The sequence below is a fragment of the Puma concolor genome, chromosome C1 (assembly GCF_028749965.1).
Source record: "Puma concolor isolate L17-30 chromosome C1, mPumCon1.1.hap2, whole genome shotgun sequence".
NCBI classification, from domain to species: Eukaryota; Metazoa; Chordata; class Mammalia; order Carnivora; family Felidae; genus Puma; species Puma concolor.
The window spans coordinates 29,134,863-29,413,872 of record NC_141674.1 but is presented as its reverse complement, the minus strand read 5'-3'; the positions used below and the strand labels follow the sequence as shown (position 1 = coordinate 29,413,872).

General features: G+C 48.4%; 11 protein-coding genes, 1 long non-coding RNA gene and 1 other non-coding gene across 22 annotated transcripts; 7 read left to right on the top strand and 6 right to left on the bottom strand.

Moving 5' to 3' along the window:
* Nucleotides 1–9,260: 9,260 nt before the first annotated feature.
* Nucleotides 9,261–20,850, bottom strand: UTP11 (UTP11 small subunit processome component). The gene is made up of 8 exons (XM_025934985.2): nucleotides 20,692–20,850; nucleotides 16,028–16,089; nucleotides 14,475–14,577; nucleotides 13,742–13,855; nucleotides 13,164–13,257; nucleotides 12,946–13,076; nucleotides 10,730–10,840; nucleotides 9,261–9,993 (listed from the first exon to the last, which is right to left on the bottom strand). The coding sequence occupies exons 1-8, from the start codon at nucleotides 20,752–20,754 to the stop codon at nucleotides 9,910–9,912; spliced, it is 762 nt and encodes a 253-aa protein (XP_025790770.2). The 5' UTR covers nucleotides 20,755–20,850; the 3' UTR covers nucleotides 9,261–9,909.
* A 4,869-nt stretch (nucleotides 20,851–25,719) lies between these two features.
* On the top strand, nucleotides 25,720–33,866 carry FHL3 (four and a half LIM domains 3). The gene is made up of 6 exons (XM_086716520.1): nucleotides 25,720–25,878; nucleotides 31,032–31,205; nucleotides 31,294–31,468; nucleotides 32,490–32,659; nucleotides 32,753–32,939; nucleotides 33,066–33,866. The coding sequence occupies exons 2-6, from the start codon at nucleotides 31,050–31,052 to the stop codon at nucleotides 33,218–33,220; spliced, it is 843 nt and encodes a 280-aa protein (XP_086572646.1). The 5' UTR covers nucleotides 25,720–25,878; nucleotides 31,032–31,049; the 3' UTR covers nucleotides 33,221–33,866.
* A 4,472-nt stretch (nucleotides 33,867–38,338) lies between these two features.
* On the top strand, nucleotides 38,339–63,893 carry SF3A3 (splicing factor 3a subunit 3). Its single transcript, XM_025934568.2, has 17 exons — nucleotides 38,339–38,562; nucleotides 38,849–38,896; nucleotides 41,354–41,406; nucleotides 41,512–41,617; nucleotides 44,383–44,455; nucleotides 44,818–44,909; nucleotides 46,338–46,420; nucleotides 47,100–47,238; nucleotides 47,739–47,807; nucleotides 48,460–48,527; nucleotides 48,688–48,795; nucleotides 50,000–50,069; nucleotides 52,246–52,410; nucleotides 52,503–52,613; nucleotides 53,799–53,889; nucleotides 62,553–62,608; nucleotides 63,598–63,893. Exons 1-17 carry the CDS (start codon nucleotides 38,467–38,469, stop codon nucleotides 63,673–63,675), a joined length of 1,506 nt encoding a protein of 501 aa, XP_025790353.1. The 5' UTR covers nucleotides 38,339–38,466; the 3' UTR covers nucleotides 63,676–63,893.
* Nucleotides 63,894–65,698: 1,805 nt separating this feature from the next.
* Nucleotides 65,699–68,023, bottom strand: LOC147577927 (uncharacterized). The gene is made up of 2 exons (XR_015254614.1): nucleotides 67,938–68,023; nucleotides 65,699–66,113 (listed from the first exon to the last, which is right to left on the bottom strand). It is a non-coding gene; the product is annotated as an uncharacterized LOC147577927 (long non-coding RNA).
* A 3,700-nt stretch (nucleotides 68,024–71,723) lies between these two features.
* Nucleotides 71,724–120,228, top strand: INPP5B (inositol polyphosphate-5-phosphatase B). Of its 7 annotated transcripts, XM_086716506.1 has the most exons (25): nucleotides 71,728–71,870; nucleotides 72,664–72,746; nucleotides 73,133–73,227; nucleotides 74,055–74,152; nucleotides 74,269–74,298; nucleotides 76,242–76,352; nucleotides 80,188–80,328; nucleotides 98,763–98,859; nucleotides 100,561–100,728; nucleotides 101,862–101,963; nucleotides 102,755–102,869; nucleotides 103,230–103,346; nucleotides 104,225–104,412; nucleotides 104,986–105,141; nucleotides 105,909–106,020; nucleotides 108,006–108,115; nucleotides 109,063–109,198; nucleotides 110,710–110,820; nucleotides 111,772–111,934; nucleotides 112,769–113,004; nucleotides 113,775–113,888; nucleotides 117,132–117,216; nucleotides 117,597–117,724; nucleotides 119,029–119,140; nucleotides 119,388–120,228. In XM_086716506.1, exons 2-25 carry the CDS (start codon nucleotides 72,690–72,692, stop codon nucleotides 119,501–119,503), a joined length of 2,898 nt encoding a protein of 965 aa, XP_086572632.1. In that variant the 5' UTR covers nucleotides 71,728–71,870; nucleotides 72,664–72,689; the 3' UTR covers nucleotides 119,504–120,228. The 7 variants fall into 7 exon arrangements, with proteins under 7 accessions (XP_086572635.1, XP_086572632.1, XP_086572633.1 ...); XM_086716507.1 differs by lacking the exon at nucleotides 104,986–105,141 and having other exon boundaries at nucleotides 71,729–71,870; XM_086716509.1 differs by lacking the exons at nucleotides 112,769–113,004; nucleotides 113,775–113,888; nucleotides 117,132–117,216; ... (1 more) ...; nucleotides 119,029–119,140; nucleotides 119,388–120,228 and adding an exon at nucleotides 112,165–112,751 and having other exon boundaries at nucleotides 71,724–71,870.
* Nucleotides 114,647–114,750, bottom strand: LOC112849106 (U6 spliceosomal RNA). Its single transcript, XR_003222544.1, has one exon. It is a non-coding gene; the product is annotated as a U6 spliceosomal RNA (small nuclear RNA).
* Nucleotides 120,229–121,277: 1,049 nt separating the features above from the next.
* Nucleotides 121,278–169,297, top strand: MTF1 (metal regulatory transcription factor 1). Of its 3 annotated transcripts, none has more exons than XM_086716515.1 (11): nucleotides 121,278–121,389; nucleotides 123,045–123,503; nucleotides 141,521–141,759; nucleotides 142,521–142,652; nucleotides 145,349–145,422; nucleotides 145,903–146,039; nucleotides 149,668–149,740; nucleotides 158,018–158,116; nucleotides 158,840–159,423; nucleotides 162,200–162,260; nucleotides 163,532–169,297. In XM_086716515.1, exons 2-11 carry the CDS (start codon nucleotides 123,096–123,098, stop codon nucleotides 163,957–163,959), a joined length of 2,235 nt encoding a protein of 744 aa, XP_086572641.1. In that variant the 5' UTR covers nucleotides 121,278–121,389; nucleotides 123,045–123,095; the 3' UTR covers nucleotides 163,960–169,297. The 3 variants fall into 3 exon arrangements, with proteins under 3 accessions (XP_086572641.1, XP_086572639.1, XP_086572640.1); XM_086716513.1 differs by having other exon boundaries at nucleotides 162,197–162,260; XM_086716514.1 differs by lacking the exon at nucleotides 121,278–121,389 and adding an exon at nucleotides 121,424–122,196 and having other exon boundaries at nucleotides 162,197–162,260.
* A 107-nt stretch (nucleotides 169,298–169,404) lies between these two features.
* Nucleotides 169,405–170,682, bottom strand: CC1H1orf122 (chromosome C1 C1orf122 homolog). Of its 2 annotated transcripts, none has more exons than XM_086716519.1 (3): nucleotides 170,550–170,682; nucleotides 170,123–170,324; nucleotides 169,405–169,879 (listed from the first exon to the last, which is right to left on the bottom strand). In XM_086716519.1, exons 2-3 carry the CDS (start codon nucleotides 170,168–170,170, stop codon nucleotides 169,784–169,786), a joined length of 144 nt encoding a protein of 47 aa, XP_086572645.1. In that variant the 5' UTR covers nucleotides 170,171–170,324; nucleotides 170,550–170,682; the 3' UTR covers nucleotides 169,405–169,783. The 2 variants fall into 2 exon arrangements, with proteins under 2 accessions (XP_086572645.1, XP_025768270.1); XM_025912485.2 differs by having other exon boundaries at nucleotides 170,417–170,552.
* On the top strand, nucleotides 170,643–174,796 carry YRDC (yrdC N6-threonylcarbamoyltransferase domain containing). Its single transcript, XM_086716518.1, has 5 exons — nucleotides 170,643–171,067; nucleotides 171,662–171,776; nucleotides 171,901–172,020; nucleotides 173,437–173,579; nucleotides 173,873–174,796. The coding sequence occupies exons 1-5, from the start codon at nucleotides 170,676–170,678 to the stop codon at nucleotides 173,943–173,945; spliced, it is 843 nt and encodes a 280-aa protein (XP_086572644.1). The 5' UTR covers nucleotides 170,643–170,675; the 3' UTR covers nucleotides 173,946–174,796.
* MANEAL (mannosidase endo-alpha like) lies at nucleotides 174,595–181,149 on the bottom strand. The gene is made up of 4 exons (XM_086716517.1): nucleotides 180,489–181,149; nucleotides 179,125–179,234; nucleotides 178,176–178,252; nucleotides 174,595–177,048 (listed from the first exon to the last, which is right to left on the bottom strand). Exons 1-4 carry the CDS (start codon nucleotides 181,036–181,038, stop codon nucleotides 176,412–176,414), a joined length of 1,374 nt encoding a protein of 457 aa, XP_086572643.1. The 5' UTR covers nucleotides 181,039–181,149; the 3' UTR covers nucleotides 174,595–176,411.
* Nucleotides 181,150–202,147: 20,998 nt separating this feature from the next.
* Nucleotides 202,148–239,706, top strand: EPHA10 (EPH receptor A10). The gene is made up of 17 exons (XM_086716504.1): nucleotides 202,148–202,336; nucleotides 204,235–204,299; nucleotides 205,016–205,694; nucleotides 211,678–211,833; nucleotides 212,347–212,697; nucleotides 224,775–224,908; nucleotides 227,708–227,879; nucleotides 231,431–231,539; nucleotides 234,985–235,046; nucleotides 235,172–235,297; nucleotides 236,361–236,546; nucleotides 236,986–237,047; nucleotides 237,274–237,477; nucleotides 237,778–237,927; nucleotides 238,120–238,313; nucleotides 239,005–239,160; nucleotides 239,318–239,706. Exons 1-17 carry the CDS (start codon nucleotides 202,231–202,233, stop codon nucleotides 239,430–239,432), a joined length of 3,027 nt encoding a protein of 1,008 aa, XP_086572630.1. The 5' UTR covers nucleotides 202,148–202,230; the 3' UTR covers nucleotides 239,433–239,706.
* Nucleotides 239,707–246,680: 6,974 nt separating this feature from the next.
* CDCA8 (cell division cycle associated 8) lies at nucleotides 246,681–261,688 on the bottom strand. The gene is made up of 11 exons (XM_025935393.2): nucleotides 261,545–261,688; nucleotides 261,263–261,385; nucleotides 261,002–261,130; nucleotides 258,708–258,748; nucleotides 255,692–255,764; nucleotides 253,595–253,677; nucleotides 251,951–252,015; nucleotides 251,281–251,376; nucleotides 250,032–250,158; nucleotides 249,176–249,262; nucleotides 246,681–248,041 (listed from the first exon to the last, which is right to left on the bottom strand). Exons 2-11 carry the CDS (start codon nucleotides 261,357–261,359, stop codon nucleotides 247,997–247,999), a joined length of 843 nt encoding a protein of 280 aa, XP_025791178.1. The 5' UTR covers nucleotides 261,360–261,385; nucleotides 261,545–261,688; the 3' UTR covers nucleotides 246,681–247,996.
* A 106-nt stretch (nucleotides 261,689–261,794) lies between these two features.
* Nucleotides 261,795–269,808, top strand: AIRIM (AFG2 interacting ribosome maturation factor). Its single transcript, XM_025935350.2, has 6 exons — nucleotides 261,795–261,968; nucleotides 262,000–262,102; nucleotides 262,297–262,574; nucleotides 264,431–264,610; nucleotides 266,614–266,732; nucleotides 266,892–269,808. The coding sequence occupies exons 3-6, from the start codon at nucleotides 262,300–262,302 to the stop codon at nucleotides 266,927–266,929; spliced, it is 612 nt and encodes a 203-aa protein (XP_025791135.1). The 5' UTR covers nucleotides 261,795–261,968; nucleotides 262,000–262,102; nucleotides 262,297–262,299; the 3' UTR covers nucleotides 266,930–269,808.
* Nucleotides 269,809–279,010: the final 9,202 nt, after the last annotated feature.

Here is a 279,010-nt window from a genome sequence, read left to right as displayed (position 1 = left end):
GGCTTCTCAGAATCCTGTCAAGACTGAAAGAGATGCTCTGCCAACCCAACCTCCAACAACCCCACCTTAGTCCATGCTCTACTTGGCTTCAGCTTCAAATCCCAGCTCGAAACTCAGCCTCAACCCCACTGTGCCCCGCACCAACCTCAGGCCCAGCCCCCAACCCAGCCCTTCCCAGCTCTGTCCTTTCTGCTTCAGTGCTAAAGACCATCCCTGCACTATCTGCCCAGCATCCAATGGGACTAACAGAACTATATTGGGGAGGGGAGGGTGTAGGGGAGCAAAAAAGGGAACAAAGGGGAAGGAGGTAGAAACATCCAGAAATGTTCCTCAGCCAAACCACTCAAAGCTGTTAATGTGAGAGATACCTGGAGAATAAGTCTGAGGGCACACATGCGCTCCCTTTCTCACCCACAGGCCTCCCCATGCCAGTTTCCGGGCACCCACACCCATCTAATGCCAAGTCTGGAAATTTAACTTCCCTCCACATAGTACCAGGGCCAATGAGGGGGTGAAGTGGTAGACTAGCCTTAGAGAAAAAGTTGTATTGGGGCTCCCCATGAAGGAGAGCTCGTTTAAAAATCTTCACGTAATGTTTGCTGTATCAAATCATTTGTACTGGCTTGCCCTCGACCCTTTAGGGACTTCAGGGAAAGATTCTCCTGAGATAGCCCCCTTTGCTACATCCACCTGAGCATCTTGGTGAGGAAAAGAAGCACAGATAACCCGATTTAAGAATCACAGGTGTAGGGGTACCTGGGTGGCTCAGTTGGTTGAGCATCCAACTCTTTAATTTTTTTTTTTAATGTTTTATTTTTGAGAGAGAGGGAGAGACAGAGTGCGAGCGGGGGAGGGGCAGAGAGAGGGAGACAGAATCTGAAGCAGGCTCCAGGCTCTAAGCTGTCAGCACAGAGCCTGACGCGGGACTCAAACCCATGACCCATGAGATCATGACCTGAGCCAAAGTCAGACGCTTAACTGACTGAGCCACCCAAGCGCCCTGAACATCCGACTCTTGATTTCGGCTCAGGCCATGACCTTGTGGTTCATGAGTTCGAGCCCCATATCGGGCTCTACACTGACAGTGCAGAGCCTGCTTGGGATTCTGTATCTCCCTCTCTCTCTGTCCCTCCGCTGCTCTCTCTCAAAAATAAATAAACACTTAAAGAAAAAAATAAAATTAAAATAAAGAATCACAGGTGTTCCTGTAAGTATATCCCTGTCTCTCTGTATCTTGATTTTCCCTCTACATATCCTTGTCTGTGTATAGCTCTCATTGTACGTGTACATGTTGTTGCACACGTGTGTGTGCATGCATGCCGTGCCTCCTCACTGAATGCTAATTTTTAGTTCACTCAAGTGATTATAATAATTGCACAACCCCAAAGAAGTCTTCCTTTTTCCCTTTTGAAAATGACACCCTGGTCCTGTGCCAGATAGGGGATGTGGCTTCCAGCAGGAGGTGGAAGATGCAGACCATAGAAGTCACCCCCCTCCCACCAGAGGACATAGGTCATAGGACAAGCCAGGGTAGGAAGCAGTACCCTCTACATGAGCACACGTGTCCACCCTGCCCGTGAACACACGTGCATAGACATGCATGCACGCACACTTTGGTCCTAGTCTGGCGTTGTCCCCACAACAGAAGAAATTAGGTTCATTCTTGATTAGAAAGGATACACAAAGGATACACAACGTCCTCGCACACAACGTACATACATTCACACACAAGCAAAGAAAAAGGGAAGAGAGAGATTAAGAGAAGGTAGGTGAAGACAGAGTGCGTGTGCCCAGAGGGCAGTGCCTGGGGTGGGGGTGGCAGGGGGCCCAGGGCACTGAGTGGGCAGGAGACCTTCATGGCTTCCTCTCTTCCCTAGCCAGCGACCAAAGGTCAGCCCAGGCGGATCAGCCACGTGCAGTCCATCCACCCCCAGCAGGTCATGTGAGACCAAAACCAAATCCTCATCAACATACCATTGTCCTACAGAGCCCAGCCTTGGGCTGAACTGGACCAGCCCCCTCCAGCCCAAGACTAGTCAGTGCCCCTCTAGAACCTATGGTCTCCATCTGAAAGGAACCTCTGGGGCTGGGTGGGTGGGGGGGAGGGGGAGGGTGTCTCTCAGCCCCACCTTGAGGACAAGCTGGGTGATGCTCCCCTGGATCCTATCCCTCTTTGGCACTTCCCATCCCCTTCTGAGAAATGGGAAGAAGCCAGCTTTCCATTTGCACTGAATGCCTGAGTGGGACCATGAGCAGGGGAAGAAGGACCATCTCTCTCATGTTCCCTCCAAGGGGCACATACACCACACCATGCCATCCCTGCCCCCTGCCCATTGCCCCAAATGCTCTAAAGGGGAAACAGAGTGAAGCAGAGAGGGTTGAAGAGTTGCCCTGAAGGTCATCTTGCACGTCAGCACTAGGAGGGGCCCCAGATCCCCTTGCGCCCTGGCTCCCAGCCTGGACCACAACACAGGCTCCATTGACTCCTGGGCACCCTTTTTCCCAAGATGCACGCAAAGCTGTGGGCTTGCGGTTCCTGCCCACAGGCCCCTGGGCCCACAAGGCTCCACGTAGCCTGGCCCCACAGAACCCACCCAGGGAAAGAGGCCAGAGCTGGCTGCCTGGATGGCTGTGGGTGGACACAGCTCCCAAGGGGCTGGCAGAAGGGAGGAAGAAGGACGGGATAGATACTGCACCTACACAAGAATCTCTTAGATCTGGGCTGCAGGCCTTCATGGCCAACCTCCAGACCCTGTCCTACCCAGCCTGGAATGAAGCCAAAGATAATGGGGACCTGGCTAGGACAGATTCTCCATCAGTACCACCTTTACCCCCACCCCCCCCCCTTTATTCCTTCCAGAAACAGGGACCCCTTGGCCCCACCACTGAGACTAAACCTGGGGCAAAGCTGCCCTGGCCCACCCTCTGCCTCCTAGAAGGGAAGTCCAGGAGAGGAAAGATGGTGTGTCTGGGGGAGGGGGATTGGAGGAAAGCCGGGGCCAGGAAGGGGAGGGCTGTCCCAGCAGGATGACAGAGAGATGATTAAACCCACAGAGAAGATTGATAAGGGAGCTGAGCAGCTGCAGCTCTGCAAGGTGGGCTGGGGACAAATCTCATCTTGTCCTGGCAGCTTTCAGAGCACTGGGGGGCTGGGCCAGCCAGGATGAGCTCATGACCTCCACAAGCTCCCAGGGCAGGGAGGGGGGTGCGGGAGGAGGGCTGCTCCCATCTTCTTCCCCCTAAGGCCTCTGACGGTGGCTTCCAGAACCCAGCCCCCATTCCCGCCACCCGAGAGCTCCTTCACCGCTCGACACCCCAGTGCACCTGGGCAGCATGCCCCTTCTCACCAGTGCCCCCTTCACCCACGGCATCTTTGCCCCGACTCTCACTCTCGTTATTATTAGATGTGATTTACAGTGGAAACGCTGAGTCAGACAAACCAAGAGTCCCCAGACAGAAGCAGTGGCAGAGAAGAGTCCAGGGGAGATGGCCGTCTCTGGACACCATCCTCAGAAGACAGTGAGTTGGGGCACGGAGAGGAGCTGGAAGTCCATTTCTGCTGTTTCTCCGGTCTGCTCCAGACCCCAAAATCCTCACCTGGGTCTCCCGGGCATCCAGACCCCCTTTCCGATGCCCACCCAGCCTCTCAGCCTAATCCTGTCACAGCCTGGATCTGCCTTGGCAAGTCGGAGAGAACAGCCCAGGGATCCCGAAGTCCTAAAATCCAGGTGGTTCTACTGAGCCGTTTCCTCCAACCAGGGCTCATGGTACAGAAGGCAGCCCAATTCCCAGAGATGGAGAGAGGCAGGGAAAGTACACTGCTGGGGTCCCAGCCCCCCACTCCGTAAGCGGCAAACACGGGTACTGTGCGTTCACGTGGGCGTCCAAAGGCACAAGAACGCGTGGGGAGCACATGCTCCCGCTCCTACCTTGCTCAGAGGAGCTCAGTGGGCAGGATGGTCTTCACTCCCTGGGTCTCTGACTCCCTGGCAGGGAGGAACTGGGCATTGTTGCCAAAAATAAACGTTCCCTCTCCCGCTCCCTGGCTCTCAGCTCCCGCTCATTAGGATGCGTGGCGTTTGGCTGCGGTCCCACACCTTGCAGCTCATTATAAATATGCAGTCGCTGCTGGCGCTACCCCAATCATCTCTGCAATCAGAGCTTTTAATTAGGTTAATTAAATTGTATCAAATCTCGCAGGGACGCAGTTCACTGATGCTGATGAGGCAGCCAAAACAGACCCCAGCTCCTCCGCTAATGAAGGCCGCTGCCTGCCTGCGCAGTGAGGGAGCCCGAGCGCATAATAAACGGGCACGTCCTCTGGGAGGAGCTGCTGCCCAGGCCCAGCTCTGGGGACCTAGCAGGGGGTCTGCATCAAGCCCACCAGGCTCCAGCTGCAACAGAGACTCCCACCCCGGGGACCATCCCCTTCACTCGAGAACTGGGGGTTCTGGGAGCCTGGGTAGGTGGGCAGCGTCAGGGCCCTGAGCACCTGCCACCTCTACACAGAAAACCTGGGCATGCCCCCAAGATCCAGACTTCATGTAGGGTTCCCTCTTTACCTCTCCTCCACAATGGCCCAAGAAGGCCAGGACTCTGTCTCCTACTAAACACACGCACACACCACACCCTGTCACTGCCCCTCTCAATTGTCTTATTAGCCAGGGAGGCCAGGCTGGGACCGGAAAGCTCACCCAGCCATTGCTGGCCTGGTCTCCATCTGCCATGGAGGCCATCTGCCCCCACTGGGGGGCAGGCGGGGAGCAGTTTATGCTACCAGCCAGTAACAGGAAGGGGTGGTCTCCCAGTCTCCATGTGCCAGATGGATCCTGCAGCTTCCCACCTACTGCTCCACCTAAAGAGCCCTCTCTGAGAGACCTGCCCCCGATCTCCAGGGATCAAATTAGCGAGAGATGTGAGGTGGTTCCCTTCCCCAGCCCCTGTCTATCCTGAGCTGACCACCCCGGTCCCTTGGCAATCGACCGCTGGCTACTAGAGACCACAGGGCCCTGCAAAGGCTCTCCCCTGCCTTTAAGCAGGAAAGCAGATGCTGCCACCTCCAAAGGGGCTGTCCCCAACGCTCCACTTGCCTCAGCTCCAACCCCCTCCTCTTAACCCCTCCGTCCGTCACTGGTCTCTGTGGCTGAGCAGCAGAGAGAGGACAGGGGAAATTTCCAGCGCTCTCGGGACATGTTGTTTCTGCTGTAAAAGCTGGTTTTTTTTGGTTTGGAAAGGTTTTTTTTCCACCTAGTAATGTAAAAACATGAAACCTGAAACCAACCCCACATTTGTCACCTCAAAAGAGAAGCCTTTGGGGTAACTCGGAGAAAGCTGTAAATGAGTCAGGCTGATTCAGGGCGGGGGGGGGGGGGGGGGGGGGGGGGCTGCCCAGCTGCCTCCGGGGCATCACAATTTCAATTAACACTTATGATGTGAGCAAGGCCATCAGGTGACAGACAACAAGAGGAATGGAAAGGGCTTCCTTCCCACCCTTAACCCCAAACATAGCAGTCCCCACATAAGCTCCTCTTGCCTAGAAATTGCTAGGTCCTGGGGTCTGTTCTGGACCAACGTCTACAACCACCAAAGCCGGGGACTCAGGACTGCACCACAGCCCCAGCACCGAGCAGTTTGCTCCCCAGATGTGAGAGGAAACGGTTACTCTCATGATGAGGGCTATCAAGTGAAGCACGCAAGACCGGACAGAGAGAACTAGGTACAAACTTTGGTTGGACAGATACAGAGGAGACAGAACACTCCAAATGCAACATTGATGGGTCTAGGAATGAGGAACACGCAGATTCCGTACAGGGAGTCTGAAGAAACAAGAGAGATTTTTTTGCTCTCCGACCAGAGCGGTGTAGGAAAGAACAAGCAGAAGCATGACCCAGCCAGCCTCTTAAGCTTCCAAACTCTAAGGGGTGGACTTGGGAAAGCCAGCTCTGCCTCTCGGGGTTTCGTAGCTTCATCTCCACTCCTCCCCTGCACTTTTTGCTGAGACAAACCCACGGAGCTGGGTGGGAGCCCCGCCAGGAGGGAGGCCCGGTGACCTGCTGGGCAAGAGAGCATGTACCCTCTGACCCCAGGAGGCAGCCGCCCGAGCCCAAGAAACCGCCAGCTCAGCCCCAATAGTATTTCGGGTCCACCCCCAATTCCTCCACTCGCCGGGGGCTTTGGGTCAAGAGTCCCACCCAAGCTTCGGCCCGCCCTCTCCCAACACCCTGTGCACAAGGCTGTGAACGGACGCACAGGGAGAGCTTGAGGAGGGAGGCCGGCACCGCATACCCACTTGCCTCACTGGTTCAGGTCCCAACAGGCCCTGGCCTCACCGGCCTCCACAGGCAGGCAGAGCAAGTCTGCGTCTGCTGGCTGCCTTCCCTGCTGGAGGATGTGCAGCTCTAATTGTTCACTGCCCCACAACCAGCAGCGGGGGAGAGACAGCGAGCTAGACATAAACCCTCGCAACTGCTCACGGGAAGAACCCCTACCATTTCCTGGTGGAACCACCCTCTCGATGTGGTACTCAACAGGCTTCCTTGCATGGGCCTTACTAGAAACGTGAGGGGAAAAGCCCTCTCCTGCCCCTTCCTTGTTTTGGGACCACACTTACCTCAAACTGCAGGAGTAGGGGTGGAAAAAACCTTTTTTCCTAAGAGTTCTCCTCTAAGGCACTGAATTCAATAAATAGGAACTAAGCACCTACGTAGTACAGGATGCTTCCAACAGAAGCCAAGAGTGCTAAGAGAGTAGACACCAGCACCCAGAGAAGGGGCAGCAGCTCCATCTACTGGGCCCTTTCCTACCCTGTTGCCAGGAATCAGTTCCCTCTAGAGTTAGAAAAAGATTTAATCCAAGAATAAAGCTAAGGCCTGACACTCTACTGCTGGAGTCAGAAGGGCTCTAAGAGGCAGTGGAGTAGGACTCAGGCAGGATAGTTGGTTCCCTGCCCGAGAAACCTCGATGTTCCACGTCAGCTATTGTAGCTGACACTCTGGGGACCTCATTTGTACGAGACCTGAACCACACAGGTTCTGACTCAGAGCAATGCCTTCCACCTCCCTAAGCTGCCCGCATTCCCCTTGGCACAGCCAGAGCAGGACGCCACCAAGAGCCCAAACCACCTCTGGGGCCTGGACGTGTGGATCCTAAGGAAACAACAGTCTCTCCCCTTCCCAAGCGATGAGCCAGGAGTCCGAGGTCCCACTGAGCGCCAAAGCATAAGGTCCTGGCCTATTTTCGGCACCCAGGAGGCTGGGGCATCTGTCTTGGGTTCATCACAAGGGGCAGGCAAGCTCTCCTTGGGCCTCAGAGACAGCCCTCAGTGTTAACAGCAATTCGGGACACCTGGTTTTATCTCCTTATAGTTCTCTATCTCTAATCTGGAACTTACGGTAGTCCAAAAGGATAGACGTTCCTGCCTACACACATGCCTCTTCAATGAAGCATTGCTGTATACCTACAGAACACGTGAGGACTTACTTAGCACCTAACCAGCGGATGTGAAACCCTGGTGGCACATTCGTGTACCAGAGGGTATATAGGTGTGCGCATATGTGTGTGCATGAGGCCCGAGGGGTAGTACCCTGAAAGTCTATTTAAGTGAGAGCCAGGGCGCCTGGGTGGCTCAGTCAGTTAAGCATCCGACTTCGGCTCAGGTCATGATCTCACAGTCCGTGGGTTCAAACCCCACTTCAGGCTCTGTGCTGACAGCTCAGAGCCTGGAGCCTGCTTCAGATTCTGTCTCTCTGCCCCTCCCCAATTCATGCTATCTCCCAAAAATAAACAAACGTTAAAAATAAATAAATATAAAGTGAGAACTAATGAAGTGTGTGTACCTTTGTGTAAGCGTAAGCTTCAAGAGAAGGCATTAGGTATATCCCTTCCCTGCCTCCCACCTTCCTACCCAGCAGGGACAAGGGATAAGAGTCCGAGTAGCAGCACCAAGCTGGTTTATCCCAGGAACAGACTCTGCCCACTCCTGCCCAACATCCACAGGATAAATCCCTTGCCTGGCTCAGGACTCAGACCTATGTCATAAGACCATTAACATTTACTTAGCTCACCACCTCCCCAAAAGGAAGTTCACACAGAGACTGTGAAGCATTTCCTTCCTTAAGGCAAAAGCTACTAACTTCTATTCCCTGGCCCTTCTTCCTACTTTCCAGGGCTCCCAAATCTAAATCCCACTGGGTACACCCTGAGGAAACATTCTTTCATTTTAGGCTTTATATAGGAGCCTAGCAGTCATAGAAACTTGTTAAGTTTTAACAATGATTTTCGTTTTCTCTTTAAAATCCAGGCACAGCTGTTCCTCCTCCAGGGGTGAGGTGTAAGCACACCTCCCAGAACTCTGCTCCTCCCACATTTGCTCCAAGCATGCTCAGTCCTGTCTTGACCAGCCTCAGCTTACCACCCCGACATAGACAGGAAGAGTGAGACTCTGGGAAGACAAAGGAGCTGCTACACATGCTCTGCAGTCCGCACCTCCAGGGCACAGGCCTGTACCAAGCCATCTACAGCCTTGGAATCAGGAGCTGGCCAGAAGTGCAGAGGGCAGGAACAGAGCCAGATCTGTCCGATATGAGCTTCATCAATAAGGAGGTGCCACCATGGGTTCCTAGTTCCAAGGGTTTCTATCCGTAGCTATAAAGCGTAAGAGAAAGAAAATTCCTCCTTGGCTACTTTATGAAGCCACTGGATATCCATAAACACAGAAGGAAGGAAGGTAAAATCAGTCTGCCCACTAAATCAAACATACAAGCATTAAAAATATTTATTTTAATTTCTACTATGAGCATATACTACTTTTAAAAAATTAATGATGTGTGGCACCTGGATGGCTCAGTTGGTTGAGCATCCGACTTTTAATTTTTTTTTTTTAAAGTTTATTCATTTTTGAGAGACAGAAAGAGACAGAGTATGAGCAGGGGAGGGGCAGAAAGAGGGAGACACAGAATCAGAAGCAGGCTCCAGGCTCCAAGCTGTCAGCACAGAGCCGGATGCAGGGCTCGAACCCATGGATCATGACCTGAGCCGAAGTCAGATGCTTAACCAACTCAGCCACCCAGGTGCCCTGAAGATCCAGCTCTTGATTTCAGCTCAGCTCATGATCCCCCGGCTCAAACTTGGGATTCTCTCTCTCTTCCTCTCTCTCTCCACCCCTCCCCCCTGTTTGCATGTATGCACACGCTCTCTCTCGAAGTAAACTTTAAAAAATAAAAAATTAAGTGATGTAACAAAATGGAAGAATTGAAGTGAAAAAAGATGTAAAATTGTTTACTGTAATTACAACTACAAAACACAAAAACGTAATTAAAAACCAGTACACACCTTTATAGAATGGAGGAAATAGGGGCGCCTAGGTGGCTCAGCCAGTTGAGCATCCAACTCTTGATCTCAGCTCATCTCAGTTTGCTGTCAGCACAGAGCCTGCTTGGGATTCTCTCTCTCCCTCTCTCCTGCCCCTGCTCATGCTCTCTCAAAATAAATAAGTAAACTTAAAAAAAAAAAAAAAAAAGAATGGAGGAAATAAACCAGAATGCTCACAGTTTTGTTCACTTTCATTGCCCTAGCTGCTAGCACTAATAACTATTTATTGTTCCTCAATTAGTACTGGGATTAGGGAAGAATTCATTTATTTTCCAAATTTGCAGTAATAAGATTATATAACTTTCATAAGGAAAAAAATATATAGGAATATAAAACTAAGGCTGATTTCACAACCCTCAAAACAATAAGACATGGGAAGGGGCTTTAATGGTGTCCACAGAAAAATATCACATGTCAGATCTATAATAAAATTACAAACAGGAAAAATCATGTCATTCAGGCTAATGGAATGTGAAGTTACTCAGGGAAAAAAAAAGGAATTCTCTTCTGTATGGAATGACAAAGCTCATCTGTACCACTTCAACGTTTTCGACGACTCTGAAATTTGTAAATAGCTGGGGAGTTCACTGTTTCTTTCTTCACCTTCACCTTCTGAGTTTTGTCCTACAAAAGATTAAAAAGGTTACCAGTAAATGGTAGGATAGCATTTTGTAAAACAGGAAGGTTAATAAACTACCTATTGGAAAGCCCCTAATTCAGTCCTTCTCAAAGTACAGGAAGGACAAAGCCCTACTACCCTCAAGTATCCCCAGATGCAGTGAATCATGTTCTCCCCTGGGAATCTATAATGCTACTACTATGTTGAAGTTTCCAGAAAAACTGAGAAGACAGGGAGTCAAATCATTTTTCTGTAGGGCTTATTCTCACACGGAACCCTAGTTGAGAAAGGCAGATCTGAACGATCTACAAAGCTGAAGAATTTGACATTTAGAGGAATGGTACTAATATGAAAGGAGCATCACATAATCCTTAGCTGTGCTATTTAACAACACAATGTTGTCTATTTTTAAACACCAATGAGTGGCACACACTGCTTTGTTAACCTGCTTAAATGTTACACATAGCTGCTCATAAGCTATAAAGTTCATATGCTACCTGATCCTACCCTTTGCTGTTCCAAAGCACTGACTAATAAGCCCCTTATTACCTTCTTAATCAAGGAACATTTCAACACTGTCAGAGTAACAGACACTGGCTCAAACCACTGCCCCTGAGGAGCAGACATTTTCATTGGGGTTGATTTACACACAGCTGAAATCCAGTCTAAGTTAAAACCTTTACAAGAGAGAAAGGAAAAAAAATAAAATAAAAGGAAGGGCCTAAGGCTCTCTCTCCTTACCAGAAGATCTTTGCGTGTTTGAATTTTCTGTGCAATAACAAACAATTTCTTCTCGCGTTCAATCCGCTGCGTCAGGCAGTTATACTGCTTTTGCCTTTCTTTAGCTATCCGCTGTGGAAGAAATACACACCCGTTTTCAATAAAATTAACAAGATAAAAATGAATTAAAAACTGCTTTTAATCCACTCAAGTCCAAATGCATAAATGGTTTCATCAACTCCCTCCTCCTTACTCAGAATCAACACAAGGGACCATAAAATTGCCCATTTTAGGAACACCAGATTCTAGAGCTAACAGAACGTTGGAGACTTGCCCAGGGACACAAGGTTCACCTGGAACAGAGTCAGGACTGTCCCACGAGTCTCACGGGTCCCAGGAATCTTTCCACTACTACACTAAGCTGTTTGACCTTTGTGTGAGCGTCCCGGTTACCTAAGGCAATGCAGGAATGAGCCAATCCTGGAAACCCTACACAAAGTGAACAGAGAATAGAAAGGCTAATGGACAGTGTGCAGGTGTCTGAGAACCACAGAACTCAGAGAGCAGGACTTTTTCAGCAGAAGCTGACCTGAGAATTCTCACTGCTGAAATATCCCCTCAAAGGCCAGTGGCCCTTCAATTTGGGGGAATCATGAACCCCTGAGAAACTGATGAAAGCTGTGGATTCTTTCCTGAAATAAATGTGTATGTGTGTTGGTGCAAATTTGTGCAAACGCATATGCCTATCTGCACAAAATGTCTGTGTGGAATGAGAATGTTCACAGACTTCCTACAGCTCATCCATGGGCTGCCCACCCCTCCAAGTTAGAGAGATTAAAAATTCCCTTACAATCCACTCACCATCAGTCTCTTAATGAAAATATTTTTGCTTTAAAAATTCCCTTACAATCCACCATCAGTCTCTTAATGAAAATATTTTCGCTTTAAACAAAACAACCAGAAGAAACAACACCACTGGACAAGAACAGCAAGATCCAAATCTTTCCAACTTACAAGGCATGTCTGTGAACTATTCTGTTGGGAGCACTAATCTCTTTAGGGACCACCATAACACTTGAGAAGTGTTAGTGACACAGCTAATTGAAAATACAACTAATTGACAAACAGGGTTATCACGAGAATACTAGTCAGCCGGCTCCTCAGCTGGAAGTGTTATCTACAAGGGGGGACCATCACTGGGCTTCAGATTTAAACAATTCACCAATTCTAGCATAGTCTCGCAGCAGTGGTTTCAGACAGCTTTTGTTTTCACTTTATTACACAGACTGTCAAATTTATGGGATTACCCAATATAGTCAAACTAATTAGGGGTATTTATATTACCAACGCAAGTTTAGCTGCCTCTGAGCTAGAGAAACTGCTGTGAAATTAAACATTGGAAGCAAAGCTGATGCGGTGTAAATGATTCAAATCAAAACAGAACAGCTGTCTGCTTGAAACACATTGACAGCATTTTTTTTTTAATGAATCAGTCAGAAGTGAGAGTTCAACTCCAGAAGGCTCTGAGAAAAAGCATGTCTTCTGCACAAACCCAGTTACAGTGATGGAAAGCACCATAAGGAAAAGTCAATACAAAATTCTGGTTACAAATGTATAATATGTAAATACTTTCTGAGATGTGTATTTGCTGCTGAAGGTTCAATATCAGAATATACCAAATCCCTAAATCTTCAGTGTCCCCTCCTCTCTCTGCATTTTACAAGGTAGGCATCAGTCACAAGTCTTAAAGGCACAAAGCCCAGAGCGAGAGGTGGGATTCAAATGCAAATCTAAAAGCCAGACCAGGGGCACCTAGGTGGCTCAGTTGATTGACATCAGTTTGGGTCATAATCTCAGTTTGTGAGTTTGAGCCCTTCACTGGGCTTGCTGCTATCAGAGCCCGTTTAGGATTTTCTGTTCCCCTCTCTCTCTGTCTCTCCCCTACTCACACTCTCACACTCAAAAATAAATAAAACATTTAAAACAATTTTTTTAATTAAAAAAAATAAAGCCAAACCCTTAAGCTTCCAACCACTAAGCCACACTATGCCACACACCCCCCAATCTTAAAAACCAAGGAACCTTCATCCATTCCCATCCCATCATCAAATCTTCCTTCCACTTTTCTAAGGGAACTTAATGAGCTTTCCTTAATTATAGTAAATGTGGGGGGGGGGGGGGGGATGTGGATCCTAGATTCTCCTAAGCTCAGACCTGAAAACAACGGAGAAAATTACCTTAAGTCGAGTCTGCTGGGTAACCCCCTTCACTTTCTCCTTCTGCAAGGTCTCTATTGTGGGTCTATTAAAGACTCTGTCAACAAGTTCCGGGGCTGTTCGCAGGTGAGCGGCAATATCAAACTGTTCAACTGAAAGTCAAGACAATTCTTAAGGCACTAACACCAAACATACACCAACATGCTAGACTATCCCAGAAACCCTCAAACATTTCATACCTTCCTTTTTGGTGTCAAAAAAAAACACATGCTTATTCTGTTGCTTCCCCTGGAAATCCAGCAGATGGAGCTCTGATTTCAGTCTTTCAATTTTCTAGAATACAGAACAGGATCTCATTTTACACTGGGTTCTTCCAGGGTATCAGAGATGAATGTCAAAAGTGTAAACCATTTCACATCATTATCACGAGCCAGCAAAAAAATGTGCTTCATTCTTTTAAAGAACGGCTAAACATCCATCAAGCACCAACCACAGTTAAGTGACTGGGCTACACATTCCACAAAACTCATTTAATCCTTACAACAATCCCATGAAATAGAAATGAGGAACCAATCTCTCAAGGATGTTAATTTGTCCATAATCATGGGGCTAATAAATGGCAGAGCCAGAATTCAAACCTAAGTCTGTCTCATTTCCAAATCTGAACTCTTTCCACTCTACCATACTGACTACACTTCTAAATCATTATACCACACACAAGTACTTCAAGAAGAAATCAACTTATAATTTGAAGTCACTGAATCTGCATTTCTTTCCTTAACAAAAATACAACAGAACAAAGGGCTTCACTTGTTACCTTAGCTTCTGCAACCCTTTTCATTTCTATGTATTTGACATCCTGGGTTTTCATCAGTTTCAGCTGTTCTGGAGTTACTTCTTCCTTAGTCTCCTTAATAACGTGAACTCCATCCTAAAATCCAGATTTAAAAGATACAGTCCCTCTTAGATTAAAATCACTGATAAGCTGTCAGCATAGCTTATGACTGGAACAAAGACAACTGAATGCCATCTACAACAGCAGTCCAATGTACTAAGCCCCTAGATGCATGTTCAATTTAGCACCTCATCATCCACTCTTAGAACAGCTCCAGGCAGAGGTGGCTGGGTGGCTCAGTCAGTTAAGTCTGACTTCGGCTCAGGTCATGATCTCACGGTTTGTGAGTTCAAGCCCTGCGTCGGGCTCTGTGCTGACAGCTCAGAGACTAGAGCCTGCTTCGGATTCTGTCTCTCTCTCTCTCCCTCTCTGTCCCCCACCCCCACTTGCACTCTCTCTCTCAAAAATTAACATTAAAAAAAAAAATTAAGGAAAAAAAAGAAGAGCTCCAGTCATAAGACAACTCAGATTCAGGAGTAGAAATGCATGCTGTTCATGAAGGGACAGTTTGCCTTGGATACTGACCAAGAGCATTTGGACCAAGTGGAGAAGGGCTAAATAAAGGCCAAGGCTCCTTCCTCTCCATCTCTTCCCCCATCTTATTTTCTTTATTGAGTTGGAGCTCAGAATACCAACTGATCCATTAGGTACCCACCTGGAGTTTAACCCGAGTCATTTTATAGTAGAATTCATCTGGATTTTTTTCAAGAGCCTTCTTCCGGAGAGCTCTGAGGTACTCTTGCTTTTTCCGGTAGTCACTAAAAGGCAGTTTAAGTGAAGTTCATAACAAAAAAAATCCAAAAACAAAAAAGCACAAACAAAAAAACCCACAAGAGCACACTTTACAAGCATCTAAAGTTCATACAAAATGAAACTCAAAAAAGCCAGAGCAATGACTAGATTTGATCCAGGCTCCACTGTCACTAATGTTGAGATCTCGTCACTGTAGGCTACTCTCTTATCCCAAAATTCACCTGAAACTGTCCCCATCTCACATGTTTTAGCGCTTTTTACATCTTTAGAGGGAAACACCAAAGAAAGCACATATTAAAGCTCATTAGAAAGGGTTCTGATCAGGGCGCCCGGGTGGCTCAGTCGGTAAAGCGTCTGACTTCGGCCTAGGTCATGATCTCACAGCTCGTGGGTTTGAACCCCGCATAGGGCTCTGTGCTGATGGCTCAGAGCCTGCAGCCTGCTTCAGATACTGTGTCTCCCTGTCTTTCTGCCCCTCCCCCACTCACGCTCTGTCTCTCTCCCCTTCAAAAATAAACGTTTAAAAAAAAGAAAGGGTTCTGATGCAAGCTTGGGCACCAACTGACCAAATAAGGTTCCAAAACTACACAGCACAGAATAGCATACTGACTAGAATCGTGGACTCTGAAGCCAGACTATCTGGATTAAAACCTTAACTCCACCACTTCTAGCTAAGTAATCCTGGATAATTTAGCTAACCAATCTGCATCTTAATTTAATCTGTAGAATGGGTATGATGAGAACAGTATCCCAGAAGATTGTTGGGAGGAATAAATAAGTGTAAATATTGCAAGTCTCCCAAAACACTACCTAATCCAATAATAGCACTCAGTTATCATTATTAGCCTTAACTCTGGGACCCAGAGCAATCCACTTAATCCATCACCATCTGTACCAGGAGCACAAAAGGACCTCAGCTGACATGCATAGTTAACAAATAATTATAATTTATTCTCCAAATAAAGTGCCAAAGAAGAAAAATAGAGGTAATTGTTTTATGAAATGTTTTCAGAGTTCATTATCACCCACGCTCAGTCTTATGAATCCATCTTTCACATCTCTTCATTCCACACCACACACGGGGTGATGTAAGAGACTCAACAACTGGAATTTTAGATTCTATCTTGCATTTCAAGAGAAGGGAGAGAAAAAAAGAGATTCTGCTTTTGGCTCAAACACCAAGGCAGGGGCAAATCAAAGCCACTATGAGCAAACTATCTGGAACAACAGAATTAGAAAAAATTCGCAGTGCAACCGTAGTTAAATAAATAACGCTCTGCCCAAACAAAGAGAGAAGTTTAGGGTCACAAACAAGTATCTGACGGGTTGCCAGCGTTCTGGCCATTTTATCAATGGCAGGAAATTATCCCCCGTCAGACACTTGGGCAATCCAGCTGCCGTGCAGGGAAGTGGTCAACCTTCTTGGCAGCACCTCTACCGGGAAACCGAACTCACTCTGCGCGAAGTTTGTAATCTTTCTTTTTTTCCAGCAGGCCCAGATGTTTTCGAAAGCCAGGCTAGAAGACAAAAGGGAAAAAAAAGAAAGTGCTTAGTGCCCCCAGCAAACACATGCCCAAATCAACATGACACCTCACAAGAACAAGAGTCTCTGGAGTGCTCAGTAAATCCATGTCCTTGGAGCCAACTTGCTACCCTGTTCCCTTCCCTCCCCCACTGGGCTCTGCCCAAGGATGAGAGGTACTATACGGACGCCAGAGAGGTCATAAGCACTGCCATAGTAGGTTTCCTGGCCTATTAAGGACAGAGAGAGGCAACAATGACTCGGCACTAAGCAAGCAGTTGCCAGCTGTACTAAAATTACTACAGCCTTAATCCAAGGGTTTAAAAAATACTATGAAGGGAAAATATAATAACAGGGAGGCAACTGTGGTAAGGGCTCTAAATTTAGAGTCCAAGAACTGGGTTCAAATCCAAGCGTTACCTCTTAACAACCTGTGACCTTATGCAAGTCACTTCACTTCTCTGAGCTGCTGTTTCCTAACTTTAAAACGAGAATAACAATACCTGCTTCCCCTGGTTATCATTAGGATTAAATGAGCCTCTGTAAGGGGGCAGTGCTGGCACCTGGCCTGGCACAAGGCAAATACCCACCACATGTTTACTGTTATCATTATTCCTTTGGTAAGAAGTAAGAGAGAAAACCGAGTGTGACACAGAATACCCTTCTGACACAGAACTTGGATAGCATGGAAGGCACAAGGATTATATCTTGGTATTATCTTTCTACAAGCTATTTGTTGAGCAATTAATATATGTCAGTATCTGTGCTAGATGTTTCTGCCCACATCATCATAACAGACCACATTTATTAAGCACGTACTCTGTTACAAAGCAATCTGCTGTGCTCGTTACACACAATCTCTTAATCCCCACAACAAACAGGAGAAGTAGATAAAACATAGGATTGTTATCCCAATTTTCCAAAAGGGGAATAAAGTTTAGAGAATGACTTGCCCAAGAACACAGAATAACTGGCAAAGCTAGAACCAGAACCCACTCTATGTCAGGCCAGAGTCTGTGCTCTTTCCCACAAGAGACCGCATCTTCTCCTGCTCTGAATAATCTCAATTTTTGAGAAGATACATACACTTCTTTTTTTTTTTTTTAATTTTTTTTAACGTTTTTTTATTTATTTTTGAGACAGAGAGAGACAGAGCATGAACGGGGAGGGGCAGAGAGAGAGGGAGATACAGAATCGGAAGCAGGCTCCAGGCTCCGAGCCATCAGCCCAGAGCCCGATGCGGGGCTTGAACTCACGGACCGTGAGATCGTGACCTGAGCTGAAGTCGGACGCTTAACCGACTGAGCCACCCAGGCTCCCCAAGAAGGTACATACACTTCTAACACAATACTACACACAAGTTTAAACTTGTATAATACTAGCAGATGACATTTTTAAGTTACCTCTCTCAATTTTTATCCTTGAAATGATGCAACAAATAATTCAATAATTAAAATAACAGCCAAACTGAAATCAAAAACACAACAAACACAAGAAACAGGTGTTGGCGAGGATGTGAAGAAGAAGGAACCCTCATGCACTATTGGTGGGAATGAAAATGGATGCAGCCACTGTGGAAAACAGTATGGAGGTTCCTCAAAAATTAAAACCAGAGGGTGGCCCGGGCACCTAGGTGGCTCAGTCGGTTGAGCGTCCGACTGACCTCAGGTCAACTCAGGTCATGATCTCACAGTTTGTGCGTTCAAGCCCCTCATCTGGCTCTGTGCTGACCACTTGCTTGGAGCCTGCTTCAGATTCTGTGTCTCCTCTCTCTGCCACTCCCCTGCTCATGCTTTGTCTCACTGTTTCTCAAAAATAAATAAATGTAAAAAAAAAAAAAAAGAAATTTTTTTTTTTTTTTTGAAACTAGAGAGTGGCCTGGGTGGCTCAGTCAGTGGAGCATCCGATTCTTGCCTTCAGCTCAGATCATGGGACTGAGCCCCTGTGTCCGGCTTCACACTGAGCATGAAGCCTGCTTAAGATTCTCTCTCTCCCTCTCTTGCTGTCCCTCTCTCCCACGCATGCTCTCACTCGCTCTAAAACTAAAAAAAAAAAAAAAAAAAAAAAAAAATTCAAAACAGAAATATTCTACAATCCAGGAATCATAGATACTGGCTATCTACCCAAAAATTACAAAAACGCTAATTCAAAGGGATCTGAGTTATAGAAGAAGACTGGCCATTGCATCTGAAGTAGCTCACCTAATTATACCTACTCCCTCCATACAAAACATCTTCAGTAGCTGGCCCACCACCTCAGTGAAGAACCTATGGCATAAAGTCCAAACTTTACCCAGACATAGAGTACCCTGGTCAACATGTTTACCCATCTTTCCAGCATGGCCTTCTTCTTACCTCTCCCACAAAGATCCTCTATTCCTACTCAAACATGACCGTGTCATGCTTATGTCCAGCCTTAGAAGCCCTCCATCTTCTGGAGTGCCGGTGGCTCAGTCAATTAAGTGTCCGACTCTTGGTTTTGGCTCAGGTCATGGTCCCACGGTTCCTGAGTTCCAGCTCCACAAGTTTGAGCCCTGCGTCCGGCTTGCTTGGGATTCTCTCCTGCCCCTCCCTTTCTCTGTTAATCCAAACCAACTACTTACAACTGATATTTTGGATACACTATTCAACCTCTTTAAGCATCAGAGTCCTCATATGGAAAATATGGATAACATCCACCTCATAGACACGCTGTAGATTTAAATGAGATCATCCTTGTACAGCATGTTGGGCTGTACCTAACATACAATCAATGCTCAAAAAGTGACAGCTATTATCATTTCCTTCAAAGTTCAGCAAGTTTCACCAGGAAGCTCCCGCATCATCTCTACTTTTCCCATTCAAATTCCTCATTTGGCAGTGTTCCTGTGCTATCTCTTATACAGGTGCCTCTTTATATATATATATATATATATATATATATATATATATATATATATATATATACACACACACACACACATATATATTTATTTTTGAGAGAGAGAGAGAGAGAGAGAGAGAAACATGGAGTGTGAACGGGGGAGGGCAGATAGAGGGAGACACAGAAACTAAAGCAAGCGCCAGGCTCTGAGCTGCCAGCACAGAGCCAGAAGCAGGGCTCGAACTCAAGAACCATGAGATCATGACCTGAGCTGAGGTCGGAGACCCATCTGACTGAGCCACCCAGGCTCCCCTTTTACAGGTGCCTCTTTATTCATCTTTTAGTGGCCTCTGGATTCCTGGTCTGATTTCTGGCTTTGCCAATTGCCAACTACAGCTGTATGTCTTTAGGCAAATTACTTAACCTATCTGAGTCTTCGTTTCCCCATCTGCAAATGTGAGAAAATAACGGTACCTACCTCCACACGGTGTCAACAGTTAAATGAGATAACAAGTAAAGCATTCTGCACTTTTGGCTCTGGCCCACAACAAACACTGCTATCGTTACTTTTTTTTTTTTTTTTTTTTAATTTATTTTGAGCGAGCAAGCAAGCAAGTGGGGTGGGGCAGAGAGAGGGGAAGAGAGAATCCCAAGCAGGCTCCACTCTGTCAGGGCAGAGCCCAGCTCAATCTCATGACCCTGGGATCATGACCTGAGCAGAAGTCAAGAGTCACGCTCAAGGACTGAGCCACCCAGGCACCCCTATCATTACTTTTAGATAGGCCCACAAATAGGTTCAAACAGGTACCACAATTAGGTGGCAAATTGCACTATTGCTCCTAGCACACGACTGAGCACACAGTAAGTGCACAATAAATATCTGATAAATGCTATTAAGGAGGAAGACTGACTCTGGTTAGGAGGCCTTAGTTTCCCCCATCAGTGAATAACACAACTTTGGACACATCTTTCTCCCTCTCTTCCCCACCTGCAAAATGAAGTTGGACCAGATAACTAGGTTGTATATGTGGTTTTTAAGCACAGTGAAATGGATGCGCTGGTTCTGCATATATTAAACTAGTTTCTACTCAACCTCCCCAACACAGACACACCCTCCACAGAAGTCCTACAACTGTCTATCCACCTGAATTTGGGGTTTAGGACTCGGCAAGTCACTTCTGCTCTCTGGGCCTCAGTTTGTTCACCTGTACAATGGGGATGGAAAACATAATGGCCTGAGACATAAAAAGCGTATACGGCGGACCTTCATAAGATTATGCGCTAAGCCCACGCCTGTCTGTGTTACATTATCAGCACCGATCTCTTGGGTTACTGACCCCCGCCCCCCTACGCAGTGGGCAGGGCTCTGCACCCTTAGATGGGGGTTCCAGTTCCAGCCGGTATGCGCTTTGGCCTCACCTTCCTCCCAGGTCAAGCATTTTACACACGGCGTCTCACCCAACTACCTCCGCACTGAAATTCCGCAAGACAGCTTTGACTATACCCAAAGAACCGGTCGGGAGTAAGGCAGGGAACGGGAACGACGACCCCCCTCCCCTCCCCAGGCTTCGAGGCTCCGCCCCAGGCACGCCGGCATCATTAGCATATATTTGCATTTATTTACGTGCCCCAGCGACGCGCCAAAGGGACCTGGTCCCGCAGGTGAGGAGGAGAAAGGGGTGAGGGAGGCACACGGGGCCACGGCCCAGCGCTCGTGGGACCTGTGCGGTCCTACCTGGCTTCGCTCTCGGTGTTCTCGCTGCCGGGACTTAGCCGCCTTCCGAAAAGCCGCTGCCATCGCTACTCACGCCTGGAAAAGCTCAGGAGACAACGCCAGCTCCGCACCGCCTCAGCCGCCTAGTACCCCGATCCTACCGGAAGTAGGCCAGGGCGCCAGACGCTTAGAACCGCCCACTTCCTCCCCGCAGCCTATCCGACCCGTGCCTTCCCGGAACTACGTCATCTAGCAAAGGCGTCCAGCGCGAGCTGCTTCTGGGAAGTGTAGTTTCCTAGGTCTAGTCTCGTGACCCTGCAAGACTAAGTTCTCATTCGCCAGAGCTTGTGCACGTGTACCCAGATCTCTCGTTTTCGCGCTCCGCTCCGCGTGGTCACCTGGGAACACGTGGCTGGCAGTGCCCCGGGGCTGAGCCGTGCTTGGAGTGTGCGCATGTGCAGTCACCAAACAGCTCTGCTCCACTTGCCCTATTTATACGGTGTGTTTAGAGGCAGGAACCGTGTGAATTTTAACGTGTACAGGAAAGAGCGTTCTAGGGACAGGAGACCTTAAAACCAGGTTTGGCTCTGCCACTTACCAGCAGCTGTGACTTTTGACAGGTCTCTTGACTTTAATGAGCATCATTTTTCTTCGTCCATAAAACAAGGATAATAATAGCGTGCACCGCTCGCTTCACAGGGCCGTCAAGAGACTCACAGTTGAATGAAGGAGTTCTATCCCTTACAGTAGTTGTAAAGTTGGAGTCCCTCACACCCTCTGGGGCATGGCAGCTGGCTGACAGGACGGGTATCAGAGGCAGCACAATGTAATGATTAGGACCATAAACCATACAGGTGTGATCTGATGCTAACAGCCACCAGCCAAGACAAAATTAGCTTCATTTAACCTCTGTCTCCCCATCTGTAAAATGGTGGTAATAATACTATTACCTACAGAATTGTTGCAAGGATGAAATGAAATGGTATGTCTAAGGTGTTTGCTGCCGCGTTCACCTCTTAACAGGTTCACAGTCGGGACGCCTGGGTGGCTCAGGCGGTTAGGCGTCCAACTTCGGCTCAGGTCATGATCTCACGGTTCGTGGGTTCGAGCCCCATGTCTGGCTCTGCCCTGACAGCTCAGAGTCTGGAGCCTGCTTCCGATTCTGTCTCTCTCTCTCTCTCTCTCTCTCTCTCTCTGCCCCTCCCCCCTCTCTGAAAAAAATAAACATTAAAAAAAAAAAAAACCTCACAGTCAATCGGAGCAATGGATGTTGTTGTTGTTACTACTATTGTTACTAAACCTACCCATAAGGATAGAGAGAGGGTTGGGCACAGCAGAGCTCTTCAGAGGCATTTGGTTTCTTTTCCACTACACGAAGCTAACCCTCAGCGAGTCCTATAATAGCACCCATTTGTCATGACAGAGCTCACTCCTCCAGCTGAGGCACTCTGAGGAAATCCTCTCCTCAGTCCCAGGAAGTGCGAGTCTAGTAGACGGGTGGGTACGACAAAGCTGAAAGTAGCTGAGATCGGCCACGTGACAAGTTTTTCCCTGCCTGTCCGTCCAAGTCTTGCCCAACGCAGGCACATATGTTAACAAAACCTCCACCTCATTTGTGACTTAACCATTGAAACACAAGGTCCTTCATGATTTAGCCCACCTTCCCAGTCTCAGCTCAATTAAGTGGGCCCAAGAATCAGCCCTGGAATTGAATTGCACACCCACAACCTATCAGCTTGAATTTAGGGCCACATCATCAAATTCTCTGAGCCCCGTGTCCTACTCTATCAAATAGCGATAATAATCTAACCAACTCCTGTGGCTTTTGTGAGAACCCAAGGAGGCAACGACTAGCACTTAGCATGGTGCCCTGCATATAGTCAGTATTTAGCATGTTAGCTCTCCCTCTACCCACTCCCCCCCCCACCCCACACACACATATTCATTTCACCCTCTGCACCCACAGAGCATCACCAGGTTTGGGGGCATGAGAAGACTGTTTCTGGGCAATCTAAAAGACGCTGTCTGCTAAGCCATGAGGTCTGGCAGGGGCTCCAGGCAGCCCAATGGGTAAGAGCAGGCAATACGCCCAGAGAAGGAAGGAAGTTTTCTCACTGGGGGAAGGAGGGCTTGTGATCACAAGCATCAAGGAGTGATTCAGCACCCAGAGGAAACCATGAGAAACCTGTCAGTTGTCAGTTGTCAGGCTGTTGCCTTGTCTTAAAAACACTTCCAAGGTGAAAGATGGCTGGGAGACCCTGAACAACCCCCCTTCCACCACAAGATAAGAAAGGGTGGGTGGGGGCCTCCTTGGTGGGTGAAGAGACAACCAGCTCCCACTCACCCAAGGCTAGTCATACAGCCATCAGGCTCTGCTTCCAGCCTCTGCTCAAATACACCTGTTCCCTACAGGGAGGGTGGGGGGTGGACTGATGGGAAACGGGAACAAGGAGTCCATGTGGCTGATCCCTAGACCTTCCTGGGGCACGTTGTCCTCCTGGACCAACAGAAATGTGAGCCCACTCGGGAGCTAGAAATGGGGAGGGGAAAGGACAAAGCCCCTGCCCTACACCAGCATCCCTCCCCCAGGCTGAGCCAAGTCAGAAATCTAATTTTCTCTGGCTTCCAGATTCCTGGCCCCAGCAGCAGAAACTTAACAACTGACCATGAGAAGGAATATGTTGGGCAGGGCGGGAGTCCCACCTCTTCAATACCTACTGTGTACCTTCCTTGAAGACTCACAAGAATGCTGTGAGACAGGGGAGTCCACTACTCTTCACAGATGAGCAGACTGAGGCTTAATACGGTTGAATGACTTAAGAGGCTGCAGGGCCTGACAGTTAAGCTCTTTTGGCATAAGGAGCTTTGACATTTGACTGGATATGAATCCAGGCTTTGCCGTTAGTAGCTGTGTTGCCCTTGGCAAGTTAACTCACTCTCTCTGTACCTCCATCTTCTCATCCTTAAAATGGGTATAAGAATACATATTTCATGCGGCACCTGGGTGGCTCAGTCAGCTGAACCCCTGACGTAGGCTCAGTCATGATCTTGCAGTTCGTGAGTTCAGGCCCCATGTCGGGCTCTGTGTTGACAGTTCAAAGCCTGGAGCCTGCTTCAGATTCTGCCTCTCTCGATCTCTCTCTCTCTCTCTCTCTGTCTCTCTCTCTCTCTCAAAAATAAATATTTAAAAATATATTTAAAAATATATATTGCATACCGTTGTTGGAAAATCAATTACACTAATATATGCAAAGTGCTTAGGCAGAGATCGGTGCAAAGATCTCAGGAATTACTGGCTCTTATAAAGGCTGTTCAGCAGAGATTCAAGCCACGAGTAAATACCAGAGACCCCCAACTCTACCTTTGATCCAACACCTTCCTTAGTCATAACCCCTCCCTCTCTGAAGGCTACTCATCTTTGCTTCCCCTCACCCCAGAGCAGACCCCTTCTTGTCATCTCTCCAACCTGGCAATCTTCCCTGCCCTCCCCAGGGCCAGGAGTCTTCCACATCTTCAAGACAAAACCCAGAGAAAGGGCGCACCCATGGGCTGGCTGTTCACCCTCTGGACTCCAGATAGCAGGTACCTGTGATCCAAACTGGGGTGGAGGAGATTTGAAACTGAAGCAGCATCTGCCATTCCTTCATTCATCAGGTATTAATTATGTGCCAGACCTTGGAGCAGGTACGGGGAATACAGGAGTGAATAAGAAGAAACCTGTCCCTGCCCTCATGCAACTTACAGTCTAGGCATCAGGCACAATAATACACAAACAATTGGTTTAATTTTGGAAGGAAACCTGGCCTCGGGGGTGACTTGGTACCCAGGAAGGCAGGCATATGATTCAGAGATGGGAGAGGAAGGTACTCAGGAGCCCCAGCCTGGGAGGGAATGAGTCTGTGCTCTGAAAGCTTGGCTGGATCCAGCCTGGGGGATGGGAGAGCCTCTGTGGGCATCTCTTACTCTAGAGGCTGAGGTTATTTCTAGGGTTGGTTTGTTGTCTCTTGTTTTCCAAACAGCACAGCAGAACCTCCTCCTCCCTCCCCCATCCTACCAGATCGAGGCTATTTATGCCTAGTGACAAGCCTGAGGATCCCAGGGGGGGTGGCCTCAAGGACCTGGAGGGGCCTTGTGTCCCTGGCAGCCGCCAGTCCTCGCTCCCAGGCACAGGGAGGAAGCCAGAGGATTGGAAACTGTAGAGGTGGGGAGTCCTCCTCCCCACCTCTACAGTTCCCTCCACTTCCCTCCACTTCCCTCCACACTGCCGCCTGCAGTGCCCCATCCCTGCACACTCCTCACACCCCTCCTTGAGAAACCCAAAACGTGGGGCCAAGGACTAGGGTCTCCCCTGGGCCTCAAAGGTCAAAACTATTCCTGGGCCTTGTGGAACCCAAGGCCGAGCTCCTCTGTCCCAGGGTACAGCTGGAGGTGAGGAGGTGGTGACTTCTGTTTTTGCCCCCCAGAGTTGTGAAATCAAGCCCTTTGAAGGTCCAGGCTCTGACCAGGGTTGGGGGTCCTCTCTTCACTCCTTGTTTCCTGAGAACACCTTGGTTCCCGCTAATAAGAGCCATGACAGCAGTCAAAAGCACCCGCTCTTGCGGGCTGAAGTCCTCTTTTACAAACTCGGGCTACGTGTGACCCCTGGGGGTAAGCTGGGGGGGGGGGAGGGGGGGACATGAAGATGGCATGTGGACTCTTGGTCCCCCAGTGGACCTTGTTCGGCTGGGTCCCGTACCCCTCGCCTGAGACCGAGTATAGCCGTCTCCCGCTGGCTGCTGGTGGGAGGCGTGGGGGAGGCTGGGAGTGAGGACAGAGAAAGCAGGGAGGGGACGGGGGCGGGGTCCTGGCGGCCCGGGGAGGTAGGGAGAGCCAGGTTAGACTGGGCGGGCCGAGGGGCCCTGGGGCGGGATCGGGCCCAAAGAGGAGGTGTGGGCGGGGTCTGGCCCCTAGCCTGCGGGATGCGGGGCCGGGGCGGGGTCCGCACTCTGCGGGCAGGGGCGGCCGGAGGCGGGGTCCGGGCGGGGCGGGCCCCGCGCGCACTTCCTCGGGGAGGGGTTGGGGCCGAGCTCCCACTCGCCCACACAGTCCGTGTGCAGCCGGCACCCTCACCGGCGGCGCGCTCGGCCCCCGCTCGGCCCGGCCCGCAGGTACGAGCCGCCGCCGAGGGACGCGCGGCCCGGCTTCCCCGCTCCCGCCGCCCGCTTCGAGGTGAGCTCACCGCCGTGCCCGGCGCCGAATCCCCGCTCTGGGCCCCGGCCCCCGCCCCCCGCCCCCCGCCCGGGTCCGGCCGTGATAACCTGGGGACGCGCTTGGAGCGGGAGGCGCGGGGGCGCTGAGCCCCGGAGGGCGCCCCCCGGATCGCACGGATCCCGGCCGCCCGGCGGCCGGGCGGGGGCTGCTTCGAGACTTGGCGGGGGGAGGGGGCCAAGTTTGAAACGGAGAAGCCAGAGTCGAGCGAGGGACCGAGAGGGTTCGAGAAACTGAGGCTCCCAGAAAGGCCGGTGGAGCGAGAGCGAGACAGGGATACGAGCGATAGGCTTAGATAGGGGGAGGCTCAGGGATGCCCGAAGCAGGGACAGAGACTTGGGCGTAGAGTCACCGAGAGCCGACCGGAGGCATAGGGAGGGACCCAGGTTTTGTGGAACGGAGCATTTGAAAGAGAAGCATACAGTGATCCCAGTGAACACGCTGTAGCGCCCTTCCCAGGGCCTTGCAGGGTCCTGGACAAGTAAGGGGCCCTTGAAGCCTAAGCTTCTTTAGCCTTGTGGTAGATCAGCCTCTGTGAGGCCTATGGAGAAGTCCAGAAACTGGAGACAGAGTCACTCAGGAACAGAGATGTTAAGAGAGAGAGAAGGGGTGGGGTGGGGACCCCTAGGAGACCCTCAGATACCAAGACTTGGGTGTATGGAGGTAGAAATCCGCAGAGCCGGGTCCTTGCAAGATGACTAGCCCACCCAAAACATAAAGACAGCTGAAGTGTGCAGAGACACAGACATGCTGAGTGGGGCAGAGCTGGCTCTGACGGAGGTGCACTGACAGCTTGGATCAGACCTGGAGAGACTCAGGCCTGAAAAGACTGGGAAGCAAGGATGTGGAGAAACAGAAACTCTGGGCCAGCCAAGCCCCTGTAAGGCAGAGGACCTGAGACAGACTGAGATCAAAAAGGAGCCCCAGGCATACACCAAGACAGCCCCAACTTATTTTTAAACTCAAATCTTGGACGCACTGCTTCAGCCCTGGGGGATCCGGGGTGAATGAACTGTTCCTTTCCCGTCCCCAGAGCAGCTGCTGGATCCTGCTTCCCACCCCCCCCCCTTCCCCTAAACTGCTCTGACTCCCAGGCCCCATAGGGGGGAGGGGAGAAGGGAGAGTTTGGGGTTGGTGCCTGATAGCAGGATGTGGGGGGTGAGGAGAGTTAGGTTTCTCCCCTTAAATCTCCTGTCAGTTCCTGGGACTTGGCGGGGGGAGGGGTCTGAGCTGATCCTGACTCACAGCTGCGGGGCCTCGCCAGGGTCCTCCTGGACAGTATAGGGTAGAGGTGGGGGCGGAGGAGAGTTGAGGGGTTGGCATGGGTAGTTGGAAGGGCTTCTGGTTGTCTTCCAATCGCGGGGTTAGCAGCTGGGAAGAAGAGTCAGGCTCCTGTGCTAGTGATGTCACCAAGTATCTCCTGTGTCCCTGCTCTTAATGTTGACCACCCTCTTTACCACCACTGCAGCATTTTTAGAGAGACAAACAGGAAAGGGCTCCAGGCTGGAAAGCAGGGAACCTGACCTCTCTGAGACCTGAGTGACCTTGGGCCTGGCTTGTCGCCGGTTTCTATACTCAGCTGTAAGATGGGGATGGTACCCTAGCCTGCCTGCCTTTTGTGAGATCCAGTGAAATGGTGGCTGGGGTTGCACTTTGTGAGAGGCCACACTTTGTGTGAACACCTGCGTACCTGTGTGAGGGGTCTCAGAGTTACGCTCACTGGGATCAGGCTGGCCCCACTGACCTCCTCAGCCAGCCCCATAACCTGGGCCTCTTTGCTTCCCCCAGCAGAACTGGAAGTTGGTGGGGGGGGGGGGGGTCCCTCTTTGTTCTCTCCCTGGGTTTACCCTGGGAATGTCCAGATCAAAACCCAGGCCAGCTCCCTGACCCAGGCCTGGCTCAGAAACTTGACTGACCCCAGTGTGAGTGAGGGGGCTAATAATAAAAACACCGATGGCTACCATTTACCGACTATTCACTTTTTGCCAGGTGCTTTCCAAGCACCAACATTTAAGCCTAACGACAACCCCAGGAGTAGGAGGTAGTCTTAGATAAGAAAACAGGCCCAGGAGCTTCAGTGACTTGCCCAAGATCACCCAAATAGTAAGTGAACAACAAGTCAGGATTCAGATCCACGTGCCACATTTGGGCCTCTATCACTACATGCCACAGCCATTCTGAGCTCTGGGAGGTGCCAGACGTGTGTGTCTGGGTCAGGTGTAGGAGTGAAGTGTGTGTGTGTGTGTGTGTGTGTGTGTGTGTGTGCATGTGCATATTGGTGGGAGCAGGGGCTGAGAACCATCTGGCAGACTGAGCAGTCTACCCTGTGCTCGAGTGTGCACATGCGCGCGCGCACACACACACACACACACACACACACACACACACACACTAGCCATGAAGGAAAATAAGATTGGCTCTCTTCCTAAGGGCTAAGCTCCCTTAGCCCTGCCAGGGAAAGTGGGAGGGAGATGGGGAGGAAGGGGGATGGGCAGGGACAGGTGGGCCTTGATAGTGCCCTTCACTGTCCTCATTAAAGCCCAGCTGGACGGACTAGGGACTAGGGAATTCTGGGAAGGAAACAGAAGCCATGCTCATACCCTATTTGGGGTGCCCCTGTCTCAGAGTGGTGACTGCATCCCAGGGGATGGCCCCAGAGCTAGCCTGGGCCCGGGAAGGTGATGGCTGCTGTGGGCCAAGCCAGGAAGGAAGGAAAAGACCCAGGGCACCCCTGGACATACCGTAGCCACACTCCACCTGTGTGGCCCCCTGCTGCCTAGTGGCTGACAGCCCAGACGACACTCAGATGTTGGGCCAGAGGAAACCCAGGCCCGACTGGTAGGGAGCGGACTGAGAAAGAGGGCTACGCTCTACCCTACAGCACAACTCTGCCCCAGGAGTCACCTCTCTGAAGACCCCAGCCCCTGGAGGCCTCATGGCCTGGCCCTGGGTACGAACTTTGTGCCCCCCCCCCCCCATTGTACAGAAGGGCAGTTTTGAGTTCACAAACCATCCCTTCAAGAGCCAGGCCCTCCAGGCTTGGGGCATTTGCTGGCGCCTGGAGTCTGAACTCCAAGCCAGAGCAGTGCTTCTTGGCCAGAATTTCCCACTGGGGGTGGCTGAGAAGAGGAGGTCTTTCCCTCCACTTGAGCCTGGGCAGGCTCTGGGGACTGCCAGTTACTGGGGTGAATGGGGGGAGGGGGTAGTGGGTTTGGTGGGTTCCTTTGTCCTCCCCGGGCTCCTCTGAAGCTGTGGGAACATCCCCTTCCTCTGAGTCCTGGTAGTTCCTCTCCACCCACCCTAGGATCCAAGCCCTTAGAGAGCAGACTTCATGATGGAGGAGGCTGGGGGTGGGGAGCTCCGAATCTGGGGCTCGAGACGAGTCAGGGGCAGCAGAAGGGACTGAGAACCCCACTTCCCTACCCCCCCCCCCACACTCCCCATGCTCCTGTTCCAGAGGCAGCTGTGTGTATGACCTCATCCCACAAACATGCTTTGTTCCTGAGAAAATGGAAAGTGTCTGAGGTTTGGTGGGGGCTGGGTGTCTGCAGCAGCAGCTCTCAGGGCTCCCCCCTGCCTGACTCCCCACCCAAGAGGGGGCCTGATTGGGGAGAAAGTGTCTCCTGTGGCTCCCACTCTCACCCTCCACTCCCCCTGCCCCAAACCCTTAGAAACCAGAAAAGCTGGGGAGAGGCTGTTTCTCCCAGAGGCAGGGGGTGGGAAGTAATGACCCCAGGGGATGGAAAGAACTGCCAGGAGCGGATGCCCCCTCGGAGATGGCAGGGGGCACGCTGCATAACCTCCATCTTCAGTTTACCTCTCCCTCCCCTGGCATCTCCATTCCTTCTTCTCTCCCCTGTTGTTGGTCAAACCTGACATCTGGCCATCTGCGCTGCCACAGCTGCTGCATATGTTGCAGGCCAAGGCTGCCCAGGCTGGTGTGACCAGAGACCCCGCAGGGACCGGAGCGGGGGTGAGGGCAGAGGGTCCAGCTGGGGAAGCTTGGCTGTGTCCAGCTTGCAGGACTTCCTTCCTGCTTAAACCTAGGCTGAGCCTCTCAAGTCCTTGCTTGGGCTGATTCTGCAGGAGGGAGGCCCGAGGTGACTTCCACCTCCGCCATTCGCGACCCAACATCCTTCTACACACCCCATTCATGTCCCTATGCTCCTCACTCCGGAGCTCTGGCTAGAGGTTCCTTTTTCCATGTCGCTAGGGCTCCTTCCTGGGAGTCAAGAGAGGGTGGGGGTGCTGTTTATATGGGATATAGAGTGGGGTGGCTCCCTGCCCCTGCTGTTGTCCCCTCAGGGACAGTAGGAACAGTGGAAGCTACACTCAGGCTGGGGCAGGAAATGAGTCACTGACCCAGGAAAAGCCCCCTCCCCCCAGATCTGCCAGGGCCCAGATAAGAAAACAACTTCTGCTTCCTGATTTTTTTTCCTGACCCCTTCTCTCCCTCCTCTCCCCGCCCCGAACCCCCATTAAATGCAGAAATAAACATGCAGGGGGTGCCTGGGTAGTTGAGTGTCCTATTCTTTATTTTGATCCCTGATCACGGGATCATGGGATCGAGCCCCGCATCTGGCTCCTCGCTGAGTGTGGAACCTGCTTGAGATTATCTATATCCCTCTGCCCTTCTCCCCCCACCCCCGCTCCTGTGTGTGCTCTCTCTCTCCTTCTCTCTCTTTCTCAAATAATTAATTAATTGGTTAAAAAAAAAAAAAAAAAAGAGGGACGCCTGGGTGGCTCAGTTGGTTGAGCATCAGACTTTGACTCAGGTCATGATCTCGCAGTTCATGGGTTCGAGCCCCGTGTCGGGTTCTGTGCTGACAGTTCAGCCTGGAGCCTGCTTTGGATTTTGTGTCTCCCTCTCTGTGCCCCTCCCCTGCTCACATGCACACCTGCACGCTTTCTCTCCCTCAAAAAAATAAACATTAAAAACAAAAAAGAAAGAGAACAAATGTGCCAGACTCCTCGGTTTCCAGAAGCAGCCCTTCCTCATCACCACCTGTTCTGACCTGGCATTTCTTATGCCTGGTCTCTTGCAAAAGGCTTTTACAAGGGGCTGAGTCACAGCCCCTCTGGGTGACCCGCGCCCCACCTTTTGCCCCTGGCAGGGCGCACTCATAGCCACCATGAGCGAGTCCTTTGACTGTGCGAAATGCAGCGAGTCCCTGTATGGCCGCAAATACATCCAGACGGACGACGGCCCCTACTGCGTGCCCTGCTATGACAATACCTTCGCTAACACGTGTGCTGAGTGCCAGCAGCTTATCGGGCATGACTCAAGGGTAAGGACTGGACCTGACAGGGCAAGGAGTGGGTGGAGGCTGGCAGAGGGGGCAAAGGTGCCAGTGTCCCTTGCCACACGCCCCTCAGGAGCTGTTCTACGAAGACCGCCACTTCCACGAGGGCTGCTTCCGCTGCTGCCGCTGCCAGCGCTCACTGGCCGATGAGCCCTTCACTTGCCAGGACGGGGAGCTGCTCTGCAATGACTGCTACTGCAGCGCCTTCTCATCGCAGTGCTCCGCCTGCGGGGAGCCCGTCATGCCTGGTACGTCCCCCGGGGGGGGGGCTCGCCGTGTGTGTGGGACCGGGTGCCTGCATCTGGGTAGGGTTCTTGCACACACAAGGGACTGGCGCATGTATGGTGCGTATGTGGAGGCTGACTATGCTTAACACCTGCACACACAGCATCTTTCTGGAAATTCAGCGTATACAGGATGGGTCGTGCCTGTGTGCTCCCGGGAGATTAGCATGCACGGGGACTGGCACACCCAGCTGTACACACGAAAGCGGAGCATGTACAAGAACGGACAAGCTTGGTACATTCCTGGGGGTTTGGCATGTGCCGCACCAGCAGGCCTGCTACGCGCCTGTGAGTTGACCGTGTATGGGCAGACGGACAGGCTTGGTACACGCCGGGGCGCTTAGCACGTATGAGCGCCTGCACGTGTGGTACATGCAGAAGCGAGAAGTGCAAGGAGACCATCGTGCTCGGTGCATTGGGGCTTGGTGTGTGCAGAAGCAGATAAGCAGAGGGCTTCATGTGTGTGGTGACCCGCATGCCTCATAGTTACGTGAGGCTTGAGGACGTGTGGAGAATGACATTGTTAGGACATGTCAAGGCTTAGCGTGTACTGGATCAATCACGTCCGGGGCATTAGAATTCTGTGTGGGCAAAGACTTGCTTGGCTAGTATATGTAGGATCGTTGTGGTGTGCTCAAACCATCATGTCTGGCATATAAGGGCTTAGCGTGTACCGAGTCATCGTGCCTGTGACACGGAGGCCTGGCGTATGCTGAGACAGTCATATCTGGTACACATGGGGACTTCGCTTATGCCAACTCCTCGTGTCTAGTTTCTGGGAGCCTAGCATGTGCCCAGCGAGCATGTGCCGTGTTCGGGGGAGGGTAGCATGTGCCGTATATGGGGCCAGGGTCCTGCTGCATGTGCATGGATGCCACCCTGCTTAGGCTGTGGGAACAGCGGGGACCCTCCTCGGGAGGGCAGCAGAGGGTGGCACTCAGGAGCTTAGGACACAGCCTCTGAGTGGGACCCCTGTTCCCCACAGGGTCCCGGAAGCTGGAATATGGAGGCCAGACGTGGCACGAGCACTGCTTCCTGTGCAGTGGCTGTGAGCAGCCGCTGGGCTCCCGTTCCTTTGTGCCCGACAAGGGTGCTCACTACTGCGTGCCCTGCTATGAGAACAAGTTTGCGCCTCGCTGCGCCCGCTGCAGCAAGGTGGGGGCTGGGCCAGTGGGGTGGGGGTGAGCCAGGCTCTGTTGTGGGGTGGGAACCGCCACTCCCTCCCACTGACAGATGCTGCCCCCGTAGACGCTGACACAGGGTGGCGTGACATACCGTGACCAGCCCTGGCATCGAGAATGCCTGGTCTGCACAGGGTGCCAGACGCCCCTGGCAGGGCAACAGTTCACCTCCCGGGACGACGATCCATACTGCGTGGCCTGTTTTGGAGAACTCTTTGCACCCAAGTGCAGCAGCTGCAAGCGCCCCATCACAGGTGGGACAGAGGTCAAAGGACAGAGCGGGTAGGGTGCAAGCAAGGGAATGGGATCTGGTGTTGGGTGAGGCTGAGGGACAGGACCGCGCTCCGGATCCGCAGAGCTAACCTCCGGCCTCCCCCCAGGACTCGGTGGAGGCAAGTATGTGTCCTTTGAAGACCGCCACTGGCATCACAGCTGCTTCTCCTGTGCCCGCTGCTCCACCTCCCTGGTGGGTCAAGGCTTCGTGCCGGATGGAGACCAAGTACTGTGCCAGGGCTGCAGCCAGGCAGGGCCCTGAGCCAGGACTCCTGGGCCCAGGGCCTCCCAAACCAGGGCTCCAGGACTAAGGCTCCTTTTCCAAACCACCTTTGGGACCCAGCCCCACCCCCCACCCCCAAATTGGGGCTCCTCCTGGGCTCCAGGATTCAGCCTCCCTGCTCCCACATCCTAAACCGGTACTCCCTGACCCAGGGCTCCCAAACCTGGGCTCTTATGGAGCCTCCATGATTCAAATCCCCTCTGCCAACCTAGACTCCCCCTACAGTCTGGGTTCCCAGATCCCAAGCCCTCTCCCCAAATCAGGGCTCTAGACCCAGCCGTCTAAACCTGGACTCTGGGGCCCAGGCCCCCTTTGATCTAGACTTCTTTCCTGAGAGGTTAGGTCCTCTGTGGGTGCCTGAGAAGTCCTCAAAAGTGGGCTGTATTCAGGTTTGACCCTCCCCACCGTCATCCCAATCTAGCCTCGGGGCTGGGGCTCTCTGGACAGCAAAACAGGCGTTCACACTTTAAAGGGGTCCTAGAGCACAGGGTTTTGCCCATCCGGTATCTGTCGAGTGTTTTCTCCTTTCATTTGAGCTCCATTCTGCCCGGAGATGGGCAGAGGGGGTGGGACTGGCTCACCCCGCCCTTCCAGATTCTGCAATAAAGCAGTGCGAGGAAGCGAAGGCCTCTGTGTGTTTGTCTGGGTTTGGCGGGGGGGGGGGGGGGGGGGGGGGGGGAGAAGGTTCCCTGGCAGACAGGGAGGCTCTGAGGCTTTTCCATACCTCCTCCGTGCAGGGCAGAGGAGGAAGCTGCTGGGATGGGAAACCTCCGGAGAACGGGGATCCCGCCGCTGCTACTGTCCATCTCAGGCTCCGCCAACCTCCCCTCTGCTGGCGAAGGACTTTTTCCTCCGAGTGGGGAAGGGAGGGGGCTTGGGGGAGGTCCCGGACGGGAGCGGAGTTGGCAGTGGGTTCCCCATCCAGTACAAACCGCCCCCCTCCACTGGCAGCCCTTCCCAAATCCCGCTGAGCACCCGGTGCGGATTCCCAGTCTGGGCCCAGACCCTCAGCCCCCTTCCCCCTCTTCCCGAGGATTAGCGGAGGCGGCCCGGGATCCGCTCGGGGCCGCACGTTTTTTGCCAAAAAAGGCAAGGATGCAGCTGCACGCGCCGCGGGAACATCTGGATCCGATTCCCGGCATGAATGGGTCACGGCCCCGCCCCCCCGTGATTCAGGGGCGGAGGCGGGAGTGAGCGAGGGGGGTTGTCCCCCAAAGTGGGGAGATGGGGCGGAGCGCTGCTCCCCACCCCGGGTGTCGGTCGCCCGCGGCCCCTGCCCCGCCCTCGGCCCCCCGACGGTCGGGGGCGCGCTCCCGGCACGCGCGGCTCGGGGCACTCCTTGTCCTGCCCGCCGCCCCTTGGGGTGGGGACCCGAGCTGCAGAGCGAGTGGGCCTTAGGGTCTCGTGGGGGAGGGGCCCTCCGGTCCGGCAGAACCACGCGATCATATGTATCTCATACTAAATCCTCCCAGAAATCCTATGAGGCGGGCATTTTTCCATTTCACAGAGGTGCAGACTCCGCTTGCCAGTTCCCCAAAGTCACCTAGGTAATCACAGGTGGATTCTTTTCAGACTGCCTCCCGGGCCCGATGCAAATCCTAAACTTTCTGAGATTGTGGTTGCCATTTTTCAACAGACCTTTACAAATACCCAACATGTGTCCTTACAACTGATAATTATATGTTTACATTTTTGTCTCTTTCTCCCAACGGCTTCTGTGAAGGCTGGGCTCGCGCCTGCCTTGCTCACCCTTCTATTTTCAACTCCCAGCACTTACTACTTGTTCAATAAATACTTGTGGAGGAAGAGTAGTCCAAGCATAGAAAACAGCTGGTGCAAAGAACGGGAGGCTTGAAAAAGCATATGGCGCTTTGGGGAAGCAGCAAGTAATTTCATTTGGAGGAAGTGCCAAGGGACTAAAATGGCAGGCAGAAGCCAGGTCACAAAAAATCGAATGCCAAGTTAAACAGACCTCACCCTGCGGGTAAGCAGCCAGTGGAAATGTTTCAGCAGGGGCATAAGATGATCACTCTGACTGCAGCATGAATAATGGATTGAAGGGGTAAGATGAGCAGGCTCTGTAGGAAGCTAGTGCACTGGTCCAGGTGAGAGAGAAAGAGGCAGGTGGCATCAGGAGTGGAAAAGACAGGACTCGGTGACTGGTTTGATAGACCGGAGAAGGAGGTTTTAGGGGACGGAAGGTGAATGGTTTTGCTTAAGTGGTCCCCCCACCTCAGAGAAAGAGATGTACAGGTACTGTGTCATTGATCTCAAGATAAATATTTTTCGTCTTTAACATCCCAGAAAGCCAGATGCATTGTATAATGGGTAGATGTGACATAGATGGACAATTTTTTCTTCTTTCTTAGTGGAACATAATGATGGAGTTAACATTTGATGACATCTTATATTTGATGATACATCATAGATCCCAAATCCTCCCCCCCCCCCCCCGCCCCCCAACACAGTCTCTCCAATCTTGAATGGAGATTTCCCACCTCTTTTCTAGAGATGCAAGAAAAGCCTCTGGTGAGGACTTTTGCCTGGAGTGCTCTCCCTGCGGTTTAGATCTTGTTTAAATTTTTAGACGTATAACCCTCACAACACCCCATCAGCAGGCAAGATGAGAGTCATTATGCCTGCGTTATTTTTCAAACTTTGAAAAACATAAAGCAACGCGTTCTCGTTGTAGAAAAACTGGAGAATTCCTAAAAGTAAAGAGAAGAGGCAAATCACTAAAAATTGCTGGAGATATTATAACTTCCTAGTTCCTTTTTTGTTAAGCATGCATGTACATGTGTGTCTTAATTTTTAGGGCTTTTTTATTTCATTCATTCATTCATTCATTCATTTATTCATTTATTTATTTATTTATTTATTTTAACGTTTTATTTATTTTCGAGAGACAGAGCATGAGTAGGGGGGGTGGGCAGAGAAAGAGGGAGACACAGAATTTGAAGCAGGCTCCAGGCTCTGAGCTGTCAGCCCAGAGCCCGACGCGGGTCTGGAACCCACGAACTGTGAGATTATAACGTGAGCCAAAATCAGATGTTTAACCAACTGAGCTACCGGGTATCCCATTTTTAGACTTTTATAAATGTTTATTTTTGAGAGAGAAAGCAAGAGTGGGGGAGGGACAGAGAGAGAGAGAGGGAGACAGAGGATCTGAAGCAGGCTCTAAGTTGAGAGTGGAGAGCCCAATGCAGAGCTCAAACCCACAAATCTTCAGATCGTGACCTGAGCTGAAGTTGGACACCTAATCACCTGAGCCACCTAGGCGTCCCTTAATTTTTAGGTTTTTTTTTTAAGTTTATTTATTTATTTTAAGAGACAGAGAAAATGCAGGTCAGGGAGGAACAGAAAGAGAGGGAGGCAAAAATCCCAGCAGGCTCCACACTGTTAGCTCAGAGCCCGATGCAGGTCTCAAACCCACGAAACTGAGGGATCATGACCTGAGCCAAAACCAAGAGTTGGACACTCAACTGACTGAGCCACCTAGGCACCCCTCTCCATTTTTCGTTTTTAGTTTATTTTTTAATTTGAAAAAATAATACATGTATAGGTTAAGAAAAAAAAAACTTTTCATGCTGGGTATATACAAAGAAAAATTTCCCTCCTGTATCAGATCTTCCAGGCTGTCTCCTGATTAACAATTAGTGTTGAACTTCATTGAGTTCATATAGATTCTTTTAATAGATTTATTTATTTTTTATTTTTTAATGTTTATTTTTGAGAGAGAGAGGGAGAGAGAGAGAGAGAGAGAGCATGAGTAGGGGAGGGGCACAGAGCGAGGGAGACACAGAATCTGAAGCAGGGTCCAGGCTCTGAGCTGTCAGCCCAGAGCCCGATGTGTGTCTGGAACCCATGAACTGCAAGCTCATGACATGAGCCAAATTCAGATGCTTAACCGACTGAGCCACCCAGGCATCCCCTTAACAGCTTGATTGAGGGATAAGTTACATACCATAAAATTCACCCATTTGGAGTGTACAGTTCAATTACCTTGAGCGAATTTAATACAGTTGTGGAACAACCATTGCCATAATCCAATTTGAGAACATTTCTATCGCCACCAAATTTACTGTCACTCCGCTCTCACCTCCAGCGACAACCACTCATCTCCATAGACTTGCCTTTCTGGACATTTCATCTGCATATACCCTATGACATTTTTTGTATATGGCTTCTTTTAGTGAATGTGATATTTTCATGGTTCATTCATATTGTAGCATTCCTTTACTGCTGAATAATGTCCCATATTTTGTTTACCATTCACCAGTTAATGCATGTTGGGGCTGCAACCAGTTTTTGTTGATTATAAATAATGCTGCTATGAACGTCTGACTATATGGGAATATGTCTTAATTTCCATACCTAGAAATTTGCTTCATTCTTTTTTTATGAAGCTGTATAGCATTTCACTGCTCGGATGTACCATATTTTATTTTTTTATAAATTCAATTTTTTTGACAATTACTTTTTAAATGTTTATTTGTTTTTGAGAGAGAGAGAGAGAGAGCATATGTGTTCACGGGGGAGGGGAAGAGAGAGGGAGAGAGAGAATCTCAAGCAGGCTCCCTGCTGTTAGTAGGAAGCCCCACCTGTGGGTCTCCATCCCAGATCAGGACCTGAGCCAAAATCAAGAGTCAAAGGCTTAACCAGTTGAGCCACCCAGGCGCCCCACCATATTTTATTTTACCAGCCCCCTGCTTACAGACAACTAGGTGTCCTCCACATGCGAATTTCTTTAAAAAAAAAAAAAAATTTACTGACAAGGACACTGAGGTCCATTGAAGGGAAAAACGTTGTCAGAGGTCACGATGAAAGCTAAAGACTCAAGTTCCGGTCTCCCAGCTCCCATCCACGTTCTTCAACTACTCAGTCCATCATGTCCCTGCCTGCCCTGCCCGCCTCATAAAAGCCCAGAAAGCCGGCCTCTTAACCTCAGATGCGAGAATTTCTGGACGCCCTCTAGAGGCACCTGCAAACCGCTCGGCCTCGCTCCGCCACACCTCCGGCCAGCAGGGGGCACTGCGGCGATCTCGACAGCACGGACTGTGCTCTCCTTGTGAGGCTCCCTTTTCTTCGAGTCCCAGAGGCACTTCCGGCACCCGCGGAACTTTGGTGCAGCTGGACGCTCAGCGCGGGGCGCGGGCGCGCAAAGCGGCGGGAGTCGTTTCCGGCCGTGTCGGTGGTGTGAATCGAGGTGCAGCGGCGGAGGAAAAATGGAGACAATTCTAGAGCAGCAGCGGCGGTATCATGAGGAAAAGGAACGGCTCATGGACGTCATGGCCAAAGAGATGCTCACTAAGAAGTCCACGGTGAGTGGGGCCTGGGCAAGGGCTACGTCGAGGCTGGGCCCCGTTCCGGTGTTTAACCTCGGGGAGCTTTCTTTGGCCCTCAGACCCTTCCCGCTCCGGGCCTCCTGCTCCCTCCGGGGCTCCCTCTCCAAGCTCCGCCATGGTTACCGCCCCCGGAGGCGCCGCGCTCCCCGAGGCCTCGGCTACAGCCGCTGGGACCTGGGCGGGTAAGCTCCGCCCTCCGGCGGCCTTTCCACCTTCAGAATTCCGACTAACGGCATCTGTGTCACCGTTTGCTTTTCTTCAGCTCCGGGACCAGATCAATTCCGACCACCGCACGCGGGCCATGCAAGATGTGAGTACTGCGTTGTCCGCTTCTCTTTGGGTCGGGATGAGCTGGAAAAGAGAGGGGAGGCGGGGTGCGGGTCCCAACATGAACCTTGGCCGAAGGTAACCACCAGACTGAGCGGTCGTGGGTTGTCTGCCTGGAGATGTCCTCGCGGCTGCCAAACCCGAGGATACTGAACTGCGCTTCCTCACTTCTGTGAATGGGGGACCTTTTATTCATAGCATCCCGTGTCCCATGATGTGCAAAGAATAGTTAAGTCAGTGGCCCAGGCGCAAAAGGTACTATCCCTTCTCCCCCAAAAAGAATGCTCAATGTTAGTGTTTTCCCCTCAAGGTATTGTTTTGAGGTATTTGAAGTGTTGCATTTGCAAATTACCAAATTGCATTTACTTCGTTCAGTTTCTTACTTTTAGAAAGTGTATCAAAATCAAAATGTTGATTAACTTAATGCAACTTAGTTGCTCATTTAATGCTGAGTGATAGGTAAATGAAGGTTCATTATACTGTGCTCTCTTCTCTTGCATGTATTTGAAATCTATTTAGAAATGATTGAAAGACCTGGGGCGCCTGGGTGGCTCAGTAGGTTGAGCATCTGACTTCGGCTCAGGTCATGATTTCACGGTTTGGTTCATGAGTTCACACCCTGCATAGGGCTCAGCACTGACAACGCAGAGCCCGCTTGGGCCGCTTGGGATTCTCTCCTCTCCCCCTGCACCCCAACTTGTACTCTCTTGCTCTCTAAATGAATACATTTTTTTTTATGGGGCGCCTGGGTAGCTCAGTTAAGCGTCCAACTTTGGCTCAGGTCATGATCTCACGGTTTGTGAGTTCAAGCCCTGCATTGGGCTCTGTGCTGGCAGCTCAGAGCCTGGAGCCTGCTTCGGATTCTGTGTCTCCCTCTCTCTCTGCCTCTCCCCTGCTTGTGTTCTGTCTCTCTCTCTCTCTCTCTCTCAAAAGTAAATTTAAAAAAAAATTAAAAAATTTTAAATACTTGAAACATTTTTTTGTGTGTGAACATTTATTTATTTTTGAGAGACAGAGAGAGGCAGAACATGAGCAGGGGAGGGGGGAGAGAGAGAGACAGAGATACAGAACCTGAAGCAGGCTCCAGGCTCTGAGCTGTTTGTTAGCACAGAGCCCGATGCGGGGCTTGAACTGTGAGACCATGACCTGAACTGCAGTCGGATGCTCAACCGACTGAGCCACCCAGGTGCCCCTAAATAAATACTTAAAAAAAAAAAAAAAGATTGAAAGACCTAATCAGAGTTTCTAAGTGCAGGAAATGATTAGTATTATTAGCTCCTAGTTCCTTATCTAAATTCTCAAATCAAAAATACTGTGAAAATGGGGGCGCCTGGGTGGCTCAGTCAGTTAAGTGTCCAAGTCTTTTGGTTCAGGCATTATTTCACAATTCGTGGGGTCGAGCCCCTCATAGGGCTCTGCGCTGATAGCATGGAGCCTGCTTGGTTTTCTCTCTGCCTCTCCCTCTCCCTTTGAAAATAAATAAACTTGGGGCGCCTGGGTGGCTCAGTTGGTTAAGCTGCCGACTTCGGCTCAGGTCATGATCTCGCGGTCAGTGAGTTCAAGCCCCGCGTCAGGCTCTGTGCTGACAGCTCAGAGCCTGGAGCCTGTTTCAGAAAATGTGTCTCCCTCTCTCTGACCCTCCCCCGTTCGTGCTCTGTCTCTGTCTCAAAAATAAATAAAACGTTAAAAAAAAAAGAAACTTTACAAAAAATATTGTGAAAGCAAAAGAGTTTCTATGTTTTTTGGGTGGGGATGGGGACCGTATTTTTTTTTGTTTGTTTTTTAATTACTTGGTGGCAAAATCTGATCTGAACAGATAAAAGGCTTTTTATGGTCTTTATCCCACTTAGTAAATAATGCATCGTTTTCATTGCAGGATTACTAATATGTGTTCCAGATGCCAGTAGGGATGTTGCATAATATGTAATCATTTTCCAACTTAAAATTTCCAAATTCTGAAGTGAAATCTGGTCCCAAAAGTTTTGAAGAGGGAACTGTGCTATCTTGAGTTTGAATCCAAAGTAAGCTGTGAGATTTTTACTTAGCCTGTGCACTCAGTCAAGCTTTGTCAAGTAGTGAAAGTCCTCTTGAGCTACCCTTAAGAGGTAGGGAACTTTTATTTTTGAGGGTGGGAACTGCTGTTTAGAGGGTGACTCTCTTATGTGATTCTCTGACTCTTCCAGGGAAAGTTAAGTATCAGTAGGATGTAAATATAGGAACACTCCACCCTTCAAAACGTGTCACTTAGGTAGTCTTCACCTTGACGTGTTTTAAAAACTAAGCAGGAACAGCACTGTCAGTTAAGGGTACCAGAAAGCACAGGAACTTTTAACACCACATCTCTCAAGGTTTCCCTGACCTTTGACTAGTGGGCCCTGTTGGTTGCTGAGCCCTGTAGTTCCAGATTACTGTTCTGATGGGTTTTGTGTTTGCCTTTCAGAGGTATATGGAAGTCAGTGGGAACCTGCGGGATTTATACGATGATAAGGATGGGTAAGTGCTAGTCCCAGCTAGTCCAGAAGTTCATGCCTCTGAGGAGCCACGGTTAAAGGACTGATTTTGTGTACTATGTTCTTTGGATTTTTCCTGAAATTGTAGGTTACGGAAGGAGGAACTCAATGCCATTTCAGGACCCAATGAATTTGCCGAATTTTATAACAGACTCAAGCAAATAAAAGAATTCCATCGTAAACACCCAAATGAGGTATGGTACTTAGAAAGTGTTTTTTCCAAACCTGCCCGAAAAGCACACTAAAGGAAAGGTGTAAAAAGAATAGAGATGTGCCATTTAGATGTCCCTTCAAAAAAGAACCTGCCGGGGCGCCTGGGTGGCGCAGTCGGTGGAGCGTCCGACTTCAGCCAGGTCACGATCTCGCGGTCTGTGAGTTCAACCAGGTCACGATCTCGCGGTCCGTGAGTTCGAGCCCCGCGTCAGGCTCTGGGCTGATGGCTCAGAGCCTGGAGCCTGTTTCCGATTCTGTGTCTCCCTCTCTCTCTGCCCCTCCCCCGTTCATGCTCTGTCTCTCTCTGTCCCAAAAATAAAATAAACGTTGAAAAAAAAAAATTAAAAAAAAAAAAAAAAGAACCTGCCATTTAGCTGCAAGCAGATACTTAGCTGACATCCTACAACTCCAGTGCTTTCAGTCTCCCCCTCATCTTTAGATCAAAGCCATACTCTTCCTGGATAGCCCCAGCCAGTGACTGAGCACAGTGAGGGTACTGTGGCCTGGCTATTTCCATCCACTGAGAAACTCCTGGAATGAGTAGTCTTTGCTCTACAGGCTCCCCACTGGGAGGTTAAAGACTTTGTCCTGTCTAAATCACAGTGTAGGCTCTCCCTGCCCAATCATGCTTTGTTTTGTTTTGTTTTGTTTAAGAATGGGGGGTGGGGGGGCAGTGCCTGGGTGGCTCAGTCAGTTAAGTTGTTTGTTCCCTTGATGGAAATAAAGAAGAAAGAGGTAACCCATATGCAGTGGAAAACGGGTTTTCGTATATGTAGCTTTTCAGGTGATAGTGTATATAGGTAGGAGTGTTCCGTGAGTGGTAGAAGTTAGGTGACTGGGGCTTAGGCAAGAGATAAAAGCTTGTGATTTAGATCTGAGAATTATCTTAGATATGATGGTTGAAGCCATGAATCATAGAGTTCTGAGAAAGAGACGCAGTGTGAAGGTAGAGGCCAAGCTTTTCCACGTGCCTTGAGGGCATACCGATGACAATAAGGTACCTAAATGAACCGTATCCTGGGAACACTTCTATCACAGAGGTCAAACAACAGCTCTAGGTAGTGTGTCTTACTGAAAAGCTAAGCAAAAGACTTTCAGAAAGGAGGCCACTGGCATCACTTGTTGTTGACCGGTGAGTGCCAGGATTGCTGCTTCATCGAAGTAGTGGGAATGGAAATCTGGTCACAGGGGCCAAAAGTGGATCACGGGGAAGCAGAAGTATGGATTGGGGAACAGGCATTTAAAAGACTGGCAGAAAAAAAGAGAAGAGACAGGAGGGTCATAAGGAAGATGTGCATGTTTTAAAGGAGCAGGTAGAGAAAGGAGAAGACTGAAAGTACCAGAAAGAAGACATTGAAGTTCAGGGGTGGGAGATGAAGGTGCTTTCCCCCACCAACATAAGTCTTCCCACCCTTTTGAAGTGTAGAGTGTAAAGTGTTTTGCCATCCAAGAGACAAGACACGAGTACCATTCTGATGTATTAACTTTATTCCAGCCCTGGTAGAAAGATGATAAGGAATACATAGTTTCAAAAAATGTTGGAAGGGATGCCCAAGATACACTAAGTGGGGGGAGAAAAGGTCCAATTATGTGAAAAACAAACCTTGCACATGCCTGTGTGTGCTTGTACAAATGTGTATATTTAAACATATGGAACAGGGGTTTCCAAATTTTGGTGGATATATTTGAATCCTCTGGGGATCTTGAAAAAGTGTTGCTACCTTCCCCACCCTTCTGATTTAATTGGTGTCAGAGGCATCAGGATTTTTTAAACCACTCCCCAGGTGATCCTAAATGTTCAGCAAAGTTTGGAAACCTATAAAAAGGCCTCTTGGGAGGGACTCCCTGGTGGCTCAGTCAGTTGGGCGGCAGACTTCAGCTCAGGTCGTGATCTCACGGTTTGTGAGCTCGAGCCCCAAGTCAGGCTCTGTGCTGACCGCTCAGAGCCTGGAGCCTGCTTTGGATCCTGTGTCTCCCTTTCTTCTCTTTGCCCCTCCCCCGTTCGTGTTCTATCTCTCTCTTAAAAATGAATACACAGTAAAAAAAAAAAAAAGGTCTCTTGGGGTTCCTGGGGGGCTCAGTGGGTTAAGCATCCAGCTTTTGATATCTGCTAAGGTTATGATCTCACGGTTCATGAGTTCGTGCCCTATGTCAGACTCCACACTAACAGTGTGGAGCCTGCTTGGGATTCTCTGTCTTTCTCTCTGCCCCTCCCTCACTTGCTGTCTTTCAAAATAAATAAACGTTTAAAAAAAAAAAAAGGAAACATCTCTTAATAGTGCTTACCTATTTTCAGCAGAATTAAAGGGGGATTTGGGTTTTTCATTTTTTTTTTTTTTTTAATGTTTATTTTTCAGAGAGAGAGAGACAGAGACCGAGAATAAGCGGGGGAGGGGCACACAGAGAGATACAGAATTTGAAGCAGGCTCCAGGCTCTGAGCTTTCAGCACAGAGCCCAACACGGAGCTCGAACTCAAACTGTGGGATCATGACCTGCATCGAAGTTGGACACTTAACCAACTGAGCCACCCAGGCATCCCTTCATTTTGAGTTTTTGTGAGCAAGTGTTACTTTAGCAGTTTTTAGTCAAAAGAAAAAGCAAGGTAATTGGAGAATAGTAGTAGACTCATAATGAAAACTCAAGTCTAAAGTGTCAGAAGTCCAACTTTCTGTACAGCCCATTTCTGTGACGTTGCAATTTTTTTGTTGAAAAATCCACGTGAATTTTTCTCTTTTCTCCCCTCAGATCTGTGTGCCAATGTCAGTGGAATTTGAAGAGCTTCTGAAGGCTCGAGAGAATCCAAGTGAAGAGGCACAAAGTAAGTAGGATTTACCCTTTCCCTCTAGCACTAACAAAAGTGCAGGTTAATGACAGAGCTCAGATTTTCACCCAAAGCCCCAGAGAAATTTATAGCCAGGTTCTCTTGCCGGTTTTCTCTTTGCTGGTTTCTGAGCTGTACTAACATCCTAAATTGGCCTTGGAGAAAATACTGATTTTTGTGCTACCCTAGCTCAGATTCGCTGACCTGGAAAATTGAAGTTTGTTCACTTCGTGAGTATAGGGAGGACATTTGGGTGAAGGGCTGTGTCATGAAACAAAGAACTAGCAGTCCGTTTGAAAAGCCAAGTCCAAGAAAGTGGTCTTTAATGTCTGAATCACTGGTATCTTTGATACTTTCAGATCTGGTGGAGTTCACAGATGAAGAGGGATATGGTCGTTACCTTGACCTCCATGACTGTTACCTCAAATACATTAACCTGAAGGCCTCAGAGGTAGGACCTGGGGGGTTACGGGGAGAGTGGTTCTGATTCTAGGGGGGAGTCAGGACATCAGGCTGGGGCTCCTGGACAGGAAGCAATTAGATTATCTGCCTTGTGTTTTGTAACCATTATGTAAATCTTTAAGAGGTGATGTGCTTTCTTGGAATGAAATAGTATTCAAAATGAAAAGTTCCTATAGTGAAAACAATGAGCATTTTATTTTATTTTTATTTAAGTACGCCCTACACTCAACTTGGGGCTTGAGCTCATGACCCTGAGATAAGAGACGCGTGCTCTACCAACTGAGCCAGCCAGGCATCCCAAGCATAGTATTTTATTAATGAATTTTATTGCTTAATATAAGCATGTTTTGCTTTTGTAAATATAAAAAAAAACTTTTTGAGGGAGCACGCATGCGTGTGTTTGCGAGTTGGGGAGGGGCAAATGGAGAGAGAGAGACACTTAGGCAGGCTTCACACCCAGCATGAGATCATGATTGTGAAGTCATGACCTGAGCCGAAACCAAGAGTCAGACGCTTAACCGACTGAGCCACCCAGGCACCCTTAAAGTATATTTTTTTTAAAAACTGAAACAGGGGTGCCTGGGTGGCTCAGTCGGTTAAGCGTCTGACTCTTGATTTCCACTCAGGTCACGATCTCAGGGTCATGAGATCAAGCTCCACGTTGGGCGCCGTGCGGAGTGTGGAGCCTGCTTGGGATTCTCTCTCTCCCTCTCTCTCTCTGGCCCTCCCCTGTTTACACAGATTCTCTCTAAAATAAACATAAAAAAAAAACCCTCAAACACATACTGAGCTCCTGTGTTAGATGCACATAGTACTAGGTATATGAAAAATATAAAAACATAATCTGTGCCAGTAAAGGGTTACTTAGTGTCTTTTATCACAAGAGTTGAGACTGAATGTGACAATCTCAGAAAGTTCACAAGGAAGCGTATGATTAAGTTCCTTATGGGGTTGTGAGGAAATGTCCCAAAAGTTCAGGGACTGTACTTTAAGCTCCATGAGGGCAGGTCCTGTACCTATCTTGTTCTCATTTGTATCCACGTATTTGGTCCAAAGATGCTTAATAAGTGACTGTATGAATGCACAAATGTTACCTTTAGGACCTTAGTTTAGGCTGTAGTGGGTGTCAGTTTTCAAGTGCCTCGCATATAGTTAGTGTTTGACAAATGTTTCTTTAGTTTACTGTTTGTTGATTTGATCTTTATTTTGCAGAGTTCATTTCGTGTCTGGTGGTCTACTCAGTGCTGTGGAATTAACAGCCCACTAGTGCAGGAATTAAATCATGGGGAGGAAAAAGACAAAGATGAGCCGGGCCTTGTTACTTTGTTAGCACTCAGTTTTGATCTTCATTTATTGGAGACTATAGCATAACTTGGTGCAGATACCTAACTGAATCTCTTGTCATTTCTCCTTTCAGAAGCTGGATTATATCACATATCTGTCCATCTTTGACCAATTATTTGACATTCCTAAAGAAAGGAAGAATGCCGAATATAAAAGGTGGGCTTTGCCAGCTGCTAGGCTCTACTGGATTTGATTAGGAGGTTATTTCATGTAAAGATTGGATGGCAGAGTTTTGCATTTTTTTTGCCTGGAACAAGGACACAAACGACTTCCAGGTTTATTTGGAGGATACGGATTTTGAATGACATAGTCTTTTAAGCATTTGTCATACTCTGGCTCTAGAAAAAGATGCATTTGTTGGCACATCTGGGATCTTATGCCCATGCTGTTCTTAAATTTGTTTCATTGTGGAAGGAAGTATCATTCAGGAATCTGGGTCTTTGGAGTTTAATAAGAAAAAGATGAGAATTTCTCATTGTGACTGAAGTGAGGTGCCTGGTTCTGATGTATAGATGGAAAATTTTGTTTGTGGTTTTATGCCCCGGGTTAGTGATCTGTACTCCTTCCTCTCTTGTTTATTTCTTTTACTTGAAATCTTTTGTGTGAGTTAAGATTTTAGTGTTTGAAATTATATCATGAGAATGAAATGAGGTCAGAGAAGTCAGAATCAAGATTATAGGAAAAAAGTCAATTGCAAGCCCCTTCTAAAATTTAGTATTACTGCTTTTAAAAACTGGTGTTACTAGAATTATGATTGTATTTTACGGGACATAAAAAATCTGTGCAAAACGTAAAAACTCTCATTGCTTTCTCTGTATTGCTTGTCCCTCTGTAGATACCTGGAGATGCTGCTTGAATACCTTCAAGATTACACAGATCGAGTGAAGCCCCTGCAAGATCAGAATGAACTTTTTGGAAAGATTCAGAACGAGTTTGAGAAGAAGTGGGAGAATGGTACCTTTCCTGGATGGCCGGTGAGCTTCAGTGGGGTTGGGAGAGGACAAGCGCAGGAGTTGAATTAATTATTGTGCTTTAATATTGAGCCTCTATCTTAGGGCATCAGATACCGATCCCTCAGGATCAGTTGTAACTATGAGGTGTCCTTTGCCAGTTATGTCAGGTTTTCTTTCCATGCATACTTTGGGAATGAGATTTGTCAGGGCCTCCTTGCCATTGGCTGAGCTCAGGATTTTCACCAACTGTGTCATTACTGCTGGGTGGCTCCTGTTGCCCAGAAACTGAAAAGATTATATGTTAGAAGTCTGTACCATGTATTTTCACTCCTGATGATAAACTTGAGTTCTCCTGAACTCTCAGGGAGAGAATGACCATCTTTCTTTGGCTCTGCTCTTATGGGAATTTGATTCCTAGCCACACGTGTGTACAAGGAGGGGACCATCCACCACCTGGTAATTTAGATAGGTGTCTCCCTTGCCTTCATTCTAAACGTGGATCTTTCTGTTCTTCTTGCTAGAAAGAGACCAGCAGTGCCCTGACCCATGCTGGAGCCCATCTTGACCTGTCTGCATTCTCCTCCTGGGAAGTATGTTTTCTTTTTACTTTTTTTTAAGTTTGTTTATTTATTTGGAGAAAGAGCATGCACAAATGGAGGGGCAGAGAGAATGAGATAATCCCAAGCAAGCTCTGCACCATCATCACAGAGCCCAGTGTGGGGCTCAAACTCCCCAACTGCAAGATCATGACCTGAGCCAAGATCAAGAGTCGGACACTTAACCAATTGTGCCACCCAGGCGCCCCTGTTTTCTTCAGCAACTGTACTGGTCTCGCCTGTTCACTCCTCAGAAGAGCCACTCAGTCGTCTTCTCTAATGCCGTGAACCTATTATGATAAGACACCAGTTCCTGGAACCAGGCATCTACGAAGAATGTGGAAAGATAACGATAGAAAGAAAAAAATTAAGCCAACGACTTTGAAAAGTGTAAAATAAAATAATTCTAACTATATTAAACTATAGCGGAGGTAATCACTACCAATATGATTACGTATGAACTTGACCACAGAGTCAGTCCTTTGGAGAATTTGAACTTACTGCTAGGTTTTGGCTATGGAATGTGTGGTTTTGCCACAGCTTCAAGAACACCTGCACACGAGCCTGCGAACACCTAAGTTTGAGCCTTTTGTTGTTTCTCAGAATCTATTTATATAAAATTGTAACTTGTCTCTTTTTTATGTAGGAGTTGGCCTCCCTGGGTCTGGACAGATTGAAATCTGCACTCTTAGCTTTAGGCTTGAAGTGCGGTGGGTAAGAAACTGCTTTTTCTATCAGAACTGTCTCATTTTACTGTGTGTTTGCACAATAACTGGCTTTGATTCCATTCTTTCCTGTCACCGCGCACTGCAGAAATATGCAGGCCTATATGATAAAAGAACTCTGAAATCTTCTGCTCCTCCCGTCTCCTTAGGACCCTAGAAGAGCGAGCCCAGAGGCTCTTCAGCACCAAAGGAAAGTCCCTGGAGTCACTCGACACCTCCCTGTTTGCCAAAAACCCCAAGTCAAAAGGCACCAAGCGGTAAGTAGCTGGTGTGGCACCTCGGTGGATAGTTTTAAAATTTTTCCATGCAGAATTTTTGCCACAGCAGCCTGTTTTATCGCCATTATTGATTCAGAGAGGTCTAGTTTGCCCTTTTTTCCCTGCAAATGGCAGTGCTATCGTTGTAAACCAAGGACAGTCCGTACTCCACTGATTGAGAGTAGGTGAAACCGTTCTAGGTACTTTTTGTCACCTCAGGAGGAGATGGAGGCTGAATAGGGTCGGGAAATACTCTTCTAAGTTTCTTTTGGCTCTTGACAATTGCATCTTTTTCTTTGAACTGAAGTATAGTTGACCCTATGTTAGATTAGTCTGAGATGTGCACCCTAGTGATCTGGCAGCCCTCTGCTTTTTTAAAAATTTTTTTTTTAATGTTTCTTTATTTTTGAGAGAGAGAGCATAAGCAGGGGGAGACACACAAGAGAGAGAGGGAGACACAGAATCCGAAGCAGGCTCCAGGCTCTGAGCCATCAGCACAGAGCCCAGCGCGTGGCTCGAACCCACAAACTGTGAGGTCATGACCTGAGCTGAAGTCCGACGCTTAACCAACTGAGCCACTCAGGCGCCCCTGACAGCTCTCTGCTCTATGCCATGCTTCCCACAAGCGTACCTACTGTCTGTCACGTTACAGTGCTGTTGCGATGCCACTGACTATATTCCTTATGCCGTACCTTTCGTTCCTGTAGTTGAATCTATTCTCGAGCCACATGCTTGTAGAGGGTATTTTTTAAATATGAGTTTTTCGTAATGCTTACAACAACTCTGAAAAGTAGTTATCCCGATTTTTTGCAGATAAGGCCTCAGAAAAGTAATGGAATGTGCCCACTATCTCACAGTGACTAAGTAGCAGGGTCAGGATTTGGGCCCAAGTCTGCCAATCCCAGAGCTTGCCTCCTACACCACATTTCTTTTGTAGATTATGATGATGGAAATTTAAATGTCTCCATGTGTTTTTCACCTTCTAGAATGAGGTCAGAGAGGAAGCTTCTGAGCATTCCAAGAAAGAACCTTAATACTTCTGTCAGCAAGTCCTAAGTTGAATAGAACATTTGCTTTCACAGCATGACATTTGTCACATGCTTGTAGTTTTTAATGCACCCTTGGAATAAATGTTCCCAGATACAGGGGATAAGGCATTGGGCAAAAGAACTCTTGAGTGATATGGCTTGTTTCTTGTTTCCAGCGACACTGAGAGGAACAAAGACATTGCCTTCCTAGAAGCCCAGATCTACGAATATGTAGAGATTCTTGGGGTAAGCAATGGACTCTGCTGAGAGCTATAAGATACAAGATATAGGAGTCAGAAATGTGAATTCTTAGTTGTTTTTTTAGGATCGAAAGAGAAAAGGGTAGATGTTAAACTACTTCAGCAGAAAATAGGGTTCTCTCAGGGTACTTGGGCCTTTAGTGAAGTCCCCTCTGTTCTTAAGTGCCTTTTGTTAAGTGATATTTCCGAGGCCAAGGAGAGAGAAGAGACTCCCCTCTCAGTATAGTATCCAGAATGTTGCAGGTTCTTTGCCTGCATTCCAGAATATACCTAGAAGATGACCCAGGAAACAGAAGGCAAGTAGGAGAAAAATCTGTTTATAGCAGTTTAGGTATGATTTTTACTATGGAAAGGCATTACTTACATATTTAGAAGATTATAAGGAATTTGCTAGGGTTAGAATGTTAGTGGTACAAAGCTGGCTGTGAACTGCATCTTGAATATTCTTTCAAGAAAGGGCTGAAGGGTGAGTTGGAGTAGAAAAAGCCCTAATCAAACCCAGAATGCTTTTCTCAGAAAGGAGGAGAAGGGAAATGACTTTCAGAGAAGAGAAGGTAGACGAAAGGGCAGCACTCATCCAGAGAAGGTCAGGCTCTCTGGGAGTCCTGCAGAAGACCAGCCTTTTGGATAGTCTCTGCTTTGTATAATTGTCAGCTGCTCTCAGAGCATTTCCCTATACAGATGCTCAGATCGCCTTTTGAACAGGTGGCTCTGACTCAGTAGCTTGTTTATATGTCTTTGTTGCCATGGATGTTTTCATTATGCTCTTGTTTGAGGACCTTGCATGTAATAGCTGTAAAACTAGAGTCACCTGTTGGTTCTCAGCCGCTTTCAGTAAAAGGGTGGCTAGGTCTTGGAACCTGGAACACTGCTATTCCCCGCAGTGAACTTGGGCTGTGCTAGTATGGTCGGCAGTCTGGGTTGCCAGTCCTCTGAAGATGATTGGGAGGCTAATTTGTACCCATGACATAAGGTGTACACACGACTTTTTACTTTCTCCCTCCTTTGAGAGCACTTTGGTTTCCCTGCCGGCAGATGGCACCACTCTCTAGACTTCCAGTCAGAATGGTTTTCAGAAGTTGCTCTCAGTATGTAGTGGTATGATTTTTACTGTTATCTCAGCATTTATCGATACCTGTTGGTTTCCAGACATTGTACTAAATCCATGGGTACAGTAGTGAATATGACATGGCTTCTTGACCTTGAAAAGCCCACTTTGTGCTTGGGGGAGACGAGTAACTGCAGCGTGATGTGATGTGTGCTGCAACACATTGAGACTGCATTTTCTGATTAGAAAGAGGGAGGAAAAAAATGTTATAGGAAGAGGAAACAGTAAGGATGAAGGTAAAATATCACGAAGAGGAACTAGATGTTAAGAAATAATGAGAAAATCATGTGCGTGGAGTGTGCCTTATAAGGGAGGGAGTGGTCAGGGAATAATTTGGAGAGTTATGTTGGAAATTTGGACTTTGTTCTTTAAACAGTAAGAAGCCAGTAAAAGTTTTTTTTAAGCAGAGTGTACCATTAGGTTCTTTTTTTAACGTTTGTTTATTTTTGAGAGAGGGGAGTGTGAACAGGGGAGGGGCAGGGAGAAAGGGGATCAGAGGATCCGAAGCAGGCTTCATGCTGACAGCAGAGTCTGACAGGGGCTCGAACTCACAAACGGTGAGATCATGACCTGAACCGAAGTCCAACGCTTAACCGACTGAGCCCCCCAGGCACCCCGGGTGTTTTTGGTTTTGGTTTTGGTTTTGTTTTTTAAGCACATAAATCTGGGAACAAATGGAATTTGGACTGGAATGAGGAGAGAGTTAGGGCAAGTTAGAAGGTTGTCATCTTGACGAGGAAGGAGAAGAAAAGACTGGGTAAGGAAATATTTTTAGATACCGAAAAGACTTCTTTTTCTGTTCTGTGATCGTCTGTGGCCGCATTGAGTAGCAGAGGCAAGTGACATAAGACCTTTGACTTTTTCCTTCAGGATCAGGAGAGCCTATTGATAAAGAGTTCTGATCTGAAGGCAGGACTTGCCTGTTATTGTACAAGCAAGAAAACCGTATCCTTGGATGTGAGGGATCAACAAGGTTGTAGGAAATTAGGAAAGTGCCCTTCTTGTTCTGCACTACTTTTTCTCACTTCCCTCTTCATTTCTGGACCTGACTTAGGAACAGCGACATCTTACTCATGAAAATGTGCAGCGCAAGCAGGCAAGGACAGGAGAAGAGCGAGAAGAAGAAGAGGAAGAGCAGATCAGTGAGAGTGAAAGTGAGGATGAAGAGAATGAGATCATTTACAACCCTAAAAACCTGCCCCTGGGCTGGGATGGCAAAGTAAGTTCAGCACTACCCCCTTCCTGTTGCCCATTCGGGATGTGCAGACGCAGACACTAGTCTAATACTGATTCTTATCTGGTCTCTTTCAGCCCATTCCCTACTGGTTGTATAAGCTTCACGGTCTAAACATCAACTATAACTGCGAGATATGTGGAAATTACACCTACCGAGGTCCCAAGGCCTTCCAGCGACACTTTGCTGTAAGGAATTCAGAGCCGTTTCTCCTGGAAATTGAAGTATGAAATATGCAACTTTCAAAGAGGATAGGAACAGCCCGAGAGAAGCGTTAGCGTCCAGAGCGTAAGGGAAGCAAGAAGGAGTGGATCTAAAGTCAAGTGTGTGGCATTTGACCTTTGGCACCACACTAGCCTAGCATTACACCTAAGATGGTTTCTGGAGGCATTCTGCCACTCTGCTGTTTGAACCTCATTTCCGTTTCCCTTGCTGTTTCTTATACTTCTCTCCTCATATCTTTCTGCCAGCACCTTAGGCCATCCTCTGACTCTTTGGTCATTTCTCTACCCACTGCTAGTATACAACACCAGAGAAAGGACTGACCGCCTCCTTTTTTGTGTCTTAAATGGGCTTTTGCGTCTTTGAAAAATAAGAACTAAGAGGATAACATTTATCAAGCAAGTTTTGAGACAAGGCATTATCTGGATGGTACTCCAGTGAGTGGATTCACCCTTGTTTTATTTCTGTCTTTGGTTTCTAGTACTTGGAAGGAAATCTTATAAATGGAAAAGATTTGCTAGGCCAAGGTTAGAGAATTCATATGAACTCCTCTCTCCCTCCTTCAGACATCCATACTAACTGATCCTGGGTCTTTTCTGTTGAGCCTCTGAGTAGTCTCTGAGTCTTTCTCAATATTACCTTCAATGCGTTGGAATTGACACCCAGGAGAAAGCCCATGCCATTTGCCGTCCCCGAGCCCAAATTGTCATCGTCTCTCCCTGTTCTCCTTCACATCCTTGCTTACTCCTGGTAAGCAGCCTTCTTTGCTTACAAAGGTGACGCTGACCCGCCATCAGTAACGCTTACTCATGCTGGTGGTGGGAGTGCGTGGGAGATGACTGGTTAATTAGAGTTGTGCTGTTTTCTGTGGTCTTGATACAGGTTTTACCTGGACCACTATTGGATCTGGATCTAGAATGTCGGTTTTATATATCAACCCCGTGGGGAAAACAATGCAATGCTGCTCTGAAATAGCTTCCTCTTCTCAGTCACAGGCAGCTGTTTACAAACGCAAACTGCAGAAGGAGTGCTGCCATTACATGGAGTCTTTGACATGGGGTCACGTTAGGGCTTCTGAATAGAATGGAGTTTGTATTCTGTGTTCATTTATTCCCATTTCACATTGTCCTTCCACTTCTCTCTTCTCCCAGGAGTGGCGTCACGCTCATGGCATGAGGTGTCTGGGCATCCCAAACACTGCCCACTTTGCTAACGTGACACAGATTGAAGATGCTGTCTCCTGTGAGTATGCTTTATTGACTGTTTCCCTAGGCCACACCAAGTGGCCACCCCTCCACTTCCCTGCCCCAGTACCTGGTGTATCCAGGTCTAAGGTTAACAGCTTGTGGACTTGGAGAAGTTCCTACAGTGACACAATAGCTACATTTTTGACTGTGGCCTTTGAACTCCTCTGTATGTAATATGAGTGAATGGGTATGTATCTTTTTCTGAATTCGTTTTAATGTGTTGAAAACTACAGATATGAAAGACAAATAGAAATGGTCCCAGCTTATTCCTGAGGTGACAGGGCACATACACAGAAAAGTGGTAGCAAAATACCTTTTGCAGAAAGAACGGAGTAAAGTGCATGTCAGGAGATGTGCTGTTAACCTTAGTCATGCTCCCTGCTTTGCCTGGCAGTGGTATCTTTTCCTGCCATTAGCATCACTCACAAAGAAAGGGGTACTCCCCCTCCACTCTGAAAGTTCTGGTAGTCCCCCTCGGGATCATGTCACACCACTCAGCTGCTTGGCCAGCTGACTCCTTTGGCCGCATACCTGGAGTTGTTCACATCCACTGCAGAGACACATTAGAAATGACCTTCTAGAGGTACCTGGGTGACTCAGTCAGTTAAGCATCCATTCGACTTTGGTTTGGGTCATGATCTCACAGTTTGTGAGTTCAGGCCCCACGTTGGGCTCTCTGCTGTTAAAGCAGAGCCCACTTCAGATCGTCTGTTCCCCTCTCTGCCCCCTCCCCGCTCATGCCCGCATGCATGCTTACTCGCTGTCTCTGTCAAAAATAAACGTTTAAAAAAAAAAATAGAAATGACCTTCTAAAGAGCTCCCTGAACAGTGGTGACTGCACTTACCCCCAGTGAGCATTGAAGGACAAATATCATTGTCAAAAACGTATTTTGTACACCTGAAACTAATAGAACGTTGTATGTCAATTATACAATTCTATTTCAGTAGTACAGAAAAAACCCAAAAACCCTCCCTGATCCTGCCTAGCCTGTAGATTCTGGAGACTTTTTCATTTAGTGTTATATGTGCAGTCAGCTTTGGGGACTTCTCACTGTCTCGTTTTTCCTTATTCGTTTACAAGTCAGGATCATACAGTCTCTCCAGAATTATGAAGTGCCTCATTAGCAGATCATCACATTAGCTTCTAATTTACTTTTCATTTTTGCCCTTTACTTTGTTGGGATGAAATTAAAATAGTAACAGAATCTCATAGAATTATAACTGCATTTTGAATGCAGTCTCATTTTTAGATGTGTTTTTTGGCCGTGCACCACTAATAAATACATCACAGTTAATTTTTTGTGTATTTTTTTTAATGTTTATTTATTTTTGAGAGAGAGAGCATAAGTGGGGGAGGATGGGATGGAGGGGGAAGAGGTGGCTCCATGCTGACGGCAGAGAACCTGATGCAGGGCTCAAACTCACGAACCACGAGTTCATGACCTGAGCCGAAGTCGGACGCTTAACTGACTGAGCCCCCCAGGGTGCCCCTGTGTATTTTATGTCCCGTAATTTGCCTGAGTTAATCTATTATTTCTGATACCTTGAGATTGACATTGACATTATTTAAGCTTAGGGTCATACTAACTGCTAAAACAAAAGTGAGACTTTTATTTTGTTCCATGTTTGTTTGTGTCACAGATAGTATGTATCCTAAGCATTCTCTTCAAGTCTTATGTTAAATAGAAGTAGGTGAGGGGTGCCTGGGTGGCTCAGTCAGTTAAGCGTCTCGACTAGGTTCAGGTCATGATCTCATGGGTTCGTGAGTTTGAGCCCCGCATCGGGCTCTGTGTTGACCTCTTGAGGAGCCTGGAACCTGCTTCAGATTCTGTGTCTCCCTCTCTCTCTGCCCCTCCCTCGCTCATGCTCTGTCTCTGAAAAGTAAATAAACATTTTTTTTTTATAAATTTTTTTTTTTTTTCAACGTTTATTTATTTTCGGGACAGAGAGAGACAGAGCATGAACGGGCGAGGGGCAGAGAGAGAGGGAGACACAGAATCAGAAACAGGCTCCAGGCTCTGAGCCATCAGCCCAGAGCCTGACGCGGGGCTCGAACTCACGGACCGCGAGATCATGACCTGGTTGAAGTTGGACGCTTAACCGACTGCGCCACCCAGGCGCCCCAATAAACATTTTTTAAAAATTAATAGATAAATATTTAAAAAACATTAAAAAAATTTTTTTTTAAAAAGATGATAAGCCATTCTTCCCTGCTGGCTGTTGTGTTTTTTTGTAAGTTTTTATTTATTTTGAGAGTAAGAAAGCATGAGAGGGAAGGGGCAGAAAGAGAAGGGAGGGAGAATCCCAAACTGGCTCCACACTGTCAGCGTGGAGCCTGACCCAGGGAGCCCCCCTGAACCGTGAGATCATGATGTGAGCCCAAGTCGGATGCTCACTCAACCGACTGAGCCACCTAGGCGCCCATAACTGGTTGCTGTTTTTAAAGGAAATGATGCTGCACATCCACACTGATTTTTAAGATTGGCTCATGGTTTTATTACCACATTCCGCAAGAGAAAGATGACAACATTTTTCCCACTTTTTCTTTTATGGGCATTGGATTAAACCACATTCCTGGATTATTTCATACTGGTGGTGGATATTGTTTTAATACACTTATTTATCCTGTTAGGATTCTGTTTAGAAGTTTTATATTTACGTTCAGTAAAAGATGTGCTTCTTGTTTTCCTTTGAATCACTTGTCAGATTCAGGGATCAAAACTGTATTCGTAACATAAAGTGGGTGGGATTACACACTACATTCTCTTGTCATTTGAAACTTTACTTAAATAGAGGTTACTTCTTCATACAAAGGGACAGCCAGAGAAGATTCTTCAGTTAATAACCTGTACAACTCCTTGATTTATTATGACAGAGTGGAAACCAAGTGCTTTATTTCTCTTCTGTTTTATTTTCTTTTTCCTGCCAATATTTTTTGGTAATGTTACATATATTTTTTATTGTTTTAAGTCTTTAGACAAGAATTTTCTTCTCTTTGTTTCTTTATTCTTTCTAAAACAGGCATTTAGAACTCGATGTCGTTCTTTTAGGAATCCATTAGGAATATCCATTAATGATACGTTTGCTTTTTATTTTTTAAAGTTGTAATTTCTGATTAGAGTATTTTTAATTGTATTTGGTTGAGTGCCTTTTAACTCCCTTTTATTTATTCCTGTATTTCCTGGCCCATGCAGTAAGATAGAGAATTTCTGCCATTAGAATGTATTGTATTTTTGTGTTCAAGTGTGTAGTCTGATTTGTTAAAGATTTCTATAGACCCAAGAAGTGCTTCTCTCCATCTGTAGGCTGTTTAATCTTGCAATGTTCAGGTCCTTAAATTTCATAATTGTATTTATTTCACATTCTGATAGGGATATATTGACATTCTCAGTTATAATTAAATTTGTCTCCTGCATTTATACTGATTTTGTATGTATTTTATGTTGTTTGAGCCACATAAACTCAAATTGTATTATAACTTTACTGATTACTTCTTTTTTTTTTTTTTTTTGAAATTCCCTTTATCTGATGGCTTCTTTGTTCTTTTGTGATGGACTTAGACCGTTTCCCAATTATCAGAATTTTGGCAGCAAATGTGGGCCATTTTTACCCTAGTCACCAATACTCATCATTGTATAGGCATAGGAATATTAAGTCTTTTATGCTTCATTGTATTAATTGATCTGTTTGTACTTAGGTCCTTTGCTGGAAAGGTTACCTTGTTTTTTAGATTTCTCATTTACATGGATTAAATAGTAGACTTATATCTATTCCTTTTAGATAGATATTCTTCTAATATTTCTAACTTTCAGGTTTCAACTAAGTTTATTTCTATTATTAATTTTTATTAGCTATTATTAGCATATATTATTTGGTTGAATTATAAGAGTGATCATATCTTGATGACCTGAAACACTGAAAATGTTATACTTATTTCTTACTCTGTGATTCAGTCAGTAGAATATATTCTGTGTTCTTAATCGTACCCTGTTTATCAATGTTTTTACCACCTCATTTATAAAAAGTGGCTTTTCTGCTTTCAGATTCATGTCCTCTCTTGTCATGATCTTTTACCCTAGAACTTGCTTGACGGATTCCGTCAGGTTCTTTACATTTTGATACGTTCTGTTTCAAGGGTAAAGTTGGTTCAGAACCACATTCCTAGTGTAGTTTTGTGTGGTGGTTAAGAGTGCAGACTCTGGAAGGCAGCCTATAAGTGTTCAAACCGTGGCTCCGCCACTTGCTAGCTTGTGGGACGCTGGGCAGGTTACCTCTCTCAGTGCCTCAGTTTCCTTATCTATAAAACGTGGCTGGTAGTAGTATGTCTACTTGACAGAGTCGTCTTGAAGGTTGAGCCAGATATGCAGGTACGGTGCTTACAACCATGGCTGATGGCTGTGCCGAGCTACCCAGTGAGGAAGCACAAACTGCCCCCTCCCTCGTCATCTCCACTTGCGGGGGCTCCTCTGCAGGTCCTACGAGAGGGGTCCAGTCACCTCCGTCTTTTCACTCAGGGTTTGATTTTGCTATTGCTAACTACCGTTTATCAAGTGCTTGCTGTATGCTGGGTAAATGGGAGATGTTTTACACTCCCTAATCTGTAGAACAACCGGTGAAGTAGTAGGTCACCCGCATTTTCAGACAAGGAAAGTTAAGTAACTTTTTCAAGGCCCCGTAGTTTATAAGTGGAAAAAAAGCCAGGGATCAAACCCCCTTTCCATACTGCCAAAACTGCCTCCTTCCAGTCACCTTCAAGTAGGGTTTTTTTTTTAAAGAGTTGATCATTGGGGCGCCTGGCCGGCTTAGTCGGAAGAGTATGTGACTCTTGATCTCAGGGTCATGAGTTCGAGCTCCATTTTGGGTGTAAAGATCACTTAAATAAATAAAATTTTTTAGAAATTAAGAATTGATCATTAAGTTGATTCCAGAAAGAAATGCCATGAATTCTCTCCGTGGCCATACTAGATTTTCAGAAAAATTTATTTTTTTCTAGAATATGGTTGGGAGGTTCATGATGCTTCCGTTGCCCGAATTATTTTCAGAATTTATCTCTTTATTCAAATGTCTGCTTACTCAATTTCTCTCATACACGTTTTTATTACTGGCACTTCTTTGATTTGTTGTATCATTTCCATCCATCATGACTTCCCTTGATATTTTTAGCTTCTGTGTATGACATGAATAGTGTTATCTCTGTCCCAATATCACTGTCTTTTCACTTTTTCCCCCACCCTCTGTTGATCATTCATAGATTTATTACAAATTTATCATCACTTCTCCCCTTCTCCTTTTTCCCCCGGGCATTTGTTCCTTCTTTTGAGTATCCCAGGTTAACTCTCTGGCTTCCTTTCAGACTTGCAGGAACAGATCAATGACTGGATACATACTGGCTCCCACAGGATCTTGACAGGCTTTATCTCTGGTGTCTCACTAGTAGTAAGCAATTATTGAATTGAGGTTAATTCTATTGTGTAAGGTTTCTGCAGTTTTTCTTCATTTCCTGCTGGCAGTTTTATTAAACCTGGGTTATCCTTTTTTTTTTTTTTTTTAAGATTCTGAGGTAGACATTTTAGGAATTTTTGGTTATAAGGAAGAGAGCCTATAAAAGTGAACTCCATGCCCCCCACCCTGAATATGCCTTTCTCTGTACATACACCTTCTCCTTTTTCTTGTATTTTTTAACCCGAGTTCATATGAGGGCAACTGTCGCCCTTGCTCCGATGCCCTCCTTCAGCCTGCCATCGCCCAGCTTGGTCGGCGTCTAATTGTCCCCATTTCTAGTACCGGGGAGAGACAATAGATGGATGCAGCCGGGTCTTGTGCCGTCTGTAGTCCAGTCAGCTGGGTCTCCGGTAGTTAGCAAAAGTGGTTACTTGTTAGATACACCAAGAAGAATGTGTTCCCTGATAAGGTGCTGGGCAGGGAAGTAACCGTTGGCATAGCTTTTACACTGGATCCACTTGCTGATCTTTGTTTTAGATCATTCTGTTGACATTTTTCTTCTGGAGTTTTTAGCCAGGAGAGAGGGATTCAGCACCGTCATTTAAACTACAGTTATTTTGGGGCGCCTGGGTGGCGCAGTCGGTTAAGCGTCCGACTTCAGCCAGGTCACGATTTCACGGTCCGTGAGTTCGAGCCCCGCGTCAGGCTCTGGGCTGATGGCTCAGAGCCTGGACCCTGTTTCTCATTTCTCAACGTTTTTTTTTTTTTTTTTTTTTTTTTTTATTTTTGGGACAGAGAGAGACAGAGCATGAACGGGGGAGGGGCAGAGAGAGAGGGAGACACAGCATCGGAAACAGGCTCCAGGCTCCGAGCCATCAGCCCAGAGCCTGACGCGGGGCTCGAACTCACGGACCGCGAGATCGTGACCTGGCTGAAGTCGGACGCTTAACCGACTGCGCCACCCAGGCGCCCCTGGACCCTGTTTCTGATTCTGTGTCTCCCTCTCTCTCTGCCCCTCCCCCATTCATGCTCTGTCTCTCTCTGTCCCAAAAAATAAATAAACGTTGAAAAAAAAATTTTTTTTTTAAAATAAATAAATAAACTACAGTTATTTTTAGGGCGCCTGGGTGGCTCAGTCAGTTAAGCGTCCGACTTTGGCTCAGGTCATGACCTCACAGTTCGTGGGTTTGAGCCCCGTGTCGGGCTCTGTGCTGACAGCTCAGAGCCTGGAGCCTGTTTCAGATTCTGTGTCTCCCTCTCTCCTCTGCCCCTCCCCTGCTCATGCTCTGTCTCTGTCTCAAAAATAAGTAAACATTAAAAAAAATTTTTTTAAATAAATTACAGTTATTTTTGTTTTTTAAGTTGAAGAAAAAAATGGCCAAGAAAGAGCCCTGTGAAATTGCCCCCAGAGATCTCCATTATTTAGGTGGGTGGTCACCACTGACCAGTATTCACTGGATATAACTCTACCTGAGAAACTAACAGCATCAGGTTCAGTTATCATGTTGTTTATGGTAATAGCATAAGAAATTTAAAAGCTGTAATGACCTCTGTGGACATTGCCTATGAGAGCAGTTGCTTTGCTAGATCATGATATTCTGTCTCTGGCTTTTTATTGAGTGGGCTATATCCTCAAAAACAGGAAATTGAATTTGTTCACCTATTAGTGAATCCACACTGGTTCCCAAAGGTAACCCCATTCTTTTCTAATTGTTTTTAGATGCTTCTGAAGAGTAATATCCCCCTTACTGCTCCATAGTTTCCTACATCCATTTTTCTTTTCTTTCTCGGAAAAAAAAAAAAAAAAATCATGACAACCGAGAGAAAAATCACCATAGCGTTTCTAATCTCCAATATTTCACTGTCTTCTGGGTTGGATTCCTGAATGGCCTGGAATAGAACCTGACAAGACCCTGCCCTGGGTCCTTGTAGCACATGATAAATTTTCTGTTCATTTATGATATGCTTATTATCTGAGCCTGGAGACTTCAGTTAATTTAAAGCAACTAGCAAGGAGGGAAAAGATGATGAGGTCGGTATCTGTATACCAGGCACAGAGCTAAGCACTTTCTCCTTTGTTGTCTGTCTCATCCCCCATATAAGGCTTCAATTTGTTCTATGTGGTATTTCTTTTAATCTTGTCAACTTTAGAGTAGCTCTGCTTGGGAGATGTGAAAGCATACAGGTATCAGATAGTTGTGCCTTTTCTGCCCCCCCCCACCCCCCCGGTAATATTTTGTCCTCTCCCTCAGTGGACCTATCCTAGCTGTCCCATGTAGACCTCTGTTCTGAGAAGGCACCTTCTGGCAACAATCTTAACAGAGTTACAGCTCTCTCTTCTGGGTTAGTACCTGTCCTGCCGTGTGTACACGTGTGCTTGCTCCCTTAGAAGCTGTGATAGTTTCTGGAAATGTTTGCTACTGTTCATCTTCTTTAAGATAACTTGTTCTTGAACTGTCAGAATTCTTATTTTCATATCTCCAGTGTTTGTTGAGCCATCTTATCGTTCAGATTCTTTGGCCATGATATTTCACCTTTTTTTCCTCCTCTGAAGCTTCTCAGATCTACAAACCAGCCTTTAAATTAACGTACGTGACCATGCCTGGTGTTCCCTTTCTCTTCTGTAATGAGCTTTAAGACGATAAGGTCACTTTCTCCGATGATTCTCATAGGTTGTACCACATTAACTTCTTCCTTGGAGGGTGTATCAGTTCTCTATTGTAAGAGGGCTGTGGTTTTGTTTGATCCAACTTGTCTTTTACAGCAAAGCAAAGATCGTGGTAAGTTTTGCCACGGAGGAGCTTTTGTCTGTGGGTGGTCCAGAACTGAAATTCTAGTCCGGGGAAGGCAAAAAGTCTCATCCAGGGGAATCTTTTTTTTTTTTTTTTTTTTTTATTTTTTTTTTTTCAACGTTTATTTATTTTTGGGACAGAGAGAGACAGAGCATGAGCGGGGGAGGGGCAGAGAGAGAGGGAGACACAGAATCGGAAACAGGCTCCAGGCTCTGAGCCATCAGCCCAGAGCCCGACGCGGGGCTCGAACTCACGGACCACGAGATCGTGACCTGGCTGAAGTCGGACGCCAACCGACTGCGCCACCCAGGCGCCCCCATCCAGGGGAATCTTAATGGGGACAGGAATTTTGTAGCATCATGATGTTGTCTGCCTGACGGATATTCAGGCCACTCTTGATTGCTGTTCATTTTTCATCCTGCAGTGTGGGCCAAGCTGAAACTGCAGAAGGCATCAGAGAGATGGCAGCCTGACACTGAGGTGGGTGCTAACCTGGCATTGGGGATAGCATCAGGTGACAGCTCCCTCACCCTGTGGGAGGCAGGCAAAAGGTGGTCCCCAGTTCACCGTAGTAGCGAGTATTGGCCAGAAGTGCCAATATCTGTGAATTGGCTCTTCATATGTAAACCTAATTTATTTGTGATATTAAATGTGTGTCCCGAGGCGGGTTGTATTCTGCTTCTGAAATTTTGAAGCGGTAAGCACGAGCACCCAACGTCTTGCCCTGCTGTGAGGATTCATAAGCTAAGAAGTTGTGAACCCGTATCATAGTTTAGGTCTCCTTCGAGGAAAGCATCTAATGAGAGATGACCCTCTCTCGTGCTCGCGGGGTGAGGAGGCACCCTTATTGGTCTCGAGATAGTCCTCCCGCAGAGCACAGTTCAGGGATGAGGAATGATGTGTGTGTGAAGTGAGGTAGCTGTTCCCTTTCTCTGAGGTCACTGGTTTCCAATATTCCTTTTTTTTTTTTTTGGTAGCAGCAAAGCCATCTTCAGACTGTAACGTAGAATTCCAATACATAAGATAAAATAAAGGAGAACTGCACTGGAAATGAGGAAGCTCAGCCTTCTTGGCCTCCCTTTCAACCCCCCCCCCCCCCCGCCAGTGGCCTCTTGGGCAGACACTGAGGGTTCTTGGGGATCCTTTGCGAATTGTTGTCTTAGGTCACCCTTTCTCAACCAGGGTTCATCATCTTAGACACACAGGGTGGTTTGAGTGAACTATTTTCTCAGGTATCCCTGGGAACTGCTACCATTCTAGTCACCTAGGATGTGTTAGTTTATGACACACAATGAAAGCCTTAGGACAGTCGGGTTCAATGGCCTTGCAGATCCCCAGAACCCTAGGTGAGAAAGGCCGTCTCAGCTGAATGCCATGAAATCAAGCCAGGGTGAGGTCAGGTGCCCAGAGGCTAGTTCCAAGCATTTCTCCCAGGAGGTATGGCTAACAGTGTGCCCCTGTCCTTTCAGGAAGAATATGAAGACTCCAGTGGGAATGTTGTGAATAAGAAGACATATGAGGATCTGAAGAGACAAGGACTGCTCTAGTGTTCAGGGACGTATCTCGGCTTTCGGGCTTGTCCAGGCTTACCTGAAATCTGCCTTTTGTATTTCTCCCAACCAAATGCTCCTAAAGACTCTGCTACTTAGTCTTAAGGTCTAGTGTGCATCTTGGGGGGAAAAAAAAGCAAGGCATGCTGGCAGATTGCAAGGTTAAGATGTGTTTTATCTTTGTTTTATATTAAAAGATTCTGTCAGAAAATAAACCCAGCCCTTCTGAATGTGTCTTGTTCTAAAGCCCAGGATTATGGACTAACCTAACTAATCCTTTTGTTCTTAACACTTCCCTACCTCTTTCTCATCAACTTAAGCAGCAACTGAGGTTTGATGAGCACTGGTTAATGTTAAATTTATTATGTTAGGTAGGTCTAACCTAACTTCTTCCCCACCCCCATTTGCTGCCATTTCCCCAAATGCACATTACCGCAGGATAAGCCCTGCCCTTAGTTGAGTCAGCCATTTATGCACGTACTACAGAAAGGTGGTGAAGACGAGCCAGGGCCTCTCCTCAGGACAAGGTTGCAGAACCACGATTTGCCTTTTGTATTTGCCTAAAGGAAGGAGTTGGGCTGTTGTGGAATGGGCCTACAGCCCTGCCCCGTCCCTAAGCCTCAGCAGCCTGGCACACAGTGGGTCTAAGACAAGCTGTGACTTCACCCGCTTGCCAGCTCACAGCAAGTCTTTGGTGATCCTCCTTCTGCAAGATCCCTACTTGACTAAGAGGTGGCTAATATTCTTGTGGACTCCAGCCCCAGGTAGCCAAGATTTGGGTGGCATTTGGCAGCCGCCCTCGGATCCGAACCTGGTTTCCCAAATGGAAAGAACTAGGGGAGCCGAGGAGGCGATGATCTGCCCACAGGCACAGTTGTTTGAAGGCCAGAGCCAGCTGCCGAACAGGATTTCTCCAGAGAGCTCCTTTGGCCCTCAGCACTCAGACCTTCAGTTTGTCTGTCTGTAATGTATCTGCTTATAAAAATCCCAACTCCAGAACTGGCCCTTCCCGTCACACTCCTCTGTTGCCCTCGTCCTCTCCATGGCAATAGGGTTTCACCGCCCCTGCCCCTGAGACCTGACCTGTTGCTCTGGGTTGGTGGTGTCCTTCCTGGTTCAACTGTCTCTTCAGGCAAGTCCTCACACGTTCCTTTGTTCGTTCCTTTGTTGCTTAGAACCCGAGCCAGACAGCCTCTCCAGGGCTCGAGCTGCTGAAGCAGAATGCATGGTAATTAAACCTAATCGAGCAGCTGGAAACCTCGAATACTGAAAACCGGCCCAAAGTGCAAGCAGACATTGCCGTTTGGGAAGGGAGTTAAACAAAACCTTGGCACTGGGAAACAGGTGGGACCGTCCCTCCAGCCTTCCCGCTGGAGCGACAGCAGCACTGGGGCCCCCCAGGGGATATACCTGCTGCATTTCAACTGTCACATCCCTCAGAGCCTCCTCTTTAGGAATGGGTACCTGGATTCCAGGGTCAGTACAACCTGTATTTTACCGTGTGGGGGGGGAGGTGGGGCCAGGTCCTGGGGAGTCCTGCTATCACCTTTGCCTAGGTGACTTCGGTCCTTATGCAAATTGCACCAGAGAGGCCTTGGCGGAAATGTGCCGCTTCCCTGTCACGGCAGCAAAGGATTCTTTTCTTCTTTCAGCCAAACACATATTTTTAGCGCCTTCTGTGTCCCAGCTAGGTTTACAAACCTTGAGAATTAGGTGAAGGTGAGACCATGAACGGGAGCAGAACCAGAGGTACGGAGACCCAATAACAGCCTCCTGGACAGGGAGAAAGCCCTACAGCCGACCTCCAGCCCCAAGGGCACAGAGCTATTAGCACAAACCATCAGAAGTGGTTCTCCCACAGGGGACTCCCTGGAGTCTGGACTTCATCTCAGCTCCCTGACCAGGCTCGGGAAGGAGCATGGTTGCTCCCTCTTGGCTTACACCAGTAGTCCTTAATCTTTCCAGGATCATAGATTCCTTCCGAAATACGAAGATATAAACTGTGGACTCTCTAGGAAAATACATGTGCATAGGTAATTTTACACACCATCTCAAGGGTTCACGAATGCCCGGAATCCCATTCTTGGTTCCCGAGTCTTATGAGAATCTCTCCCTTAGACGTGGAGTCTGAACCTCTACCAGGGCACTTCCTGCTGAGAACAGGTGACTCAACTCCCTCTTTAAGGAGGCAGGCTGCTCATCAGAGAAGGTCAGGCTGGAGACTCGTTCCGGGCTTGCCCCCCAGACGGGTGCTGCCGAACCCAGTGGCTGATCCTGGGATGAAACTCCCAGAAACAGGAGTCTCTTCACTCCCACCTCAGAGGAAAGCCAGTCGGTCTGTGTCCAGCCCCAACGGGCCATCCCTTTCCTCCAGTTGTCTTCTGTTCCTCTCGCTGGGGTCAACTTGTCCTGGCAGGCTTTACAAAGAGAGCACCCTAAAAATGTAACCAGTGTGTTAGAGGAGTGAGGGGCAAGGTTCCTGGGGTTTTTCTCCTCCCTCTGCGTTATTTAATCTGTCCTTGGGATGATGGCTCCCCCTCATTGTTCAGATCCTGCCAGCAGCTTCACCTCCCGAGTTCTCACAGTAAGAATGGACCCGCAGCCTCTTCCCGCACACCACCCTTTCCACCACCAGCCAGCCAGACTTCTCCCATTCCAGGTGGGTTCTGGGAGGACATGGGCCTCCCTGCCCTCCTGTCACTCCTGAGAGCCCTCTCTACCTTCCAGGTTTCTCCTCTACACAAGTAGGCATGTCCCAGTGGGACCTTGGGACGGGGGTCCTTCGCTCTGCCCAAGCTACCAATTGGCTTTAATTTCTCCCTCCAGCTACAGTCTGGACAGCATTTGGCTTGTGCTCCCTTCTGCCTGTGGCCCCCATGTGTCCCGCCCCCATCCCCCGGCAGTAACGTCAGAAGGAATTCCCAGAGCTGACCAATGATTCCAGGGGCTGCATCGTATGCACACGTGTTCACTGCCCTCCGTAGCTTTGGGTGTGCAGGTAGGTCTATGTCTGGGAGAGGCTGGGGCACAGGGAATCATTAGGAATATTCTATCTAGCCATAGAGAGTTGCACAAACCAAAGCCAAAAGTAATGCAGATTAGGAGGTTATCGGCCAGGCTTTCTGATTCTGCTGTGTCTGGCCAGCTCACACTCAGGCTGTCCCTCCAGCCTCATCTACCCAACCCAGGGAGGAGGAAAAGAGGCCTGTGCGGGATGCCTGGGCCCTTCCTTTCACATGGACACAGACATCTGTGTAGAGCCTCTGGGCCCTTCTCTTCACCTTTGGAAGCTGAGATCCCCTTGGAGAGGTGCTGTTGGGAGAACTGCTTCCCACTCGTGGTGTTGGAGGGGAGGGAGAGGCGTGGGGACACCTGCTGGGAAGGGGTGAGGGGAGGGGTGCTTGGCTGGCTCCATCACTAGAACATGCGACTCTTGATCTCAAGGTCTTGAGTTTGAGCCCCACATTGGCAGTAGAGATTACTTGCAAAAAGAAGACAGGGGCACCTGGGTGCCTCAGTTGGTTAAGCGTCTGACTTCGGCTCAGGTCATGATGTCATGGTTCGTGAGTTCAAGCCCAGCATCAGGCTCTGTGCTGATAGCATGGAGCCTGCTTCGGATTCTCTGTCTTCCTCTCTCTCTCTGCCCCTCCCCCGCTTATAGTCTCTCTCAAAAATAAATAGATAAAGTAACAAACATTTTTTTAAAAAATTAGAAGAGGTGAGGGTAGAGAGAGAAGTGACCTCTATTGCCAGGAGATCCTATCCTGCTTCACCTCAGCACCCTGGATCGTGAGCACTGCCCCAGATGTGTATTCAAGACCCCTGCCCAGAAGGCCCCAGCCGAGAGGGGTTCTAGCTCCAGGGTTTCCCTGGAAAGAGACAGATGGAAGTGCTGAAGGAAGAATGAGGTCAGGGAAGCGTGTCCTGTGAGCCTTGGGAACACGGGGCTGGGGGAGAAGATGGAAATAACGCCCCCCACCCCTCACCTGCAGCAGTTTTCTGCCTTGCATGCAAACACCCGAACTGGGCTTAGCACACTCTTCCAGGTCTAATCTTTCAGTACTGGGGGAAGCAGAGCCAGGATCCAGATCTCCAGTGTCTAAGACCTACCTCCTGCCCTTGGCCCAGATCTGGTTTAGAAACAGGGTGGGATCCGAACCCTGAAGAACCCGGACAAGGTGTGCCCTGATTTGGGGCCCTCTCTGTGACCTGGGGTTTCTCTGCCCTGGGTTCTGAGAAAGCCCATCTCCCCCCAGCACCTTCTGATGTTGGACACAAATGAAGCCCGATCAGAGTCACCAGATGTCTCTTCCCTGTCACTGCACCTGCTCCGGTTCTGTCTCCCCTTGGGCCTAGGATGCTGCTGTTGCCATGCTGACAACAACATTCGCTCTCAGAGGGGCTGTTACTAGGCTCCAGGCCCCTTTGTGCTTGCCTTAGTGTCACTCTGACTGTAGGGCTTACGAGAAGCAAAAATTCAGCCCCTTGGTCCCTTTCTCCGTAGAGGTTGACCTCTCCTGCTCCCCAGCCTCAGTTTATTCACCTGCGGAAGGCAATGATGGGGATCTCTCTTTGCAGTCCTCAACTGGATCCTTCACTCTCTCTGGCCCCTGCAGGACCTCAGTAGAAGATATCTGTGGCCAACAGTAGTCATGGAGTTGCTTTGCTCAGAGGTAGCTGTCCCAGCCCAGGGACCCCAGCCCTTCCTGGACTCTGTGACCATCCCTAACTCATGACCGTTGCTGGACCCTGGGACTGTCCCTTCTCTTCCCTGACCTCACGACCTCTTTCACTTGACCTTTCCTTGACCTGTGACCCTTGAGCTGGTTGCTCCCTGCAGTGGTCCCTCTCTCCTTTTCCTCCTACCAGTCCTTCTGCTGGTCTTACTGGTCGCCCAGAATCTGGCGAGCAGTCAGTTGACCCCTGCTCCTGTCCAGGTGAGCAGCACACGAAGGAGGAGAGAGCCCCCTGGTGCCTTCACCCCATGGGAAAGGAGCCACAGTGTTCCAAGCTGTCTGCAGATATGACACAGCTCCTACTGCTTCTGAGAGATGTGCTACCCGGAGGCCTGGGGAACACCACCGTGAGGTGAGGCATGGGATGGGGCTGCTGCGGGAGGAGGGAGGGTTGCTTACACTGCATGCAGTAAGCTGCTGCGAGAGAGATGCCGAGCAGGAGGGAAAGGAGCCGCTGGTTGGGATTGGGGCAGGGGGCTGAGCCTGGCCCAGGACTGGCTGTCCCCGCTCCTCCTGGACTCCCGGCATGCTCTTCTTCCAGCTGATTCAACTCGGTGCTTCCTGCTACATGGCCCAGGGGAGATGAAACCAGTCCCAGCCCAGGCCCCCGCTGTCCTCAGTGCTGCAGTGGCGGCTCACTCTGCTGGGCCCTAAATGAACTGGGCTCTGGTGAGCAGCCCTGCCAGCCTGGGGCCAGAGCCCCTCCTCCATGGCCCCTGCTCTGGCTTCTCCCATTGCCCCGGTGAGCTGTGAGCCCCACCCCGCCACTCCCCAGCCCTGAGCCTTGCCCACCCACTAACACCCAACTCTGAACCCCACTCTTAGTTGTTGAGTTTTTTTTATATGTAATTTATTGTCAAATTGGTTTCCATACAACACCCAGTGCTCACCCCAACAGGTGCCCTCCTCAATGCCCATCACCCACTTTCCCCTCTCCCCCCACCCCCCCCATCAATCCTTAGTTTGTTCTCAGTATTTAGGAATCTTTTATAGTCTGCCTCCCTCCCTCTCTGTAATTTTTTTCCCCCTTCCCCTCCCCCCTGGTCTTCTGTTGAGTTTCTCAGGATACACATATGAGTGAAAACATATGGTACCTGTCTTTCTCTGCCTGACTTATTTCACTTAGCATAATACCCTCCAGTTCCATCCACGTTGCTACAAATGGCCAGATTTCATTCTTTCTCATTGCCAAGTAGTATTCCATTGTATATATAAACCACATCTTCTTTATCCATTCATCCGTTGATGGCCATTTAGGCTCTTTCCATAATTTGGCTATTGTTGAAAGTGCTGCTATAAACATGGGGGTACAAGTGCCCCTATGGATCAGCACTCCTGTATCCCTTGTGAACCCCACTCTTTGGAAGGCCCTCAAATCTGAGCTCAGTTTTTACCAACCCTCAGCCTCTAGCCACACCCTAACCTCTCTACCTTGTCAGGCTGACCCTTATGTTTGAGATCCACCCTCCTCATCACTCCCTGAGTCTGAGCTTTGTACCTTCGGTGCCCCAACCCCACCAGCCTCCCCCTCCCAGTTCTCCCTTCCCCCTTCTCCCTACCACCTCTCCCCTTTCTCCAGTCTCCGTGGAGGCCCAGCAAAGCTCCTCTGCTTGTCCCGGGTGGCAGCACTGTCGCAGTTTCAGGTCGTGACTGTCCCCACACACAAAGCCCTTTCTGGGATGGGGGCTGGGACTCTGCAGAGGGGTTACCTCCCCCCACCCCACCCTGCAGCGGAGTGTCACAGCACTTCCCCAGGCAGCCCTGCTCTGCTCCCAGGCCTAGGCCACCTGACGTAGCAGAGGACTAGCTGCTTCCCACTTAGCTCCTGGTGACCACCAAGGAGCCAGCCCCCAAGGGAAACGTGAGTGTCTGCTTCCCACCTGCCTGCTCCGGAAGGCAGAAGCAGGAACAGGGCTGGGGGCAGTGGGACAGCCACATGGGGCTTCAGCCCTGCCTCCATCCAGCGTTTGCTCTACATCCAGTCTGAGCAGAGCTGCCCGCCCCTCAGCCTTCCCTCCACTTTCTCTTACAGGGGAAAATCTGTGCGACCTTCTCCTGCCAAGGTGGTGACTGCTTCAGAGGGCAGGAAGCTGTGCCCTGAGGGCTGGGACTCCTGTGAGGTGGGCCCTTGGAGTGCTGTCCTTCCTCAGAACTACAGGCCTTTCATCTCCCGCTGGGGCACAGTGGGTCAAGCAGCCAAAACTGGCCAGAGCTAGACCTGGCCGGAGCCCGGCTGCCTGGGGCCCAGCATGCTTGACCCTCTCAGCTCTACATCATACCAGATCCAGGGTGGCAGCTGGGATCTTCCAAGTCTCCATGACATGCTTCCTCGTTTCTGATCACCCCGTATGTTCTCTGGGGACTGACCGGCTGAGCTCGTGGAGAGGGAGCTGGGGGTCCAGGGAGGTTCAGCTCAGCCCATGGCCCACTTTACACTTCCTGCCTCGGTGAGTGGCAGGGGAGGGGCAAGCAGAGTATGAATGGTCCCATTTCTTCTTGCAGCTGAACTGGTCCAGCTCAGGCTTTGTTGCAGGCCTACGTGGCAGGGACCCCTGGCTGTCGCGGGACAGTGGCTCAGCCCTGCTACCAGGAGTCCTGCCAAACCTCAGCTTCTCCAGCTGGATGGGAATCTTCACTCCAACCGGGTTGCCACAAGGGTCACTAGGAGGGCCCCTCCACGGGGCCACGGCTGTGACCATGCTGCTGTTCCTCCACTCTGCCCTGCTCCCTTCCTGCTCCCCTAGCTGGGCCCAGAAGAACTGGGGAGCAGCATCTAGGGAGACTCTGGAGGCCCTGCAAGCCCCCAGTCCCACCCCCAGCTCTGACTCCTACAGCTGTATCTTTAGTGAGAGGGATTTATCAGGTCCATGGCATGGGCTCCAGGATCCTCACTTCTCCTTCCCAGGGCCTCAGCCTGAACTTGGTGCCCTCCAAGGGGGCAGGGCTTCAGCACTAATCCCAAGGAGAGGCTAGCGTTCATCTGGAAAAACAGAACTTCCCTCCTGACCCCCCACTGAATGGGAGGACCCCAAAGTTGTCAGTGTAGTTATCTGGGGAGAAAGAGTTCCAGTAGAGGCCAGAGCGGGCCAGCCTGGATGAAAGGAGTTGAGGCTGGAATAGAGGAGAAAATGAAAATGCATTATTTTTTTCCCCGTAAGGCAGACATAGCCATCTTCCTTCAGGATGCTAGGCGGGGAACTCTGACCCCATGACTTGGAGGGCTGGGGTGACGGTTAGAGCAGTCATCAGGAGGGGGGAGCTCAGAGTACCCCAGGACCTAAGGAGTTAATGGAGGCGGCGAGCCCCCCAGCGCCCCCGTGATTGGTGCGGGCATGCTGGGACTTGCAGGCTGGCTGACCAGCGTGTGGCGCACAGGCTCCTGGGAAACGTAGTCACTAGCCGGCCAGGGCCACGGTGTCCTACGTCCTCAGGTCCTCAGCGGTGACAGCTCAGGAGGTAGGCGGCAGTGGCAGGGGGCTGGGAGCAGGTGCGGAGCAGGGAAGCCAGGGCCAGGCTGGGCAGGCGGGAGTGGTCAGACTGAGGGCTGAGACCCTGGTCCTGCAGCTGTCAAAACCGGACACCCCCTGGCTTGTGGCTGATGCAATCAGGCCTGCTGGGCGGGGATGAGGGCCAAAGAGCAATGTGATGTGTTTTCCTGTCTCTAGGGAAAGAGGAACGGGACTGGGGTCCTTGTCCAGGATGAGGCCCTCCCTTGCCTTCCCTTCCCTTCCCTTCCTTTCCCTTCCCTTCCCTTCCCTTCCCTTCCCTTCCCTTCCCTTCCCTTCCCTTCCCTTCCCTTCCCTTCCCTTCCCAAGAACAGGACATTTCCCCCCAAATCCATGCAGACGCACCACCGACACCCTCCAAAGAGGTGCCAGCAGGGCTAATACTGCTCCCCCAAAAGGGAGGCAGAGCCCTATCCCGGGAGCCGTGGGACCATGCCTCCCTCTCCAGTAGTGGGACAAGGCACCCGCCTTCCAACAAATAGACCAGACCCCGTTCAGAAACAACCGGCCGCCCTTCCAAAGGGTGGTGCAACAAACTGTACATCCCACCAGGGGCAAAGGGATGGCCCCTCTCCCTAGAAACTAAAGGGCCCATCTAAGGAGGAGGAAGGGGAGGGTCAGGCCTCCTCTAACTTCTCTCTGTACAAGGGCTCTCCTCCCTGCCCCTCAGCCCTCTGAGGCAGCTCCATCACCTTCTGAGTAACTTGTTGACCTAAGGGGGCTCCCATCTGCCCTCTCCCCAGGGCGTGTCTGCTCAGCAGGGACCAGCATGGACCAGTCTGTGGCTATCCAGGAGACTCTGGCTGAGGGGGAATATTGCATCATCATATCCTTGCCAGCACTGAGCTCCCAGCCCCGGCGCCTGCCCTCACTCTGGGAGGTGGACCGGACCGTGTCTATGTGCCTGTCTGCTTTCCTCCCTTGCTCTGTGCCTTCGGGAAAGAAGGAAGCTAGTATTTACTACGTGCTTGCTCAGTATCGGACTCCTCCCGGTGCTTTAAATACTCTGTCATCCTCCCAACCCGCTGTGACGTTGGGGGTTATTATCCCCATTTCACAGATAAGGAAGGGTCAGAGAGGTGAAGTGACTTGCCTAAGGTCACACAGTGCATCTGGGTGAGCAAGGGAAGGGCAGGGAAGGTGGGCTGGGCTGGGTTGGCAGAGGCCTGGCCTCCGGTTTCGTTTTGGTTTTTCCTTGACCCCAAGCAGCAGGCAGTTCAAGGTGTGCTGTGTGAGGGAGACAGCAGGCAGAGCCGTCTCCTGGGACTCGTGCGCCACCGCCTGAAACATGGTGGTCAGGAACACGCGTGAGTGAGGGGTTTGGTCCTTGCCTGTTGGGCCATGGGGTTATTCTTCACTGTATCCTCCAGCTGGGCTTCAGCCATCCCTCTGGGGCAGAGCCCAAGTCTTCTAGATTAATTAGAATAATGATCACTCATATGTTTTGAACACTGTATTCTAAGCCCTTCCTGTGTATTGGGCTCACTTAATCCTCAAAATCTGTTGCAGAAACTTGTCAAACAGAGACAGCTGAATGTTCTGGTCCAGATCTTGAGTTGCATGGCCTGTCTGCCTGGGTTCAAATCCAGGCATCATTGCCTCTGACCCACGTGATCGTGAGCGAGTTGTTTTACTCCCCCTGTACCCAATACATGTTGCCAGCGATGCCCACATATTACACAGAAGGAGAGAGACTGACAAATGCTTGTCGAAGGTCTCAGAGCCAAAAAGTGAACCTCAGGATCTCAGAGCTGAGGGGATGGGGGAGGGGCACTCGACATTTTCTAACCTACCACCCTGACTTTACAGATAGCAAAACTGTGGTCAGAGAGGGAAGGGGTGGCTGAGGTTATGGTGTTGCTGTCACACGCTACAGATAGATCACACATGTGTTTCACTGACAAAGCAGAGGCACCCCAAAATGAGCCAAGTTCAGCTTTGATGACCTATCTGTAGAACGGCAGTCTCTGATGGGCACCGTGGACAGAGAAGGCACAAGGATTGTGCAGAGCAGGGCACCACCAGCACGATCCTAGGGACCAAGGAGGGAGTGTGAGCACTTGGCCAAGGCCTCCACGATGAGCCTGAGGGGCGGCCGGTGGGCCCTGTCTTCACCTCTGCTTCCTGCCCTTAGTCTCTTCCTGTACACGCACCGGAGGATGGCCATTACCGGGGACGATGTCTCTTTGGACCAGATAGTGCCGGTCTCACGGGATTTCACGCTGGAAGAAGGTGCCACAGGGGCTGGGTGGTGTGAGTCCCTCTCCTCTGGGCCCCCGGGTCATTTCTGCCCTGGTAGGGGCTGGAGTGCTCAGTTGCTAAAGCCATTTTCATTTCCCTCCCCACAGTGTCCCTGGATGGTGAACTCTACATTCTTGGTGAGTGGTCTTTTCAGCATGAGTGGCAGTTAGGGCCGAGGGCAGTTAAGGCGGGATCCACTGAGAGAATGGTGTGAGGAACACTCTCTGATGTCCTTACCATGGCAAGCAAAACGCTGTAGGATCAGGCCCGCCCATCCCCCGCCCCCCTCCTCGCTTGCTGTGCTTGGAATCTTCTGGATTGCTTCCATCACCTTCCAGCATGACATGATCCCGCCACGGAGCCCCTGCACAAGTTGCTCCCTCTTTCTGAGAGCCCCCCACACCTCTTTTCACTTAGCCAACCCATCCTTCGGGGCTTCAGTTCACACTTTACTTCTTCCAGGAAGCTTTAGTTGAGCCTCCCGAAGTTGTGCCTCGAAGATACACATTCCTTTTTCTCATCCTTGACGGCTCTCTGTCACCCACAGTGATTTTTTTTAAGTCTTTTTAAATTAAAAGAAGATTATTTTTAATTTTTTTTAATGTTTATTTATTTTTGAGACAGAGAGAGGCAGAGCATGAACGGGGGAGGGTCAGAGAGAGAGGGAGACACAGAATCTGAAGCAGGCTCCAGGCTCTGAGCTGTCAGCACAGAGCCTGACGCGGGGCTCGAACTCACGGACCGTGAGATCATGACCTGAGCCGAAGTCGGACGCTCAACCGACTGAGCCACCCAGGCGCCCCTAAAAGAAGATTTTTTAATCTATTTTTGAGAGAGAGAGAGCGCGTGCTCACAAGAGGGGGAGGGACAGAGAGAAAAGAGGGAGACAGAGAATCCAAAGCAGGCTCTAAGCTGTCAGCAGAGAACCCGACACGGGGCTCTAACTCACGAGCCGTGAGATTGGGACCTGAGCCAAAGTCGGATGCTTAACGGACTGAGCCACGCGGGCACCCCTAAAGTTTCTTTTTTAAGATTATTTATTTTGAGAGAGACAGAGACAGAGTGAGCGGGGGAGGGGCAGAGAGCGAGGGAGAGAGAGAATCCCAAGCAGGCTCCACACTTAAGTGCAGAGCCCGACACAGGGCTCAAACTCACAAACTGGGAGGTCATGACCCGAGCGGAAACCAAGAGCTGGATGTACAACTGACAGAGCCACCCAGGTGCCCTTGCCACCTTCAGTGATTTAATTATTTGTAGTGACCTATTTAATGCTTGCCTTCTCTGCTAGACTGTAGTAGAGCCGTAGGGTTACAACAGAAATGAATATTCAGTCAATGAGTATCTTGTGTCAGGCACTATGTTAAGAGCTTTACGTACACCATACGATGCTTCCCCACCACAACTCCATGAAGCCGTCACTGTTTTCCCATCCCCATTTTGTGGACAAGGTAACTGAAGCCTAGAGAAATGAACTAACTTAGTAAGTGGTGGAACCGGGATTCACACTCAGAGTCCAGACTGTAGAGCCCACAGTCTTGATCACTCTGCTAGATTGCTCCTGCTCATTCATTAGTTGAGTGCATTTGTGGGTGCTCACCATGAGCCTACAGGGTGCTGGGAGGTTCTGCGATGAGCAGGACACCCTCCACAGTCTAGCTCCTTGCAGACAGGCTGTGTCCATTCCCCTTGCCATGGTATTCCCAGTACCCAGCACATGCCTGACGTAGTCAGCTAGACCCAGACAGCCCCCCTCGTCTGCTTCTATGTGCAAATTCCCTTCTGCTCAGGGATGGGTAGACAACAGGTCAGAGAACTTGTCCCCGTCCAGCGCTATCTAGCACTCTTGTGGGGAGGCTTACTGACTGTGAGAGCCCTGATCTGTGCCCCCCTGCGGAGTGGGGAGGATGTTAATTTGGAGCTGAGGGTGTAGAGGTTTCTTTACCACCCAGCAGCAGCCTTTAGTGAACTGCTTAAGGGCTAACAGGGCTTTGGGATCTTGGGCTGCTGATTCTCCATTCTGGGGATGCCAGCCTTGGTAGTTCTGGAGGCCAAGGGCTCAATTCCCACCTCCTCTGTGCAGGCTCAGATGTGACTGTCCAGCTGGACACCGCAGAGCTCAGCCTCATATTCCAGCTACCTTTTGGTTCACACACCAGGATGTTCCTCCAAGAAGTTGCCAGCGCCTGTCCAGGTAGGTAAGACTCCAGGCTCTCTGGGGTGGGGAGGGGGGTATGGCTGGGCACTGACCTACCCACCGCCAGTTGACTTTCCATCCTTTGGACTCAGGCTCCACAGTTTCTGTGCCCTCTCAATGCTGCTGGCCTGAGGCCACAGTGCCCTCAGGCCGTGAGCCAACCATGGGTTTGCATTTCTGGCTTCCCATTTCTAAACCTGAGCGGAGCCCACTTTGTCTTCCCGGCTCTAGGCTGGGTGGGCTGTGATTCTGATGCAGAATCTTTTACAAGTTAGCAGGGTCAGCAACTCCTAGAGGCCTATCTTCCGTCTCTCTGGCAACCACAGCTGGGCATATGGGCTCATCTGCTCTTGAACCTTGCTCTGTCTCCCACGGCAGCTGAGGAAATGGTCTAGTTTTGGCTTAGCAATGAGAGGTTAGTGGCCTCTGGGGCAGAACTTGTATAGATCAGGATTTCAGCCAGGCAGGTAAAGGAGAGTTTGTACAGAGCAGAGAATTAGCCACAGAACACGTAAATCTCAGTCACCAGGTACTGGGCTTAGGTGTATACCTAACACCATTATTTGTTTCCTTTCCAGCTAACATCTTGTCTCTGTAGGAATGACGGCGGGGGGTGGGGGCTTCCCTTCTATCGTGGTCTAAATGTCTGGGGGGCTCCAACTTAATTTGCCTGGTATGCCAGAAAGGGGACTGGCTTTGGATGTAAGCTGGGGTATGTGGGATAAGGAAGTAGAAACAAGATTACAGACCCTTGAATGCCTGGTTAAGGGGTTTGAAGTTTATTCTACAAACAGGGGGAAATTTGTCTCCAAAGGTTCAACTAATAAGGATAACTCAATTTATGATTATTATTAGTAGATGTAAGAGGGGTAATAATAGTAATAACAGCAAAGAACATGGACTTTTAAGCTGCACAGCCCCTTGCATTTGAAACCTATCTTTGCTGATGATGTGTCTTGGGACAAACCACCTCACCTCTCTGAACCTTGGTTTTGTAGACTTGTAAAGAATATCTTCCTCATGGAGTAGTGAGAATTCAATGGGAGAATACATGTGAAAGTGCCCAGCACATACTAGAAGCTCAAAACCTGTTTCTTCCTTCTGTACAAGAGGACCCTTAACTTAGCTAACATTCATTGTTGACTCAGTGTGTGTTAGATGCTGTTCTAAGAACTTTTTGCACATTATCTTATTTTCCTTACCATACCTTACAAGGTTGGTATTAGCAATGTCTCCATTTTACAGACAAGGAAACTGAGGCTCGGGGAGGCTAAGTGTCTTGCCTGAGTACACAGCTGGTAAACTATGGAGCCAGGATTAGACAGGACTACATAGTGTCCTCCAGAAGAGCTGAGCTCGTGTGTGTGTGTGTTTAATGCTATGAAAACATTTTTTAAGTTTATTTATTTATTTTTAGAGAAGGGAGGGGGAGAGAGAGAGAGAGAGAGAGAGAGAGAGAAGGAGAGGGAGAAAGAGAATCCCAAGCAGGCTCCACACTACCAGCATGAAGCCTGATATGGGGCTTGAACCCACAAACCGTGAGATCTCAACCTGAACCGAAATCAAGAGTTGGATGCTCAACTGACTGAACCACCCAGGCGCCCCTTGCTCTTGTGTTTTGATGCAGAATCTTTTACAAAAGTGTTTCCTATCCCATAGAAACGGGTCAGTGAAGAAAGGCTTCATGGAGGAGGTGATATGTAAGCCAAGACCTGAAAGATGAACAAGGTTTTTCCCAGGCAGGCAACAAGGGGGAGACGGCTGTCAGAAGGAAGAGCAGGTTGTTGAATGGGATTGAACTTGGAGATAGGAGGGTGTGGAGAGAGCTGAGCCAGCCGAGGCCAGCAGAGACAGCTCAAGAAGGGTTTTAAACAACCAACAAAGACCTTGGACTTTGCCCTACAGCTTGTGGGGAGCTATAAGAGTTTTAAACCTAGGAATGACAAGGTAGGATTTGCATGAAGGAAAAGTTCCTCTGGCAACTGGTTCCAAAGGGGAGAGACTAGAGTAGGGAGCTCACCGGGAGTGCATTGCAGGGGTTCCGGCATAAAAACTGAGGCTTGGGCTAGGGATGGAGAGGAGAGGGTGCACCGGAGATCAAACTGAAGAGAATGCAGGTACCACATGGGCAGTGAGTTTGGGTTGTGTTCATAACTTTACCCCAGTGGTTGGAACAGTGCCTGGCACTCAGGAGGCACTTCATGGATATGTGTTGAAATGAAGAACAGAGCTTGGTGCCTGGCTGTGAGTCTGGAGAGAGAGAGGAGTCAAGGATGACTTTGCTCTTTTAGGCTTACATATCTGTCTATCAGTCCCTTTACCTGCTCTGCCTTCTGGAGACCACACCTGGGATAGCCAGCAGGGACACTGCACTGAATCAAGTTCCCTGAGTAGTCATCATGACGTGGACTCCCTCAGGGAGGGGCCTGGGTAAGAAGGGGACTCTCACTGGTGAAGCCTTGGGTGCCTACCAGCCCAACCCTTGCCTTTTACAGATAAAGGGACTGGAGTCCAGGATGAGGGTTGAGGTGAAAGGTGAGAGGAACTAGGTTTTCTTCACCCGGTCCCTGGTGGATAACGTGCAGCATAAAAGGCCAGGGAGAAGTGCCTTGGTCAAGAGACCACAATTAGAGAAAAGAATTAGAGAACCCTAACTGAGCACCTACTATGTGCCAGACATTTTTCTAGACATCTGGACCATGCACACCAACTATATTCTCCTGTTCTGTCCCTTGAGCAATACTAAAGAGTAGATATGCTGTTTATAGATGAATAAACTGACATAGAGAAGGTAAGTAACTTACCCAAGGTCATTCCTCAATTGAATTGATGGGACGAGGTTTGGAACCCCAGGCTCTAACCCATGCCCCCGGGGTCCAGAGATTTCAGTTCAGATCCCAGCTCTTCCACTTCCTAGTTGTGAATGTGAACAGTGTATTTTATTTCTTTAGGTCTTGGCTTTGTCATTTGTACAATGATATGAACCTGCCTTACCTACTACTCCAAGAGATTTATGAGGATTAGATGAGGCCCAATATGGATTAACACTAAGCAAATACTGAAAAGAACTTAAAAGCTATTTCTGCCGGTGCCATACTGGGGCCTGGAACCCAAGTTTCTTCATTTATGATGTCCCTGCAAATCCAATTAGGTTCGGTCAGGTTCATGCAGTTTTACAAGAAGAGCAGGCAAGATAGCATAGGAGACCAAAAGCATTCGGGGCCCAGACAGAAGTGGGTTTGAGTGAGAGGCAGAAGCACTCAAGAATTTCCAGGAAGAGGTGGCAATCTGTTAAAGGGGAACCAGAGGTCTTGTCTTGAGAGGACCTGTCTTGAAGGCATATCTCATAGCAAACACACTACTTTTACCTAGAGTGTGTTTTTACTAGGAGTAGCTTACAAGTTGCTGACGGAGATTATGGGCAATTAAAGCACCCAACCCACTCCCTAGTACTGACAGCTATTTGAGTTCCCACTGTGCCTCTCACTCTGCGACCTAAGACTTACGGTCTCTGAGCACAGCTGCCATGGGATAATAGTTCCTCACTTCCTACGCTTAGTTGTGAGGATTAAGAAGTAATACACATATGAAGCACACACCTTAGCACATAGTTACCACGGGGAGTAGCGCGGGTCTAGCTTGGAAGGGCACTTTTTTCTTTTTCCACATTTATTATTGCATTTGAATCCCAGATGCACCCAGTGCTCCGGGAAACAGGCTTGGAGACTCTCCGGAAAGGCTGAGCGATTTGCTCACCCGCCTACAGTCGTGCAGAGGTGGAACTGGCTCTTCAAGCCCGTGGCTCAGCATTCCCTCCTTTTCCCTGCCACAGGTTTCGACCCGGCGACCCCGGATCCTGAATTCCTGTGGCTGTCTGTATACAGGTGCACCCGGCTGGAGCCCGATCCGCCCACGCCGCTCGGTTGGACCTCTGCCCCGGGGCCCCGGACGCCATGCGCCGGAATTGGCGGAGGCAGGTATCCGTCTCGAAAGGGGCGGTGGAGATTGGAGGAAGTGCGGCTGCGGGGGCGGTCTCATTACTGTGGGAGGGGGGGTGGGGGGGTGGGGCTATGGAGAGTATCGGCCTTCGATTGGTGGAGGTGGCACGCGGGGGCGGGCCCTTCTGGGGGCGGAGCGGGCAGCGCGGGCGGGGCGTCGCGAGCGGCGTGATGAAGAGCTTGAAGAAACTGGCTGGGAAATGTCCGCCGCCTCCGGCTCTCGGGAGTGCGACTCTGCAGGTCTTTGGCGGGCTGGGGGAACCTGGGTTGGGCCTCTGGGTCGGGGGCGGCGGCGGGCCCGGCCCGCGGGTGGGCAGGGTCTGAGGTTTGGCTGGTGGACGCGCGGGGCAATGACCAAGGTCCTGGCCCTTCGGGGGCGGGAACGCTGGGGCTGAAGTTCCGAGGGGATGTTATTCTTAGCCGGCGTGGTGAGGGCAGGCGGACGGCTGTGTGGTACCCCGGAATCTGGAGGCTGAGGTTGTAGTAGAGCGCCGTTCCCGACTCGCTGTGTGCCCTGGAGCCAGTCGCTGCCTCTCTCTGAGCCTCAGTTTCTCCATCCTGACCTTCCGAGGTTGGCCTGTGTTGGGGGTGCGCTCGCCATGACCGACCGAGCCTTCCTTTGGGCGAGGAATGGTGTGTGTATTGGGCTGCCTGGCTCTCTTGTCAGTCTTTGGCCCGTGTGATGGGGCTGTGCACAGATCCGGGGTCCAAGAGAGCCCTGTTCACCGTGGGACTGGAGGCCAGGATGAGGTTACAGGTGAAAGGGACTAGATTTTTTCCACCCAGCCCTTAGTGTAGGTAGTGTTGTGCAGCACAAAAAGCCAATTGTTGAACAGGAGGTTGTCTTTTGGAAAGCAAGAGGCCCAGGGCTGAAGTTTGCATCAGTCTGGTGCTTTGGGAGGACCTGCAGACCTGTATTTTCTGAACAGCCCCTTGATTTTCTGCACGGGCTCCCTGGTATGTTTTTCCCCTGGGTGCGCCCATGCGGCTCCAGTTACGTGAGAGCTTTGGCATGACCACTGGTACCCATTCGTGCCTCCTTTCTCAACCATCTGCGAGAGATGAAGAGTCTGTCAAGTGGCTGTGTAAGTGTGGGCCAGCACTCCGCTTGCTCTTATAAGGCTTGGAAACTATGAGGGGCTGGGGCGTCGGGGGTGGGGTGCGGATAGCACGTTGCACAAAGTTTGTAAAACGAGAGGAAATTGGGTGAGCGAAAGACTTCCTCAGTGCTTTATGCTTTTCCTTCATTGCAGCTGCCACAAGAGGCGTTTGAAGCGCCTGATGGTGCTGATAGTTTGCATCTTTCTGGGGCTTATCTCAGCTCACTTGAAGGACTTGATCTTGAGACAGCTGTTGCTTCAGTTCCCATGACATCCTGGGCTGTGGTGCTGGGACAGGTGAGAGCTTACCATTAAGAACAGGCCCAGCGGCAGCAGAAAGAGGCGGGTTGTGTTTTCTCAGCCAGCATGCCAGGGCCAGGTTGCTGGAGTGCTTCATTCCCTACGTGGAGAGAAAGGTCTTCTGTGAGAAGGCGGGACAGCTCTGAAGCCAGTTATCTGCCCCTGGGTGATAAACGCGCAGGGATCTCACAATCTTTCTTTTGCTTTCAAAAAACAAAACCTAGTCACATGCTGGTGGGGAATTGTCGTCAGGGTTTTGGTTTTATTTTTAGTCTAAAATGATTTGGCCCCATCGTAATAACCTACGGTAAGTGGGGTTACACTAAAGTGCTAAGTTATAATTTAAGTTTAATTTATAGATTACTCATTTATAAATTAAGTTCATTTAAATTCAATTTAAGCTAATTAAAATTGCCAAATGAATCATGTTAAAACTGGGAAGAGATGGTACCCAGCCCCCAGTTCTGCCTCTCATCTCTGCTTCCAAAGTTGCTCTGGCCTCAGAGGAGAGTCACATCTTCTACAACAGGTAGGAGAAACTTTTGGGGCCTCCTCTGACGTTCTGGATAGTCCAGGCGCCAAGGGAAACAGGTAGTGGATTTGGTTCTTTCTATACGCGTATGATCAAAATACCCACTTCCGGATAGCCTGAGGAACCAACCTGAGGCGAAAGGCTGCTTAAAAATGCTATTTGTGATGTACTTTAGGAGAAACAAGGCTCCCTCAAGGCGCTGGCAGTCCATACATTGAGGTAAGAGAGTGTAGGGTTAGCCCAGCAGGGCAGTGGTCCTTATAGGGTGAGCCAAAGGGATAAGAGTACCTCAAAGGCGTAGGTAATTTGGCGGCCAGGGGAATGTGGTCTTCACATCTCGCCTTTGTTTTGGTAGAGAAAGGAAAGAGCTCACTTTGATGCTTCTCTCCCAAATGTCCGTTCTTTGATTTGTCTCTGCTGAATTTGGGGGTGTCAGGCCAAGTTTGGTAGAGATTGGGCAAAGACCTGGAGCTGTGTTCTGGAAGATTCTGAGACATGTGCTAGAAAGGGAAAGAACTACTCAGAAGTCCCATCGGGTGCTCTTCTGGGCTAATTTAACAAAGTGGTAATAACACTCAAATGTTGGTCTTTTGAAGTGGTTTTCTTATTCCATGGCTGATTCAAAGTGAGGCAGCTTTGTAATAACTCAGATTTAGAATGAGATGCGCCATGAGTATTTTTGCCCCTGGACCCAGAAAACAGCATTAGAATCTGTCTGGCCTGAGAAAGGAAATGAATGCTATTTATATCTCAAGGCAGCATAAAGGGTAACCTAGATTACCAGGGTAGAAGCCAGAGAGAATGTGGGAAAAATAGCCCCTGGGTTGGTCCATCTCTCTCTCTCCCTCTCTCTCTCTCTCTCTCTCTCTCTCTCTCTCTCTCTCTCTTTCTCTCTTTCAAGAAGTAAAATCTGTGTGACCAACCTATCCTTTTAGCAGCGAAGAGGAATTCCCCTAGATATTTATCCTGCAGGTAGGAACGTTGCCCATTCTCTCTGCCTTTGTGGGCCCCTAAGCTCTGAAGGCCCCTAAGCAAATGAGTTTGGATCACTTTGTTTAAACAAAAGAGAACTGTGCTCCTTTTTTCTTCCTTCTTTTGTTGTTCCCTTCTCCATTTTCCCTGTTTGTCCCATTTAGCCTCCTGTTTGTTTCTAGAACAGGAGAATCCCCAGACGACTTTTCCTTCCCTCAGAAAACAGTTTGTGGTGGAATTCTACAGGGGGAGTCTTGAGCAAGCCAGGTGACCCACAAGCATTCATTTAGAAGTGGAGCTTTGCACAGAAAAATCCTCAGGGACTGAAGGTTCAGGAAGAGAGGCATCAATATTTATTAGAGGGAAGACAGGGTTGGAACATAGAAGCCAGCTGACTTGCATGTTTTCTTTGCTGCTTAAAATATACTGTAACAAATTTGTAGGCTTTACCACCCCTCATGCATATGCAAACTGAAACTAGCAAAAATGAATGGTGAGGATTTGAAAAAAGTGTGTGTCTAATTTTTACTTATTTATTTATTTTTTTATGTTCCTTCTTGCACCTTGGTACAATATTAGACATGTCTCTTGACTTTCCTCTCTTCCATCTATGCAATGAGAATGAATGTTTGCCTCCAAGAAGGTCACCTCTAAGTTATTTAGAGATGCTTTTGTTTGGGAAACACACTCAGGAATTGCAAATGCCCACTTTCCAGAGCTTAGAGACTGGCTGCCCTCTTCAGGGCCTATCCTAGGCCAGATTCTTCCAGATAACTAGTCATTATCTTCTTACTGCTCTCTCTCCCTCCAATTTCTTTTCCGTGAATGCAGTCTCTTAAAATCTCTGTCATCCTGGACTCTTCCCTCTCCTCTTCTAATAACCACGTTATTTTTTAATCCCCATAGTTCACGTAAGTATCGTCTTATTTGAATGAACCCAGTGGTCTCCTTCCAAGTCTTCCTAACCTTAAGGCTGCTTTTCCCTCGGGATCTCCCTAGCCTCTAACTTTTATCATGCCCTATTTTGTATGTGAACTTGAATGTTGTGCCACTCTCTGTTGCCCACAGGATAAAGTTCAGATTCTTTTGCATGACAGTTCAAGTCCTGCACAGCCTGGCTTCAGCCCCCTCTTATCTTATCTAGTCTTATCTGCCCCAACTCCCCTTCATTTCCTCTTCCTTCGAACTTGACTGCTTGTAATTTCTGGATAAAACCCTGTGCGTTTTCATCTTTGTTGACTGCTCATTCAGCTACATTTTTACAAGCTTGAACTTGCTGTTGTTAGCATTTTGCATCCTCTCTCCTCCCCACCTGCCAGCCTGAGTGCCTTGCACATCACCAGGTGCTCAAAAAATGTCTGTAGTCTTTGAGCTATAGAGACCCGCGCAGTTCATCGCCTCAAGTGCTTAGTCACTTGAAAAGCTCCTGCCCCCTTCCTCTTTGAGTGTGCTCTGAACTTCTCTCCCCTCTCTTCCTGGTTTGCTCTTACCCACTTCTCTTTTCAGCTTTATCACCAGACCACAGACCAGAAGGTCCAGTGGAGGGAGAGCCTGGAGGGAAAGAGTCAAGTAATCTGTCCAATAACTTGTCACGACTACAGTCTGTTGCTGTGAACTGGGCACACTGGAGTCTTCCTCCTTGAAAGCTAAACCGGTCATATTTAGTCCTTGCCAACCTAAGTTGGATTTGCACAGGGTGCAGGTAGAGTTTGAGTCCAGGGCTTATGGGTCCGCAGGGCACAGGATGTGTTTTTAGAGATGTGTAAAGAAACAGAGAGAAAACTAAGAAGCATGGTTATTTGACTTTTAAGAAAGTAACAACTATCTGGGGTGCTGGCCAGGCTGACCGTTGTTTGTAATGCTGGGTGCCCTGTGTTCCGGACTTCTCTTCAGAGTTTCCCCGCACTGTGGACTATACGTAGCTCCCCGCTCTCCCTTTTTTAAAAAATAGACTGCACGTCCACTGTGGGGCTTGAACTCACTGCCCCGGGATCAAGAGTCATAAGCTCTACCAACTGAGCCAGCCAGGCACCCCTGGTTCCCCCTCATCATAGAGTAAAATCCAAACTCTACATGGGGTTCAAAATCTTACACTTTGGCCATTTATTACTAGTATGTATTTATTCCTAAAAAATCTTTTTTTTGAACATTTTTTTTAATGTTTATTTTTGAGAGAGAGAGAGAGAGGGAGGCCGAGAGAGAGGGAGACACAGAATCTGAAGCAGGTTCCAGGCTCCAAGCTGTCAGCCCAGAGCCTGACACGGGGCTCAAACTCATGAACCCTGAACAAATTTTTAAAATAAAAATTTGTTTATAAAAATGTATTGCTATCGAGGCGCCTGAGTGGCTGAGTCGGTTAAGCGTCCGACTTCGGCTCAGGTCACGATCTCACGGTTCATGAGTTTGAGCCCCGTGTCGGGCTCTGGGCTGACAGCTTGGAGCCTGGAGCCTACTTCAGATTCTGTGTCTCCCTCTGTCTGTCCCTCCGCTGCTTGCACTCTGTCTCTCGCATTGTCTCAAAAATAAATAAACATTAAAAAAAATTAAAAAAAAATGTATTGCTATCAAACTGTTATTATTATTAGCAGTTACCATTTATTAAGCACTTACTGTGGGTCTGTGGGGCTCACACTATGCCACAAAAGTTCTGTAAGAGGATGTCCATTTCTCAGGTGGAGAGATAGAGGCTCAGATAGGGTAGGTAACATGCCTGTGATCACTCACTGGTCAGTGACAGAGTTGAGAACAGAACTCAAATTGTCTGTTTGAATCTAATGCTTGAGCCCTAATCCCTGTACTCTACTTCCGTGTCCCCTAATCCTTCTCAAACAAAACTTTTCCTTTCTACTTGTTTATACTACTTATTACTACTATTTTCTGAGGATGCCATAATGCTGTCTTTGTACTGAAATTATTTCTTCTGCCAGAAATACTTTCTGAACCTCATGTTTTTCTGATAGTTGATATCTTGCTATTGTTTATTGGTTGAGAACCCAAACTCTTGGGGTGCCTGGGTGGCTCAGTCAGATGAGCGTCTGACTTCAGCTCAGGTCATGATCTCATGGTTTGTGAGTTCGAGCCCCATGTCAGGCTCTGTGCTGACATCTTGAAGCCTGGAGCCTGCTTCGGATTCTGTGTCTCATTCTCTCTCCGTCCTTCCTCCACTTGTGTTCTGTCCCTCTCTGTCTCTCAAAAATAAATACATGTAAAAAAAAAAATTTAAAAGAAAGAAAAAAGAACACAAACTCTTGACCCAGATTCCTTGGGTTTGAATCCTGGCTGTGCCATTTACTATCTGTGTGTTCTGGGGCAAATTAGTTAACTTCTGGTCTGCAAAGTGCAGATAATAATAGCACTTACTTCATCCGATGGAACAGTTTTGAAGATTAAACATATGTAAAGTGTTTAAAATCATGCCTGGCATGTAGTAAGCCTTAAGAATTTGCTATTAATGTTATTCATGATAATACTACTATCATTGTCATTAACACAGCCTGATTTGGATTCTGGGTAGTTGGATCTGTTTATCTGGATCTGTTTATCTTCCTGTGAATTGAAGTACCTCTTGCTGGTATGTGTCTCCCTGTTTCAGACTGAGAGAGCCCTTGGCGTGGCCCCCTCTGTGTCACTGGTAAGCGTTGAACCAACTCACTCACTCCTGCCAATTTGAAACATCAGGGATTTTGCTCGCATGGTTTTGCAGGTTCTTCTGGTGTGCTGGATTTGGAATGCAAAGGCCAGTGACTGACTGAGAAGATAGGAAGGGACATCTCCTCCTAGACCTGTCTAGTAGATACTCAGCAAGGGCAGGACATGATCTCCACCCAGCAATGGCAGCCACACACCCGCACACCCTGTGGACACCATGGTGGTACTTTTGCTTTGTTATCCAAGCAGACTCAACCCTTCTATTCATTTGCTACTTACCTCTATGAGTTGATAGTTTCCTTGAAGATCCTGTGCTCGTGCTTGCAAAGGGGGTGACTGTGGAGTCAAGCAGATCTGGGTTTTAACGTCTAATGCGATTAGAAGGTAACTTGATAAATGGTAGTGTTCATTATCAGAGCAGTAGGGGGTTAAGAGTGGCAGAGCTGGGGGGAAAAAGTGTAGAGGGGAAAGAACTAACAGTTCCTGCCCATCTGCTGTGCACCAGGCATTGTGCTAGGCTCTTGACCCATGTAGATTTCGTTTGGTTATTCTTTTGGGTTCTAAGTTTGGTGGTATTGTCCACATTTTACAAATGAGGACACAGATGCAGTAATTTGCTTGAGGTTTCATATGAGGTCGTGGACAGAGCCAGTAAAAGAGCCAGGTCTGTTTCATTCCAAAGCCTAACGCTTATTTCCAAAAACACTAATTTCTCTTAAAAGTGCCACACCAGTTATATGGACAAGAAAGGCCTTCAGAAGTCGGAGGGATGACTACCTCGGATAGTGTGGTGATGGTAGTGGGGCATCAGGAAGAAGAGGAAGGAGCTCGTAGGAGTGGAGGCTGGGCTTTGCAGGAGAGGTGGCCAGCAAGTAGGAGGGGCTTCCCTTGGAGCCAGGGGTGAGGGTGGCACGCAGGGCGAACCTGTCTATTTAGATCTGGCTGCTTTTAGGTGACTGAGGAGAGCCAGTTTGCAAAGGGCCTCATCTGCCAGTTCAACCAGTCTGTATCTTAACCTCCAGGCATCGGTGCAGTGCTGAAAGCTTAAGAGCAGGGAGACCTAACTAAAATCAGAGTTCAGTCTGGCCACATCCAGAGACCAAGTTGGGTGTGAGAAGTGGGAAGCTCCTGTAGTGGGAGGCTCTTGCAGTGATAAGAGAGACTCTTGCAGTGACAAGTGAGGAGAGGATGGCCTGAAGAAAGGCATCCTTGGGAACAAAGACATTGGTGACTGACCAGCTCTTGGGGCCCTGGGACGAGAGGTGTGGGTGGATGGCAGGGTTGCAGACTAGGCTGGCAGGGACAGGGCTGGTACAGATGACAAAGGGGGAGCTCAGGGAGAGGGCCCAGGTCACACCGCACCTTTACCTGGGCCCCACCATGCACAGAACTTCCTTGTGGAAATGCAGACAGTAGGCGGTGGCAGGATTAAGTTCTGGCAGAGCCGGACAGCTCCATTTGGAGCAAACTGTGGTGGCCGATGATTCTTGAAGAGAAGGAGTGTGACCTAGGTCTGCATTTGTCCACTGTGGTAGCCGCATGTGGCTATTAACATTTAACTTAGGTGAATAAAATACAAAATCCAGTTTCCCGTTCACTCTAGAAACATTTCAGGTGTCTCAATGTGGCCAGTGGCAGCAAAGCTGTAGAACCTTTCAGTCATCACAGAAAGTTCTCTTGGACAGCACTGGTCTGGACATGGGAGCATCTGCAAATAGCTAGGGGACCTGCAGGGGGAAACAGAGCAACAGGAGGATACAGAAGGACCCACTGAATTAAGAAATAATGTTCCTGGGGGGAAAAAAGAAAATAAAGAATGCTGCTGCTCTCGTACAGGTCTCCAAAGAAGTAGGGTACTTGTATTTGGGTTTGGATTTTTTTTTTTTCCTTGTGTGATGTCCTGTTTTAGAAAAAGCCCCAACCCCAGGTCAGTGATAGGCCTGGCTACAAGATGTTGGCATCAAGACCTTGCCTCTTGTCTTTGTTTTGTAGCTCTGGGCCTTCAACAGGTCCGGTTTGGCTTTTAGAGCACCTTTTGGCCTTGAAGTGAGGGAGAGCCTCCAGTTAGCCACAGGGAGAGAAGACAGCAGTCGCGTACAGCAAATACACTGTTGTCTCTGATCGGTGGAAGAGGCCAAAGCTAGAGAAATTGGGTAACTTGCCCAAGGTCAAACGGCTAATGAATGGCAGGGTCAAAATTAGAACCTGGGTCTTTGATTTCAAAACCCATGATAAATGTGCATACAATAAAATACACATTGTAGCTGCTTTTGAAAGTGCCTATAAGCAAAAAGCAAAAGAGGTCCTACCGTTGAGAAATGATTTCTGTTGACATTTTGGTTTCTACCCTTCCAGGATACATATGTGTACGTATGTGTCTGTAAAATTTATCGATATATTTATAAGCTTGTGTTATAGATGGACATAGACACACACTCTAGTCCTTTTTGATGTGTGTAGATAACAGCAGGCCATGCTCTTAACTACCGTCTTCAATCCCTTATTAGCAGTTCTGAAGTCCTAAAAGCTCCAAAGACTAAAAAAAAAAAATTCTATAAGTTTGGCCCAAGCCCACTTTGGCAGCAAGACTCGCTTGAACTGACATGAGACTATTTATAGGCTTTATTTATCCCCCCACACTTTACTACTCCTACGTCGCACTGTGGAAATATCAAAGTGTTTGATTCCTCAGTGTTGCCTCAGACTCTGCTGGGGGGTGTTGTATTATATACAGCATAGGTCACATATTAGCTTTTTAAGATCCCCCAAATTCTGAATTCCAAAGTACGCTTGGCCCCAAGTGTACAAGTGTTCGAGATCAGAATGGTGGATCCGTGTTAGGCACTATTGCTGCTTGAGCTAAGGAAGGAGCCTCCAGGGGCAGTGTTGTCTGTTTAGCCAGGCATGGGAGAAGGGTTTTGGTCCTGTAAACTATACAGTGCAATGCACAGGATTTGCAAGAAAAGCAAAACACTTCAGCAGTTCTATACATCCAGACCAAGCTGTTACCATGGTTGACCTACTTACTAGGTAGCCTCTTACAGGGAAATGGTTTCAATTGTAGGTGTGAAAGGTGGTCATCAAGTAAGCACCCAGAAATGACAGTGAGCTTGATCTCTGCCTTGTGGCTCTTTGTTCACTGTGTGTTTGCTCACTGCCTAATATGTTCCATAAATTGTGGTAAGCCCAGGTCCACAGAGGAAAAAACATCAGCCCCTGCTCCCAAGGAGCTTGTGGTCTAGCTAAAGAAGTAAGACAAAAAGAGGTGAACACAGTGGCGGTTCTATTATGATAAATGCCTTGATTGAGGCAAGCACTAGCTGTATGAAAATACAAGGAGAGGACCAGTAGAAGACCTTTTGAAGGGGGTGAACACTGAGCAGAGTCTGAAAGGATGATGTCTACCACACGAAGGTGGGATTGAGGACTGGTTAGGATCAGAGGTGGGGTGAGGAGACAGCATCTAAAGAGAAATCGTGGGGCACCTGCATGGCTCAGTCAGTTAAGTGTTCGACTTCGGCTCAGGTCACGATCTCAGGGTTGGTGAATTCGAGCCCCACATCAGGCTCTGTGCTGACAGCTCAGAGCCTGGAGCCTGCTTCAGTTCTGTGTGTGTGTCTCTCTCTCCCCCTCCCCTTCTTGCGCTCTGTTTCTCTCTCTCTTCAGAAATAAATAAACATTAAAAATAATAAAAATAATAATAAAGAGAGAAATCGTTTTGGTGTGACTGGATGGGGGTGGTGGGAGATGGGGCTGGAAAGGGGGTCTGGGTGAATTACAAAGGTCCTTGTGTGTAATACTCATAGGTTTGGGGTTGATTCGATAGTTGATAGAAATTATTGTGGGAGGGGCGCCTTAGTGGCTCAGTTGGTTGAGCATGAGACTTTTGATTTTAGCTCAGATCATGATCTCACAGTTCGTGGGTTTGAGCCCCAAGTAACTGCTTGGGATTCTCTCTCTCCCTCTCTCTCTCTTCTTTCCAGCTCACACATGCACGCTCTCTCTCTCCAAATAAACTTAAAAAAGAAAAAGAAGTTATTATGGGAGTTAAGGCACAGCAATGACCTCAGATTTATGTTTTCTTCTAGATGGTGGCAGAATGGACTGGAGTGGGGGTGGTGATGGAGGCAGGGAAATCATTGAATGTGCTTTCCAGAAATTGTAAGGGCCTAATCTCGGGCATGACAGTAGGGATAGGGAAGAGGGTCAGGTATAAAAATATTTAGGAGAGAGGATTTATAGGACTTAGGGAATGAACATGGGAAGAAAGGAAAAACCCAGATGTCATCTGTTAGATTGGGTGACAAAGGATTGGAGGTCTGAGGTTGGAAAAAGGGCAGAATAGGAGTAGGGAAGCAGAAGAGGAGGAAGAAACAGGAAGCTGTGGTTGAGAAGGAGCCAGCGGGCTGGGTGATGGTAAATTTGGTAAAGAGCTGCTGATAGCCAGCCGCCGTGCTAGATCCAGGGGAGAAGAGATCCCGAGAAGACTGTTCTGTGGCTGGAAATCCCCCAGGTCACGCCTTAAACTTTCCACGCATAGAGTGAAGAATGAAGATGTTCTGGTCGTCGCTGGGCTGGTTCCTGCAGCAGACGTGGTGATGTAGGCCTGCAGGGCGATTTTCCAGTACACTGCCCACTCATGGGCAGAAGCTGAATCCATAGGGACGAACCACCTGTCCCCAGGAGATGTTCTTCCAGTCTGGCCCTTCCTAGGAACTTACAAAGCCTTTACTAGGAAGCCCCAAAACAAGATCCTGAGTCCTTAGCACTGACATGCAGAAGCAGAGCTCTAACCCATATTCCTTAATTTGCCTTTGCTCATTGTAAAGTATAAAGATATTTATACTGAAGTGCCTGCTTTATAAGTGAAGAAACTAAGACCCTAAGAGAAGAGGGAACTTGTCACACAGGAAGATAATGGTACAGCTAGGCTTCAGCTTAAGTTTCCGGATACTTGCATGCATTTAACACATCGAGTACCCACTCTGCTGCAGGTGCTGTTCCAGGTCCCCAGGAAATCGCATAAAGACAAAGCCCCTGCCTTGCAGAGCTTACGTTTTAGTGGGGATAGTTTCTGATAAACTGATGAATACTCACAAGATATAATGTCAAATGGTATTAGTACTAAAGGGAAAAATTTCACAAGATTGTGGTTCCCAGACTGTGTGCTGAGGTATCTGGGGCTCTGTGGTGAATTCACAGGGACACTGTGTGACTTGTAAAAGTTCGAAAGTCAGCACATAGATACTTGAGGTCTGTTCTAGCTCCAGGTAGTTTACAGTTTCAACATTAGATGGTGCCGCATTCCTTCTGAGGACATTGTATCAAAAGGAAGGTGATGGGGCGCCTGGGTGGCTCAGTTGGTTAAGCGTCCGACTTCGGCTCAGGTCACGATCTCGCGGTCCGTGAGTTTGAGCCCTGCGTCAGGCTCTGGGCTGATGGCTCAGAGCCTGGAGCCTGCTTCCGATTCTGTGTCTCCCTCTCTCTCTGCCCCTCCCCCGTTCATGCTCTGTCTCTCTCTGTCCCAAAAATAAAATAAAACGTTAAAAAAATATTTTTTTTTTTAAAAAAAGGAAGGTGAAGCTGGGTTTTTGGTGGTTGCTGTCATCAAAAGCAAGTAGGGGCCTGGGGGGCTCAGGTGGTTAAGTGACCGACTCTCAATTTCGGCTCAGGTCACTATCTTACGTGTTCAAGCCCCACACCAGGCTCAGAGCTGACAGCATGGAGCCTGCTTGGGATTCTCTCTCTTCCTTTCTCTCTGTGCGTGTGCCCTCTCTCAAAATTAGTAAACTAAAAAACAAAAAATACAGGGGCCAGTTGACCATCCAACTTCAGTTCAGGTCATGATTTCATGGTTCATGAGTGAGTTGGGCTCTGCACTGTCAGTGCAGAGTCTGCTTGGGATTCTCTCTCTCTGCCCCTCCCCTATTCTCTCTCTCTCTCTCTTAAAATAAATAAACTTAAAAAAAAATTACCATGCAAAAATCAGTGTGGCACGTTGTATGTGGTGTCCAATCGGATTCCAAAGTTTGAGAGGTTGTACGTACCCAATAGGCACACACATCTCGTTAGTAGGTAATTGTGGTTATTTAAAATGAAACAAATAGTATTTTTTCCTTCTATTTATGTGTATTCGTTTTCAAACTGCTACTTAAGTTGTTAGGCCTTAAATACTTAGTAATTTATTTGGCCCTAACTACTTGAACAGCTCTATTAGGTATTTCTTTTGGCCTAGAGGCTCTTTGAAAAAAATCACTGCGACAGGAAGGGTGCTGTGAACAGAGGAAGTTCTGGAGAAAGGGGATAGAGTGACGTGGGTGGTAGGGTGGTAGAGAGAGGGTCAGCCTCCTGATGTCTGAGCAGAGGCCGGAATGAAATGGAGTGAGTAATGTGGAGATCTGAAGGAAAAGCATTCCAGGCAGAGGGACCAGCAAGATCAAAGTCCCTGAGTTGGGAATGAGCCTGACATGTTCTAGGAACAGCAGAAAAGGAAATGGAGCCAGAGCAGACCGGGTGACGTAGAGCACGGTGGATGAGGCCAGAGAGGTGTGAAGGCCAGGTTAGGTAAGGAGCTAGAGCTCTGCTGAAAGATCTAGGTTGGAGCATGGAAATTTGGGAGTGGTCAGCATGTAGGTGGTTTTTAAAACTGAGACTGAGAGGCACCTGGGTGGCTCAGTCCATTAAGTGTCCGACTTCGGCTCATGATTTCATGGCTTGTGGGTTCCCACATCAGGCTCTGCACTGTCAGTGTGGAGCCTGCTTGGGATTCTCTCCTTCCCTCCCTCTCTGCCTCTCTCTCTCCCTCTCTCTCTCTCTCTCTCTCAAAATAAATAATAAATAACCTTCAAGTAAAAAATAAGACTCTGAAACTGAGATCACCTAGCTGGGAAAGAGTGTAGCTGGAGAAGTGGTCATGCCAGGACCTAGCCTGGATTCCTTCCTGGGGGTGGGGGTGGGGTGCATGGAGAAAAGAGGAGCCTTCAGAAAGTAAAGTGGGGGGGGGGGGGGTGGAGTGGTTTCTATCAAGTGCTGCCGAAGAGAGGTTGAAGTGAGCTTAGCTGAAAACCGGGGAACTGACCACTGGATTTGGCGACATGAATGAAGCGTATCAGTAACCTTAACACAGCAGTTTCAGGGGGAGCCATGGGGAGTCATGCTCTACCTCCTTGAAGGTAGAGTGTTCACCTACAGTATTTGAACTTCTTCAGAGCAGATTTGTCTTTTCCTCTCCACGTATTTTTTTATTCAGTTATTTGTAGTGCTATGGACTGATGGCTGTTTCTTTTATACTTTGAATTATAATCCAGTATTGTTGCTCACATTGTTCCAGCTGTGACCATTGGAGCTCTTTCAGTTGGCTCCTGTGTTCATTTGACATACTCCCCTCATTGTGGGTGTTTTAATTTAATTTAATTTATTTTTTTAAATGTTTATTTATTTATTTATTTATTTATTATTTTTTTTGAGAGAGAGAGAGAGAGAGAGAGAGAGAGAGAGGGAGAGAAGGAGAGAGACAGAGGTTACAAATCAGGCTCCCCACGGACAGAGAGCTGACGTGGGGCTCGAACCCATGAACTGTGAGATCATGACCTGTGCCGAAGTCAGACGCTTAACTCACTGAGCCACCCAGGTGCCCCTGTTTTGTTTTGTTTTGTTTTTTGAGTGCTTTCTTGTTTTCTGGCACTACAAAATGCTCCATCTTGTATATTTCCTACCCCAGACCTAAGATAACCGTATCTCAAGGAGCCTCGGTTCCTTTTATTGGCGAATAAATGGTATTAGAAACCAGGATCTGGGTATTAAAGAGTGGTCCTTGCTACTGGTGGGTCCTTGCTTCTAGGCCCTCTTAGCTGACGGAGCAAGGAAATGTATGTGTGTATACTTACACGTGTGTGCCTCTGTATTTCTGCATGTAACCATATGGATCTATGTTAGGTAAACATGAACTCATGCTGCTATCTCCAGCTCTAATCCAGTACCACATGGATCATTCTAGTCTCTTCCCCTTCCAGGTTTATCTGGAACCTCTTTACCCCTACAATGAGACACCCAACTCCTGCAATCCACTACCCGTTTTCTTTCTTTTTTTTCTTCTTTTTAAAGTTTATTTATTTATTTTGAGAGAGAGAGAGAGAGAGAGAGAGAGAGAGAGAGAGAGAGAGAGAGAAATTCCCAAGCAGGCCCTGCAGTGTCAGCATGGCGGGGCTTAAACCCACAAACTGTGAGATCATGACCTGAGCCAAAATCAAGAGTTGGATGCTCAACCAGCTAAGCCACCCAGGCACCCCTCCTCTGTCTGTCTTCTTAAGTGTTAAATTCCAGGATCCAGGTATAGTGACTTCACAATTGTTAACCCATATCCCCGTGGGAAACAGCCTTTCAGCTAGAGTATAGTGCTTGCATACAGTTGATTTTGCCTTTAGTCTTACAGGTTCCACTAATTTCCAAAGTTACTTAGGTCAGCACTTTTTTCTTCTGTCCACTTCATTGAGGCTGTTCATACATTTGTAATATAGTTAGATACTTTGTCATTTTCTGTATTTTACTCCAGGATCCCCTGACCTCCAAAATGATTTTTTAAATTTGCATACATTAAAGTTCACTCTTTGTGCTATAGTTCTAGGAGTTTTGAAGCCTATAGATAGTGTCATGTATCCATCATCACAGTTTCTTACAGAATAGTTTCATTGACCCAAAAAGTCCCCTGTGCTTCCCTCACTGAATCCTTATGCACCCACTGAACACTTGGCGACCACTGATCTATTTACCATCTCTAGAGTTTTGCCTTAACCGTGATGTGATATAAGTGGAATCCTACAGTGTGTAACCTTTTCAGAATGGCTTCTTTCACTTAGCAATATGTGTTTAAGACTCATTCATGTCTTTTGGTGATTTGGTGACCCCTTATTTTTTATTGCCGAATAATATTTCATTATGCGAGTACCATAGTTTGTTTATCCAGTCACCTATTGAAGGACATCTTGGTTGCTTTCAGCTTTTGATGAGTATGAATAAAGCTGCCGTAAACATTTATGTGCAGGTTTTTATATGGACATAAAACTTCAAATCATAAGTATCTAGGAGTGGGATTGCTGGATCATATGGTTGAGGCTACGTTTAGCTTCGTAAGAAACTACCAAGCTGCTTGCAGAGTGGCTGTACCTTTTTCCATTCCCACAACCAGTGCATGAGAGTTCCTCTTGCTCCACATCCTTGCCAGCAATTGGTAGAGTCAGCTTTTTGGTTTTCAACCATTCTAATAGGTGTCCCCGTATGCCATTCACTAAGTCAAGTACCTTGGCTGTCTAAGCTTTAGAGTTTAATGAGAGTAAAGCAAGAGAGGTAGGATACAGTGGGGAATTTGGGTCTCAGAGATAACTAGCTAACCATGGGGTCATAGAAGTCTAGAAACAACCTGTTGTAGTTTCCTTTCTTACTTTTGTTGTATGCCGAACACAATGGGAAGATGACCCGAAACATTCCAAAAGAACACTACAGACTTGAGCTTAGATGTTACGTATTTATATAAGACACATAAGGGATCCATATTCACCCAGTATTTTCTTTTGAATTGTTGAGTGATTGAACTGCTGGCTGGTATGTTGGATGATGGGGATGCAATGATGAATAAATCAGACATAGTTGTGTCCCCAGTAAGCTCACAGTCTAACCAGGGGAGAAACAGTTATAATACACAGCAATTTAGGCTATAATGAAAGACGTACGGGGAGCTGTGGGAACACCAGTGGAAGGGCATCTGACCTTATCTAGGAGTCAGAGATGGTGGCATCTTAGAAGAAGTGACCTCGGCTCCCTCTCTTTCTGCCCCTCCCCGGCTCACTCTCTGTCTCTCTCTGTCTCTCAATAATAAATAAACGTTAAAAAAAAAAAAAAAAGTGACCTTGGAGATGTGGTCCATAGCAGGGCTTGGCTAAGTACAGGCCATGGGCCCAATCCAGCTCACTGCCTGCTTTGTACAGCCTGTGAGCTAAGAATAGTTTTTATAGTTTTAAATGTCTGAAAAGAATTAGAAGAGAATAATTTTTTGTGACATTTAAAAATTATATAATCCTCAGATTTCGATGTCTATAAATAAAGTTTTATTGGAACAAAGCCCTGCTTATGGCTCCTTTTACCTTATGCCAGCAGGGTCGAATAGTTGTGATGGAGACTGTACAGCCTGCAGATCCTCGGCCATTTACACTCTGCCCTTTGCAGAAAAGTTTGCCAGTCCCTGGCCCCAGGATGGGTAGGAGTAAGCCGTGTAAAGCAGAATGAGGAAGAAGGAAGTGGGTTTCTGATGGGATCATGGTATAACTGCAGTAACTTTAATATACTTAGACTGTGGCAGTCCAGGGGGCAGGGAGCCAGAGGACTGTGGTGAAAGATGCAGGTGGACAGGTGGGCAGGAATCAGACCAGAAGGAGACTTGGCAGCCATATTGGGAGGGTTGGGTTTATCCAATGGGAAGCTTTTAAAAGATTTTAAGTGATGTGATTAGCCTTCCTTTAAAAAAAAAAAAAAAATCCTCTTGCCACAGTGTAGAGTTTGGGTCAGAGATGGAGGGGTGAGAAAGGAGGCCAGGAGACTATTAATCAGGTTTTTGAAGTCATTCCAGGGAGATGCTGGTAACATCGAGCTAGTAGGGTGACATTGGAATATATTGATTTGAGAGGCCTTTAGGAGGCAACATTGAAAGGCCTTAGGAATTGATTGGAGGTACTGAAATGTAATTATTTTCGTGTTTCAAATTGTGTGTGTGTGTATGTGTGTGTTTTCGACGCTGAAGTTTGTTTTTTTCTGGTTCCTGTGAATGCATGGTTGAAAATCCATGTTTAGTAATAGTCTTCAGGGCAAAATTCTTTCGTGATGTTTCATCCCTCCAGTGCTCCTGGTAACTTGTGTGTTGAAGCAGCATCTTTCCATGGCTTCTCCATTGCTGTTTTCTGTTGACAAGAGATTTGGCTTTTTACTTATTTATTTTCTAAGTAGGCTCCACACCCAGCGTGGAGCCCAGCCTGGGGCTTGAACTCACGACCCTGAGAACAACACCTGAGCTGAGATCAAGAGTCTGACACTTAACCGACACAGGCCACACAGGCATCCCACCGATTGGGCTTTTAAGGAGCCAAGAAACTGTTGGCAGATTAATTTTCCTTTTCAGGTTTATCTTGGTTTAACAACTGTGTCAAAGTATTTATTTATTGAAAGTCCTTGGTTTGCTGTTTGGTTTTGAGGCAATTTGTTAACAATGACAAGTGCTTCCCATTCTCTAGAGCACTTAGACCCTTTCCAGTGTTAGATCTCTGACCCTTGCCTCTTTCCTCCTTGATGTTCCCCTTGGAGTAAATGGAGTGATATCACTATCTTATATTTCATAATATGCTGTGTGGCTTCCAAAGTTCTTACATGTCAACTATTTGATCCCTACAGTAAACCTGTGAGAAGGGCAGGGTAGGTCAAGTCACTGACATTAAGAGAGATTGAAGCCTTGCCCAAAGTCAAGAGGTCAGTAAATAGTAGAGCTGGTGGTGGAGCTTAGGTCTGCAGATTTCAAAGTTTTATTCTTTCTGTAATGCACTCTTGTCTCCAGGAAAAGGGAGTCAGACCAGTGGGATATTTATGTTTTCAGAAGTAAAGATCTCTGGATGAAATGCTTGTTTTTTCTCCCTCCCTCTGTGCTCTGGGAGCTTCACTCAGACACCAGCACAGACCTTTCCTATGCTTTCAAGAAGTATGTGGACAACCAGTGATTCCTAGACTACAATTTGAGAAGTGGGGGGTCTGTATATTAAAGTATATGTAAGTGTGTTTTCATTCCCTCAAGTGTGTTTTCATTCCCTCCCCCTCCCCTTAGGTGTTTTTGACTTTGATGATTCAAGGTCAGATGGGAAAGGCATGCTTGTGGACCAAAGCTCTTGGGGTCAGGATACAGCAGACAACTTGCTCACAAGGTAATGCACTCTCCCTTCATTTGTGTCTCTTAGGGCCACAATTTTCCTCATTATAGAACTGAGACCATTACTGTGCATGATGTAAGTTGTCCCAGGGTGGCTGGCTTAACCAGTGGTTAAGTGGTTAACAAGGGGTTGGACACTTCCTGAGCATTTACTGTGTGTGCCCTGCACTGTGCTTTTACCTGGATTATCTTATTTTAGCCTAAGACTTAGGTTCCATTATTTTCTCTGTTTTACAACTACAGAAACAGGTGAAGAAGAGACTTTATAGAATGTTCCCAAGATCCAGACCTAGCAAGTAGCCCATCTAGAGTTTGAAAGTGGCAGTATAACCCTACCTTAGAAATGTAGAAGATTAGAAACATTTTTATTTCTCCTTCCCATTCTTTTAGGAGTTTCCGGACTCTGAAGATACTTTTTTTCCACTTTTATGTTCTCTTCTTTTTTTCTGACATGATATTATATTTAGCCTGTACACCAGTGCCCCCTACTGATTGTAGCCGGAATCTCATCTGGTCAAGGTAGATTAAAAACTTGTTTTGGTCAGTATTTTAATTATGCACTGAAGCAGTAGCCAACAATCCCTGAACTTTATTTATTTTTGTTTGAGTTTTATTTTTTTTTTTAAGTAATCTCTATACCCAACGTGGGGCTTGAACTCACGACTCCAAGATCAAGAGTGGTGCACTCCACTGACTGAGCCAGCCAGGTACTCCTGGAATCCCTGAATTTTAAATGATAGGTAGATCTGTCATTCTCAGCTCACTTATAATTAGTATGTACTTGATACAATACCAGATACTTGTAGCTATTTATTCAGTGTCAGAAGTTGTTGTGGGTGCTTCATATATCTTAATTCATTAAGTAATCATCAACAAAAGTTTCTGTGCTGTTATTAGGATTATGTTAGATAAATGTACCAAATTTTGCTTAACTTAAAATTTTTTTTGATGTTTGTTTATTTTTGAGAGAGAGAGAGAGAGAGAGCGCGCGTGCGTGCAAGTGGGGGAGGGGCAGAGAGAGGAGACACAGAATCCGAAGTAGGCTCTGGGCTCTGTGCTGACAGCTTAGAGTCTGACATGGGGCTCGAACTCACGAACTGTGAGATCATGACCTGAGCTGAAGTCAGATGCTTAACTGACTGAGCCACCCAGGCGCCTCTATTTTGCTTAACTTTAAATGTTGGCATTTGAATAATTTTTAGTATGACTGTTAAAACTGTACAAATAAAAATGAAATACAGATTTTCTTGTTCTCCTCTTATTTCTGATTATTCCTGTGGAATAGAGATACAGTAGAATTGTCAAGTCAAAGGATCTGGATAGTTTTATAGTTTCTTTACATGAAGCATTAGGGTCTAGAAAGAGCACCGTCAAATCTGGGTTCTAATCCATACTCTGCGACCATCCAACTGGGTGGACCATTGATGATGCTAGGTCTCATTTTTCTTATTTGAAAAAGGAAGGGATTAGATCAGTATGTCTTCAAGGTCCCCCCCGATCTGAGATCTCTATCAGAAAATCTCTGGACCAATGTGCTATATGGTTGACAACATGTAAGTTTATTTAATTGCACATAGAAATAGTGTTGTCTTAGTAAATGCATTTAACTTTGGAAACTTCTAGCTTTATGTTCATGTATTTTGTCATGGGGAGACTCATCGGAATATGATAAATTTCTGTTTCTTTGTTTTTCTAGACAGAATAAATCCAAGTCTGACATCATTAACATGGTTCGCTCCTCCACTATCACAGTATCAGACAAGGCTCATATTTTATCAATTCAGAAGTTCGGACTGCGAGATACAATAGTGAAATCACATCTGGTGCAGAGAGAAGAGGATTATACCTATATCCAGAACTTCAGGTAGCTTACTGGGTGGACTGTTTTCAAAGCAAGGTGATCTCTCAGCTCTCTGGAATGTAAGCACTTCCCCCCAACCCCCCATATCCTGGATTTGGAAGCAAATCCTTCTACGGAGTCTCTCCCATCATTTTCGAAATGGTCATTTCCTTTCGCTCTTCACTAGTAGGCATTTATTCTTGTGCCTTTTCTGGCCAGGCATGGTGGTAGGTGTGGTAGAGCGGAAGTGACACACCTTGCAAATAGTTACAGCAATGTTTGAAGAGACATAGGGGCCAGAAGAAGGAAATTTGCGTATCTGTTGGTCATTCCAGGCCTTCGAGTGTATATTTATTTAGTTTTGAGAGAGCGAAAGCACATATGCATTGAAGACAGTCCTTTCTTTGTTTATATGTTTATTTGTTTTTGAGAGAGAGAGAGCCCGTGTGCGAGGGAGGGACAGAGAGAGAGAGAGAGGGAGACAGAGGGTTCAAAGCAGGCTCTGCACTGAAAGCAGAGAGCCCCGTGTAGGGCTCCAACTCACAAAGCACAAGATCATGACCTGAGCCGAAGTCAGACACTTAACTGACTGAGCCATCCAGGTGGCCCTGAAGAAAGTCCTTTAAGTTGAAGTTAGTGAATTGAAGTTAGTGTTTGGTAATCTTTTTAGACAAGATTACTGGAAGTGAAATGAGTAGGGGTTGCAGGATTCTGCTAGATCTTTTTAAATCCGTGCACTGGGACTATAAACACAAGGTAACATTGCTTCCAGGTATATAAAGAGTCACTTATTGTGAACACTGCTGTTGCTTTCCTTCTGAAAGTAACAAGGTACTTCTCCCCCACCCCCACCCCCCACCCCCCCCCCAGTTCCCTAGCATACACAGGATGAAGAATCGTTTTGTGGATTATGGCTCTCTAATGTGTTTCAAAGCTAAACAGGAATGTTCAGAGTAGGCCTGTCCTGTTTGAAGTCCTCATGAAAGCACCAAAGTCACCCTTTGGTGCCACAGTCGTTGGTCTAAGTTAGATGTGACATTTCTTGTCTTCGAATTCCACCCCAAAGAGACTGAAACTGGGCAAAGTCAGCATAGGATGCTTTCCCCTGTCACGTCCATAGTCCTCCCAAGTGACTCATCAGTTCTCTTTGTTGACAGGTTTTTTGTAGGAACGTACAATGTGAATGGCCAGTCCCCCAAAGAATGCCTCCGGCCCTGGCTAAGCCATGGCATTGAGGCCCCAGATGTGTACTGTGTAGGGTGAGTGCCTCTCTTCTCGGTTGCCTCTACATCTCGAGAAAGTACAGCTGGGGTTGAAGGGACAGGGACATGAATGTATAACTGCGTTTTCGCAGCAGGTGAAGGGATTGAAAAATGAGCATGTGCTTAATAACAGCTGCTTCTCCGTTTGATGTTCTTACTCGTGGTAAACAAATTTCCGGCACCATTAAAGTGATGTGCTTGGCATTTAAATGCTATTATTTAATTGTTAGTGCAACCCTCCTGTTAAAATCACTACACCTTGAATTGACTTTCATCACTTAGACATTCAACACTTTGTCAGTCATAAAGCAAAGATCTCTTTTTGCCAGGGAAGGAAGGGTAGCTTTTTTAAAAGCACCATCAGTCATTTTTCCCCCTCCATACTTCTGTCTTCTTACCACTGTCCTGGGCACTATGGATGGGGTGGGGGCAGCAAAGAAGCCTGTATGGTAAAGTGGGAAGGGCCTAGAATTTGGAATTTATATAGACGCAGGCGTGGCCCCCAGTTTGGCATTCGGTGCTTGTGTGAAATAGCGGTCTCGGCTGTGAAATGGAGATGCTTCTAACTGCTTCACAGGCTGGTTACAGAGAGGAAATGGGTGGCTGCCCATGAAAGTGCTGGTGGTTCCTTAGCACTTAGTCCCTTGGCTTCAAGTGTTTATTTTTCTCCCCTCTCGAGGGCCCTGCAGTTCAGCTGGAGAGCCAGGACACATGCATCTAAACCAATCTGAGGACGGGTTGTCTCGCACGCTACCTTTCTCTGTCTGACCGCTTGCTGCTTATAATAGGTTCCAGGAGCTTGACCTGAGTAAGGAGGCCTTTTTCTTCCATGATACCCCAAAGGAAGAAGAGTGGTTTAAAGCTGTATCAGAAGGTCTTCATCCAGATGCCAAATACGCAAAGGTAAGAGAGGGGCCAGTGACCTTTAATTTTATGTTGCCACGCAGGGAAATTTGAAGACCGTTTTGGACTTTTCCTGTGACCTTTATCAAAAGCCAGTCCTAATTATTTCAGTTCCAAGTCCTCCAGAAGAGGCGCTGTGGGTAGGAAAGACGCAGGTCTTGGCGCTGGCAGGCTGTCCAGGTTATCACGTAGCATGTTCAGTGAGCTGAACAGGTGATCACCCTGTGTCCTGTTCGGAAGAAGGAGACGCATTAGCACCCTGAGCCAACCAACTTCAAGACTCCTTTTCCTCTGGGACATTTATTCCCGTTTTCGACTGTGTTTCATGCCGTGACTTGAATGTTTGGCTCTGTTGTCCAGGTGAAGCTCATCCGACTGGTCGGGATTATGCTGCTGTTGTACGTCAAACAGGAACACGCGGCGCACATCTCTGAGGTGGAAGCTGAGACCGTGGGGACAGGAATCATGGGGAGGATGGTGAGGTTTTGGTCGGTATGCTTGGCACACCGGTGGCCTTGACCCCTAAGGTTTTGACACTGCGTGTCCTGATACCATGACTGCACGCGCCCCAGTTGGATGGTGCTGGTATGACAAGATGAACGGGGCGTTCAAGCACGGCTAGATGGAGCGGATGGCTCAGAGGTCGGATTTCAGTGAACTCACCCCATTCAGTTGACTTACCCCATTAGCACGTATCCCCGTGTCCGCTCCACGCCGGAGCCTCTAGCTGATGTGCCCCTTCCGCCCATGAAATATGTTGCAGAGACGCTGTTGGGAAACCAAGATAAAGAAAGAGCGCCAGGGCCGCCTGGGTGGCTCAGTCAGCTGTGTGTCCGACTCTTGGTTTCGGCTCAGGTCATGATCTTACGGTTCGTGGGGTCAGCCCCCCCTTGAGAGAGAGATTCTCTCTCTCTCCCCCCGCTTTCTCTCCCCCCTCCTCTACAAGGTCAGTCCCCCCTTGAGAGAGAGTTCTCTCTCTCTTTCTATCTCAACATAAAGTTAAAAAAAAAAAAAGGAAAGGATGCTGATAACAGGTTTGCAATTTTCTTGTCTTGAGGCTCCCACAGTCCCACTTTTAGGCTCCACTGCAAGAGCTTGGCTTCCTGTGGAGAAGGGCAAGCATGTGGCTTGCCTGTGACTTAGTGAAAAGTGGACTCAGCCTGGCCACTGATCGGCTAGTCGCTCCAGCCAGTGACTCTGGGGTTTGTTTTCTTACCTGTTCAAAGACAGGCAGTCACACTGTTTTGTCTCCCTGTCAGGATCATTTTGAAGAGGAAACATTTTGAGGGTGTGCGGGCGGGAGTGACCGACATGACGAGGTGGCGAGTCGGATTCTGTCGGGCTGTTTTCCGCAGGGCAACAAGGGAGGAGTGGCCATCCGGTTCCAACTCCACAACACCAGCATCTGTGTCGTGAACTCTCACCTGGCAGCCCACACAGAAGAGTGTGAGAGGAGGAACCAGGACTATAAAGACATCTGTTCTCGAATGCAGTTTTGTCAGGCTGACCCAAGCCTCCCCCCTCTCACCATCAGCAAGCACGAGTGAGTCTGGGCGTGGAGCCCAAGCAGTTCACCGCTCCTGCTGTGCAGAGCTGGGGCTCCCCCCTGTTGCGTTGGGAGCAGGCCTCCCACTGCCCGAGTGGGAGCTCCAGCCAGCGCTTGCTTCCACGCGGGTTATGTCCCATGAGATGTTCGGTTTCCCAACTCCTCATCTGGCAGATCTCTGGCATCTTGGTCCCACGTCATTTGTCCCCAGAAAAACGTAGGTTTATTTTAATGCGGGTCTGCCTCGATAAACAGCAGGAGGGAAGCAACCAAAGAACGAGCTTGTCAAGCTTTACAGCAAGCTTCGCAAGGTTTTAGAAGTATGTTTTCGGATCCTGTACATCTGTTCTTTCCAGAAGCATATGTAGTTGAAATCGGACTGCAGTAGTATACCTTCGCTTAGTATTAAACCTCTTGATTCACCGTTAGAGTTGTAGTTACAGCTGCTTAGAGAATCTTGTGCTGATCTTTGTTCCCTTAATCTCTAAAACTTCCCGTATGTCTAAATTCGCGGCATGTTAGAATCCCAGGCTTTACGGTAACACTCGAAGCTTGTGCCACTTCTTTTAGAAAAAGGAAGAAGCCATTGGGGCCATGGTGTCTGCCAGGGAGCACACAGATTCAAGCCTCTCATCCCGCCTGCTGCGGTGGTGGAACTGTCTTGAGCTCACTGGCCTTCTTGAAGCTGACAGGATGGCTTTCCTTCTCCGGGGAACCCAGCAGGGAGTGTGTCTTCCGTTCTGCTGAACCTCCGGCACCCTAGTTTGGGAGGTGGCAGCTTGCATGTCAGTCTGTCTGCTGTGAGCTCGTGGGTGCATTTATCGTGCGTGTCTACTGCTATGCATTCTCCAGTGCCTGGCTGCTGGCTTCAGATAGAGCAGCAGCGGACCTTATGGGATGTGCACGGTCATCTGGGAATGCTTGGTTATCCTTCTCCCAAAGCAGCAGGTGTAATAAAACACCTGCCACACTTCGCACAAAGAGCCAACCAAGGATATAGTGGGGGTTTAACTCAGACTCCCCTGTGAAGGTTGAGCTTTGTTTCAGAGGAACTCAGCTCTAGAAACAAAGGCGGAGAGTGTGTTTTGACTGCGATGTGCACGGAGGCGACATGATGGCATCATCTGGTGCGGGGTCCCTGAGCAATCGACATGGCACCCAATATTTGATCTCTGGTGCCTCGTCCCAGAAGTGAGGTGAATGGTGGTCTTGCTTTTAGACCTGATTAGGCTGTCTTTCCAACCACACAAGAATAAAGTAGTCCAGGACGACTCCAGGCTGTTTCTCATGAAACTGGAGCAAGGTCCCGGAGCCAGCAGCATGTTAGCCGTGGCGTGAAATGGGATGGCAAGAGAAAAGATTTCCTGAACAGCTGGGTCCCTTCCCTCCCAGCCCCCAAGAAGCCGAGTCTCAGGGTGCTCCTGTCAGAAGCACACTGGCGAGGATGGGGGAAGTCCCGCCTAAACTGTGAACTTTGTGCTCTGTCCTCACAGTGTGATCTTGTGGCTGGGGGACCTCAACTACAGGATAGAAGAGCTGGATGTGGAAACGGTGAAAAAGCTCATCGAGGAGAAGGCCTTCCAGACGCTGTATGCATATGATCAGGTACACACAGCCACCTGTGCCCTCTTAGGCAGATGTCCCGCCACTGTGAGGGCACGGGAAGGCCTGGCTTCCCAACCCTCGGCCTCTTCTTCCTCCGCTGGGCAGGCTTCCCTGAGAAGCTGATGGCCTGTCATTTCTCTCTTTTCTGCCTTCCCTCATCCATGGCTGCCTCCCCATCGGCTCTTCCCTCGAGGCTCCTCATCCCCCTTGGGGGCAGGAACGTGTGTTCTCTCTCTCAGTCTCTCTCTCTCCCCCTCCCCTTTCCCCTGGTGCTTGCGTGTTCATTCATTTGTTCAAGAAGGGGCTAAAAGGGTGCCAAGTTTCTCATACAGATCCTTAGTGTGTTTAAGATGATTTGTTAAATTGTTTTCTGAGTGAGCCTCCTCTGCCCCCTCCTGCTCTTCAACCAGACTTGTCCAGTGTAAATGACAGCCGTTTCTCCTGAGCAGCTTTCTTCACTCCTGCCAGGAACCAGTTCTGGAACCTGCTGTTCTCCACCGTGGTCTGGGTCAGCGTTTCTTGCTCAGAGCATGAGCCATTTCACAGGACAAGAGACGTGTCTCTCGCTGGCTTCCTTGAGGCTACTCGTCCCTGTAGGTTTCAAAACCATTCAAGTGGTCAGGGTTGTTCAGAAGGTTCAAGTCCCTTTTCTTTTTAGTCTGTAGCCGCCTTCTTATTGTCACCAGTCTCAGTCTTTCTGTTAACCTTTTTGTCCCCTGATGCACATCAGTCAGAGGGGGAAACATCTCAACTTTGTTGTGTCTTTCTTTTATGGAATCATCTCCTTTTTGACCATTTTTCTCTCCAGTTCCTTTCCTTTCCTTACGTGTTTTTTCTCTTTTATCCCTGTTTCCGCATTAAGCCAATCTGCTCAAAACTGTTTACTGCATCTATATTCTTGAGTGAGGCACTCTAGCTTCCCTGGCAGTTTCCTGCTGACCTCCTCTTGCCTTCTTTTCTGGTCTTTCTTCAAGTAAAAGTACCTGTTTTGTGAATTCTCTGCTTTCCAGATGGTTTTAAGGTCTTTACATACTGATTTAAGACTCCTCTTACATTAATATCTACATTTTTATTGTGTCTGCGGCCTTTCCTTAGTGTTTTTTTTTTTTTTAGGCATTCCTATTTTGGGGAATTTGGCAACTGTTGTCCCCTGAATAGCTGCCACCCTGTGTCCAGTGCTAGCTGGCAGTTCTTCATCAGTCCATGACGGGCCAAGCTTGGTCCCCCCGGGAGGAGACAGGAGCACCTGTGGTTGTTCATCTCCCTGAGAGTGTGATCTGGAAGGATCTCCTCAAATGAGTGCAGCAGGAGGAATGCTGGCTATTCTCAGGATGCACTAGGCACTATTCTAAGCTGACAGTTCTTTCCAACAGCCCCGGGGGGGCAGACTCTCTTGCCAATCCAGAATTTGCAGAGGGGGGACATCAAGGCACAGAGCTTCCCCCAGTTCAAATAACTCATTTGATAAACTCCTTTAGAAAACTGTTTAAATTTACATTTAATTCATACTTGTTTTGGTATACTTCTGTTTCTACGTACATGAAAGTCCCCTTTGCTTTTTGCACTGTATCTTTCCAGACCCTTTTCCATGTAGTCCTCTCTCCATGTACAGTGGGAACAGCTGTGTTACACAGATGAAATGTCTGATACTTGGAAGCAGAAGCTCCGTGTCTGTTGGTACCTGATCCTCTTAGGGACGTCTCAGTAAGATGGTACTCAGGTCCCTTGGATGCAGGTACACTCTTAGAAAAGAGCCTTAAAAACGGTACAGCAGGCAAAGGAGTGGTCAGCTTACTCCCCTTCCTAGGATTTCATTCTCAGAATCTTACAGAATAACTTTCTCCTGGGACTTTCCCTTTAGGTTAGGGTTCAACTTCCAGATTAAAGCCCTTTCCTCTGCTAATTCAAGGTTTCAGTTTTTTTATTTTGAGGTTTTTTTGGTTTTTTTTGTTGTTGTTTTCCCCTTCTTCCATCCTTTTACACAGCTGAAAACTCAGGTCACGGCCAAGACTGTCTTCGAAGACTTCACTGAAGGCGAGCTCACGTTCCAGCCCACGTATAAGTATGATACTGGCTCCGACGACTGGGACACCAGGTAGGTAGGGAGTTGTGCAAATGGAAACCCAGAAATTTCGGGAAGCACTTGCCCCCATGGACCTAAAGAAGGAGATAGGAATCCTATGACTTCCCCGTGTTTTGCACTCTGGTCAAACGTTTTCCCTCAGTATCTGCTCATTCAGCAGCCCTACCTTCCCGCATGTTTTCTTTTCGACTGCCTTAGGCTTTGTTCCACAATAATTTACTTTTCAGTTATGCTTAGGGTGATAGGATGATTCTAAGCAGCTTAGCTTGTACTTGGTCACTACATAGGAGTTTATCGTTTTTCTTAGTGCTTATGGCATGCCTCACATTATGTCACACACTTCTATGACCTCATCTAATCATCCCTACAGCCACCGGAAGTAGGTGTGATTTATTATCCTCAATTCTTAGATCAGAGAACGGAGGCATGCACAAATTAAAGAGCCTCTCAAGGGGCACCTGGAGCGTGCGACTCTTGATCTTGAGGTTGTGAGTTCGAGCCCCATGGTGGGCGTAGAGATTACTTAAAAATAAAAATCTTAAAAAAAAAAAAAAAAAAGAGATAAGAAATAAAGAGCCTCCCAAACAGGGAAGTGTAGAGCCAGGATTCTAACCTAGGCAGTAGGAATTCAGAGCCTGTTTAAACCACCATCTTTTAAGGGCCACAGAGTACTTACTTGCAGGTTGCCTTTTTCATCTCATCCCCATAGGATGGTAAAGAGCAGGGAATCATTCTGAACCGTGTTTGGCTTAGAGACCTAGCAGCTGTTTTGGGTGATACCCACAGGGTACATGCTGTCCCCTGGTGGGCCCGAAGCACTGTGCCTTCTTGGGTCCCTGGGCCTGCATGCACACGCATTTGGAGGCCCTGGCCTGTCTCCCCAGCCGAGCCAGGGTGCCAGCCAGGCACTGGGCACTGGTGTGCCTGTGTGGGCCCCCAGCGCAGACTTTGTATTTCAGTGAGAAGTGTCGTGCTCCTGCCTGGTGTGACCGGGTCCTCTGGAAAGGGAAGAACATCACTCAGCTGAGTTACCAGAGCCACATGGCCCTGAAGACCAGTGACCACAAGCCTGTCAGCTCAGTGTTTGACATTGGGGTAGGTGGGGAGCTGATACCCCTTGCGATCACTTTGTAGGGAACTGGTTCTCATAACCACCTTTGTCGTTTTGGTCTCCTCCTCCCCACCTGAGTGTGAGAAAGCTTTTAAATGTTTTTAGGGGTGCCTGGCTGGCTCAGTCTGTAGAGCATGTGACTCTCGATCTTGGGGTTGTGAGTTTGAATCCCATGTTGGGTGTAGAGAATACTTAAAAATTAAAAAAAAAATTTAAATAACAGTGTTTTCATTTAAATCCAATTCATAATCGTATATTTCTCCTATGTATTTCTACGTACATGGAAGTTTTCTTTCTTTTTTTTTTTTTTTTTTGGACTATGTCTTTCTAGGCCTTTTTCTATGCACATACAAATGTGTCAGTATCCTATATACAACACAGAGGATGTTTTTTCTTTTTGTAAAAGAGATCATCTTATGCACATTGTTCTGAGAGAATATCTTTTTTTTCCCTACTGACTATGTCTTAGGAGATCTTTCTATGTCAGTAAAGGTAGAGCTCCCTCCTCCTCCCACTTCTGCTGACTCTGTATGAGCTTATTTCCCACATCCTGGCTAATACTGAATTTTATCACTCTGAAATTTCTGCCAACCCAATGAGCCAAAAGGAAAAGATATGTCATTATTATAGATTACATTTCTTTGATTGCCAGGTTGAACATCTCTTTATTTATTATCTCTTCTCCTGTGACTTCTGTTTCTTTATTTTACCAATTTTCGAGGGTTCAGGTAGAGGCATATCAGAATCTGTGAGGATGTGGTGGCTTGAAAAAAGCCTAATGGATGTTACAAAGTTTTATTATTGGAAAGTGACAAAAATTGTGTTTATAATTCACAATACCGAAGGGAAGGCCTGACACAATCTTAGCTGATGGAGCACAGGTTACAAAAGCTTGAGAAATGCCACTTTATTTTTTTTTTTTAATTTTTTTTAACGTTTTATTTATTTTTGAGACAGAGAGAGACAGAGCATGAATGGGGGAGGGTCAGAGAGAGGGAGACACAGAATCTGAAACAGGCTCCAGGCTCTGAGCGGTCAGCACAGAGCCCGACGCGGGGCTCGAACTCACGGAGTGTGAGATCGTGACCTGAGCCGAAGTCGGCCGCTTAACCGACTGAGCCACCCAGGCGCCCCGAGAAATGCCACTTTAAATCAAACCCTAGAGAAGTTTCTCGCCACAGGCCTGTTGACAGGCAACAAAGTCACTGGACATCTTTCTGCCCCAGCTCTGCGACCTGGTAGAGCTCCCAACCAAGCTTTCACTCCAGTGTCTTCTCAGCTAATCAGGAAGCAGTTGGCTTTACCACAAGTTCAGCCTCTGGAGGACCCTCTGGAGACTATTGTTAATTGGGTTCTTTGTTAATTAATTAAATCTATTTAGTCTTCACTTTCTGTGTGGCTGTCAACTGCTCTTTCCCAATACTGTGCGTGTCTTCTTTACTGAAAAGGAGGAAATGGGCAGAAGGCAACTCAGGCTCTGATGTCTCCCTCCCAGGTGAAGGTGGTCAATGAAGAACGTTACCGGAAGACTCTGGAGGAGATTGTTCGCTCCCTGGATAAGATGGAAAATGCCAACATTCCTTCTGTGTTCCTTTCTAAGCGAGAGGTAGGAAGGACATGTTAAGAGCATTGGCACGAGGCTCTTCTATTCATAGAACTTAAGTCTCATCTTCGAGGTCTCGGAATTCCAGGAGGCACCAGTCCGACCACTGGGCTCTAGTCTTCTTGACTGACAGGCTGCCACTAGTTAAAGCGAGGCTGCTGATGTTGGCTGAGAGGAGGGGGTTGTTGATTTAGAAATGATGTTCATCTCCTGATCGTCTATATCAGAAGCCTTTCACCTTTGTGGCTCCTATGTTTCACCCACACATGGGCCATTCATGTATTAAATGATGGCATAGATGAGCCAAAAGATGTTGTGTTTGATTTTAGTGTAACTGGGTAGGTATTCTCGCGGTGGGGTTGGGGGGGGGGGGGCGGTTCTTCCTCCCAATGTTTTGCTCTGACTGAGATTAAATTGAATCGATTTCTTGGGTACACATGTGTTGGTGGGAGGCAAGGCAGTGTAGAAAAGGGATGGGCAGTGGAGGAAGTCAAGTTAGGGCTTAAGATTTTTCATGGAAGAGCTACAGCCTAGATCGTTGAGAATAGACAATACCAAGAAGCCAATCAAATGGAGATTATTGCGAGGGTTTTGTTAATGACCTAGAGGTCCAGCTACTTGGAAAGATGTGCTTGGTCTTCATGTTTGGGGGTGCACTTTGTAAAGGGTATCTTGGAAATGGCCTTTGGGTATAGAAGATAGAAGATTTGAACTTTGATTCCTTCAGGAAATTTATTTATAAAACATGAAGTTTTTGGATTCCTGGGTTGAACATAGACAGCTGGTCTTAGTGGAGCTGTGGCCTCCCTGGTAAATGCCTAAATCAGAAACGTGATTCAAAAGAGGTAGTCCTTCATTTTCTTTCCAGAAAGGGCAAAGATTGCTCAGTTGGGGTGGCCGGGCAGGTTGCCGAGAAGAGAGCACTGGTCTGACTGGTCCTGGTCTTGCCCCCAGTTCTGTTTTCAGAATGTGAAGTACATGCAGTTACAAGTACAGTCCTTTATAATCCATAATGGACAAGTGCCGTGTCAGTTTGAGTTCATCAACAAGCCTGACGAAGAGTCCTACTGTAAGCAGTGGCTGAATGCCAACCCCAGCAGAGGCTTCCTCCTGCCAGGTAAGGCCTCTCTTCCTAGTTTCCCAGTTGCTGGTTTGGGGAACACTCTACCCTGCCTGTTTATTTTCCTAAAATAAGCTTTTTTGTTCCTGAGTGTTTTGTTGTCTGGTTGAAACTTCTAAAAGCCCTGTGGATGTGAACCATCCATGAATAAAATATAAAAACAGTAAAGGGCAGGAGTTCAGCTTGAAAAGCTTTCTCAGCCATCTATGTGTTCCATAATTTCACAGAAAGAGAAGACAGAAGACCTCTGGGAAGCAGGTGCTGCTGTCGAAGGACCCATTTTCACTGTCTGCCTCACTATAATCAGCTCCCAGCGTCTGCTCTTGTAGGGAAAGATAACGGGGTGGTAATCCAGAAATTATATCTGGCCCTGGAATGTACCATTCATGTCTTTCCCCTGACTGCTCCTTTGCACTCTGCATCGTGCTGTGTGGCAGAGGGATTAAGCCTGTTTTGTGGACAGTTCGCAGGCTGATATTTGCATTATATTTTCTGCTGGATCAGGTGTCTTCATCTGACCTGGCCCAGGGCAAGCGCCTTGATCCATGCCTTCAATTCTATTAATAATTCTAACTTGAGCTGTGCTCCTTTGTACTTGGATTTCATAGCAATGGCCTATTTCACATGTTTTTGTTTGTTGTTTTCATATTCCCACTTGGACTATAAACTCCTTGTTCATGTGTCCTCTGAGTGCTGAGCACATACATACTTGTTGGTTGGCTGATTCGTCTTATTTCCTTTCCCAGCCCTTTGTGCCTGATCCTTGCCCCCTCTGTCCCCTTTCCTCTTGGCCTCTCACCAGCCAGCATTACTTTTAATGTTATTCCTCAGATTCTGCCATTGAGATCGAACTGGAGCTATTTGTAAATAAGACCACGGCTACAAAGCTCAACTCAGGTGAAGACAAAATTGAAGACATTCTGGTTTTGCACTTGGACAGGGGAAAGGATTACTTTTTGTCGGTGACAGGGAACTACCTGCCCAGCTGTTTTGGATCTCCCATTCATACACTGTGCTACATGAGGGAGCCAATCTTGGACCTGCCGCTTGAAACTATTAGAGAGCTGGTGAGTTTTATGCCACAGGGAACCATCTAGAACTGTAGCAGCCGAGCCAGTCAAACAAGATAGTCTCTGTCTTTCGTACATAATTCATTAGAGAAACTCAGCCATGGATACTAAGATATGAAGCTTCCCTGGCTCCTAATTTTATTCCTTTTTTTTTTGTTTCAATCATCACTTGGTCATTCTTCAGCCCGAACTAAATTTTCTGAGACATAGAAGGCTCCTATGGGGAGAATTCGAGTACAAGGGGACTATTTTAGAGCAGATTTATAGTGATATGCATTTTTCCCCCTTCGAATGCACTTTTTTGATTTAGGGACTCTTGATTTCTATCCTCTTCATTCTATAAGGTGAAAACAGAGGCCCAGTAAGGAGAGTGATTGGTCACAGGTCACATGGTGAGTTAACAGTGGACCTGGCCCCTGCATTTAGGTTTTTGGACTCCCAAGTCTGTGCCCTTACCTCACAGACCACATTCTCACCCTGGTTCTGACAGTGAAATGCTGTTGACAGAATGTGTTTTCCAGAAGACAATGTGTATTTCACCTGATTCATTGAAACTGCTTGCTGTAACCCACTCCTACTTCTCAAAAATCACCTTTTGTACCTTGATTCTCCCACTTGATTTCATTTGCCCGTGGAACATTTGCTTAGGGGATTGCAATGCTTTCCTTCTTCCATGGGTTCGCTGCCCCCATGGTCAGTATTTTGGAGCTAGGCTGTCAGAAGTTCCATTGGTGGGCCTTCAGATTATGTTTTTTATTTCTTTTCAGACTCTGATGCCACTACAGACTGAAGATGATGGGATCCAGTTGGAGAACCCCATGGGGATCCCCAAAGAGCTCTGGATGATGGTTGATTACCTGTACCAAAATGCTATCCAGCAGGTAGGTGGTGGTTAAGCAGTCAGACCTGATTGAGGCCAGGCTGCCTTGGGAAAGAACATCAGCTCCAAGAACTTTTGGTATAAGAAGCTTTTACCCCAAGGAACCTGTGGAAAGCTTTTCCTCCCCTAGGGAGTGAACGGGGGATAGATTCATGTTTCACACCCCCGTGAGACCTTGCTATTACATACAACACTTGATTACGCCCAAGGGAAGCAGCCTTGCATAGGATGGCCTTCGAGGCACAGCATGTTTCCCCGACCTGGTCTCTGGGGTCCTCCAAGTAGAAAGACATCTGGATTCTTCTCAGGATGTCAGCCTGCTATCCTTATGAGGAACTCTTGCCAGTTTCTGGGAAGGGGAGGGGCTAACTTGTTGATGAGCCAGACCAATGTAGGAGACCAGATGGAGACCCCAGGCCTTGAGTCAGGAGGCCTGACTTCAAGAGTGATTTGGGCAAGCTTCATGAAATCAGATTGGTCAGTTTCACTGAGTCATTCATACAGGGAGAAGACTAATACAAACTAGAGTCTATCACAGCTCTACCTCCTGGGAGCAGCATACGTTTTTATGACATTCTCTTTTCATTTCTCCCCACTCCTCACATTTATCATTACAGTGTACCAAACACTGTTCTAAGTGTTTCACAGCATTGCCTCAATTAGTTCTTACAATGGCTCTCAGATGAAGAACCAGAGGTCCAGGAGGCTAAGTAACTTGGTCAAAATCCCAACACTGATAAATGAGTAGGATTGGAATTTGAACTCAGGGAGTTTGTCTGTAGAAGTCACCTCCTTGAGCAGGGGCCATGCTAATCTTATGTGTATCATTTCAGTTTTGGTACACATGCTGCTGAAGCGAGCAGAGAAGTTACTTCTTTTTTTCTTTTTTAACATTTATTTAGTTATTTTAATTAAAAAAATTTTTTAATGTTTATTATTTTTGAGAGAGAGAGAGACAGAGAATAAGGAGGGGCAGAGAGAAAGGGAGACAGAATTGGAAGCAGGCTCCAGGCTCTGATCTGTCAACACAGAGCTTGACGCAGGGCTTAAACCCACAGACTGCAAGATCATGACCTGAGCTGAAGTCGGCCGCTTAACCAACTGAGCCACCCGGGCGCCCCTATTTTTATTTATTTTTGAGAGAGAGAGAGAGAGAGACCGACCATGAACATGGCAGAGGGAGAGGGGCAAGAGAGAGGGGAACAGAGGATCCAAAGCCAACTTTGCACTGACAGTATAGAGCCCGATGTAGGGCTTAAACCACGAACTGTGAGATCATGACCTGAGCCCAAGTTGGACGCTTAACCAACTGAGCCACCCAGGAGCCCCCAGAAATCACATTCTTAAGTATTGTGCTAATCTACCTTCTCTGTAGAGCTCCGTTCAAGTGTAAATTTTGAGCAATACATAGAATATTATTATTCAGTTATATGGCATTAAGTCATTTAGTAAAATGATTATAAAGCATGCTAGGACTCATGGAAATACCTTTATTGCCATAGTCTTGTTTTCACAAGGCAGGGAGGTGCCTTTTTCTTTTTTTAATTTCATTTTTTTAAATTTACATCTAAATTAGTTAACATATAGTGCAATAATGATTTCAGGAGTAGATTCCTTAATGCCCCTTACCCATTTAGCCCATCCCCCCCCACACCCCCTCCAGTAACCCTCTGTTTGTTCTCCATATTTATGAGTCTCTTATACTTTGTCCCCCTCCGTTTTTTTTTTTTAATTTTTTTTTTAATGTTTATTTATTTTTGAGACAGAGCATGAATGGGGGAGGGGCAGAGAGAGAGGGAGACACAGAATCAGAAGCAGGCTCCATGCTCTGAGCCATCAGCCCAGAGCCTGACGCGGGGCTCGAACTCACGAACCGTGAGATCGTGACCTGAGCTGAAGTTGGACGCTCAACCGACTGAGCCACCCAGGCGCCCCCCCTCCCTGTTTTTGTATTATTTTTGTTTCCCTTCTCTTACGTTCATCTGTTCTGTGTCTTAAAGTCCTCATATGAGTGAAGTCATATGATATTTGTCTTTCTCTGACTAATTTCATTTAGCATAATACCCTCCAGTTCCATCCACGTAGTTGCAAATGGCAAGATTTCATTCTTTTTGATTGCTGAGTAATACTCCATTGTATATATACACCACATCTTCTTTATCCATTCATCCATCGATGGACATTTGGGCTCTTTCCATACTTTGGCTATTGTTGATAGTGCTGCTGTAATCATGGGGGTGCATGTGTCCCTTTGAAACAGCACACCTGTATCCCTTCAATAAATACCTAGTAGTGCAATTGCTGGGTTGTAGGGTAGTTCTATTTTTAATTTCTTTTTTTTTTTAATTTTTTTTTTCAACGTTTATTTATTTTTGGGACAGAGAGAGACAGAGCATGAATGGGGGAGGGGCAGAGAGAGAGGGAGACACAGAATCGGAAACAGGCTCCAGGCTCTGGGCCATCAGCTCAGAGCCTGACGTGGGGCTCGAACTCACAGACCGCGAGATCGTGACCTGGCTGAAGTCGGACGCTTAACTGACTGCACCACCCAGGCGCCCCATCTATTTTTAATTTCTTGAGGAACCTCCATCCTGTTTTCCAGAGTGGCTGCACCAGCCTGCATTCCCAAGGGGGGGTGCCTTTTTAACTTTCTCCATCTTATAAATGATATATTTTCTTCACGTTTTTCTTTTTCTGGTTAATCCCTCTGTAACACCGCAGGAAACGTAGCTACTTTTAAAGTTTTCCCTTATCATTGTGTATAGTATGCCATACCTATAGTGTTGTGTTCTTTTCTTTTAATGTTTATTTATTTTGAGAGAGAAAGAGCATGAGCAGGAGAGGAGCAGAGAGAGGGGGAGAGAGAAAATCTCAAGCAGGCTCCATGCTGTCAGGGCAGAGCCCAACGTGAGGCTCGATCTCACGAATCACGAGATCGTGACCTGAGCTGAAATCAAGAGCCGGACACTTAACCACCTGAACCACCCACGTGCTCCCTATAGTTTTATAATAGATGTTTTATCACTTTAAAGACCTGTCATGGGAGCATGCTTGGGAAGGCCTGAAAGATGAATTAACCACATCAGCCCTAAATTTATCAGGGTGTTTACCAGGGTGATTCAAAGGCCTCGCTACACCGCTCACTCCCTTTTTACACCTTGCTGGTGATCATATTTCTAGGTCCGGAAATCACGGCCGATTTTCTGAGAATATAATGATCCTGTGACTTTCTTTCCTTTTGCAGGAAGATCTGTTTCAGCAGCCAGGCCTGAGGTCAGAATTTGAGCATATCAGGGACTGTTTGGATACTGGAATGATTGATGCCCTCTGTATCCTTCAGGCACTCATGTGTGCGTGCATGCGTGTGTGTGTGTATGTGTGTGTGTTTGTGTGACTACGATTAAGAGGTGAGAGAAGAAAGAACAGTATCTTAAGGCTCAAAATCTGATCTTGTGTCCTCAGCTATCATATTTTTCTTAAAGTTTGCATAGAGAAGACTTTACAACTTTAAGCAACTGATGATAGCAGGAACTCATGAAGGCCCAGCTAAGCTGACAAAGAGCTTGGCCCCCTTCACTGTGTCAGGCTGGCATCCTAGCTCTGAGTGGAGAGCCTGACTGGGCAGGCTGCACTTCTGGCCTGTGCTCCTTCCTGGGCCTTTTCCTAACCATGGCACGGCATCGCCTTTTCCTTAACGATGGGCCAAAAGCCGCCAACAATCATTCTGTGGCTGAAGCCCTGCTGCTTTTCCTGGAGAGCCTGCCAGAGCCTGTCATCTGCTACAGCGCCTACCATAACTGCTTGGAGTGTTCTGGCAGCTACACAGCAAGTAAACAGGTGAGGGGAAGCGTTAAGCATCAGCACACACGTGTTGCAGCCCCGGGCCTCATGGGGCCTGAGGGAACAAAGTGGGTGCAGTCCCTCAGACACAGTGTCCTAGTAACTCAGCTCCAGAGCTTTCCTTCCCAAACCTGTTCTTCCTTTCATGTCCGCTTTTCTTTTAGTGGCTTCACCCTTAATTCCAGTGACTCAACCCAGAAACCTGAGTCATTTCTGAGTCGTCCTCCGCTCACCTCCCACATGCCCAGTTCCCTTGATCTGTCACCCGTCGTCTTCTGTTCTCGTGCACTCACCTTGGTTGAGCCCTGGATTCAGTCTGTCCCTCTGCTGATTTGTTTTGTATACGGCCCTCAGACCATGTGCTCTAAAGCTCTCGTTATGTCACTGTTGGTCAAAAACCACACATGGCTCTCCATTGCCAGTTAATGATTTTCTTAAACAAATACTCAAGACTTTTCATGATCTGGCCTAGTGGTTCACACATGTAACATGCCATGGCAGAATAATCTAGAAAACTTGCTAATAATATGGGTTCCAGAGCCTCACCCCACATCCACCGAGCCAGAATCTCTTTTGGAATATTTCTTGTGCGAGCTTCCCGACTGATAACGATGATGTGCCAATAGCTGGAGTACGCATTGAATTCTGTCCTGATCGACCGCTCTCGGCTTAGCGCCTGTTCAAACAGTGGTGCTCCTGCTAAAATTGACTTCTTGGTTTGTTCTCTCTCCTTATCTCACTGTTTTCCTTCTCTTGCCTTTTTTACACTTTCTTTTGCCCTAATCCTTACCTCTGCAAGCCCAGTCTCGTCTTCAAGACCCAGCTGAAAATGTCTTCCATTCCCCTACATCTTTTGAGAGCACATAGTTAGAATATTGACCCCTAAATTTTTTGTAATGTTTTTATTTATTTTTGAGACAGAGAGAGACAGAGCACGAGCAGGGGAGGGGCAGAGAGAGATGGAGACACAGAATCTGAAGCAAGCTCCAGGCTCTGAGCTGAGAGCACAGAGCCCGATGTGGGGCTCAAACTCACAGACTGCGAGATCATGACTCGAGCCGAAGTCAGATGCTTAACCGACTGAGCCACCCAGGCGCCCCTAGAATATTGACCTCTAAATTCACACGGTGCTTGATCTGTGCTTCTCTTTTGACTCTTGTGCAGAGTGCTAAGTGATCAGGACTTTCTTTGCATAGCCTTACTAATGTCCTGGGATCGTGCACTCAGTTGCTGGAATATAGCAGATGCCTAACAGATGACTGACTGACTGAAAAGACAAATCCCAATTCTCCCTCTTTCAGGTCATTTCTACCCTCCCCACATTCCACCAAAATGTCTTCAACTACTTGATGGCGTTTTTGCGAGAATTACTGAAAAAATCAGCAAAAAATCATTTGGATGAGAATATTCTAGGTAAGCAGCCAAGTGTCTGTGGAAAGCATCTCTGCCAACCGAGACTCATTAGCAGAAATGTACTTGAGGGAGGTCCCAAGACCACTGCCGTGGAACTAAAATCTCCAGCTCTGGGCACAGTTCACCCTCATGCAGCTTTTGTTTTTCAAGCAGAAAATAACGCTTTGGGGCACTCCTCCCAACTCAACACAAGAAGAAGCAGTGCCTCTTTTGCTGAATTGTTTTGTTTTCTGTGTTTTTCATGCAGCTAGCATATTTGGCAGCTTACTGCTTCGAAACCCAGCTGGTCACCAAAAGCTTGACATGGCAGAGAAGAAGAAGGCTCAAGAATTCATTCACCAGTTCCTCTGCAACTCACCCTGAGCCTATCTCCTCTCCTATTTTATTTGAGGCAGCCAATTACCCATCCCACCTGTTTCAGATCAAGAAGATATGAGGGTTCTTGGAAGCAAAAGCGGCAGCTGCCTGTTTTCCTGAGCCCAGACCCCCCCACACCCCCCGTGGCTGTCACACTCATTGGTACTGTGAGTCGTGAAGACCTGGGGGGAATCCACCACAATAAAACTGACAGTCAGTGTTCAGCTTTAGTTATTTAACACAGATCTCTCTATTTTTAAAAATTTTAAAGATGTTTAAATAACTGTACTTTTTGTGCTCACTCAGCCAGCCTGCCTCCAGGGCATTGTCAGTGCCTTTCCTGTAGCCTGGGCCGAGCTCCCCATGATCAGATATTTGAACAAACTTTGGGGTCCTGAAGGGAGAATGAATTGGACAGCAAGAATGCAAATGGGATCTGCTGGGTAAACAGGTCACAGCCACCCCAGATGCTTCCAGTTCTCTAAGCGCATGTGTATATGTATATACAGAGCCTACCCCCCTTCCTACTCAGATGTGGCTCAACAGCTCTGGGGCTGGCACTCAGCCTCTGGGGGCAATACAGTGGCTTGAAAATGAAAATACTGAAGAAATTGGTGTTGTGGTGAAACAAATGGGATTTTCTGGGTCAGCAAATCCTCTAAACTGTATATGATGCATCCCCTTTCTCATATGTGTAATATATTTTAATGATAAATGTATTTTTAACAGTGGTTGTTTGTATGTTTTTCTCTCTTAAGAGAGGGCAGTTGGACTTTTTGTGGCTTAAGCATTTCGGCAGCTGGTCAGGGGCCAGGCATCTATCTCTTTGGCCCCTGACCAATCTGGTGGGTGATGATCACTACTCATAGTTTTCAAGCAACGGATGTACAGGCATGGCCAGAACCCCTTGACCCTGATGTAGTCTCCAGGAGTTGTCCCACCCTGAATATTCTAGAGAAGTAGCTTCTGGGGAAAACAGGCAGTGACTTCCGGGAGGTTCTAACAGATTTAACAAGCATTTTGAAGAGACAGAATAACGAAGGTACACGCAAAATCGCTTCTTGGGCATTTGAACGCCTAGACTCCCTGGCTGTGTAAAATGTGACCAAGATGCAGGCCAACAGGATGACTGTGAACGGTCAAAGAGAGGGAATGGCCAGTAGGTGGCGCTGACTGGCCCGGGCGGGAGTCCAGTAGAAGCCGGCAGTCTGCAGGGCGAAAAGTTGGGACCGACGGCCTGGGCTGTCGTGAAGAAGGGAGTGGAGCGTCTTGTGCGCGCGCGAGGGGAAGAGGCGGCGCCGTCCTTTGGCTGCGCTTGGAGTACTCCCTGGTTCTGCCATTTGGATCCGATCTTCCTTTCCTGATCCCAGCTACTATACTAACTTTGGTGATGAGGGTAAGCTGGGAATGTCACAGCCTTGCAGGCTCCCCTTGCGGGTCCCAGCTAGAACTCGGATGGCCGACTGTGGTCCTTCCCGTAGGAGTTGTGGCTGCGAGGGTGAGGGCGGTCAGCGTAAGCCGGGCTGAGGCTGCTTTCGACTAGTGGTTGAGGGGTTCGACCCCTTTTCCTTGCGTGTGGTGCCACAGAACAGACGCCCCTACTCCCGGCCGGCTGCGGACACGGCCGGCGCTTCTCAGCGCGGGGCAAACTTACTGTCCCGCGGCGCCTCCACCGCGCCCCGCCCCGCCCCTCCTGCTCGCCAATTGGAGGCCCGAGCTCAGCCCCCACACCGCCTAAACCAACCAGAAGCGCCAGAGAGAGGCGGGGCCGGTATCTCCTCCTTCCTCCGGAAAGCGGAAGAGGAAGTGACGTTTGGGGAAGGTGGGGGCAATCATGGTGCCGCTGGGGAGGGGAGAAGCTGCCGCTGCCGCCGTTGCCGGGAGCCGCGGAGGTAAAAGGCGAAACTAGACGCGGCCTGGGCTCGGGGCTTCCCGGGGGGCGCGGGACTTAGGCTCCCTCCTGAGGCATTTCCCAGTAGAGACCCCACTCTGGTCACCATAGGGACCCCACCCCTCCTCCGTTTCCATGGGGATGGGTATCCAGCCCCCTTGCCTGTTTCCATGGAGACCCGGACCCTGCCTCTCTTCGCCCGGCTTGGAGCCCCCCAGCCTGTCTTCGGATTTTTCCGTGTAGCCCTGGTTGGGGGCTGTCCCAGTCAGGTTCCTTTTCCCAGCCTTCTCTCAAGGGTGCTCCGTTTGTACTACTCGTGTGCCACCCTCAAGCCTCCTGGTCTTGTTTGTTCCGGACAGTTGGGTCTCCGCTTAGCTGCTGATGGTGCCGGGGAAGCCCTGAGGGGCCGCCGGTGCTCTTATCTCTCCTCCGATGCAGCGAAATGTGCATCTACCCGGGTTGCGTAAGCCAGAGCAAGGGGTCGGGCCGGTTCCTCCCGGATCCAATCCCTTGGCCTGTCTCTGGTAACTACCTCTCTGTCTAGCCGCCCCACTCCGTAAAGGTTCACTTTCTAACCCAGGACAGAGGAGAGAGATAAAGTGTAAAGCCAGACTGAAAACGAAAAGTGATGTGCTGATTATTTTTAAATTTCGTTCTGCCTGCCAAACCCAGATTTGTAGAACCGGTGTGTTTGCAGCTAAAGGAAGAAGAACTAATCCAGAACAGAAAAGATTTCAAATTTGGTATCCTTCCTGTGAGAACATATCTTTCGAAGAGAGGATGTCTTCCCAAGAGAGTATATCTGCAGGTCTTTCATTCATTTAACTGACATCTCCTGAACTCCTAGTGTCATCGTATTGTGCTAGGGAGAGTAGAAACAAAAATAAGACTCACCATTCTCTCGCCGCAGAGAGCACACTATACAAGCATGGGTCTAGTGGACACCACATTGTTTTAGGAGATAAATAGATATAATGGTCTTCTTTGGATATGCCTGACTAGGGATCAGACCGTCTACCCAGAAGCTGAAACATCTGTTCTAGGAAGGAGGGAATGAATTCACACTTGCTTTCGCTACTATTACCAGACATTGTGCTTTAATGAACATTATCTCTTTTACTCTGTGTAACAACTCTGAGAGAACGGGGATTACCAGTCCCACCTTATCCATAAGAAAGATGGAGCACAGAAAAGTTACCCAGGTACTAAGTGGCAAAGCTGGAATTTGTGGGTAGGTGACCCTGCCTCCAAAGTTCCACTTCCACAATGGACTACACTGCCTCGTGGTCTAATCTGGGGCATATCTGAATGGGGTTTTCTTACTTTAGGATGTGTAATAACTCAGCCTTGAAGCAGTTTGTCCTCTTCTCCCCTTTAAGTTTGGCAGTAAGGCATGTTTGGAAGGTCTTAAGAACTACTTATTTCTTCAGTTGGGGGTGTGTGTGTGTGTGTGTGTGTGTGTGTGTGTGTGTAAGGCATTGCTTTTCCTTTAAAATGACTTGATGGTTTCAAAGTTAAACTTTAAAAAATATGATTCCCAAGGAAGATGATTTTCATTTACTTTGGCCTCTTCTTCAAGTGAGAGGAAAAATGTGCCCTGTGGTTGCCAAGGAGGTCCCAGGGTATGGCTCTAACTCTGGCTTTGTCCTCTTGCAGATAGGTCATTACCTTTCCATTTCTCACAATTGGGCTGAGCACGATTGAACCATGGGGGAACACAGTCCGGACGACAACATCATCTACTTTGAGGCAGAGGAAGATGAGCTGACCCCCGATGACAAGATGCTCAGGTTTGTGGATAAAAACGGACTGGTGCCTTCCTCATCTGGAACTGTTTATGATAGGACAACTGTTCTTATTGAGCAGGACCCTGGCACTTTGGAGGATGAAGATGATGATGGACAGTGTGGAGAACACTTGCCTTTTCTAGTAGGGGGTGAAGAGGGCTTTCACCTAATAGATCATGAAGCAATGTCCCAGGGTTATGTGCAACACATTATCTCACCAGATCAGATTCATTTAACAATAAACCCTGGTTCCACGCCCATGCCAAGAAATATCGAAGGTGCAACTCTCACTCTGCAGTCGGAATGTCCAGAAACGAAACGTAAAGAAGTAAGTAAAGCAGTGGGTGAGGGCCCAGGTTTGCTTTGGAGAAAAATCCTTACACAACTCGCATTGGCCATTTTAGCTGGGGAATAAAGGAGTCCCTGGAATGAGGACCTACAGTGGCTTTGCTTGTCCGCAACACATAATGCTTCATATTTTGTTGTGACTGCTTTCTGGAACTTTTGGTTTGTATAGCCATATTGAAATTTGAGAAAGCTAATTTATAATTTTTCACCTTTTCTTGCCCACATCGTAAAATCAAATAGAAATTTCATTGAGGTAAGTCCATGTTTCTGAGGCTGGAATAACTAAATTTGGCTTATCTCTGGGGTGTGTATAAATGATTTGTTTGGGAGATGAGTATCTGCTGAAATATGCTTTATTTTTGTAGTGAATATTTGATGATTAACAAAGCCTTGCTTTCTCTTGTAAGAAATTCAGGCAAGAGACAGTAAACGAGAGCAGGTGATCTAAAATAAGTTTTCGTGCTCATACTTAGCTACTGTGAGTAAGGTAATGTGTGTCACAATGGTTGGAAAACCGTAAAGCATTGTGCAAATTGTACTGGTAGTGATCATCAGCAGAATGATATGGGTTAAAGGTAACGATAGACATTATCTAGGAACTGATTACAGGTCAATTAGAAAAAAACAGATCACTGGTAATTGCAGCGTCAGGGACTAAATGTAAACTGTTACCAAACAGACATGGGATAAATCGCTTAGCAAAATATTTTTTCTCTTAGGCTGTAATTAAGGCCTTGAAATGGGAGAATTTTATTATTCATGCCATATGGCTTTCCCATGACTAGCCGTAGAATCTCAGAGCTGGAAGCAACCATAGAGAAACCAACCGTCTTGTCCTCCCTCCCACCTCATGCAGGCATTTCTCTACAGCATCTCTGACATTAGTTCATCTGGTGTCTGCTTGAACACTTGCAGAATGACGAGAGCTCAGTGTTTCCCTGCTCAGCCTAATCCATTTATTGGCCAGCTCTGATTGTTAGAAAGCTTCTACTTGTATAGAGCCAAAAAACCTGCCTTCCTGGAGCTGCCGCTCACTGGTTCTAATTCCGCCTTCCTGCGCAACAGCAGGTTCAACCTTCCTCTCCCAGGACAGATCATGGATTTCTTTGAACATCATGGATGTCTCTTTATCTTCTCTTGTACAGGCTAAACACCTCGATTTACTTAAATAGTCCTCTTTGACATTTTCCCCTGATTTCTCATCAGTCCGGTCACCTTGGATTGTGTGAATTCCAGTTATCCGATGTCTTCTTAGAAATTCATAACTGAGCACAATCTCACAAGTGTGAGGCAGCCAGCACTGAATAGTATGTGACCCTTATCTTTTAATCTGGACACTGTACTGTAATTGCTGTATAGGCTGTATTTTATTAGCAATGACAAGCTGTCGGCTTGTACTTGGAAACCTCTAGAATAGTGATTCTTAACTGGGGGCAGTTTTGCTCCTCAGAAGACATTTAGCAATGTCTGGAGACATTTTGGTTGTCATACTGGGGAAGTGCTGCTGCAGTCCAGTGGGTAGAGGCCAAAGATCCTGTTAGACAGTCTGTAATATACAGGACAGCCCCCTGCAACAAAGAATTATCTGGGCCAAAATGTTGATTGGCTGTTTTCCAATAAAACTTTCTTTGCAAAACAGCCAGTCGGCTAGATTTTACCCGCTGGCTGGAGTTTGCCAACCCCTGGATGAGAACATAGGGAGCTTAGGGAATAGTTGAAAAGAAGGATGGACAGGTAGCAGAGATCCAGACATGGAAGGTGGTGATAACATGCTGAGGGCTTTGGACTGTATTGGGGAAATAGTGGGGAACCATTGAAGGTGTCTGAGCCAAGGATTCATATGGTTAGAGTAGCATTTTAGAAATATTGCTCTGGTAGCAGTGGTAGCTTGATTTCCCAGTTAGGAGGGGTTGTAGTTTAGATTTGGGGTTTTGTTTGAGTCTGATGAAGGGTAATGGTCTTGTGTTTGAAGAATGAATTGCATATGATTCAAAGGATTCATCCATTTTTCTAAGTATGTTGGGTTCTTCTCTTAGTTCAGGGACCCCACGGATGATTGATGGAGCTTCAGGAATAGGAAGCAAGTAGTTAGAGTGCACCGTGATAGGTGCTTTAACAGAGGCCTGTTCAGCATGCTATGTCAGGCTGAGGAGAAAGCGTCAGACTCTGCTGCTCCCCTCACCTTCCGGGAATGGTGAGTCCCATCAGAGGAATCAAGAAGTCTGGAAGAGGAGAAAGTTTGGTGGGGAAACTGATGAGTTTGTTTGGAGTATAGTGAATGTTTAGTCTTTGAGGAAAAGTGAATCAAACAAGTTGAGAAGCCCTTTGGAAATGTAGATCTGAAGTCAAGGAAATGGCTCAGGATTCACAAATGGGCAGTAGGTCAAAGTGTGGGCAGTTTACTCAAGACAGGAGTTTAAGAGTTGGCCAGAGAATGTGAAGGTTAAAAAGAGAAAGAGGAACCAGAGATCACATAGTCAAAGAGATGGGTGGAAAACGGTGTTGTGGAAGGCGAGGGAAGAGTGTCAAGAAACAGAACTATTCTGTGTGACCCTGCAGAGGGGTTGGGGGACCCAAGAGAAGCCACTGGTTCTGTATCTGTGCCATTGATCACACCATGAGAAGTTTTTCGGTAGAGCACTGGGGGCCGAGGCCAGCTTCCAGTGATGGAGAAGTGAGTGGGTGGTGAGGAAACCGGAGGAAGGAAGTGTCAAGTTGGTTTCGGGTTTTTTTACTATGGTAGTTGGAGGAAGAAGAGTGATAAGGTAGTAGCAGCTCAAGGGGTGTGTGTGTGGGGGGGGGTGAATCATTTCTTTAGCACAGAAAACTTGAACATGGCTTAGAGCCTAAACTGCAGGCCATCCCCAGTTAATGATTACTATGTGAAAGCGCTTCGAGCACAAATGTTTGGGAAACATTAAGTTGAATCAAGACAGAGGTTTGTTTATTACGGAATTTCTCTGAATTGTTGATGTGCTCATTACTACGGAGGAAGGAAATGCAGAATTCTCCAAATGTTGTGAACTTGGGAAACCATTTTCAGGTCTTATTTCCAAGGTCAGTATTTTGTGGAACCCATTTTGGGAAATGCTGATCTAGACAGAAAAGGAGGAGATGGTAGGGCGGGAATGATTATGCAATCACTTATATGAGCTGTCACTTTCCCACTACAGGTCTTGACTTACGGTGCGGTTATGTCCCGATAAACCCATTCTAAGTTGAAAATAGTGCATCGAAAACACCTAACCTACGATCTCGTAGCTTAGTCTAGCGTGTCTTAAACGTGTTCAGAGCCCTTACATTAACCTACAGTTGGGCAGAATCATCTCAAAGCCAATTTTATCATGATGTGTTGACCAGTTCATGTAATTGATTGAATACTGTACTGAAAGTGACAAACAGAATGGTTGTATGGGCACAGAATGGCTGGAAGTATATCGGTTGTTTACCCTTGTAATCTCATGGCTGACTGGGAGCTGTGGCTCCCTGCTGCTGCCCAGAGTCACATGAAAGTACCCTACCTCATATCACTAGCCCGGGAAAAGATCCAAATTCACAATTTGAAGTACAGTTTCTCCTGGATGCATGTGGTTTTCTCACCATTGGAAAGTGGAACCATTATAAGGTGGGGACTGTACTCGCAGCCTGGGTGACTATTCATGTCTTCAGGTCTTGTTGAGTAGATAAGGTCAAGAGTACTGTGAGCACCTTGTTCAGTCTACTGTGGATTTAGCTCACTGTACTTTTATCCCACCATATCTTTCCATTCTGTCCATGAAGCCTACATGGAAGATTCTAGAAATTTTAAAAAATCAGTTGATGTGAGGGAGAAGCATCAATGGCTTTTAGTCTTTGAAAATGTTGCTTATTGAGCAGACCTTCAGGGGACTTGACTTCCTGAAACACCATTTTACTTTAGCTTTTTCTTTAACAATAATTGGGGTGGGGAGGACACTGAAATTCATTTAAATGGTCTGAGAGGCCAATGTTTATTGACTATTTGATAACACTTTTCATGATTTCTGTATTCCCTCTTTTCCCTTTTTTTTTTTTTAAACTTGGGCTTTTTCTTCCTTCATCTCCGTGTACAGGTATTACTCTTGAGAAATCACATCATTTGATAACTAGTTAGTCTTCTTGGCCTCGCAAGCAGCTTATTTTCTGAGTCAGATTTTAGCCTGATTTTCCTGTTCACCCCTGATTGTTCCATTGTTTCCTGTAGTGTATAGTTGGCTTACCTGTTACTTCACTTTTTTCCTAAGTGCTTGTCTTGCGTAAAAATAAACCAGCCAGAACCTGGCTACAGATGCTGTCTTCTTCCACGGGGCCACTGGCCATTCTGACTCTAATTTCATGTATCTTATTTTCATACTTGCTGTCTTACTGCCAGCAAATATGGTAGCTTTGAGAAATCTCCAATCAAAATATGTCATTCTACACAAGATGAGCATTCTAAAGAGTTGTTCCTTTCGTGCCTTTCTCTTTTGGGTTTCTGAGCAGCTGGGTTCATGTAGTCTATGGTTTCCCAAACTTTCTTGCATCTGTGTCTTCCTGAGAACCTGCCAGAACCGTCTTGTCACCTGTTCACCTACCTCTGTACGAACCACACTGATGAACGTTAATGTGCCTCCTGGGGCTAACTGACCTTGCCACTTTGCTGCTGAGTAATTGGCTAAGAAGTCAAGAAAGCCGGGAAATCCTATATCATATGTGTCCTTCATGGCGCACCAAAATATTCTGGTACATCGATTGGAAAAGAGTATCTTTTTTTTTCTACCAAGAAGCACAGTTTCAGAGATGCTTTGTGAATTAGGCTGCTTGCTATATTAGTCAGTGACACTGCAAGAGGAGTTTTGGCTTTTTTCTTAGTGTGGCAAATTTTAAATATAAGAATAAAGGGAGGGGCACCTGGGTGCCTCAGTAAGTTAAGTGTCCAACTGTTGATTTCGGCTCAGGCCACGATCTCACAGTTCCTGAGATGGAGGCCCATGTCGGGCTCTGTGCTGACAGCATGGAGCCTGCTTGGGATTCTCTCCCTCTCTTTCTGCTTTTCCCCTGCTCACATGTGTGCACTTTCTCTCTTTCTCTCTCAAAATAAATAAATTAAAAAAAAAAAAAAAAAAAAAAGAGGGGCGCCTGGGTGGCTCAGTCAGTTGAGCGTCCGAGTCTTGGTTTCGGCTCAGGTCATGTGAGTTCAAGCCCCACATCGGGCTTTGTGCAGCTGGAAGTGCAGAGCCTGCGTGGGATTCTCTCTCTCTCTCTCTCTCTCTCTCTCTCTCTCTCTCTCTCTCTCCCTCTCTCTCTCTCTCCCTCTCCCTCTCCCTCTCCCTCTCTCTCTGTCCCTCCCCCACTTGTGCTGTCTCTGTCTATCTCAAAATAAGTAAATAAACTTAAAAAAAAAAAGAATAAGGGGGAAAATTTGATTCTAGTGTTTTGCAATATGTCCTTTACTTTGGGAGACCTAGTTCCAATCTCATTCCTCGTTATGAACCCCTCAGGCAGTGGAATGATCCACTCTGACAAATGTGGATGTTGCTGACTCTCCCAGAGGGGAACTACTTGCTTTTTAGCCTTTGCAAACTGTGATTACATGTCTTCCCAGGCTCCCTTCTGAACTCCCACAGAATTGCCATTCAGAACTAGGACTTGAAATTCTGGCGTTCAGGATCCACTCACTCCTTCCACAAGCTTTTACTTATTATCTACTTTTGTCAGGTATCAGGAAGGTCAAAGAAATAATCCCTGCCCTGGAGGGCTTGGACTCCAGCAGCGAGACTGCTGGAAGCTGTGTGTGCGGGATTTGTAGAAGCCAGGGCAAGAAGCATTTTCCGTTTACCACCAGGAGAAGCCATTTATGCGTGCTTCCCTGCACGCCTGCGTGTGTGTTACACACCTCCTCGCGGCCATCGGCATTTCTGTCACTGAAGCCCGCTGGCCTGGAAAAGGGACGGAGGTGGTTTTGTGTACATACTGGTTTTACAGCATGGTGCTGCAGAAATAACAGGTCTCAGATTCACGTTTTATATAAGCTGTACCTATTGGATATTGCTAACATTTTGCTATTGTAGGACATTGGAAAAAGAACCCACATTTTAATGTTTTTCTCTTATTTAAATCAAGCCTGTTTCTTAAAATTGTTTCTTCTGTGAAGTGCAAAGGGATAATTTAGACCCAGAGTTCCATCTTTGTTCTGCTTTATTCTGTGTGGCCTTGGGCGAGCTGCTCTGTTTCCTCTTTTGTAAAATTGAAATAAAAATATCTCATTGCATTTTGTGAAGATTAAATGAGATTTATTCATACATAAATATACAACAGTATGTGCATAAAACATCTAGCACAGTGTGGTCGTTCAGTGAACGCTCATTTACTTTCTGTCCCTTGTAGGCCCACGCAGTTTTTGAAGGAGGTGCGGAGGTAATCTCCAGTTTATGAAGAGGTTGAAATGGCCTCTGTTAGGAACTCTTTGGTTCCTAAAAACAAGGTTATGAGGGGCGCCTGGGTGGCTCAGTCGGTTGAGCATCCGACTTTGGCTCTGGTCATGATCTCACAGTTTGTGAGTTCGAGCCCCGCGTCGGACTCTGTGCTGACAGCTCAGAGCCTGGAGCCTGCTTCGGATTCTGTGTCCCCCTCTCTCTCCACTCCACCCCTGCTTGTGCTCTGCCTCTCTCTGTCTTTCAAAAATGAATAAACATAAAAAAGAAAATTAAAAAAACAAGAACCAAGGTTATGAATTGTGGTTGGGTTCCAGGACAGCCTACAGAAGTCCCATAACCCCTAATTCACTGAACTGTTGTATTAATATCACTGTGGAATGTGAACCACTGTTTATGATCAGGAGAACATGTTTTTAGCCCTACTGCGGAACTCTGTGAACACCAGCCCTCATCACTGGTAGTCTGTTCCCTTTGACTTCCTTAGCCACCCGGCCACTGAAAGTTACTTCCTTGGTGGGCATTTGGAGCACCAGGCAAAGCTGAGGGCTCATTAAAAAAAAAAAAAAAAAAAAAACACCCTTTTGGGGCGCCTGGGTGGCTCAGTCGGTTCAGCGTCCGACTTCAGCTCAGGTCATGATCTCGCGGTCTGTGAGTTCGAGCCCCACATCAGGCTCTGTGCTGACAGCTCGGAGCCTGGAGCCTGTGTCGGATTCCGTGTCTCCCTCTCTCTGCCCTCCCCTGCTCATGCTCTGTCTCTCTCTCTCTCTCTCTCCCAAAAATAAATGAACATTAAAAAAAAAAAATTCAAACACCCTTTTTTGGGTGCCTAGGTGGCTCAGTCACTTAACTTTCCAACTTTTGATTTTGGCTCAGGTCATGATTTCATGATTCGTGGGTTTGAATCCCGCATTGGACTCTGTGCTGGCAGCACAGAGCCTGCTTGAGATTCTCTCTTTCCCTCTCTCTCTGCCCCTCCCCTGCTCATGCCCTCTTTCTCTCTTTCTCAAAATAAAGTAACATTTAAAAAATAAAAATACTTTAAAAATAAAATAAAAAACACCCTTTTTATTGAGCTATAATTGACATCTAACATTATATTAATTTCAGATGTACAACATAATGAGTCAGTATTTGTATACATTGTGAAGTGATCATCACAATAAATCAAGTTAACATCGGTCACCACACATAGTTGCAGTTTCTTTTCTTTTAAAAAAAAAATTTTTTTTAAATATTTATTTATTTTTGAGACAGAGAGAGACAGAGCATGAACAGGGGAGGGTCAGAGAGAGGGAGACACAGAATCTGAAACAGGCTCCAGGCTCAGCTGTCAGCACAGAGCCCGACGCGGGGCTCAAACTCACAAACTGCGAAATCATGACCTGAGCCGAAGTCGGCCGCCTAACTGACTGAGCCACCCAGGCGCCCCTGCAGTTTCTTTTCTTATGAGAACTTTTAAGCTCCCTCTTGGCAGCTTTCAAATATATAATATGGTACCATTAACTTTAGTCACCATACTGTATCCTGCATCCCTGTGACTTAACGTACTTTATGAACCAAGGGGTCTTCTAGCCAAGGAATAAGGGCTCTGATTACGCTGGTGGTGTTGGGAGGGTAAGATGCCTAGCAACTGCTGAGTGCCTGCTGTGTACTAGTCACTGTGTTAGGGGCTTCCACATAGTTTTGTATTTGATCTTTATCACAGTTTATAAGCTAGGTACTTTTAGCCCTCATTTTACAGATGGAAAAAAAAAACGGCTTAAAAAACACAACTGGCAGGTGGTAGGAATGAGGTTTGAACTAAGGGCTTTCTGGATGCCAAAGCCTGTGCTTTTCTAACAAACGCACCACCTTTGTAAAGACATGGGGGAGACTCAGCCACCGAGGCCCATTAGCCGTGGAAAGGGCTGAGCATCGAGGAGCAGCAGGGCAGCGTTAGTTCTGCAAGGGTAAAAGGCTGAGGTGTGGGAACCACTGTGTGAATTCAGCTCTGGTTAGTGGGCAGTGGGAGGCCCGATGAAGAAATGGGGGCAGTCAGAGCTCTTGCATTTCTACGTTGAGCACTGTGGTTACGCATTGTGGGGTAGAAGAAATGAGATCGGTGCCGGTCTGGGAACAGAGCTGGTATTGGGGAGAAGGGTGGGAAGTCCCTCGTGTTGAGGAGGACTGGCCAGGCCAGTCGTTGGTTTGTGAGAATGTTTAGGCACTAGGTGTTCAGGGCCAGAGACTCCCTTTCCTCATTGAACATGGGGCTGGTAAAGAATGTAGAATCTAGTTCCCTTGGTCCCTCATTTCTTTTTCCTCTGGCAGAAACCCAGTCTTTTTTCTTTGCTGAAAAAAAATTAAAAAAAAAAAATTTTTTGTTAACGTTTATTTATTTTTGAGACAGAGAGAGACAGAGCATGAACAGGGGAGGGTCAGAGAGAGAGGGAGACACAGAATCTGAAACAGTCCCCAGGCTCAGCTGTCAGCACAGAGCCCGACGTGGGGCTCGAACTCATGGACCGCGAGATCATGACCTGAGCCGAAGTTGGCTGCTTAACCGACTGAGCCACCCACGCGCCCCTGCTGAAAAAAAATTTTAAATATTTATTTATGTACCTTGAGAGAGAGAGTGAGAGAGCGCGTGTGCTAGCACACGTTTGAGTTGGGGAGAGTCCGAGAGAGGGAGGGAGAGAGAGAGAGAGAGAGAATCTCAAGCAGGCTCCATGCTCAGCACAGAGCCCAACATGGGGCTTACTTCCACGAACTGTGAGATCACGACCTGAGCCGAAAGTCAGAGGCTCACTTAAGAGTCAGAGGCTTAACTGACTGAGTCATCCCCGCGCCCCCTTTTCTGAAATTTAGGCTTTTGTCTTCTGGAGTCCAGTGTTCAATTTTCTTATTGTTTGCTTATCTCATTTTCGTTTCCTTCTCTGACTTCTGTTGACTTAACCAGGCAATCATCTTTGTTAAACATTTCTCTTTTCTAGAACTATTCAAAACACCTTGTAAACCAACATCAGTTCTCTGAAAGCTCATGCTTCTTGCTTTTGATAGTATTGGACCCCATCCTCAGTGAGCCTACCGTGTGCCTGCTCTGTGCTCATTACCTTAGGAATGAACAAGTGTCAGAGGCCTCACAGGAAGGTTAAAATGAGTCAGTTCTTCAGCTCTTTTAGAGAAACGCATTATTTATTATCAGTGGAATTGTTAGTGACTTTATGTTCGTATTATAGATAATGCTAGTTAATTTCAAGAGGCGAATGAATTATGTGTCACCTCTCCCTCAAGTTCTTTAAATTCAGCTTGAGAATCCTTTCTCAGTGGTCTCCAAGTCTAAGTTAGATGCTTTTTCTCTGTATTTCTATCCTCACATCCATTATCAGCACAACTTCTCATGCCATTCTGATCTATTTGTTTGATTCTCTCTCTCTTTTTTTTTTAATGTTTGTTTATTTATTTTGAGAGAGAGTGCGAGCAGGGAGGGGGCACGTGGTAGGCTCACCGAGAGAGGGAGAGACTCCCAAGCAGGCTCTGCACTATCAGTGCAGAGCCTGATGCGAGGTTCTATCTTACGAACCGTGGGATCACTACGAGAGCTGAAATCACGAGTCAACCACTTAACGGACTGAGCCACCCAGGTGCCCCTGTTTGAGTCTCCTCGACGTTGAGCTCCTTGAGAGCAGGGACTATCTTTTCTATATTCCTAGCACCTTGGACAATATAAGCCCTGCAACATAATTTTTTGAAAGCATGCAGGCGTGATAAACCTTACTTGTATTTAAATGTACCACATGTTGCAATACCTCTTCTCTGTAACCCTGAGAACTTATGTGTTTTTTGCAACTTCCTGTTCTGATCCAGTTTGAGGAGGTTTAGCTTTCCCTTTTGTGAAACTTGGTGCCATTTTAAAACGATTCTGAAAGACACAGGGTAATGACTTCCATTTACTGCCTGCCTTCTGATGGGGTGAGAGAGGGCTCGTTTCTTCAGCGTATTATTAGGGAGCAGGCATTTGCCTTGGCAGTCCACCTGGCTGTCCCACCTTGAGACACAAATGTCTTCCCCAGTCCGCGTCCTCTCCCAGCTTTCTCTCCCGTCTCTGTCTTCGCAGTCAAGTTCCTTGAAAGAGTAGTTACATTCATTGTCTTCTGTTGCTTGCCTTTCCCAGACTTCTCAAGAGTGTAACATTTTGGTTTCTCTTCTACTCCTCCAGTGAAGCTAATCTTGCCGGGGCCCTTACTACCTGGCAAGTTGGCCGTATCCAAGGAAGTTTTTTTTTAAGTTTATTTATTTGTTTTGAGAGAGCGAGAGAGAGAGAACACATGAGCAGGGGAGGGACAGGAGAGAGAGAATCCCAAGCAGGCTCTGTGCAGTTTTGTGCAGAGCCCGACGTGGGGCTCAATCTCATGACCTGTGAGATCGTGACCTGAGCCGAAATCAAGAGTCGCTTAACCACCAACTGAGCCACCCAGGTGCCCCTCCAAGAAAGGCTTTAATGAAAGTCATCTCTGCTGCATTTGACCCAGTTGACCATCCTTCCTTTGTTACTCGTCACCTTTGTCACTACTTTCCTCTACATTAAGTCCTGCTGGTTTTGTTTGTTTGTTTACTCCCTCCTTCCTTCCTTCCTTCAACAAACGTGAACGTAGTGCCGCTCATCCACAAGGCTAGCCACAGAGGCTGTGGCCAGAGACAGACATGGGCCCTGCTCTCATGGATCCTACAGTCCACCAGGAGAGTAGCCACTCATTCACTGAACTCAACAAATACTTATTTAGTGCCTCGTGTTTTCCAGCTACTGCCATGCCTACCAACTAAAGAGGTTTTGCTATAAAACCATTCCTTGAGGAAGAAACTTTTAATGGAAGCTTGCATTGGCCAAGTAAAAAACCTGGGTGGGAATAGGGGTTGGCAGGGCAAGGAGACGCGGAGCGGTAGTTAATTATTGATGGTGCTGCTACTTATAAAGTTCTCAACTGCCGTCGCATCTTAAGAATGAGAGCCTGCCCTTATCGCTCACCGTTGTTGAAGCGCCCTGGTTGGGACACGCTGCTCCTTCATTGCGGCAGCCATAGTCCTGCTTCTCACTTCCTGGTCGGTGACTGTTTTGAAGTCTCTACCTGGCAGAACCAAAGAGGTTTTCAGTCTCGATGGGAAGTCAGGATATATGTGTGAGAGGATCATTAACAGCATGGGCTCGGTGCCGAATGAGTGGTATAGTTAAATATTATTGGATCAGAGAAGGGCACTGTCACTCACACGTGGGGTGATCGTGGCAGGCCTTGGAAGTAGTGAGGCTTGAATGGAAGGAAGAGAGAGACTTAGAAAAGGAGAGAAGGAACCAGACGTTTCCAACAAAGAGGAAGGAGAGGCAGAGGCAGTCGAGTGGGAATTCAGTGTGGTGATTGAGGAAGGGGTCCTGTTGCTGTAGGCCTAGATGGAACCTACTGTTGGACCGGTTCTGGAGTAATGTGGTCAAAGGCAGAAGGGGACCTACGGGGGGCGGGGGGGGGGGGGGGGGAGAGGGGAGGGGGAGGGGGACTTTGAATATCAGGCAAAGGGACCTTAACATCTGAGCATAGAGATGGCATGTGGAGAACACTGCTTTAGAACAAATCTGGCAATGAGTGGCTTCAGACCTACTAGGCATTGAGACATGATAATGCCCAGCCCAATAATTCAGTTCCATGGATGTTTACAGAGCACCTCCTGCACGTCAGGGGGAAGGTGAGGAACGAATAATACGTGGGAGAGCACTTGCTAAAGACTTGTGCAAGATTGTTGGGGGTTGGGCAGATGAGAGAAGGCATGAGAAGGAGACTGGAGGAGTCAGGGCTCCTCCCACCTCTTCACCCACAGGCTTTAGGGTTTGGCAAACAGTGGCCCGTGGGCCAAATCCATCCAGATGCCTGTTTTTGTAGAATGGTTTTTATATTTTTATTTCTTTTATTATTTATTTATATTTTTTATTCTTTATTTTTTAAATTTACATCCAAGTTAGCATATAGTGCAGCAATGATTTTAGGAGTTTATTTCTTAATGCCCCTTACCCATTTAGCCCATCCCCCTCCCATGACCCATCCAGTAACCTTTGTTCTCCATATTTAAGAGTCTCTTCTGTTTTGTCCCCTTCCCTGTTTTTATATTATTTTTGCTTCCCTTCCCTTAAGTTCATCTGTTTTGTATCTTAAAGTCTTCATATGAATGAAGTCATATGATATTTGTCTTTCTCTGTCCTCATATGAGTGAAGTCCCATGATATTTATCTTTCTCTGACTAATTTCGCTTAGCATAATACCCTCTAGTTCCATCCATGTAGTTGCAAATGACAAGATTTCATTCTTTTTGATTGCCGAGTGATACTGCATTGTATATATATACACCACGTCTTCTTTATCCATTCATCCATCGATGGACATTTGGGCTCTTTCCATACTTTGGCTTTGTTGGTAGTGCTGCTATAAACATGGGGGTGCATGTGCCCCTTCGAAACAGCACACCTGTATCCCTTGGATTAATACCTAGTAGTGCAATTGGTGGGTGTGGGGTAGTTCTATTTTTAATTTTTGGGGGGACCCTCCATCCTGTTTTCCAGAGTGGCTGCACCAGTTTGCATTCCCACCAGCAGTGCAAAAGAGATCCTCTCCACATCCTCGCCAATGTCTGTTGTTGCCTGAATTGTTAATGTTAGTCATTCTGACAGGTGTGAGGTGATATCTCATTGTGGTTTTGGTTTGTATTTCCCTGATGATGAGTGATGTTGAGCATTTTTCATGTGTTGGTTGGCCATCTGGATGTCTTCTTTGGAGAAGTGTCTACTTATGTCTTTTGCCCATTTCTTCACTGGATTATTTGTTTTTTGGATGTTGAGTTTGATAAGTTCTTTATGGACTTTGGATACTAAACCTTTATCTGATATGCAGATATCTTCTCCCATTCTGTCTCTTGCCTTTTAGTTTTGCTGATTGTTTCCTTCACTGTGCAGAAGCTTTTTATTTTGATGAGGTCCCAACAGTTCATTTTTGCTTTTGTTTCCTTTGCCTCTGGAGACATGTTGAGTAAAAAGTTGCTGCAGCCAAGGTCAAAGAGGTTTTTGCCTGCTTTCTCCTCGAGGATTTTGATGGCTTCCTGTCTGACGTTTGGGTCTTTCATCCATTTTGAGTTTATTTTTGTGTATGGTGTAAGAAAGTGGTCTAGGTTCATTTTTCTGCATGCCGCTGTCCTGTTTTCCCAGCCCCACTTGCTGAAGAGACTGTCTTTATTCCACTGGATATTCTTTCCTGCTTTGTCAAAGATTAGTTGGCAATATGTTTGTGGGTCCATTTCTGCGTTCTCTATTCTGTTCCATTGATCTGAGTGTCTGTTTTTTGTGCCATGGTTTTTAAATTTTTTTTTTTTAACGTTTATTTATTTTTGAGACAGAGAGAGACAGAGCATGAACGGGGGAGGGTCAGAGAGAGGGAGACACAGAATCTGAAGCAGGCTCCAGGCTCTGAGCCATCAGCACAGAGCCCGACGCGGGGCTCGAACTCACGGACCGTGAGATCATGACCTGAGCCGAAGTCGGCCGCTTAACCGACTGAGCCACCCAGGCGCCCCTGTGCCATGGTTTTTATATTTTTAAATGATTTTTTTAAATCAAAAGAATAGTATTACATAGTGAAATGATACGAAATTCAAATTCCACTGTCCATAAACAAAGTTTTTCTGGAGCACAAGCTGGCTTTTCCATTTAGATATTGTCTATGGTTACTTGCACCTAACAGCGGCAGAGGCGAGGGGTTGTAATAGAGTCCGCGTGGCCCCCAAAGCCTAAAACCATCCAGCCCTTTGTGGAAACCTTGTCCATCCTTGAGTCACACCCGCCCTTACCTCAGTCCCTCCGCTCTGAAACTGCCTGTCCCTCTTCCCACCTGAGGCTTTTCCCTCCGCCAGGCTTTTAACGATCCTGTTCTTTATATTCCTCTTAGACTCTCAGCTTCTCTTTTTTCCAAGACCTTTCTCCTTCCAAATATGCTCAGGACCTGCCCTACTTTTAAGAAAAAATCTTCGGGGCGCCTGGGTGGCGCAGTCGGTTGAGCGTCCGACTTCAGCCAGGTCACGATCTCGCGGTCCGTGAGTTCGAGCCCCGCGTCAGGCTCTGGGCTGATGGCTGATGGCTCAGAGCCTGGAGCCTGTTTCCGATTCTGTGTCTCCCTCTCTCTCTGCCCCTCCCCCATTCATGCTCTGTCTCTCTCTGTCCCAAAATAAATAAATGTTAAAAAAAAAAAAAAAAAAAAAGAAAAAATCTTCAACTCAGAAGTCCACTCTGGCTTCTGCTGTCCATCTCTCATCTCTGCCTCCACTTCGTCTTTGGTTCATTCACCTTGGCCCAGGCTTTGGGCCCTAGCAGTTCATTAAAACTTAGCCTTGTTAAGTAACTAGTGATTCCTAGCTGCTGGATCTAGGAGTTTCCTCAGACCTATCTTGTTTTCTCAAGACATTTCAGGTTTTGATCATTCTTCCTTGAGATCCTTTTTCTTTTTCTTTGTTTTTTTTTTTTTTTTTTTTTAATTTTAAAGGTTTATTCATTTTTGAGAGAGAGAGAGAGAGAGAGAGAGTGCAAGAAGGGGAGGGGCAGAGAGAGAGGGAAACACAGAATCCGAAGCAGGCTCCAGGCTTGAGCTGTCAGCACAGAGCCCGATGTGGGGCTCGAACTCACAAACGATGAGATGGTGACCTGGGCTGAAGTCGGATGCTTAACCAACTGAGCCACCCTGGCACCCTTCTTTTTTTTTTCTTAATTTTTCTTTTTTAATTTTTTAGAGAGAGAGAGCATGAGCAGGGCAGAGAAGCAGAGAGAGAGGGAGAGCAAGAATCTCAAGCAGGTTCCACACTCAGTGCAGAGCCCCACGCAGGGTTTGATTCCATGACCCTGTGATCATGACCTGAGCCGAACTCAAGAGTCAGACACTCAACCATCTGAGCCACCCAGACACCCCCTCGAGATCCTTTTTCTCTTACCTTCTGTGCCATCATTCTCCTTTGTGTCTTCCTGTTTCCCCAGCCCATTCCCCTACTCACCCAGCAGTAGCTTCACTTCTTTTACAAGCACCTTAAACATTGGTGACTTTCGGAGCTCTAGCCTTTGTCCTCTTACAAGAGCTACTATTGTATACTCACTCTATGCCATTCACTATATTTCAATGAATTATGCAGATTATTCCTGATCCTTACAACAATCCTAAAAAGATAGGTTTTATTTCCTCCATATTGTAAATAAGGAAAGTGAGGCTTAGTGTACTTAAGTAATTTTCTCAAGGTTACACAGTAAGTGGCAGAGCTGTGCTTGAACCTGGCCTGCTTTGGTATGCAGGTAAAGTCAGCTACATGTACCAGGGACTCCTGCCATAGGCATTCCTTTCAGTTTCCAGCCTGTATGTCTGACTGTCCACTAGACGTTTCTGCCTGGAAGTCCTGGTAGCACCTCAAAGCCAACTCATCATCTCTCCTCCATCCCCATCCAGCCCCAGGTTGGTGGTGTGCCCATCTGTTTAGTCACCCAGGCCACACTCTTGACCGAGGCTTTATCTCTCCCTAACCCCTTCTGCTCCCCAGTTGCCACTGCGGCCAGTCATTCCTCCTGCTTTAATTTCTCTGAAATTCATCTCTCACACTGTCCACTCTCACTTGCTGTTCAGGTTTTTCTCATCTCTCTCCTGGACTATTGTCCCTCTTCTCCTAGCCTCTACCCCTTCTGTTCTCTTACCCTTCCAGCCCATCCTCCACTAGGCTACCAGAAGGATCTCTCCTAAACTGCAGATCTCATTTGTTGCTCCCTTGGTTGAAACCTGTTGGTGAGTCCCCTTTGTCCTGTTCCTCTACTCCACAGTTTGACTAAGGAGGCCTCACCTTATTTTTCTAGATCTTTCTCCTTCCAGCCTCATACGTACTGCGAGTGTGTTTGTGGTTCACTGTACCAGCACTCCTATTTCCCTGCAGTTCCCAAGGTGTCACCTCTTTCTGGAATGCCCTCTTCCTGGTTTATCTGAGAAACACCTTTTCAGTGTATCCCTAAAACAAACAGGCAAATGACAAACACTTCAATTCAGAGAGAGTACCTCAGCTTCTGAGCCTTGACTGTTTACAGTCTTTCCAAGAGGGGTTAGGTTTCCCCTTTTTGTATTCCCCAGGCACCTTGGGCACGTATCTGTTGTCAGACTCAGCACAGTGTATAAACATTTGTGCACGTCTACCTCCTTAAAATCGGCACTCCTTCAAAGCAGAGATCTTTGTCTTGTTCACTTGTTTGTCTGTGGCATCTGGCTTGTTGCCTGGGACCTGGTAGTTCAGTAACTGTGGAATGAATTACTAGCATGTTGTTGGAGATGTGGACTGAGGCTTGGGAGAAGGATCGGAGTCAACGGATGAAGACGTTCATGAAAGCTGAAGAGCAGACAATGCTAGCACCCTGGTGTGTGTGGCATCAGATCATTTACAACGTATTTTCACAAACGTCTGATCTCATTTCGCTCCTCGCCAAAGCACTGTGAGACAGGCAAGGCAGGCATTAATACTCGAATTTGAGGAATGAAAAACTGAGGCTCAGAGTAACGAAATGACTTGAAAGGTCCCGAACATACGTGCCAGAAATTACTCCTCCCCCAGCCACGTCTCATGCTGCTTCCCCTGAACTGGGGCAGGTATGGGAGGGTCTGGGAGATGGGAGATAAGTGCCAGAATAAACCTATTTATCAAAGGAGTGCCCCGGAGAAGAAGATAAAGAGAGCCCCAAGGAATTGCTGTGTTGTGGAGGATAAGTCTTTAGGAGGGGAGGGCATCACTGATGAGATAGTTTTGCAAGTAAATGAAGGAAAATGGAAAAGGATGGAAGGGTTTGACCACCAGGAAGTGCAAGAGGATGTCCTGCAGTGAAACCAGCTTGCTGAGTTGCCAAGTTCTTAAAAGGAACGTGTGGGCACCGAGGGAGAGGGAGGCTCACATGTGTGCCACCCTTTCTAGAAGCTTGGTGGTTGAAAGTGAAACCGAGAGGCTGGCATTTTGAGAAATGTCATACCAGCAAATACTCCAAGAACTCCATGGTACAGTATTTTCATTTCATAGACTGGAAATCACACTGGGGAAATAATGCTGGATGACTGAGTATATCAATATTAGGATATTTCAGATTCACTTTAATGTTGGCCGGTTCCAGTCAGGGTGGGGTGCCATAGGGCAGGGTGTTTGATCAAGCCTTAAGACAGAGCCAAAGTGGTGTTTCAGTATAGGTAACTGTAACAGTAGAGGCCCACCTTTAGAGGCCAGATGTGTACTAGAGTGTGGAAACCCCCTCCTTCTATTCATTGAGAGTATTCATGTACCTACAAGTTCATCTCGTGCCCATGACTTGTTATTTGTTGTTCAGAAGTGATCTGATCAACGGGAAGATTTCCCTGCTTTGTTGTTAGAGGCCGTTTTCTGTGTTGACGGTACAAACCTCTGTGTGTCGTCCACATCTCCTGGGGAGGTAGACTCTGGGGGAGAGCAGGGCCCTGGGCAGCTCTTTCGCCCTGTTGATGAGGTGTCCTTTGTGCGCCAGGTAAAGCGGTACCAGTGCACATTCGAGGGCTGTCCCCGCACCTACAGCACAGCGGGCAACCTGCGCACCCACCAGAAGACTCACCGGGGAGAGTACACCTTTGTCTGTAATCAGGAGGGCTGTGGCAAGGCCTTCCTCACCTCCTACAGCCTCAGGATCCACGTGCGAGTGCACACGAAGGAGAAGCCATTTGAGTGCGACGTACAGGGCTGTGAGAAGGCGTTCAACACTCTGTACAGGTCAGCCTCCTCTCCACCCTTTGACCCTGACTTTGTGATGGCAGAGCCCTCTCCTTGCCCTGCACAGATATGCACTTCCAGGGCTTGAAAGAGCATGCCTGGGCTCACCTGTCTAAAATTCGCTGGGGGATCTTATTACTTAAAGATCGGCATATATTGGGTTGGTGAAACAGGATAGTACATTTGTGTTTAGATTTGTATTTCCTGGAGTGGCATAGTAGCATGGGGATTTTAATACTTGGCCTAATATGTCCCCTTGGCTCAGGATCTTGGTACTAAGGCTTCTGTCACCTTCTTTCCTTCCTCACCTTGAAGCTAACTTTTTTCTACCACTCATTGGCCAGTTCTCTTTCACACTGTTTGTGTCAGGAGACTTGTATTAGTCTTCAACTGTGGGTCTAAAATAACAGACGTAGCAAGAGCTAACACTTGTGAAGCATTCGTTGTGCTCAGCACTGTTCTGTGTGCTAATCCTCACAGCAGTTATAAGTAAGTAGAAACATAGAGAGGTTTTAGAACTGGTTCAAGGCCCCCATCTAGTAGGAAGTAGGACCAGAATTTGAGTCCCAGGCAGTCTGGTGGCAGAGGCACACTCCTACCACTCTGCTGTGGACTTCTCTGAATTTCTCTCTGAGCAAAAAATTTTGGATCCCGAATTCTTCTGCACTGGATCCAGAAACACATTGAGCTGACATGGGTCAGAGGCTCTGTAGCGTATGATGCCAATGACAACGGGAAGTGTTCTCCGGCATATCTTGCAGGCTGAAAGCACATCAGCGGCTTCACACAGGGAAAACGTTTAACTGTGAATCTGAAGGCTGCAGCAAGTACTTCACCACACTCAGCGATCTGAGGAAGCACATTCGAACCCATACAGGAGAAAAGCCATTTCGGTAAGTCTTACTGTTTTCTGTTTGTCACTGACCGTGTTTCAGCTGGGTGTCTCGATGTCCCCTCACGTTTTTCAAAGCAGAAGGAAAACTCCCCACGCTAGTTCTTTGGGGGTGTTGGCTCTCCCCGGCATGGCTACGACCAGCTGCGTGCCGGAGGGGGAGCAGTGGCTTCTAAGAGCATCCTTACTCCAGACTCGGACAATGGCCTTTCTGCCTCCTGCTTTTCCTTTGTTTTCAAGAAGCATTTGTTGAAACTCGCTTACGTGGGCGGCACTTTTATCAGTGCTAGAGAAATACTGCGATCCACTCTCTTCTCTTGAGAACTTAGTCTGTTGGGAAGGAACCACAGGTAACTGGAAAGCTTACAAGACTGAGGTGCTCAGAGGACTTTGAGCACAGGGGAAGGGATAGCTACCTAAAAATTGAGGTGGGGAGAGGAGGAGGAGATGAGGGGTAAGAGTGCTTAGGCTAGCGGTGCAGGTATTTTATTCTGTTACCTTAGTTGTTTTGTAATATGTGTGTGTATACACAAACATATAGGAGCATCCGTTTTTGTCTGTATATTTCTATCTCTATATATTTGTGCACATATGTGTATTTAATACATCCACGTGTAAATGTATAAGCTTGAAGGAAGGACTTGTATCATCTACTTTCTTCTCTGCTCATAGCACATAGCATGGTTCTACAAATAAATAAAAAGCTAGAGTATTTCTTTTAAAGATCATTTATTTATTTTGAGAGAAAGCATGCGTGTAAACAGGGGAGGGGTAGAGAGAGAGAGAATCCCAGGCAGGCTCTGTGTTCAGAGCAGAGCCTGATGCGGGGCTTGATCTCATGACCGAGAGATCACCACCTGAGCGGATGTCAGGAGTCAGATGCTTAATTGACTGAGCCACCCAGGTGCCCCAAAGCAAGAGAATTTTTTTTTTTTTAATTTTTTTTTTCAACGTTTTTATTTTTGGGACAGAGAGAGACAGAGCATGAACGGGGGAGGGGCAGAGAGAGAGGGAGACACAGAATCGGAAACAGGCTCCAGGCTCTGAGCCATCAGCCCAGAGCCCGACGCGGGGCTCGAACTCACGGACCGCGAGATCATGACCTGGCTGAAGTCGGACGCTTAACCGACTGCGCCACCCAGGCGCCCCGAGAATTTTTTATTTAGGTGGTAGGTAAGCTGTATACCCAATGTGGAGCTTGAGCTCATAACTCCAAGGTCAAGAGTTGCATGCTCTACCTACTAGGCGCCTGTAAAAGCAGAAGTATTTAGATTCTAGTTGGTTACTCACCAGGTTCTGTGAAGCTTGGGTTACTTCTTTCCCCCATAGTGGGGGACTCTGATTTCTATTCAATCACATGTATTTTTGTGATGATTAAAACTGTTAATTTTTCTTGAATATTAGATGGGACTTTAGGCACAATGATTATATATAATTAAAAAGTAAAATGCTCCAGAGAAACTTTCTTTTTAAGGAAATTAAATACTTTGGCTTACAAGAAAATGCATTCATTTATTCATATAAATAGTTATTGGGGTGCCTGGGTGGCTCAGTTGGTTAAGCATTTGACTCTTAGTTTCGGCTCAGGTCATGGTCTCACAGTTCGTGAGATAGAGCCCTGCATGGGATTCCACTCTGATGGCGCGGAGCCTGCTTGGGATTCTCTCTCTGTCCCTCTCTCTCTCTGCTCTTCCCTGCTTGTGCACGCTCTCTCTCTCAAAATAAATAAAGTTAAAAAAAAAAGTTACTGAGGCACCTGGGTGGCTCAGTTGGTTGAGTGTCTGACTTCAGCTCAGGTCACGATCTCACGGTCGGTGGGTTCAAGTCCTGCTTCGGGCTCTGTGCTGACAGTTCCGAGCCTGGAGCCTGCTTCGGATTCTGTGTCTCCCTCTCTCTCTGCTCCTCTCCCACTCACTCTCTGTCTCTCTCTCCTTCAAAAATAAACAAAGATTTAAAAATTTTTGTTTAAAGTTATTATTGAATGCCTGCTGTGTGCAAGAACTATGGCAGATGTAAAGAACTACGTGGACCCCACCCTCAAAGAGTGTATAATCTAAGAGAACCGATAACAAATGGATACACATAGAGATAAAATAAGAATGGAAACAACAGATGCCATAAAAGAAGCACATAGATAAATGCCTCAGAAGTTCTCAGGAGGGGAAGATTACTTCTGGCTTTGGTTATCAAGAAAGTAGAAGAGAAAGAAGTGGATCTTGACACTGAAGATTATAAATTAGTCATTACGGCCACTACACCTTATATTATACAGTCAATGTAGTCGGGACTGATCTTGTCTTAGTGCTATATTGTAGGCTTCATGCCTGTATGAGAGCCTCTGTACATGCTATCGATATTCCTGGTATTCCACTGGCAATAGATTTTTCGTATCGGCTCTGATCGTCAATAGAATTCTGTTCAGTAAGTCATCAAAAGGCTTTTAGTTTCAGAGCTCTCAACATGTGACTTGTAGGACAGGAAATGTTTATCCTGGGCCGTCAGTCCCCTCTGTTCCCAGATTTGTCACCTCTTCCAGTGATTTGTCTTCATTCCCATCTCAGAAACCAATTTCCTGTATCGGATCGCAGTGTTCTGAATGTTTGTTTTAGGTTGAGCTTGTATTTATAAGAGATGTTGAAGATAGAGATCTGTTTACCCAATGACTGCTGTTTCTCTTTGCTTAAACAACGTACTTAGGTGTGATCATGATGGCTGTGGGAAAGCATTTGCAGCAAGCCACCACCTTAAAACCCACGTCCGCACACATACTGGTGAGTGTAGACGAATTTTTACTTTTTATTTGAATCTTCATCAGACCAGTAAATATCTGCGTTTCTGTCGAGACCTGTAGAGCTTTGTAGAAGAAGCAAGCCTAATCAGCGTAGCCTTTGCCTATAATGTTTGAGTTTCTTTCAGAGGTAAAGGACCTAAGATTGGACTCCAAAATCCAGCCTTAAGAAATGAAACCAGTACAGAGATTCTCAAAAAAAGAACCTTGGCGGGGGGGGGGGGGGGGGGGGGGGCGTTGGGGTGGGTACTAATCTTCTCTTTAAGGTTGCCAGGAGAAGGCCATTTTTGCTCTACATTAAGTTTTAGGGCTGAGATGGTCAACATGTATTCTGTCCAACTCGTGGCGACTATGACCTGAACCCTCATGAGAATATTTACTTCCCTCTATTAGGGAAAAGTAGATGTCTCAAACCAGTGCAATGACTTTATGGTAATATTAACACTACTTGTCATTCTTGCAGGTGAAAGACCCTTTTTCTGCCCCAGTAATGGCTGTGAGAAAACATTCAGCACTCAATACAGTCTCAAAAGTCACATGAAAGGTCACGATAACAAAGGACACTCATACAATGCACTTCCAAATCACAATGGATCAGAGGTGCGCAGTGTTTTGTCTCTTGTTTCCATCTAGGCAACACGGAACAGCAGTGATTGTGTATCAAAATAAAAGGTCAAAATGTCTTCTTATGTATCTGTCAGTGAGAGGGAAGAAATCAGGGTCAAGATCTGTGTCTTGTGTTGGGATGGTGTCAGCCAGAGATTTCCCCAGGGTGCCCTGTGCCTCAGCTTTTGATTCAGCTCTGCCTCCTTCCCATCAGGTTTGGTCCAAGAGGTGTCTTAAAACCAGAGGTCTCAGAATGGCTTCCAGAGGGTCAGCCGGATGCTCTAAAAGGGTGTTATTTTCTCATTCATGTCTGTGAAATGGCACGTCTCTACTTAAGTTGGAGACACAGTTATGCTTTTGCTTCACACACCTATTTAATCTGTCATTGGAGAACCAGGCAGAGTCTGGATGGTTTTTTGCCCCTTTATATCGTCCATGGGCCAGAAGGTTTGAAAGCCACTGACGGTGGGTGCTGAGCCACAGAACATGCCTCTGCAGAGTTTTAGACAGTCTGTCCATTCTTTGCCAGGCCTCCACCATATTTCCCTCTCCTCTGTAGCTCCATTGCAGAGAGGTGCCGGGAGAAATTTATCGTTCTTACTTCTAATGTGCTATTGGGCACTTACGATGTCTTTTAAACCTAAGAAGTGAGCGTTATTATTATCTTACTATTTCGTAGATAAAGAAACTGAAGCACACTGACCCCTTTTGAATAATGAGATTTTTTACTTAAAGTAGGTAATACCATTTTGATTTGGGGGGGAGACAGCATACTTTAATTCTGTGGTTTTCAATTTTTAAACAGCAAAGGATCCCTTCACATGGACTCTGCTCCTTTATTTTATTAGTAATAGTAACTAACATTTATTGAGTGTTTACCATGTGCCAAATACTGTGCCAAGTGTTTTTATATGTTTTTATATTATCTCACAAGAGCTCTGTGAGGTCAATACTGTTACTATCCCTACATTACTGATAAAGAAACTTGAGGCAAGGAGAAATGAAATAATGAAATGGTAATTATAGGTTTATAATTATAGTCTGATTCCAGAGCCTGGTTCTTGACCCCTCTCTTGTAAGAGGCAAAATGACTTTATTGTGAGGGCTGCAGCCGCTGGAGCTCAGCTGCCTGAATTCAGATCCAAGCTCCACTGCTGATCCATTAGGCAAATGACATCTTTGTGCCTCAGTTTCTTCATCTGTGAAACCAGATAAAAATATTGAGATCTGAGAGTCTTTGTCTACTAAGCTGCATGCATTAAGTTGCGATCAGCATTTGTGTGATAATCCAGGGACGCTTTAATTGGTGACAGCCCCTAAGCACTGAGGCATCCCAGTGGACGATGCTCAGGTCTCATCTTCTCTGGATCACAGCTCACTCCCCAGTGAAGGGAAACGCCTCTCGTCTCAGGCTCTCAATGCCATCTAGATTGCCTTTGAGTCCTAAATATAGATCTCCAGCCTGGATCTCTTCCTCAACTCTAGACTTGTACAGACAATTCTCACTTAGGATGGTTTGACTTTACATGTACAAAAAGCAATATGCATTCAGTAGAAACCATACTTTGAATTTTGATTTGGATCTTTTCCTGGTCTTATTGTGGGCCATATCATCCTCTCTTGTCATGCTGGGCAGTGGAACCAAGCCACACCCCCCACACCCCCATCAGCCCCGTGATCACAAAGGTAAATAACTGATAACACTTACAACTATTCCAGACCCATACAACCGGTCTGTGTTTTTCCCTGTCACTACAGTATTCAATCAATTACATGAGCTACTCAGCACTTTATTACGAAATCAGCTTTGTGGTAGATCATTTTGCCCACTATAGGCTAATGTCAGCGTTCTGAGTGCATTTCAGGTAGGCTCGGCTAAGCTGTGATGTTTGCAAGTTTAGGTGTTCAATGCATTTTCGACTATCAGGACATAGCTGCACCGTTAGTTGAGGGAGATCTATCTGTTCAGCCTCCCTCTTCAACCCAGATCTCCTCTGTCTTCTCAAATCTGGTATGTCCAAACCTGCTCCTCTTGCGGTTTTCCCCACCTTGGTAAATGGCACCTCTGGTTTTTTTAGTGGCAAGGGCAAAAATCTTGGAGTCGTTCTTGATACCTCTCCCCCCGCCCCCCACCATACCCCACCTCTACCAGCAGAGTCTGTCAAGTCTACCATGAGAATATATGTAGAATCTGATCATTTCTGATGACTGCATTCAGGCCACTGTCATCTTTTGTCTGGATCACTGCAGTAACCGCTAAGCGGACTTCCTCACACATTTCCTCCTCTCCCAACTCCCACTCTGCCCTGCCACAGACTCGTCTACATATTTCACCCAGAGCAATCTTTCTAAACCATAAGGCAAATAATGTCTGTCCTCTGCTCATGAGCCTCCAGTAGCTTCTTGTATCACTTACAGCAAAAGTCAAAATCTTTACAGTGGCCCACAGGGCCTTATACACTCCAGTCTGGTCCCTTCTCTGGCCTGATGTACTTCTCTTCCTCTCTCTGTAGCCTTACTGTCCTCCTCGTGGTGTTTGAACAAGGGAAACCCATTCCTGCCTCTGGGCCTTTGTACTTGGTATATGCTCTGTTTGGAACTCCACGGATATGTGCATGGCCCACACACTCTTTCCTTCTCAAATGCCAGGATCCCCTCATGCCAGTTTATCTGAGAGGCCTCCCCTGATCTAATAAAACAGCACCTCCTACCCCAGCATTCTCTATTCCCTTTACCCTCCACAGCACTCAGCAGCATCTTCTATTCTATACATTTCTTTGCATTTTTTGTCACTCTCCATCCCCCTGCCCTAACTAGACTATAAGCTGTATGGTGACAGGTATCTTGTTTTGTTCATTATTGTATCCCTGGGCCTGGGACAGTGCCTAATGCATAATAGGTGCTCAGTGAATATTTGTCAAATGCTTGCATGAATGGGAACATCTGATCCATGAGGTAAGCAGGGTTACTGCCTAAGGTGTGTGAGTTGCAGCTGGCGTTCTAGGAATCCAGGGTTGAGAGTTAGCCTAGGCTGTCGTATTTGAAAAGTAAATCCTCAGTACGTACTGCCCTGAGTAAGGATCCCTGAGATACTGGGGATGCAGTGGTACAGTGGAAGCTGGACTTCCCATCAGAAGAACTGAGTTTGTGTTCTTCTAATTAGCTGTGTGATTTTGGACTGTTCACTGCCAGACTTAGCATTAATTTTCTCACATTTAAAACGGGAATATAAAATCAGACTTCACGAGTGTATATGAATAGCAGATGAGGTCATGTGAAATTGCTTTGTAAATGATAAGATCAGTTCTACAAATAACTGATTTTGTATTATCACAGCTTTTGTTAACTCTGGAGCTTGAGTCATGAGATAATTCTTAAGCTCTTTATTAGCCGTCTTTAAGAAATATAATAGGTTCTTCTAAGAATATCAGGATTTAAAAAACTGAAATAATTCACATAGCTCTTGCTTTGGATGGTTTATGCCTCTCCAGGTAACAAATCTAGACATTTGGGACCGTAGGGACATTAGAATCAAGTGTTGTATTCCATGCTATGCTACTACAAATCCTGATTTTTTTTTTTTTTGGCTTTTTACTCAATTAGAATATTTTCTCTTTCACAGGATACAAATCAGTCGCTTTGTCTGAGTGACTTGAGCCTTCTGTCCACAGATTCTGAACTTCGAGAAAATTCTACTACAGTAAGTGCACCTGTGATACGGGTGTCAGACAAATAAGTTCAAGAATTGAGCACTCCCTTTGGTGGGAACATCGAAGGAGGCCAGTCTTTGAAGTCTTCAGATGTAATTGTGTTCAATTACTGACCACTTCGGGCTCCTTTGTTTGGGGTTTTATTTCTTTTTTTTTTTTTTTTTTTTTTTTATGAAATTTATTGTCAAATTGGTTTCCATACAACACCCAGTGCTCATCCCAAAAGGTGCCCTCCTCAGTACCCATCACCCACCCTCTCCTCCCTCCCACCCCCCATCAACCCTTAGTTTGTTCTCAGTTCTCAACAGTCTCTTATGCTTTGGCTCTCTCCCACTCTAACGTCTTTTTTTTTTTTTTGTTCCCCTCCCCCATGGGTTTCTCTTAAGTTTCTCAGGATCCACATAAGAGTGAAACCATATGGTATCTGTCTTTCTCTGTATGGCTTATTTCACTTAGCATCACACTCTCCAGTTCCATCCACGTTGCTACAAAAGGCCATATTTCATTTTTTCTCATTGCCACGTAGTACTCCATTGTGTATATAAACCACAATTTCTTTATCCATTCATCAGTTGATGGACATTTAGGCTCTTTCCATACTTTGGCTATTGTTGAGAGTGCTGCTATGAACATTGGGGTACAAGTGCCCCTATGCATCAGTACTCCTGTGTCCCTTGGATAAATTCCTAGCAGTGCTATTGCTGGGTCATAGGGTAGGTCTATTTTTAATTTTCTGAGGAACCTCCACACTGCTTTCCAGAGCGGCTGCACCAATTTGCATTCCCACCAACAGTGCAAGAGGGTTCCCGTTTCTCCACATCCTCTCCAGCATCTATAGTCTCCTGATTTGTTCATTTTGGCCACTCTGACTGGCGTCAGGTGATATCTGAGTGTGGTTTTGATTTGTATTTCCCTGATAAGGAGCGACGCTGAACATCTTTTCATGTGCCTGTTGGCCATCCGGATGTCTTCTTTAGAGAAGTGTCTATTCATGTTTTCTGCCCATTTCTTCACTGGGTTATTTGCTTTTCGGGTGTGGAGTTTGGTGAGCTCTTTATAGATTTTGGATACTAGCCCTTTGTCCGATATGTCATTTGCAAATATCTTTTCCCATTCCGTTGGTTGCCTTTTAGTTTTGTTGGTTGTTTCCTTTGCTGTGCAGAAGCTTTTTATCTTCATAAGGTCCCAGTAATTCACTTTTGCTTTTAATTCCCTTGCCTTTGGGGATGTGTCGAGTAAGAGATTGCTACGGCTGAGGTCAGAGAGGTCTTTTCCTGCTTTCTCCTGTAAGGTTTTGATGGTTTCCTGTCTCACATTCAGGTCCTTTATCCATTTTGAGTTTATTTTTGTGAATGGTGTGAGAAAGTGGTCTAGTTTCAACCTTCTGCATGTTGCTGTCCAGTTCTCCCCAGCACCATTTGTTAAAGAGACTGTCTTTTTTCCATTGGATGTTCTTTCCTGCTTTGTCAAAGATGAGTTGGCCATACGTTTGTGGGTCTAGTTCTGGGGTTTCTATTCTATTCCATTGGTCTATGTGTCTGTTTTTGTGCCATGGGGTTTTATTTCTTGATAGAGCCCCAATGGGAGGGTTTGCTGTCTCTGATGCCTAATGCCTTTTGACCCACATCACTCCATTGATAACCTCTGGCCCCAGAAAATTTCTTCCTTTTATTCATTTAGCAAATAATTTATTGAGTGCCTATTCCATCAGGCTGTGTGCTGGTGCTGAGCTTATAGTGGTAAGAGAGTAGGTGTGGTCTGTCCTTATGGAGCTTAAAATTAGTCTACTGGAAGGGGGAGCCGGAATTCCAGTTTCTAGACTTTCTCAAGCCCTGCCGGTCTGACCTGAGTCCGTCTTTTTCTCACCTTGAGCTCACCGCATTGGGTTCCTGCAGGGGACTCTGTCTAGAAGCCCTCCTCTGAAAGACAACCCTGCCGTCTCTTGATCTGATTGCTCCATTTCCCTCTGTTCGGCATTTCCCTGCCATTCCCATGGCTCCGTGATGTCCCTTGCAGGCCACTGCATTAAGCCTGAGCTGATGCTCCTTTGGGAGGGTCTGTGCTTTACTCTGTCACCAACACTGGTTGTTACGTGTGCATTGTTTGTTGTTTTCCTGTGGTAAATAAACATTGCTCACGTTAGATTTTCTAGGAGTATATGCATAATAAGAAGGAATCAATGTGATAGGAAGTATCTGAACAGAGACTGGAAGGCTCAGCAATGCCATGAAATGTGTGCTGTTTCTCACAGTATGGTCAGTGGAGTCATTTGTAGTGCTTGTGACAATGTAGTTTCTTGGGCCTCACCCCAGGCCTACTTCATCAGTTCCTCTGGGAATGGTATCTGACTCTGCATTTTTATATAAACACCCCAAGGCTTGGGTTCTCCTGGTAATGGTAGAGCTGCTTTTAACAGACTAAGCCTCCCGTAGAAAACAAATATATATATATGCTGGGAAAATTATCAAAAACAACTATTTGAAGGCACCAAAGAGCATTCCAAACAGGCAGAGGTAATGCTTGAAAGAAGGAGCCACTTGGACAGCAGCAAAGGCACTGAGTAGGTTTTCAAGTTTTACAGCTTATCAGTCTAGGGGCAAGACCCAGTTGACACCAAACAAGAGGGCTAAAACTCAGTAAACATTCAGTCTCACTGTCTTGAATAAGCAGAGGACAGAGTTCACAGCTCTCACAGCAGCACCTGGAAAGTGACTGGGGACGACCTAGAAAGGAAAGAGTCAGAAAGTGGGAGCCCCACGCGCCATGTATAAACTCTGTTCGCATCTCTGTACATGCGTGAGACATGTACATGCGTGAGACTGTACATGCGTGAGACAGACCCTAAGCAGCCCAGCGAAGGCTGGGCATAGATTGCAGCTGCTGTCGCCTGCAAGGAAGACAGCAGTTTGCAGTTAGAGCACAGCCAAATCAACAGAATATTCAAGGAAACAAACACACTCTTCCAGGAAGTGGAACAGAATCCATAGTCTCTATAACATACCATTTGGATTGTCCAGGGTAATCCAAAATGGGTGAACATAAGAAGAAAAAGGAAAACATTACCCCTACTTAAGGGAGGAAGGTACTCTGTGGAGACCAATGCCAAAATGAGTCAGACGTTAGAATTAGTAGATAAAGATTTTTTTTTTAAGTTTATTTATTTAAGTGATCTCTACACCCGAGTGGGGCTTACGCTCACGACCCCAAGATCAGGAGCCTCATAGTCTACCAACTGAGCCAGCCAAGTGCCCCAGTATACAAGAATTTTTAAGTAGCTCAAATATGGTGAAGGACGTAAAGGAATATGCTTGTAATAATTGAATAAAGAGGAAATCTCAGCAGAGAAATAGAAACTTACAGAATGTACCAAGTGGAAATTCTGGAACTGAAAATGTATCTGGAATAAAAAATTTACTGGTTGGGCTTAATAGCAAATTGGAAATGACAGAAGAAAGACTCAGTTAAATTGGAGATGGATCAATAGAAATTAACCAATCTGAAGAACAAAGAAAAGCATTAAATAAGTACTTCATATGATTTTTATGCGTATTCACATTTCAGGGCTGATACTCTAAATGCAATTTCTATACTGGATGGCCTCGATGCCCTCTGAGTTATGGAACCTACGATTTCTGGATATAATCCCTCTTTAATCTCAGATTGTATTAAATGGTTTGGGAGTCCACTCCCTGGCCAGGGCCATGACAAATGACTAAAGAGCTTTCTGGAGCCCTGGGGTCATCGGGTGAGGTATTCTGGTGTGAGGAAACATACGTACTTGTAAAAAAAAAAAAAAAAAAGGCAGGGGGGTGTGGAGCAGCCTTTTCTACCACAGTTTACATCAGCAAGAGAGAGACTCTGTCCTTGGGGGGTCAAGTTATATATGGTGCCCTCACCACCCACCATTTATCCAGAATTAGAAATATTCTCATGTTTAGTCTTTCATTCTAAGGCCACAATTCCTTGAAGTAATAGAATTGATTTTGCTTTAAAAAAATTATGCACTGTTAATATCAAATATACATTTTACCGAAATCATCCTTTTATGGGTTTCTGGGCAGTCACATGCATATGTGCATCCTGGAAGTGAGCTGTGCTTTGCTCAGATCTTTTGGTACAGGAGGGGTGAAGCCTCTAGGCAGTGGCCCTCAGGGCCTCCTGGCACCTGAGCTTCAGGATCCATCCTGATCCCATACAGCTCCCAGTGTCCTTTGTCTCTCTGTGCCAGGCCCCAGAGGCTTAGCCTGTTCTGGTCTCCTCAACTTTGGGGAGCTGCTCGAACTTACTCTGCCCCCAGGGTATGTGCCCTGAAGACTGGCAGTGGCTCAGTCACAGGTCCTTTCAGCACTTTGCTTTTTCCCTTGTTTTTTTTTTTTTTCCTTTTGTTTTGTTTTTGTTGGTTTTGTTTTGTTTTGTTTTGTTTTAATTTAAAAGACTTGTTTTTGAAGTATAATGTAGTACAGAAAAGTGCATCTAGTCACAAATGATTAGCTTAATGAATGATCACAATTCATCCCATCCACGTAACCAACATGCAAATCAAGAAACAGAACATTCCCAGTTTCCCCGGAAGCTCCCCACCCTCCATGCCGCCAACAACTATGACCTCTCCCTAAAGATAACCACTGTCCCAGGGCGCCTGGGTGGCTCAGTCGGTTAAGCCTCCGACTTCAGCTCAGGTCATGATCTCACAGTCCGTGAGTTCGATTCTGTGCTGACAGCTCAGAGCCTGGAGCCTGCTTCAGATTCTGTGTCTGCCCCTCCACTGCTCATGCTGTTTCTCTCTGTCTCAAAAATAAATAAAAACATTTAAAAAAATTAAAAGCTTTAAAAAAAAAAAAAAAAAAAGATAACCATTGTCCCAACTAATAACCTGAGATGGATTTTTACCTGTTGTTGTGCTGTGTATACTTGGAATCATGCTAGTCATACTGGTTTGTGCTGGCTTCCTTCTTGCAACATTATGTTGAAGAAGCGAGTCTGCATTTGTTGCAGATCACTTGTTCTCACTGGTGAACAGTATTGCACTAAGTGAATGTACCACAATTGTTTTTTTCTACTTCCCTTGGGTATTTGGATAGTTTCTAGTTTGGAGCCATCATAATACCGCTGCTGTGAACATTCTTGTGCCTCATCTTTTGGAGCCATATGGGCTTATTCCTTTTTAACAATGTTACTGCTGATAATTTGAAAACAGGTAAAACCAAACAACCACCATGAGGAAGTTGCAGAGCTTATAGGAGTTGTCAGCCCACTACTTTTCAAACTGGGTTGCGCCTCTTTATTGGGTTATAAAATAGGGGTTTAGGATCAGCATTTTAAGGGCATCAACACAATAGACAGTATCAGAAGACATTGCACGTGGTAAAGATAAGCCTCGTTTCGTAGACTTTTGTTTCAGTTATACATATGGATAAGTATGGAACGTGAAGGATGTACTTGCGTATGTATAAGATGTATTTCTTACTTTGCCTCATGGCATCATGATAGAGTTTGAAGGCCGCTGTCTTGGCCTGTGAGTCTTTTGGTTGTTGTTGTTTCCGAATTTTTATTTTTATTTAACAAATAAATAAATTCTAGTTAACATGTATAGTGTAATAATTGGTTTCAGGAGTAGAATTTAATGATTTGTCACTTACATGTAACACCCAGTGCTCATCCCAACAAATGCCCTCCTTAATGTTCGTCATCCATTCAGCCCCTCCCCTGCCTACCTTCTTCCATCAACCCTCAGTTCTCTGTCTTTAAGAGTGTCTTATGGTTTGCTTCCCTGGCTGTCTTTTTTTTCCCCTTCCCATTTGTTCATCTGTTTTTTTTTTTTTCTTAAATTCTACACATGAGTGAAATCATATGGGATTTGTATTTGTCTTTCTCTGACTAATTTCGCTTAGCATAATACACTCTAGCTCCATCCACGTTGTTGCAAATGGCAAGATTTCATTCTTTTTGATGGCTGAGTAATATTCCATTGTAGATATACATATATACATACTACATCTTTTTTTTTTTTTTTTTTTTTTTAAGAGAGTGAGAAAGAGAAAGTCCCAAGCAGACCCCATGCTCAGCATGGAGCCTGACATGGGGATTGATCCCACAACCCTGGGATCATGACCTTAATTAAGCCAAAATCAAGAGTCGGGTGCTCAACTGACGGAGCCATCCAGGCGCCCCTATACCACATCTTCTTTATCCATTCATCAGTTGATGGACCTTTAGGCTCTTTTCAGTTTGGCTGTTGTTGATAGTGCTGCTATAAATATATATCAAGGTACATATACCCCTTCAAATCTGTATTTTTGTATCCTTTGGGTAAACACCTAGTAGTGCAATTGCTGGGTCATAGAGTAGTTCTATTTTTAACTTTTTGAGGAACCTCCATGCTATTTTCCAACTGGCCCATGATTCTTAACTCTCTCTGGACTGGAAGCAGGAGACTTTGTGTGGGTTTTTGCCTTCAGCGTCTGTCATGCAGGCATTCGGAATTACTCCTCTTCCAGTTGATGGAATCATGCTAGAATAATTGGCACCTCTGAATCAAATGGACAGTTTCATTTCTGAGGACCTCTAGACTGCTGGACAGTTCTACTCACGACATGTGCCAGGACCCAGAGTGATCCTCCCCGCCCCCCCCCCACCCAGAAGCAGAGTTGTTGCCAAATGACCTTTAAAAACAAGTTGGCACTGACACAAAATATTGCCCAAAGATGGGTTTTGTTTGGTCTATACAGTGTTTTGTTTTCAGTTACTTGCTTTTAGCTACAAATCGGTGGATTTCACATAAAAATCCGCATTTCAGACCATTTTTGAGCCCTGGAAATCCCCAGTCTGAATATCACAGGGCAGCATTCCTCTGAAGCCCTTTAGGTGACTGGCGTGCATAGTCTCCAGTTCACCAAAGTCCCCGCCACCCTTGGTTCACTTCTGTCACCTGCCCACACTCCTGGAGGCGGTTGCCTCTGTCACTTCTGCCCTACAAAATGTGGGGTGGAGGTACACTGGAGACGAAAGAATTGCTGCCCCTGTACCCTCCTTAACCAAAGAGAAGCCTGAGGGTGGCCATTTTTATTTGGTGCCTATCAGGAGTCAGACCCTCAGGGCATTATATGCCCCCCCCCCCCATTTTATCTTTCCTAAAATGCCTGACATTTTCTTAATTCTTAATTACAAAGAAACTTGCAGTGACAAACAATAGTGAATATAAGGCGGTCACTATTGCCTCTCATGAAAAGTTTCTTTATACTGTTTGATTCGTTACCATGTGTACATACTAGAATATCATAGATGTTATGTAATGACCTTGAAGGATATTCATAATATATTATTATTACATGAGAAAAGCAGGTTGCAGGTAATGGATAGAATACAATCCCATTTTTAGGAAAGATTTGGTCTTCTTTTAGAGCAGGGGGCCAGAAACCTTTTTTTTTTGGGGGGGGGGAGCCAGATAGTAAATATTTTTGGCTTTGCAGACCATAGAGTCTCTGACATAGCTCAACTCTGCCGTCAGACCATGAAAGCAGCATAGACAATAAATGAACAAGCATGCATCTGTAAAACTTTATTTATAAAAACAGGCATTCAGCCTACAAGTCATAGTTTTCTGACTCCTGTTTTTTTTTTTAATTTAAAAAATTTTTATTAATGTTTATTTACTTTTCAGAGAGAGAGAGAGAGACAGCATGTGAGCAGGGGAGGGGCAGAAAGAGAGGGAGACACAGAATCCAAAGCAGGCTCCAGGCTCTAAGCTGTCAGCACAGAGTCCGGCATGGGACCCAAACTCACAAACCACATCATGATGTGAGCCAAAGTCAGACACTTAACCGACTGAGCCACCCAGGCGACCCTGTTTTTCTTTTTAAATTTGAGAGAGAGAGAGCATGAGCTGGGGAGAGGGGTAGGGAGTGGGGGTGTGAGAGGGAGAGAGAGAGAAAGAATCCTAAGCAAGGCTTCATGTTCAGTGTGGAGCCCAGTGAAAGGCTCGATCCTATGACCCAGGGATCATGACCTGAGCCTATATCAACAGTCAGATGTTCAACCAACTGAGCCACCCAGGCGCCCCACTGGCTTCTGTTTTTGGGTATTTGAGGAGACAAATCTTTACTGTCTGAGGTTTAGGGAAATCTTTGTCACCTTGGAAAGGAGAAGTTGGAAACAAGAAGCATATCAAAAAAGATAATTCTAGTTCTGTTGCTGTGTGTTCTCACAGTGAAGAGTTGCCTCAGGGTGACAAGTCTCCCATCTTTGTCTCTGTCCATCAATCACAGGGCCAGGACCTCAGCACAATTTCACCAGCAATCATCTTTGAATCAATGTTCCAGAATTCAGATGATCCGGCAATTCAGGAAGATCCTCAGCAGACAGGTTTGTTTCACAGACTCTCTTCCTGAGTATCTCTTGCACGGGTCAAGGGACTCCCCACTCGTTGACACACCCATGCAGGCACGGGGAAGTTGTAGTTCAGTTCCTTTGAACAAAGTGTGCATTTGGCGAGGGGTCAGGGAAGCGTGGGCCTTTTGTTCAACCCATCTTTTCCTCTCCTTCCCTCAGCAAGAGTCCACTTGAGGGCCTACTGTCCCTAGACCTTCAGAAGAAGGGGTCTCCTTCTCTAAAAGCTCTCATTGGCTTTCAAAACCGAGGAGAGCTCAGAGCTCTTTCTTTTTCTGATGCGATACTGTGCTCGTGAGTGGGCAGGATCCACAAACAGCATCAGATGCATAGATCATTCTGTGTTTGAATGAAAATCTGTCCCTGAAGCTTTCACGGTAGTCAGAAAGTGTGTTCACTGGTTTTGCCAAAAAAGGATGTCCAGTCTCTTCCAGAAAAGCCTTAGGATACTTTTTTTTTTTTTTTTAAATGATAAAACCTATACTAGCTCTTCACATTTAGAAAGTGAGACTGATCACGAAGCCCGGTTCTTTGAGCAGAGCGGTCACTAAATGAAAACAGAAAGCCAGCCTTCTGGCAATGAAGGTACTGGCTCTGACGGACTTCAGCTGCCTTTGGTGTCGCCATAATGACTGTGTTTTTGTGGCTCATGTAAGGCTTGGGATATGTATATATCTTTCTATTTCTTTTTCTTGCCAGCTGCCTTGATTGAAAGTTTTAATGGTGATGCAGAGTCAGTCAGTGATGTTCCGCCAGCCACAGGAAATTCAGCATCTTTATCTCTTCCGCTTGTACTGCAGCCCGGCATCTCCGAGCCACCCCAGCCTCTACTACCAGCCTCAGCACCGTCTGCTCCTCCGCCTGCTCCCTCCCTAGGAACTGGTTCCCAGCAAGCTGCATTTGGCAACCCCTCTGCTCTCTTACAACCTCCAGAAGTGCCTGTTCCCCACAGCACACAGTTTGCTGCTAATCATCAAGAGTTTCTTCCGCACCCCCAGGCCCCACAGCCCATCGTCCCAGGACTTTCTGTTGTTGCTGGGGCTTCGGCGGCGGCATCAGCCGTGGCAGCACCGCCCCAAGCGCAAAGTACTACTGAGCCCCTGCCAGCCGTGGTCCAGACTCTGCCCCTGGGCGCCAACTCTGTCCTGACTAATAATCCCACTATAACCATCACCCCGACTCCCAGCACGGCCATCCTGCAGTCCAGCCTAGTCATGGGAGAACAGAACTTACAATGGATATTAAATGGTGCCACCAGTTCCCCGCAAAACCAAGAACAAATTGTAAGTATTCTGACTGAAAGGACCCCCGGGGGTGAAGCGTATTTACACGGGTGACGTGTTCAGAGGCTTTTACTTCAAAAGGAAGATGGTTATCGTATCTGCCCTGAAACATGTAATTCGGCCTCTTGTCACTTCCCCACGATCGAGGGGTATAAATCCAGGGAGTGCTGTGATGGATACCTGCAGGAGGGAAGCAGAGAAGCAGCCTTCGTGTACTGCCGGGTGGATGGCCGCAGGCACGTGAACAAATGTTCCATCTGCAGTGTAATGCCACCCTCTAGGACAGGACAGCAGTCAACAGACTGCAGAGGCCCGAGAACGATGTAGGAAAGCGGTTCTTCTCCAAGGCAGAGTCAGACTGACGTGAGGGAATGGTGGGCCACCGTCTGGTAGAAAACAGCAGTGGCCAAGTCAGCGAGAGAGTCTGTGCACCCAGGACCTGCTCTAGAGCCAGTTTCTGCAAAAGTGTTTGGTCTCGATGATGAAGGAAATGACGTGGTCATTCACTTAAATGCATTTCAAGGGCCCAGTATTTACCAGATACCATGCATGATACTCTTGGGGGTACAGAAAAGTGGAAACCATGATCTCTTTTTCATAAAAACATATTCTGCTTAAAGATGCTAAAATGTCCCAAAGAAGGGTAACATTACCGGTAGGTAAAGTGCCGAATCGCAATGAAAATGGTAGTAACAGCTGTGATATATGGAACCCTTACTACGTGTAACAGCTTACTGTGCTAACTAAGCACTTTTTGAAATTGTTTTTTTTTTATTTTTTTTTTTTCAACATTTATTTATTTTTGGGACAGAGAGAGATAGAGCATGAACGGGGGAGGGGCACAGAGAGGGAGACACAGAATCGGAAACAGGCTCCAGGCTCTGAGCCATCAGCCCAGAGCCTGACGCGGGGCTCGAACTCATGGACCGCGAGATCGTGACCTGGCTGAAGTCGGACGCTTAACCGACTGCGCCACCCAGGCGCCCCATGAAATTAAGGATCTAACATGTGCCAGTCATTACCTTCTGTACATTATTTTTAGATTACTTTTTTTTTTTTTTAAGATTTTACTGAACAGGTGGGGCAGAGAATTTCCATACACTCCCTGGCTACCCGTCCCTCCCTGCCAGTTTGCCCTAATAGTAACATCTTGCATTAGTTTGGTACATTTGTTATAACTGATGAATCAGTATTGATATATTATTACTAATTAAAGTCCATAGTTCACATCAGGGCTCACAGTTTGTGTGCAGCATTCTGTGGGTTTTGACAAAGGCATGATGTCATGTGTCTCCCATCATAATATTCAGAGAAGATTCAGCACCTAAAAATCCCTGTGCTTTACTAATTCATCCCTTCTCCCTCTCCCCCTTTCCCCTAGCAACCATTGATTTTTTTTTAATTTTTATAACGTTTATTCATTTTTTTTTTATTTAAAAAAAAATTTTTTTTTCAACGTTTATTTATTTTTGGGACAGAGAGAGACAGAGCATGAACGGGGGAGGGGCAGAGAGAGAGGGAGACACAGAATCGGAAGCAGGCTCCAGGCTCTGAGCCATCAGCCCAGAGCCCGACGTGGGGCTCGAACTCACGGAACGCGAGATCGTGACCTGGCTGAAGTCGGACGCTTAACCGACTGCGCCACCCAGGCACCCCACGTTTATTCATTTTTTAAGAGACAGCACAAGCAGTGGAGGAGCAGAGAGAGAGGGAGACACAGAATCCAAGTCAGGCTCTAGGCTCTGAGCTGTCAGCACAGAGCCCTAGGCGGGGCTTGAACTCATAGACCGCAAGATCGTGACCTGAGCCGAAGTCAGATGCTCAACCAAATGAGCCACCCAGGCACCCCTCCATTGCTGTTTTATAGTGTCAGCTCCCGTAGCTCAGCCAGAAGCTTTCACATTCCTCCTAGACTCATCCTAGAGGCACCCCCCACCTTTTTTTTCCTTTAAAGGGATAAAAGATAAAGCCTTTTTACGATAAGACTTGAAGAAAGCAGAAATCCTGTAGCCAATGTAACAGGAAGTGTAACTAAGGTGGAAGGGTGAACTGTGGGCATGACTTTATAGTCGTCCTCGTAATAATGTAAATAACCAATGTTTGCTGAAGGCTCACCGCATGCCGCAGACTCTGCATACATCATCTCCTTTCACCCTTGCAGGGGTCCTTTGAGGGGTCCTTTGGTTATCATCCCTGTTTTTACAGATGAGGAAACTGAGACTCAGACGTGAAGCCACTTTTCTGACCTCAACAACTGAGAAGGGACGGGGCTCGTGTCCAGGGCTTATGGCATGCCGCAGGGGGCCTTCACAGGGGCTCTTCTGCCTGTGAGAGGAAGTCTTAGCCAGTCCTTAGCATGCAGCTTGACCCTTGAGGAGACCAAAGAACTTCCCAGACTCACAGAAGTACTGGGGTGTGGTGGGAGCAGAGGGCTTGTAGGGAAGCTAGCCCTGGGGATCCCTTTGAGAAGACCACAGCTTGAGCAAAGCAACCTTGGTCCCTTTGAGCAGACGGAACCTACTGGATTGGGCAGCTGGGAGACAGCCAAATAGTAGGGGACAAAGCTGGCTGCGTTGTCAGCACTGAATGTCAAACAGTACACTGACCTCATGTCAGAGCGCAAACAAAACATCACTCAGTGCAAAAATCCTTGAACACTGAGGGTTTTCTGTCCTCTTGGATGACCAGTATAATCGGGCAGGCTTCAGGTCCTTGGAGATCTGCCATACTTGAGTGGCCATAAATGTGATTTTTTTTTTTTTTTTTTTTCCAGCAGCAAGCATCTAAAGTTGAGAAGGTGTTTTTTACCACTGCAGTACCAGTAGCCAGTAGCACAGGTATGTAATTGTGTGTGTTAACTTTAAAAGAAAGTCAACTCTCTGGGCCCCTTGAGGCACAGCTCATTGTTGCTTTGCCCCAGTTTTGAAAACCTCGAATTTGTCAGATTGTATTGTTTGTTTATTAGAGTATTTCACCTTCTCACAGCTATTGGAAGTTAGCGGGTTTATGGCATAAATACCACAGTTAACATTCCTTAAGGGGTCACCGTTCTTTCCTTTCAGATATAGCTTTTAAATGTAACCAGAAGAAAGTCTGACTCACAGTGAATGCCAAAGAGGGCAGCTGTTAATTCACTGGACTCTTTTCTAGTTACAGTAACGAAGAAGTAGCTTCTGGGTCAGAGACTCATACAGAGCGAAAAGTTCCTTTTTCTCAAGCTATTTTATAGATTAAGAAACGGGGGCCCCAAACGACTAACTGACCCCTCCAAAGTCATAAGTGAGTTTGTGGCAGAGCCAAAGCACTAGTTCTCAGGCCTCCTGACTCGCACTCTGTTCTCCTGCCCCCGGGTCTCTAGCTTTTTTGAGACACACAGAGCCTGTCTCATCTCAGTGTGCATGTGCACAGCACACATACCTGCACCAAAGAGCGGGAGCGTGGGCGCGCACGCAAGGCTGACAGTGTACAGGGGTGCTCCCCCCACCTACTGTGTGTCTGAGACTGGGGGTGCAAGCACGAGCAGGAGGCCCCGGTGGAGCTTGGTCTCGGGCAGGCGGGACTCAAGCCCCAAGTCCCGCACAGTGTGGAGAGCAGTGCGTAGGGGGGCAGCAGCTCTGTGCACGTAGATAGGAAGCTCGTGTGCCAGCCGGCCTCGGGCCAGCCCCGAGCGGAAGCCTGCTGGAATCACAGCCTGGCAGCCTGGCTGTGCGCTGGGTCTTCAGAAATAAGAGTAAGTTCTCTGGAAAAACAGCGCGGTCTGGGGAGTTCAGGCAGAAGGAAGAGCGCAAAGACCCGGAGGTTTGAAGAACATGTCAGAAAAAAGGGAGGCATCTGCTGTAGCTGGCGTGGAGGGTATAGGGGGGTTCGAACAGCCAGAAATGAGGCTGCAAAGACAGGGTCATCTAGATGGTGTGTGTGGCCAAGGAAAAGGGACTTTGCCTTGCAGGGGATGGGGAGTGTCAGGCAGAACAAAGTCTGGAGCATGGCATCCTCCCTTGCCGCCACTCCTGCTTCCGTGGCACTCAGTGCTCACCCACTCCGTATCCCCGTCCGTCACGCCCCTGCCCTGCGGCTACTGGAGGAGCAGTCTCTCTTGCCTCTCTCGCAGGGAGCTCTGTACAGCAGATCGGCCTCAGTGTTCCCGTGATCATCATCAAGCAAGAGGAGGCGTGTCAGTGTCAGTGCGCGTGCCGGGACTCTGCCAAGGAGCGGGCGGCAGGCAGGAGGAAGGGCTGTTTTTCCCCATCCCCGGCAGAGCCGAGCCCCCAGCCTCCTGACGGGCCCAGCCTGAAGCTACCGTCGCAGACTTTTCCCTCACGTCCCGGTCCCTTGTCGTCCTCCTCCGCTGTACCCTCTTCCTGTGAGCAAGGCAGACAAGCAGAGACTCCTTCAGACCCTCAGACAGAAACGTTAAGTGCCATGGATATGTCAGAGTTTTTGTCCCTCCAGAGCCTGGACACCCCGTCCAATCTGATTCCCATCGAAGCACTACTGCAGGGGGAGGAGGAGATGGGGCTGACCAGCTTCTCCAAGTGAAAGGGCCGCGTGCACTCACCTCTAGGAAAAGAGGGGGAGCGGAAGCGTAAGGTGCGGTGCCTGCCATCGTGGGGGGTCAGCAGTTCGAAGGATGAAGAAATCTACTGTTTGAAATCCTCACCTTTCAGACGTATTTTCTTTAGTCATATCCCAGGAGCATCCATTTTAAGGAACTGATCTTTGGAAAAAAACAAAAACAAAAAAAAAAACAAAACAAAAAAATGCTAAGTTATAAATGAACTGTTTGGCTGCACTGTATGTCACTTTTGCTTATTGTCATGTGAACTTGGAAATTAAGGTTACTCGTATGCATAAACATTCGAAATGAAAGGGTGTGGCTTCCATCCGTGTGAGGCTGCCCATCACTGGCACTGGGGACTTTGTGGTCTGGGCAGTAGTGTTCAGCTTGGCGGGCGTTGCTCCTCCCCGTGCGTCTTTTGAGTCTGAGGCTGAAGCTCGCGAGGAAGGCGAGACCCTCGCTCCATCAGAGGGGGGAGTGGCAAAGGCAGAGCAGACAGCTGCGAGCTGGACAGGGGTCGGGCCAGGTGGTCCTGTTGTTTGATCTTGGTGTCCGCGGAGCTCAGGGTGATGGCAGGTGGCGTCCTGCAGCCAGCTACAGCACAATGGGTAGTAAAAGCCTGGCCTGAGGCTGTGTCAGTGATGTCCCGTCTGCCGCGGCCCCAGGCGAGCTGGTGACCGCTATCTGTCCCCGCCGTTTGCGGAGCTGGCTCCGGCAACAGTGTCACGGCGTTTTTGCCTTCCCTGTTCTTCCTATCTCTTGGTTGGTTGCCAGGCCCTGCAGATCGCAGCGGACTTTCCTTGGGGAACATCCCTGTTTTGTCCTTGAGTGGACGTGTGGCTTGTGGCCAGTTGCCGGCTGGTGGTCTGCCTTCCTTTAATGGTTTTCTCTTCCTCAGAGCAGAAGAGCTGCATTTTGCTTATCAGAAGGAAGTCATTGTTGGTGTTTTTTGAGGCGGCATGTAATTGGCAGGCCAGGTGTCCTGGTTCCAGGTTCTAGCCAGGCTTTTGCTTGCCTCTCCCATCTCCACCTCTCACCCTCTGGATTTTGCATACAGTCTAGTACAGTGCAAAGAAGGATGTGACTTGCTCAGCTTAGTCACGTGATTTCTAAACAAATACACAAAAGCAAACAAAAACCACAAAACGATGATCTTCTACTCAGGGTAAAACAAAACAAAACAAAACAAACAAAAAAAAAATCCCCCTTCCACCAAAAAGCCTGAAATGTTGCAATAAGTTCTCTCATTTGGAATGTTTCATTAAGTTGTGTTATGGGGAAAAAATTTTTTTTGATTTGTGTATAGAACTATATCCATCTGTCTGCCTTTGGCTCCAAGTCATTGCCTCTTAAAATAAAACCTAAAATACAATTCACACTAAAATGGAAAGTTTCTCTCAACCGGCTATATTAATGTAGTCATGAGTGCTCACCGAGCCTCACTGAGCTCAGAAATGAGGCCTGGCCCACGGTCTGGACTAGGCCTCAGCCTCCAAGAGCCCCCTTCCCTGCTTGAGCGGGGAACAGGGGTCCACAAACAGGACTGCTCTTCTGAGTCGACAATGTCAGGCAGAAAGCAGCCATAATTTTGCCTTCCTTTACCATTACCTAATGTAAAGAGATCTGCATGTGTCACTCTTCTGTTCTCTGAGCTATTTATTACTCAGGGCCAGCCAAGACAGTATCCGGAGCTGATCATTTATCTGGGAGCCAGAGGCCCTGCCTTTGACAGAATTTCAGGGACACAGTTGGACAAGAGGGCAGAGGTAGTCAGTGTTGTTACTGCCACGAGGAGAAAAGGGCTTTACCCGCAGGCAGCTGGTGGCTTCTCATTCTAGGAGTCTAGGCAGGAGAATCAATTTCTTTTTGACCTTCTGCACTCCCCTCCCAAAAAGCTGGTGGGTTCTCAGCAGAAGTTGATAAGGCAGGAGGCATCTTCTGTTTACCACAGTGGGTTAATCTTCCTGGGAAACCAGTTGCTGAGCATGGTTTGTCCTTGGCCATCTCCGGGTCTCACACCCAGGGGCAGCTCTGAGGCAGGAGCCGCGCTGTTTTCTCTACAGCTTCTGACAGAACGACATGATGGGGTCCCAAAGGTAGCTCTGTCGGAGGGCACGAATGACCTCCCCAACATATCCATCCGAGGGGCACCCGAGATTCGGTTCCCTGGGAGCTGAAGTGGGAAACAGGAACCCAGAGAAAGCCATTGGAAGTGTCCGTGGTTTCGTTACTGCTTCTCTCGAGTTAATCAGGGCTGTACTCCTGTTGGGCATACCTAGGGTCAGTGGCTTTTCTGCTCTCCAAAGATTGGGGGGTGATGAAGCAGCATCATAACAACAGTATTTAGGCTGACAGATTTTTCTAGTTGAAGTATCTGCCTTTTGAGGGTGACTCAAAATGACAAGCGGGACTGTCCGAGCCAAGTAGCTTTTGAAAAATCAGGAATGTGCTTAAAACGCCAGTGAGTGGTTGTGAAGAGCAGGTTCGCCCACAGGCCAGGCCGTCTTCCCTTCCTCTTCCTGCGTTCTTCCCCCCACCCCATCCCCTCCCGCAAGCCTGGCCTCTTGTGCCAGGGATCTGGGAGGAGAGCGGGCCGCCGGCAAAAGTGGAGCTAGAACGGGCCTTCACGAAGAGTGCGTTTTCCAAACCCAGGCACGAACCTGTGGCGAGGTTAGGGAAGGGCTGCAGACTTCGGGCAGGTGAAACCAAGCTTTCTTTCTTCCCCTGGTAAGCTTGGCCATTGCCACCGTGTAGATGGATTCTTCCAGCTCCCACTAGCACATCTCCAGTTCCACTGCCCTTTGCAGGGTGTGGTCAGCACCAAGGACTGGAGTTCATGGACCTAGGAGGGGGTGGGAACCCGGCTGGCACCCCCAAACTGCCTTAGCAGGGGGGTGGGACATTGAGGGAGGATGGCCCTGCCTCTCTTGGCAGGGTCTGGCAGCCTTGTGGGGCATCACCAGTTTGGTGACACGAGTTGGTGTCATTTATTCAATTCCACCCCTTCCCCCTTAGAAGGAGATCATGGTACAAAGCCCAGGAGGGGCCTTAAGGTGTGAAGACGTCTCTGGGTAGAAGCCAGGGACTTGTCTCCCCCACCTCTGGGAAAGTCAATAGATTGGGGTTTTACCTTCAGGGTCAAGGCAGTGGATTGATGGGGATAATGGAGGGTGGGTGGGTTTTCCTGAGAGACTTTGTATAATGCTGAATGTGTCCAGAGGGATGAGTTTGCAGAACCTCATATTGGTATATTAAAGAAATAATAAAATAAAAAAGCACTTTAGGTTATTTTATCTTTAACCCAATTGCTGCAATTTCTTTTGTGTATATATATATATACATATATATACTTTCCACAAAGTTTTATTTTTTGCTCAGAATAAAAAGTTAAATTGAGGTGTGAAAAGAAAAGCACTTACCTTGGTGCAATATGTGTAGCTTGACGGTCGTTGTCCCATGTGGCCCTGGCCCGGCCGCGTTTTTCCGCTCGATCAGCCCTGTACTGTGAGGCTGTCTATAGGGAAACACTATTATGCACTCTCAGCAACTGCTCTATCTATGCAAGCCTTCCCTGTGTGCCCGAGGGCGCCCCCTCAGGCTCTCTGAAGAACTGCGGGTCCTGTTTTCCTTTGCTGACTTGAGGCCCCGTTTTCATCACTTCTCGGTCCCTTGCCATCTTGCCCCGCCTTCACCATTACAAAGTGATGCCTGAAAGGAAGGAACAGGTTGTTCCTAGGTAGAACCTGGCACCTTCTAGACTTTTATATCTGTAATCATGTTTCGTTGTCTTCAATCTTAGAGACTTCTCCGGAGTCACTGAAACCATTGGTTTGTGGAAGTGCAACAGTATTGCTAGCGTTTACATTTTCCAATCTGAACTATGTTGGGGAGGTGGTGGTGGTAGTGGGGGAGCGGGCAACACGAGCCATTTCCCTACTGCTCCCCTCACCGCCCGCCCATGTTGGCTCTCTAAGAAAAAAGGTCTCCAGCCTTCATTAAATCCAGTAAACAAAGCTGTTACTGATCTGCTTTATCGACTTCTCTTCTTTTCCCCACATTCCCCTCCTGTTCCCCCGAGCCCCCATTTTATCTTCAATTCTCAGGCTACTGTAGAATAGAGAAGTTTTGAAATACACTTCAGCCAAAGCAGAAGGATTTCCACAGATCAGTATGCAAATGGTTCTGTGACACAGATGGGAAATTGTCCATTCCCTAATACCGGGTGGCAGGGCGGGAGGCGACAAAGCTGAATCTTGCATATTTCTGGTTGGTAGTCAGTTTAGCCTGTTTCCTCTTGCATATTTTGGGGGGGACAGGGAGAGGGTCCCATGTTTCCTCTCATGCCCTTTGGGGAAGCTGATGATCACTGTTTGGGCATTTCTCACTGTTACTCCTGTTCCAGAGGTTCTCCTCAGTCTGCACTGAAAAATGCAAATTAAACTGGATCTTATGTCAGTGTGTACATAGTACAAGCTTTTTTACTGGAAGCAAAGTTTAAAACCACACACTGCCCTTTTGGTGGTGTGCCTGCTGGGCCAAAAATTGGGTGATAATGTAGTGTCACTTTCTCAGCTCAATGCAGTTTCTACTCTTTTTCTTATGGGAAAATTTTTCATAAAACCTTTTTTCACCAAAACCCAGGGGTGTTTTTTGCAATATCCTCGTTATCCTCATAGTGGTGCCAAGTCAGAGGCCTCTCTTGCCCTTCTCCCATGTCCTTATGCCTCCCCAGGGCGCTGTTTGATTCAACAGTCTACATCCTTTGCTGTGTTTTAGGAGAATGTGGGGGTGGGGGGTCGGAGTTCAAGGTGGCTGTTCCCTTTCCCTGTGAACTCCTCCTAGTCCCTTTTGGGGAAGGTGGCTGGAAATAGGTTTTTGCTGAATCTCTGGCTCCCATCTCCTGGCCAGGAAAGGCAAGACCCACAGAGAGCCTTCTTTTTTGACACACACCAGTCATTGGCCGGAGGTCTTGGTGACAGTTTTTAAAATCTCAAATGGTTTTATTTGGATTGTGTAAAAGCCTATCAAATTTATTTAAGGGTGAAACATGGGAACAACGGACTTACACTGAGCGATATGAAAACGTTACAGGTTCAGTACTTCCAAAGGAAGAAACCTCCAAACCCAAAAAAGAGTAAATATGAATTTGTATTTTTGAAGAATGTGAAATAATGGTGTTTGCTTAATTGCTCATTTTGTATAAACTTAATATTGTACTTTAAGATATCTGCTAAGAAGTGAAAATTTAACTTTTTGGAATTGAGAAAGCAATATTAAATACTAATGAAATCCTAATTAAATGCTTATTTAAATCTGGTAGTATCTGTGGCCTTTCTTCCCAACATTACCCATGGTTGACAATTTTCAACCACTTCCCCCCTCCCCAGCTGAGTCTCAGGGGACAGAAAGGAAAGGTCGGTCACCAGGAGAGTCTGCAGGTTTCCTTTTAATCAAGGCTCTGCTAAAAGTGTTTGGTGGGGCTAGGAGCCCCCAAAGCATGAAATGGACATGTAACACCACCTGGATCCCCCAAAGCAGGTCAGACCACTCTGGAGAGCACTGCTGGTCTTGCCCAAATCCGGGTCATCAGACTGGGTATTCCTTGGCTACATTTCAAAGCTCAGCACTGCCTTCAGCCAGGATGAAGTGGGAGTGAAACCCAGCTGCTAGCAGAGCGGCCACCCCAGGCCGAGAGCCAAGTACCAGCCACTGCTGGTGAAGACTGGCCCCTTTATTGAAGGGGGTTGTTCAGAGTCCAGCCACCAGCCCGGGAGGGAGAGAAGTCAGGGCGCCCATCAGGGATGGTCAGGGCTCCGCAGCTCCATCGCCAGCATCCTTTGGAAAGCCACCTCGGGCGGAGACAGCTGGCTGGGGAGGCGCTCCGGCTTTGGCTGAGACGTTCTGGTTGGAACAGAAAGGAAAAGTGAGGCTGGGAGGAAAGGCCTTGGATTAGGCCCCGCAAGGATATGGCCACTTGGCATTCGGCTAGCACTTAACTTTTTCAAAGCCTCTCGCCCAGATGAAAGGAGGCTGGGGGTAAGGCGGTGGGGACACTCTTCCACCCTCCAGGGGAAGCTAGGGCTTAGCAAGTCCAGCCACGGGGCAGTCCCCACCTCCCAGGCCCAGCCCGGGGTGGGCACTGACCCCGCCACCAGCCGGCTCCGGGCGCCGGCGGCCCAGCTGCCGCAGCATCTCCTCGCAGGCGGCGATGGTGTCCAGGAGCTGCCGCTGCCGCTGCTCCACCGCGTCCAGCAGCTGCTGGGCGCGCTCATCCCGGGGCGGCTGCGGGGGTGGCCTCCCGCCGAGCCCCAGCCCCGCCTTCCCACGGTCCACGCCGGCAGCCTCCCTGCCCGGGAGAGAGCGACAGACACACGGTCAGGGCCGGCGCTCGCGCGGGGTCCGAGCCCCTTCCCCCCGCCCCGACGGGCCCCCTCTCACCCCCGTGACCAGTCTGAGCCCGGGCCCCATTCCATCTCCGCCTGCGCGGCCCGACCACCGCCCCCCTTTCGGCCGCCCCCCTCCCCAGCGCTGCGCTAGGGCTCCGCAAGGCTGCGCCCCGCCCCGTCCCCACCGGTCTCCTTCAATCCTCCTGGGGGTCGCGGTCCCTTTAAGGTGCCCGGCGTGGAGGTGGGGCCGAGCTTCCCCGTCCGGAAGCTGACTGGGCGCGTCACTTCCTCCCGGAAGTGGGCCCGGGCGGATGTCTCCGGCGCGTCCGTGCAGGGGGCTGAGGGCCGCGGTGGCTGCCAGCGTGGGGTTGAGCGAGGGGCCGGGGGGCTCCGCCCGGAGGGGCCGCCTCCTGCGCCCACCGAGCCCCGCTCCGGCGGCGCCGGGGGCCCGGCTGTTGCGGCTCCCGGGGAGCGGGGCCGTGCGGGCCGCAAGCCCGGAGCGCGCCGGCTGGACCGAGGCGCTGCGGGCCGCCGTGGCCGAGCTGCGCGCCGGCGCCGTGGTGGCCGTCCCCACCGACACGCTGTACGGCCTGGCCTGCTCGGCGAGCTGCTCGGCGGCACTGGGAGCTGTGTATCGCCTCAAGGGCCGCAGTGAGGCCAAGCCGCTGGCCGTCTGCCTGGGCCGCGTGGCCGACGTCTACAGGTGAGGCCGCCCCGACCCGGCCCCGCTGAGGGCGGCACCGCGGGAGGGGCTTCCGGTGACAGGCTTGGGAGACTGAGGCGCAGAGAGCGGGAGGGGCTTGTCCAGGCTCACCCAGGAATCCGGAACTGGAAATGTGTATCGAGCACTTAACGTCTTCCAGTGTCTGAACGAGATGCTGGGGCGCCGCGATGAACGAGGCAGTCAGGGTCCTTACTCTCCTGGCGCTTTTGTGATAATGGCGGGGGGCGGGGGGGGGAGGGGAGGGGAGGGACGCCCATAGTTTAAAAAAAAAAAAAGGAAACAAACATGATAGCTTAATTTAGTAGGGGCGGGGGATGCCTTGAAGAAAATGAAACATGGAGCGTGATAACGGTTCAGCTGTTGTAGCCTCAGAGACCAGAGGCATGTGGGCCCCAAACCGGGAGTGCTCCTCTGGAGCCCAGCGTCTCAAACTCTCAGGGAGGTGAAGAGGGAATACAGACGGATCTCATCGTAGTCCCAAGAGTCCCCTTTTCTAGATCTGTCCATAGTCTGGAATAGGACCAGCAGCGACCCTTCATTCTTGGATGGATCTGTGTCCCCTCTGTTTTCCAGGTATTGCCATGTGAGAGTACCCGAGGGGCTCCTGAAAGACTTATTACCAGGACCAGTGACCCTGGTGTTGGAACGCTCTGAGGAACTTAATAAGGATCTGAACCCCTTTACTCCTGTGAGTCAGATTTGCTTTTCTTGTGTCCCCAGACTCCTGCCATCTGGCTTTCACTAGGATCCAGGCCAGACCCACTCCCCGCCCGTCTCACCCTTTTTGATGATCCTCTCCCCTTGCTTTATAGCTCGTAGGCATCCGGATTCCTGACCATGCCTTCATACAGGATTTGGCTCAGGTGTTTGGGGGGCCACTTGCTCTCACCAGTGCCAACCTCAGCTCCCAGGCCAGTTCTCTGAACGTGGAGGTAAGAGCTACCCAGTCCTCCCCGCAGAAACATCACCAGCCCAAACACAGATTCCTCTGAATCTGTGGGGTTGATGGTTCACTGGAATGACCTGCAAGAGACACCCATTTGGTGTAAGGGTGGGAAGTCGGCCTGGTTGGCAGGGGTGGGGTGGGGGTGGGGGGATCAAATTAAAGGATCTTGAAAAGGTTTCATTAAAAAGTCTGAGAGGTGAGGGGGAGAATTGCTGTTTTCTTCCTATTGTGTTTTTAGTAATAAGAAATATTACGGTAAGTGATTTTTTTTTCTCCCCCATTTTTTTGATGGTAGCAGTTTGAAAATGTCGTTAGGCAATAAGCCTTTACATTAGTGCTGTAAAGAAAGTTAAGGCTCTGAAAGGTTGTGTCACTTGTCCCAGGGACTCCTGACCCTGTTCTTTTACCTTGGCCGATAGCCATGTCAAAGAAAGGATTATCCTAATCCTGCCTTGACTGCATGGCTTTAGAACAAATGAGAACACACAGAAATGCCACCACACGTTTTTTTTCCTACAGAACTTAAATGTAAAACATAGCAAAGTACTGGGGTTTCCCAAGCCCAGACCTAAAGAGAGTGCAGTCAGGGGCCTTAGAGAGTGAGGGTGAGAGCTCAGCATCCTTTCTTATTCTGGGACTGTAGGCTTTACCTGGTCCCCGTGGCTGTGCCTGAGGCAGTGGGGGTGGGGGTATTCTTGGCTTGTCCGCAAACATTTGACCCAACCAACACAGTAGCTGGTAGTTAAGACCCTCCATCCCAAATGCCCAGGCCTAGCCACCACTGCAGCATTTTCGTGAGTGGTAGTGCTGGGGAGAATGGGTGATGCTCTAACCCAGTTAACAGTTCAATCCACAGATTTTGGAGGGGCATCCTTCCCGTAGCCCCTTAAGGATTGAGTGCTGGTGGCATGCACGTGAGAATCCACCTGTCTTCCTCTCCGTACCCTTACCCTACTGATCCTGAGATCCAGAATCAGAGTGTCCTGGATAAAGTCACTTGAATGTGGTGACATAGAAATTTGGGCGGAAGCTCAGGGTAGACCCCCATGTCTTTGGACACCCACCTAGGTAGGACTCCAGTCATTGTATTTATACATCCCCAGCAGAAGCTCTGTGTGGCATCTCCTCTTGGCACAGAAAGAGTTTCTCTGAGTTTTAGGTGTTACTTGAGGCACCGACCTAAGAGGGCTTCACACCTCACAGGATGCTGTATCCCAGGCGCTAAGGCAGTGTCCTTGGCACAGGTGACCTTCACTGCGTGAGGTTCCTTTCCCTGCTTAGAGGAAGATGCCTCCTGTTTTAGAAGTGTGCGGTCTTTGCTTTCTTATGAACTCTGGGTGCAGTGTGACGTCATGGCAGACGCCAGAGGTAGCGTCCATGGTCTTCCTCTCCTTCTTCTCAGGAGTTCCAGGACCTCTGGCCTCAGCTGTCCCTGATCATTGATGGGGGACCAATCGGGGATGGCCAGAGCTCTGAGTATCGCCTGGGCTCAACTGTGGTTGACTTATCTGTACCTGGAAAGTTTGGCATCATCCGCCCAGGCTGGTGAGTCTTTGCTGTGGCATGGGGATAGAATTGGAAGGGGGTTGGAAGGTGCAAAAAAAAAAAAAAAAAAGTCCTCGGCAGAATAAAGGTTGTCATTCCTATCTTGTCCCGAGGGGAATGAGCAGGTTTGAAGAACTGGCGGATGGAGGTGGGGACTAAGTTTGCCGGTGTTTGCTGGCTTTTTCAGATTTCAAAGGATTCGTCAATGATCTATTGAAGAGCTGATCACCATGCTCTGGTGGGCTCAGGGTTTTGAGGAGTCAGACTTTAACTGCCCTCCATTTCCTCCTCAGTGCCCTGGAGAGAACTACAGCCATCCTCCAGCAGAAGTACGGGCTGCTCCCCTCACACGGATCCTGCTCGTGAATCTCGGGAAGAGGGAGGGCCCGAGGACTGGTGCTGGACACTGTGTGTCTGTTCGCTGGTGACTGACAAGGCCTCATTCACAGAGGCCACGGGGGCCACAGCATCACTAGTCTGACGCTTTCAGGCAGTGTGTCCCTCTAAACCCTGTAGACCAGGCCCCAGAAGCTGCTGATTTTGTCTCACACTGGTGGGGGAGGTCATATTTATGAACTGTACTTTCATATCAGCCAAAAGCTGACTAGACACTTTATTTGAGCACATTCCTAGGATGGCCTTGTCCTAATAAGTTTCTTCTTAAAAGATATGTTTGAAACATTGAAAGAACAGACTTGGAATCTAGTCAGAGCCTCCCCTCTGGTGGATGGTGGCTTTTAAGGTCCAGATCAGCCAGTGCACCAGCTGGTGCTGTCGGAACGTCTCAAGTGACCAAAGGCATGTGTTTCTGCACCTGAAGCTGGAACCAGATTAGGATAAAGGTTGTTGAGCCACGGGCCACACACTGTTTCCTCTGAACCAGTGAGGCCGGTGGTATGGTGTGCTGTGATGCCAGGAAGAGCCATCGTTTTGGGCAAGTTGTGGGAAGTGAGCTCAGTTGGCAAGGGGTGCAGGCGGGGAGGTCCAAATTAGAGAATACTAGAAAGCAAATCTCTACTATTTCTGTCAGCCAGTGGCTTTTTTCGTATTTATTCATAAAATAAATTATAACAAATTATACCTATAACACTTTTATTTGAATCCAGTGTCTACTCAGCAGCCTGCATCTTTATTCATGTGAATACCAAGTGTTAAACAGTTATTCTTGGGTATTTGAACCTTGTTTTTCATTAATAGAAAATGTTTTGTAAATAGTTTATTCTTCTTCTTTTGAATTATTTCCGTAGGGGAGGATTACTGGGTCAGAGCGTATGAACATTTTTCTGGTTCTTGATACAGATTCACCTTCAAAAGAACTGATCAAGCTGCCTTGCCATCAGCAACGAATGAGACTTGCTGCTTCAGGCCCCTGGCCTTGCTGTACTTTTAGAACTTTCCAAATTGTGTATGTGGGAATGAAGCCTCCTAGTTTCTCCCTTCTGTAACTTACTACAGGTCACCATCCAACCCTTTTCACCTGTCCTGATCTGCTCCATCCATCGGTGCCATTCAGTATCCATGACCTAACTGGAGCCGGGGGTCCTGTGGTAATCCATAGGCCCGCTTCTTCCCCTCCTGCACCTTGCACCCCATTCCCAGTACTGGGATTCAGTCTTGAGCCCATAAAGTAACGCACATATTTCCAAGTAGCTCCTAAGTCTTGCCAAGGAGGTGTCCCAGGGTCTACTTTGAGGGCTCCTACAATTATAGCACATTAGTTTATTTGTAAATAAGCACTAGTTGGTTACATATCCCCTCTAAAAATCGTGTTTAAACTTCTCATTTCTTAAGCAAACTCACTCTTCGTTGTGCCAATGCTAGCCAGCCGATCCCACATGTCAGGTTGTCATGGAATTTGAGGGCGGGCTCAGAATTCAGGAAGTCTTGAAGAGAGCAAAAAGAATGCTTACTTGAGAATACCACGTCGTATTTAATTGATACAAATCACAGTAGCACTGAAAATGGCTCGACTGAGTGGGCCTCATTCAGTTTAGGCAGCTAAAGGGAGGTGGGGCGGAGGCGGGGGGGGGCCCTAGTCCTCTCCCTGGAACTAAATGGTCATCTGGGGAAATGGAGGCTCTGGAGCACAGGTATTTTCTTAGAGGAAAAAGAACAACTCCCAGCGCTGGGTAAAACTGCAAAAAGAAACTGTGCTCAGGCACTAGCTACAAGGCCACACCAAAGAAGGAAAGCTGGATCCTGTAAGCTTCTGGAAGAAAAAGGACCTTGCCAGGTCAAGTTCCTCCCTAGCGCCTAGCACATAATAAGGTGCTCAATTAGTGTGTGTTGAATGAATGCTCAGGGGTATTTCCTGATCGTTGGGTTCAGGAGTCTACCGGGAAGGGCTTCAATCTAGAATTTCCCTTTTGGGAAGCTTCAAATCCGGTCCCCTGACTTAGAGAAGACAGGTGCTGTGGGAGGAAGGCTGAAGAGGAAGCAGGGCATGTGCTAGCCCCGAGCCCTGGCCCCTCCGAAGAGCAGTCACCTGGTGGCTCCGCTGCACACCAACCTGCTGAGTTCCAAGCGAGGAGGGACTATTTTAAAGTGTCGGGACAGGATATGGAGCTGCCCTGGGCTAAATCCAGTCACCCGCCAGCCTCTGTGGTTCCCTCTGGAACCCTGCCTTGTTTCCTGTCACCGCAGAGCACCCCGGCACCACCTGCCCAAGGAACAAGCTCTGTTCCACGTGGGCCCAGGCTTGACAGCCCACCCAGAGGCGGCCCGCCGCTGACTTGGAGACCGGCGAGTGCCCATGACCTCAGCTGAGCCCCACGCAGCGACACCTTCCGGTGAGGCCAGGACGTTGGCACCTCGTGGCCGTCGGCAGGCTCCTCACATCAGCCACTGCTCCTTCTCTTTGATGAAGTGCTCTGCCCAGCGGCGAGTCAGCTCCAGGTACAGGTTGGGCTGGTGAGGCAGGTAGTCCAAATACAGACGTGTTGGCGTCTTCTTGGGAATGGCCTTCTCGATCTGGGTGCCCTCATGCCACTCATTGAAGGAGGTGATGGAGACAATCTCGGGCCTCACCGTCAGGGCTGCCTGCAGGGCTGTCTCATAGTACTTGCCATTGACCCTGTTCCGAGTATTGTGGTTATTCCAGGGCCGGATGCTGGTGTCAATGTAGCCAGGCCCCACGCTGGGGATGAACATGAGGTTGTTGGCATCACAAAAGTTCTTCACGGCTTTCCAGTTCTGATGGGAGGAGCCGAAGGAGAAACCATTGGAGGCAAAGTAGGTATACATGCCATCAAATCCGGCAGCCAGGATGTCGTGGGTGTGGCCCTCCTCCACCAGCAGGGCTATGAAGACCCCATCATAGGGGGTGTTGCGGATGGAGTGGGGCCCATTGGGTGTCAGGAGGTGAGCCCAGGCCTCAGGGGACGTCAGGTATGAGTCGTAGATATAAAAGAGTGGGAGGCTCTTGCCCATGCTGTTCTTATAGCGGTAAAATGCAGCATGGGAGCCATACCTGAGGAGCAAGAGGGAGAAGAACTTGACTTGGCCGCCTAAGAGGGGCAGCCAGTACAGCTGTAGGACAAGCCATGGGTTAGATCTTTCCTGATGCCCAAGTGCAATTTTGGATCCAGCCAGGCCCCACAGTTGGCGTCATCATGCCTCTAAGCAAGAACCCAGTCTTCCACCCCCCACCCGTCCCCAGCCTCAGAGATCCTGTATTCAAGCCTCACTTCCTTGCCCTCCACCATGCCACCCCCTGTCTTTCATCTATACTGCAGCAACAGCCCCCTAACCGGTCTCCAGGCTCCCACTGCTGGCTCCCTACAATCCACTCTCTTTAATCACATTTGATTGCTCTTAGTACTGAGACCTGCAAGGCCCCCTCCTACTTGATCTGGCCCTACCCACCTCCGTCCCTGCTGTAACCCCATCTCTACACACCAGCTACACTGGCCTTTTATTCTGTCATCAGGCTTGTCCCATCATGGGCCTTTGGATCTGAGAGCCCTCTGCCTGGAATCTTCTGCCTGCTCCAGATCTCTGAAGAGCTGACTCTTCCTTCAAGTGTTAGTTAGCTCACATGTCATTTCCTCAGAGAGGTTCCCTTGACCACTCTTTCTAAAGTATAGCACCCATCCTCAGGCATGCTCTCTAACACAATATGCTGCTTTATTCTTTCTCAATTGCTTTTTCAGAGTATGGGTCACAATTTGATCTTTCATGTGTAACCGCTGTGCGCTTCACTGCCTCAACACACTGGAATGTAAATTTTGCTAGTCCTGCCCATTACCATACAACCGGGGCTTAGGACAGTGCCTGGACACCTGAAGGCACTCAACTGTTTTCTGAATAAGTGGATGATACATGCAAACGCCGTACAAGCCACTTTCACATATATTAACTCATGTAACTCTCACAAGACTCAAAGGTTCAGAGGCTTCCATCGGATCACAGATTAGAGGCTGCTGCATCAAAACTCAAACCCAAGTTGCTGACCCCAAGGCCGGGTACTGTCTACTGTGAAGTAGCTGCTGAGGACACAAGCATTCTGCCCTTGTGTGCCTTGACCTACCTTTCTAAACCTTCAGTCCCACCCCCATTTTGATCCCCACCAGAATCCAGGCCCCACAGCAGCCTTACGTGTCAATGATGTACTTGATGTTGTCATGCAAAGTGACGTCATCCCGGCCCTTATAGGGTTGGATGTGGAAGGCCACCTGCCACAGACAGAGGAGATACCGGTCAGGTGAGTATCTGCCCAGGCGCCATAACCTATAAGGCTCATGCTCCCCTAAGGCTTGAAGGAGAGGGCCCGACAACTGTAGGCATAATAGAGATAAAAGCAGCCACTGCCCTCAGGGCCAAGAAAACGGGCAAGAAGCTTGCCCACCTCCCACAGCAGGACATCTGGGAACCATTTGGATGGGCTGTGACTGAATGGCTAATAGGTTTAAAGCTCACATGCCAGTTCCACGTGATTGGCATTAGCTGCTTGAAACCCTGGGAAGAAGGATGCTGAATGAAGCTGCATTGATGGACAGAGATGCTATGATCTGTTAAACATGTCAGTGATGGGCTCAGGAACAGGAGTGGGGCTCCTCTCTGCTGTTTATCTTCCTTCGCCACCAGAGAGGGGAATGACTTATTTGGTTCATTTGGAGAAATTAACTGGACATGCTTCACTCAGCTCATTCATTCCTCTTGAAAGCGCGCCTGCCTGCCAAGAACATGGGTTGTACTCTACGCCTTGAGGCCCAGCATTGCCTCCCACTAGGGGTCTGAGGCTGGAGTTGGGTTTCTGGGCGCATTTGGGTCCTTGCCTGCCCTCTATCCAGAGTCAGGCTCTCCAACCTAACTTCTATCTGATATTTATTGAATCCCCCATTTCTCCTATATTTAGTTTTCCCCATTTCCCCCCATAATTCAAGAAAATAAGAGTGACAGGGGCTATTTCGTAGAGCCCCACCCCCAACACCACACTTGCTGTGTATTTGCCATACTTAGGCTAATGCCAAGAACTAACCCTGCGGGCAGAGAAGGGGAAATCTGAATGGGCCAAAGAGCACCTGACCTCTTCTTGGAGACTCACCTGGATGTTGTACTGATGGGCGGTGTCGAGAATGGCGGGCACCAGGTCATCTGAGGGTTCCCCGTTATCATCAGCCATGCCAGGTGGGTACCAGGACAGGACCAGGACGCCTGAGACACAACACAGAAGCTACTTCAGAGACACAGAGTACCCATGCGACGCAGATGTGTTTCCTCACAAGCTGTCTCCAACTGCAAAATGGTTTCTGCCTGAAACCTTGAGCGGGGGGCTCTGGCAGGCCAGGTTTACTTCCTGCAGATCAGATCCCAGAGCCTAGCGTCCTGGAGCTGTCCACGCCCGCGGTGCTGAAGCGAGGCGGCAGCGGGAACCTTTGCGCACCAGGCCGAGAAGGAGCCTGACAAAAGCCTGAGTAGGACTCGGCTTTCGCTTGCATTCCCAAGGAGTAGAACAAAGGGAAATGGGTGCATAACACCACACCCATCTGGAAGCCACAGTCCTGTCTCTGGAGGAAAGGGGCACATCTAAGGTCCCGCGGGGAGAAGAGTCCCAAGCCGAGGTCATCTTATCCTTCCCACAGGAAATAACGTTTGCCTCGACCATCTGCCTCTCTAGACTGTAAGATCCTGAGGGATGGCCTCTGTGTTATTTATCTGTGAATGCCTCCCATCATTGTCTCTGGCATTCAATTTCTCCCCATTCACTAGCCATCTCTAGATAAATTGAAATGTGTTGTAAAATCCAGCAGAATTCAGTGACAAAATCTGAAAGAAATGAGCCTCCCCACCAGAACCTGCCTACAAAAGAGGCTCCCAGGAACCTCTTTTCAAGCAGAGTACTTGATGAAAAGCTGCTGCCCGCCCCCCCCCCCCCCCCCCCCCCCGCAAACAGAGCAGGGTCCATCATACAACATGGGCAAACTTTCTGCAGCCAGCAAAAACAGGAAGGGCTGCTGCCCTACCCCTGTATCTGGTGTGAAAGCTGAGGCCATCCCAGGCGTGACTCCACGGAACCCCACTCCTGCAGGGCCAGGATACCCAGGCCTCACTTACCCAAGACTAGAAGCCCAAGAGACAGGAAGACTCTTGCTCCCTCTCCTTGCTGTCCCTCCTTGGGACAGCTCGGAGCAAATGCCTTCTTCCACTGGCCCTCCCAGCAGCTCTGCCCTACAAAAGGGCCCTATTGTAAGGGGTCAGAAGGCAGAGTAGGGGGAGACCTAACACTAGAAGGTAGGGGCGGCGCCGCGTGGTAAGCGCTGAATGAAAGTAGAAGGGAGGGAGTAAGAAGCCAGGCAGAAGGGTGAGTGGGACCAGAGGCTCGGCGACAGGACCAGTGGGAGTTGTGGCGTGGAAACGAGGAAGGGCGAGGCTGGGGGACAGGGCCGCCCGAGGGTGGGGGGCACTCACCGATAGCGGCTTCCTTAAGCTGGGTCATGTGCTCCCGCAGCACGTCGGGGTCCCGAGAACTGTAGGGCCCCAGCTCCGGGTAGAAACTGGAGCCCAAGTCGTCGGGAGGACTATGGCGGCCGCGGGGGTAGCTGGCCGAGATCTTGGGGTCCCAGTGCGGCACCATGACGTGGTCCCAGTGAATGTAGTGGCCTTCGCGCCGCGGGCTCCCGTACCAGGAGTAGTAGAAGGCGTGCAGGTCCGAGTAGACGCGCAGACTCTGCCCGGGGGCGGGCTCGGCCTCCGCGGGGGCCGGGCCCGGGGGGCTGCCCGGGCCGGCAGTGCGGGGCGGCGGAGGCGGAGGCGGCGGCGCGGCGGGGGCGGCCGGGGCCCGGGCGGCGGGCGCGGGGACTCCCTCCGGGCGTCGCTCAAAGGGCGCCAGCTCCAGGCCCGGGCCCAGCGCCGGCAGTCCGTCCGGAGCCTTGAGCGTGCGCAGACCCATGAGCGTGCCGAAGGCGAAAAGCAGCACCAGGAACAGCGCGATGCAGGCGCGGCGCCGCCGCCGGGCCATGGCGGCCCCTGCGCTCCCCGTGGCCCGCCCGGCTACCTCCCCGCGCGCCGCGCCATGGCTGCCCGCCCGGCTCCCGCGCGTCGTGCAGCCCGCGCGCGTCCCAGGGAGACGGCGACGCCGAGCACCGAGCGCGGCGTGGGCGGCTCCCGGCCTCTCCCCCGCAGTGCGGGCGGGCCCGGCACACTGAGAATGCAGGCGGCGCAGACCAAGTGGTCAGGAGTCGAGGGGGAACTGGACGCGAAGAGTGGCAGAACTGCTAGTGCCCTGGGCCAAAGGAGCAGGGGCCTAATCGGGTGGCGTGGCTCACGAAGCACTCGTCTCCCTTCGGCCCGGGCCAGCAGCGTAGAGGCACCTGGAGGAGGAAAGGGAATGCCCTCCTTCCCGAGCCCAGGAGAAGGTCCGGGCGGCGGCGCCCGAGGGCGTGGGAGCAGAGGGCAGGGTAGGGAAGAATGCGAATGTCGGAGTCTGACCCTCTCGCCGTGGATCTCCTTCCCTACTGGTCCCTCTTTACTGACTTCACCGACCCTCTTCCTGCTGTTCTCAGTGACCTCCCTTCTTTGCACTCAGACCCCCTTTCGCACCCCGGGGAGCCTCCGAAACTTGAGGAGGGAAAACCCCAGGAGTCAGACGCTACAGACACTGGCTAGAGCGTGGGAGGACAAGGGAGACCGTGACTTGCACAAAGTCACACGGACCGGGCCTAAACCCAAGAGCTCTTGTCACTGGCCAGACTGCTGGTGCCAGGCCTGTTGTCCAGGGCTGTTTGTCTTTGGACAAACTCCTAGGATCGGTGAGAACTAAATGAGATAGTTACCGAAAGGCACTTTAAACAGGGCCTGGCAAAATTAGCACTCGGTACATGTTGGCCATTCTTTCCGGACTCTGGGCACCAGAGGGCAGACCCTGGGTCTTAATACCCTTCTAGACTCCAAAGGGGGGCTGCAAGAACAGGGTCTGACACTCAGTTCCCGGGGCTGTTTGCTGAGTGAATACCAACCAGTCTCTGGTGTGATATTCTATAGGCAATGACACCTTCCTCACTCAACACTGAGTTCTTACTCTGCATTATTCATGAGTTTACTTATTCAGAAAATAGTTTTGTTTATTGTCTGCCTCCTTCACTGGTCCATGATGACAGCAACCTTGCTCTAGCTGCTGTGTCTGAAATAAGGTTTGGCATAATAGTAGGCACCTGATTCTTATTTAAGTAAAAAAAAAAAAATTTTTTTGTAGGAAACCCAGGAAGAGGAGGAGCAAAGTTGGGGAATGTGGGTAGGTCTGGAGCCAAGGAAAGCGAGTTTGAGAGAATTCATAGTAGTAAGTGTGAAGTAAGTAGGATGCCTTCAGCTCCAAGCAGCAGACACCTGATTCACACTGGCTTATGCAATATGGAAATGTATCATCTCATAATGCAACATCCAATGGCAGGACATCCAATGGTAGGGCAGAGTGAGTAGATTCCCTGGTTCAAACAACATCATTAGGAACCTGAAATGTTTCCGTCTCACTGCTCTGCTGTGCTCGCCATTGACTTCATACCAAAACCTACCCAAACTGGCTCCCCTCATATCACAAAATGACTGCTTGGGGGCAGCTGAGGCAGCATGCTCCCTTTCCCCAACCAACAGGCAACAGTAAGACCCATTTCTCTTTCCTAGAAGGGCTAAGCAAGCTTCTCCTTAAAGCTCATCAGTCTAATCTGGTATAGGCCTGCCCGTTCATCCCAAACAAATTGTTGCCAAAGGGGATGGAATTACCATGACTAGATTAGATTAAATGTTTGCAGCGGATTGAAACTTGGGGAGAAGACCTTGCTCTACCATGGTATTAAATGGTTCTGGAAATGAGTAAGAATGGGAAGAGGAACTTTCAGGAACACCAGCATTTTGGGGTTGGGCGGAGGAATGGGAAGCCAGGAAAGCTTCATGAAAGAGGAAGCAAGGAGTGGGAGTGACTGGTGATGGTTTTAGAAAACTGGCGGGTGTTTTCCCCAGCTCTCCATCCCTCCACTATTTCCAGAAATGCCCTGCAATGTAATGGTGGCCTCCACTGGCCATGTCTGGAGTCCCAGACACTACCACCCAGCCATAATGGTTTGATCTGGGGCTGGGAGCCTGACCCACAAGGAACCAATGATAGTGCCCATTCCCCACTGTACCGATCATGGACACCCACCCAAGGGTCATCAATTATAACCCTTCTCTGGGATTTTTTTCTCGCTGGGACTGAGGGTAGATTCAATCTTTCTCTCTAAAAGTAGTACCGTTAATTGGGGTGCCCGGGTGGCTCAGTCAGTTGAGCAAGAGGCTTTGGTTCAGGTCATGATCTCGTGGTTGGTGGAAACATTTGTGGGAGCGAGCCTGCATCAGGCCCTACACTGACAGCATGGAGGCTGCTTCAGATCCTCTCTCTCTCTCTCTCAAAAAAAAAAAAAAAAATATATATATATAGTACCATTGGGGAAGGAACAGGGACAGCGAGGAACTTAGTGGTATTGAATCTCTAGTTTCAGTTTTCCTTGAGGCCTGGTTTCAGTGTGAAACACTGGAATAATCTTTTAATAAATTACCTTTTAATTCTAAGCAAGATGATGAATTCATGGAGCACTTTATTGGTTGCCTATCAATCTCAAGCAGAGATTGACCAAGGGACTCGGGAGCAAGGAGGGCATTGGGGAGGGAATCCTAGGAAGTGAGAGTGGGGAAGGAGAATGAGACAAAAAAGAAAAGCCAGACTAATGGTACATTATGGAGGTTGCTGCCATTGATAATGGGGCTTTGATTCTGCCTTCTAAGAAGTGTACAAATGCCTCCCAGAATTAAAAGGTTAAAGCTAAAGCAATTATCTACTGGCCCTCATCATCCCCTGGTTGAGTGTTTTCCATAGGGCTGTTAACTTCCTTACCCTTCTGGCCTCCTTTGTGCCAGGTAGGCTCCCATGATATTGGAGAAGGTCCTGAGGCAGGACAGAGAGACACGTCATATGTTTGAAGTGGGACGCTGCCAGTTAGAGGTAAATCTGGGCTTACCCAGAGCTGTCCACCCTAACTGTACTGTCCATAAAAAATTACTACAGACTTAGCAGCTTAAAACAGCGCGAAAGCGCATAATCTCAAAGTATTATCTCGCAGTTTCTGTAACTCAAAAGTCCAGGCACAATGTGGCTCAGCTGTTTTTCTGCTTGTCTCACAAGACCAAAATCAAGTGTTGGCAGGACTCTGTTCCTTTGTGGAGGCTTTAGTAATGGATCCACCTCCCAGATCATTGACAGAATTCAGTTCTATGTAATTGTAGAACTGAGGTTCCCACCTCCTCACTGGCTGTCAGGTGGAGGTCCTTCTCACCTTCAAGAGGCTGCCTGCATTTCTTTGTTTGTGACTTTCTTCCTCCATTTTCAAAGCCAGCAACATGAGGCCCAGCCCTCACACACTGAGTCTCTCTGACTTCTTTTCTACTCTTAAGAGCTCAAGTGATACATTAGGCCCAGTTGGGGATAATTTCCCTGTTTTAAGGCCAATTAATAACCTTAATCCCAGCTGCAAAGTTCCTTCACAGCAGTAACTACATTAGTATTTGAAGGAATAGTCCAAGGTCAAGAAACTCAGGGGCAGGGACAGCTTCAGAATTCTTCCTCCCTCGGAAACTGTTGCTGGAATCAAAGTGAGCCAAGGGGGTGTGATGTGTGGCTTCAAAGTTGTCTGCTAGGGGTGCCTGGGTGGCTTCATTGACTTTGGCTCAGGTCATGATTCCAGAGTTGTGGAAAGGAGTCCCACTCTCAGCACAGAGCCTGTGATTCTCTCCCTCTCTCTCTCTCTCTCTGCCCCTCTTGTGCTCTCTCTCAAAATAAATAAGTAGACTTTTTTAAAAAAAGGCAAAGTTGTCTGCTACACCCACTCTATCAGTTAGAATGTGTTTGTCTGTAAATAAGAAGAATAGCTAACTAAAGTTCTCAAACTTTAGCGTCATATCTAACTTTGGGGGATTTTGTTAAAATGCAGATCCTGATTCAGTGGGTAGAAGTGAGGCCTGAGGTTCTGCATTTCTAGTAAGATCTCAGGTGGTGCTGAATCTGGTGGTTTCAGACCACATTTTAGCACTTAAAGTATAGTGAAATTATTACACCAGGTTTTGAGGAGTCTTTATTTAGATAGGCTGGTTTTAGAGATGGTTAATCCAGTGCTTCAAAGACATGGAGGCATCATATCATCTTTAAATTTTTTTTAACATTTATCCATTTTTGAGAGACAGAAAGAGACAGAGCATGAATGAGGCAGGGGCAGAGAGAGAAAGAGAGGAAGGAGACAGAATCCGAAGCAGGCTCCAGGCTCCGAACTGTTAGCACAGAGCCTGACGTAGGGCTCGGACTCACGAACCGCGAGATCATGACCCGAGCTGAAGTCGGATGCTTAACCAACTGAGCCATCCAGGTGCCCCGGGCATCCTATCATCTTGTCTGTGGTTTCTTTGGCCCTCTCCTCATGGTTGAAAAAGAACGGAAGCAATTTCAAGCATCACTTTCCCACTTGCCAATGTCCAGATGCAAGAGGGAAATGGCTCTCTTATAACCCTTTTAAAGAGTGAGATAAATTCTTCCAGAAGCTCTCAGCTGACTTCCCATCATTCCTCATTGGCTAGAATTGTGTCATATGCTTATGCCTAAGCCAATCCTTTGCCAAGGCCATTCAGAAAAAAAACAGCCAAGAATGTCTTCCATATCTACCTAGAGTCTCTTCTCCCTTTCTTCCCCCACAGAACTGTTGAGAGACAGCCATTTCTGCCATGGCAGTAGATAGCAGGTTTACTCTGTGGAAGGGTAGAACAAGAAAGCCTCCAGATTCGGGGGTACCAGGCAACAGTAGAGGTGGAGATGAGGTGCCATGTTGCAATCCAGGGGAATAGTAAAAATATGCATAATAAGTGATAAGAAGTTCAGCCCCTTGAAAAGCTTTCTATCAAGCTTTTGTACCAAGTCTGAGTGACTGTGTTCTGGAGAAAAAGAAAGACCCTTAAGAAAAATTTTACACTTACTGAAAAGCCAGCTCACTGTCTGATCAACCCAGAGTGAAATATGTAAGTTAGCAAATCTGCTTCTTGCTTCAGATCTTTCAAATCTTTCAATCAGTTTTGTGCGCCTCACTCTCCACATGAATAACCAGCCAATGATTCCCAGACATTTAGTAAAAGTCTCTTATGTGAAAGGCAGAGATAAAATAAGCAAACAAAGAAGAAAGAAAAAGGAGCAGAAGGAAAGAAAGAGTGAGAGAACAAGAGCAACTAGATTAGAGGAAACAAATAATTCAGCTCGCCAAACATAACAAATGTTGTCATCCAATACCCCAGAGAGTTTGCATTCATGAAACAAGAACAGGATGCTATATAAAAGGGAGGAAGTATTGATTAGAGTGCAAGATAAAACTCTTAGAAATTAAAAAGACAAGAGTTGAGGGACACATGGGTGGCTCAGCCAGTTGAGTGTCCGACTCTTTTTTTTTTTTTTTTTAACATTTATTTATTTTTGGGACAGAGGGAGACAGAGCATGAACGGGGGAGGGGCAGAGAGAGAGGGAGACACAGAATCGGAAACAGGCTCCAGGGTCTGAGCCATCAGCCCAGAGCCCGACGCGGGGCTCGAACTCCCAGACCGCGAGATCGTGACCTGGCTGAAGTCGGACGCTTAACCGACTGCACCACCCAGGCGCCCCAAGTGTCCGACTCTTGATTTCAGCTCAGGTCATAATCTCACGGTTATGGGATCAAGCTCCATGATGGGCACCAAGCTGAACATGGATCCTGCTTAAGCTTCTCTCTCTCCCTCCATCTGCTCCCCTCCCCCCTTTCTGAATTAAAAAATAAAGAGCTGAAATTTAAATTTAAAAAACCTTTTAAACATTTTATTTTATTTTTTGAGAGATCACAAGCAGGGAAGGGGCAGAGAAGAGAGAGAGACACGGAATCCAAAGCAGACTCCAGGCTCTGAGCTGTCATCACAGAGACTGATGCAGTGCTCGAACCCATGAACACAAGATCATTACCTGAGCTGAAGTCAGTGCTCAACCGACTGAGCCACCCAGGCGCCTCTGAAATTTAAATTTTTAATATAAAATTTGGAAGATCAAGCCAAAGAATCTCCCAGGAAGTAGGGAAAAAATACCCCCAAATCCTGAAGATGGAATTTGAAAGAAACATGAGAAAACTAGAGAATTGGTCCTGGAGTTCAATGTCTCACCACTGCAAATTCCACACAAAAAATTATAGATAACACTGAAAGGAGAAATTATCAAAGAACTTACTTGGGGCGCCTGGGTGGCTCAGTGGGTTAAGTGTCCTGATTCTTGAATTTGGTTGAGGTCATGATCTCCAGGTTTGTGAGATCGAGCCCAGTGTCGGGCTCTGTGCTGACAGCATGGAGCCTGCTTGGGATTCTCTCTCTCTCTCTCTCTCTCTCTCTCTCTCTCTCTCAAGTAAATAAATAAACATTTAAAAAAAAAGAACTCACACAAGAAAATTTCACAAAACATGACTTTATGGTTTGTGATAGTCCTCCAAGTGAGCATTGAAAGGAAGGAAATACACAAAGGACTCATCATTATGAAAGCTTGGGATAGTGAAAACAAAGAGAAAATACAAGTTTTTAGGGAAGAAAAAAAGATGTTACATGCCAAGGATGTGGAATGAGAGTAACACTGGAAGTAACACTGGAAGCCAGAAGACAGGGAGACTTACTTCCAAAACTCTGAGGGAAAATAATTTTGAACCTAGAATTCTATAACCAGTTTAACAAGTGTGAAGAGAGAAGAAAGACATTTTTAGGTACCCGAGGTCTCAGGGTTTTTTCTCCTGTGTCCTCTTTTTCAGGAAGCCACCAAAGGATATAATGAAGGGCTAAATTTAAAAAGGTAAAGAGAAACTTGGGATCTGGTAAAAAGGAAATCTAACACAGAGGAAAAGCTCTGGGGAGCGCCAGGATGACCTGGGCAAGTCCAAAGAGCAGTGTGCCCCAATAGGAGTGGAAAGATACCCCAGCACAGGTATGTTCAGGAACGATGGATATTGATACACATCCTGATATATAACCCATTCCCAACTTTCCTCTTCTGTGGCTGTATTTTAGGTTAAATCACTAGCAGATACATTACATCCTAGAATATTTTTCACTATTGAGCCAAATGTGAACTATAATTACACTTCCTTTCTTGTACAATTTTTATTTCTCCTGGAGCTCATTCCCCTTTTCCCTGTTTGATTTGTTTGTGATATCTTCATTAGTTGTTTTTCCTAAACTGTCAACACAACTACAGCAATTCTGTGAATACTGTCTTCCGCACAGTTCACGTATTAGGATGTCTATCAATCAATGAATAAAAGTGGTCAGATGATGATAAGTGCTGTGGAGAAAAGCCAGACAGCGTTAGGGGAGGAATGCCAGGGTGGAGAAGTTTTGTAATTTTTAGTAGGTTGGTCAGGGAAGACCTGAAGGTTGGCAAGGATGACCTGAAGGGAGAGAAAGGAAACCATGCAGACATTTGGAGGAAGAGAGTTCCAGGCAGAGGGAACAGCAAGTTCAAAGTCCTGACACACACACACACACACCTGCTAAAGTGGCCATTTTGTTCCATTGACCATGGCGTTTGGACCAGAAGCAGACATATGACCCAAGCTAGACAGTTCGATTCCTCCCCAAGAATGAACCAAAATTAGCTGTTGGGAGGTAAACTGAAAGGTCATGCAGACTCAGGGACACAGTAGAAGCTAGAGTGGACATGACAGGCCATGTGGATCATGACAAGCCAGAGTGTTGGGGAGACCAGAGTTTAAGGGCAGATGCCATGAGGAGGCTGAAGTGAGCAGTCTGTCTACAAAAAGGAAAGCGCAGCCACTATGCTATGAAAAATAAAATAAAATAAACCAGAGATTATTTTACCCCAGGAGGAAAGAGGAAAAGAGAGCAAGAAAAGACTTTTTTTTTTTTTTTTTTTTTTTTTTTAAGGAGAAATCAGCTGCCTCTGTATCTGGCAGCTCTCAGACCTGCTTCATTTGCCACCAGCTTGTCCAGTTCATTCTTGGGAGATATGTGCATCCACCTGATAACGTCTCTCTCCTTCACTTCAGTATATTTAAATATTTTTGTCTGTGGCGGATGGACCATCACATGGTCCCCAGGATTCCTGTTCCCTCGTGTGCGTGCCCTTCTAAAACCCCCTCCCCCTGAGTGTGGGTGGGACCTGTGACTTGCTTCTAACCAGTAGAATGTAGCACAAGTGAGAAATTCTGTAGATGAAGTTAAGGTCCCAGATCAGTTGAATCTGAGTAGATTAAAAGTGAGATGATTCTGACTTAATCATGAAAAATCCTTAAAAGAAGGACTGGGTACACTTGAAGGGACAGATTCTTGTTGGCTTGATGAAGTGAGCAGCCACTTTGGGAAGTTCATATGACAAGGAACTATGGGCAGCCTCCAGCCAAGAGCCAGGAAAAAAGCCAGCCTCCTCAGTCCTATAACCACAAGGAAATTAATTCTGTCAACAATGTGAATGAGCTTGGAAGGAAGTTATTCCCTAGTTGAGTCGTTGATGAGAATGCAGCTAGCCAGCACCTTGATCACAGGCTATGGGACCCGGAGCAAAGGGCCCATCTAAGCTGCGCCCAGAACTGACCCATAGAATATGTGATGTATTATTATGTGTATTCTTTTAAGCTGCCAAGTTTGTGCTAATTTGTTAGTACAGCAAGTAACATACTGTCTGTCCAACCAACTTTGACTGAATAAATAGGCTTTAAAATTTTTAAAAAACTTTGTAATGTTTATTTAATTTTGAGAGAGAGAGAGAGAGAGAGAGGAGGAGGAGGAGGGGCAGAGAGAGAGAGAGGGAGACAGAGTCTGAAGCAGGCTCCAGGCTCTGAGCTGTCAGCACAGAGACCAACATGGAGCTCGAACTCACAAACTGTGAGATCATGACCTGACCCGAAGTCAGATGCTTAACCAACTGAGTCCTTCACCCCAATAGGCTTGAAATTTTTAATCAGGATGCCTAGGTTCTAGTCTAAGATTTGCAGTTTTCCTCCTTGACCCAGGCAAATGTCTTTCCCTCACTGGGCCTCAGTTGCTTCATCTGTATAATGGGCAGGTGGACTAGTGGAGCTCTGATGTTCCTTTAAGTTGCAATATTCTGGATGTTGTCCCTGACCAGTGTCCTATTGTAGAGTGATGTATGTAGGCTCCATTTCTCTTCTCAGAGGGCTCCAAAACTATCTTCATCTGAGGGTGTAAATCCTAACTCATTGTTTGGTTTTCCACTTTTGCCACAGTTGAAGTATGTAGCCTCCCCCTACTGGCCTTATTAATATAGATACAAATATTTGGGGGTAAGGAGTGAGAGATTGCATTTGAACAGTTGTCTATGGTCTATAGTCGAAGGCACGTTATGTAAAAGGATACAGCTCTTCCTTTCTTTTTTTAAATATTTATTTATTTTTGAAAGAGAGCGAGATCAGGGGAGGGGCAGAGAGAGGGGGACAGAGGATCTGAAGCAGGCTCTGCACTGACAGTAGCAAGCTGGATATGGGGCTTGAACTCACGAACTGTGAGATCGTGACCTGAGCTGAAGTAGGATGCTTAACCAACTGAACCACCCAGGTGCCCCTACAGCTGTTTATTTTAACCCTGTATCACCACAGGACCTCTTCTAGGAGTTTTGAATAAGTTAAGGAAGGTGCTATTTGGGAGAGAAGAGAAAGAAGAGAGCCAAGGAGAGAAATGAAGACAGAAACAGACACACAAAAAGAGAGACATGGATAAATGGTATTTTAAAGACAAAACAACGGAGAGATTATTGGGAAGGTAGAAAAAAAAAAAACCTTTGTTTTTTAAGTAGGCTCATGCCCAGTGTGGAGCTCAATGCAGGGCTTGAGCTCACGACCCTGAGATCAAGACCTGAGCTGAGATCAAGAGTTGGACGCTTAACTGACTGAGCCACCAGGTGCCCTGAAAAATAATTTTTTACACAATTTTCAAATAGTGTCATACACCAATAGAGGACGTACAGTTGACTCCTTAACAACATGGTTCGAACTGTGCGGGTCCACTTATATAGATTTTTTTTTGTCCAATAAATACATTGGAAAACTTTTTGGAGATTTGTGACCATTTGAAAAAAACTCACAGACAACTGAGTAGCATAGACATTCCAAAAAAGTAAGGAAAAGTTGGATGTGTCATCTATGCATAAAATATACATAGATATTAGTGTATTTTATCATCTACTACCATAAGATATACACACATCTATTACAAATGTTAAAACTTATCAAAATTCACTCACACAAACACTTACAGACCATAGGTGACACCAGGGAAATCAGACAAAGATAAAGGTGCAATATAAATCATAACTGCATAAAATTTAGTGCATGCTGTACTACCACAATAATTTTGGAGCTACCTCCCGTTGCTATTGTGGTGAGCTCAAGCATTGCTAGCATCTGCTTAAAACAGTGTGTGATCAGAGAATGGTAGTTGCCAGAGGAGAAAGAGGTGTGGGGATGAGTGAAAATGGGTGAAGGGGAGTGGGAGATACAGGCTTCCTGTTATGGAAGGAATAAGTCATAGGGATGAAAGGTACAGCATGGGGACTATGGCCAATGGTACTGTCATAGCATTGTATGGTGAAAGAGGGTAACTACAGCATAAGTATAGAGTTGTTGAATTGCTCTGTTGTACACCTGGAATGAAAGCAACACTGTGTATCAACTAGGCTTCAGTTTTTAAAAAGCAGCATGTGATTGATGGTCATCATCTCTGAGTGAGCAGTTGGTCTTTCCAGCAAATTGGGTATTGGAGTAAAAAGTGATCTCTCGTGGTTCTTGTGTATTTTTTGTGTTTCGTGCAATACCGTAAACTTTGAATGTCACCATGGGACCCATATGAAATGCCACTAGTAGTGCTGGAAGTGCTCCCAGTTCCAGTTGAATTGCTTGATATGTACCATAGATTGAGGTCTGTGGCTATGGTTGCCCTCCAATTCAAGATAAATGAATCCACTGTAAGTACTATTGTTAAAAAAAAAAAAAAAAAAGGAAAGGAAATTTGTGAAGCAATCGCTGCAGCTATGCCAGCAAGCACAAAAACCTTGCTTTTTTTTTTTTTTTGCAAAATACCTTTTTATCTCATATTGAAAATGCAGCGTTTATGTGGGTGCAGGATTGCTATGAAAAAGTTATACCTATCGACTCTAATATGATTTGAGAAAAGGGAAGTCATTCTATCACAACTTGAAGCAAAAGGCAGATGAAGGATTGAAAGTTGGAGAATTTAATGCCAGCAAAGGATGGTTTGATAGTTTTAGGAGGAGGTTTGGCTTTAAAAACGTCAGGATAACAGGAGAAGCCATTTCTGCCAGCCATGAGGTGGCAGACAAGTTCCCAGGTGCCATTAAGAAAACCACTGAGAAGAAAGGATATCTGTCTGAACAGGTGTTCAATGTAGATGAAAGTGCCTGGTTCTTGGGGGGAAAATATTCCATGAAGAACATTTATTAGTAATAAAGAGAAGCAAGCACCAAGACTGAAGGCAGAAAGGGATAGGCCAACACTACTGCTTTGTGCAAATGCAGTCAGGTGTGTGTTCAGGACTGCCTGAGCCCCTAAACACTGGTTGCTAGTCTTTTGGTTGTACAATAAGAAGGTCTGGACAATGAGAACACTTTTTTTGGATTGGTTTCATCTATGCATTGTTCCTAAAAAGTCAGGAAGTATCTTGCCATTAGGGATGGCCTTTTAATGTTCTTTTTTTTTCTTTTTTTTCTTTTTTTTTTTTGAGAGAGAGAACAAGTGGTAGAGGGAGAGAGAGAATCTTAGGCAGGTTCCATGCCCCAAGGCAGAGCCTGACACAGGGCTCGATCCCATGACCCTAAGATCATGACCTGAGCCAAAATCAAGAGTCAGACGCTCAACTGACTCAGCCACCCAGGCATCCCTAAAGTTCTTTTGATATTGGACAATGCCCCTGGCCATCCAGAAGCCCGTGAGTTCAATAACAAAGGCGTCCAAGTGGTCTACTTGCCCCCAAACACAACATCTCTAATTCAGCCTCCAGATCAGGGAGTCATAAGGATCTTTAAGTCTCATTACACATGGTACCCCACAGAAAGGTTTGTCAATGCTATGGCAGAACCCCAATGGAGAGAACGTCACGAAAGTCTGGAAGAATTACTGAAGATGCATCACTTTTATAGAAAAGCTGTGAAAGCCATCAAGCCCGAAACAGTAAATTCCTACTGGAGAAAACTGTGTCCAGATGTTATGCATAACTTCACCAGATTTACAAAGAGAGCCAATCAAGGAACTCATGAAAGAGATTGTGATTGCAAAAAAATAAAGGGGTAGAGGGGGGTGAAGGTCTTAAAGATATGGATCTTGGAGAAATTTAAGAGCTACCAGACACCACACCAGAGGAATTAACAGAAGATGACTTCATGGGGATGAGTACTTCCGAACCCGTGCCAGACAATGAGGAGGACCTAGAGGAAGCAGGCCCGAAAACAAATGGCCATTAGACAATCTGGCAGAAGGGTTCAATTATTCAAGATGGCTTTTGGCTTTCTTTTTAATGTTTATTTTTAAGAGAGAGAGAGAGAGAGGAAGCAGGGGAGGGTCAGAGAGAGAGGGAGACACACAGAATCCAAAGCAGCCTTCAGGCTCGAAGCTGTCAGCACAGAGCCCGATGCAGGGCTCGAAATCGCCAACCTCGAGATCATGACGTGAGCTGAAATCAGACACTTAACCGACTGAACCACTCAGGTGTCCCAATGCTTTTTTTTTTTTTGTTAAATGTTTGTTTATTTTTGAGAGAGAGAGAGAGCGTGGGCAGGGGAGGTTCAGAGAGAAGGAGACACAGAATCCGAAGCAGGCTCCAGGCTCTTGCTGTTAGCACAGAGCCCGATGAGGGCCTTGAACTCTGGAACAGTGAGATCATGACCTGAGCTGAAGTTGGATGCTTAACCGACTGAGCCACCCAGGTGCCTCCCGAGTCAGTGATCTTTTTTTATTTTAATGTTTATTTATTTTTGAGAGAGACAGAGACAGAGTGTGAGTGGGGGAGGGGCAGAGAGAGACACAGAATCCAAAGCAGGCTTCAGGCTCCAAGCTGTCAGCATAGAGCCCAACACAGGGCTCCAATTCAACCACCTGTGAAATCATGACCTGAGCCGAAGTCAAATGCTCAACTGACTGAGCCACCCAGATGCCCCATGAGTCAACGCATAAGCAGAGTCCCCATAAGCAGAAGCGACTTGTGTTACTTTTGAGCTGAGATAGTTAGGGATTTGCATGGCTCATACAACACCCTCTTCCCCCATCCCATGTTCCCGATTCTATAGGGTCAACAAGCCTCTGTCAATTTCTTCCCCTTGAGGACTGTGAATGGAGCAGAGTCCCTACGAAGTCACACTGAACATATAATGAAAGCTAAAAATAAACTTGTTGAATTAAATCATTGAAATATGGGGAGATTTATGTGTCGCGGCAGCAGCAGTTGATTACACCGAGTGATACTCCTATGCTGTGTTCATAACACTGAGTGCACTACCTTCCATGTTCATTGTTTTGCCCAAAATGTCTTCCTTGGATTCCCAGGAATTTTAGTTTTTATACTGCAGATGTGGAGGTGTGGTGTGATGTGCTTTTATATACTTTAAGACTATGTTATTAGGTGTATACAAATTTAGAATTGTTATATCTTCTTAGTTTATTGACATTTTCCCCATTATACAGCGTCTAATAATGCTTCTTGCCTTGAAGTCTAATTTGTATAATATTAGTTTTGCTTTACTGATTTTCTTTTAGTTACTGTTTGTGTACCATGTTTTTTACAACTGTTTTCTTTAACATATCCAAATTCTTATATATAAGATTTTTTTTAAAGCAGCAATGAGTTTCTTTCTAAAAACCAATTTGACAATTTTGGTCTTTATTTTTTTTTTTTTTAACATTTATTTATTTTTCAGACAGAGAGAGACAGAGCATGAACGGGGGAGGGGCAGAGAGAGAGGGAGACACAGAATCGGAAGCAGGCTCCAGGCTCTGAGCCATCAGCCCAGAGCCCGACGTGGGGCTTGAACTCACGGTCGGTGAGATCGTGACCTGAGCTGAAGTCGGACGCTCAACCGACTGAGCCACCCAGGCGCCCTGACAATTTTGGTCTTTAAAAGAGGTATTTAGTTCACTTAGATTTAATAGCTATTTATATGTTTGAGTTTCAAGATATTGTAGTATTTATTTTATATTTCTCTCACATGTTCTATGTTCCTTTTTCCTCTAACCTTTTAAACCTTTTTTGATGGATTTTTTAAGTTTATTTTGCGATGGGATCCCAGTCCTAGTGAAGGGCTTGAACTCATGAACCATGAAATCATGACCTGAGCTGAAATCAAGAGTTGGACACTTAATCAACTGAGTCACCCAGGCATCCCTTGACTCCTTTTATTATTCCACTATTTTACTGCACGAATTTGAGATATATATATATATATATATATATATATATACACATACACATGTATATATATATATATATATATATATATATATTTTTTTTTTTTTTTTAACTATTCTTCCATGATTACTATGGTGATTACAGCATGCATTCTTGACTTGTTAAAGTTTAGTATAAATTAATTCTTTTACCATTTTCTGGACAATGAAAGGAACTTAAAATACTTTAACTCTATTCACCTGCTGCTACCCTGTGTACCATTTCTGTGGTGCAGTTTAATTTTACATATGCTTAGAATTCCACAAAATATTATTGCTTTATACAGTCATTGTTCATTTACTTTTACCCATATACTTACCCTTTCTGTTGCTCTTTATTTCTTCCTGCATGTTGTGCTTCCTTGGTTTATTTTCATTCTGTTTGAAAAATTTCCTTTAGTATTTCTTTTAGAGAGGGCCTACGGATGAAAATTTTTCTCAGGTTTTGAGTGTCTGAAAACATGTATTTTTCTTTCATTTAAAATTAATTAATTAATTTATTTATTTATTTATTTATTTTGAGAGAGAGAGAGAGAGAGAAAGACAGAAAGAGAGCAAACAGGGGAGGGGCAGAGAGAGAGAGAGAGAGGGAGGATACCAAGCAGGCTCTGCCCTGTCAGCACAGAGCCCACTGTGGGGCTCGGAACTCATGAACCGTGAGATCATGACCTGAGCTGAAACCAAGAGTCAGATGCTTAACCAACTGAGCCATCCAGGTGCCTCTCTTTCATTTTTGAAGGATATTTTCACTGGGTATAAAATTTTAGATTAACCATATTTTCTTTCAACACCTTAAAGATGCTATTCCATCATTTCCTTGATTTTATCATTTATGTTGGGGAGTCAGTTGCTAGTCTTAATAACGTTCTTCCTTTGAAGGTAACGTGCATATTTTCTCTTTCGAATTGCTTTTAGGGTTTTTTCTTTTGTCATTATCTTTGGTCTTCAGCAGTTTTATTATGAAGTGTTTAGATATTGCTTTCTTTGCATTAATCCTGCTTGAGATTGATGACACTTCCTGAGTATATGTCTTAATGTCTTTCATAAGTTTTAGAAAAATTTCAACTGCCCTGTCTTCAAATATTGCTTCTGTCCCATCCTCTCTCTTTCCTCTTTCTAATTCCAGGTATTTAGGCTTATTAACTATGTCTCATATGTCTCTTACTCTCTTATCTATATTTTCTATTCTCTTCTCTCTCTACATACTTCAGTATGGATATTTTATACTAACCTATCTTTCAGCTTATTACTCCTAGAATTAGTTGTGTCTAACCTTATGTTAAATCCACCCATTTTGTTACATACAGTTATTGTATTTTTTTAGTTCTAGGATTTCAATTGCACTTCTTTTTAGAATCCAAGTTTGGTGATTAGCTAAAACTCCAGAACAATCCCAATGCAAAATGTTGCTGTTCTATGCAGATCTAGTTCATTCAGTTACACTGATAAAATAATGTGAATAAAATTAATAAAATACCATTTTTTGTTTAAGCCAATTTTAGTTAGGTTTCCAGTTACTACAACTGAAAAATCTTACCAAAGTGTTGATATCTCTGTCTTCATCATGTTGAAATGGTTGCAGCCACCTCAGGTGTCAGTTGCAGATATGACATGCAGAGAAGAAGTGGGATGTTGCCCGTTAGGCAATTCCTTCTATTAGGAGAGAAAACCTTTTCCAGAATCTCTAATTCAGAAGGCCAGGGTTGTGTTACATACCCATGCTTAAGCTAACCCTGACACATGGAATGGGATGACAATGATTAACCAATAACAATCTTTATTCATCCCTGAACTTGGGGAGAAGGTCATCTTCTCTGAGCAAAGGACTGTAGTAGATGAACATCTGAACAAAACTGGGGATTTCTTAGCAATGAAAAATATAAAAGAGAAAAGGTATTGAGTAGTCAACAGTATTTACCTCACTAACAGATATATTTTCTGTAAAGGTGTGTGTGTGTGTGTGTGTGTGTGTGTGTGTGTGTGTGTGTGTGTATGCATAGAAAATATCAGGAAGGGTACATATCAATCTATTAACATGTTTAAAATTTGAAATGGGACTATATGAGGGTAGTACTAATGGATATCTTTACATTTTACTTACAAAATTTTTTATCAGTTTATATTACTTTGGTCATTTAAATTTAAAAGGTCTGCTTCAATCTCAAAATGAGCTCTTCAGAAATAAAATTAGGATTTTAAAAACAGTCAGAGAAGCATATGTTGATAGATCCCATTCCAAGCCCTGGCCCTTCGTACAGTCACTGAGGTGCCAGTGGCAGGTTTATCCCTATTGGGAATTTGGAGGCACGAGGTACCAGAGCCTGATGCCCTCAAATATTTAAACCATCCAACTGCCTCCCCTTACACTCTCAAAGCAGGCTTTGCGTCATAAATTGGCTTCCTATGCACATTTTCCTACAAAGGAAGAATTTGCTGGACATGGTAATGTGAGAATTCTGGCTTCCTTGGCAGTTCCATTTCTCATTGTATATTAATTCATTGGTTCTTTGAATCAGATAGCAATATTGGAGCTGAGTTAGTATGATCTACTTTCCAACCCTCCAACACATAGGTTCTTTCTTAGTGCTGTTAAAGTCAAGTTTATGATCCTGGACCATGATTAATTCACCAAGGTAAGTGTCACCTCTGAGGGCACTTGGCAGCTGGCCAGCCAGCCAGCCCTGATGACACTCCTGTCTCTTCAAGCACATTTCTTTCAGGCTCTCGTACTTTCTAGTCACATTCATCTCAACAAACTGTCTCCTTCTTTATCCCTCATTATGTCTTTTCCTCTATGACTGTCTCTCTAATTTTATCTCTCTCTCTTCCTATCTTACCGCCTAACTTTTCTTTATCCTTTCCTTTTTTCTTTCTGTTTTTTACCTTAATTAACCATGAAGCTGAATAATAAAACATACCAGAACTATGTGCCAAGTACTATGTGCTGGGATATATATATATATATATATATATATATATATATATATATATATATTACATATAATATATATAAATATATATTATATATATATAAATTATACTCTGACCTCACAATAACTCTGAAGTATTTTCACTCTTATTTTACAGAGGAGGAAGCAGAGTATCATAAAGTCTGAATATTTGTATTAATGAAAGGTTTTTGCTGCTTAATTTTCAAAGTCAATGAATTCAATATTTTATATTTCCTTTATCTTAGAAAAATACAATGTAAACACTTGTATGTAACTTCCATCTTATTTTTGCCTGTGAATTTATTGTCCTAGAAAATAATTCACCTTGGGGATGTTTATTTTTCTTAAGCTGGGGAGTAGGAGATAGACTGGAAGAGGGAAGAGACAAATTGGAAATGTCCCTTTGAGCAGTAGGGCTTGCCACTGTTCTTTGCTCCTTCCTTGTCATCTTTTCTGAGGAGAGGGATTGGCCCTGATTCTCTGAAGCAATCTTAGTCTTCTCCATGGAGGAGATGACCTTCTCTGTCTAGCCAGGATGAATGTACTTTCCGGATCTGTGCAAAAGGAAGAGATCAAATTTTCAGCCCCTAGATGTATAACTTTCAGTAACTTGGAAATGGAAGTTGCAGTAAAGTTGGATTGGCTTCCTGGAAGATCACTTCTAATAAATAATTAGATGCTGAATTAAGCGCTCAGCTCCAACAGGTGTTCTTCCCATCATGCTGCAGAGAGTAAGGTAGAAGTAGAGAGAAGCATCCCTTCTATCCCACCTCATATGGGGTTGGGGAGGAGCAGAGGAGAAAACAGAGGAGTTTCCAGATGGGTGCCAGTTTCCTCCACTCTTACTCCATGAAGTAAGGCTGCTTACCTTCTGGAGGCGCAAATAGCTAGGTCTGGGTTATAGGCCGGAGGAACAAGGCAGAGAGCCCTGGGCTGATGATTAGAGCAGGGCAGCAGAAGGGCCCCAGGTCCAGTTGAAAATGGAGGGTCCAGACTTTGGTAGGTTCAGCACCACGGACAGAAAATTTTCTACAGGCTGAAGCTGGCAGGTGGGCTCACAGTTCAGCACTATGCCAGAACCCCACCCCCACCCCACTCCTGTACTGGCTATTCCAGGGAAGAATCTAACCTGGCCCTTGGTTGACTGGACCCCAGCACTTTAAGTTCACAGTAAAACAGCGTAGTTTCCTTCTAAGGCCCTTTTGAATATCTTCACTTAGGTGTCTATTCAGCAGTCACCTGGTTGAGTGGAGTCCGCTTTGGAGGAACTCTTAAGATCTTGCTGATTTGCATATATCCTTATACACTGAGGCATCTCCGTCCTGGTTTTATTATAAATGAATTGTTCCGAGGAAGAAAGAAAAGGACTGAAGGATTGTTTCCAATCTTCTTTTCCTCTTCTTTCCCCCATTGCTAGGGTCTCAATCTGGCAATTTCCCCAAGGAGGCCACAGATGCATGTGGTGGGAGAGGATGAGAACCAGACTCCGGACAGCCAGGGGTTTGTTGGGGCATCCTGTATGGCTTTCCCCAGATAATTTCCTCCATATGCTTGGCTCCTGAATGACCATTCCAGGCTCCTAAGGAGTCTGCATTTTGTGTTAGCATACAGGGCCAGAACCTCTGGGCTGAAGTCCCTGGAGCGCAGGTAAGAAGCTGTGACTGGCGCCTTAGAGACTGCATAAGGGATGGGACCCGGTTTTGAAGAGAAGGGTGAGGGGTAGTGGAGTGAGGACTCATTCTGAAATGAAAGGAGTCCTGGGTCTCTAAGCAGCTTCTAAAAATACCAACTCCCAACGCTGGGGGTGGAGGGGGAGGGGAAAATTGAGCCTGAGAAGAATGAAGATGGAAGGAGGTAGGGGTGTAAGAGCGCTTCTTCAGGGAGATCTGATTTCAAAGACCCTACCTGCATCTAAGAACAGCTGGATGCCACACCTCCTTCTGCTTTCTCAGCGGGCTTCGGTGTCCTGTGGTGTCTGAGCCTCAGCCCCTCCTGATGACCTTTCTTTTTACCGGCAAAGGATCCCAACTCTTCCCAGCCGCTCCTCCTTCTTGCTGTCCAGCAAGTATGTCTGTGAGCAAGGGTGCATAAACACACACATACTAGATGCGCATGCGCGCGCGCGCGCGCGCCCACACACACACACACACACACACACGACACAGGAAGGGAGCTTCCAGGCTAGCTCAGAGGCTTGTAAGTGGCCAGTTGTCTACGATGCCAGCAATTTTCATTATTCATTATCCATTACCCCCAAGGAGGTATGGATTGTAGCAGAGACAGAGATTCACCCAGATATTTTCAGCACAGAGCATGGCACTCAGGGAGTGTTGGTTGAAAGGTAAGGAGCATATACATACACACAAAATGTACACTCAGGCCAGGCAGGTCATGGGGATACTCGACTCATTAATTTTCAAGGGTTCTTCAGGCTGCTTTAGCCACCATAAAGGAGCGGTGTTGGGTCCCCCAAGAAAAGAGCTTTGAAAAGCCACAGGGTGGGTGGAGCTTTCTCTGCTCAAGTTCAGCCCAGATGGTGGCGCTCAATAGCCGCCTCCCTCGTCCTGGAGGGCTCCAGCCCTTCCCACCACCAACGCCTTAAACCCTCAGCTTGCACATAAATGACCTTCACTAGATAGAGGTCGTGTTCCACGTTTCCTTGCAGCTTCCCCAGCGCTGGCTGAACTCCGCGAGGATTGCTCCGCCTCTTTCGCAGACCCCTGGGAGTCCCTGCCGCTGAGCTCCTTCCCAGTCCCCTGGGATGGGCGGAGAGGGATTATCAAGGCGGGGGGGGGGGGGGGGGGGGGGCGGGACTCCAGGCTCTGAGCAGACTGGGGAAAAGGGTAGTTGTGCAGAGTGCTGCCTGTGTCCTGGCAGCAAGAGCAGGAACCTGAGGAACCGATCGTTCATGCAAAATTTACCACCGCCCCATCCTGGCGTCCACATGGTTTCCCAACCTCGGAAGCGCTGCTGGTAGGGTGGGACTCCGTCTCCCACTTTGCTCTCCTTTCTAGAGTAGCTCCCAGGGTCAACCTTAGCCCCTTCCTCCTGCCGGTGTGTGTGTGTGTGTGTGTGTGTGTGTGTGTGTGTGTGTGTGTGTGTGTGTGTTGTGTGAGGAGGGCGGGGAGAGAAGAGGGCAGGATTGAGCCATAAGACACCAGGAGCCTCAGACACAGGAAGAAGCCAAGGGCTTGTAGATAGAGGAGCTCCCTAGAGCTTGGGGTCGGGACATCAGGCTTCAAAACCCCTTGAAAGTCCTGGGAACAAGGGAGCTTCCAGCCTAGCTCAGAGGCTGCAAGTGCCGCGGCCTCCCCGAGGTTCGCCCCTCTTTAAGCCACGCCCACATTGTCTACTTCTCGGGAATGAGAGGCTAAGGTTTTGCGCTCTGGACCTTCGTCGCCGGCTCATCCTCCTCCCCAGGAGCCAGACCAGCGTTCAGCGCTACCCACCCCCACGTTTGGAGATTGGCGGGACCCCTTCCTTCCCCCCTCCATTTCGCCGTTCCGCCCCTGGCCTATGAAACTCCACCCCTCCACCTTCTGCTGGCGGGGATTGGTGGACTTCCCGCGGCGGTGCCTAGTGATTGGTCCCCATGGATGACGGTAACCAGCGAGATCCCGCCCCCAGAAGGAGCTAGGGTCTGGGGGCACTGCTCAGCGGTGCTGGGGCTGGCGCGGCTTGAGCCGCCGCCGCACTGACAGCTCGGTCTGCGGACCATGGAGACCGGTGCGGGCCCACATCCGTTGCGCCTGTTCGTCTGCCTGATGCCGCTCTGTCTGGCGTTGCTTTTGGGACCAGGGAGGCCCGGGATCGCCGAGGAAGGTGAGGAAACTGGTGGCTGTTCTTGGAGCTTGGAATGCCAAAAGATAGGAGGCTGGAGAACTGGGGGTCTGAGGGAAGGAATCGTATAGAGAGACTGGAGTCTGTATTGGGGTTTGAGGCAAGCGGGCAGCGGGAAGCAAAGAACTAAAGAGGCAGAGAAAAAGGTAGCTAAGCAAAGCTAGCTAAGGAGATCGGGCTGGAGACCTGGAAGGCTGGGAAGGAAAGAGACCAGGAATCGTGAGAGCCAGAGGCGGCGGTTCAGGTGCCGGTGAGACGGACAGGCTGAGCGATTGGAGGTGGGAGGTGTGGGGGCAGGGAGATGAAGAGAGCAGAGGAGACAGGGAGGTGTGGAGGTGAGATCGAAGTACGGGACGACGGGATGGAGCCCGAACCGCGAGGCAGGAGGTGGAGCGCTGGTAGGGGAGGGATGGCTGGGTCCGGGAGTAGCCCGACGTGCTGGCGAGGGAGCTGTCCGCAGTGCTGAATTTGGAGCGCGGACTACCCGAAGCGGTCCGCGCTGTTGGGCTTGGAGCTGCCTGCGGTACCAGGGCTCGCGCCTTGCCTCTGGATTTGGGGGAGCCGTACACTCAACTGAATCCAGAGGCGTCATATCCAGGTGTAGAATCCTGAGGAGCTGGAATCTAAAGCGCTGACCGGGGGGTTGGGGCGCTGGATCTCTGACGCCAATATGCAATTCCGATGTGCTGTCAGTTATAACAAAATCAGGAAGCTGTCGGTGGTCCTGCTTATTGTCACTGATGCCTCTGGAGCCAACCCTCTTAGAGACCCTCACCTTGGAGCCCCACCCCCTTGCTTAAGCTCTAGATTTGTAATCTTCCAAGACTTCAAGATGGCCTGGGCTCCTGTCTCTGAGCTGCTGCTGTGCTATCCAGACCAATGCTTCTTTGGGACCGATACTGAGAGCAGGAGAGAAGAAATTTTCATTTCTCCTGCTGCTGGCAGGGTCCACTCATTTTTCCCAGAGCCCCTAAGAGTCATACTAAAAAGGTTCTAGTCTCTTCCATCCCTGGTGGCTTCAGACCTCAGATGAGCCCCTGAGTATGAATGAATTCAGGATGTATGCAGAAATCCTCTAATATGCTCACTTTCTGTCTCTTCTTGACATGCAGTTATAATTTAGGGAGCCTAGAAGGCAGAAAGGGGGGCTCATTGACACCACCACTCCTTTCTTAGAGCCAATGTTAAGAGTACTTCCATGAACTCTGGCAGGCTGAATAATGACTCCCTAAATATGTCCACATCCTAATTCATCCCCAGAACCAATCAATCTTATTCTAAATGCAAAAGACTTTGCAGATGTGGTTAGGGATCCTGAGATGGGGAGATTATCCTGGATTATTTGGATGGCCCCAATGTAATCACAAGGGTCCTTACAAGAGGGAAGCAGAAGGAGTCAGTGAGAGAAGGCAACTTGATCACAGAAGGACTGGAGTGAAGCACTTTGAAGATGGAGGAGGATGCCACAAGCCAAGGAATCCAGGTGGCCACTAGAAGCTGAAAAACTCAAGGAAATGGATTCTCCCCTCTGAACCTACAGATGGAACCAGTCCTGCTGACAGCCCAACTTTAGACCAATGAAATTGATTTTCAACTTCTGACCTCCAGAACTATAAGAGAATAAATAAGTAATTGATACTTGAAGCCACAGAGTTTGTGATGATTTGTTACAGCAACCACAGGAAACTGCTACAGGCTCCTTGCCTAATTGTTGTGGCTACCTCTTTCTGGACTCAAGCTACTCACACCCCACGCCTTCATGGGAAGGTACGGGGTGGGAAAAATTTGTCTCTGCTCCCTCAGCAAGTTTACAACAAACTCACAAAAGGGTCCCTCCCACCTTCCTGACCTTCTGACATCTCTGTTCTTCCTCTCCCTAGTCATCCTCCTGGATTCCAAAGCCTCCCAGGCTGAGTTGGGCTGGACTGCACTGCCAAGTAATGGGGTAAGTGTAACCTTTCTCTCCCTCTCCCAGGAATCTTCTGGTGGTCTGAGACTCAATTCCTTTAGCTCTTTGTGGTTACAGCAGATCAAAATGCTCCTCAGAGCACGTGATCTCCAGCGGCACTGGCTTCAAGCCAGAGTGGCCTATTAGAAAACGTTGAGTCTTCAGTCAGTCCAAGAAGAAAAGAAAAAAAGAGAGAGATAGTGAGGGGAAAACCAACTGTGTCTAGCAACAGAAATGTGTCATCTAGATGAGCCAATGCTGGACAGTGTCTTGCGCATAGCAGGTCCTCCAAGCAGTGTTGCTGATTGATGGATTGACAGAAGGAGCAAGATTTAAAATCCTAAAAGTGGCTTAGAAACTTGGTGGGGGTGGGCAGATGTGGCTGTATGACTGCAGCCTGGTCCCCGTGTGGGCACCTGGTGGAGAGCCGGGAGACTTCAGACACCATTCCCAGCTCTGCTGCTAATTCGATGTTCATATCCAGTCAAATCACTCTTTCTGGAGCCTCAGTTTCCCGACCTATAAAATTAAGGGTTGGACTCTTTGTCTCCAACGTTTCTCCCAGCTCTGCATCTTATAATTTCAGGGGGATGGGGTGTGTGTGGAATGCGAGATGATGGGGAAGGGGTTTTTCAGCTTTAGACACCACCAGGGCTTCACCTCCTGGGGGCGCCTTGGCTCTGAGCTTCCCACATCTTTGTTCTCCTCCCCAGTGGGAGGAGATCAGCGGCGTGGACGAGCATGACCGTCCGATCCGCACATACCAGGTGTGCAACGTGCTGGAGCCCAACCAGGACAACTGGTTGCAAACTGGCTGGATCAGCCGTGGCCGCGGGCAGCGCATCTTCGTGGAGCTGCAGTTCACACTGCGCGACTGCAGCAGCATCCCGGGCGCCGCGGGCACCTGCAAGGAGACTTTCAACGTCTACTACCTGGAAACAGAGGCTGACCTGGGCCGCGGGCGTCCCCGCCCAGGTGGCAGCCGGCCCCGCAAGATCGATACAATCGCTGCAGATGAGAGCTTCACGCAGGGCGACCTGGGAGAGCGCAAGATGAAGCTGAACACAGAGGTGCGCGAGATCGGTCCGCTCAGCCGGCGGGGTTTCCACCTGGCCTTTCAGGACGTGGGCGCATGCGTTGCGCTGGTCTCTGTGCGCGTCTACTACAAGCAGTGCCGCGCGACGGTGCGGGGCCTGGCGGCGTTCCCAGCCACCGCAGCTGAGAGTGCCTTCTCCACGCTGGTGGAGGTGACGGGAACGTGCGTGGCGCACTCAGAAGGGGAGCCCGGCAGCCCCCCGCGCATGCACTGTGGCGCTGATGGTGAATGGCTGGTGCCCGTGGGCCGCTGCAGCTGCAGTGCGGGATTCCAGGAACGTGGTGACATCTGTGAAGGTATTCAGCGGACGAGGGGGCGTGGCGTGGGGGCGTAGCGCGCAGGTGGCAATTGGGAGAGAGTGTGCCGTAGATCAAAGAGGCAGGAGGAGGAGTGGAGCAGCTGTGGGCTGTGGAGCCCAGAGCCCTGACCTTCTGTGGAGCTTTCCAGTGGGTCCAGACAGGACCACTGAACGAAGTTACGGGGAGGTGAATTTGACTCCATATAAGGGGTTATTAGGGGCTTATATTTCAGGCACTATGATAAGCACCTCGCAAAGGATGTCTCATTTATTCTTGGCAATAAAGTAAGTCACCAGTATCCCTATTTCACAGATGAGGAAACGGAGGCTCAGAGAGATTAGCACCTCGCTTGCAAAGTTAGTAGATGGGGAACAAGGGTTCGAACCAGATTTGCCCAACTGCCAAGTTCTTTCTATTACGCCATGCTGCCTCCCGTATGCATAAAGAAAAATGATACAGCAGCCCAACTCTACTAGCTATGGACTAGGGGGATTGGTTACATTATAGTGAGCTCCCTGTCACTGATAATATGCAAGTCAGGGTCTGGCAGGGGGATTCTTGAGCTGGAGAGAAAGACTGAGAGGTTGTGCTAGATGACTAGTAAGATCCCACCCAACTCTTCGAACTGTGAGTCAAAGTGCCCCCTGAGGGAGACCCTTCATGTGGGGGCTCTGTTGGGTTCTCAGGTCTGTGTGGGCACCGGGCCAGACCTCTCCTTTTCTCCCCTATCTGTGGCTCTGAGGACTGAGGGTAAAGATGGGGTATGGATGTGTGCCCTTAGTGTAGACAGATCAAGAGAGGCTTCTGCTAAGCCACGTCCTTTTCTGGGTGCCAGGACAACAGAAATGAGTCAGAGATAGTCTCAACTGTTCAGAAGCTCTATAGATGGAAAACATAAAAATTGAAAAACCACAAGGTGATATGTGATCCAATGGAGGGATTAATATAGAGGTGGGAAGACAGAGGAGGAAATGACTCAACTTAATGTCACTCCTTTGTTCGACTGTCCATTCGATATGAGTTGAGAACTTGCCAAGTGCATGTAGGGAGGGTTTATTATATATATTTAGATGAATGTCACCATCTCTTTCCTGGTGGGAACTTATGGATTAGTAAGGGACTTGGAGGCACGAACCTTCCTGAACTCTCCAAGTAGGGTTAGGATCCACTTCTGTTCTCCAGCACCCATTGCAACCTCTACTTGTTGCTTAAAAAAAATTAAGTACAGTTGACTGCAATCTCTGTTTCTGCACTTACCCCGTGCTATGTAGTGATCTACTTGTGTGTGTTTCCACCACTGGACTAGTGACTGACTTCAGGCAATGGTTGTATCACATTTTAGCAGCCCCAGTATCCATAACAGGATGTGGTGCCCAGTGGAAATGTATTGAGTGAAGGAGTGGTTACCATAGGGTGTGATACATATCAACAGAGAATTGAGGAAGCCTGGAGAAGGGAGAACCCAAATCTAAGTGTGGAGAGAGACAGTGAGAAGGCCTTTCTTCCAGGCAAATAAAAGCATTCTGACTTAAGAGACTGTCTCAGAAGCATGGAGGCAGGAGGGAATGTAGCATGACTGGGGCTGGGGGCAGAGGGCATTTGGGGGTGTGAGGGCTGATGGGGCTGGAGAGGGGCAGGAACAAATCATGAAGGGCCTTGAACTTTAGGATAAAGTGCTGAGACTATATGCTGTTGACCAACGGGGAGGCTTTGAAGCAGGGGTCTGACATGTTCAGATTTGCATTTTCAAAAGATCACTCAAGCCGTAATTACAAAGAAAGAATTGAGGAAGGAAGGATTAAGGGGTAGAAAATAAGAAAGATGAGACAACAGTCCAGGAGAAAGAACGCATGGTCTGAAGTGAGACGGTAGCAGAGGTCATTGAGAGATGAGGATGGATGTGACAGCCTCCACAGCACTTGGTGACCATGTGACACAGGAGAAAAGAAGAGTCTTTTTTGATTCATTTACTTCTAGGGGATTGGATGGACAGAGGATCATTTGCTGGGGTAGAGATCACAGGACATCGATGGACACCGAATCTGTGGTGTCTGGGGTGCATCAAGTGGAGGTAGCTAGAAAGTGAGTCTGGAGCTCAGCAACAGAGAGATAGAGAGATAGAGAGAGAGAGAGAGAGACACTACTTGAAGCTGTGGGTACGGTTGGGACAGACCAAGGCGAGGTAAGAAGCAAGAGGGCCAATGATGAAGTCTCATAGAACAGCGGTATTTAAGGGTTTAAGGGGGAGTAGGAGAATCAAAGCCCATAAAAAAGGACCTTGAGGGAGAATCAGAGGCTGGGGAGGATCTAGGAGAGTGTTATTTCTGGCAGCCAAGGGAGGCGGAGGGGTCCAGGAGGGAACGGCTTATAGTGTTGGTGAGCAGTCAGGTAAGGTGAGGTTTGGACAATGTCCACCCGGTGGCCCTGGCCAAAGCAGTTTCTGTTGAGTAACAGAGAGAGAGACCAGGCTGCCAGGAGGCTGGGGGATGAAGGAAGTTGGGGAGCTAGAGTAGGGAACACACACAAAGTCTCTGGGAGGCTGGATTGGAAAGGGGAGGAGAGGGAGGTGGTATCTTGAGGAAGACACTGGGTTGAGAGGAGATCTTTGACTGTAGATGGGAGCCTTGTTTATTTATATGCTGAGGGAAGGAGCCAGTGGGGCACCAAGCAGGGGGTGGTGGGAGTGGCCTGCCCCAGGGGGGATGTATTTTATTACAGACATGGCTTAGAATTGCTGACACTTGTTGCTAATCAAGATCGGGCCATGTTTTTGTCAGTTTCATTGTTTTTTAATACTCCGCACATCGTGCCTTTCCTGCCTGCACCCCAAATGGACCACTTTTACCGCTCCATTCCTCTGTTCTGTCACCGGGAGGAAGCAGTAGAGAAGGAGCAATGTAAGAAGTAGGAACCATATGAGTGATGGAAGATAGTCTGGGAGGAGGAGAAGGGGGCAGGACCCAGAGTGAAGGAGGAGGGGCTGGAGGCCTCCAACAGGAGGTGGCTCATCCTTTCCTCTAGGTCTAGAAGGAACGGGGAGAAGAAAGATGGGTGTGGAGGGAGGTTCGCCGGTTTGACGGCCGGACATTGAGGGACTTACCAACTGACAGCCTCTCTTCTCCTTGTGACGTGGGAGGAAGGCATCTGCACCAGTGGACAGTAGGATCCTGGTCTGTTTCATTCACTCTGTCTCTAGATCCTAGCTCCAGAGCACCTGACTCATAGTAGATGCTAAAAAAAAAATCATCCAATGAATGGATCAGGGTCTGGAGGAGGGGGTTTGGATACACATTCTGGGCAATCTCTCACACACACACACACACACACACACACACTCAGGAACCCAGTCCCCCTTCTGACTTAAGCTGAGACCAGACAAAAAAAACCACTTGTAATGGTATCATCTCTGCCTTGGGGAATGGGGAGCTGGGGAGGGTGCCAGGGAGAGGTTCATAAGTGAGGTGGTTTTTTTTTTTTTCCTGTTTCTTCTCTTTCTTATTTATTTTTTCATTTATTTTTATTTTTTAAGGGAGTTATTATTTTGAACTGGGGTCTGGAGAAACATAGGAGTTTGCCAAGGGAAAAGGGCTGTGAGACATTACAGGACAAGAGCCAGAGGTGTGAAACGAAGAGTTCAGTGTGGCAAGGGTGGGGTGGTTGGCACTGGGGAGGTGCTGGCGGGTTTTAAGAAGGGAAGTGAAATGCTCAGGTTTGTGTTCAGAAAGTGAAGGCCTTCCAGTGCCTTCTACAGCTGAGTACAGAGCCTTCTCTAAAGGTAGACTGATGTGGAGGGGATAGAACCAAGATGTTCTCTCTCCCTTTTGTTTCTCTCTTTTATTTACCCTCTCCCGGTCACTAGGGTTTTGGGGGGTGGGGGAGATCAGGGTGTACAACCTGAGTCTTCCAATCTCTGTGGGAGTGCCCTGGAGCAGGGGGACCCAAGCAAATATTCTCTAAGGCTCCCCCGGGCACACAGAGACCCTGTGGTGGGGTGGCAGGAGAGGGGGGTTACAGACAGGGAGGCTTATATGGACTCAATATAAGGAAGCCCTTTCTCAGCAGAGGCAGCTTCAGAAGAAGGTGGGCTCCCCATTTCTGAGCAGAGACTGTGGCTACTTCTAGGAAAGGTGCCGGAGCACCGGGCCAGCGGGAGTTGAACTAGGTGATCGCTGACATTTGCCTCTGACCTTGATGAAGACAGGGAGGGGCCCGCAGTCAAGAGGCTCTCATGAGTCTGAGCCTCCACACAAACCTCCTCTAAACAGAGTCTGTCAAAGTAGAGATAACCACCTCGGTCTCCATTGGGACACACATCTCTGGGACAGTGGATGTCCCAAACATGCAGAGAAAGGGAGCCCCTGGTACTTTTCCCTACTGCTGGGAGATCCTGCCGACAGATCTCCACTCTGACTTCACAACAGAGGTGGGCAGGCCAAGGTTATCATCCCCACTTGACTGATGGTTTCTTGAGGCCAGAGAGGCATAGAAAGGGGCAGAGCTAACACTGGAACCCAGGCCATCCGAGTCCCAGCGGGGGTTGCCGTTGGTCACCAGCCCACCATGTTAGTGAGTGCCATGCTCTGCTCTGAAGACAGATTATTTCCAAAGCCTCTGAAGCTTCACAGGCCCTGCCCAAAGCTGTGTTGCCCAGGACTCAGCAAGGTGGAACCTCCAAAGCCTAAGCCTTCCAGATAACGAGAAACCCGCAGCTTACTCCCCTCTTCTCCCAGACAGGCTGAAAATCCTTCCTGAGGGCTAGTCTGCATCCCCTCTGTTGTACTGTGTGTGTCTTCTTGGGGTTGGAGAGCAGCCAACCTTCCAGAACCAGCTAAACTAGCATGAAGGCCTGGTGGGTGCAGGGAGGGAGGTGAGAACCACCCAGAAGCTGAGAGGAGGGCCAGGAGCCACTGCCTCCCTGCCACCTGGCCCAGCTGGTGAGACATTTTTTCGAGTGGGCGTTCAGCCGTTTCCACTTCAGGCCTGTGACGGAGGAACAGTAATTACTACCACTGCTGTGTACGTATTGTCTGTGCCGGGCTAAGCAGCTTACACTTCACCTCAGTTAATCCTCCAACAACCTTTTTGAGGTGGGTATTCTACCCGAGGCTCAGAGAGGTCAACCAATTTGCCCAAGGCCAACAGCAAGTAAGTGGTAAACAACCCAGGCGCAAACCCAGGTTGTTCGGATATAAAGAGCCTGTGCTCTTAACAACCTGCATTCTGGGTGAGCCCCGAGAAGTGACAGAAGCAAAGTAAGTAACTGGGGAGGGTGTCCAGACCAAAAGTAGAGAAACTTCACCTTCCTTCAGTCTACTCTCACCCTCTGCCCCCAGCCCCCACACCTGGCTGGCTCCACTTTCAAACTGGAACCAAGTGCATCAGTTGAGGATTTGTGATGCCACGAACCCCCGATGGTAGTGGTGGGAGGATGGGCTCTGACAACAGTGAGTGTGTGTGTCACTGTAAGTGTGTGGGTGTCTGTCCGTGGGTAGCTGTGAAATACCCCTTGGAGGCACCTCTCTTCTGGGCTCACATCAAGACTGGAGAGTTTGGCTTATTTTCTGCCAGTGGGCATTAGTTAGGGCAGCATGGTGCGGGCTCCGAAAGCTGTCTGCTTGGGCTGGAATCCCACCATTTACTAGCTGTGGGTCATTGGGCGAGTTACTGAACCTCTCTGAGCCTTAGTTCCCTCATTTAAAAAGATGACGATAAAGGACGCACCTCACAGACTGTTGGGAGGATTAAACGAATTACTAAAGGTAAAACGCTAGTGTTCTGCACACATGAAGCGCTCGCTAAGGGTTAGGTAGCCCTGGGTTACGTAGGGAGCTGCCATCCCACGCGGCTGTTACTGGACTAGCTGAGACTCCCTTCCGGGCACAGTTCCCGGACTTAAAGTCACCCTAATGGGGCAGGCAGGAAGGTGGGGGGAGAGACACGCTGTGGAGGAGACCCCTCCTCACGTGGCTCCGCCCCGCAGCCTGTCCCCCAGGGTTTTACAAGTTGTCCTCGCGCCGGCCGCTCTGCTCCCCGTGCCCAGAGCACAGCCGGGCCCTGGAAAACGCCTCCACGTTCTGCGTGTGCCAGGACAGCTACGCGCGCTCGCCCACCGACCCGCCGTCGGCCTCCTGCACCCGTGAGTGCCCCTCCGGAAGGCGTTCGCAGAGGGGGAGGGGGGAGTCAATAAAGGCGTGGGGGAGGGGTTGCTGAGGGCAGGGGGCTCCGCACTGGTGAGCGTGGGAAGGGCGTGGGGGCCACGACCCGGACGGCGGGGTGGAGGGAGGGGAGCCGGGGGTGGGGATGGGGCCCGGGACTTGGGTGGGAAGAACCAGGGCAAGAGTCCAGAGGACGGAGGGATGAGGCTTCTCGTGGAGTGGACTCACCTCACCCTGCGCCCCGGCCAGAGGGGGGCTCCCGCCCCTCACACTCAGCGCTGCGCCCCCGCAACCCCATCCTCGTCCGCTTGCTAACCTCCTCCCACCTCCCTGGCCCTCCCCCCACTCACTGGCCCCCACGCCCCCTTCCGTCTCTCCCCCATCAATGGCCTCACTTACCACCCAGTCCCTCCCCCCCACCTCCACGCCCCTTCTGCCCCCCCTCACTAACCTCCCCCCCGCCCCCCCCCGCCCCGGCTCGCCCCGCCCCCCAGGGCCGCCGTCGGCGCCGCGGGACCTGCAGTACAGCCTGAGCCGCTCGCCGTTGGCGCTGAGGCTGCGCTGGCTGCCGCCCGCCGACTCGGGCGGCCGCTCGGACGTCACGTACTCGCTGCTGTGCCTGCGCTGCGGTCGCGAGGGCCCGGCGGGCGCGTGCGAGCCGTGCGGGCCGCGCGTGGCCTTCGTGCCGCGCCAGGCCGGGCTGCGGGAGCGCGCCGCCACGCTGCTCCACCTGCGGCCCGGGGCGCGCTACACCGTGCGCGTGGCGGCGCTCAACGGCGTGTCGGGCCCGGCTACCGCCGCGGGAGCCACCTACGCGCAGGTCACCGTGTCCACCGGGCCCGGGGGTAAGGCCGCCCGCGCCCCTCTCCGCTTAGAGCGGGCTCCCCGCGTCTCCCCCGGAGGCGAGGCCCCCACCGACGTCCCTGACGGCGGGGACCCCCCGCAGACGGCCAGCCCTGCCCGAGGGTCCCGGGGGAGGGACTGAGGACGCGGGTGACGCGGTGCCGCCGGGCCAGAGCGGTTGCGGGCGTTTCCGGGAGTCCGCGGGAGGCAGTGGGCGCCCGTGCCCCCGACCCCGCAGAGAGCCTGGCACCGCACCCAGCTCGCGGCCGCCCTGCCTCTCATCTCCCGCGGGAAAGAGCGGAGAGCCCCGCCACCTTTTGCTGTCCCTTTTTAAAAATTTCATCAGGAAGGGCAGAGTCGTCTCTCCTCCTTTACTGTCTCAGAAAGAGGGGTTCTGTCGTGTTGTTCCCCCCCCCCCCCCGCCCCCAGCCCCCAGCCTCCATCCCTGCAGCATCGGTCACCCTGTTTCCTGGTCCCGGAGAAGAGCAAGGAAGCACTTAGGGTCAGACCGTAGGGACGGTAGAAGTCACTAGTCAACACGGAGCGGTCACATTTCTGAGTCTGGACTAGAGAGGAGTAAATGATGACCTACACTCCTTTTAGGCTACACCATCCCCACTCTCGAAAATTACTTTTGCTTGTCTTTCACCCAGCTGGGGTGCACCTTCGCGCAATCCTTCAAGTACCCTTTGCAAGAAAGTGCGTGTGGTTTCTGAGCCTTTTCATACCTGAGATGTGATTGGTTTGTGACTCGACTCCCCCGTCTTCTGGCAGTTGTATTGCAGAGAAGTCTGAGGCCAGGGTGATTTTTATTCTTGTGTAAGTACCGTGTGTGTGTGTGTGTGTGTGTGTGTGTGTGTGTGTGTGTGTGATTCTTTCACCTACTAGTGAAAATAAAACTTGACCAATATTGAACTCTTTTCATTGAGTTTGGCTGGTACATAGTAAAACTTGTGATCTGCACACATTTTTTTGGTATTCCTGGAGAAAACTTTTTTTCAGTTATTGCTTTGACTAGAATTTCTGATAGCTTCCAATATCTCTCTTAAGAATCTCTCTAAGCCTTAGGTTGTACATCCATTTTCTGATTCTCAAATCTTGTCACTCGCTTTATCATTTTTAGCTCTTAATCCATTTTCTCTGCCTTTTGGGAGAGATTTCCAATTTGTCTGGTTTTTTGGAATAACAGTTTTGCTCTGTTTTTTACTATCTCGATTATGACTTAACATTTGCTATTGCATTTACATGTAAAAAATCAATATTGAGAAAGAAAAAAGCACCCATAATCCTATTACCCAGAGATATACAACTATTAATATCTTGGAGTGTATCCTTCCACATTTTTTTCTTATCTCTCTATCCATATCTAGAACTATCTACTATAAAATCCCTTTTGTATCATATATGTGATATGAGATTTTTATCTGGTATTTCATATTAACATCCTATTTTGATATAGATGGATTTAAAAATCGTGTTGAGATACTGTTTCCTTTTATTAATAAAAATACTAAGCTTCTGCTGATTGAATGCTGTGCTGTTCTGGAACTTGCAATATGATTTTCTACATTCATTCATTTAAATGGAATGGTAATCATCTTTCAGTTTTTAAAATATTTAAGTAATCTCTACACCCAATGTGGGGCTCGAACTCACAACCCCAAGATCAAGAGTCACTGGCTCTTCCGACTGAATCAGCCAGGCACCCCTAATCATCTTTCAAATGAGGAAGCTGGGGCCTAAGAGGACAAGTGAATTGTCCAGAGTCACCCAGCTAGTAAGTAGACACCCATCTTTGAACTCAGGTCTGTCAACCACCAGAGCTCCCCATGCTTTTAGCCCCTTGGCCATAGAATGTTTTCACTTAAAAAAAAATTTTTTTTTTAATGTTTATCTATTTTTGAGAGGCCAAAACCGAGTGTGAGTGGGGGAGGGGCAGAGAGAGAGGGAGACACAGAATCTGAAGCAGGCACCAGGTTCCGAGCTGTCAGCGCAGAGCCTGATGTGGGGTCTGAACTCAGGAACCACAAAATCATGACCTGAGCCGAAGTTGGACGCTTAACCCACTGAGCCACCTAGGTGCCCCAGAATGCTTTCGTTTTTTATTGAACTTAAAAAAAAAATCAGGAATGTTAATTTTATAAAATGCTTCTTCAGCATCTTTCAAGATGACCAAATGTTTTTTCTCCTTTGAGCTGTTGGCATGATGAATTCTATTCATGGATTTTTCAGTGTGAGCTCTTTTTGCACTCCTAGATTATACCCTACTGTATGTGAGTGTATTATTCTTCTAATATTTTGCTGAATTAATTTGCTTATATTTTAATATTTTTCCGTGTACATTTATAAGAGAGATTAGTGCTTTTTTTATTGTGTTCTTTGTCAAGTTTTAGCATTTGTCAAGTTTTGCCGGCTTTGGAAAAGGCATCAGAAAAAAACTCTTCTTTTTCTCTGCTCTGGAACAATTTAAATAGCATAATTATCATTCTTTGAAGGCATGCAAAACTGCTTTTGGGGGCCTGCACTTTCTTTGGGGGAAATTTTAATGATATTCCCAATCTTTTCCATACTTCTTGAATGAGTTTTGTTAATTTGTGTTTTCGTAGCAAATATTTTGATATTTTTCTAATTCAGTAGCCTAGAGACATACGTTTTAAAACTTTCCTCAGTATCTGTGTAACTGTGCTTTTTCTTTCTTCATGTTATGTGCTTCTGGTTTCTTTTTAATTAATTATCCTTGCTGGAAGTTTATTTTACTGGTTATGACAATCCGTTCTTGAATTAATCAATTCCAGTGTTCTGTACTTTTGTCATTTATTTTATGATTTTATCTTTATTAATACCACCCTCTTGCTTTCCTGAAGCCTTTTTTTAGATGAGTTCAGAGCTTAGTTTTAATACTTTAAGCCTATGAATTTTCCTCTGAGTATAACTTTGGTCACATCCAGTATGTTTTTATACATCATACATCTCATTAGTATTGTCACTTTTTTTGGAGATACTTACATGCCCTAAAATTTCACATACCTTTTGAAGTATACAATTCGGTGCTTTTTCATATATTCACATGGTTGTGCAGCCCACATTTTCATCACCCCTAAAAGAAACCCATTAATAGTTACTCTCTCCATTCCTCCTGCCCTGTCTAGCACCCTCTAACCACTAATCTATTTTCTGTCTCTATAGATTTGATTATTCTGGGCATTTCAGATACATGGAATTATACAACATGTGAATTTTTGTGTCTGCCTTTTTTGTCTGTTTAACATAATGTTTTCAAGGTTTGTCCATGTATCAGTGTATTATTCCTTTATATGGCTGAGTAATATTCCATTGTATACCACAATTTTGTTTATCCATGCATCAGTTTATGGACTTGGGGCTGTGTCTGCTTTTTGGCTATCATGACTAATGCTGCTATGCATATCCATGTACATGTTTTTGTAGAAACATGTTTTCACTGTTTTTGACTGTATGTGTAGGAATGAAATTGCTAGGTCATATGATGTTATAGACTGAATTGCGTCTTCCCCAAATTCATAATGCTGAAGCCCCAACTCCCAATGTGACTGTGTTTGGAGATAGGGCCTTTAAAGAAGTAAGTAAGTTTAACGAGATGTTAAGGACGGGGCCCTGGTCCCATAGGACTGGTGTTCTTACAGAAGAGGAAGACACCAGAGCTGCTCTGTGCACACAAAAGAAAGTCCAGGAGAGGACATAGCAAGAAACGGTGTCTGTAGGTCAGGAGGAGAAACCCTACCAGAATACTATGGACACAAACCTGTAAGCATCTTGGGGCGCCTGGGTGGCTCAGTCAGTTAAACGTCCGACTTCGGCTCAAGTTATGATCTCACAGTTTGTGGGTTTGAGCCCAGCATCAGGCTCTGTGCTGACAGCTCAGAGCCTGAAGCCTGCTTCAGATTATGTGTCTCCCTCTCTCTGCCCCTTCCCTGCTCACACTCTATCTCTCTCTCTCTCAAAAGTAAATAAACATTAAAATTTTTTTAAAAAAATTGCTAAAAACAAATCTGTAAGCATCTTGATCTGGGATTTCCAGCCTCTAGAACTGAGACGTACGGTTGGCTTTTTATCTTCTTCTGGAACTAATTAACTTTTTGTGGATCTGCCAAACTGTTTTCCAAAGCAGCAGCGCCATTTTACCTTCCCGCCAGCGGTGTGCAAGGGTTCCAGTCTCTCCACATCCTCACCAACACTTGTTACTGGTTTTGTTGATTACAACCACCCTAGTGGATGTGAAGCAGTATCTCCCTGTGGTTTGGATTTGCATTTCTTTAATGACTAGAGATGCTGAACATCTCTTCATATGCTGGGTTTTCTTTTTGCCATTGAGTTATGAGCTACTTAAAAAAATTATATATATATATATATATATATATATATATATATATATATATATATATTCTGGGTATTAGACCTTTGTATTCGTTTTCTAGGACTTTTGTAACAAAGTACTGAAAATTAGGTGACTTAAAACAAATTTCTTGTCTCACACTTCTGGAAGGTACAAGTCAGAAATCAACGGGTCAGCAGGGCTATGCTCTCTCTGCTCCAGAAGAGGATCCTTCCTTCCTTCTAGCCTCCTGTTTGCTGGCAGTCCTTGGTCTTCCTTGGCTTATAGATGCCTGTTCCAGGCACATGGCTCTTCTCCCTGTATGTCTTCATATTGTCTCCCCTCTGCGAGTGTCTGTCTCTGTCCAAATTTCCATAAGGACATCGTTCATATTGGATTAGGGCCAACTTGAACGACCCCATTTTAACTTGAATCTCACTGTGAAGACCCTATTTCCAAAAGAAGTCACATTGTAGAGGTACTGGGGGCTAGGACCTCAACATATCTTTGTGGGGGGGACACAGTGCAACACATAACAACCCCCATCAAATATATGATTTACAAATATTTTCTCCTACTCTGTGGGTTGTCGGTGACTTTTTGAAAAAAAAAAAATCAAGGTATAATTGACATATAACCTAATGTCTGTTTCTGGTACAACGTAATGAGTCATATTTGTATATATCGCGAAACGAGCACCACAGCAAGTCTAGTAAACTTCCATCACCACACGTGGTTACACATTTTTTTTCTTGTGATGAGACATTTTGAGGCCTACTCTCGTAGCAAATTTCAAATACACAGCATAGTATCGGTAACGATAGTCACCATGCTGTACGTTACACTCCCAGGACTTCCTTATTTTATAACTGGAAGTTTGTGTCTTTTGACCCCCTTCCCCTGTTTTGCCCAGCTCCCCGTCATGCCTCTGGCAGACACCTTTCGCTTTGAGTCGTGCCTTTTGAAGCTCCAGGTTTTAAATTTTGATGAAGTCTTTGGTTGCCTGTGCCTGTGGTTTCATATCTAAGAAACCACTGCCTGGTTCAAGGTCATGGAGATTTAGACCTGTGTTTTCTTCTAGTATTTTAGTTTTGCCTAGATTTATTTTAGAGAACGTGTTTTCATTTCTGGACGATTTGCTTTTCTTCTGTTTCTGATTTTACTGCTCCATGCTTAGAGAAAGAGGTTTGCACAGCTTTTCCTTTTTTAAGTAGTTCTTGAGTTTTCTTTGTTGTCGAAGATATGGTAAACATTTTAACTATTTCCTGGCTACCCTACAGCATTGTGTATTATTTTTGTTCCGTGGTTTTTCTCTCGCTTTTTCCATATATAAATGAAACACATTATTCAATTCTGTTTCTTCTTATTGTCTACTTGGTGTTTCCATTCTGCTTGTGATTTTGTTAAAATTCCTTGTATTTGCAGTGCATTTTCCTTTCTTTTTTTTTAAATGTTTATTTATTTTTGAGAGAGACAGACTGTGAGCAGGGTAGGGGCAGAGAGAGAGGGAGACACAGAATTGGAAGCAGGCTCCAGGCTCTGCGCTGTCAGTAAAGAGACCCACGGGGGGCTCGAACCCGTGAACGGTGAGATCATGACCTGAGCCGAAGTCAGATGCTTAACCCACTGAGCCACCCAGGTGCCCCTGCATTGCATTTTCTTTTAAATATTTCAGTTTTCTGGGGCGCCTGGGTGGCGCAGTCGGTTAAGCGTCCGACTTCAGCCAGGTCACGATCTCGCGGTCCGTGAGTTCGAGCCCCGCGTCAGGCTCTGGGCTGATGGCTCAGAGCCTGGAGCCTGTTTCCAATTCTGTGTCTCCCTCTCTCTCTGCCCCTCCCCCGTTCATGCTCTGTCTCTCTCTGTCCCAAAAATAAATAAACGTTGAAAAAAATTTTTTTTAAATATTTCAGTTTTCCTAATGCACACGTAGTTTCCCCACAGGCCTCCTCGCTTACCTCCTCCGCTTTTACCTTGCCTCATCTTTTTTCTTTTTCTTCTCTGCCTGTTGTTCCTTCATGGTCTTCTGCTCCCATTTTGCAGAGGCTGTGTTTTCTTTCATCTTCTCGAGGATGCCAGACAGTCGCCTTTCTTGTTTCTCTGTCACACTAAATCCCTCTTAAGAAGCTGCGCCTCCTGAATCTTCAGAAATAATATTACCATTCATTTATTCTGAAATGTTTTTCTCATATGCCTGATGTTTTTGGCATTTTCTCTTTCCTTGTTCTTGAACAAGGAGATGGCTAGTGTTTGCCAAAAAACTCCACGTGTGAATTGCCCTCTGGGTTGGTTTGTAAGGCTTTTCAGCTGCAAGTAACAGTAAATCTCAATCCAGCTGATGTTTCGCTGAAAATGATCTCTCAGCATACCTAAGAGTGGAGTCAGAGCATGGTTATTTCAGCAGCTCGTCGGGGTCCTCAAGGACCCAGGTTCTTTGTGTCTTTCTTTTTTTTTTTTTTAATTTTTTTTTCAACGTTTATTTATTTTTGGGACAGAGAGAGACAGAGCATGAACGGGGGAGGGGCAGAGAGACAGGGAGACACAGAATCGGAAACAGGCTCCAGGCTCTGAGCCATCAGCCCAGAGCCTGACGCGGGGCTCGAACTCACCGACCGCGAGATCGTGACCTGGCTGAAGTCGGACGCTCAACCGACTGCGCCACCCAGGCGCCCCTCTTTGTGTCTTTCTACTGTGCCATGCCGCTCCTTGTCATATAGGCTGGCTCCCTCATGGTGGCAGGTTGGATGCAGTAGCTCCAGACATCACATCCTTACCATCCAGAGCAGAAGAAAAGGACTGTTTCTTTCGTGTAGGTATCATTTTAAGAACAAGAAACCTTTTCCAGAGTCCGTCCTCCCCTTAGCTGCTTTCTCCTTACATCAGCCAGAACTGGATGATAAGCCCGACCGCAGTCATTGGCACAGGAAATGAGTCCACACAGCTGTCTTAGAACAATCAGAATTAACCTGAGTCACACAGGGGGAGACAGTAGACCCTGAATCAGAAGTTGGGCTCCACAGGCTAGGAAGGGGAGACATGGCTGTTGAATAGTTTTCCACTCATGTCTGCTGTGGTCTCGGTCCCCCGTGGGCACTGGCTGGATTTCATCACAGATCCACCTACAGCAGGAGAGGGCATCGGGCTCGGTTTTGAGCTCCGGTCTCAGGATTTGTTAGGCTTTCATCTAACGTATCTCTGTGGGTCTGAAATGGAACCATCTCCTACCTCTGTATGGCCGTCTAATGCTTTCAACAAATGTAGCTCCAAAACACGACATTCCTGGCCTCTTCCTATCTCTGCTGTCCATCTGTATCTGCAAGGGTCTGTGCCATCCTGGGACGTTTTCTCTCTCCTCTCCCCTTGAACCCACGTCTCTTCTGACAGCTGTCATCTCCCAGTGGATTTAGGCCGAGAGGCACTCCTGGGGGATACGGAAGGACACTTTTCCTCCAAAGCAACTATGCAGGAGAGTGATGGCTGTGCATTGTCCTGTTGACAAAGACCTTGCCTTTTTGTAAGGGTCAGACAGTGGGAGGAGGGATTAAAAAATCTTTCAGGTTATTTTTAGGATGGGAGACCGTGTCACTCTGTGGGCAGCATAGCCTGGGGCTTCACGACAATTGCACTTTTCAGTCCCGTTCCACTGGCTTTCTCATAGGTGGAGTGGCATATCTCCCCCATTCTGGGATTCAGCTGTCTAGACTAGCTTACGTTGATGTTCTGAGTTTTCAACTCTTTCTGTACCTTTCTGTTTTCATCAGAATTGGGAAGAGACTGCAGGTGGGGGCTGCTAGATGGTTACCATTTAAAACCGGAAGCCATGTTCATGCACTTTTCAAAGAGTGAGCTGCATGGGCCCTGTCCCATAGCCACCTGGTATCTACTTCCCCTCAATCCCCCAAAGTCACCAGGAGCCTCCACATTGTTAAAGCCAGAGGGCGCTTTGAATCCTAGTCTCACCCTGTCCTTTCTCAGCAAATGATACTGCCAACCGCTGGCTCTTCTAGTTAGTAAACTTGCATGGAGCGCTTGCTCTGTCAGATATTGTGCTAAGCTCTTCATATACATTACTTTATAAAATTCTTACAGCGAGCCTAATGAGGTCAGAATTGTTTCCATTCTACACATGAGGAAACTGAGTCTCTTGCTCATGGACTGGAAGCTAATAACCAGAAGACTCAGGAGGGAACCTTCTTAAATGTTCTCTTCCCTGGGCTTCTGTGATCTCATTTGCTCCTGGCTTTCCTGCTCTCTCTCTCTGGCTCCTCGTGTTCAAGCTCCTCTTCCTCAACCTGCCTCTTAAATGTATGTTTCCTAAAAGCTTTTCTTTCTCTTTCTGTGCCTCCTCCTGGGAAGCTTCATCCAGTCCCCTTCTGATGGCTCTTGGGTCTCCATCTCATTTCCAGGTACCTTTTGTGAGTCTTGAAACCACCTATATAGCTGCCTTTCCAGCATCTTCTCTTGGAAGTGTGTGTGTGTCGTGAGAACACTTAAGATGTCTCTTAGCAATTTCCACGTATACAATACAATATTGTTATTTTTAAAGGTTTTTTAAAAAATGTTTTTATTTATTTTTGAGACAGAGAGAGACAGAGCATGAGCAGGGGAGGAATAGAGAGAGAGGGAGACACAGAATCTGAAGCAGGCCCCAGGCTCCGAGCTGTCAGCACAGAGCCCGACGTGGGGCTTGAACCACGAACTGTGAGATCATGACCTGAGCCGAAGTCAGATGCTTAACCGACTAAGCCACCCAGGCGCCCCTAAGATTTATTTTTTAATTTTTATTATTTAATTATTTTGAGAGAGAGAGCGTGAGCGGAGAAGGGACAGAGAGAGAGGAAGAGAGAGAATCCCAAGCAGGCTCTGCACTGTCATCACAGAGCCCGATGTGGGCCTCGAACCCACAAACTGTGAAATCATGACCTGAGCCGAGATCAGGAGTCAGAAGCTTAATGGACTGAGCCACCCAGGTGCCCCTACAATACAGTACTGTTGACTATAGTCACCATGCTGTACATTAGATCTCTAGAACTTATTCGTCTTCTCACTGAAAGTTTGTACCCTTTGACCAACATCTCCCATTTCCCCAGCTCCTAGCCCTTGGCAACCACCAATCTACTCTGTTTCTATGAATGTAGGTTTTTTAGATTCCACATATAAGTGAGATCATGCAGTATTTGTCTTTGTCTTTCTTCTTTCACATAACATAATGCCCTCAAGGTTCACCCATGTTTTTGCTGATGGCACAATTTCTTTTTTTATGGGCTGAATAACATCCCTTTATATATATCATTTTCTTTTCTTTATTCATTCATCCATCAACAGACACTTAAGTTATTTCCATCTCTTGGCTATTGTGAATAATGTTGCAATGAACATGAGACTGCAGATGTCTCTTCGAGATAGTGATTTAATTTTCTTTTTTTTTTTTTTAATTTTTTTTTCAACGTTTATTTATTTTTTTTGGGACAGAGAGAGACAGAGCATAAATGGGGGAGGGGCAGAGAGAGAGGGAGACACAGAATCGGAAACAGGCTCCAGGCTCTGAGCCATCAGCCCAGAGCCTGACGCGGGGCTCGAACTCATGGACTGCGAGATCGTGACCTGGCTGAAGTTGGACGCTTAACCGACTGCGCCACCCAGGCGCCCCGTGATTTAATTTTCTTGGGTTGTATACTCAGCAGTGGGATTGTTGGATCATAAGGTAGTTCTATTCTTAAATTTTTGGAAAACCTCCATGCTGTTTTCCATAATGGCTGCACCAATTTGTATTCCCACCAACAATGCACAGGATTCCAGTTTCTCCACATCCGACACTTGTTATTTTCTGTTTTGTTTTGTTTTTGACAGTAGCCATCCTCACAGATCTGAGATGGTATCTCATTGTGGTTTTGACTGGTGTTTTCCTGATGATTAGTGATTTTAGACATCTTTTCATGTGCTTATCGGTGATTGGTCTGTCTTCTTCGGAGAAATGTCTATCCAAATTCCCTCCCCATTTTAAATTGGGTTATTTGTAGGTTTGTTGTTGTTGTTGAATTGCAGGAGTTCTTTATATATTCTGGATATTAACGCCTTATCAGATATATGATTAACAAATTTTTTTTTTTCCATTTCATAGGTTGCCTTTCATTTTGGTGATTGTTCCCGTTACTGTTCGGATGTTTTTAAGTTTGGTGGGATCCCATTTGTCTATGTTTGCTTTCATTTCCTGTGCTTTTGGTGTCACATCTGAGAAATCATTGCCAAATCTAATGGCATGAAGCTTCCCTGTATATTTCCTCCTGGGAGTTTATGGTTTCAGGTCTTACATTTAGGTCTGTAATTAATTTCATGTTAAATTTTGTATGTGGTATCAGGTAAGGATCCAACCTCATTCTTTCGTTCGCATGTGGACAATTAGTTTTCCCAGCACTGTTGGGTGCAAAGACTGTCCCTTCCCCATTGGGTGGGCTTGGAACCCCTATCGAAAATCATTTCATCATATCTGTGAGGGTTTATTTCTGGGCTCTCTATTCTGTTCAGTTGGCCCACATTTCTGTCTTTTTACCAGTACCAAACTGTTTGGATTATGGTGGCTTTGCAGTGTTTTGAAGTCAGAGTGTGAGGCCTCCAGCCTTGTTTTTCTTAAGATCATGTTGCTATTCATGGTCCTTTGATTTTCCATATCAATTTTAGGATTTCTTTTCTATTTCTGCAAAAAACAATTTTGTTGCAAATTGAATTGGATTTGTAAGTCGCTTTGGATGGCCTGGACATTTTAACAATATTAAGTTTTCCACTCCATAAACACGATGTCTTTCCATTTATTTGTATCTTCTTTAATTTCTTTCAGTGATGTTTTCTGATTTTCGGTGTACAAGTCTTTCACTCCTTTGGTTACCTTTATTCCTAAATATTTTATTCTTTTTTGCTGCAATTGTAAATGGGATTGTTTTCTTAATTTCCTGTTCAGATTGTTCGTGGTTAATATGTAGAAATGGGACTGATTTTGCATGTTGACGGTGTATCCTGCAACTTTGCTGCATTTGTTTAGTAATTTTAACAGGGTCTTGTGGAAGTTTTAGGATTTTCTACATAGAGGGTTATGTCACCTGTGGACTGAAATAATTTTACTTCTTTCTTTCCAATCTGAATGCCTTTTCTTTCTTTCTCTTGCCTAAGCTCTCTGGTTAGGACTTCAGTACTATGTTAATTAGAAGTGTTAAGAGTGGACATCCTTGCCTTGATCCTGATCTTCAAGGAAAAGCTTTCAGTTTTCCACCATTGAGTATGTTCGCTGGGGCTTTCTCACATATGGTCTTTATTATATTGAGGTAGTTTCCTGCGATTCCTAGTGTGTGCCAAGCGGATTGACTCTTAACCAGACCGTTAGAAGAGTTAAGTAGGTGGTCTTCCTGCTCCTATGCTTTTTAATGCCTCCAAACCACAGAAAGTGTAGAAAAGAACCTGGGGTGTTAGAACCAGCCACCACTAGTGCAGCTGGAATGCAGGGGGTGGGCAAGAATCAGGTGGCTTGGCGCTTCGCTCGAAGAGACAGGGAAGCTGAGACCTGTAAGGTGAGAGCGGGCTCCCCTCTGGTCCTAAGACAACTCAGGCCCCGCCCCTCAGGAGCTTCTGGCCCCGCCCCGCCCGTCTGGCCCCACCCCCACCCTGCATGCCCCGCCCTTCCAGTCCCCGCCCTGCCCCACGGTGGGTTCCCATCGAGAACCGAGTGTTCCTTACTTTCAGCGCCCTGGGAGGAGGATGAGATCCGGAGGGACCGAGTGGAGCCCCAGAGTGTGTCCCTGTCGTGGCGGGAGCCTATCCCTGCCGGAGCTCCCGGGGCTAACGGCACGGAGTACGAGATCCGATACTACGAGAAGGTGAGGTGAGGTCTGGGCGGGACCTGAGGCTGCATTCCGGGCTGTGGTCCTTTTCTTCACAACCTCCTCGAGGCAAAAGCCCTTCTTACTTTCCTTGTGAACACATCCACCGGCCTCCTAAGTGGCTTTTGGCAGGCCTGAGTTTCTTCCTATCCTCCCCCTCGACTCCGTGCATGGACCCCCCACTGCTCGTCGGCTGTCCCCTTCCCTGCCCCTCACTGGTCATCAGCTCCATTGTCACCACTTTGGCCTAGTGTTTGCAGTTCACTAAGAGCTTTCTCTAGGGACTCATTTCCATCTTGTGTGGCCGGACCATATGCAATTTGCAGCCCTTTTTAAGAAAAAGAAGGCTAAAGTACCATACTCTTTCAAAATTTACAAATTGATCTACACTGGTAGGTCAGGTGGTCTGCTGGGGCTTGACCATGTGCTGGTCAATGTTTAATGCTCCACTCTCCGGAACAATGAGTGTATGAGTTACCCTGACAATTTTACTATAGAAAAGATGTGTCATATGTCGTTTACAAGGAATAAGGAAAGATACACAGCTTCTCCATATTGTAAACCCCGCATAGCCAATTGATTCTTACAGGATGCTTTTGCTGATTTTTGCTAACTTCTTGTATCTGTTGTCAATCAATAGTCGCAGTTCAACCTCGATTTGCCAAGTGGAGATATATCCTGATCCACTGTCTCCTTCCTCCTTGAATGTATTGTCTTTATTTTTTTTTTAATTTTTTTTTTAATGTTTTTTATTTATTTTTGAGACAGAGAGAGACAGAGCATGAACGGGGGAGGGGCAGAGAGAGAGGGAGACACAGAATCGGAAGCAGGCTCCAGGCTCTGAGCCATCAGCCCAGAGCCCGACGCGGGGCTCGAACTCACGGACCGTGAGATCGTGACCTGAGCCGAAGTCGGACACTTAACCGACTGAGCCACCCAGGCGCCCCGAATGTATTGTCTTTAAACGTGATACGTAATCTGCTGTTAAACTGCTCCTCACCTTGGTGCAAATCTTATTCCTTCAAGCGAAACCTTGCTCTCATCTTCAGCACTTAATGTGTCAGCGCTTCACTCACTCCTGAGTGACTCAGGGGACTTCTTGGCTGAGTCAGAGAATAGTTTTTGAATACTAGACGTCTACCGAGAGCTGTGAGTTTGGGGTTGGGGGGGTTGGTGAACACAAAGGAGGAGGAACTCCTGAGTCACGGCTGGGCCATCTAGGGGATGGGGTGCCGTGGACTGAAAAGGGGGAGCAGAATCGAGGTAAGAGGATGAGTTTGATTTGGCCCATGCAGTGTTCAGGGGGCCTCTGGGACATCTAGGTGGGCTTGCAGGTCTGCAGCTCAAGGGAGAGGCCTGGCGCTGGACGGAGAGTTGGGGCCCTTTCTGCACGGGGCTAGGAGCTGAATGAAGCCAGGGGCCAGAAGAGATGGCCTAGGAGGACAGGGAGGGTGAGAAGAGGGGACAGGACAGGGCTCTGAGGAACCCTGACGTTTGGGAGATGGCAGAGAAGGACACTGGGAAGGAGCTGGGCCATGCAGTAGAGTCCAGAAGCTGAGCTGGCAGATGCTCCAGGCCCTTAGGGGGTGTGCATTTGCTGGGAACAAAAAGCCTTGAAAAGAGGGTCCTGTGCAAGAGGGGCTCTGTTTGAAAGGCTTCAAGGGCGTCGCCTGGAACCCAGTGACCACAAATCTGGGAGGCACAGTGCTCCTTATCTACACTCTGCTCTCTGGGTGCCGGTCCCGCGTCCTCTGCAGAGGGGCTTTGCTCAGGGCATATCACAGCTGCCTGGGTTGACAGCCTTGCCTCTTTCTTCCACCCGGGCCCTAGCCTGCCCGGCTCAGAAGGGCCACAGCCCTTGCCTCACTGTCTTTCAGTGACTCATTCAAATACCTGGAAGGGAGATTCTGATTGGCCCGGTTTGGGTCAGCGTCTGCCCCATTCCTGAATACCATGGTCAAAGAACTGGGCCACATGATATCGGGAGGCTGTGGTTGTGGCAGGGGCTGTAATAAGGTGGCAGGGGGTGGGGACAGAGACAAAATGATGACAGCATCTCCAATAGACCCCATTCTCAGACATGTTGGGGGGCAGCATGATATAGAGATAAAGCACGGGACCTGAAGGAATCAAGAAGGTGTCGTCCTGCCCCTTCCTTCATGTGACTGTCACCTTTAAAAGATGGAAATACTGTTGTGAGGACTTAGGTAGTCAGGCCTCTAAAGAGTCTGCATAGCAGCTGACAGCAAGCTGACCCTCACTCCATGACAGCTGTTGCTGTCCCCACTGTCTAGTGGGGGCCTCAGGCAAGTCTGTCTACCCCTCTGCCCCCGATTCCTTATCTGTGAATCCATGCCTTGCAGGACATTGTGAAAACCAGATGACAAAGAGGAGGAAAATCTTTGTGAGCCGGCAAGGGCCGGGCAGGTGTCAGGGTTCAGTTTCTTCTTCTTTCCTCTGTGACATCAGGCCCTGCTCACCCTCTGGACTTCCAGGCCCTGATGTCCATCCCCAAGAAGGAGGATCTAGCATCTTCTCTAAAGTTTCTCTTACTGTTCTTCGCCACAAGTACCACTGAACCCAGGTGGGGACTTGCGTGGAGAGAGGGGTTGGAGAAGCTGTGGAAGAAACGGATGGAGCCCTCCCCAGACTGTCGGATTCAGCTTCTTCCGCCTGGTCCCTGCTCACCTGAGGGCTCTTCTCCCTTCTCCGCCTCCCCACTCCTTTCCCCTGTCATTCTCCAAGGAGTGTGGGTCTGGCCCTGGGTCCAGGCCTCACTTCTTGGTCCTTCCTCAGGGTCAGAGTGAGCAGACTTACTCCACGGTGAAGACAGGGGCACCCGCGGTCACTGTCACCAACCTGAAGCCGGCTACCCGCTACGTCTTTCAGATCCGGGCGGCTTCCCCGGGGCCCTCCTGGGAGACTCAGAGCTTCAATCCCTCCATTGAAGTGCAGACCCCAGGGGAGGGTAAGTGATGTGTGTATGTGGAAAGGGCTCCGGGCAGAGAAAACTCAGGCATGGGGCTGGGGCAGGGGGACAGACTGGGGAGGGGGTGGTCCTCTGTGCACTTAAGGGAGCCCGCAGAACAGCTCAATTACAACCTAAATAGTTACCGAACTTGGAATCCGCTGACTGGGGCCTATTCAGTGACATGAATAAGTTGGGGGTGGGGAGGCCTGTCCTGGGGGAGCCCATAGGGGAGGGGCTCACGAGCAATTCTAACCCATGTCTCCAGCTGGAGTCTCCCAGCCTCTCAAGACCTCTCACGTCTTGTAGAAACATGCTGTGCCCTCTCCAAGATTCTTGACTATTTTTTTGGGAGGAGTTTCAGTCTCATGGTCACTTCTTGCTCGGATGGCTAAATGCTTTCCCATTCTGCTGCTTTCCCTCTGCCATGATACAGGCTCACACACGGGATGTCATTCCTTTCCCCACCAGGCCCTGGAGCGAGAGGCAGGCTTCTGTGAAGGCTGGGGCCCCAAAGGGGCTGCCCTGCAGCAATAAACAAAACACAACAAGAATTGTACCCATTCAGTGGGGGAATTGTGCGGTACATGACTAATTCCTCCAATAAAGCTGTCATCAAGACAAAACAAGACAAAACAAAACAAAAGCTGTACATCAGACATCAGATCCCCTGATTCTAAAACCGTGCCGGCTTCTCCGTGGTATAGTGCTGCCCACTGCCTCCCTTCACCTCCCTCCCCTGGCTCCTCTTCTCCCCACCCCCCGACCCCCAAACTCCCTTTCATGGTGAGCGATGAGCAGCTTAGCTCTGGCTTTGGTGGTTTTGCCTGCTGCTAACCCCGCCCTCAGGATCTCACCTCTATCTACCCCGAGCAGTTCATGAAAGTATTTTCTTGGACAAAGGCGGTTCCCCCTAAGAGGCATTCTGACACCAGCTGTCAAGATAATAATTCTTTCCAACCTGCTACACGAGTCTAATCCAAGATAGGAAGAGCTCTGGCCCAAAGGGAGGTGGAGATAAAATGTAGAGGGAGTCAGGCTTCTGGGAAAAGAGAGGGTACTTCTTGCTCGAATGCCTGTCTGTGCCAGACCTCGGCCAGGTGCTGGCGAGAGGAGATTAGAGCTCTGTCTTGAAGGCTAGGGAGCATTTGAATGCCAAGACGCGCAGGGGAGGCATTTCGGGTAGAAGAATCCACCTGAACAAAGGCTCACGGGCTGGGCTGGAGTGGGCGTGGTGGGGGCAGGAGCTAGGGGCTGGCTGGTCGCTGAAAAGGGCTGAGGGTTTCCATTCATTTGGTGCTTCTCAGTGAGTAGACCCTGCTCGGACCCCCAGCCTCCTTTGCTGTGGTCCTGGTTCTGCAGGAATGGGCCTCCCAGTCTGCAGAGCACTTCTTCCAGTGAGCTGTGATCCCAGCTCAGGAGCACAATGAGGGACGGTGCTTCAGCACTGTATCAGTTATCCATTGCCGCGGGACAAATTACCCCCAAGCGAGTAGCCGCGAACGGCAGACATTTATTCTCTCGTGGTTTTTGTGGGCCAGGCATCTGGGTGCGGCTTAGCTAGGTGCCACTGGCTCAGGGTCCCTCGTGGCTGCGGTCGTCTCAAGGCCTAATGGGGAGAGAATCTGCCTCCCAACTCAGGTTCTCACTGGCTGTTCACTGGGGGCACGTGGTTCTCTGCCTCTTGGGCTTCTCCCTAGGGCTCTGCATAACACAGCATCTAGATTCTTCCTGAGACAGTGACAGAGAGAGAGGGTGCCCGAGACAAGCTGCAGTCTCTTGTCACCTCATCTTGGAGGTGACATCCCATCACTTTGGCTGCATTGTTTGTTAGAAACAAGTCACTATGTCAAACCCATACTCAAGGGGACTAAATAATACCAGGAGGTAGAGAATCCAGCGGGGACATCTCAGAGGCCACCTTCCACAACTGCCCTGTCTCCATTTCCATGTCCACACGGATACCTCATTCCACATAGTTCTTGGCAACTCCGCCCACCTCTGGCCTGACCAGACCCCAGGCCATGTCCCCACCTCTGGGAACATGGGCTCTAAAATCCCCCCTTTGACCATGGCCTTGTTGGCCCCTAACTCTCCCTCCCTTTTCTGTCCCTTGTCACTTGACTGTGACATCTTCCCGACAGCCCTGGGGCTCCGACCTCATATCCCAGGCTGTCACCCCCCTTCTGGCCCCATGTCACCCCAGGCGCTACAGATCCTCCCTGGGGAAATGCTCCCCAGCTGTGCTGGCCCTCACTGCCCGGACGCTGTGCTGCACTTGTGTTCCTCCTCCCGGAGCCCAGAGCCAGCGCAAGTCCTGTGTCCCACGTCTCATCTCATCTCAGTGGAGTCTTCAGGGCTGCATAGCATCTCCCCCATTCTCGATAGTTTCCCCAAACCTGCACCTCTCTCGCGCACCTCCTGTCCATCCAGATACTTCCAGCCCTTCCCCCTCAGGCAGGAACCCTGTCCATTGCTCCCTGGCTCCCTGTCACCCTCAGGATGAAGTTCCCACTTCTTGGCCTGGCATCCCAGGCCCTCCGGGCGCCCTCTCCTCCCCCAGTTCCCATTTTCCTCCCGCTGTCCAGCTTCACGTCTTGGCGCTCTCAGCCTTCTGTGGTCTGTATCCCAGCCCCACAGGATGGCTTGCCGTTTCCCAGACCCAGCATGTGCGTCCGAGCACCACCCAGACCTTTTCCGATCTCCCAGGCCCAGAGCAGATGTCACGTCTCTTCTGCGAAGCCTTCCTCGCTGGCTTTTAGGAAGAAACTAGCATGCCTCTGCTCAGCAGTCTGTTTCTGTTGTCTGCAGTTAGGATTTTTGTTTCTGTCTCTCCCACTGGTCTGGACACTCCTCCAGGGCAGGGATTCTGGCTCATTCATCACTGTCTCCCCAGTACTGGCGCCAGCCTGTCACACATGTTGGATGGATGGATAGATGGAGTTGAGAGCCTGGGGTCCTTTAGGCCACTCTCTTGGGGACATAGTTCAAAGTGGAGGCTTTTGGAATCAGGTTCAGACCTCCAGTTCACCATGTATTAGTCGTGGAACCTTGGGCCTATCACACAACTTTTCTCAATGTCAGTTTCCTCAGCTATAAAATGGAGACACCACCGCCTTACCTGCTTGTTGTGACAATGAAACAGGACCATTTAGTTAAGGCACGTGACACGGTGCCCTGAATGGAGTAAGTGTGTACTAAACGTTAACTCACGTTGTAATTGTCGGTGGATGGTCTGGATGGGGCTGGGGAGCTCAGGTGAGAGGCCATGCCCCCTGCAGAGCTATGTTAAGTCAGTGCCCATCGGAAAGGCAGAAGGAGAGGTGCAGCCCTGCCTCTCTGGACCCCTGGTCCTCTCTCTCCGAACTGGACTGCCCTGAGAGAGGAGGAAGCTCCAGGTGCCAGTGTGGTTGGTGGGGCTGCCTTGGTCCCTCTGCTGTGGGAGCCGGGGCCAAGTGCAGAGGTGCCGTGGGGGGTGGGCAGGCGTCTGCACTGGGGCCTCCCCAGGAGCCTGGTCCTCTGCCTGCCTCAGCCTCGCGGTTTACCCCCAGCTGCCTCAGGGTCCAGGGACCACAGCCCTGCGGTCGTCGTCACGGTGGTGACCGTCTCAGCCCTCCTCGTCGTGGGCTCTGTGATGAGCGTGCTGGCCATGTGGAGGAGGTAGGTGGCCGCTCCCAGCCTGGCTGGCCCCTGGTGGGTCGTGTCCCCGTGCGCACTAACGTGTGCTCACGGCCCCTGTGTCTGTACCTGCATTTGCGCACATGCAGATCTGCACACGCAAGCATACTGCTGTGTAGATCCAGGCTTGGCTTGCACGGGCCCCGGCCCCTCCCCCGCTCGCTGCTCCCACGGCAGCCAGCATTGCAGCTGGCTCAGCCGCTCTGGGATGAAGGGGATTTAGCTCCTTAACTCATTAAATGTCAGAAGGCATCACTGAGGATGGAATCAAGCGCCAGCTGCTCCAGTGTGATTAGGGTTCTCCTGAGGCGCTCAGAGGCCCCCCAGCCCCTGCCCGCCGGGGATCCGGAGGCCCTCGAACACAGGCGAAGGGAAGAAAGGCAGAAATTGCGTGTGGGAGGGGGGAGGACAGGGAGGGGAACTCATAAACCAGAACCTCCCCCCCCCCCCCCAACGCTCAGCAGAAGGAAGCTTGCAGGAGAGTGGGCAGAGAAGGGGGGTGGGAGGAGGGGAAAGGATGTGGAGCTTGAGTTTGGTTCAGAGAAGATTCCAGTCCTTTTGCATGCAGCAGAAACCTCACAGCGTGTATTTGCCCCTTGTCCCCACGGCCACACTGCTGCATGCAGAGGTGCCAGGCTGGGGCTGAGGTCGGCAGACTTGAGGGTTGGAAAGTCTGCGTGTGATGGGCTGGAGCGGGGGTAGCAGAGGAGAGTGATGGCTGGTCAGGGAGCCGCATCCCAGCACATCTCAGCATCCCGGGACTCCCTGTGGGTTGAAGGGACAGCGAGCATTCACCCGGCACTGTCTGTGTGGCCTTGAATGAGGCACTGCAAGCGACTGAGGAGGGGAGGGCCTTGACCTGTGGGTCTGGGAGCCAGCTCTGCCTGGGCTAGGACAGTCAAGGAGGCAGGACAGGAGTAGTGAGCCCCTTTCCAGTGCTCAGACACCCATATTGGACCAGTTGGAAAAGCTGGAATGTCCAGGAGCCAAGAGCCTCTTGTCCTGGCTGGGAGCTTAAGGGCTCAGGGAGACGGGAGGAGGAGCAGGGAGAGAGGGGCATAAGAAGCACCCCTCCAGGCAGGGACTGTGCAGGACAGGAGTAGCTGCCCAGGAGCAACTTGGAGACAGATGCACTAGGGTGGGCAGAGTAAGCCATGGTCGGTCTCAAAACCCGCTCAAAATCCAATGGCACTGAAGTGGAGGTGGGGAGAGCCTGCCGGTCTCATGCCGATGGGCATGGCACCTGTCCGGCGCGTCCAGCCACCTCTGCAGGCTGGTGTCTGATGTCTGCAGTGCTTGCTCTGTGCACGGTCTCCTCGCCTCCGCTTCCTCTCCCCGCTCCATCCTGGCCCATCCCCCTTCTCGCCAGAGGGTGTTGTCCAGTGGAAGCTTCTGGATTTCTCTACGACTCCTCCATCCACTCAGTCTTGCCCCCTTCCTTTCCACCCACCTCTCCTGGATGATCCCTTCATTCATGGAAGCAGGTCCCCACTCTAGGAGACTTCAGTAGCTATTGGATGACTGGTGGCTTATTGGGACTTATAACGGACAGCCCTTGGCTTATTGGTTCTTGAACTTCCTCATTCCCAAGGACCTTTTCTTCTGTTCCACCTCTACGTCCCTCTCCCAGATGCTGCCATGGACCTGGCCATCGCCCCAGATACGGAGTCCAGCTCTTGCACGTGTGCCCCGCAGGTGCCCTGTCCTTGCAGCTTGCCCCCTCGGCCGCATTGATTGCACCTGCTCCTTCACTGCATCATTGCCGCCCCCCAGCTCCTCACCCCCAAGTCTGCACACCTACCTGTCTCTGCCCCCGCCCGCCCCCTCCCTTTGCTCTAGAGGAGGTGCCTTCCTCCTGCTCCTTCCCACTGTGATCCGAACCCCACCCCTTCTCGCCATCACAGGAACCTGTACTATTTCTAGTGCCCCCCCCCCCTGCCCCACATAACAGCTGACATTTATTGACTGCTTAGCAAGCTCTGTGCAACAGTGCTGTATCAGGTAGGGTTGTCTTGATCCCAATTTTATTAAAGAGAAATCCCAGCCTCCCTGTCCCGCAGCTACCAAGTGGAGGGGCTGGGAAGCCAGTCTGTGCATGAGGTTCCAGAGCCTGGACTACTGACCATCATCGTGACCATTTTATCCTAAATGGCAGCCTTTTCCCCCTTTCCCATCCGTACAGAAGGGTGATCTTCTCTCTCCAGTCTCCCTAACCGCCCCTCCTTGGAGCCTTCACGCCGTCTCTCTCCTCTGCTCCACTTTCTCTTTCCTTCGTTCCTGTGACAGTGTCACCCCTGATTTCCTTTCTGTTACCCTTTGGCTTCTCTGGTGGTTCTTTTGTGATGTCCTCCACTGCTCCTTTCCTCTCTACCCGATCTCTCAGTGTTGGGGTCCTCAGACTCGTTCACAGTCCCCCTTCCCAGTCTCTGTCGTCTTCCTGGACAATGCCCCCAGCTCCCAAACTTGTATCTCCAGAGCAGACCCCTCCTCCAAACGCCCCACACTCCTTTCTAACTCCTTACTCCTCGCCCCTCCCTGCCTACTCTGTAGGCTCAGCAGACCCTACCGGCTCAGCACGAGCCCTTTGCCACCCCGTCCTGGTAAATGGCACCACCATGAACAGGTGGGCAAACTGAACACCAAGAGTCATTCCTCCCTTCTCTCTCCCCCTTTCTGCCTTCTAGCAGTCTCTGAGCCCTGTGCCCCTGTCACCTAAACGTCACTTGTGTCCTCTTGCTTTTTGTTCTCTGTGTCCACACTCACCCTGTAGCCTGAGCCACGGCCAGCTCCTGCGGGGCCACAGCTGCAGCCAGGATGGTATTTCTAAAATACAGATTGAGTCATGACACCTTGGCACCCCGGGGGCTCTCCTCTGGGCCAGCAAGGCCCTGCCTCAGGGGCCCCAAATGCCAGTCTGTGGTGCTTTTGATGGTGATGCCGTACTTTGGTCCATGACTGCCTCTGCAGGAAGCCGCCCTTGATGGTCTAGGGGGTCAGGTCCCTCCGCCGTGTGTTCTCAAAACGTTGTGCCCTTCTCCTCTGTTGGTACCTGTGAGCAGGCTTGTGACTGATGCTCAGTGCTTGTTTCCCTGGCTAGACCAAGGCCCCCCTGAGTGCAAGGGCCACCTGGATTGCTCACTGGTAGGCAGGCAGGCAGCTTGGGTTCAAAGTCGGGGGTATGGATTTGGGTACCTCTGGAATTGCAAGAACGTGCATTGTGTCTCAGAGCGAAAATAATTAGGAATAATTAGGATGAGGGGTTAGGTCTGGGGCTAGGGTTATAGGTTGACTGCTTTCAAAGCAGGACAAGCCAAATCTGGGGCACAGATCTTGTGGTTTGGAAGGGATAAGGAGGTGCCACCCTGGGCGCTGGTGAGATGGGAAGGGGATGCTGCCCAGCTCAGAGAAGGACTCTGCACCTCCGCAGGCCCTGCCCCTATGGCAAAGGAGGTCAGGATGCCCACGACGAGGAGGAGCTGTACTTCCACTGTGAGTTGTTGCCTGGCCCCTCCTTAGCCCTCTTTCTTGCTGTGCTTGCGTAACTACTCCCCCCCCCCCCCCCCGGCCACGGGCCCCCTTCCTCGGGCCCATCTCTGTCTCTCTCTGCATTGCAGTCAAAGTCCCGACACGCCGCACGTTCTTAGACCCCCAGAGCTGTGGGGACCCGCTGCAGGCTGTTCATCTGTTTGCCAAGGAGCTGGATGCAAAAACTGTCACACTGGAGAGAAGCCTTGGAGCAGGCAAGCTGGGCTTCCAGGGACCCTTGTACAGCCCAAGAACCGCCCCCTTCCACTCCATCCCACCTCCATCCTGCAAGCCCGCCTCTGCCCCGAGGCCCTCCCCCATTTCCGGAAGCCCTGCCTTCACCCCAGTCCCCACCTGGCCAGGAGGCCCCAGCTCCACACCAAACGGGACCTCCGCCCACCAGGTTCCAGGGAAGGGGATGGCAGAGGAGTCCGTGACCCTGCCTTCCTACCCTCCCTGTCCCCAAGGTCACTGAGACCTCCCCGCTCTTGCCCTTTTCCAGCCGGCCTCTGCAGACTGCCACTGGCAGAGGTTTAGTCCCGGGCCTTCATGGGGCAGTGGGGAGGGGCCTTTGCAAACTTGGGACCAGACAACCAAACCTCAGTTTTTGCCCTGGCTCTACCTCTGCCCAGTTGTGTGACCAGGGGTGCGTGCCCTTTCTGCTCCAAACCTGTTTCTTGTCTGTAAAATGGGTGCAATAGCTGCCTCATGCAGAGCCGAGGTGGGGACTCTGCAGCCCTCAGCACCCCGGCCTGGCTCATAGCAGGTGTTTTGCCCTCTGCTCTTCAGCCTCCTGGCCTCCTTCCTTCCCATCTGCAAACCCTCAGCCCCTGGGCTCAGAGAAGGCAGCCACTTTACCAGGAGCCAGACACTGTCCCTGACACTGTTGCCAGACCCACTGGATAGAAGCCAGAAAGGGGGTAGTGTGGCAGAGGAGATGTCATCGTCACCCTTCCTGGGTCACCCTGGGCTTTAATAGCCTTTGATACGCTTGCATGTGCAGTATCCTCTCTGTGAGTCTTTGAAATCTCATGCTGAGGCGGGCCGGGAGGAACCCCCATTTCACAGGGAAGAAAATCGAGGCCCAGAGAGGAAAGAGAGGAAGCCCACGTCACATTGCTGGTACTCGGTTTACATGATTTGAACTCGGGAGCTCTGAGTCCCAGGTCAAGAAGAGCCTGTGATCCAAAAGTTGCTCTCGCCTCAGCTCACCCTGCCTGGGTTGGCCGGGGGGCCGGTGACCTCCGGGGGACTGTCTGAGGTGCTGTTTCCTCACAGGGCGGTTCGGGGAGCTGTCCTTCGGCTGTCTGCAGCTCCCTGGCCGCCAGGAGCTCCCCGTGGCCGTGCACACGCTGAGGGACGGCTGCTCCGACTCTCAGAGGCTCAGCTTCCTGGCCGAGGCCCTCACCCTGGGCCAGTTCGACCATGGCCACGTCGTGCGGCTGGAGGGTGTCGTCACCCGAGGTAAGGTCCTGTGCTCCGCAAGTATGGGGGTGGACACGGGGTGGAGGTGGGGTGCCCTTCCTTCAGCCATGGAAGGCTTAGGCCCTTCCTAGGCCGCCCAGGATGGAGAGAAGGCCTCAGCTTGCTTTCACTGACTCGGGGGCCCTTCCGACCCTGAAAGGCCTTTCTGACCTGCAGTGACTCTGTGGGGTGGATCGCCTGGACCTTGGGTGATCTTTCTTAGCAAACTTATTGCAGCTCCTGACCGTGGTCCTCCTACGGAGGTCTCCTCTTCTGTTCTTTGGCATAGAGGATCCTGGGCCCCGCAGGAGGGTGGCACGACTGGGGAAACTTGTTTCTGACTGTCTTGGCCCCGGGCTGGGGCCCAGGTGGGGGAGCACGTGTGCAGGCAGAGGGGAGCAGGCAGCTCAGTGGGTGTGTTCCCCTTCCCTGGGCACAGGAAGCACCTTGATGATCGTCACCGAGTACATGAGCCATGGGGCCCTCGACGGCTTCCTGAGGGTGAGTGGCCTGGGTCGCTGGGGTGGGGGAGGGTACTGATAGCCACGTTATTCTTCGTCCCTCACTTTTCTCTTTGGTGGGACTTGCACTTGGCATCATTCCCTAAAAAGGTGCCCACTGGCCAGGCTGGCCTGGTGGGTCACAGGGCAAACCCAGAGAGGGCCAGGTGACTTCCCTGAGGTCACACAGCACCAGGGAACTGAGTGTGTAGCACTTCCTCCCACAGCGGCATGAAGGCCAGCTGGTGGCCGGGCAGCTGATGGGGCTGCTGCCCGGGCTGGCGTCAGCCATGAAGTACCTGTCGGAAATGGGCTACGTTCACCGGGGCCTGGCGGCCCGCCGTGTGCTGGTCAGCAGTGGCCTTATCTGCAAGATCTCTGGCTTTGGACGGGGGCCCCGGGACCGAGCGGAGGCTGTCTACACCACCATGGTGAGGATTCCCGTCTTCCAGACAGACCTGCCCATCAGACTGCACCAGAGTCCCCCTCACCCACTTCTCCCCTCTTCCTGGCTGTGTCAGGGCCGCTGCCTGCAATCCCGTCCCTGCCCCCAGTTGGTCCTGAGTAAAGGCCAGCGTGGGCCTCATTTTCTGGTCAGCTTATGTGCCTTCCCCAGACGTGCAGCTGAGAGGATGGCAGGCGGGGCTGGATCTGGGGCTGTGTGGGGCGGGGAGCCCCGGGTGTACTTGGGCCGGTCCCTTCCTGCCCCTGACGTGCTTGTCCGTCCACAGAGTGGCCGGAGCCCAGCACTGTGGGCCGCCCCTGAGACGCTTCAGTTTGGACACTTCAGCTCTGCCAGTGATGTGTGGAGCTTTGGTGTCGTCATGTGGGAGGTGATGGCCTTTGGGGAGCGGCCCTACTGGGACATGTCTGGCCAAGACGTGAGTGACCTCAGGCCCCAACTTCCTGACCCCTGCCCAGTGACCCTTGACCTCCTAGCCTGAGACCCCACTTCACTGTCTGCTTGCTTCCGGTCTTGCCTGGCCACTGCCTGAGTCTTCCTTGGGATGGGACGTGCGCATGCGTTGGAGGGACTTAAAGCTTCCTGTCTGCCCCTCACCTCCGTGGCCCAGGTGATCAAGGCAGTGGAGGATGGCTTCCGGCTGCCACCTCCCAGGAACTGCCCCTCCCCCCTCCATCGACTGATGCTTGACTGCTGGCAGAAGGACCCAGGCGAGCGACCCAGGTTCTCCCAGATCCACAGCATCCTGAGCAAGATGGCGCAGGACCCAGAACCCTCAAAGTGTGCCGCGACCACTTCTCCCAGGTACAGCCGGTGCCTCGTTTGTCACAGGAACATTCCCGCCTATCCCCAACCACGCCGGATCCGGCCGGCCGACCTCTCACTCTCCGTGAGTGGCCTCCCCACATGGCCCACATCCAGCTGCCCCACCTGTCCTGCTCCCCCACCCCCGACCCCGTCCTCCCCCACCCGTCCAGCTACGCCTGCTCACCCAGTTGCCCCAGATAGAGCTAATACTCTGCCTGCCTCAGACTCATGTACATTTTCATCCATCTCAGTCACTCTGCTTGTCCTGGGTTTTGCCTCACACATCCCAGTACCGTGGTCACTGACTGGGTGAATGTGTGTGGAAATAGTTCTAACAAGCTTGTAGTTGCAATAAATAGAATAAGTGAAACGAGTATTAGTTGCCCCAGATATAATATAGATCACCTCCCAGACTGTCCGAGGTGTGTCCTATCCCCCAGACTGTTCCAGATCCTCCCAGTACCTTTGGCTGGCTCAGGTGCAGTCCATTCTCTACCTACCTGACTGGTATCTTGAAACCCTCACCTGCTCTGGGGGTGCCTCATGCTCCATGCAGCCACGTCCACCCTGGGGCTGGGTCGCCTTCCCCATCTCCTGTCCTCTCTCAGGTGGCCTCTCCTCAGAAGAGTGACCAGGTCTGGGCACCAGATCCCTGCTGTCAACTGACCACAGCCCCTCTGCTCCCCAGGCCTCCCACCCCCCTGGCAGACCGTGCCTTCTCCACCTTTCCCTCCTTTGGCTCCGTGGGCGCATGGCTGGAGGCCCTGGACCTGGGCCGCTACAAGGACAGCTTTGCTGCAGGTGGCTTTGGGAGCCTGGAGGCCGTGGCTGCCATGGGCGCCCAGTGAGTCCGAGGAACCCCGGGGGCCCTGCCCCTATCTACCCGGTACCCCCCCCTCACCCCCTGCCTGTCCTAATTGCAGACCCTTCCCCTGTCCACACAGAGGGAGGGAGAGTGGAAGAGGGCCGAGCCTGCTGGGTCTGACCAGCCCTTCTTTCAGGGACCTGGTGAGCCTGGGCATCTCTTCGGCCGAACACCGGGAGGCCCTCCTCAGCGGGATCAGTGCGCTGCGGGCGCGAGTGCTCCAGATGCAAGGCCAGGGGGTGCAGGTGTGAGCGGCCCCAGCCCTGCCAAGGACCCTGGCCAGCTGCGCTCCACGGGTGTGGAAGTGAGCATGCTCTCCCTACACTCGGGCCCAGAGCTTATTTGGGACCGCGGTCCCCCCATTCCTCCGCCTACCCTTCCCATTTCCCCAGTCTGGACACCTTGGCTGCTGACTCCGTCCCCCGGGGCCAAAGGGTTTAAATCCCTGGGGAGAACCCCTGAGATTTGGTCCCAGAGACCAAGGTGGTCAGGGCGGGGAGGGGAAATGTAGCTTTAAATCACCTGGTTCATGTTTTTCTGTCTTCCACACCCACTGGGGCCTGGGGCCTACCCCAGTGGGTGCCCCTTTGCCCCACAGACCCATTGGCCGGTTGGCGGCACGGGCCCCTAGTAGGCTTCTGTGAGACCTGGCGAGGACCCCAACTGCCCGGCAGCCCATCCTGAAGGGCCTGCGCTTGGGCTCGGCCCTGTCTGCACACTGGTCCTGAGGCTCAGGCAGCAGAGGTGGTGCTGAACTCAGGGGCTGGACCCCAAGGGCCCTAGACTCAGGAGCTGATTTCTGCTTCCCCTGCCCTTGGGCTGACAGTTCAGGGTGAGGGTGAGGGTCCTGACTAGGCCATCAAGGTCCTGGTGCTCCCCTGAGGCCCATCGTGGCCTCCCCTTTGCATTCCTTTTATACATTCACTGGTCGGACATCTGCAGAGAGCATGAGGGGAGACATCTTCTCTTCAGAGGACCCGTGAACTTTGCTTTCCAGCCTCAGAGGTGGACTTTCTCTCTCTGACAGGCTCTGAGCCGCACTGTGCAGATAGGAAAAACCGAGGCCTGTTGAGGAGTCAGGGCCAGGGCTGGAGTTAGAACCCATGCCCCCAGCTCCCAGTCTAGGGATGAGGTTGGCTCTGGAGAGAGGGTCCTTGGTCCTATTTTGTGACACCAACACTCTCCCCCCAAGGTAGCCCAGGGGTGCTCTGAGGTGACCCCTTCTTGCAAATTCTGTCTCCTGGCCACCACTCAGCCTCCCGTGGGAGAGCGCCTTCTCCCTCTGGCCGGAGTGGCCACACTGAGCTAACTCCTGAGTTCCTTATCCAGAAGGGCTTGCCAGAGGCAGTGGTGATCGTGAGGCCGGGGCTTTCACAGGATGGCAGGAAGGCAGCTGGATCTGGACAGGGTCCCAGGGGCTGAGTTTGTCCAGGACATCCCTGGCATATGCCTACTCTGGGTTTGGCTGTATGTGGGGTGAGATGGGTGGGAAGGAGGAGGGTGTGAATGAGACACAGAGCTGGCCTTGGCCCTTGGAGGGCTCAGCTTAAGTGGGGAGATGAGCTCGGGCATCGAGAAGTACTACAGGTGCACCTTCCAAAAATACCCCAGGCCCCAGGGGAGACCTCGGGGTCTGTGGGCCGTTGGGCCAGAGGGCAGAATGGACACTCACGATTTGTGTACACGGAGGTGTGTCTGGAAGGGCTTCTTGGCTGAGAGCAGATGCATAAGGCCTGGAAGGTGGGTGTGGGGGCTGTCTTTCCTTAGCGTGGGTGGAGTTTTGCACAGGCCAAGGCGGAGGGCCTAGGACAAGAGGCATCCAAGCAGAGGGGCCAGCATGAGGAGGAGGCTGGAGGCTGGAAGATGCAGCGCATTTTTGGGGAGCGCCCATGGTGGGGGACGGTGCCTCACAGCAGTGCCTTTGGCCTCGCCCTGCCAGAAGCTGCTCTTCTCTCCTTGGAGCCCCTCCCTCCGCTCCTGACCTCCTAAGCACTGCCCCAGTCAGTGACTTTGAGGGTATAGCGGTGGTGGGGTGGCGGGCGGGGGGGTGGGGAACTTGAGATCCTGCTTCTACCTTTGACGGGGCTGGAGGGTCTGGCCCCTTGCCAGGTGCCCTCCAGGCTCGCCCCTCCCCCCACCCAAGCTTGGAAAGGACCGGTGTCCCTTCTTGGGTGGAGGGTGCCTCATCCCCATCTCTAGCTACATCAATCATGCTCTGAAGGTCCCAGGCCCCTCCCCATCCCCTAGCTGTTCTGCAGAAGGGCCCTCTGGCTGTGGTGACAGGACTTCGGTGTCCAGGGTAGACCTCCCCTCCACCGAGGAGCGAGGTCCCGTAATCCTGAGGGCTCCCAGGCCTCTGCCCTGTGCAGATGCAGGCCGATGGCTCTCTGGGAGCCCTTACAGATCTATTTTTGTATGGAATTTATTCACTGGACAGAGGGAAGTGGCCTGCAACCCTCCGGCTCCCCCATCTGAGCCCATCCAGGGAGGGCAGGGGCTGGCTGGGGATGCAGTTCCTTTGACTAATTCTGGAGATGTTTTTATATTTCCTGGGTTCTATATGCAGGACAAAATAATAAAAACTTGTCTGTGATAATGGTACCTCTTTCAGTGACAGTTGCTTAACTGTTAAGAGCTTATGTGGGGAGGGTTTCCACCCTCCCCCAACTCCCCGTGGGGTGTCTCCAGTGTGTGTCTGAGGTCTGTGAGATTAATTGAATGACTCCTGGCATGGAAGGCTTCCCAGTCTAGAGAGGGCAGCCTGGTCTCAGAAGTAGCAAACCAAAGAAGGCTTCCATCCCCCCCCCCCCCCCCCCCACCAGGCAACACTCAGGTGATGGTGCCGTTTTCTGAGCTAGACAGTCACGGGGAGGGGAGCAGGTCGGGTAAGGTGTGTGCGGGGAAGGCGGGAAACGACACACTAGATTTTAGATGTGTTTGAGGTCTTGCGGGAGGTGCGGGTGGAGATGCCCCACCTGGAGATCGTGGGTGCTGGGTCTGGCACTTGGCACAGACGCGGGCTAGAGACGGAGCTTTGAGGGCCAGGGTGGGGCGAAGTTGATGCCTCCGTGAGGAGGCTCCTTGAGGAGCACTGGGAGGAGAGGGAGCTCTGGAGCAAGTGTGACACTGCCCAAGTCTGGTGAGGAAGAGCAGGAGACAGAGCCTGAGGGGAGAAATGGGGAGAAGCCAGGAAGGAGTCAGCCATCGAGGCGAAGGAGCAGTGAGTGTGGGTGTGAAATACAGAGAAGTCTCGCGAGCAGAAGGTGGGGGAGTGGCTGGGGTGGGGGGATGTTCCCCTGGGGGCTGCGTAACCTACCCCAAGAGGGGGCTTGCAGGATAGAGCTCCTCGCCCACAGTTCTGGCGTCTAGAAGTCCGAGGTCAAGGTGTCGGCAGGCTTGGTTGGCTCTTCCTGAGGACTTAGGGAAGGGTCTGTTCCAGGCCTCTCTGCTTGACTGGCAGACGGCCGGCTTCTCCCTGTGTCATCACATCGCCTTCCACGTCCAGATTTCCCCCCTTTCAGAAGTACTGGGCTGGCCCACCGTAATGACCCCATTTTAAGTTGATGACCTCTGGAAAGGCCCTGTCTCCGAATAGTCACTTTCTCAGGTACCAGGGGTTAGGACTTCCACATGTGAATTTTGAGGGGACATAATTCAACCCTTACTTGAGGATCGAGGAGTGGGGTTTGGGAATCTCTTGCGGTGTGCTGCAAAGGGAGAAGAGTGGGATAAGAGAGTGATTAGGGCGGAGTGGGGATGCAGGCTGAGTGCTGGAGTGCCCCTTGAGCGCGTGCGTGCACGCGCGCACACACATACACACACACACACACGTGAGCCCCTGCCCTTTCCGGTTTGGGCCAGGATGTCCATGGTCACAGAAGGTGTCTTCTTTATTCGCTTCGTCAGGCCACAGGAAGTGCTCAGGGCCGGGGCTGGGGTGACGGGGATGGCAATACGTGACACCCCTTTCCTCCCTTCCTGTGCTCAAAACCAGTTGAGCACTAGTCACTGGGACAGACGGACAGCAAGATACCAGCTTCTTGATAAGGCTGACTGGAGACTGTTGCTCACCATGTTCCTTCGAATCAAAGATGCCATTGAGTGTGAGATGTACCACTAAGCAACATCACAGCCAATTCAACTGTATCATGCCATCTGCTTGGAAGATGCATCCCAACTTCAGAGATGTTAAAATGTGTAAAATGTACGTCTTCGATAAATGAGTGGTGGTGTATCGGGGCCAAGGGCCTTTCCCTGAATTAGACCCTCCTAGTCCCGGGCTGAGCCAGGCAGCCACAAGCCTCCTCTGCACGGGCACCTTTGCCCGACCCAACTTCCTGCAGGACGGGGAGCAGACCAGCGTGCCCCCGGCTCGTGAGCACGCAGACCTGCGGGACAAGCCAGGTGGCACCGATTCAAGCCGGTTATCCCACTGGGTAAGTCACTTCTCCCCGAGGGGGAGGAGTTCGTGGGTAGGTTGGGGACGGCGGGAGTGCTGCTCTGCTGGTGGTCTGCCTCAGTAAGAGGCGTGGAGACAAGGAGTGGAGGACCCCCACCAACACTGAGCACAGCCCCTGGCGCACAGCAAGTGCCCGCAAAATGTCATTCTTAGGAAGGTGTAAGGCAACGGGTACATGTACAGTATATGGGCAGTAAGGAGCATCTCTGGGCAGCAAGGCTGCTGCTGTGGTTTCACAAGCTGTTTGGTCATTCAGTGAGCCCAGCACCTACCCTGTCGCAGACACGAGGATGTGAAGACCTCGCTGCCTAACGGGGGGGCGGGGGGAGGTTGGGGGTCGGTTAAGTAAAAAGCACGAAAGACACAGCATTAGGGATAAATCCTAGGTGTTGTGGGAGTCTAGGGACCTTCCACCTGACCCAGTCCCCAGGGAGGTGCAGGAGGGCCCAGGGGAAACCGTGTAGCATGTTCACCGTCCATATTAACCTAGTATTAACCGTGTTAACCACGACTGGGTTAGCGGATCCCATTGCCCCCTTCCCACCGCTCAGGACGCAAGTACAACTCCTTACTGTATGACGCCCTCTCTGCAAATCTCTTGGTACCCTTACCATCTAGCCCTCCAGCATCTGCCAGCATCTAGGCAAAACCTTGCTAGTCTCCTCAGGGTGCCTCCCGGGCCCATTTTAGTAGCTGGGTCCCCTGGGGTCTTGGGCAGCAGAGAAGAGCCAGAAACTTTCAGTTCACGGATGACCTCGATGCTGACCTGCATCTTGTGGGCAGATGATGGGTATCTCGAGCATCTCGAGATATGTTTTGACTGAGACTGCTCGTGGAAGTTGAGAAAAACCAGAAACCCAAAATTTGTTTCCCCGTTGCAGACACCTTACATCACACTCCTTCCCAGATAGACTGCATCTGGCCCCATCCGCTCCCTTCCCCGCCACACTCATCCTTGACAGTCAGCCGGGGCATGGTGAGGACGGTTGACATGTGACCCTTTGAGGGGGTGTATCCTCGGTGTGTCCCGTTTCCACCCCGATGGCTCTCAGCATATCGTGGCACGCGGCGTGTGATTGTGGGCACTGAAAATTTGCAGATGGGGAGCTGGGGTCTTCCTGGCACCCCGGTGCCAAGGATAGGTTACGTCCTCCACCGTGTGCATCATCTGTCAGAAAATGCTAGATGATGGCAAAGTGTAGAGGCAGGCAGTGCAGGTGACAGCTCTCAGGGAGCGGGCAAGGAGCTAAGGGACTTGTTCAGTAGGTGAGGCAATGCACGTGGGGGAGAGAGAAGGCCGGGGGAATGCCTCATCTTGTAAAGGGAGGAGGCACCTTTTTGCCAAATTGGATTCCAGGCTCCCATTAAGTGGAGAGGCCGATGTGGGCCCCAGTTCTAATGAAGTCTCTCCCGGCACCTCCCATTTCTGAAGCCTCATGAATGATCTACCGTTAAAACCTTCAGCACATGTGTCATCCTGAACTTGAGGTGCGGGTCAATAACTGTCAATGTGTATAATTAGAAAGGAAAACACTCAGTGGAGCTCGTACACGTGTAGGTGCTAAGACGTACCTTTGTTCTCCATTGCAGGCAAACCCATTAGTTCCTTTGAGCTAAAAAGCGTGTCTGATACCATGAATAACAGTTGCTTAGGTGATGTCCTACCCATTCATACCCCAAGAACTAGCTCTTCATATGAGGTGGTAAATTTGGAATTCTTTCAATAGGAAGCCCCAAAATAGGGCTTCTGGAAAGATCAGGAGGCCTGCGGGGCAAAGAATGAACCTAGTGCCTACTGGATCTCTAGGGCTCTTGGCAGCTGCCTCAGTGCCCTGGTGAAGGGGAGGACTCAGAGCAGCTCCGCTTGCATCTGCTTGATACCCACAGCGGCGGGGACTGAGTCAACTACCGGGGCGAGGTCTGTAACAAAGGGCAGTAATCTGGCCGGGGTTGCTTTGAATGGAGAGGATTCTCTAAGGAAAGCTGCTCTCAGCTCCAGCTGGCCGTGTTGCCAGATCTTATTTTTTGGAGGCTAGCGATCATTTTTGTGAAATCTCACCATTTTTAAATTGTTAGTAACTAACTTGAAAAAACAAAATCCAATGAAATTGTGTCTGTGAACCCTGGTTTGCGGACTGGCAGTAGGATTAAAATTTTTTTTTTTCAATTTAAATTTCCTTTGCAACATCCCAGCCCTGTGATACATCAGCCCATGCTTTAAATCCTGGGATGGGGGAACTCGTGACCCTCCAAGTCCGCCCTTCCATGGAATGAACGACTGCTCCATCTTCACCGCACAGGACGGGCATCTATTAGGCACCTGCTGCATACTACACATTTCCTACAGCTGGGTTCTTTTAGGCAGTGGTGCAAGCGGAATAAAATGGGGAGGGTGGCTCTGGGTAGGGCACGTCAGGTCCTAAGTGTTTCCTTGATGTCAGGCTCTTGACACCACAGCAGATGAAGGGAAAGGCAGAAGCCTTGGGTTTGGTGACTGAACTACTTGAAACGAGTAGCCTTTATTCCACATGCTGTCACTGACCACAGGATCCTTCCCCCATCAGTCACTGTCAGTGCTAGGTGAGTGGGGCTAATGACCCGTTTTTCTCTTCTGCCACTAGTTCCGTGTTGGTCATTTTCAGTGTAGAAAGAATTTTAGGAAGGCAGATCTGCCAGAGCCTTCGGATTCTGGGAAGCGAGAAGCACGATCGCTGCATTCATCACCCGCGCCCCTGCTTTGTTCCTGGCCAACGAGCTCTGACACTACTGGCAAACTACAGATACCCTGGATTCTGTCCTCCCGGATGTCAATTTCTTGCTCATGGAACAAAGGTGTTGGGGGAAACCTGCTCGGGGTGGGTCAGCTATGCCCTGGATGCTGGGGTCAGGGCCCCTTCTTCAGACGTCAGATTGTGCCTTAAGGATGGGTTTCCGCAGCTTCTGAGGAAAGCAGCTGTTTGAGGACCCCCACTCGATAGCTTCAGCTCCCAAACAGTCTCTAGTCCAGACAGCACAGCTTGGAGATGACAGGCAGGCTGAATACTGATTAAAAACAAACCCACAATTTATTGAAAACCGGTAACTTTCAGTACCTCGAATTAGAACAGCTTAGGGATGCCATTGCTCAGGAACACAATATGCACAGTCTCGGGAAAGGGAGAATAAAACAACTTAAAGGAATACAGCTGCAACAGGACTGGATCGCTAGGAGGGCCACGCAGCAAAGTAACACCAGGTAGAACACAGAGCCACACGTGAGATCCCAGTGCCCTCGAGCCCGGGGAGGGAATTCTCGGCTCCCCTAGTTTTGGACCACATCTCATGATTCTTTGGGGCGGAGGTGCTGGCTGGAGCACAGGGATCTTGGTGCTGACTCTGATTAACTAGTCAATGCCCGGAGGACAGGCTAAACATGGGGAGTGAGGCCACCAGGCAAGTTACACCTGCCCCCCAATGAACCCCGTAAGAGGAAGCAGTCCCTGCAAAGTCTGTGAACCTGGCAGGGACAACTGGACTAGAGAGAGCTTGGAGACGGTTCCTCTGCAGCCGGTCCCATAAAAACCCTAGACTAAGCTAAGCCCTAGAATTGTCTTAGCCAAATTCCTACCAACTAGGGAGGTAGAGAAGCCAGACATGGAAGCTGCCTCCAAACCAATTTTTGGTCTTCGGTAAAGGGATAAATACAAAACACTGTTCCACAAGTCGGCTTGGAAAAGCCTACCGGGCACAGCGGGTAGAAGATCCTGAAGGCCCATTTAGTATCCACCACAGGAGAAAGCAGGGATGGGGGCCGGGGTGAGATGTGCTCTGCTGTGGTTACTGCCAGGATACATCCCATCCTGCTGTCCTGTTCCCATCTGTACAGTTCCTCCCAGCTTTCCGGATCTGTCCTCCCATGGCCCAGAGCTCACGCTTCCCTGAGCTTAAAATTCCCAGCCTCGAGCAGAGGGTTCTCTGATGAGGGGGAGCAGGCGGTCTTCCTGGGAACATGAGCTGCTCTCACGCCACCTCCACTGGGATAGGGGCGGGGCAGAGAGGATGCTGGGTTACAGGAGGCAGAAGGTGGCAGCTCAGAGCAGGAAGGAGAATTCTGCCAGGAGAATGACAGGAAGTTTCGACTGCACGGATGCGGGAGGCAGTTGGGTTGGGAGGTGCGAAGAGCAAAGCTTTATCTAACCGATGGGGGAGCAGCGCGTCTCCCCCGCGTCCCAAATTCTCCCAGAGGAACACCACTCCCTGCTCTGGAACTTCACGCTCCAACAAACAATAAGCCTGAAGGGAAGAAGTCTCTTCAGGGTCCCAGAAGTGCCCGTTGAAGGTCCATCCTGTCAAGTTTGGCTTCTTGAGACAGCGGCCTCATTTGTGAGTCCGTATGCTGTTGCAGATCTGGGCAAGGCGGCTCTACAAAGGAAAGGAGGCGGGTCATTGAGCGAACACGGCACCGGCCACGCTTGCCTGTTGGCCACTTCAGAGTCTCCTCGGGTGGCACTGGACTTGGGGTCAGCAGGTCTGAGTGAATCTCAGCCCTCCGTTCTCTACTCATATCACGAACTAATGAATTACCTGTCCTGGACCTCCATTCCTCATCTGAACGAAGCAGTAAAACAAGACCTCAGATGAGACAGTAGTGCTGCAGGCACAGCTAGGGGACGGCTGTCGCTAGGTTCGGGTAGCTGGGTACGTGTGGGATCCCAGCACGGGGCCCTCGTTCCACAGGACCGGGCTGGGAAAGCAGCTCCGCCCTTGCCCCCCTCCCTGGAGGTACCCTTCACAGACCCCCCCCAGTAGGGGGGCGCCTAGGGCAGCCGTGTTCGCACCAAGTGCTCCCATCCACCACCGGAGACCATGCTGACTGGACCACGGAGGCCCATCTGACCAAGGCTGAACCAATTCAACGCCCTTCCGAGAACGTAAGCGGAGGCCAGAAGCCGGACAGTCAGTGCCGGGCATTAGTGAAGTCAGAGTTGCGGCTGCCTGAAGCCACACGCAAGCCAGTACTGAAGGAGGACACAGCCCGGAACCGAGAGCCCTGTGGAGAAGATGATCTGCCAAGGGAGGAATGAGGAAATGTCAGAGAAATGGGTGCGTGGGCCTCAAAGACAGAGACGCTCCAGGAACAGGTGTACCTCCATAAACTCCTGTCAAGGAGGGTCCCACTGCTCCGGAGGCCTGGCTGTTCGGCATTTTCTTGGACTCCGTGGGACCCCTTGGAACAAGCCCCTCCCTCCCTCTAGGAGGTTTCCGTTCCGGCAGTCAATCTGCCCTCACACACTGACACCAACTGCCTGAATGACGCAGAATTTTGATTCTGTTGTGGAACTTTTGTGGCAGGCACTCTGGGGTGGACTGAAGGTCAACCTCAATTTAGGGACAGAATTGCAGCTAGGGAAGTAGGATTACGGTTAAAATCCCCTGGGGGAAAGAGGACAACACGGTGCTAAAGATGAAGCCCAGCCCCCAAAAGACAGTCCCAAGTACGGCTAAACTAAGAACGCCGTTGGCGGCATCTTGTGCGCGGAGGGTTACGAGACTCACGGAGAGTTTCTTAATGTTTCCCAAGGCCTCTGGGTCCAGCTGTGCGATGTCCATCCTCTGCAAGTCACTGGCCAATAATCGCATGCTCTGTGTGGAGGGCAAAATGGGTTCAACCTCCATGTCCCCTAGGGCAGGGCCCTCTACCCAGTGCCTTAGTGTGCCCCAGGGGTGCCCGTGATACTCCACACTTGGTGGGGGGTGGGGGGAGTGGCAAGGAGTGCCTTGAGGCGTCAGTGACATCAGTGCTTATCACTGGACCTTGGCTGGACCACCCGGGGAATAAAGGGCATGTACTTTAGCTTAGAAATGCCCTGCAGACACATCTGAGATACACCTTCCTTCCCTCCGAGGAGCCGAGGTCAGCAACTTCCTCTTTTCAACCCAGAGAAACGGGTATCAGCCTGCTTCAGAACCCCTCAGAGTTATACAGAGTGGAAGACACAGCTCCTGGTCCCCTTTCTAGACTAGGCACATATCCCAACGGTGCCTTCCTCTGCGTTCCCTTTAATAACCTCCCGTGTTGCACACCTCACATAATCCTGTTCTTGACGGTGAACCTATCTTGACTACTGAACAGCTTCTCGAGAGCGGGGATCGTGTCTTCTACACCTTGGGCCTGCAACAAGGCAGCTGGGCAAATGTTAGCTGAGGAACAAATAGGAACATGGAGCCGGGCAAGGATCCCAGCCTGGGCCTCTAACCTGGGCGAGAAAACTGGGTTCTGAGCCCTGCAGAGATGTGGAGATCGGGATCCATGCCACCCCACGGACTGTGGGGGTGAGAAGTGGGTGATGGGCCCACGACAGAAGGGCTGAGCGAGCAGCGTGGTGGCCCGGCATCCCTCGGAGACACTCACCTCTCCACCGCCCACCGGCACCGTGAGGAAAATCTCTTTGCTGTCGGCAAGAGGGCTGCCATTCATGGAGATATTGTAGATCCGCTCTCTGGCTGCTGGAGTGCGCAGGCCCGGGGTCTTGAAGACCCTACAAAGTGGGAAGATCCCCGTCAAGATGGCTTGGCAGATTGAATGACATGAGGCGCTGTGAACCCTTGCAGCCCCCATCTGGCCTCAAGCTGTAGTTTTCAAATCCCACATTTCTAAGAAGGCGAGTTCTAAATTTAGGGGAAAAAATGTCTTTTTAAACAGTAATGACTAAACACAGCTGGAGAAGGGAGGCTGTAATTATCAAACATACATCTAGCCAAAGTCAGTTCTTACCCACGGAAATCTCAGGTCCAAAGCTCTGTATGGATGCCAGTCATCCATCCAGCCACAAAGCCAGAAATAAACTATGGTTAATGCATTTCCAAGAGTGGCTAAGTGCTTCCATCAAGAAGAGTTTTCCGGGGTCAAAAAAGGAGGATCCAGAGACTACATCATATTAATTCCCAACCTAACCTTCTCGAGACAGTTAAAATTCTGCTACCTGTTTTTCTCTACATGTCCTCTGCTATACGCTCATGTGAAAACCAGTTCAAGAGTGGGAATTAAAAGTAGAAGGCTTCCTCCCTCTCCTCACCCCAGAGATCCCTACTCTCAATTCCGTATGTCTTCCAGAAATGTTCTACGTATGTAAAAACAAATGGGATCGTCTAGGACACGCTGTTCTGCAACGTGCTTGGAGACGCCCGTGATCACGAAGCTGTCACATCAGCACACGCACATCCACTTTAATGGTGAGACGGCACTTCCTGTCCAGTTGACCGGCCCGCTGGAAGACACTGGCTTAGAGCCTGGGTTACGTTGGTCTCCCGATGTGACGTGGTGTCCACTGTCACTCTTACCAAGGGTATAGGAGAGTACCTACCCAGTTTTAAAAACTACGTTTCCTGGTCAGAATCAGAAAAGACCAAGAATCACCAGAGGCTTCCTAGTTATCAGAGGCAGAATGTCCTCCTCCCTCTCGTCAGAGTCATTCTGTCGCTGAAATCAGCTAACCTGCACCCAGGGGAGGGGCAAACACTCGGAAGCCGAGACGGCTGCCCTCCTCCAAGAGCGCTTTGCCAGGCCGAGGAGTCGAGTGTTTTCTCACACACCCTTTTTTGCTGACTGATGTTAACTGGTGGGCTCCCACCCAGATGCAGGCACCGCTCCCATCACTCACCTTGAGTCAAACTTGGGTGTCAAGCCTGGAGTTGGTTTCACCATAGACAACTCCAACCGGCCCCCAGCTGGGGTGACAGTGTTACAGTGGCTGGACCTGCAGGTAAGAAGTGGCCATGAGGTGCGCAGTGACAGCAGCAGCGTGGCAGGTCACACACAGAAGGCCCCGATCATGTCGGGTACTGTCCTGAGCACCTCACACATGCTCATTCGTGAAGCTCCCCAACAACCCGGGAAACACGGCTGTTATCCTTGCGTACGGATGCAGACTCCAGCACACTGAGTCGCACAACTTGGCTGAGATCACACAGCCAACTAGGGTGGAGCCAGTGCGCTGAAGCCGAGCGGCCAGCCTCCAGAATCCGACTTCTCAGGCTAACGGGACAAGAGGAAGGAGGCACCCTCTCAGCCCCTGGTAGGCCTCTTGGCTAGAGCTCAGCGGCTGGAGGCATGAAAACAAACGAACCAAAAAAGTGGGGGAGGACAGAGAACATGGGCGGAACTGGAGAAATGTGCTGGGTCAGTTCATTTCTAGAAGCCCCTCCAGCTTGGAGACTCAAGTTCCACTGGAGCACAGGCCACGAGAGCCCTTTCACCCCCGATTTCTGCCACGCTGAGTGGGTCTCCCCAGTAAAACCAAAACACACCATGAAGTTTGGAAAACCCATTACCTTTTGCTTTTGCCTTTTCCTTGTACGGACTGGGTTCTCTTCTTGGACGGAGGACACCTTTTGACCTGGATTCACAATCAAATGAAACTGTGATTATAAAAAGCCCCCAAAGGGGCAAAGGTAAGGGAGGGGTAAGAAAAGTAGGGGAGGGGGAACCAGCTCTGGAAAAGGAAACTAACACCGAATATGAGGTCTGCTCCCAGAATCAAGTTGCCTTAGGTAATACAGAACAAAACTGACCAACTAAGGCCTGGGTCTTCAAAGCAGAGGGTTTTGACCAAGATTAAAGGGAAATCTCTTTTGAACTGACTTGGCCTGGCTTGCCCCCTCTCCATCCCCTCACCTCCCTGTCACTCTGCCATTAAGTGCTGCTGTGAAGGTCACTCAGGCGGTCCCAGGTGCCCAATCTAAGGAACCCTCGGCAGTCCTCACCCCTCCCAAGTCCTCAGGGGCACCTGACAAGGATCACTCCTTACCTTCTGACAATTCTGTCCATCCCTGTCCTCCACCCCACCTTCCCCATTTCTCTGGCTGTCCCTGTGCAGGCTACCTCATGAGGTCCTCTTTCTAGCATCCCTCCAAGTGCCCATCCTCAGCCCCCTCTCCACATCTTCCCTGCACAACCTCACTAACAGCCACAATGGGAGACAGTGGGTCTCACAACCTCCTACTGCTCCCTGAGCGCCAGGCTGAAATCTCAGGCAAGTGTGGAACAAAAACTGGGACAGTGGCTGCTCCCCTTCACTGCTCTTCCTCCCATGTCCCACCTTCCACCCATGATGGCTGCCTGAGCTAGAAACCATTTGATCATCCCTGCTTCCTCCCTTCCTCCACCAAGCTCATTCTCCCTTTTATTTTTATTTTTTTTTAACATTTATTTATTTTTGGGACACAGAGAGACAGAGCATGAACGGGGGAGGGGCAGAGAGAGAGGGAGACACAGAATCGGAAACAGGCTCCAGGCTCTGAGCCATCAGCCCAGAGCCCGACGCGGGGCTCGAAGTCACGGACCGCGAGATCATGACCTGGCTGAGTTGGACGCTTAACCGACTGCGCCACCCAGGCGCCCCTCATTCTCCCTTTTAGAACATTATGTCAAAACCGTCCTTCTCTTTTTATAGGCTCGGTGCCTCCGTTTAAGAATTACAATGGCCTCCCACTGGGTTCCTTGTCTCCAGTTTTTCCCCTCTCCCATTTACCCTGCATATTGTTCTGAAATACCAATCTGAAATGACCAACCTGGTGGAATGGAAACTTCCAAGCCTGGTACACAAGGCCATTCGTTGTCTGGCCCTACTCTATGCAGATCACCCTCACAGTTTACATCCTTGCCATCCCAAACTGCTTCTTGTTCCTTAAATGGAACTTTCCTATCTCCTTGTGGATTTCCCTTCCCTTTCTTTTCCAGCTAGTGAAATCTCCCTCACCTTTAAAGGCCTGGTGTATCCTAACCAGCGAGGTAATAGCTTTGATAGCTTCCTCTTCTATGTACCTTATACACACATCTGTGATTGCTTTTGTTTTTAGCCATTTAAGTGGGATCTTCTCTACTAAACTGAACACTGGCAGGTGGGGGTGGGGCAATAGGATATTATGTATTTGTCTCCTGTCCTCTCCCAGCCTCAAACCTGAGTGCCTACTTACTCTTGCAGTTTGAGGATTCTTATTTTTATTTTCTTCTTCTTCCTCTTCCACTATCATTTCATCCACTTTTATGATCTTTCGTGCTATAAGAAACAGTTTTAACAAAGTGATATTTCTCATAGGAATAAACTTTAATGTTTTCATGTGTTTTTTTTTTTTTTTTTTAATGTTTATTTTTGAGAAAGAGAGGCAGAGAGAGGGAGACACAGAGTCCGAGAAAGGCTGCAGGCTCTGAGCTGTCAGCACAGAGCCCAATGCAGAACTCGAACTCACCAACCGCGAGATCATGACCTGAGCTCAAGTCAGACACTTAACCGACTGAGCCACCCAAGCATCCTATCATGTATTCATGTTTCTTATAGGAAATGAAACTTATGCAATCTGAGGTTGTAATTAAGAAAAAGACTTTGAATATACAAGATGACTTTTTTTAAAAAGAAGGTTTAGACAGAGGAAACTCACCAGACTGGTTAAAAAAGCCCACATGATGCCCAGCATTCTGGTAAGAGCACAGACGCTGGGGTCAGCCAGACTTGAGCTTGAGGCCTGGTCTTAGCACTAACCAAATCATGGGGCTTTTAGTGTGGAGCCTCAGTTTCCTCATCTACAAAAGGGAATAGTCACTTCCTAGGGGTATTATGAGACCTGGAATGTGCTCCACAAGAGCAGGGTCTTTGTTACTCCCTGTACCCCCAAACTCTAGAATTGTGCCTGTGTTTACTAAGTGTCTGTGGAATGAATCAATGTAAAAGCCTTTTGGACAGTACTGGACCCATGTCAGAAGTATTGTTTATTACAATCAAATATTATTTACATAGATTAGAAAAAACTTTCTAAGCATTGCAGCTGCTTAGTGATAGTAGTGTCACTGCTAAATATGTACAACCACGAGCCAGACAATCTTGAGCAGGGATTCCACAGAGAAAATTCACACATCTAATCATGAGGGGCAGGGGATGAGACTAGACAGCTTTTTATTTTCTGACACATTAAACATATATTTATAAACACATTAAACATATATTCATAAACACATTAAAATATATTTATCTTTTTTTTTTTTTTTTTTTTTTTTGGAAGCAGCACAATGTAGTCAAAGTCCAATGGTCAAGGGAGCACAAAAAAAAAATCTTTACTGTTGGATGACATTGGTCCTGGTGTGTTTGGCTCCCAGGGGTGAAATCAAAAGACCCCTCCCCTCCCCAACCACATAAGCAAAACTGGTGAAACTCAGAAGAGAAACTAGTATTACCTAAGTGTAGAGATAACCCAGAGTGGCCTAACAGATTGTAAATGTGCAGGTGAGGAACTCTAGGAATACCCCAGTCCAATTATGTCATAATCTCACCAAGGCAGCACGGGAATGTGACAACGGTGAAGTGAAAATCTCCTGCCCCCCACACCCTACAAGGCCAAGATGGAAAGCAAGATGGACTAAGAACCGGACGGTGTTTCTGGCCCTACCCAGCAGGGAAAGTGCGCTGGTGGGCAGCCCCAAATCCAGGCCATGGGTCAGGCCTATCCTCACAAGATTTGGATGCACTGAGCTATGAAAGCTTAATGACAGTGACTTAAAATCCATGACAGAGCCCAATGTGTCCTGAGTCCATGTTCACTAACCACAACCTGCTGTCCCTCCAGGACAGCCTCTCTCCAGGTGTGCGTGAGATGATTTCACGAAGCAGGTCCCTGAATCCAGGAATGTGGGATGATGCAATGGGACACCGGTTCTTCTGCAATTCTCTTAACCTTTCTGGTCACACGGGAGCTCCCTGGCTGGCCTTACCTTATCCCGTAAGGCCTCTCAGTCCCGCCAACCTGTTTAACTGGGGGAGCCAGCAGGCGGCCAAGGTCCCTACACAGCTTTCCCGCTCCTTCCACTCTCACTGTCACTCCCACATCACTGGGAGTCTGCTCCTATCAGTCCTGCATACAATCAACTCAATGCGGCAGCCAAAATCATGTTATCGGATTTATAAGACGGAAGACTGGGCATTAGAGGGAAGAGGCTTTACCCCCGAGGCCTCTCTGAGCAACCAGCCAACCACCCTAGCCTCCACTCTCTCAGTTCAACAAAGGGTTTTGAAAAGTACTCACTTTTGGCAGATTTCAAGGGTGTCTGAATAGCTTCTGCTGTTAGTTTGTTTATTTCTGTGATATCCAGGTCAGCCTGTGACAAACACAGCCAGAAAACACCAGGCATATTCCATCAACTACGAGGAGCATTTTAAGACTCGAAACAATTAAAAAAACATATTATTTGATACATACAAAGATTGTTACATACTAGTTATAACAGATATGGTGAATTCCCATAAATGCACTGTACCACCTAAGACCTAACACATTGCTGGTACCTTGCTTCCAGCTCTGTATTCTGCCCTGTTCTACATCCTTGTCTCCCCTCAGAGGTGACCAGTTTCCTGTCATTCCCCAGAGGTAACCACTATCCTTTCATTTACTTAAAAGAAAGCGCGTGTAAGTTTTTACAAATGTACATGTGCTGAAATAATATTTTACTTGGTCTCATTTTTGACCACTGTTTGTAGTTGTAGTTAGTTTTCACGGCCATGTAATAGCCCACTGTGTGACTCTACCAGAATGAATTTGTCCAATTTCTTGTCAACAGTCTTTTGCTATTACCAGCATTGCTACTCTGAACTATATTCTACGTGTGTCTGATGCACATGTTCAAATTTTCTCTTGGCTGTACCCTCAGGGATAGGGCACTGGAGGGTTGTGGGTACACAAATGTTCAGCCTTGATATTATGCCAAATCATGTTTCAAAGACGTCACACTTGATTACGTCCCACTGGCAAACAATACAAGATCCTGATGATTCACGTTCTCTAACTCGGTGCTGTATTAGACTTCTCTCTCTCTTGATTTTTTAAAATCTAGAGGGTTGATAAGGTTTTCTGTTGTACTCCTGAGCCCTTCAAAAAGTCACCGTCATTCTAATTAAGTGTTCCCAGTGGTAACTACCTATAAGGATGAAAACAGCCACGAGCAGGCATGATCCTATACCTTTCCTTGTAGGGCACGTGTAAATATCAGAAGAGTTGTTACAGACTAGGAATGACGCTGGCTTCATCTCCAGATGGGTGGCAAATCTGTGGAGTGCTCAAAGAAGGATTCTGAGACTGTCCAATCTTAGTAAGAAACAGCACTGTAGGAGATTAGTGATGTCTGAAATGGCTAATGGAATAGAAAGTAGTGGCCAACTATCTGCCATCCCTAGAAACAACTGGCATGTTATGAAGGTATCAGTGGTGGCAGGCCACTGATCACCTACCACGCAGAAGAGTTAACAGGCCCAAGACTGATACCCATAGGAAGGCCTGTTTGTGTGGCTGGCTGGTGGCTTGCATGAGAACTTGGATTTCAGGGTTCCCACCATTCCCTGGTAAGAATGGCTCCTCTGGGCCTAAGCTTTGTACAAACACCATGACTTACGTTGCATAGCTGCTTTCCTTCTGGAAGTCTGGAATTTTGGTATGTGCTAGGCAGAAGATGGCTATGTGACCAGCCCCCAATAAAAACTCTGGGCATGGAGTCTCTAATATGCTTTTCTGGTAGATATTTCACATGTGTTAAATTAAGGTGTCCCATGTGACTCCACTGGGAGAGGACTCTTGAGGGCTTGCACCTGGTTTCTTCCAGACTTTGGCCCATGCACCTTTTCCCTTTGTTGATTTCCCTTTGTATCCTCGCACTATAATAAATCATAGCCATGAGAATGACTATATGCTGAGCCCTGTGGGTCTTCCTGGAAATAGTCTCAGGAGACCCCCCCCCCACATACCTAATAATTATGAGCTTTTGTACCAAAGTATCATTTCTTCCCTGAGTTTCAAATCATATTAGCTAAGGCTACAATTGCTTTTGACTTGGTATGATGGCACTATTTCATATAACATTAGAAGCTCTCTGATTGGTAGTTCTGTATGTCTGATTAATTAAAAAGAGGGTGATGCATTAGCTAATGAGTATAATTCATCTCAGAGGTTAAGTCTTTTGATGCATTAGATCTGGGTGTGCAGATGGGGGGAACATAACACAAAGAAAAAACCAGGACTGAGGATGTTTTACTAGCTCTTGATTTTTTCAGTTATCTCCACTCCTCTCCTACAATATTCACCCCCGAACTCTCTAGCTTTTTCCTGACTGGATAACTGGCTCTGAAATACCTTCAACTTCTGAGGCCAGTGGAGATCTGCTATTCAATGCTACTATATACCCTTTATAGTCAGGTCCTTTCTAATCCAAGGGATTCTGATCAGTGCACAGAAGGATGTAGATTTTTGGGTTCACTTTGTAAATCTGATAAAGGTTGTAATACATATTCTCCCCAGATATACTACCGATGCATGTATATACACACATTGTTTATGTATGATTTTAGAGTGCTCAGGGTCTCTGTGAAGCCCATTTATGGACTAGTTCCCAACACTGTACAACAGAACTTTCTGCAAGGATAGAAATGCTCTATTTCTGAGCTACCAATATGGAGCCACTAGTCATGTGTGGCTACTGAACATCTGAAATGTGACTAGTGTGTCTGAGGGACTGAAGTCTTAATTTTATTAATTTTAATTGATTAAAATAGCTACCTGTGGCTGGTGGCTATTGTACTAAACAGTGCAGACTTAAGATCTAAATTATTTTGCTTCCCCATCTTACTCTCTTCAGTCCTGATAGTGATGCTGGGATGAAGGAGGTGAGAGGGAGTGAGGAAACCTGAAAGTCCCAAATAAGAGCACAGCTTCTACAGTATGACACAAGTCATACTGAGCAAGAGTCTCCTTGACACCTAGCAGGCCAGGTCATTAGGTAATGGCCCAGGGGCTTAAACAAACTTGGGAGTTGAGGCTTCTGCTTTGCCTGCGGAGGTCAGGGCAGGGCTGCCAAAAATAGAACTGCCTCCTTTTGTAGCACTTGAAACTATTTGGGCCTTATAGACTCAACATTGGATAACCATAATTTTTCAGTTGGCATAAACAAAACAGATCCCCTATGAAACCTCTTCCACAGTAAACACTCACTGGTTGGATTTTGTGACTGGATTAAAGTTAAAAACGAACCACAGTTCCAAAATAGGACAACACTTACTGTTGCTGCCTCTTCCAGGGCCTGTTTGTTTCCTCCAAGGGCTTTAAAAAGAACATTTTATTTAGTTACTATCGGATTTTAATGATAAACCATCTTCCCTGATATAACCAGTTATCTGTCTAAAACTGGACCAGATTAAAAGCCCTTGGTTCAACATCAAGGACATTCACAAACCAGTTTTAATTTTTCTCCACGTTAGACTGGCCCCCTTGTAACATATTCCACGTTCCACCACCCCAAAGTTCTTATTTTCCAAATGTGCCTCTGCCTCTTATGACTCACTGCCTTGGTACTATTTCTTCTACCAGAAATACTCCGCTGTGCCTGACACATTTCTAATTTATCTTTCAAAACTCAGTTCAAATCCAAAACTCTGTTTATTTTTCTGTCACAACAGATTGCTGCAAAGTGCTGAGCTCATTGTTCATTCTCATCATACCCAACAACTACTCAGAGCTGTTTAAGGGTCCACCCTGCTTTGAACTGAATTCCTTGAGGACAGTTTCTGGCAAAAAATACGACATAGAGTAAGTATGTAGCCAATGTATGTTGAAGGAAGAGGTCTGTGCAAGATTTAGATGTAGAATAAAGTAGAGGTAATCCTCCTTCTAGAAACTTTCATAGTGTCCTATAGAACCGTTAAGAATTCAAGCTTTGGAGGTGCCTGGGGCCCCTGGGTGGCTCAGTCGGTTAAGCATCCGGACTTTGGCTCAGGTCATGATCTCGCGGTTCGTGAGTTTTAACCCTGCATCATGCGCTGTGCTGACAGCTCAGAGCCTGGAGCCTGCTTCAGATTCTGTATTTCCCTCTCTCTCTGTCCCTCCCCTGCTCATGCTCGCTCTCTCTCTCAAAAAACTGAATAAACATTAAAAAAAATTAAAAAAAAATTTTTTTTTTTTACATTTATTTCTGAGAGACAGAGCGTGAGCAGGGGAGGGGCAGAGAGAGAGGGAGACACAGAATCTGAAGAAGGCTCCAGGCTCTCGGCTGTCAGCACAGAGCCCGACGCAGGGCTCGAACTCACAACCGCGAGATCATGACCTGAGCCGAAGTCGAACGCTTAACCGACTGAGCCACCCAGATGCCCCCCCCCCCCCACCAATTTTTTTAACAGAAAAAAGAAAAGGACTCAGGCTTTGAACCAGAATGCCTGGGTTTAACTGCACTCTGCTACTAACTAGTTTATGAGCCCTTGAGCAAAGTAACGAACATCTCTGCACTTTATTTTGTCACCTATAAAACCGAGGCAATATTAACAAGTAACACATTTGTTATGAAGATAAAATTAGTTAACATACGTAATACACTCAGTACAATGCCTGTCTGGCACAGGAAGCCCTCTCTAAATGTGCCTACTGACCACTACTCTCTTTTGTAATTTTAATTATACAATCACATGTGCATTTTAAAAAATGATCCTCCTCTGCTAACTTGTAAGCTCCTGAGGGTAGGGACAAAGTCTGTTTTATTTCCCAAAGCATTCTCAGCACCTAGCATCGTGACAGAGACATGCTCCGTGAATATTTGTAGACATGTGCAAACAAAGGGCAAGCCAAAGGGTCATTAAATATCTACTATTTGAACAGAACATGCATTTCTAGTCAGGAAGGAGGCTACACAATGGGTGATAATAAGGATAATAGGAAAAGTAAGGGTGTCCCAGCAGAAAGGACAGCCTCTTGCATCTCCTTGGACATTTAACAAGGGAGTGAACAGGCTGCGATTTTTCTCTGGGCAGAAAAACTCTAGTGCGTGCACTTCCCAATTTGATTTGCTCAGTTTTTAAACTGACAGTTTCCACAAGATACCGAACGCACTGCTTGGGGTTATCCTCCCCTCGGAGCTCTGGTAACAAACCGAGTTACTCATTTATTCATTTTTAGATGACGGGATAAAATATTTTAGGAAAGAGGGTGCTCTGTGACACGTGAAAATCATGCAAAATTCACATTTTGGTGTGTCCATAAGTACATTTTACTGGAACACATACATGCCCATTCATTACAGCTGTTTCGTAACTGTTAACAGCTTGCGTTGAGTAGCTGCCATAGAGAACCCTCTGGCCCAGAAAGCCTAAAATATTTACCATCCGGTCTCCTAGAAAGGACGTCCGCGTACCTGCGGGGGTTGACGATGTTAATTAAGTACTACGCAGGAAAATAAAGCAGGGAAGGGAGGTAAGAGGGCGGGGGGAGCGGTAGGACTGCAATTTCCGAAAGCGATCGGGGACGACCTCACTCAGGTGACCACAGAGGCGCCCCGGGCCGAGGCCGGGGGAAGCCAGCAGCTCTTACCAAAGTAGTCGAGCCAGTTCATCTCGCGCAGCACCTTGGGGAGCCTCAGGATCTCGATGTTGTACAGGTTATCCATCTCCTTGAGGAGGTTCTGCCTGTCTGACTGAATTTGCTTGGATCGGATTTGCACTGCGAGAGGGCAGAGCCGACAGAACACGGGTCACGAAAGCGGCCCGGAACCCGTGCTGCCCGCACCCTAAGCCCGCCGGGCCCCCGCGATCGCCCCGGGGTAGCGGCAACGACCCGGGCGCCGCCCCTTACCTTCACGGTCGAAGTCCCTAAGAAAGGAGGCGAGCTTCCGGCTCCGTAACGAGTTGGTCTTGGCGACCCGACTGCCGCCCTTCCTAGCCGGAGCCATGGCGCTCGGGTGGAGGCTGCGGGGAGCTGGGGACGCAGCCACAGGGGGTCAGCGGCCGAGATCGGGGAGGGAAAGTACGGGGGCCGCGGAGGAGCGGGAGAAGGCGGGAGGGCGCTCTACAGGTAGGGCTGGTAGGAGGCCCTGTCCTTGGAGGCCCGAGCATAAAGGAGTCGCGAGGCACGTACCTGCGGGTCGCGATATGGGCTGAGAAAAACCTCGCTGCTGCAGCTGAGAGGAGGGAGCGGCTCCGTGGCTATCCGGACGTGCGACCGCCGCCACCAAATTCAAACTGCCACAGACTGACGAATGAGAAGCCGCCGTCTTAGGTGGGTCCCACAACATCCAATCACAAGGAAGCTCCGCGACCAGGCCGCCCGTCCACATGTAGGACTACAACACCCAGAAGGCATTGCGGTGACGACATAGGTTCGCGACTAAGCAGCCTCGCAGGGGCATGCGCAGCGAGACTGCGGACGCTTGGGGGCATCCCTGGCGGGTCCTCAAAATTTGACGGTGTTAGCTTTCAGTTTTCTCGCTGGTTTACGGAAAGGCAGCTTCAAGGAAAGGAGACAAGATTCTGGCTCGGGAAGCGCGCGTTTGGAGAGAGCCCTCCGGCCTGCGGAATCCGCGGTCTGAAACCGCGGAGACTGCCTTAGCCGCGGACGCACCTCCTCCGACGGGTAGAGCGGACACCCTTCCGGAGGTGGGAGACGAGGGCCCGGCCTCCGAGAGCCCCTCTGAAGGTAAGACAGCGCCGCGCGCCAGGACTTCCTGTCGGAAGGGATGGACAGCCCCCCGCGAGGAGACCCTGGCTTAGCTGAACCTCACTTGAACACGAGAATCACTCCTGGACCCGGTACTTCTCCCGCCCACCTGCGGCCCTAATGCTGTTGTTGGTTTTTTTCTTTTCTTTTCTTTCTGCTTTTGTTCTCGGCAGAAGATGACCCAAGACCAACCACTGCTTGCGGTGCAGGAGGCCCTGAAGCAGTGCTTCCCGGTGGTGGAGGAGCAGCAGGGCCTGTGGCAGAGTGCGCTAAGGGACTGCCAGCCCCTCCTGCTGTCCCTCAGCAACCTGGCAGAGCAGCTGCAGGCGGCCCAGAATCTGCGGTTTGAGGACGTGCCACCACTTCGGGCCTTCCCAGACTTAAAGGAGCGGCTGAGGCGCAAGCAGCTGTGGGCTGGAGACACTGTCTTGGACAAGTTAGAGGAGAGGCTGTAAGAGTTCAGTGCCGCTCCTTCTTGGCGGAAAAATGGGAAAACTTGGTCTTTAATAAGTAGCCAGTATCAGTCAGAAGAGAGTTTTCTCCCTTACTTGAGAGCATGATATTTGGAGGTGTCCCAACCTTCCCTCCTCTGTTCAACCTTTCCCTCCTTCCAACCCTCCGCCCCATTTGTTGCACAATGGGACCTCTTGTCAGAAAGTCATTTTATGGCATTTCCATTGCCCCGTAAGGCATGGCAGTGGTGGCCTTAGGAGAAGTTACAAAAGGAGAAGAGAAAAGCCATGGAGAAAGCTTATTAGCCCCCCTCTACAGTTCTTTTATAAAAAGCAGTGAGGAATTGTACTTTAAACTTCAGAGGTGCTAAGAGTCAAAGGTTTTACCCTGGTATTATCTCATAAAATCTTTTCAGCATCTCTAACTTAACCTCACTTCATCCCATTTTGCTGGTGAGGAAACCGAGTCTCCATCAGATTGCCTGTGGTCACACAACTGATAAATGGTAAAGCTGGGATCTAACTCAAGTTTACCTGATGTCAAGGCCAGAGTGGTCCGCTGCCACTCTGTTCTGCTATACGTTGATGTCTCTGTGCCAAGCATAGCACATCTCTAAACTCTTAGTATGCTGAACGGGAGACCCTCTAAGAGTTCTAAGTATTGAGGATAAACAAGAGGCAGGGCACGTAGGCCATTCCTTGACTAGAGCAAGAGAAGGTTCTAGTGTATACAGTCTGTGCCATAGACTACTTGGAAATTGTCAAAGATGGGGCCCTTCTTTGTATTCATTTGTACAAAATACATTCACGAAGCCTTTACGGGATGCCGAGTGCAAGGTGCTCGGAATACAGCAATGAACCAGACTTAGTTTCTTAGTTGATTAGAAGAGATAGACCATCAGTCAATTAAATTATGTTGTGGTATATTCTAAGGTACTTTTATTTCAGTTGTTGACATATTTGTGAGGATTGGGCTGTTACTTTAAGTCTATTTTTTTTTGGCATTCTTTTTTTTTTTAATTTTTAAATGTTTTATTTATTTTTGAGAGAGAGAAAGAGCGAGTGAGCAAGCAGGTGAGGGGCAGAGGGAGAGGGAGGCACAGAATCTGAAGCAGGCTCCAGGCTCTGAGGTGTGAGCACAGAGCCTGACGCAGGGCTCGAACCCATGGTTCATGACCTGAGCTGAAGTCGGACACTTAACCGACTGAGCCACCCAGGCGCCCCTAAGTCTGTTTTTTAATTGTGAGTCAAGGCCACACGTTTTGAAAGCCCCAGTTCTAGGTTAGGGAATTCTTTGTCCTTTTGGAAGTTGTAGCCGCCTTCTTGGTGGCTGGTCCCTTGGAGTCACCAGTGGAATGATAAAAATATTTGCCGTAAGGTGGGCACTTTCCTGCTGGGCATTTTATATACGTTATTGCATTTAGTCCTCATAAGAACCCGTTCTGCTCATTCATCCATTGAACAAGTGTTTGTCATTGTGTGCACCAGTGTCCGTGTTCTAGGTACTTAGGGTGTGCAGTGAGCAAGACAGACATTTTTATACGTGATTGAGAATAAGTAACTTTCCGAGGATCCACAGTAGTCTGTGTCTCCAGAGCAATTTTTCCCATTGGGACATTTGGCAATACCTGGAGACATTACTGATCGTCATAGCTCGGGGAGGGTGGGGGCATGGTTTGCTCCTGTCATCTAGTGGGTACAGGCCAACGATGCTGCCCGACGTCCTAAAATACACAGGGCAACCTCCCCACCACAAAGAACCATCCAGGCCAAAATGTGAGTGTGCTGAGGTTGAGGAACCCTGCCTTAGGCCTTTCTCATGATATTGCCTAATACGAGACTTCTTTTCCCCCAGAACCGCCCTCCTCAAGGTGCGTGACACCGTCAGCAGCCACGTGGAGCGAGTGCTTCAGACCTATGAGCAGCATGCAGACACGATTGGCATGGATGGTGTCCTCCAGGCTTCGGTTGTGAGCCCTTCGGTGGCTGACATGTTGGAATGGTTGCAAGATATTGAGAGACATTATCGAAATTCGTATCCTTTGCACATGTTTCAGGCAGCGTCCAGAGCTGCTTCAGGAAGTCTTTCAGTTTTCGTGAGATTATACCACTACGTAGTATGGGTCAGTCAGTTCTCTTTGATCTCTGAACTTAGAGAAGAATAAAGCAGGGCAAGTGAGGGATGAGCATTGAGTCCTGACTTGAAATAGGGTGGGCAGGAGAGGGCTCACTGGGTTAGTGGCATTTGAGAAAAGACCTAACGAGAGCGAAGGAGAGAGCCATGTGATATTTGGGGGAAGCGTGTCCCAGGTAGAGGAAACCGCAGGTGCAAAGGCCCTTTGGGGGAGAGCATGCCTGACATGTTCATGAAATAGTGCGGAAGCCAGCAGGGCTAGAGCGGATGAGGACGGGGAGCCTAACAGGAGACACGGTCAGAGAGATGGGGCTGGACCTCATAGGGCCCTGGAGGTCTTTGAAAGGATTTTGGCTTTTGCTCAGAGTGAGGTGGAAAGCTGTTAGAAGGTTTTGAGAAGAAGGATAACATAATCAGCCTGTGTTTTCTCACAGTATCACCTGGCTGAGTTCGGAGGAAAGACTTGGGGTGGTGTGGAGCCAGGGGAGCTGCAGGAATACCACCAGTTCATTGGAGTTCTGGCCCTTTTCTCTCAATTCTTTTTTTTTTTTTTTTTTCCTAATGTTTATTTATTTTTGAGAGTCGGAGTGTGAGCAGGGGAGGGGCAGAGAGAGAGGGAGACACAGAACCCGAAAGGAGGCCCCAGGCTCCTTGCTGTCAGCACAGAGCCCAATGCGGGGCTCGAACTCCTGAACCATGAGTTCACGACCTGAGCCGAAGTCGACCGCTTCACTGACTGAGCCACTCAGGCGCCCCTCTCATAAGTCTTGCCTGAATCACGCATCTCCGCTCTGGCTTCAGTTTCTGCCTTCATTTGAGTAACTCCCCAATCCGCCCTTCATTCTCGTTTCTAGCCTTGATGTTCAGCTTCCCGCAGCTGCCTCCAGCCGGGTCGCTCCTGGGAGCACAAGCTCCTCGGTCCTGCCGCCACACTCAGTCCCCTTTCCCTCCAGGTGTAGGATCAACCCTGTGTGATCATTGTGTGGGAACTCCAGCAGCCCCTTCCCCCTCTCCCTCTCGCTTTCCTTTTTCACTGCATTGGTGGCAGCTGTGGCGGTGGCAGCTGTGGAGGCAGTGGGACAGCCTAGGCGGGGGAGCAGTAGCCGCAGCCAGTGTTACTGAGCGCTATGTGCCAGGTACTCTTCTCCCAACGTCCACACGGCCGCCTGTCAGGTGTTTTGAATCCGTTTCCTTGGCGCTTCTTGTATTTTTCTTCTCTATCTGCACTGCCTCTTCCATAGTCTCTTGCCTCTCGTGAGGCCCCTTGATCTGTGCAGCCTCTTGACAGGTTTCTCTGTCTCTGCCTTCTTTCCCTCTAAGCCGGCTCCGGCTAGGGACCTCAATGGTAGCCTGAAGACATCTTTGTTCTGCCTGTTGCTTATAGAGGAGTTTTCGACAGCTTCCAGAATCCCCATGTGGGTCTTCGGTGCTCTTTGTGTTCTGGCTCAGCCTGCCTTCTCGGCCACCTTTCTGACTGCTGTGCGTGTTCCAGCCGGCCAGATTGGAGGATTTACTCGGCCCTGAAACCATTCCATGCTTCCTCATTTCTGCACCTTATGCTTTTCTTGCCAGATGGAATCTTCCTGAGGCCCTCCAAATGGGAGGGACTCGTCACTCAACTTCTGAACCGCCACAGAGTTTCCTCTTTTGTGTCCCTGAGATTCTCCCTTTCTACTTTCTGGTTTTTCTGCTCAGCGTGGTGAGATCCTAGATTGTTGGGGTGATGTTTCATCCCTCTGGCCCTGTAGCACTGTGAGTGAAGAGGTGCTCAGCAAAGATGTGTGACATAGGTGAGTGCGAGAGAGCTACCCCTTACCCTTCTAGCTTCTCGTAGCTCTCCCCAGGGTATTTTTCCCTTCAGCATATTTCGTTGTCTTTTTGAGCAGTCCTTAACTTCCCGGAAGTTACCTGAAGAGAAAGTGCCTCCTGTCCTCCATCCAGTGGGGAGACTTGGCCAACATCCAAGCTTTGCCCAAGGCCTGGGACCGGATTTCAGAAGATGAACACCAAACCCTTGTACAAGGTACTGGTTTTCATTTATGCCTTCATGTCTGCTTTCTTTCTCTGTGTCTCTCTGTCTCACAGAGATGCCCTTGCAGTGCCTCCATATTTTTTATAAATCTGATGTTTTACGGTCCCTGGAGAGGTGATATGCCACAGTTTTTCTCTCTTCCTATTCCAGATACCCTATTGAATGTTTCCTTCTTCTTGGAAGCGTAAGGAAGTGGTGTGTTTATCAGCATACTAGTGAGACACGGTTGAAGGCTGATACTGGTGCATTCTGGTATTTCCAAAGAAATGTCAGTATTGTAACCTAACATACTTGAAAGATTAGTGCCTGGGGCCGGAGGAGTAGCCCTTGGGAGGGTTGTGTTAGATGCTTCTAATGTTGCGGCCTCCCTCTGCTCTGTCATGGTTGAAAGTACGTGGACACCCCTTGCCCTTTTCTAGGCTCGGGAATGGATGATGGAGGCAGAGAGAATGCAGGAAAGGCAGTGCAAGAGAACACTGGGGGCAGGAGCCACAGCCACAGATGTGGTAGGGAAGGAAAGGACAGGGGAGAGAGTGGCATCCCTCTGAGCATCATCCAAAGCTCTGAGCTTGGTTGACACCCGGCCCTGTTATGTGTATTTGTATCAGTACCTGATTCCCTGACGCAAGATGATTCTTCTTGATGATTTAAAGAAATAAGGGTGATATTGATGGAAGACAGTACAGATCTTCCTCGACCTATAATGGTGTTACATCTTGATAATGTCATCATGTAAGTTGAAAATATCGTGAGTCAAAAATGCATTTAATACACCTAATCTACCAAATGTCATAGCTCAGCCTAGCCTGCCTTAAATGTGCCCTGAACACTCACATTAGCCTACAGTTGGGTAAAATCATTGAATACCAAGCCTGTTGTACCATAAAGTGTTGAATATCTCGTGTAATTGATTGCAAAACAGAAGGGTGGTATGGGCACGGAGTGGCTGTATAAGTTGTGTACCCTTGTGAACTTGGGGCTGACCGTAAGCTGGGGCTTGCTGCTGTCACCCGGTGTCACAAGACAGGATCGGACCGCGTATTGCCAGTCCGAGAAAAGATCCAAATTCAAAATCTGAAGTACGGTTTCCAGTGGACACGTATTGCTTTTGCACCATCGTAAAGTTTGAAAACTCGTAAGTCAGAGTCGTCTATCATTGTCCAGCTGCTTTAGCTCCTCGTCGTCATTCAGTTTCCGGAGTCCGCCACCAGGGGGAGGTGGCGCAGCGTGAATCATTCTCAGTGCTTTGTCTTCGATGGTGTTCCTCTGTTCCCTGTCTGAGAGTTAAGTAACTGGGCATAGTAAGACTGCTAAAATGATGGGGGTTTTTTTCTGACCAAAGCTGGCACCTGATTTTCCACATCCCTCTGATCTTGGAGTAGCTGCACGGTGGGAGAAGAGCGCCCAGAATCAGGCCATCAGCGTTATTTCTGAAGCCCAGTGCCTTCATCTGTGAAATGGTTGGGTACTTCCAGACCTGTCAGCTTCCTAGGCTGTGGGAAAATCTGGGTCACTGGATGTAGAGAGGCTTAATAAAGAGTGTAGATATTTTTAAAATGAAGATGACTTTTTTTTTTTTTTTTACTACAAAAGTGATCTATATGCTTTTTAAAAAATCAGAGGAAAATTGTAGGAAAAATTTTAAATGTAGAAAAGTATGAAACACAAACTCCATCAGAGATATTTTGATATATGGCTCTTTCTGTGTCCATATCCACAAATTTAAAAAAACCCCACAAATGTGGCATCATTGGTATATACTGTTAAATAAACTTTTTATTTTTTTAATTATTATTTTTTTAGATAAACTTTTTTATTATTTTTAAAATTTTTAAATTTTTATTTATTTTTGAGAGAAAGAGCATGAGCTGGGGAGAGGCACAGAGAGAGGGAGACACAGAATCCGAAGCAGGCTCCAGGCTCTGAGCTTTCAGCACAGAGCCCGATGTAGGGCTCGAACTCACAGACTACGAGATCATGACCTGAGCTGAAGTCAGATGCTTAACTGACTGAGCCACCCAGATGTCCCTAGATAAACTCAAAAAAAACTTTTTTAGCCATCTTTTCACTTTCCTATCTCTAAAAATAGCTCAACACAATATACACCAGTGTACGTCTCATATACAATTTTAGGAATGTATTATATCTTTTGTTTTTCCAAATCTTCATGTATTTCTACTTATAAAGATTGTACATCCTCATTGTAGAAGATTGAAGTATTACAGAAAGTGAAAATGCACACTGTCTACTGTTTTTAACAATATGGTAGACGTTCTCCCAGGAATTTAAAAAATCTATCACATACGTTAACAATCATAAATAAAACTTAAAAGACATTTGGGTGTCAGGCCTTATGATGTGCTCTGGAGACAGATGAAAGAGATCCCTAGAAAGGTTTACGGTTCAACCAGGGAAAGATTTAAACCAGTGTTTCTCAAGCTTTAACGTGTATAGAAATCACTGGGCTCTTGTTAAAATTTAGACCCTAATTTTGTAGGTCTGGGAGGGGGGCAGCGCCCTAGATTCTATGGGAGTGGGGGTGTTCGTTCTGAAACTAGCTGTTAAGACTGCAGCCTCCATCTTGGTCCATCACTCCCTCTTGGATCCCTCACGCTGGGAGAAGTGAGCTGCAGTGTTCCAAGTCGGCCCTGTGGAGAGCTTGTGTGAGAGACCGATGCCTGCCAGCAATCGCGTGAATGAGCTTGGAAGCAGAACCCCTGCGCCCCTGTGACTTAAGCCTTCTGGTGAGACCACAGCCCCAGCTAACAGCTCGACTACAACTTCATGAGGACCTAAGACAAAGGCAACCAGCTGAGCTGTGGCCGGATTCCTGACCCATGGAAACATAATAAACGTTCGTTTGAAACCATTAAGTTTTGGGGTAATTTGTCGCATAGCAATAGATAACTAATATAACGAGCAAATGGGTTTTTTTGTTTTCTCCCAAATTTTGTACAAACTGTAGCATACTGTGTACTCAGCTTTGCACCTCTCCCCCCCCCAATTACTGTATCTCGAAGATCATTCTATGTGAATACATAAAGAGCTTCCTTAATTTTTTCTAGAATAGTTGCATATTTTTCTGTTGTTTGGGTATACCATAGTTTATTTAAGTAGCCCCTTACCGACGGACATTTAGGTTGTTTTCAAAGTCTTAGTGTCTTATGGGTTTCCACCACCTTCCTGTACTCCCACCCCCATTCATTATGTCTGTTTTCCCTGGAATTTTTCAACTAGCTAATCCCACTGCACCGGCTCACCCCCAATAAAGAAAGAAGTCTGTTGGTATTTTTACTGGACCCTATTTAACTTCTAAACTAAGCAGACTCATAGCAGGAATGCTTCCAGTGATCCCTCCTTAAGCATGCCATAGCATAGGGGTTGAGATATTAGATGGGAGCTCTTTTCTGTTTCCTTTAGTTGGGGAAATAGACTCTTGGGGGTCAGAACCCCTTCCCTGTCAATGAGACAATCTGTTGGGATGAAATGAAGAATTTAGGATTCTTTCTTTCCTGTCTCTACCGCATCCATGTTTAGAATTTGACCTCAAAATTCTCATGGTGGAGAAGGGGTTTTTCAAAGCCGGTGGGATCATCCTAGGCTCTGAAGAGGACTTCTGCCCTGCCCAAAGAGTGTCCAGATTGCATGGTGACTTCATTGTCTGACTTTAATGTGGATGATAGGAGCCAGGTACCATCCCCAGCTGTCTGAGTGCTGAGTTGTCGGTCCCTTCTCTCTCTGCACATTCGCCTGGGAGGGCGTGCATCTAGAGGAACAAGCTCAGGGAGGAGAGGAAGATAATACACTTGGGAAAGTGTGCTGAATCGTGAGTGACCCAGACCTGGGTTCAAGTCTCAGCTCAGCCTCTCACCAGCTAGTCTTAGGGACATCCTCTCTCCTCTACAGTTTGTTCGTTTGTGTAATGGAGATGATGGTATAGGTCCTTACAGGACCTAAGTGAGAGGAGACATGTAAGGGGTTTGGGTAAATTTGTAAACATGTAAGGGGTGGAAATTTACTACAGACTCTGAGTCACCTAAACGGGTAGCTCTGTGATCCTCTTTTTTTTTTTTTTTCAACGTTCTTTTTTCTATTTATTTTTGGGACAGAGAGAGACAGAGCATGAACGGGGGAGGGGCAGAGAGAGAGGGAGACACAGAATCGGAAACAGGCTCCAGGCTCCGAGCCATCAGCCCAGAGCCTGACGCGGGGCTCAAACTCACGGACACGCGAGATCGTGACCTGGCTGAAGTTGGACGCTTAACCGACTGCGCCACCCAGGCGCCCCTCTGTGATCCTCTTTAACACAAGCCATGAAACAAGTAGGCTCTGAGACCTGGTGCGTTTCCTAAGCGCCCATGGCTTATCAGTGACATCGCCACATTTTGAATCAGGGTTTTCTGGGCTCTGATGAGAGGAGTCTTTTCCCTTCACCACCATTTCCCCTCTGCTGCAGAGGGCAAATGCACCCCAGCCACCCACTCAGCTGTGACAAGAGTTGGGGGTCCTGCATGGGACAGGATTCCACGCAGAGGTGAGTGCAGTGCTGACCCCATCAGGTGCGGCAGTGGCACATGAAAGCAGGCAGGGTTCTCTCTGGGTGGCCGTGACTTTGCCAGTTAGCCCCCCTTCTGGACCCATAGCCAGGAGGCAGGAGTGAGTCCCTAGACTGTCTGCCAGAGTCCTGCACCTTTGCCCTTAATGCCAGGGCTGGGAGGAGATAGCCAGTCCTTAAGGAATGATGGGTTTATCTTCCAGGCACTCTCTCTCCCCATCATTCCTGAAACGCCGCTTGGTTTCTATAGAGTGCAAAAGAAAGCCTTTTTTTTTTTTTTTTTTTTTTCTGAGACTGGTACCTGGTACAGCACATTAGGGCCCCAGCCCCAGAGATTCTGACCTGGCCTGTGTGAGGAGGGGCTAAATGCCTGCATTCTTATCAAGCACCTTTATTCTGTTGCAGGGTCATTCTTTAAGAAAGAGACTTGGGGGGCACCTGGGTGGCTCAGTCAGTCAAGCAGCTGACTTTGGCTCAGGTCATGATCTCGCAGTTCGTGAGTTTGAGTCCCACGTCGGGCGCTGTGCTGACAGCTCAGAGTGTGGAGCCTGCTTTGGACTCTGTCTCCCTCTGCTCCTCCCCTGCTCACTCCCTGTCTCTCTCTCTCTCAAAAATAGACATTAAAAGAATTTTTTTCTTTTCTTTTTTTTTTTTTTTTTTTTTTTCAAGAAAGAGCCTTAATCCAGGGCCGCCTGGGTGGCTCAGTTGGTTAAGCGTCCAGCTCATGTTTTCAGCTCAGGTCATGATCCGGTAGTTTGTGAGCCGGAGCCTCGGGGTGGGCTCTGTGCTGACAACAGAGCCTGCTTGGGATTCTCTCTCTCCCTCTCAAAATAAGTAAATATTTAAAAATAGAGAGAGGGAGAGAGAAAGAAAGAAGGGAGAGAGAAAGAAAAGGAAGGAAGGAAAGAGAGAAAGAAGAAAGAAAGAAAGAAAAGAAAAGAAAAAAAAGAGAAAGATGGCTTTAATCCTAAGAAAAAGCAGCAGAGAGAGAGGGCTGGGAGTAACTTCTGCATATGGCACCTTATAGTCTGCCAGATCTGTATTCATTCCTTCAGAGGCCTCCCTGCGTGCCCAGCACAGAACCGATTGCTGGGGATACAAAGAGACAGAAGTACATGGTCCAGCGGGCCAGGCAGATAGGTAAGCCCATGTTAGAATTGCTGTCATAAAGGACGTGTGGAGTGCAGATGGAGAGTGACTTGATTCTTTTGGTAGGTTTTTGTGGGAGGGAAGAAAGGGGAGTGTAAGAGTAGATCCCGAGCAACCTAATCTCAGCGAGAATCTTCCCTCCGGTCTCTAATGGAGAAAGTAACCGGGGAGGGGTGAGCATGGCCCGCTTGTCGTCATGTGAGCAGAGAGCAACCCTTCCCGATTCTGCCGTGGGCAGTAGTTCTTAACTTGCACAAAGAGCCCAGACTAATAAATCCACCACTCAATTGCAATCCCCACAGCGCGTTTATAGGCAGCAGCTGACTTTTATCAGCTAGTTTGTTCTTTCATATAAGCAGGGTTTTATGAGGGTCTCCTGAGCTGGCTCGTAACGTGGTGAAAGTCTGCAAAACTCAGCCATAAATTCCCAGCACCTGCCAAGCAGAGGATGCTATTTTCCAGGCACATTTTGTCCAGCTGGTGGCTCTGTCCCCTTGCCCGGTTTGCATTTTTGCACTTGTCTCTTTAAACTTGGATTTGTTTTTCAGCTCTCTGCGGCCTCTTTAAAGGCAACTGAAAAATGAGGGGTAGGAAAAAAGAACTAGAAAGTTACGTCTGTGCTAAAAATTACCTCTGGCTTATGTTGCTCTGAAAGCTGGTTCTGATCCCACTGCTGAAACAGAGACATCAGGCTTCCCGGCCACACGAACCCCAGGGCGGGGGACTGGAGGACAGTGCCAACCAAGCCCGTTATTAATATTTTGACTCTTTCCTGGGCCATCACCCTTTGTACTCACCATCCTTGGTTGTCAGTTCCGTAAACTAAAGGAATAGCTCCAGACGCCTTTTTCCCAAATGGGGAAAAAAAAAAAAAGGCATGACATCTTTTCCCAGCACTTCGAACTCCCCCAAGACAGACATACAAGTTGAATGCCCTCCCTCCTCCAAATAAGGCAAGACCTGGGCGCTCTGAGGATGCTGGTTGGCCGAGGTGGACCGGGCTACTCGGGAGAGCTACAAATGCCCCAGCGGAGTGTGCTGTCCGTCTAGGAAACATTGAGTGTGGCTCCAGACCTATTCATCTTTATGTTTGCAGCTTCTCTTTGTTTTGGTCAGGAGGTCATCAGGGCCGAAAGAAGACCCCTGTGGCTGCCCTTTGTGCGACTTCCTCCTTGGCTCACTTTCCCTCGATCCCACTTCAGGGTGGCTTCATGGACATGTGACCTGTGCATCTAAGGGTCACCCGCCTTGGCTAAATGCTCTGCTGTCACCTGCTGGACATTCTTAATAGCTTGTGGACAAGAAGGGGGGATTTTCATTTGGCACTGGGCCCTGCAAAGTATGTTGCTGGTCCTGCCCTGCTTCCTCCTGGTAGTAGCTCCCTCACACCTGTGGACAGACCCCCTCTCCTCCCAAGTCTGAGCCTGCGCAGAGCAGATGACTTATCCATCAGTGAGGAATCTGGCCTTGCTCCGCTCCCAAAGGCTCCTTCCTATTACCCGACCTTCTGGTTACAGGCCATCCCCACCATGCGACCATGTCTTCAAAGGCCCTGAAGAGGTGCTTCCCAGTCCCACTCAGCTGCTCCTGGCCCATTGTCACCTTTCAGAAATGATTTCTGGCTAATGCACTCCAGCAGGAGGAAGTGGGGGTCTAGGAGCACCCTAGGGCCAGATGATGGAAATCAAACAGGCCAGGAGTGGACCCCCACCCCGACAAAGAGCCACAGACCAGGCCAGGCAGAGCATCCTCCCTCCCCCAACCCTGCCTGGCGTGGGTTTCCAGATCCACCCGGCATTGCCACACCAGCGGAAACGGCGGTTGCTGCCCCAGCCAAGCCCTAGGACTGTGGCGACAACCCCGAATGGGCCCAGCCACCACATCAAGGACACAGCTCCACCCTCCTCTCTGCACCCCCTCCCACCTCAGGCTTCCCCGCCTCTCTCCTTCCCAGGAACCCAGGGCGTAACCTCTGCTTGGGATCAGGGTCGGTCATGGGCCTCTGCAGCTGCTGCTGCAGTGTGGGGGAGAAGGTTCTGGACTGGGAGTGGGGACGTCTGCCACTCACCCCTGGGGGACCTGAGCAGGTAACTTGACCTCTCTGGACCCCACTGTCTTGATCAAAAGGCCAAAAACACAGTGGGGTGGACAAAAGTTTCAACTTCGTAGGGCCACTGCAAAAAAAGTAAATGGGCTGATACATGAGGAAGAACTTTAAATTGTATACAAGTACAAGTCATTTTCCTCTGAGAAGTGCCGGGGTGTAATGGAAAGGATTGGGGAACCAACAAGAATAATCCTGTAATTACTATTTACTGAGCAATCTCTCTGCTTCATGCTTATATCAAGAGCTTTGTATCCATTATAACAACCCCGTGGGGTAGGCACTGTTTCCCTAAGGAGCCGGATTTAGGAGGGTCGTGTGATTTCTCCAAGGTCACACTGCCGATCTGCGATTTTCATCCTTGACGAGCCCCAGTATTCAATCTACTGCATAGTCGTCTGAGACAGACCTGGCAGGGTGTCCCTGGTCAAGTCATCTAAACCTCTCCGTGCCTCAGTTTCCTCCCCTGGGCAATGGAGACCATTACCTCCCTCTGACAACCACCAGGATAAAACAAGCCCGCGTGTGGAGCACACCCAACATGGTGCTGGGTACATCGTCTCTCCCTAGGAACTCTCACCTCAGGAGCTGCTCCGGGCCGCATGGTGGCTGACACCAGCCCTGAGCAGAAGTTCCCAGCACGGGCCTGAGAGTCCCTGAAGCAGGCAGGGGTTCTGGTGACTGCTCGGTGAGGGAAGCGTTGCTCACATAGGAGAGGAAGGTGTGTCATTTCCTGGCTGCACTTGGCTACACTTCAGAGGCAAGGGTGGTGGATGTTGAGACTTCCCCCAGCCCAGGGCGATCTGGGGACCTGCCTCATTTCTGTGTCTATCCGCTGAAGTCACCGTCATTCTCCATGAGTTACCAAAGCATGAGGATTCCACGCCACTGCATGGGGGCCAGTGCACCCGGTGCAGGGAGCCCTGTGGACGTGCGTGAGCATAACCAGTGCCAGTGACGCACGCTGTGGACCCACCGCTTTGGTCCAAGGCGTGGGATCCGAGGGCACTCCTCCCCCGTGGAGGACTCTAACCTAATAGCTTCCTCCAACTCACCACCCCTAGGTCTGGCCGCGGGGGCCAGCAGGAGACTGGCAAGCCCTGGAGCTGCCATCGTTTATACTCTGTGTGTAACTCTGACCGAGTCAGGGAAAACAGCCTCTCCATCAGCGAGGATTTAAGAATTTAGACCAGGGGAGCCTGGGTGGCTCAGTCGGTTAAGCGTCCGACTTCGGCTCAGGTCATGATCTCGCAGCCCGTGCGTTCGGGCCCCACATCGGGCTCTGTGCTGACAGCTCGGAGCCTGGAGCCTGCTTCGGATTCTGTGTCTCCCTCTCTCTCTGCCCCTCCCCCCCTCAAAAATAAACAAACATTAAAAAAAAATTTAGACCAGTGGTTCTTATTCTTGGCTGCACATTGGAGTCACTTGGGGCACTTTAAGAAGCGCCAATGCCTGCATCCACCCCCACAATTCTGGTTTAATTGGCAGGAATGCAGTCATTTTAAAAGCACAGCCCTCTCCCCCATGACTTTAATACGCGGCAAAGGCTTGAGAACAACTCATTCATTTAGAAATCGGTCTTTGAGTGTCTACTATGTGCCAGGTGCTATGCTGGGCTCCAAGCTGAACTAGAGTCTGGACCTCTACTTGCATGGAGCTTGCATCCTGGTGGGGAGTGACAAAGGAGGCAAGGAAATGGATAATTTTGATGGTAAGAGTAATGGGATAGACTGACTCGGGGAGGGGCCAAGAGGGGCAGAGAAGGCTTTCTGAGAAGGCAACATGTGCACAAATGAAGTGAAAGAAACAGAGATGCGTTATCTGGTGCAATGGTTCTCAGAGTGTTGTCTGGGGACTCGGGCCCCTTTCAGGGGATCTGCTGGTGAAAACGTGGCATAACACTGACACACTGTATGTTATTTCTACTCACGTTCTCTCATGAGTGTACAAGGGGGCTTTGCAATGCCCCATGACATGTAATGACATCATTGCTCTGACAGCTAATAGGACACGTGCTTGTGCGCTCGACTGTTTCAAAACATTCTTAGATTTAATTTCTAGTAACCCTCATAAACACAAACAGAAGCTCTTTGGGGGCCTCAATTTTTTTTTATGTCTTAATCCTTTTGATTTAACAAGTAAATTACTCCGTTTTTCTTTTAATTTTCTTTTTTTTTAACTTACATTCAAATTAGTTAGCATATGGTGCAACAATGATTCCAGAAGTAGAGTCCTTAATGCCCCATACCCACTTAGCCCGTCCCCCCTCCCCCAACCCCTCCAGTAACCTTCTGTTTGTTCTCCATATTTACGAGTCTCTTCTGTTTTGTCCCCCTCTCTGTTTTTATATTATTTTTGCTTCCCTTCCCTTGTGTTCATCTGTTTTGTGTCTTAACGTCCTCATGTGAGTGAAGTCATATGATACTTGTCTTTCTCTGACTAATTTTGCTTAGCGTAATACCCTCTAGTTCCATCCACGTAGTTGCAAATGACAAGATTTCATATTCTTTGTGATTGCCGAGTAATACTCCATTGTATATATATACCACATCTTCTTTATCCATTCATCCGTCGGTGGATATTTGGGCTCTTTCCACACTTTGGCTATTGTTGATAGTGTTGCTATAAACATTGAGGTGCATGTGTCCCTTTGAAACAGCACACCTGTATCCCTTCGATAAATACCTAGTAGTGCAATCGCTGGGTCGTAGGGTAGTTCTATTTTTAATTTTTTGAGGAACATTCATACTGTTTTCCAGAGTGGCTGCACCAGCTTGCATTCCCACCAACAATGCAAAAGAGATCCTCTTTCTCCACATCCTCTCCAACATCTGTTGTTGCCTGAGTTGTTCATGTTAGCCACTCTGACAGGTGTAAGGTGGTATCTCATTGTGGTTTTGATTTGTATTTCTTGGGGTCTTCAATTTTAAGAATGTAATGGTGCCGAGGCGCCTGGGTGGCTCAGTCAGTGAAGCGTCCGATTCTTGATTCCGGCTCAGGCCATGATCTCATGGTTCATGAGATCGAGCCCCATGAAGGCTCTGTGCTGACAGTGCGGAGCCCGCTTGGGATTTTCTCTCTCTCTCCCTCTCTCTCTCTCTGCCCATCCTTCAGAATAAAATAAACATTTAAAAAAATGTAATGGGGTCATGAGACCAAAAAGTTTGAAAACTGCTGATCTGATGGAAAAGTCTTCCAGAGGGTCCTGCGGTGGAAGCCAGCTTGGTATGTTCAGAAAGGAGCAGGAAGGCAAGGGGGGCAGAGTGGAGAGAGGTGTCAGTGGCAGATGAGGTGGGAGGGGAAGCCCAAGGCCAGGCATACGGGGACCTGGAAGAAGGGTCACCCCAGGCGGAGGAGGACAGAGAGGCTGTCCAGATGTGAGATAGAAGATCAAACCAAGGCTCCAGCAGTGGAGATGAAGAGAAGCCCATTCCAGAGAGGTTTGGAGGGTGGGGTCAACCAAGCTGGTAATAAATGTAGGGAATGAGGGACAATGGCTTCAAGTTGTTAGCCATACACCAAGGTCGGGGACACAGGAGCTGAATGAGTTTTGGGGTGGGTGGTGGGAGACAGCATATGAGTAGTGTCAGGGGTGGGGGGATGCCCAGCCCATTTCTGGACAGATAGGTTTGGACATCATCAGAGGAGTCAGCACTAGAGTGATAAAGCTTTGGGAGAATGTGTGCAGAGAGAAGAAGAGGCATCCGAGGGACCTTGTTAGGGAATCTCACCCTGGACTACATGGCCCAAGTTGATGTCAGAGAGGGTCAGAGGAGAACCAGAAGGTCCTGGGGGCCAGGAGCCAAGGAAGGAGAGTTCCAAGGAGAAGGAAGGTCTAGGCTGGTAAGAGTGCGGAGGGGTTCTGTAGGGTAAGGACAGAACCACGCAGGCTGTGATCTCTGTAAGAAGAATTTCTTGGTGGGGAGAGGGGTGCCTGAGTGGCTCAGTTGGTTGGGCATCTGACTGGCTCAGGTCATGACCTCACAGCTTGTGAGTTCCAGCCCCTCATTGAGCTCTGTGCTGACAGCTCAGAACCTGGAGCCTGCTTTGGATTCTGTGTCTCCCTTGCTCTCTGCTCTCCCTTTTCATGATCTGTCTCTCTCTCTCTCTTAAAAATAAAAAAAAATTTAAAACAATTTTTTTTTAAGACGAGTTTCTTGGAGTGCCTGGGTGGCTCAGTCAGTTAAGCGTCCAACTTCGGCTCAGGTCATGATCTCACGGTTTGTGAGTTTGAGCCCTGAGTCGGGCTCTGTGCTGACAGCTCAGAGCCTGGAGCCTGCTTCGGATTCTGTGTCTCCCTCTCTCTCTGCCCCTCCCCCCGCTCATGCTCTGTCTCTGTCTCAAAAATAAATAAAACATTAATAAAAAAGATGAGTTTCTTGGGTTGTAGGGGAGCTAGCTTGCATGGACTGAGGGGTGACATGGGATGAGGCCACGGAGTGAAGAGTGCAGACTTTCAAG

Bases quoted from the DNA above. Each gene is read 5' to 3' on its own strand.
- UTP11 (XM_025934985.2), bottom strand. From the start codon at position 20,754: ATGGCAGCGGCTTTTCGGAAGGCGGCTAAGTCCCGGCAGCGAGAACAC. The intron at 13,856-14,474 runs GTGGGTACCTAA...TCTGGATTTTAG, and splicing joins TGACTCGGGTTAAACTCCAG to GATGGAGTTCACGTTATTAA. The intron at 13,258-13,741 runs GTAACAAGTGAA...TCTGTATTCTAG, and splicing joins AAAGGGTTGCAGAAGCTAAG to AAAATTGAAAGACTGAAATC.
- FHL3 (XM_086716520.1), top strand. From the start codon at position 31,050: ATGAGCGAGTCCTTTGACTGTGCGAAATGCAGCGAGTCCCTGTATGGC. The intron at 31,469-32,489 runs GTACGTCCCCCG...TGTTCCCCACAG, and splicing joins CGGGGAGCCCGTCATGCCTG to GGTCCCGGAAGCTGGAATAT. The intron at 32,940-33,065 runs GTGGGACAGAGG...GCCTCCCCCCAG, and splicing joins CTGCAAGCGCCCCATCACAG to GACTCGGTGGAGGCAAGTAT.
- SF3A3 (XM_025934568.2), top strand. From the start codon at position 38,467: ATGGAGACAATTCTAGAGCAGCAGCGGCGGTATCATGAGGAAAAGGAA. The intron at 44,910-46,337 runs GTAGGACCTGGG...TTCTCCTTTCAG, and splicing joins TTAACCTGAAGGCCTCAGAG to AAGCTGGATTATATCACATA. The intron at 62,609-63,597 runs GTGGGTGCTAAC...CTGTCCTTTCAG, and splicing joins GATGGCAGCCTGACACTGAG to GAAGAATATGAAGACTCCAG.
- INPP5B (XM_086716506.1), top strand. From the start codon at position 72,690: ATGGACCAGTCTGTGGCTATCCAGGAGACTCTGGCTGAGGGGGAATAT. The intron at 109,199-110,709 runs GTAGGTGGGGAG...TCTCCCTCCCAG, and splicing joins GCTCAGTGTTTGACATTGGG to GTGAAGGTGGTCAATGAAGA. The intron at 110,821-111,771 runs GTAGGAAGGACA...TCTTGCCCCCAG, and splicing joins TGTTCCTTTCTAAGCGAGAG to TTCTGTTTTCAGAATGTGAA.
- MTF1 (XM_086716513.1), top strand. From the start codon at position 123,096: ATGGGGGAACACAGTCCGGACGACAACATCATCTACTTTGAGGCAGAG. The intron at 141,760-142,520 runs GTCAGCCTCCTC...CATATCTTGCAG, and splicing joins GCGTTCAACACTCTGTACAG to GCTGAAAGCACATCAGCGGC. The intron at 149,741-158,017 runs CTACAGTAAGTG...TCCATCAATCAC, and splicing joins TGAACTTCGAGAAAATTCTA to AGGGCCAGGACCTCAGCACA.
- CC1H1orf122 (XM_025912485.2), bottom strand. From the start codon at position 170,451: ATGGAATGGGGCCCGGGCTCAGACTGGTCACGGGG. The intron at 170,325-170,416 runs GTGAGAGGGGGC...TCTCCCGGGCAG, and splicing joins GGCTCAGACTGGTCACGGGG to GGAGGCTGCCGGCGTGGACC. The intron at 169,880-170,122 runs GTCAGTGCCCAC...TGTTCCAACCAG, and splicing joins CGGAGCCGGCTGGTGGCGGG to AACGTCTCAGCCAAAGCCGG.
- YRDC (XM_086716518.1), top strand. From the start codon at position 170,676: ATGTCTCCGGCGCGTCCGTGCAGGGGGCTGAGGGCCGCGGTGGCTGCC. The intron at 171,068-171,661 runs GTGAGGCCGCCC...TCTGTTTTCCAG, and splicing joins CGCGTGGCCGACGTCTACAG to GTATTGCCATGTGAGAGTAC. The intron at 171,777-171,900 runs GTGAGTCAGATT...CTTGCTTTATAG, and splicing joins ATCTGAACCCCTTTACTCCT to CTCGTAGGCATCCGGATTCC.
- MANEAL (XM_086716517.1), bottom strand. From the start codon at position 181,038: ATGGCCCGGCGGCGGCGCCGCGCCTGCATCGCGCTGTTCCTGGTGCTG. The intron at 179,235-180,488 runs GTGAGTGCCCCC...GTTGTGTCTCAG, and splicing joins GCTTAAGGAAGCCGCTATCG to GCGTCCTGGTCCTGTCCTGG. The intron at 178,253-179,124 runs GTGAGTCTCCAA...TGTCTGTGGCAG, and splicing joins CCCATCAGTACAACATCCAG to GTGGCCTTCCACATCCAACC.
- EPHA10 (XM_086716504.1), top strand. From the start codon at position 202,231: ATGGAGACCGGTGCGGGCCCACATCCGTTGCGCCTGTTCGTCTGCCTG. The intron at 231,540-234,984 runs GTAGGTGGCCGC...GCACCTCCGCAG, and splicing joins GTGCTGGCCATGTGGAGGAG to GCCCTGCCCCTATGGCAAAG. The intron at 237,478-237,777 runs GTGAGGATTCCC...GTCCGTCCACAG, and splicing joins AGGCTGTCTACACCACCATG to AGTGGCCGGAGCCCAGCACT.
- CDCA8 (XM_025935393.2), bottom strand. From the start codon at position 261,359: ATGGCTCCGGCTAGGAAGGGCGGCAGTCGGGTCGCCAAGACCAACTCG. The intron at 249,263-250,031 runs GTGAGTGTCTCC...CCCTCCACACAG, and splicing joins TGCCGGTGGGCGGTGGAGAG to AGCATGCGATTATTGGCCAG. The intron at 248,042-249,175 runs GTGAGTCTCGTA...TTTCCTTTGTAG, and splicing joins GAAACATTAAGAAACTCTCC to AGCCGCCTTGCCCAGATCTG.
- AIRIM (XM_025935350.2), top strand. From the start codon at position 262,300: ATGACCCAAGACCAACCACTGCTTGCGGTGCAGGAGGCCCTGAAGCAG. The intron at 264,611-266,613 runs GTATCCTTTGCA...ACTTCCCGGAAG, and splicing joins GAGAGACATTATCGAAATTC to TTACCTGAAGAGAAAGTGCC. The intron at 266,733-266,891 runs GTACTGGTTTTC...TTCCTATTCCAG, and splicing joins ACACCAAACCCTTGTACAAG to ATACCCTATTGAATGTTTCC.